The sequence below is a fragment of the Trachypithecus francoisi genome, unplaced genomic scaffold, assembly GCF_009764315.1.
Source record: "Trachypithecus francoisi isolate TF-2019V2 unplaced genomic scaffold, Tfra_2.0 Lachesis_group0, whole genome shotgun sequence".
Lineage (NCBI taxonomy): Eukaryota > Metazoa > Chordata > Mammalia > Primates > Cercopithecidae > Trachypithecus > Trachypithecus francoisi.
This window is the reverse complement of record NW_022681453.1, coordinates 144,163,785-144,452,142: the sequence shown is the minus strand read 5'-3', so window position 1 is coordinate 144,452,142 and position 288,358 is coordinate 144,163,785. Positions and strand designations below refer to the sequence as shown.

The window sequence follows — 288,358 nt, the reverse complement described above, 5'->3', positions numbered from 1 at the left end:
TCATCCCATCACCTGTGGACAATCCCTCTAACATTTTCGGTCTCTACTTCTAATCTGTTTTCCACATATTTATGTAAAGTGTTTTCATTACACAACTGATCATCATTTTGCAATGTAAATTTTTTACTTAGTATTATGTTTTATCATGTTGTTAAATATTATTTTAAAATCATATCTCAGTGTCTAATGATCCCTTATGTAGATGCTACATTTTTAGGGGTAGCAAAACATGTTTTCAGATTACTCTCTAGAAAAAGCATAACCATTTCTTTCCCACCAGAAATATATCAGTCTCACTTAACCACACTCTCACAAGCTGTTATCGTTTTTTTCTATCATTGCCAATTTGACAGGGAAAATAGGGTGTAGAATTGTAGATTTTAATTTGCATTTATTTGATTATCTTCAAGGTTAGTAATTTTCATGGGTATATTAGCTATGTATTATTTCTGCTTGAAAAAGTTCATGTCCTTTGCCCTTCTGTTAAGATAATTATGCTTTTATTAATGTGAAATAACTTTTTAATAGCAAAAACATTAAAACTTGCCATCTTGATCACGTTTTCAATAAAAAAATTTTTCAGGCATAGCCAAACTCTAAAGATCTTATTGTAGCTATTGTAATGTGATGAATACACTATTTACAAATATATGTGTATGTTTTTCTTTGTTGACTATATGTTTTAAGTATCAGTAGGCATTATTATCATCCTCATCATTATCATGCTTATTTACTTCAGGTATTCTTTTAATTTTTACTTGAAATAAAGATTTTCAACTATTATTGCTGTGTAGCATTTCACTAATGCCAATAAAAAGTGAGTTTCTTCATGGAATACCCAGGGTTGAGAAGTGGGCAAGGATGAGCTGTACTGCTTTTCTGTAAAAGGTCTAATTCCTTCAATGAATGAAAATGAAAATAACCCCAACATTTCATAGCGACTAGGAGTGGCTACAGGCTTTAGAGCCAGAAAGTCCTTACTCCCCGTTTACTAACATCAATGTATCCATGGGCCGTGCTTCCTCTCTGAATTTCAGTTTCTTCCTGTGTAAAATGGGAATGCTAAGCAGGATTTTTGTGAGTTCACAGAAAGAATGCCTAGACAGTGTTTAGTGCTAGGCCTGACACATGACAAGTGCCCTGTGAGTGGTGCCATTCTTGGTTTGATTTGATGCAATGCCATTGCAGAGAGGATCCCCTCAGGCTATGATGTGCTGTTTTTAATGTGATTCTGCTTTTCAAGCATCTATCAAAAATCCCTACCACCACCAGCCCTCTTAAGTTCCATTCTACGTATAGATCTAACTTTGATTCTTTTATGGTGTTACGATAAAATAATACATGTAGAACCTAACTATTTATTTCCTGGTCATCAGCTCAGTGATAGTTTTTCTGATAAGGGACCTGGATATATTGATTAGTTACCCACTTAACAACATTAAAAAAAAATTATGTAATCAAATAAGTTAGCACATGCATGAGAAACTTCCAAATATTCAAAGATACCCAGGGAACTTGGGTGTTGGTGAGCATGGGAAAGTAAAAATAAAACAGGAGAGCTGCTTTCATCTGTCCATAAAAGAGAAGAAATAAGTCTGAGATTCTCATAGCTGATGGATGGGGAAGCATTTGTTCTTATGTAGGAACCCAACATTAGAAGTCTCATGGCAAGTTGTAGTTGCCTAAAATGCAAAAAAATAAAATAAAAAAAAATAGTAGCCAGCTTTTGATTAGTGGTTTGGTTTAAATTCTTTCAATGAGTTAAAATGGTACTATTCAATAATTCAGCTGGGCAAAGTGGCTCGCGCCTTAATCGCAGTACCGTGGGAGGCCAAGAGGGGATGATTGCATGAGCCTAGGACTTCAAGACCAGCCTGGCGACATAGAGAGACTCCGTCTCTACAAAAAACAAAAATACATTAGCTGGGTGTGGTGGGTGCACCTGTAGTTCCAACTACTTTGGAGGCTGAGGTGGGAGGATTGCTTTGATTGTGCCACTGCACTCCACTCTGGGTGACAGAGTGAGATCCTGCCAAAAAAAACACAAAAAAACAAAAAAACAACAACAAAAAAAACGCAAGTAGTTGGAGGTTAGAACAATATTTATTCTCCCTCTTTTCAACTTTTGAAATTTCCAGACAAAAAGAAACTGCTCCCTGGCTGGCTCTCCTTTGCTGGAATGCAAGTTTCAGTTAGAGCAGGGCACGTGCTTCAGCACAGTACACCGGAGCAGGCACAGTGCAGGGGCTCGATGTGGCTCCTCTGTGCACACTTGTTGAATGAGATATCTTCAAAGATCAGATAACAGTTTAAATAAATGATCTCCAGACTGACTCTTCTCTTTTCATGCTGACTCACCTTTGTATCTGATGGGGACATATACTTGAAATTTCTCCAGACATGCTCAGCTCAGCCCCTTGTAAATTCTCCTTTTGTCTCTACTGACTCTTTCCCATTGGGTCCCAGGGAGGCTAAATGGAACTCCAGGGAGTATTGTGGTTACACTCTCTCTCCTTACTGCATTTGCTCAGAAAATAAGTAAATTTGCAACTAAACTAGGGTATCTTCATGCCTTCAGTTGTTCAATACAGATAAAGCTAAAGATATTTTAAATAAAAATAAAAATAAAAAAACAAGCCGACTCTTGTTCTGCTGCCCCCCGAATGCCGGAGTTTTCCTTTCCGCCACAGCACTCAGGATGAGCGCACCTGGGCGGCTGGAAACCTCACCTACAGCAGAGCTCTTACGAGCCAGGATTTTCATTTCTCAGATAGCAAAAGGAATAGAAGTTTATGGTTACATAAAAACATGGTAACATATGGAAAACAGAGAAAAATACCAGTCACACAAGTAGAAACATTGAAAGCACTGGCTTCCCATGGAAAACAGGTAACCAGCATCAACTTCCTGTCTTATCCTCTCAAGAGTAATTTTCTAAGTGCTTATTTATCTCCATATGCTTGGCTCAATAACCACTTGAAAGAATGAATGAATGAATGAATGAATGCAATAACATCACTCTGTTAAACAAGAAAGCTGCTCAGTATTGAGAATGTCTATTTGTTTATGTATTTTTCTTTCCTTGCATCATGTTTCCCTATGTGCAACACTTGGGCAATTCTTCATAACAAATGATAATCTCTCTGTTCAGGAAGGTCTTTGAAAGTACCTTGGAGTCTTTAAGGTGAGCATGTCCAAGGTCTAAATCCAAAGTTTATGGAAGCTAATTGAAAAAGCCAACTCAACGATGAGCCCAGATTTTTGTTTATTCAGAAATAAACAAAACCTTTGAGTGTCTGGCCTTGTCAGAATATAAAAGACTAAAAAGCCACCATTTGGTTTGTAGGGGAGGAAAACTCTTGTACCCTTCTACCCTTCTAGGTTCTCAACTGAGTCCCTTGTAAAAAACATACTAACAAAAGAGAAATATGGATGTTTATGTACATTCATATCATATATGTATATGAGAAACTCAGAGAATAAATAACACAAGGAAGTGGCTCTAAAGTCAGACTTAAATACAATCTTCAGCTGAAAATAAAGAAAGAAGAGTGTGCAGATTCTCAAAGGCTTAGTCTTACAGGGTTGCTTGAGTATTGTTTATTTTAAAGTGTGCATGGAGTGGCGTGAGGGATGGGAGTAGATTACAAAGTGACATCACGTATTTTCTGCCATCTTCTATATAGAATTCCTACCAAAAAATATTTAATCTGAATCTAATTGTGAGAAACAATCAGACAAACCTGGATCGAGGGGTTGGGCTCCTTAAAAAATGAGCCAGCATCCCATGTGAACCACCAAGAATTGCAGTAAAGTTTAGAGGACAGGCATTTTTTCTATTGCTTCTTATTTCCATTGTCTAGATTCTGAAAGTAAGCTTGCAGAAATAAGCCTCTTTTGCTCTGGATATTAAAGTAATTTAATACAGAGCATGGCAAAGTCCCATTCATTACCTAATTAACAGGAACATTTCTCCTTGATTACAGTTTGTTGACATCATTACCTTAGACCAGAAGCCAAGAGAATGCAGCTGTCCCTAGAATGTATATTCCTGAGCTAATAGAATTAAAGCCAGATTCATGCTGTGCAACTTGGAGTTCTCCCTTTTTTATCCTAATCACTGGACCCTCTGTGCTAGTTCGTTCTCACACTGCTGTAAAGAACTACCTGAGACTAGGTAATTTATGAAGAAAGAAGTTTTATTGACTCACAGTTCTGCAGGCTGTACAGGAAGCACAGCTGGGGAGGCCTCAGGAAACTTACAATCATGGTGGAAAGCAAAGGGGAAGAAGGCCTGGTCTTCACATGCTGGCAGGAGAAAGAGAGTGAGGGAGGAGGTGCTGCACACTTTCAAACAACCAGTTCTCAGGAGAACTCACTCTCATGAGAACAGCAAGGGAGAAAATCCACCCCCATGATCCAATTACCTCCCACTGGGTCTCTCTCCCAACACTGGAGATTACAATTCAACATGAGATTTGGCTGGGGACACAGAGCCAAACCATGTCACCCTCTCAGGCACTTACTGCCTGATGAGATCGTGGCATCTTGGAGTTTTTGTCTATTGTCTCTGTTCAGCTCCACTGTTCAAAGTGGTCCTAGCCATAGAATAAAGGTGGTTTCCATTCAATAACAGTTTGAGATGTGGTTTCTCATAAAGCAAAGGAAGCACCTACTAGTTCTAAAATGTATTTACTACCAAAAGTCTAAGGTGGAGAAAAGAACAAGAGGCACCCCTCCTTAAAGCATTGCATTGTACCATTGCCTTTGGAAAGCTAAATGTCTTCCATCCCATTTTAACACTCAGAAATATGACCAAGGAGGACAGTTCAGTAATCACAAAGTTTGGCTGGGTGAATTGTGTTTAGATTACTTTTATTAGTTAATTAGTTCAACCTATATTTATTGAATTCCTGCTATATATGGGAATTATGGAAGATATAGCTGTAAGAGAGTGGAGGTCACTGATGGGAATGGGTAGTCAATGGGCAACTAATTATATAATTATCTATTTAACTACTTAAATAGAATTAAGAAAGGGGCTGCAAGAGGGATGTATATGATATCTTGAGAGCATGTAGTAGGAGGACCTATTCTATCTGGGGAAACAGAAATGCCTCCTTAAAGAAGCAGCATTGACCTGGGTTCTGAGTAGAAGTAGCAGCTGACCAGAAGGAGGGTGGAGGGCATGAAAGGTATTTCCTAAAAGAAGGCCAAAGCTTTGGGTCACAGAGTGCTTTGGGACACCTGGCAAGTTGGTGTTAGCAGAGGTCAGAGGGACTTGCAAGCAAGTTTAAGTTTCTGGTTTTAATCCTGACAGCAACGGGATGCCACTGCATGGTTTACACAGGAATGGTTTACACTGCACAATAGTGACCCTGGGGACACTCAGCAATTGCCTTTGTGCATAAAGCTTTGTATGCCATTCAGATTACTTCATCAGGATATATTCCTAAATGGAAAATTATTTAGGTCAGAGGATGTGAAGTGGGATTTTGTTAATGCTATCTTTGCATTTTATGGAAATTTGTACACACATAAAAAATGGAGAGAAAGTACCTATTTCCCAACATCAAAAGTGATCGGTATACAGTACAAGCAGTCACTTTCCATCTACACTCCATGCAGGCCCATCCAATCTTCAGTGGATAATTTTGAAGCAAATTCTAGACATCATTATTTTATCTGTAAATACTTTAATATATAGTTCTAAAATATGAAAGCGCTTTTCATTTTTTGCTTGAACTACGATACCCTAATTACATCTAATAATTAATAATAATTCTTTAATATGGCCAAATATCCATATAGTGTGATTTAAACATTTTTAAAGTTTGGGATACATGTTGTTAAACTGCTTTTTGGAAATTCTGAACAAATTTGTATTCTCACCCACCACATTGGAGACAGAGACTCATCAAATCTCTGTCTGAGGCTCATGAAATCTCCATCAAACTTGAGTATTATTTTTCTTACCTTCACCAGTTTAATAAATAAAAAGTAGTATCTTATCAAAGTTTGAATTTGCATTTCTCTTATTACCAGTGTGGTTGAACATTTTTCCATAAGCTTATGAATTATTTATATTTCCTCTTTTGTGCACTATCTGTTCCTGGCCTTTACATGGCTACCAAGGGACCATCTGGCTTCTGTTTAAACATATCTAGTAACAAAAACACTACCATTTCAAGGGCAGTATTCCTGAAAAAGGGGCTATAATTATTAGAAAATGTCTTACATTGAACTGAAGCCTTTTTATTAAGTTTAGTAACTTAGTTCTATCAAGTGGAGCTTCCCAAAATGCCTTTCTCAGCAGATGACATCTTCTAAATGTTTGATGACAATTAGTATAGTCCCCCAAATTCTCCAGCCTAACGTTCTAGTTCCTTTAACTATTTGTTTACTGTAATTTCTAAGCTCCTCATTATTGTGGTCATTCTCTCCTAGAAACAAGAGAATTGTGTTGAGAAAAACTCAACGCGAAAATATTTCTTTTTTTTTTTTATACAGAGTCTCACTATCACCCAGGCTGGAATACAGTGGTGTAATTATGGCTCACTGCAGCCTCAACTTTCCAGGCTCAGGTGATCCATCTCAGCCTCCCAAGTAGCTGGGACTACAGGTGCATACCACCACCACACCCAGCTAATTTTTGTATTTTTAGTAGGGATGAGGCTCACCATGTTGCCCAGACTGGTCTCAAACTTCTGGGCTCAAGTGATCCATCTGCCTCAGTCTCCCAAAGAGCTAGGATTACAGGTGTGAGCCACTGCACCCAACCTAATGTTCCTAATAAAATGTCTTTCTCTGGCTCTTTATTTTTCTTTCTACAAAATGACTTGTAATGCAAAAGAGATAATTCTCTAATTCTTACCCTCTATTCTGCAAAACTGAGTATACTTCTGTATTTTTTAAGGTCTCGAGATGTAAGTCAAACTTTAATATAGAATTAAGCTTTTAGAATTAGAAAGAAACCATTGCAAATGACCTTATTTAATAAATATTACTGGGATATTTTTATCAAACTAAAATAGTGTATTCAACCTAAGAAAGGTGATTTTTTAAAATTTTTTAAATAAACTAGTACCAATTGCAGTTATTCGAGTGCTATACAAACCCAAGACACCATTTTACACTGACAGCAGGTTTCTGGGTTACAGTACGGCTTCCATTATACATTTTCTTAACCTTTAAGGATTCTGCAATAATTAGATTATGAAATGTTTCTGTCTTATGTAGTGCCAAATTATTTTTTTTAAATCATAGAATGTCAGCTATGGAAAGCAGTTTACAGACCCTTCCAGTCCACCCTCCTACCCCAGTTTTCCAGAGAAACAAGCTGAAGTTCAGGGAGGCTAAGAGCTGTTACTAAGGACAGCTTAGTTACTAAGGACACACACAGAGTCAGGGCAGATTTCTGAAGCAGAAGTTCATTGGTCAATCTTTCCTGTAGATGTTTTTCAGCTTCGGAAACAGATTGGTCACTGTGATACAGGGACACAGGACCCCTTTGGATTCCCAAAAGGTTTTCCTAGTTAAAGATAGAACAGGTGATAGAATCTGCCAAAATAACTACAGTGAGACAACAGGGAGGGGCTCATAAAAAACACTACCTTTAGATATTAATTATGAGGAATCTAGACAGGATTTTATTGTAGATTGTCTTTTCCAAAGAAAGCCACAACAAGAAATCTTTAAGAAGTTTTTATCTACAGATCTATGAGAAACAATAAGCTGTTGGTTTAAGCCACGAAAATCTGAGTGGTTTATTACATAGCAATAGATAACTGGAACAGGTTAAGTCACACCCCATTCTTATTTGTCTTTTTTTTTTATATAAACTGTTTCTCAATGAATAGGAATCATTAACAGAATGCTAGTGAACAGTGTGTAAATATATTTGGTTTCCTAATGCTAATGTTTAAAACCATTGACCATCTTTCCCAACCCTATATATTTAGTTTATATGTTATATTTTAATCCTTGTCAGAACCCTTTCAGAAAGATACTGGCATTCTCACTTCACAGATGAAGTGCTCTAGACTGAAAGATAAGAAACACTCCTAGCAGATCATGGGGCCAGATTCAGACCCACGGCTCACTAACTTTAAATCTGCAGTTCCTTCTACCTTCAAAATTGGCAAAAAGCCAAGACCTTCATTTATTCTAAGAGAGGCCCCGGCTATAGTTGAACATTAGGAATTAGAAGCAAAATTAGGGCCTGTCAAGTCTATCTCTACTGATAAATGACAAAAATCATACAGTTGACCCTTGAACCACATGAGAGTTAGAGGTGCCAATCCCTGTGCAGTCAAAACTTCATGCATCACTTTTGACTTCCCCAAAACTTAACTACCAATGGCCTGCTGTTTATCAGAAGGCTTCCTGGTAAAATAAACACTCAATATTTTGTGTGTCATGTATTTTATGCTATATTCTTACACTAAGGTAAGCTAGAGAAAAGTTATGAAGAAAGTTAAGAAAGTCATAAGAAAGAGAAAATATATTTACTATTCATTAAGTGGAAGTGGATCATCATAAAGGTCTTCATCCTCCTCATCTCCATGCCCAGTAGGCTGAGGAGGAAGAGAAAAAGGAGGACTTGATCTTGCTGTCTTGGGGTGGCAGAGGCAGAAGAAAATCCACACGTAAGTGGACTCACAAAGTTCAAACCCGTGTTTGTTTGTTTGTTTCCAGTTCTTATGGTTGTATTTAAACACAAACAAAATGTAGACATGAGCTGTCTGTTCATTTTCCCCACTGCACAGCCTGGCACTGGGACTGGTGACTGAGGGCCAGCTGGGCTGCATTTTCCACCATAGCTTTGCTGTTTTTGAAGGAAACAGAGTGATCTCAGGACGGTAAGATTTATCGCATATCAGCAGCACTTCCAGTTCCTTGACACTGTGGATCAGGAAGCCACTGAGCAGCATGTGCTTTGTTGTCGTTATTGCTGTTACTCCCACACCCGATGTTGGGCATCAAGATCTGGCCCTTAAATCTTCTACGAACCCTGTTGTCAATACCACTGGGTTTCTGCTTAATTTTGACCTATCAGTCAGACTGATGCCAGATGAATGTCTTGGTCCTGGTTTTCATGATCATGGGCTTCACGAGGAGTCTGAGTGTGGCCCAGATGCTAAGTGGGAGATGGCTGCCAACTGCATAGGCAGCGCCAAGGAAGAGAGCTCAAACCCACGTTGTTCAAAGATCAATTGCAATCATTTGACAGTGTTATTGTGAGGATTAAATAAGAACATGCATATAAAGCAGTAAGTGCAGTGCCTGTCTGTGGTATATAGTCTCCAATATGGCCTCCAAATAATCCCTCCCACCAGGTACACACATGCTGCTCCTCACTCCACCTGGTAGTGTCTGTTGCCTCCCTCCTTGAATCTGGGCAGCCTGATAATTTCTTTTTCTTCTAGTTTCTAAAATTTACATGGGACATTTACAAAATATGAGGCAAGATGCAGGTGGCATGTTTAGTTATTGCTGTGGAAATTATTAATTCAGCAGTACTTACAACACACGTGTTACGTATACTTCTAAATGACCTTCATGATTACAGAACTCAAAATGGTTTTTGCCCCTTTTAAAAATAAGACAAATAGGCTGGGTGCGGTGGCTCATGCCTATAATCTCAGCACTTTGGGAGGCTGAGGTGGGTGGATTACTTGAGGTCAGGAGTTCAAGACCAGCCTGGCCAACATGGTGAAACCCCGTCTCTACTAAAAACTACAAAATTAGACGGGTGTGGTGATAGGCACCTGTAATCCCAGTTACCTGGGAGGCTGAGGCAGGAGAATCGCTTGAACCCAGGAGGCAGAGGTTGCAGTGAGCTGAGATCGTGCCATTGCACTCCAGCATGGGTGACAGAGCAAAACTGTCTTAAAAAAAAAAAGAGACAAATGCAGATATATGAATCTAGTGAAATTTATTCCCAGAGATAATGTTCAACAAGTATTGAGATCAACTGAAGAAATTTTAAGTGTGACCCAGTTTTGAGGGACAGAATTAGTGAAAATGATTCTGGAGCTTCTAAGCTTGGTCCTTAAGAAGGCTGTTTCTTCTCCTTTAAAATAAGCCCTCTTGGAATGCTTGTGACTGCTATGCTGTAAGCAAGCCCAAGTTAGCCACATGGAAGAGAACCGACCAAGGTAACCTGAGCACAACCTCAGCTGATTCTAGTCCTCAGTCAATCTGCCAGCTGAATGCAGCCACGTGAGTAATTTCAGGTGAGACCAACAGAACTGCCCCTACAACATTTGGGATTGTGAGAAATAATTTGTTGTTGTTTTAAGTAACTATACTTTGGGATGGTTTTTTCTTCAGCAATAGATAACAAACATAGTCATATATTAATGCTCAGTAAGTAGAATGTTTTATTATTTCTGTTACTATCATTCAGAAGGCTATATAACAATAATGGGGGGTGGGCACAGTGGCTTACACCTGTAGTCTCAGCACTTCCGGAGGCTGAGGCGGGTGGATCACTTGGTATCAGTAGTTCAAGACCAGCCTGGTCAACATGGTGAAACCCTATCTCTTCTAAAAATACAAAAATTAGCTGGGTATTACAGTGCATGCCTGTAATACCAGCTACTCAGGAGGCTGAGGCAGGAGAATCACTTGAGCCCAGAAGGCAGAGGCTGCAGTCAGCCAAGATCACACGACTGCACTCCAGCCTGAGCAACAGAGTGAGACTCTCTCTCAAAAATACATAAAAAAAAAAATAAAATAAATAAATAGATAGATAGATAGATAGATAGATAAATAAATAATGGTATTTATTCAGATGAAGAAAATTCTCATTAAGCCTTCAGGAATTTTTAAGATGTAATATAAGAACTTTCCATTTTTAAGTTGTTAAAATAAGAACTTCAATTAATTCCAGTCTGGAAAATCCTTACTGCAATAATTGCCGAAACACCCAAAATGAAATCTGACCCACTCAATCACTTATCTTATTAAACCTGTAATCATGCCCTCATCAAATGACTTTTAAATATGCCTTGTCGTATCTTTGCTTTTTTTCTGACTTGCGACTTTGAGTACTTGCTGGCTAAATAGACATTGCAACAATCGTTGATCAGATTTACAAGTTCAAATCTCCTTCCTGGGAGAGAGAAGTGTCTTCTCGAGGCAAAAATATGGACATTCCAACTCTCTCACTTCCCTGTCACCCCATACGTCTAGAGTTTTAACTGTTTTCATCTATTTTAAACAGAAGAAAGATGTTAATGAGATATCTCCCCATTAAAAATGATTTGCTTTCTTCCTTTAAGCAGAACCTAGCCTTTTGGGAGAAATTTTAATTGGTTTTTTCAACAATGGCATTTTTTTGTTTCTCTAAGAAAAATACTGGAGAGAAAAGGAAGGATTCGTGTTTGCAAATAACAATTTTTAAAAACCACACTTCCAGGGAAAATGGCAAATGGAGTGCGAAGAGCTAGATGCACCCCTTTCCGAGTCTTCACTTAACACCTAAGGGTTTGGGTTTTGTTTTGTATTCAAGCATAAGCCCATGGGCTATGGAGAACATGGGAGAGAACAACAGTAACAAAAGTATGAAAGCTCAGAAGCAAGACAGGTAGCAACTGACTCTGAAGAGAGAAAACTGAATCCTGAGTGTATTATTTTGATAGGGCAGTTGCAACAAAGTACTACAAACTAGGCAGCTCCAGTAACAGAAATATATTGTCTCAAAATTCTGGAGGCTAGAAGTCCAAGATCAAAGCTTGGTCAGGGGTTGGTTTATTCTGAGGGCTGTGAGAAAATCTGTTCTAGTCCTCTCACCTAGCTTCCAGTGGTTTGCTGGCAATCCTTGGCATTCCTTGGCTTATGAAACATCACCTCAATCTTTGCCTTTGAGGTAGGAGGAGGTAGGAACAACTCAGGAGGAAAGATCTGACTCTGCAGGCAGGGCTCGGACACTGGACCAAATTGAAGACTAGCTTTGAAAACAGGTGTGGAGTGGAAGCAGCTTTCTGTAAGACACACCCATCAGTGTGACATGTCAGTTTACCATTGCCATGGCAACACTTGGAAGTTACCGTCCCTTTCCATGACAACGACCTGATGACCCAGAAGCTACCACCCTTTTTCTAGAAATTTCTGCATAATCTTCTTCTTATTTTGCATATAATTAAAAGTAGATATAAATATGCCTGAAGAACTACCTCTGAGCTGCTACTTGGGGCACACTGCCTATGGGGTAGCCCTGCTCTGCAGGGAGCAGTACCTCTGCTGATGCTCTCTACTGTGGCTTCAGCAAAAGTTGCTATCTACAACCACCACAGTTCACCCTTGAATTCTTTCCTGGGCAAAGCCTGCCCTGTATCCCCAAGGGGCTTAGCCTGCCCTGCATCATCATCTTCATATGGTGTTCTGCATGTATGTATGCCTCTGTGTCTACATTTTCCCTTTAAGGACACCAGTCTTATTGGATTAGGGCCCACTCTAATGACCTCATCTTAACTAATTCCATCTGTAATAACCTTATTTCCAAAGAAGCCCACATTCTGTGGTACATAGGTTAGAACTTCAATTTATGAATTTTGAAGGGCACACAATTTAACCTATAACACTGAGCCTATAGTGGGAAAACTGAGAACCTATCTCCTTTAATCCTCATAACAACTCATTGCAATGGACATTATTCTTATTTAGCAAACAAGAAAGCTGAGACCCAAGGAGGCTGAGTAATTTGTCCAAGCTGCCTTAGTTATAAATGCAAACACAGAATTCAAATTCAGGACAGTTTAAGCTCAAAGACCACGTTTTATTTCTGTTATATTATACTGCTTGCCTCAATGACTGGTTGCCTCAAGAACTGGGTAAACATCAGTAAGTCCTTTAAATTCAAATATGATAAACAATATTCACTCTGCAAGACTACTTAAGAGAAGTTTGAAAGGTTTAAATGAGATAACTTGTGAAAGTTTATTTGGGAGTCTGCACCGCTGTAGAGACACAAAATATTCTTCTATCCATGCAGAGAATCCTAACAGAAAAGACTATGCATACAGTTTTGGAAGGCTTTAGAGAACTTTAAAACACATTTCAGTTACTTTAGTCTACCTTATGACTGTTGAACTAATGAATGGAAATTTGGTTGCTGCAGGTGGATGTGTCCCAGCCACATTTAGACCCAGAATGTCAGATACTTCTATATCTTCCTGAAATGAAGTTTTGTAACTTCATGTAGTGCTTAGCTGAGGACAAGGTTCATAGCTCCTGCCTAATGACGTTGTGTAATAAATGAACTAGTCAATAGATAAATATATCGATCCATTAACCAATTCTTAAATCAATTTTTAGATTTCAGGAAACTGTGAGACTCTCTAACCAATGTATGAAGAAATCCTCCTTTTGTACTTACTTCTCTGGTTTATTATTTAAAAATTCCAAAATATGTGGGACTATTTGGTGATCCCATATGGGCCTGTCTTCTACAGGAGACCTACCAATAGCAAAGAGACATCTGGCATTTTATTTCCATTGCAGATGGTTTGGAATTGGGCTTTTCCCCACTGTAGTAGGCATGACTACATTTCCACAGAGACTGAAGTTTTCTCTATCTTTGCCTTTGTCACATAAAGATGGTCACAGGGTGTTCTAGTGCAGTGCAAAGTACTGTCATGACTGCCAACAGGGAATGCAGCACAGAGGTTTCCCTGTTGGCTTCAAGAGTCCTAGGAGTGGCCTTCATTGACGAGGTTTATTCTTAACAAGAGTTAGCTATAAAACTTCCCTTAACAGGCTTTATAAAGGGCAGTGTCTTGAGTCATTGAATTCCCTAGCATGCTTATTTCTAAGGGGATGTAAATTTGATGCTGTCTTCAGTATTTGGTATCTATGACGTTAACTGCTACAGGCTATATGGTTTCTACATCAAGAAATTAAATGATTGCTAATGAGACATTTTAAATGCTATTTAGAATGAAAGATTGTTTCCTGATTTCTTCCTAGGGCAGGATGTGGTTTCTAGAAAATTTGATTTTTGTTAGCTTAAACATATCTTTATTTTTAATTGAAATGCTTCTTGAGATAATTGTAGATTCATATGCAGTTGTAATAAATAATGCAGAAATTGGGCCGGGTGCGGTGACTCATGCCTGTAATCCCAGCACTTTGGGAGTCCAAGGCGGGGTGATCATGAGGTCAGGATTTTGATACCAGCCTGACCAACACGGTGAAACACCATCTCTACTAAAAATGCAAAAATTAGCCAGGCATGGTGGTGGGCACCTGTAATCCCAGCTATTCGGGAGGTTGAGGCAGGAGAATCACTTGAACCTGGAAGGCAGAGGTTGCAGTAAGCTGAGACCATGTTATTTCACTCCAGCCTGGGTGACAGAGCGAGACTCCTTCTCAAAATAAATCAAATTTAAAAAAGGAAAAAAGAAATAATGTAGAAATTTTGCATACTTTTTACCTACTTTAAATGTATCTTTTTAAGTGTTTTGGGGTTGTTCTTTTCATCTTTAGGTGATGAAATTATTTTCTTCTGACTCAGTACTATTGATGTTCCATGTCTCCATGAATAATGCAGAAAACCTGGTCAAAATTTTACACTCTCTAGGCCTTACTTTTTTAAATATTTAAAAGGAAGAAGTTGCTCTAATTTATTCCTAAGGTTTCATCCAGTTCTGTTATTCTATTAGAATCTGCAATTAAGATATCTGACAAACCCATGGCCATCACTGTTTCTGTGTAGCCAATGAGATAAGGATGGTTTTTGCATTTTTAAATAGTTGAAAAAAACAAAAGAATAGTAACTTTTTGTGATACATGAGAATTACACAAAATTCAAATTCGGTGTCCATAATAAAGTCTTATTGGAACACAGTCAGGCTCATTCATTACATAGTATAATAGCTGCTTTCACATTACAATAGCTACAATAGAAACCATCTGTCTCACAAAGCCTGAAATATTTACTATCTGGCCCTTTTAAAATCATTCATACCCTTTAACCCTGGAATGCCACTTCTAGGAATTTTCCTAAAGGAAAAGCAGAAATGTTCAACAGTAGGAGATTCATTACATAAAATATGTTACCTTCATCAAATGGAGAAGTATGCAGAACATGTTATATAAGAGTGTTTAATTTCCTACCTCATAACACTTTGTAGTTATTCTACTGATAATTCTGTAGTATGTTTATATTCACTTTAAAATGAAGTCAGTTTCTGAGATACCATTTTGCATCTATCAGATTTACAAAACCTTAAAAATCTGAGTATTGGTAAAGAAACTCATGATGGGCGTGTAGTGTAAATTTCATATACTCATGATGGGCGTGTAGTGTAAATTAGATCAGCTGCATTGGAAACAATTTTCCGATTTCTAATAAAATTTAAAACACACTTATTCCCCATCATGTCAATCAATTTCTATGTAAATGTTCCAGAAAAATTTTCTTACGTGCACATAAGGATAAAAAATTAGGGAAAGGTGTTTATAAACACAATTTTTAAAACTATGTAGGAACTAGAAACATTCTATATGTCTACCATTAGGAAGATGCATTAATAAAATTTATTTTATTCATGTGAACTATATACTATCAGGATTAGATATTATACAATATTATTGAATAAAAAAGTAAGGTTCAAAATTACATGTATAACATAATATTTATCTAAAAGTATAAAAAAATCACAAAAAATATTATACATAGTCAGCTCTCAGTATCTGTGAGTTCCACATCCATGAATTCAACCAACTGGAATCAAAAATATTCAGGGAAAAATGTGGATAAACATGTACAGACTTTTTTCTTTTTTCATCATTATTCTCTAAATAATAAAGTAAAACAACTATTTACACAGCATTTACATTGTATTGGGTATTATAAATAATCTAGAGATGATTAAAGTATATGAGAGGATATGTGTAGATTACATGTAGATTAATGCAAACATTCATACTATGCCATTATATATCAGGGACTTGAGCGTCTGTGGGATTGGGGGTTCCTGAAATTAACCCTCCATGAATACTTTCTCTCTCTCTCTCTTTCTATATATACATATTTGTACACACACACACACACACACAAACTCTATTTCTCTATTTTTTATATATATAAAACAAATTCTCTCTATATATACATATACTCTATATATTATACTCTCTATATACATATATACAGATATATAGAGAGAGTTTGTTTTTACATATAAAAATAGAAAAACATATGAAAATATAGACTTAAAAGATGCACAACAGATTTGTGACAGCATTAACTCTGGAAAGGGAGGAAGGGAATTAGGACCAGGACAAGATAAAAAAAGAATGACAATTTTAACCATAAAGTTTTATTTCATTCCCAAAACAAACAAACAACTTAGACATGTGTTGTTTTGGCTAAATATTTGCTTGTATTATATATGGTTTGAATTTTTTTCTTTAATTTGGCTTTAAGGAAGTCAATATGGCTAAAGTTCACAGAATGACAGTAGAAAGTCACAAAGAATCTCTAAAAGTAGATGATACTGAGTGATCTCACAATTTATCCTGACTAGTTTGAATTTCTGTTGGTAAGGATATTCTTCTGAGGCCTTATCTCTAGACCTTATCACCCTTGGAAGTCATAAACCTCCTTTGGTTTTTATGTTATAATTAGAACCAGAGCCACCAAAGCAGTAATACTTCAAAGTTCAATGACATGTACAATCATAATAATTACTACCCTTTAAAATAACTAGGAAAGAGGGCAGGATGTTTTATTTCAAAATACAAAGACTATATTTCACAAGCAAAACAAGAATCACAAACCTTCTGAAAAAAAGAAAGAAGGAAAGAAAGGAAGTGAGAGAAGGGGGGAAGCAGGGAGTGAGGGGTAATTGTTGGTTATTAAGGAGGTAATCACAGGATTCTATTCTCATAGTAATTATTAACTAATATCAGCTTTCAGAGCAGGCATCTGTAGGCCATCTACATTTGATCAAATTCTGTATGTGAAATTTTAAATTACTCTTTATCTATATATATGTATATGTGTGCGTATATATATATATAATCGTATATAGCTGAGAGATTAAAAGGAAAAGTGTTCGAGCCAGAATGCCTGGGTTTGAATCCAAATTATGCCATTTACAATGTATGAGACTTTATGGAAGTAATTTATTCTTTGTTAGTAATTTGGTTATTTTGGTTATGTAGCCTTTACAGTTTCCTTATCTGTAAAATGAGAAATACAATTGTACCTATTTCACAGCACAATTATATTGAGTAAATGGGTTAATATACACAAAAAGTAAAACATTAACAAAAATGCTCAGTAAGTGTTGGCATTTTGTATATTCCCTGAATACATTAATAAAATAAATAGCTAAATGACACTGTCATATTCCCAAAATGTCATGCACTTAGTAGGCACCCAGTAATGCTAACAATAATAAACATGAAACAATCCAAATTTGGACATGAAATCCTTTAAGTCACTACAAAATCATTATTCAAGCCAGTAGCTTGCTTTGTATCTACTCTTGAATGTTAAGATCCCATCATTCTTGGCATTTCATGTCACAGTGTAGTTTAGCCATCACAGTCTGCCTCCCTAATACCTTAAAGATGGCTTCTGAGCCGTGGCTTTCAGAAGACACAGTTCTGCAAAGATAAAGTGGCCACCTCCCAATATAGACAATGCAATGGTAGAGCCTTCATAAAATTCAACTTCCATTTAGCCTTCTCATCTCTGAACCAAACCATCCCAATTCCTTTTATCTTTTCTTACACATATTGTCTACTCATTTATTTTCCTTTTGTTCTTCCCTAGTCTCAGATATGTGTACTATAGAGTTCCACATTGGTCAGGAACGCCAGCCACTTTCCAGCCTGTGTCATACATAGTCCCATCATTACAGAGCAAATCATGGTACTTTCCAAAATAAGAATCTCCAGCAGTCACAAACGTTCAGCCTCTGGTGCACCAGATTTTCAGCTCTAGAAATTATGACTTAATGTTACTTTGTACATAGGTATGTGATTAGCTCACAGTAGCCTTATATGCTGCATATAATTGAAATCAACAATGCAGAATAAATCTTCTGAAGATAGTGAAGATACATGGTAGTAATTCTGTAACCCTGTTCTGATGAGTGTAACCATGGTTTCCCTGCATTTTTAACTTTCCATAGATATTTCTTTGGAAGCAACACAGAATAAATGTAACAAACGAATTTAATAAAGAAGATTCTACAACTGAAAAACAAAAAGTTTTTTAGAAGTACTTGATCCTTCTAGTATTTTAATATGTGTATTTTGATTCCATTTAAATATTTTAATATGTGTATTTTGATTCTATTAAGAAGCACATTCAAACTTTTCAGCCAGGAATGAGAGAATCAAAGATAATTTGAAGTTTTCTTAAAAGCAGTACCACCCCCAGAAAAACAAAGACTTTAGTTTTTATAACTGTATTCAAGCAGTTTAATAATAAGCTAAAGTGTGCGTATGTGACTCTTCAGGATCTGAAAGCTGCCAGTTTGCCTTCCAATGTATCAGACACTTTTCCCTAATTAATCTTTTAACTAGAAAGATTCTTCCATTCAAACCATATTATTTCATGTGGTACATTCTACCAGCCAACCCCCATGACATTTTTACATCAAACCCTCAGTAATAAGTGAAGGCTACAAATACAAATAAGCAATTAAAGAGAAGGAAATAATTAGCTTTTATTAGAGAACACTGAGCTGATTAATCATCTCGAGGTGTGGCTTGCTCTAGTTATTTTTAGCAGCAGTAAAACATACATCTTTTCTTGCGTTGCCACTGCCTTGTATTCATAGGCCTGACTGCTACCTAAAATATTTTCCATACGGAGATTTGCATAGGAAAAGAATAACAATGCAGTGGGAAGTTCTTAGGACATATGGGAAAATGGGTCTGTTCATTTGTTTGTTTATGTGTATTTTTTTCTTTCCAAATGGCTGTGTGATAGGAATATGAAATGTAGATTTTGATGAAGTCAGCTTCCCCAACTGTCTTTACTGGTTCTGGGTCCAAACCTTACTATGCAAATAAAAAGCACGAACTGGCATTTTAGTCTCTCTTGCCTGAGTGGTGCTTAGAAAAATATCCTTACTGTGCTCCAAACTCTGTGAAGGCAGTGATCTCAAACTTCCAGTTAAGGTCACTAATCTCCAACTTCAAAATATAAACACAAGTAGAAAACATTGCCTATATTAACTCCTTTTTTGAGTTCATAGCATTGGTTTCCCATGAATTGATTACCTATCTTTTTTCAAAAAAGAACTTTGCTTACAAATACACCTGTCATATGTTCTTATCTAAGTTAAAAAAAAAAAAGCATGATATAATAATTAGGAATTGAACAAAGGTTACAGGAAACATGGTATGATATGGAGCACTTAATTACCATGTCGGCCCCCAGATATGACTAAGTGGCGGTGACTAACAGGTGGTGTCGTGTCCCTCCTCCAGGCATAGTAGATCCCCCTGTTACTCATTATAAGGGGGTACACCTAGCATGGCAGCCCTCCTGTTTAACCCTGATGTGGCAAGGGCCCTGTTTCTCCAGTTCTTAGCTTCTAAGGAGGGACACTGCCTATAGGTTCAAAGAGTGTAGGGACTCTCAATGGGACCTAGACACTGAGGTGGAGAAGAGTAATGGGATAGCTGATGCTCTAGAGTCGGGAAGTCACTCAAACCACAATCCCAAGTCAATGTCATTCAAGCCAGAACTTTGGTTTCAGGAAGCCTCAGAAAAGATGGAGTTTCTGTAGCAGGTAGGGAAGGCACTTAGGGGAGAGAGACAGAAAGCTCTGCATCAGCCATAGGAGAAACAGAAATAATTTCCTATGGAAAGCCCAAAGGATCCACCCAGAATCCCACTGGACTCTAGTGGACCTGGAGGAGTTTTGGCCAGATGCTCCTAGAGGCTGGCTATGGGGCTACCAATGTGGGTCCCAGAGTGTTTCTGTGAACAACGCAGAGTAAGGTAAATATGAATATGATTCCTACTTTAAGAAGCCCTACACACACACACACACACACACACACACCATTATCATCATCATCATCATCATCATCATCATCAATTTTATGAAGGGGCTCTAGTTGAAGCTGAGATATGGAAGCCAGCATCGTTAAGAAAGGGTAGCAAAGAGAGCAACCACTGACAGCTCATATGGCTTCTCCTGCAACTTCATGATAGTTCTAATATACTTTCCCTTTAACACTTCACAGTTCCTGAAATGATCATTTTCCTAAAAGAGAAACAAATCAAGAAAGAAAAAATGTAGTCTATTGTATAAGGATGCCATTTTTATTCCAGCAATTCTTTGGATAGAGATATTTCTGTTTAAAAGTTACAATTTTTCTACTCTGTTCCTTCTATAAGAAGGGAAACTTTTAAACTTGAGACCCATAGTCAAACGAAGTATTTTCGAGGTTACCTTATTACAGCTATGGGGCAAACAAAATGTCAGACTTTTCTACAGGAGCAAAGTTTTGTTTAAACACGAACATGATTGAATAAATCAAAATTAAAATGTTCAGTCTTCGAGAGGAGTTAGAAAAACTACCTCCACTTCACTCTCTTCAGATGCCCCCACTGAAATAAAACTGCTGTTGAAATCTGAACCCTGTGTCTAACTGTCAAGTTGGAAACTGCAAGATCTGATGTATAAAATACAAAGTCTGCTGAAGACCCACAAAGTCATTATCTTTGGACCTGAAATTATGTTTTCAATCAAGGAAAACAAGACTTTTCTTCCATTCCATTTTTTCTAGTAATTTTTTAAAAATACATAGTTTCTATAATTTTATTTTAAATTAAGCAAATATTTGTATGATGGTTTATAATATACAAAACACATGGGCTGGGTGTGGTGGCTCACGCCTGTAATCCCAGCACTTTGGGAGGCCAAGGCGGGCAGATCACCTGAGGTCAGGAGATCGAGACCAGCCTGACCAATACGGAGAAACCCTGTCTCTACTAAAAATACAAAATTAGCCTGGCATGGTGGCGCATGCCTGTAATCTCAGCTACTTGGGAGGCTGAGGCAGGAGAATCACTTGAACCCGGGAGGCAGAGGATGCAGTGAGCTGAGATCGTACCATTGCACTCCAGCCTGGGCAAGAAGAATGAAACTCCATCTCAAAACACACACACACACACACACACACACACAGACATGTTACATATTTGAGACAGAGTCTCACTCTGTCACCCAGGCTGGAGTCCAGTGACACAATCTTAGTTCACTGCAACCTTGCCTCCCAGGTTTAAACAATTCTCCCACCTCAGGTTGCCTAGCAGTGGGATTACAGGTGTGAGCCACTGAGCCCAGCTGGCCTTGAACTCCTAGCCTCAAGTGATTTGCCTGCCTCAGCTTCCCAAAGTGCTGGGATTACAGGCATGAGCCACTGTGCCTGGCCATATTGCCTTATTTAACCTTCACAACAACCATTTGAAGTAGATTAGTTCTCTTTGACAGATGAAAAATGTTAGCCCTCTTTGACAGATGAAAAAACTGAGACTCAATGAGCCTAATTTCCTTATCCAAGGATTCTAAGCTGCTAAGTGTCATGAGCGGGACTTAAACCAGGTTTTAGATTCTAAACCCAGAGTTCTTTCTGTTAGGTTGGAGCAAAGGTAATTGCGTTTTTGTTTTTTGTTTTTTTTTTGCCAAAGTAATGGCAAAAAACACAATTACTTTTGCGCCAGCCTAATGCTACATGTGGTTCTTCTCACCTCCAGTCATTTTCCTGCATGTTTCATTTTCAGACATTTTCCTGAAATCAGGGCCCACTGTAAGTTGAAAATATACAGAGGTTGCAAGACTCTTTGTCAAAAATGTTCATTTAATTCAGTTCCACACATATTTATTAAACTCAGTAATCATGACATAGAGGCTTGCTCTTTATTGGGAAGGCAGGATATCACAGTAGGCTAACGACTCTGGAAACAGACTACCTAGGCTTGAATCCCAGCCCACCACTTTCTAAAAGTATGACCTTGGGTAGCTTACTGTGCCTACATTTCCCCATCTGTATATAGGGTATAATAATATTACCTGCTCCATAAAGTTGTTATGAGAACTAAATGATGTAATTCATACCAAACACTTAGAACAATGACTGAGACTTAGTAAGAACAAAATAAATCCTGGTTAATGTTATTTAGAGGAACAGAGATTTGTGGTGACCATAGCTACATGAATACCTATTTGAATGCACAAATAACTCTGCTACCTGCAGGAGGCTGATAATTGTCGTAGAATAGGTATTAACCAGGTGTTATTATGGTTCTGTCTAGGAAAGCAGGAGCCCAAGAAGAGGCTGTTTGAGAAGGCCTGTGGGTGGAAGACAGTTTTACAGGGTTTAGAACAAGCAGAAACATTTGGGGAGCAAAAATTATGGTGATCAAAATTAGTACTTGATTTAATGGCTGTTTAAAGCAATGCAACCCATGGGTACCAAGCTTCAGGAGCAGGACATAGAAAATGGAAGGGTTTCCAGACCTACCCATCTCCCCATCCCAAGGAAGCAACTGACTCGAAGAGCAGAACTTCCCAATCAGCTACTGTACAATGATGTCCTCAAGGCTTCAAGAAGACAAATGTAATATTCCTGCCAGAGAGACTAAAGCCTCCAGGTCACAGTGTGACTTCCCTTTCAGTTCTGACTTCTCCTATGACTTACCTAACTCACATAGCTCCTTGAGGACCCCTCCCTGCTTCTTCCTTCCCCCTTTCTCCTTCCTCTTCTTCCTTCCCTTCTCATAATATTCTACCTAATGATGTTTTATGAAGAATGACTAAGAGGCATAAAATCATTTTGTAAAAATGCAAAATGCCCTGTGGTTTAACAACGACTAAACACAAAATAAAAACAAAGCTGAAAATGCATAGCTATCTTTTAATCTTCACAAGAAGTAGCTTGCTCAATGATTTCAAACATGTTAATCATGCCTCAGATCCCTGGGCTTGATACTGTTTTATAGAGAAGTTTTATGCTGGTTTTTGGTTTTGTTTTTGAGGCAGAGCCTCCCTCTGTTGCCCAGGCTGGAGCATAGTGGTGCTATCTCAGCTCACTGCAACTTTCACCTCCTGGGTTCAAGCAATTCTCTTGCCTCAGCCTCCTGAGTAGCTGAGATTACAGGTGTGTGCCACCATGCCTGTATTTTTAGTAGAGAAGAGGTTTCACCATGTTGGCCAGGCTGCTTTTGAACTACTGACCTCAAGTGATCCTCCCACCTCAGCCTCCCAAAGTGCTGGGATTACAGGTGTGAGCCACCATGCCTGGCCTATGCTGTTTTATAGAAAAGTAAACTGTGATATAGAAGCAATTTTTCTAATAAGAAGTCTGTGATTTAGCAGTAGAGCTGGTGAAAGAGCTGCAAGACCTGGATTCTGACTGCACTAGCAACCTGAAGGTAGCTTCCACTTGCTTTAGACTGAGACCTTCTTCTGCTACATACTCTAGCGATTCAGGAGGATACCCTCAGGGATATAAAACTAAGTTATGGTAAAAAGCCCTGTAACCACGTGTTAATTCTCAGCCCAGTAAATTCTCATCATGGCCCTTTAATAGACAAGTCTTTCAGCCTTTGTGGTAGTGACTCTGTCCTTTTGATGATAGTTTTAAGTCTCTTTCCAGATGACCAACTGGAAGGTTATTTAATTCAGTAAACAAACATTGTGTTCCTCCTTTCAAGACTCTTTCTAAGGAGATTTTCCAGCTCCACAGGATGGGACAGAGTCTTGATGTATTTTTCTTTCCTGAACCTAACTGTGGAAAGAAAAGCAAAAATAAAACTAAAGCTGGAAGCAAGAGGCTAAGTCCTTAAAAAGAAAAAAAAAAAGAAGGAAAAATAAAACCATAAAACTTTCTGAAGGGGAAAGAAGATAATCTTAAGAATGTCTTAAGCATAATGAATACATATTTCCTCTGCAAGCCCTAAACCAGGATGATATATATAATTCTATATTAAAGAATGCTGAAGTTTCAGAAGTTGAAGCCACTGTGTTGCAAAGTGACATCTTAGCATCTCGAGCTAGGAAGAAGATTGATCCAAACCAGAGCTTTTCACCTGGGGTGTCTTCACCTCACTCCCCCAGAGAAGCCTCTGGGCCCAGGGTGGAGACTGCTGTATCCAGGAGGTTTAGGAGTGGTGTTCAGGGAATGCAGCCTCCTGCCAACTTGGAGGTCTGAAAGAATGTGGCAGGTCAGTTCTCACTGGCTTCCTCCCCTCTCCATATGGCATGACTGTTTCTTTTGATCTCCTCCAAGATCTGAGAATGCTCAAGGCTTTCAAACAGTTGCTGGAGGCTGCTGCAGCTCTAACCTGGCTGATATGGCAGGGGACGTTTCTGTGGATAACAAGGAGGAGACAGAACCAAGTTCTTATCCCAGGGAACATGAACGAATTCTAACATATCCATTGTCATACCCTCTCCTCCTTCAAGTACACCTCTCCTCACACTCACACAAAGAAAAGTAAACATCAGAGAGTCAGGTCAGGCTCCAAGGAATCTGCATCTGCTTAATAGAAATTTTTCAGTAACTTCCATAGGATACTTCTGTGGAATCTCCTCCAGATGAGGGACACATTCAGGCAAGGTAACTGGCATTGAAATCAAACAGATCTACCAACTGAGCTCTGCCATTCAGCAACTTTGTGGCCTCGGTTTTTCCATCTCTAAAATAGAGATGATTACATCATCTCCTTTGTGTGGTTGTTTTGAGAATGAAATGAGATGAATGAAATGTACTTGATCATGTGCATGTCAAGTACATGGTACTATTCCTGGCTCATAATAGAGCATCAGTAAATATTAGTCTTCCTTTGTCCAATGTCATTTCACACAGGTCCAGTTGGAATGTGCTAGATAACTTACCCAATCCTGCTAAATTCTCATCATGGCCCCTTACTAAAAGCCACAGTAAAATTTGGAGAGATCTGGAATATTCTGCAAAGAAAGATAGCTTAACCCATATTAACTTTAAAAATAAGCATTTGTGGAACACAAGCTATGCTCTTTGTAGGTACTTGTAGTTAAAGATAATTTCTGGTTACTTATAGCCAAAATCACCCCAAAACGTAATTTTATTAGTCTGTTCTTACATTCCTATAAAGAAATATCTGAGACAAGGTAATTTATAAAGAAAAGAGGTTTAATTGGCTCATAGTTCCATGGGCTATAGAGAAATATGGCAGCATCTGCTTCTGGGGAAGCCTCAGGGAGATTATACTCACAGTGGGAGACAAAGTGGGAACAGACCTCTTACATGGCAGGAGCAGAACCAAGAAAGAGAGATGGTAGAGGTGCTATACACGTTTAAACAACTACATCTCATAATAACTCACTCACAATGACAAGAACAGCACCGAGGGGGTGGTACTAAACTGTTTACGAGAAACCAACCCCATGATCCAATCATCTCCCACTAGGCCCCACCTCCAACACTGGGGATTACAATTCAACATGAGATTTGGGTGCAGATACAGATCCACACCATATCATTATTCCCCTAGGCCCTCCCAAATCTCATATCCTTCTCAAATTGCAAACTACAATAATGCCTTCCCAACAGTCCCACAAAGTCTTAACTCATTTCAGCATTAACTCAAAAGTCCAAAGTCCAAAGTCTCATCTGAGACAAGGCAAGCCCCTTCTACCTATGAGCCTGCAAAATCAAAAACAAGTTAGTTAATTTCGAGATGCAATGGGGGAGCTTGGAATGGTGGCTCATGCCTGTAATCCCAGCACTTTTGGAGGCTGAGGCAGGTATATTGCTTGATACTAGGAGTTTGAGGTCAGCCTGGGCAACATGATGAAACCCCATCTCTACAAAAAAATACAAAAATTAGCTGGGCATGGTGCTGTGTGCCTGTGGTCCCAGCTACTCAGGAGGCTGAGGTGGGAGGATCACCTGAGCCCAGGAGGTGGAGGTTGCAGTGAACTGAAATCACACCACTGCACTCCAGCCTCGACAACAGAGTGTGACCCTGAAAAAGAAAGAAAGAAAAGAAAGAAAGAAAGAAAGAAAGAATTGGGGTACCAGCATTGGGTAAACATTCCCATTCCAAAAGGAAGAAATTGGCCAAAAGAAAGGGACTACAGGCCCCATGCAAGTTCAAAACCTAGCAGGGCAGTCATTAAATCTTAAAGCTCCAAAATAATCTCCTTGGCTCCATGTCCCACATTCAGGGCACTCTCATGCAAATGGTGGGCTCCCAAGGCCTTGGGCATCTCCACCCCTGTGACTTTGCAGGAGTCAGCCCCTGTGGCTGTTCTCATGGGCTGGTGTTGAGTGTGGCTTTTCCAGGTTCAGGGTACAAGCTGCCAGTGGATCTACCATTCTGGGGTCTGGAGGGTGGTGGCCCCCTTCTCACAGCTCCACTAGGCATAGGCAGAGACCCAGTGGGGACTCTGTGTGGGGGGTCCAACCCCCCATTTCCCCTCTGCACTGCCCTGGTAGAGATTCTCCATAAGGGCTCCACCTCTGCAGTAAGTTTCTGTCTGGACATCCAGGCTTTTCCATACTTCCTCTGAAATTCAGGTGGAGGCTCCCAAGCCTCAACTCTTACACCCTGTGCACCTGAAGTCTTAACACCACATGGAAGCTGCCAATGCTTATGGATGGCACCCTCTAAATCAGTGGCCCAAGCTCTACCTGGGCCCCTTTGAGCCATGGATGGAGCTGGAGTATCCAGGATCCTGACACTGCACAGGGCAGTAAGACCTTGGGCCTGACCCATGAAACCATTCTTCTCTCCTAGTCCTTTGGGCCTGTGATGGGCAGAACTGCTGGAAAGGTTTCTGAAATGCCATTGAGGCCTTTCCTATTGTCTTGGATATTAGCACTTAGCTCCTTTTTACTTATGCAAATTTCTGCAGCCTGCTTGAGTTTCTCCTCTGAAAAATGGGCTTTTCTTTTCTAACACATGGCTGGGCTGCAAATTTTTCAAACTTTTACACTCTGCTTCCTCTTTAAATGTAAGTTCCAGTTTTACATCATTTCTTTGCTCATGCATGTGAACATAGGGTGTTAGAAGCAGCCAGGTCACATCTTGAACACTTTGCCACTCAGAAATTTATTCTGCCAGATACCCTAAATTATCACTCTGAAGCTCGAAGTTCCACAAATCACTAGGGCAGGGGCACAATGCCTCCAAGTGCTTTGCTAATGCATAACAAAAGTGACCTTTGCTCTAGTTCCCAATAAGTTCCTCATCTCCATCTGACACCTTCTCAGCATGGACTCACTGTCCATATCACTCTCAGCATTTTGGTCACAACCATTCAACAAGTTTCTAGGAAGTTCCAAACTTTCTCTCATCTTCCAGTCTTCTTCTGAGCCCTCCAAACTGTTCCAACCTCTGCCCATTACCCAATTCCAAAGCTGCTTCTACGTTTTCAGATATCTCTATAGCAATGCCTCACTACTTGGTACCAATTTTCTGTATTAGCCTGTTCTCATATTGCTACAAAGAAACATCTGAGTCTGGGTACTTTATAAAGAAAAGAGGTTCATTTGGTTATTAATCAGGACCAAGAGTAGGGGAGGAGGTACTACACACTTTTAAACAATCAGACTTCACAATAATTCACTCACTCACTATCATGATGACAACAGCACTGAGGTCGTGGTGCTTTAAACTGTTCATGAGAAACTGTCCCCATGATCCAATCACCTCTTACCAGGCCTCACCTCCAACACTGGGGGTTACAACTGAACATGAGATTTGGGAGAGGACACAGATCCAAACCATATCATATCAGTAGGGTCTTAAAACAACAATGTATTGTTGACTATAATGGTTCTGCAGATTTACTAGACCTGGCTGGTTGGTTCTCATGCAATGGCACTCAGCAGTTGAGTCATCTGGAGGCTTGTCTGGGCTGGGCTTCCAAGACAACTACTTCACCCTCTGTTTTAGTGCCTCCATGATCCTCCACATGGTGCTTTTCTCCAGAAGAGTAGTCTAGATGTATTGTATGGTGACTTAATGCTCTAAGAAAAGGAAGAAAAAAGAGGCAGAAACTACCAATAATCTTAAAACCTTAGCCCAGAAATAGCCCAGGTCTCTTATGCCATATTCTGATAGCAAAGGCAGGTACAGACCAGCCAAGATTCAAGAAGTAGGAGGGGTAGTTTCCACGTCTTCATGGAGGAATGGCATGTATGTGCACAAAGGGAAAAGATTAATGGTGAATGTCTTTGGAGACAACTACCACTGATGGATAAGATATATGAGTTTCATGTGCCTAGAAACACAAGATATTTACTTGTGCTATATTTTAGCTGGTAGTTCTTCAACCAAGTGCAAGATAGACACCATCCACCACATGCCTCAGGCTTCTGAGCTCCTACCAGTTAAAATGATTCTCAAAAACAGGGCAAATTATTGTATCAGATCATGTTTTCCTCATGGCTAAGATGACTTTGTCACCTTGGGCTTTATTTTTAAAACAACAAATTTTATCCTCCATGTGAGCATGTCACTGTGTAACTCATTGCTCTGTCTCTAGAGTAAAAACCAAGAATTCTGATCATTCAAACCAAATGCCTGCTCTTGCTCCCATCTCCTGATACTGCCCTATTTTCTTCTGTTTCCAGTAATTATAGATTCCAATGAGATATTCAGATAATTCTTCTAGATAGAATAAGGTACATGCTTTAATAGCTCCTTGTACTTCTTCAAAGCACTTACATTAGTTTGTAACTTAATATTTGTACAATTGTTGGATTACTTTCTATCTTCCTTATCAGAGCCTAAGCTCTATATAGTCAGGTATTATTTATCTCCAGCACATAAGTCTGAGGCTCGTGTATACTAGATGCTCCACAATATTATTTGAATGAATGATTCGTTCTTTCTCTCCAGAAATATTTAATGCTGAAATAGAAAGGTCAGCCCCATTAAAATGGAAAGCAATTTTAGGAATTTATTTTCACAAGCATGGTGTTTGATTTTTAAGTGTCAACCCTTAGAAAAATCATGATATCCGATTTTTAAAAAGCAAAGTTATTTGATTCTGTGACTCAAGCAATACCAACTAAGTAGTTCTCTTTAAGAATTACCTCCATAGCAGTAGACATGATCTCAGGCATGCCAGGCTCTACTGAAGGAGTATATCTAGGTTTCAATCTCCACTCAGCATTTCAGACCTCCTTGCTCTGTTCCTGCATCTCAAATTCCTTCCTTGTTGCCTAATACCTGATTGCCCAAGCCCTTCAGATGGATGTTGCAGTTGGAGTGTACATTTGCCTTGAAATCTGCCTGAACTCTCTGCTCCCCTTGAATAACATCTTTCCAAAGCCTGTCCTGCCTCACCTCCACACCCACACGTAACTCTGGAATCTGCTACTAAATTCCAACACCTTGATTCTCAGCATATTCAGACATAGCCTCATTTAGCTTTGGTGTTCCCCAAACTGAAAACACAAATGAGCAATTGGACTCCAGAAATCTTTTTATTGTTACTTTTTACTATGGAAATTTTTAAAGTTAAAGAAAATGTAGTGATAAACTTTAATAGGAACATCAATCACCCAGTTTCAATTATTATTAGCTCATGGCCAGTCTTATTTCTCCCACACCCTTATCCACTTCCCCGCTGCCCTAAATGATTTCGAAGCAAGTCTTAGCTAGATATCACAGTGTTTTATCCATAACTATTCTGGTATATATCTTTAAAAGAGAAGTACTTTTTAAAAACACAACGAAAAACATTACCACACCTAAAATTACTTTGGGTACTCTTAAGTTTCAGCAACTGATAATTTTCAGTCCAAATTATGTTGAGGTGATAAAGCTCCATGAAGCTAGCTCTTTACGACTGCTGTCCTCCTACACATACTCCACACATGAGTGCGCCTACACACTCTCTACAGGACGGAAAAGTGCTTCTAACGAGATATTTTGTTGTCCCGTGCAAGACATGGTGCTGACAATCAGCTTTGCTGTTATCTATACTCTCAGACAAAGACTGCCGGAGACACTTGTAGTTGAACAAGTTGAGTTTTTCACAAATTGCAGTAAAGGAAAACACACCGTGAAAGGGTCATAGAGCATCTCAGAAAAGGTTGTCAAAAAGAACCTGGTATAGAATTTGGGGTTTGGTTGAGCAATTTTGGGGAGGGACTAAGAAAACAGGATTCTCTCCAGATTGGGTATTATCAATAAGTGGAGGCAATCCTACTTTTGGGAATCTCGATAGGTCTTATCTGTGGGGAACACAGACTAGAGAGACATTAAAGCTGTCATTGGTAAAGAAATCACTGTCACTCATTCAGCAAGAGAAGAAAATGTCTGCTATTTTGTGTTGCACAGTGACCTTATTTTTGTCTCACGTTATCATGGCCTAAGAGTGACCTTGTTAGATATAGGTATTCTGTGAGATAATTTATGTTCAAGAGGAAAACAAAATGACCTGGCTGTGTGTGTCAGACCAACTTGTAATAGCATTAAGGTCCAGGTGTGAACGTCAAATCAGTCCTAGATGTCGGAGGGTACTTTTATCCTTTCTCATTGTTTTACCACTTTCCAGGGTGTGTGAGCTTACTGAGTACTGCTACTTTCAGTCCTGGTTCCATACCACCTTCTCAACCTATTTTTCCTTTTGGATTATTTTTACCACTCATTATTTACTTGTGTGTATGTTCTATTCTATTATATTCAAGTGTTTATAAGCTTCTTTAAATCCTTTTCTAGAGAATAAAAAATGAATTCATGTTTGAATGAAGAAAAACAATGAGTATCTGAAAATGTAAGATATTCCTGCTACCTATTTATTGTTGCCCACTCCATAATCAAATGCATTTTGAGTAGATATCCAGCAGCATTTTACTTGTAGATGGCAGTAAGCTGGCCTACTTTGCAATCTATTCATTCAGTTAACAAGGAAAATTTTCTCAAACTACTCTCCTCTACTGGAACCCTCAGTAAGAAGCACATTATGCTCAGTATAAACTATACCACAAAATGTAACACATGCACGCACACACACACATGCACACACACACCCCTTACCAGATTCAAAATTTAACAAAACAACATTTATTCCTTTTTTTTTTTTTTTTTTTTGATGGAGTCTCGCTCTGTCACCCAGGCTGGAATGCAGTGGTGCAATCTCAGCTCACTGCAAGCTCTGCCTCCTGGGTTCAAGGCCATTCTCCTGCCATTCTCCTCCCGAGTAGCTGGGACTACAGGCACCTGTCACTACACCCAGCTAATTTTTTGTATTCTTAGTAGAGACGGGGTTTCATCATGTTAGCCAGGATGGTCTCGATCTCCTGACCTCGTGATCCACCTGCCTTGGCCTCCCAAAGTGCTGGGATTACAGACGTGAGCCACCACACCCAGCCACAAAACAGTATTTATTCTTACTAATTGTGATGTGCTCCAGTATTTTCTATTTCATTCTATTTTTATCTCATTTTTAAAATCAAATACTGACCTTCTAAGTTCAGCTCATGACTCCCTACTGGATCTCAATCTGCATTTGAAAAAACTTACTGGGCACTAGGACATTACTTTTCACAAAACAAAACATTTGTGGAATTAATTGAATTAATTAATTCATTGAATTAGTTTTGATGCTGCCACTGTTTTTTAAAACCATGGTGGGTATTTTGTAAGAATCACTTAAAAATCTTTCTTGGCTAAATGATGGCAAATTATGTAGAATGATATAAAATACAACAAACTATTTGGAGAGAGAAATCTTAACCCTGCCTCTTGTTACTGACTTGGCGGTCACCATGCAGAGATGACCTATGTTGGGCATGTGTCTTCATTATAGACCAAGATTCTCATAACTGGATTTTAAACCAGATTCAGACTCAAATTATTAGCACAGAATAACTGAATTTCAATACTTGTCAAGAAGAATGACCTTTCTTCTCCCTTCTCAAAAGCTTAGCAGTCAGAAATGACAGTGAAAGGGACAGGGACAGTGGCTCACACCTATAATCCCAGCACTTTGGGAGGCTGAGTTGGGTGGATGGCTTGAGCCCAGGAGTTTGAGACCAGCCTGGCCAGCATGGAGAAACCTGATCTCTACTAAAAATATAAAAGTTAGCCAGGTGTGGTGGTGTGCACCTGTAATCCCAGGTACTCAGGAGGCTGAGACAGGAGAATTGGTTGGACCTGGAAGGTGGAGGCTACAGTAAGCCAAGATCATGTCACTGCACTCCAGCCTAGGTGACAGAGGGAGACTTTGTCTAAAAGGAAGGAACGAAGGAAGGAAGGAAGGAAGGAAGGAAGGAAGGAAGGAGGAAGGAAGGAAGGAAGGAAAGAAGGAAAGAAGGAAAGAAAGAAAGAAAGAAAGAAAGAAAGAAAGAAAGAAAGAAAGAAAGAAAGGAGAGAGAAAGAAAGAAAGGAGAGAGAAAGAAAGAAAAGAGAGAGAGAGAGAAGAAAGAAAGAAAGAAAGAAAGAAAGAAAGAAAGAAAGAAAGAAAGAAAGAAAGAAAGAAAGGAGAGAAAGAAAGACATGACCATGAAAGGATGTTATTTGGAATAAATATTAAACCTAAGTCTTTCTTTGCTGACTCCCCATTTCTACCCTTATTACTGTCCACATTATTCTTTATTGCTTTGTAGTTCTTTCATTTGTCAGAAAGAAGAAAGGATCTAAATTTACCCTGACACAGTAAATGATATTCTGAATGAAGTTTTTAAACTCGCCATCAAAGGTAGACTTAAACTTGGCGTTGAATATCAAGAGCAGAAGAGACCAAGAAGTTTATTTATCAATAACAGGTTAGAGATCAAAGAAGAACACAGTAGCAGGACCAAGCTGAATACTTCAGGATGGACAGCCTGGTGTGTGGACAGATGGGATTGTGGTAGGGTTGGTAATGGAAATTAACAAAGGAAGGGGGGATTGGTAATGGAGATTAACAAAGGAAGGGGCATTACTACTCTGGAGGCTAGGGGAGCCATGCCAGGTGTATTAGTCCATTTTCACGCTGCTGTAAAGACATACCTGAGGCTGGGTAATTTACAAAGGAAAGAAGTTTAATTGACTCACAGGTCCACATGACTGGGGAAGCCTCAGGAAACTTACAATCACGGCGGAAGGCAAAGGAGAAGCAAGTACCTTCTTCACAAGGCAGCAGGAAAGAGAGAAGAGAAAATGAAGGGGGAAGATCCCCTTATAAAACCATCATATATCGTGAGAACTTGCTCACTATCACGAGAATAACATGGGGGAAACTGCCCCCATGATCCAGTCACTTCCCTTCCTCGACACGTGGGGATGACAATTCGAGATGAGATTTGGATGGAGACACAAAGCCAAACCATATCACTGAGGAAACCTGACTAGACAGGACACCTCGGTGAGAGTGGAGTAGCATCAGGGTACTGCCCATCCCTGCCAGGGTGAACACAGTGACAGACTTGGACCCAATACCCTGGACTGCCCATTGCCAAATCACCTGAGAAGAGCAATTTAATTTTAACTAATCATTTTTGCAAGCTTAGTTGTTTAGCTGCTGGAAAAAAAAAAAAAAAAAGCACAAATCTTTTTAAAAGGAATAAAATTCTGATACACGCTATAACATAGATAAACCTTGAAACATGATAAGTGAAATAAATCCATTACAAAAGACAAATCTTGTATGATTTATTTACATGAGGTAGCTAGAATAGTCAAATTCACAGACACAGAAAGTAAAATAGTGGTTACTAGGGACTCGGGGGAGGCTAGAATGGGGAGCTGGTGTTTAATGGGTATGGAATTTCAGCTTGGAAAGATGAGAAAGTTTTAGAGATGAGTACTGATGATAATTGCACAAGGATGCCACTTAATGCCACTGAATTGTATACTTTAAAATGATTACAACGGTAAATTTTATGTAATATATATTTTGCTACAATTTTTAAAGAGAGTGTGGGTCCAGACAGGGTGTGGTGGCTCATGCCTGTAATCCTAGCAATTTGGGAAGCTGAGGCAGGTGGATTACCTGAGGTCAGGAGTTTGAGACCAGCCTGGCCAACATGGGGAAACCCCATCTCTACTAAAAGTACAAAAATTGACATATCATATCAATATGTCTGATATTGATACAATACCAGACATATGAGTAAATTAAATACAAAGTAGGAGGTAATAAGTGCCAGAAAAAAAGAATAATATATGCTGTTCAAATTTAGAATCAAGAACCCGAACTGTGTATGTGTGGGCGAGTGTGTGTGTGTGTGTGTGTGTGTGTGTGTGTGTACAAGGGGAGAATTAATTTAAGAAAGTTCCAACTAATTATATTTTGAATGTATATACTGAATGTTTACATTATATATAAAGCACATATCTGTTGTGTGTTTTATACTTTTTGCTTACAAAATTATCTTATGACCTAAATAAATGAAATATTCTTCTCTTGGTCTGCATTCTTATTGAGATCCAAGTCAACATAGTTGCTTAAAAACAGTTTCCAAACTTTTGATGACAGTGAAATTATGATATATGAGTCAGGAAAGATTAAGGAATACAGGATAATGTGACCCTGTGCAACACTGGCGTGGATATGGGAAGGGCTGGAGTTCAAGACCCACATTTGCGTAGTCTTGGGCACTATCTCACCAGGCCCCCATTATCTTATCTACAATATAGCTAGCTTGGGCTAGATAACTTTCTAGCTCTGTCAGTCTCTGATTCTAGGAAGTAAAATAGTCTGAGCTGTGTTATGAATCCATCTATCTCCTTCACCGTAGCCATCACCAGTTTCCTTGGCCAATTGTTGCTGTGTCTCCACACCCACCCACACTAGTGTCTATTTTGAAGCAAATCCCCAGACATATCATTTCATCTGCTTTTCCTTACTGGAAGAAATGAAGAAAGAAAAAAAGTGTTTTAACTTGGTGCACCACAATGTCACATTTGCTGCTATATAGAAATGTAAGGAGAAAGAGTTTTCATTTAATGGTGTGATGACAAATGGACAACAGTTTTAGAAAACAGGAGTGATTTTAAGAGGCATGATAACCAGCTTCATAGTAAAGAAACAGTAAAAAGTAAAAACATGATTTTTCTCGGAGTATTCTTCACATTTAAAAATAGTTCTCTGTGGCCATTTAGCAGCTCAAAGTGAAGAAATTCTTATGAATGGGCTGGGGAATCAAAGAGAGAATGTGTGAGCCACAGGCAGAAGGGAAATTCCACTGTAGCAGCAGTTGGCCACAATCTGCTTTTCTGCTTGGGCCTCAGATTTTGGACAGCTGTGTGCCCGAGACTGCAAGGTCATTTCTGGCCTTGCCAACGTTGCTTTCAGCTGTTGAGTTTTGGGCTGGTTTGTTACACAATAATCACTAACCAACACAGAAAAAAAAGCAAAATCTCCAATCCTGATATTAGACAATATTCTGTCAACAAAGTGACCATTTATTATTAATAATAATGTAATAATTAAATCCCTTATATGTATTTCTTCAGGTTACTTTTACCTGAGTGGGTGGCGAAGTAGGAGGCTGAGTGAGCTGGAGACTTGGCCATATATGGTTAGAGCTTGTAGTTGGGGTTACGCAGCTGCCAAGCTTTCTGGTATGGACATTCTGCTTTTCCTTGCATGGCAGCAGCTAGAGCCCTAGCCCAGAAGTCAGAGGATGTTTACTCTAATTCTGTCTCTGCCACTTGCTGGTTGTGTGAACTTTGGCTACTCCCTAGACCTCTCTGGCCTCAGTTTCCTCATTCATAAAAAATACTGGCTATAATAATCCCTACCTGGCTGGCCTACCCACCTCACTGGCAGGATCGAGTAAGATGATGATATGAACACACAGTGAATGCTGAAAGGTATTCATATGCATACACACTCATGAGATGATGTAAGGATGTGACGTACGATCTCAACTGAATACACTACAGTTTTGCCTGGACTATTCAAAATGTCTGATAAAACTTTTCTGTTAAAAAAAAAGTCAGTGTTTAGTCTATATGATGTCAAATACCTGGACTTCATTTTACAAAATAAATACAGTTTTGTGTATGATAATATATGTAATCAATGCTATAAACTGATTAATAATTGGCTAACCCTGGATAACCAATTACTCTGCTTCATAGGTGAAGTGACTGAGACTCTGAGAGATTAAGTAACTTCTCAAGGGCTACAGTTACTAAGCAGTAGAGCCAGAACTTGTGCCCAGGGACCCTTTCCATTATATCCCAGCAAGGTTTCTCAAAAAGATTGAAGGCAAGTTGGCCTCAAAGGCACACGTACATCACTGACTCTGAGAAGGTAGCTTTATGTGGGATGATGCCCAGGCATCTTCAAAAGAACAAAGCAGAAAACAAATCCCTTCAGCCAGGGAGTTTTGGAGATCTTTTTGTTTCTCTTCTTTGCCTGCACCAGAGCTGGTGAATAAATCATGGGGCTGGCAGGCAGCACTGGAAAGCACCACCGACTTCACAGTGAATGAATATCAGAGGTGTCTTGGGTCTGGGCAGAGGGAGACCCCATGGATGGTGGTGGATAAGATTGTACTCATTTGGGGCCTCCCAGCCAGCATGTGCATGTGGCAGAGGAACATGGCCGAAGCTTCTTGTGTGTCACATCCCTGTCTGAAACATAATTGTCCAGACTGTCAGAAAGTGTTCTGTATGGTGGTAGTTTTCAGGTGTTTATGTTTTTGTGATGGTAGTGGAGAGAAATACTATGCTTGAACCAGATAGAATCACTTCTCTCCTTCTTAGTCCTCTCTCCAAGCCCTTCTTCCCCCAACTCACCCCACCTTGCCAGTTGCATTTATGCACTTGAGTAGCTCTCAATTCAATTGTCAACAAGTGATGATATTTTAAGTGTTAAGTTGAATTTTAAAATGCATTCAAAATTATTAATACATAAGAATCACAAGAGCATGTACATTTTAGCCTCAGCAGCTTAGGTAATTAGATAGATGGTTTGGTCCCAAAAGGGACCAAAACTAAAGGTTCAAGAAGTAAATAAATGATCCTGTCTTGTATTTTTTCTTTTTTTTAATAAAAATGAATTTTTAATTTCATGAGCATTAAAAAGAAAACCAAAACCTGTCACATTTCCTTCCCACTCATACAAACAGCTCTCAAATGAGATTCTTCAAATTTTACATGTTTTCCATTCTGGCTCATTCTTTGCTTCCTCATCATCAGATTCAACTTGGCCAAACATGATTCTGGGCTGAGTCTTGGAACATGTTGGAAAAACCCAATATGGGTTGTCTTCTCCTGCTTTGGAATGATGCAAAATGGCTTCCCAATGATTACTGTTATCAGTCTTGTCCAAAGCAATGTTCTTCACAATATAGGAAGAAAGAGTGCCCTTGTGGGTCCCAACTCTGCCACCACAACCTGGGTTGGCTACAGGAGGTTCAGGTTTATGTGACTTCAGGGAATCCAGTCTGTCCTTCTCCAGCTGTTTCCTTGTACTCCTTTGGCGGGGCTCACGGAACATAGGCAAGACATGAGGGGTGACGATGTAGTCCTGGGTTAGTGTCTCAGCTTGTTTCGCCTTTCACTGGTTTTTTGTGTGTTCGTTTGTTAGAAAAGCCGGCATAAAAAAACTTTTATTGCAATAACAAAACTTGAAACTCATATATAGTGCTGGGGGGACGAGACAGCAATGATTTCTCTCACCAAATCACTACGCAGGACAGCAAAGGGGGTGAGAATAGCCTGAGGGAGGAAAAGCCAGGAAACTGAAATCAGCAGAGGGAGCCAAGCATCAAAAAACAGGAGATGCTGAAGCTGCAATGACCAGCATTATTTTCTTAAGAGAACATTCAAGGATTTGTCATGATGCCTGGGCTTTCATTGTGTGTTAAGTCTACAAGCAGCACCTTCAATTTAAACTATCAATTAAAGTTTTTAAAATTCAGGAAGTGGTGGAGCTAGGAAAGTTATGAGATTACAAAATTCCTGAAAGTCCACTAGAAAAACCACAGGATGGAAAAAAAATAAATAAATAATCCAGGCCACAAAGAAGACTTCAGAGGTCCCCACTGGCCTAGGGACAGGTACCTGTAGTGTCCAGCAGGGCAGTGAACATGATCTGCTTTCAAAGGCAGAGGATTTAAGGGGAGGGTGGGGTGAGACTAGTGGAAGCAAAGGCTCTCCCTATCCCCACCTCAGTTTGAGGTAGGGTTTTTAATTTAACCCAATGACATCTCTCAACTTGGAGAATAATTCAGCCCTAAACAGTGCCTCAAATCTGCTATGGCTTTGTAGCACAGCAGCAAGAATGTTTAATATATAATAGATTAAAATTTCATCCCCCAAAATAAAATAAAATATTCTTGCAACCCCCACTCCCACCTCCCCCGCGCCAACACACACACACACACCAATTCCTATTCTAAAGTTAACCTATCACTTGTGCTATTAATACTTGACCATATACTTATTGAAAACCTAGATCCAAAAGACTGAAACTGAATCTTCACCCCAAAATGAAAGCAAATTAAAATGAATAATTTGAGGTTTATGGCATATAGTTTAGGTAAACACACATATGAGGAGAAAGGGGAAGAGGAGATGGAGGTGTGGGAAGCAAAGCTGAGTGACAGAACACATTCAGTCAGGGCAGATGTCTATATAGAGTGGAGTGGAACATCAGGAAAAGCTCCATATGGATTCAGGTGCACGCGTCTGGAGGCACCAGATCCCTCCATGGCAGATCCAAGAACAGGGATCTGGATCTTGGATCATTCTAAAACTGGAATGACAGGAGGAGGCCATTCCTGTCATTCCAGTTTTAGAAGCTCCACATCGAAGACGAGAGTGGCATGTGGTGGGATGATGCCTGGGTGCTCAGTGGCACTGTAGGCGTAATCTGGAGATACAGTCAGTTTGGCTGTCTGACCCACATTCTTCTGGACAACCCCTACTTCTCACCCTGGGATCACCTCCTGCTTGCCTACCACGAGCTTAAAGGGCTTTTCTGTCCCGGGAGGAATCAACTTTCTTTCCATCTTCAAGCATCCCGGTGTAGTGCATCAAGCAGATCTGGCCACGCTTCGGGAGGGTGTGCACGTCTCCTGGGGAGATGGTTTCCACCTGCACTCTCATAGCTGCTGCGGACGCTGGGTGGGCAGGCAGCGCAACGGGTGGCGTGGACTCACAGCGACTTGGCGGCAGTTCCATAGTTCTGCCTAGTCCCCTTCCGCCGGGTTTTAACCACACATAATTTTGCTCCCCTCTGACTCTTGTTGGGGTTGTAATAGACTTTAGGCAATCATTTCCATTTCCAACCATGATCTGGTTCAGCCTTGGATGCCGCAGGCAGTGTCTGTGATGTCTGTTTCATAGAACCTTTGGAAAGTCCTACACTCAAGGCAAACAAGTTTGCTGCTGTCACATCCTCTTTGAACAGATGTACCAGTCACTATGAGCTTACCATCTGGACTGAAACAGCAGTCAGTCATTGGGAACATGGTGGGAAGACCCGAGGCTGAAAAAAGTGGCTTATTAAATTGTCAGATGTCTCATAATTTTAACGAATCATCACCTTCACGAGAGGCAAGGACATTACCATCATAGGAAAAAGTCACGCCAAGAAGTGTCTGTGTCCAGGTAATGAGACTGTTTATAGTTGAACTTAGGATGAACAGTCAGATATCAGTCCCAGATCTGTATGCTTCCATTCTGGCAGGCAGTTGCTATGAGATTTCCATCTCTATTATATATGCACATTGTGGGAATGACTTTTTTGCCCTGCATGGTCCGTGGTTTAAACACAGTTTTTTGTTTCTTTGCATTTTCAATTTCCCACGTCCTCACAGTCCTGTAATCCAGGACAGTATAAACATTCTTGCCCCTGCTGGTTCCACAGTACTCCTCTCCTGGGTACACTTCTGTATTTCTTGCCGAACTTAAAATGCCAATAGAAGCGATTTCTTCACCTCCATCAGGGTTACACTTCAGGAAAAGGAAGCAGGGGTTTTCATGTTGGTTGTTCAGGCCTCTTCAAAATCACCAGATCCTCGCCTGGAGCAGGCGGCGCTAGCAGCTCCTCACATTCGAAGTCGCCGGCGCTAAGACGGCCCGAGTGAGAAGCAGGCTGTGGGTCAGGGCTCCGCCTGCGGCATCCCAGGAAGAGGGCAGCGTGGGGCCGGAGGCCCAGTCCTCGGTCCGCGTCTCCATTTCGCCGCCTCCTGCCAGGCCAGCCCAGCCCCGGAACTTCTCTTCCAGTGCTTGAGGGTCCACCCGTGCAGCGTGGAAATGGGCAGGCAGGGCGACTTCCGGCTCGCTCCTTTGTCTTGTATTTTCCATCGTCTGGTTTAACAGTTGTATGTGGGTGGCAGTCATTATCGTCATCATCACTATTATCAGTGAATAGTTTATGGTGCCTTGATTAAGTGGAGGCACAGTGCTAGGTACAGTTAAGGACTTTACCTTTCTAGAAGATACAGTCACCGTTTTTAAGGAGTGTCCCATCTGTTTCTGGCCCAGAGGTAAGATTAGAGGTTCTGACATGGTGATAAGTTTGAAAAACAGATACAGCCCTGAAAGTCCCAGGGAGAAGGGAGGAGGACAGGGAGCAAGCTTCAGAGTGCTGACTTCCAAAGTCCTTCCGCAGATAGCCAGTGTGCTTCCAGCTGCTCAGTGGGAAGAGCCTCAGAAATAGTGGAACGCTGCAGGGAGGTAAAAGGAGAATGAAGCCTGAGACATGGCCACAGAGTTCAGTAAGGGGTAATGGCACTGATGAACTTGCCATAGTGAGACCGGGACAGGAACCAGATGGCAAGAGGTTAACGAATCAGAGGGGGTCGGGAACTGGAGAGAGAGGCTTGGTCATGAGAAGAAAGGAGCAGGGTCAAGGGAAGATGTTTCCAAGAGATAATTCAAAAATGGAAAAGTTTGATTATTTCTGGTTGTTTGATGGGTAAATGGGAATTCATTATACAATTCTCTATACCTAGTGAGTATTTTTTAATTTCTTTAATAAAAATTTAGGAAAGGCAAAGTGAGAACTGAGAATGTGTGAAGAGAATGAAGACATGGGTAAGAGAGGATACTAAATCTTTAAGACAGAATAACGATAATTGGTGGTACAGTCTCAGGGGAGGTTTAGAGATGGAAACAAAAGCACCAGTGAGGGAATTAATCTGCTGACAGGGGAAAGATAATAAAAATGGATGAAGATAAGAATAAAATGTGGATGAAAGAGGAAAGTGTTCATATAAAAATATTATAAGGCTGAAAGGAAGATGGATGAAGGAACTTGGGCCTTCGTTTCTGCAAGTGGGAGGAGAGGTTATAACTCTCAAAGCAGTTGGGGCGCGGGAGGGTTTGAGGAATGTGGAAAAAGGTTGGAATAACAGTTGTGGAATGCAGTAGGGAATGAGTAAGAGGGGAAGATGACTGTTGAGAAGCAGGCCCATCTAGAGAAAGGGAGCCCAAACTTTTAACCGGTTCGTACTTTGAGAACCACCACCATAAAGCATGCAGAAAACAGCAAGCTAGAGTGATGTGGGGTCTCTTCCAATCCTAGAGCCTTCTGAAATCCCTAAGCTGGCAAGTGACTGTCCCAAGAACAAAAGTTTGTTAGAGCAAGTAGCAACTGCTTGAAACACCCCACATTGAGCTGCTCCAGTGGAAAGTCTAAGGAAGGGCATCCATTTGCCCCAAAGTAAGTAGAGTAATAAATGTGTCCAACCTCAATGTATGGTCCTTGGACTGCTAGAATCACCAGAAGCTTGTTAGAAATTCAAAATCTAAGGCCCTGCTCCAGACTTTCTAAATCAGTATCTGTGTTGTAACAAGATTGTAGAAGATTTACATGCACATTAAAATTTGAGAAGCCTTGGTCTGTAACTTTGCTAGAAGCTTTAATATACATGTGGGTAATCACAGAAAAGCTAATGGCAATTAAAAAAAAAACAATTCGGCGTCTACAGTGTGCCTCACACTGTGAAGACCACCAAAGACCTGGATGCATTCTCTACCCTTTAGGTTTAATCACAGTAGTTATTGCAAGGAGGAATTATTTTTGCAATTGCAGTTCAGTCCTGGAAACCTATAAAAGGGAAACGGTTTATCTAACTTTGACATTCTGTGAATTGGAGCTGATTATTCAATTTCAAGCAAGGAAGTTTATCATTCGACCTTGCTTCTGGACTCTCCACCACTGTCAGTGGCAGGATAGCCCAGGTGCACTTAGAGCAGGCACACATCATACCAATTACTACACCAAGTTACTTCCTTTTAAAACTTAGTTTTAATGTTTTTACCGCCTTAGAATTTGGTCTTACCCATAATTTTTGCTCTCTTTGCTTAGTCCTTTGGCAACTAGAAATCCATACTTAGAGTCAGTGAGAACATCTTTGAGCAATGGGACCACATGTCCCTTCCAACTCGTTGGCATTGCTCTTTCATAAGACATGCACTCAGTCTAAAGAGTGTGGGCTTGGGTTCAAGTGTTGACTTGCTTTCTAGCTGTGTGGTTTTGAGCAAACTCCTTACCCCCTGAGCCTCAACTTCCTTCCATATAGCAAAGAGGGAGGTTACTGTGTTACTGTTACCCACCTCAGAGGGACATTGTGAGTTAATACTGAAAAGCATTAAAGTTGTACCTAGCATGTAACAAGCTTACAATAAATAGTACTACATAATGTAATTTTATCAAAATTCTATTCTTGGCAACGAACAGTTTCAAAGGAGCCTATTCAGGGGAGCCTTCCCTATCCTCACTGGAATCCCCCTGTTACCCTATATGCTTTTGTGGCTTTCTCTAGTCCATGGAACAAATCATAGTTTGTTATTGTATGTTTTTGAGATGGTCTGATTAATGAAAGGCAACATGCATAGAGGTTATGAGCACAGACTTTTTTTTTTAACTAGATGGCTTGAGATCAAATCCTCTCTCTGGGTACTAGTGATGAGATCTTGGGAAAGTTACTTAACCTCTCTGGGATGCAGTTTGCTTATTAGTAAAATTCAGATTAAAATAGAACCAACTTCATACAATTGCTCTGTTTTCTGTTATTAGCATTATTAATACCTGTCTTCCTTTTCTTATAAGCTCTGTCTTAACATGTCTCCAGTACCTGACACATCAGTGCTCAAAAAATATGCTAAAAGAATAAATATATAAAAGCTAAAATTGACCCCCAGAAAAGTTCACTGACATGAAATTTTAAGACAGTTGCTTTTGATGTTATTTTTTCCCAATTGTGCTTGCTCTCTTAGTGTTGTTATCATTTCCCAATATGTTTGTAAATTTTTATAAGCAAACATTATTTGGAAAAATAATCTTTAAAAACAAATGGGGAAACACTTGTGCAAAGGCACAGATGAAAAGAATAACACATAATTATATAGTCAGATTTGTAGACATTAAAAAGCCATAACATGAATTTTTAAACCTGGTTTATTTTTGAACCCATGTTTAATCTTAAAAAGAAGATGAGGAACCGCAGTTATTGATGTTTTATCTTATGGAGAGTGGGTGAAGGGTGAGTTCCTGTTGAAAGTTAACTTTTCACCTATAACCATGACGATATGAAAGAATGCTAAAACAAATCAATATTTGGGCAGGTCATCTGGGACAGATTTACCAGCCAGAGCTGACGTCTCTCTGAGAGGTCACAGCTGTGCCCTTTTGTACTAAGAACTACGTTAGAGGGAACTATATAGCACCCCTCTGAGTCATGAGGCAGGAACAGATTTGCATTTGCTCATTCTAATTTTGAAAACAACTGGAGATACTTTTAGGGTGTAGATGGTGCCTGCTAGCTCCTCAAGTTCAAATCCTAACTCAGGCTGTGTCTGCCCATACAAAATTGTGGGAATTATCCAGATAATTTATCCTGTGGCTAAGAAAAGCCCTTCATTTGAACCTAAATGCATGCAGGCAGTCCTCTTTGTGTTGAGCAAACAATAGGTACCAGTCTTTGGTTTCTGAAGCAGGATACTGTGGTGATTAAGAGGATGGTATCTATAATCAGACTCCCTTGGTTTAAATCTACCTTTATCTCTGTGGTGAATTAAAAATGGCTAGAAATTCTCTGACATTTCTTTCATAAAGAGATGAGGTCTATGTTCCCTCCCCTTGAATTAGAGATCATTCTGACCACAATGACCAATAAAATATGGCCAAAGTGACCCCGTCCCATTTTCTGTCCCAGACCTAAGACAATGGCAGCTTCTACTTATATCTCAGAGCCTTATGCTACCATGTAAAAGTCTAACTACAGTGTTGCAGAAACCACATGGAGAGCCCTGAGACTACAGGAAGAAAAAGAGGGGCTCAGGTTTATATGAGCCCAGTGTTATAGCTGTTCCCATCAAGGCACCTTGGCATATAAGTGAAACCGCTTTGGACTCTGCACACCAATGTGGCCACAACTGAGCAACAGCAATAGCCCCAATCAATGCTACTTGGAGCAGAAGAATCACCCAGTTTGTCTCTACCCACCTTCCTGACCCACAAAATCCTGAGATAAAGTGAAATGATTATTGTTTTAAATACACAGTTTCGAGTTGGTTTATTATACATCAAAAGATAACCAGTGGCCTGATGCAGTGGCTCACACCTGTAATCCCAACAATTTGAGAGGCAGAGACAGGAGGATTGCTTGAGCCCAGGAGTTTGAGACCAGCCTGGCCAAAATAGTGAAACTCCGTCTCTACTAAAAATACAAAAATTAGCTGGGTGTGGTGGCACATGCCTGTGTTCTCAGCTACTCGGGAGGCTGAGGCAGGAGAATTGCTTGAACCTGGGAGACAGAGGCTGCAGTGAGCTGAGATCGTGCCACTGCACTCCAGCCTGGGCAACAGAGCAAGACTCTGTCTCGGAAAAAAAAAAAAAAAAAAGTTAGCCTGGCATGGTGGCATGTGCCTGTGGCCCCTCAGGAGGATAAGGCCGGAGGATCGCTTGAGCTCAGGCAGTCAGGGCTTTGGTGAGCTGCGATTGTGCCGCTGCACTCCCGTCTGAGTGACAGAGTGATACTCAGTCTCAAAAAAAAATAAAAAAATAAAAATAACCAGAACAGTGCTTACCACTTGTTTTTGTTTCCTCATCTCTAAAATAGGGACAATAATGTCATGTAATTGCTTGCTTCTATAGAGCTCGATGACAACACTAGATAGTGAGATAGAGACATCTGAGAGGGAGCTCTGTTTCTTCTAGTTCTCCAGACCATGTGGCCCTTTAGTAGTCCAGCCTCTCCCAGGACCCTGGTGCTTTAGGGAACACTCATGTTGAAGTGGCCCAGGCATGGAGGAGTCCATCATGAAGCATCAGAGCTCTTAGAGAATAGTGACTGTCTTCCTTTAGGCAAGATATTTCACATTCCTCTGTTTGTGGAGGCCAAGTTGGTTCTCAACCCTGCTCCCAGCTCACCACCTTGGCACCTCACAATCTCCCCAAATCGTGTTAATCCTGTCTTCCATCTTTGCTCTTGTTATACTTCCTTGCCTCAAATCACCACTCACTTTCTCTCTGCCAACACAGATTCCATCACAAGCACTTGGGAAATGAGTGAGCTCCAAGTTTTCCAAAGGATGTTCTGGAGAATCCTGGCCTTGCCAGCTACAGGATACAAAAGATGGGTTCTGCAGGCATTGAAGCTTGGAAAACACTGGATCTTATATTTCTCAGCCCCAATAATTACACATGCACTTGCAAATTAAAGGCCCCCAAAAGTTCTGCCATTCAGAGCCCTATTTTGCTCTGTGTTATTCAGATTTCCCAAACATATCTTGACAGTAAAACAGTTTTCTTATAAAACAAGACTTCTCAGAAAAAGTGACCACTGAGCTGAGTTCTGGAGGGGTGTAGGAGGAGAAGGGGGCAGAGAAGGAAGCAGGAAGACAGGAGGATTGATCTGGCTGGAAGACCAATCAGGGAGGACTACGTTTAAGATCTGAGGGCCATGGAAGCCTCCTGAGGGCTTTCGGCAAAAATGTAATATCAGTTTAGCATTTGTAGAGATCACTAGTTCTCACTTTATAAAGATCACTAACTCTCACTACCTGGTTTGATCTTTATTTTTTGATTGAAGACCTATAGTGAGGAAAACATGTTGCATTATTACCTAACATCTATGCACACATAACAAAATTTTCATAAAATGGCTCTTATCACATGCAATACCCATTAATATTTTATATTATTTTTTCCTCCTTTGAGAAATCACTTTTAACAATCTATTTTCATCATCCAGGTAAGCAAAGATGAGGACCTGGATTTTATTTGAACGCAGATGTGTGGAGACCCCCGTCTTCTTCCTGATATTCTGTATGAATAGATGAGAATGCTCTGCTTTCAGACAAGCAGAAAAAGCCATGTCTTGTTCTTCTGCTAAGGGGCGGTTACTCATTTAACCTCTGTGTATGGGTTCTCTTGTCTTTTGTCACAGGTAGAAGGTTGCAATATCATTGAGGGCAGAAGGCAAGTCTTAGATTTATTTTATTCACAAGGACAGTACTTGGCACATTGGTGGACATATCATGCATGTATCAAACACACTTATTGATTGCTCTGCATTGCACTGAATTGACAACTCTTCACCCATTTCAGGGTGAACGTCTTCTGCTTCTGTGGTTGTTGGCTGAGGAACTGACTTCTTGCATCACTGGAAGGAACCCCTGGACTTCCTGCTGCTTAATCCCATGTGGTCAAACCTCCCATCCGGTGAGGTCCATGGAGACAGTGCCCATATTCACGTTCTTCTCCCTTTCTTCCCCCAAGGATCCCTCCTGTCTTTTTATCCCTTCCAGGGCTACCATCTGCTCTCACTTCTGAGGTCTCCTTACATGGGTAATGACAGAGTAGGGCTCAGTGTCCTCAGCCACTTCCTTCTTGCTGTCTCTTCTAGCCTTTTTGGTTTAAAGCCTTCACTGCTAAACATCCAGAGGAACAGAGTAAGCAATAAACTATCAAGTAGGGGTGTCACAAAAATGATTCTCAGAATCTCACACAATTTTCCCTCTTGCACCTATAGCAGTTTGTTGGTGACCTCCCTGCTACACTTCCAGAGAGTGAATTTCACCAAGGTTCCCTTCCCCCTACGATTCCCTCTCCCCAGATTAGATATTCCACTTCTCGCCTGGAGGTCTGAAGGCACAATTAATAGTTGAACAATTAATGAGTTAGTCACTATCCAAGTGTTTGAAGTCTGAAGTGATCAGGACATTCCAGAAAAGTGACTGTTTTTCAGTGCTTCTCTTCCCTTCCTCTACCCGTGAAATAAGTTACCTCAGGCCTGAAAGAAAACCAAAGTGTGGTCCACAATACTTCTTACTTTCATCTATTTACTCAGACAGTATACATGGGTAACTCCAGTTGCAAGTCTGAAAAATCTAGGACATTAGGGCTAGTGTTGGTCAAATGCCATGATGATAACTTCTAGAAGCAAAAGGTGTAGTCCAGGGAGAAAGAAAAAAGCTTCCCAGTCCCCAGAGAGGAGCTGCCTAGCTCTCAGTGGCATATGCATTTGATTAACCCAATCCGCCCACCCCCAGGACTGTTGCCTTCTTTAGAGTTCATATGCTCAGGACTCCCTGTCAGAAGCCAGTAGGTTATAAATAAAGCTCATTTGCACCTGCCTAGGGTGTTGGAAAACAGCTGCCAGCACAGTGATGACAGTCCTTGTTTGCTTCTGGTGGAAACACAGCTGGTTTTCCTGTTCTTCCTTCTGTCTGTATGTCTAATTTTTCTACCAAAAAGTCGCATATTATTTTGTAATAAGGAATAAAATCACAGTTTGTCGTTGTGTTCAGAAGGAAGTGTTTCCCACTGTATGCATATACCTCTCACACAGTGTCATTCTATTGTTTATATTTAAAAGATGATGTTTTGTTGTTTGTTTGTTTGTTTTTGAAAGGGAAAATCTATGAGAGAGACCATAGCCTGGGTTTTGGCAACCCAGAGGTGAAGGGAGGTAGGCTAACGGGTATAAACATACAGTTAGCCAAAGAGATGAGCTCTATTGTTTGACATCAGAGTGAAGTGACCATGGTTAGTGATAATGTATTACAGATTTCAAAGTAGCTAGAAGAGAGGACTTAAATTGTTCCCAGCACATAGAAATGATAAATATTCAGTGATGGATACCACCAAATACCCTGGTTTAATCACTACACATTCTACACAAGTAGCAGAATATCACACCCCATAAATGTGTAAAATATTATGTATAAATAAAAAATAAAATCTTAGCTCTTCCTGTTTTGCTGAGATGACCTTGCAAAAATCACTTTGAGCAGACGCATCCCCACTTGTGAAGGGGGCATGATACCTTCTTCACAGAAGGGTGAGGAACATTTAAAGTGCTCATTTGTGCTTGGAATATTATACATGGCTCTATAAACATTTGCTGTTTTTCTGCTTTCTTTCTCATCCCGACCCTGAAATTTCTAAGTATCTTTATAAAGCAACCAGTACTCATTTTGTAGAAATTTTAGAAGGAGCCTCAACATTTATCCAGTCTGAATAATTCCAGAATAAGTCTCTGGAATCCTTCCCACAGCTTCCCTTTCCAAGGGACTCTGAGCCTTGGCAGAGCCCAGTCCATGGCTTCCTTGTGAGCAGGTGGCCTATTCCACGGTAGGACAGGTCTCACCATGGTAATAATGTCGCTTGCTTTTTATTTAGCTAAAATTTGACTCCCTAAAATATTCAACCTATTTTAACCTCTAGATTCTCAATGAAGATCTAGTAAGGCTTCCGGTTCCACCTCTTAATCCTTCAGCTGTTATGTAATACTAGTACCAGGCAGGGCCATCGCATAATGTAGAGCTTGGTCCAGGCGTGGCAGAGATCTTCTTAAGTGACACAAAGCAAATGAATAATGAATCATGCCCCTGGCAGTTGGCAAACTTTCTAATAGGGGTGTGTTTTACTGCCTCCCACACTCTAACTGCCCTTCCAACTGTGTCTTCTCCCCAGTCAACTCCTCAGGACCTTTTATCTCCCTCTGTACCCAATGCCGACCTTCTCTTCCCCTTAGCCCTCTTAGTGAATGATGGTTTATTTATTCCTATATGGAAGACGTAGCTGAAAGCGTTGATTAGGAAAATTGTTTTTGCTAATTCCATCACATCGTGTAGGGAAAAGATAGAACTTAATTACTTAATTGGGTAACAAGTAGAGAAATACAGCAATCAGACAATAAAATGAACAGTTACTTTTTTCCTTAAAAAATTATTGTAAGTCTGAGCTCAATGATACACAACTAGACCATCACATTATTTTCATATCGAGGAAAACAGAAACTCTTTTGGATAACCCTGCATTCCAGGCTTTTGGTGGAAAAGACAAAGACATGCACTGTACAGCATTAAGTACTTGGGAGACATGATTTTAACCAGGATGTAACTCAATTATATTAGTGACTTATAAAGAGTCTGGAGAAAATATTTCTTTATTTGAGCATGGGCACTGTCAGATTAAAGGTGCAGTGGTTCTAAATGCTGTTTGTTCCAGCCCTGTCTTCGATTGCAACAATGTGAGTGTCTTGTCTGTGCTGGTGGATTATTAACAGAGGTTATTGGTCTCCATGGCAAAGCGATTCAATGATTGCTCTGAACGTAATCTCATTTATGGGGGTGCAAAAAAAAAAGCACTTCAGGTCAGGGAGAATGTATAAATGTCCATCGCCATCAAGGTTCTGCTATTTTTTAGAAGCTGAAGCGACTCCAAGGACGCAGTTCATAGAAATTTGGTTCTCAGCCCCAAAATACTGATTGAATTGGGCACAATTACAAGGACTCTCTGGCCAAAAACCCTTGAAGAGGCCCCGTGAAGGAGGCAGTGAGGAGCTTTTGATTGCTGACCTGTATTGTACCACCCCAGCATGTGCACTGGGGGCTGTGCCAGATGCCTGGGGGGCACCCTCATTCCCCTTGCTTTATTTGGCTTCGTGGCTAACATCCTGTTATTTTTTCCTGGAGGAAAAGTGATAGATGACAACGACCACCTTTCCCAAGAGGTCTGGTTTTTCGGAGGAATATTAGGAAGCGGTGTCTTGGTGAGTAGGGAAGCCTTAAAATCCCCCTAAGGGAGATTTCCCCTTCCCCCTAATCCTTTTAAAATCAGGTACTTATTGAACAGGGAGATATTTAGTTGGTAATAAAAGCTCAAGCATTGCATGATGAGAGGTCAATGCCTTAATTTATTTCTCCTTTCTGTTAGGTTCTGACAAGGACACATCAGCTAAATTTACTAAGTAATTAATTTCTAAACTTGGGTCGGCAGTTCTCATGGGTCATTTGAGTGCCATGAACCGAAGTGAAGGTCACATAATTTCTTGATTCCAACAAGATAGTGCCCAAAACAATAACAACAACAACAAAGCCACAATGCAAACCCGCTAGAAAAGCAAATTGATTTAAAACCACCATGAGAAGCGGTTGTCGGTGCAGTCGTCTTCCACTTAGGACCTAATGATTTCTTTACCTCTGGTTTCCAATAGAATTGGAAACCTCCATTTGAGAGAGTGAAAGGAAGAGAGACTCCTTTTCACGACAATTGAGGACAATTGGAAACCTCCATTTGAGAGAGTGAAAGGAATTGACTTTTCACGACAATTGAGGACAAGTTTCTTATTCTTTTTTCTAACACATCATCTAAATGGAAACTCAGATTTTGAAACCCTGCTTCATTGAAGCTGGTTAGTCACCCCAAATGGAACCTAAGTACTCCATAACACTCCATTACCCCTCCAGCCATGTTCTGTTACTTTGCCGTTCCCTTTGGGCCTCCAAGTCCCTCATTGTGGATGGGGCTCCTTATACAGTCAGGCAGGCTCGGGCCTTCCCTTCAACTCCTGGACTCTCTCTGAAGTGCCTCTCTTGCTGGTAGATGATCTTCCCTGCTCTGGTGTTCTTGGGCCTGAAGAACAATGACTGCTGTGGGTGCTGCGGCAACGAGGGCTGTGGGAAGCGATTTGCGGTGAGTTACCATGGGGGGCAGCTACTAGAATTACTCCAGGGTGCTCTGTGTTTTTGTGCTGGGCAACATGGGGATGGAGACAAGTTATCAGCTCCAGCCAGGACTCTGGGAGCAGTTGGTGAAGGGATAAAACTGTGATTTTTCCTGTCAATGTGAAATAGTAATAATTTTCCAAAATACCATAGCCCTCATACTTACAGGGTATGAATACAGTATTAGATTTTGCAAACCGACAGGGATGTCAGAACTGGAGATTCAGAGGGGTCCCATATACAGAATGCAATCCTGGAAGGCAGAGATGGGGCTGCAGCATTCCTCTACCACTGAGAGGCTATAAGAACTTGGACAAGTCATTTCCCTTTTCTGGCCCTGAATTGCCTCATCTGCAAAGGGAACTTGGGACAGGTAAAAGATGGTATCCTCCCCTCCCCAGTAGGCTTCTAGATTCCTCACCCACACCACTTCCGTGTTCTCTATCTCTGAGGCCCAGCACCTCTGGCTTCCACTGGGCTCTGCCTCAGGACTTCTGTTTCCTCTCTTGTTTCATGCGGCCATCGATCTTTGAGTAGGTGAACTAGAGACGTTAGGCATCAGAGTTCCAGGGTGCAGTGAAAAGAATGCTGGGACTTGGGGATAGGACCTATTCTACAATTGAGCAAGTCATTGTACTGCTCTGCCTCCCTTTGCTTATGTATAAAGCAGGAAGCTGGACTAGACCAGAATTTCTCAAGTATGGGACAAGCTCTGGTGCTACACAGATGTGCTATATCTTTCAACAGCATAGAATGTCATTCTCATTCAGTTCTCCTTCAATCCTTTTGATACTTTCAAAAAAAAAATCCTATTTTGATAGACATAAGTCTTTCTTCTTTTCTTTTCTTTCTTTCTTTTTTTGTTTGTTTGTTTTGTTTTGTTTTGAGACAGGGTCTCACTCTGTTTGCCCAGGCTAGATCTTGGCTCACAGCAGCCTTGACCTCTTGACCTTCTGGGCTCAAGTGATTCTCCCACCTCAGCCTTCCAAGTAGCTAGGAGTACAAGTACGCCACCCCACCCAGCTGATTTTTTGTATTTTTAGTAGAGACAGAGTTTTGGCATATTTCCTAGGCTGGTCTCAAACTCCTGGACTCAAGCAATCCACCCACCTGAGCCTCCCAAAGTGCTGGGATTACAGGTGTGAGGTACCGTGCCCAGTCGTCTTTACTATTTTTTACCCTTCATAATCTCCCTTTATAACAAAGAGAGGACAAGTCTTAGGCTCCAGGAATGAATGCAACATTATTTAACTAAAATGCAATTATATTCTGTTTCTATCTGCCAGTGATTCTAATTTTTCATTCATGTAGTGATATAAATGAATAAAATGAGAGTTGACAAAAAATATTAAGAGTTAGATATACTGATGAGGCAGAAATGAAGCATAGTAGAACTAGAATTACTGGTCTGAAAAATGAGGAAGTCCAGTTTCTCCTGTAATCTCCCATGGTTCACATGTCCACCTAAAAGATTCATGAACCACAATAATGAATTAACCACATTTACTTTAACTTCCTAAAGGGAAAGGTGCATCAATCCATTCTGAAGCAGGATCCTTTTAACATTTCTTTCTTAGCATTATTTGTTCATTTATTCAATCAAAAAATATTGAGCATATGTGAAAGGCTGAGGTTGGTCTGATGTGCATACATTACAGTTTCCATGTGAGTTCAAAGGTCAAAGAAAATATAACATCATGAGTCCCAAATAAGTATTGATAATTGTTATGTTAACATTTAAAATCATCATTTACAAAGAGATTTTTTAAAACCCACAATTTAATATAATAATGTAATATATGTTTTATATAGCAAATGATATTTTATGTAATTATAAATGAAAAGAAGATATTTATAACTTGTTTTCCCATTATACGTTGTGAGCTTTTGGGGGATAGAAGTTGGAGATGAGGATTTTTTTTAAACTAGCAATTAAGAAAATAGGGATGAAAAGAAAGAAGAGTCATTTCTTTTAGAAATCTAACATTTCATACCTGATGTTGAGTAAAAGGCTAAAGACTGGCAAATATAAAATACAGGATCTTTTGTTTGCTTGATTTTTGTTTTTAGGTTTACATATAACCACAGTGAGAAGTGAAATCGCATTCTAAGTATTAAACAAAACTTGGTTTTTAAAATTAGATGTAAATGAAGTCCAAGATGAAGGCAAAAAAGTTTGTTTTGTTGTTGTTGTTGTTGTTTGTTTGAGATGGAGTTTCACTCTTGTTGCCCAGGCTGGAGTGCAATGGTGCGATTTCGGCTCCCTGCAACCTCTGCCTCCCGGGTTCAAGTGATTCTCCTGCCTCAGCCTCCCAAGGAGCTGGGATTACAGCCATGTGCCACCATGCCCGGCTAATTTTGTATTTTTAGTAGAGATGTGGTTTCTCCATGTTGGCCAGACTGGTCTCGAACTCCCAACCTGAGGTGATCTGCCCGCCTCGGCCTTCCAAAGTGCTGGGATTACAGGCATGAGCCACTGCCGAAAAAAAATGTTTTTATAAGTACATTTCATAAAAGAAAGTTTTGAGTCAATAGGATCTGAAATATTCGGTCTTCCCAGTACAAGTTTTCTGTGGGGGCTGTCTAAGCCTCTATGTGGAAGCTGCCGTTGGCATGAGTTGAGGGTAACTCCTCCACATAACCAACTGACCATCCAAATGACGAGGCAGTGTCCATCAAAGGACCAGCTGTGCCAGACTGTAAACTAAGGCACCTAGCACGGCTGCCCTGGGCCAGGGTCGACCACATGCTGAGTAGCCAGCAGAAGGATTTCTTGTCTTTGATTTTTTGTTTTATTTTGTTTCGTTTTGTTGAGATCAGGTCTCGCTCTTTTCCCCCAGGCTGGAGTGAGATGATGCAATCTCAGCTCACTGCAACCTCCACCTCCTGGGTACAAGCAATTCTCCTGCCTTAGCTTCCTGAGTAACTGGGATTACAGGTGCTTGCCACCATGCTCGGCTATTTTTTTTTTTATTTTTAGTAGAGACAGGGTTTCACCATGTTGGTCAGGCTAGTCTCGAACTCCTGACCTCAGGTGATCCACCTGCCTCGGCCTCCCAAAGTGTTGGGATTATAGGCGTTAGCCACCGCGCCCAGCCGATTGTTTTGTTTTTTAATCAGCTGCCAATTTTTAAAAATTCAGAGATAGAATGTAAAGTATCTAGATACCTGACTTTTTTTCCCAAGAAATAAAAAATTAATCTGGCACCCCTAGCCTGCATTTTGGCACAACAGGAGCCTTCACTGGGCCTGCCTGAGCTCCATAGGGCCCACCCTGGCTGCTGTACTTAGTTAGGGTCCCTTTCCTGCCCCTAAGGCCATTGAGCTCATGTCCCCTGCTTCAGACTCTTGTTTGTTTAATGTTATGTTCGGAGGCTTTGGAGCATCAAGCAATAATCACTTCTTTCTTTCTTTTTTCTTTTTCTTTTTTTTTTTTTTTGAGGTGGTTGGGGATCTCACTATGTTGCCCAGGTTGGTCCCAAACTTCTGGAACTCCTGAACTCAAGAGATCCTCCCTACTCAGCCTCCTGAGTAGCTGGTGCTACAAGTGCTCACCACCTCACCTGGCTAATCATTTTTCCAAAATGATGTATTTGCATTTTGTCAGACAAGAAGCAAAAACTACAGACTAGTTTGGAGAGAACTACACTGCTGAAGTTCTGAATTATTTTCCGAAGTCTCACGCATTCCCCTCCAGGCTCCAGCTCCTTCAGGGACATGGGGCTTCTGTGGAGCATTGCACAGGGAGCAGTGCACAGGAAGCCCTGCAGGTGGAAAGGCCTGTGAGGCAAACACAGACTGGGCCACCAGCTGCTAGGCTGAATCCTCTGTCCTCTCTACAGTCTGCTCGCTGTCATTTATTTTCCTGACTCCTCTCTCTCTCCTCTCATCTTTATTATATCTTTCTGGAACATTCCCCAGAGGCCCACTGCACCATTCTCTTCCCTTTCCTTGGGTAGCAAAACCAAGTAGGAGATAGGAGAAGCAGGATGTGGTGGCTGCAGAGATAAAGCAAGACAATAAGCTGGAAAGAATCTTGGATCACCTGATTCATAGTTTCTTGGTAAAGCCGAGAAAATGGCTCTTCTCTGAGGCAGAGCGAGACTGAAGTTCAGCTCCAAAGACCAGCGCTCTTTGAAATAAATTAGGCTAAAGGAGAGCCGGAAAAAGTGAGCCCTGGAGCAAAAATAGTGAGAACCCTGGCCTGGGTTTGTTTTCAGGTCACAGCTTCATCCTCCCAAACCCGAGATTCCCAGTGGCTTCTTGGCAGCATTATCAGTGGCTGGTCAACATCTCCTGCCCTCTAATCCTTCTAAAAAATGGATCTCTCAGGGCCCAGTGGGGCAGCAAATTAATTTTGTCAACTCGTTTATGTTAAGTATGTGTTTTATTAAGAGCCTTTTGTAAATCTTGGATTTGACTCAAAGGAGTGTCTTTAATAATGAGACCAAAGGTAGATTGATGAGGACGTGTGTTGGGTAGGCAAGCATTTCACTATCCTTAAAGCATATTAGATAGATCAAGGCCCACCCCACCCATAGGCAGGGCCAGATGATCAACCTCCGTGTTTTGAAGAAAGGTCTTGGTCATGTCCTAATGCAGTCTGTGTGCTGTGGTCAGCACTTCTTCCCGTGCCTGGCTCATCAGTGCCCCCTAGAGATGCCTCCTGAGTGAGCATTTCTGAGGACTCCCTCTTGCAGAGGTCCTGCAGGCCAAAAGCATCCTTAATCTACCTCCTCATTCCGTGGAAATATGGCCAGCTTGAGGAAGATTTAAGAAAGACCATTCCTTTAGAAAAATGGAATATATTGAAAGAAAAAAAATAAAGTATGGAATTTTATTTCTTTTTTTCCAGATGCTTTCTCCTTAAGCTCCTATTTTTATTCTACTTCTACATATTTTATTTTTATTTATTTATATTTTGAGACAGAGTCTTGCACTGTCGCCCAGGCTGGTGTGCAGTGGCGCGATCTTGGCTCGCTGCAACCTCCGAGTCCTGGATTCACGTGATTCTCCTGTCTCAGCCTCCTGAGTAGCTGGGATTGCAGGCGCCAGCCACCACGCCCAAGTTATTTTTTGTATTTTTAGTAGAGATGGGGTTTCACTATGTTGACCAGGCTGGTCTCAAACTCCCGACCTCTTGATCTGCCTGCCTTGGCCTCCCAAAGTGCTGGGATTACAGTCATGAGCCACCACACCGACATCTTCAGTAAAGATTTTCTATGCTTCAAAATCCTCTCCTATAAAACGGATCATGGCTGTTACTATCTCTCATAAGGATGTTGTAAGTTCTAGGGGAAGATTTTGCAAGCATTGGTGTAAGGGAAGAGGGGGGAACTACCAACTAAGTGCCTAGGATATGGAGGACACATAGATCCTCAATAAATACTTGTTGGATGAATAAAGTAAGTGAACACCTAGGAGAGAAAATGGGCTTTCCATATTTATCATGCTCAGTTCTCACAACAACCCTCTGAGTTTGGCATTAAACTCCTCATTTTATAAATGAGGAAACTGGGCTCCTGCAAGTTAAGTTTCTGACTGCCACTTCCCCCACTCCCTTCCCAAGCCTAGCCCAAGCAAAAAATAGAGGATATTAATTTTTAAGAAGAAAAAAGACTTCAGGCAATCTCTATTCCTCCTTACTAAGGAGGAATGTCCATGCCCTCAGGATGTGCTTTGGCCAACATAAGCACCTACATGACCCCAGGACACACCATGTGTGGAGACAGAGCTGGGATCTGATGGTACCTGTCTGTCTCCAGAGCCCAACAGAACGGGAGGTCTTCAAGCTGGCAATTGGTGAATTAGGGGACATATGATTGCAGGTCTTCTTTCAAGGGAAACATTTGCAGCGTATGCTATACACATTAACAATGTGAGCAGAATATGTGCGCTGAGCAGCTATGAGGGAATTAGCCAGCTGAATTTTTTCTCTCCAGAGTTATGCTCTCTGTATTTGTGGAAAGTAAGTGCATGTGAGGATATGATAACAAAAATACTATAATATAATAATGACATTGATCAAGTGCTTGCTAATGTCATGGGAAATTACCCACACCTTGGGAACAGGAAAAATAATTCTAGGTGTCCTATCAGTGAGGCACTGGGGATTGCTAGTAGCCTATCCCACCTGGGGATGATCTGATCTTCAAGAGGTGTGTACCTTTACTGGTTAGGCTATCTTACATATTATCTGTAAGGCAAGTACTTATTAATGAGCCTTATTTTACAGAAGAAGAACTGGAATAAAAAAGATTACTTCCCAAGATTGTGAGGGAGGAACCAGAACTCAGATCCAGATCCATCTGCCTGTAATCCACACCTTTGGCCACAACACAGTAGTGTCGTTCTTCACCATTTATTCACTTAGACCAGGTACAGCATGCCCATGGCACAAAAATCACAAAGGAAGACTCCCTTATCTGATTCCAAAGTCTGCCAACTTCCCTTCTCAGAGGTTCCCACTGTTCTCAATTACTGTCTCCTTCCAGAGATATCCCAGGACTTTTACCTATTTACTATAAATAATACCAATTTTGAAGTGTCTACTCTCTAATGTAGTCAACTTGATCTCAAGAACCTTTCTTTTCTTTTTTTCTAGACAGGGTCTGGCTCTGTTGCCCAGGCGGAAGTGCAATGGTGCAATCTCAGCTCACTGCAACCTCTGCCTCCTGGGCTCAAGCGATCCTCCCACCTCAGCCTCCCGAATAGCTAGGACTACAAGCACACACCACCACTCCTCATTAATCTTTTTATTTCTTGTAGAGATGGAATTTCACCATGTTGGCCAGACTGGTCTCAAATTCCTGGGCTCAAGCGATCTGCCAGCTTTGGCCTCCCAAAGTGCTGGGATTACAGGCGTGAGCCACCAAGCCTGGCCTTTCTTTCTTTTAACATTTTGTATCATGAAACCCATGATAAATTGAAGTTATTCTATGCTGGCTTTTTGACTGATCGTGTCTCTAAGAATTGATTCTAGAGAATTTGTCATTTTTAAGACTTCCCAATGTGAAATAACTTAAAGCAACATGACTCGGCATGTATCTTGCTTCCTGTGATTTATCCATAAAATGTGCCGAGACCCCCCTCCTTCATAGAATCTGTTTTTCTCTGTGACCACCTAGTCTTTCACGAGGACAGCTCAATCTGCCATATGTCAACAAATGTTTCCAGACCACTCAGAACCTATTTCTGAAAGGGCAGTAGGTAGCATTAGAAGAAACTGCCCTAAGTGTAAGATTTCGCTTGCTCTAGTCCTAGAGTTATACTAGCTGTATCTAACGGAACAGAAATTTAGTTGGAGCATGGAGGTAGCTAAGAAACAGGAAACCAGCCATATAAGCTCTCAGCAAGAATTGTAGGCCAGGTATGTTGGCTCAGTAATCCCAGTACTGTAATCCCAGTACTTTGGGAGGCCAAGGAAGGAGGATGGCTTGAGACCAGGAGTTCGAGAACAGCCTGGGCAACACAATGAGACCCATCTCTATTTAAAATAAACTAAAAAAAAAAAAAATTGTAGCAGCATTTTCCAAAGTGTTTTCTTATAAGCACTCACAGGAAAAAAAAAAAAAAAAAATGGGATCCAATAAGAATGGAAAACTGCAAGTACCATGGATACTCAACTGCAGATATAAGGCAAATCTGAACATAAAACCATGTCTTATTTTCCCATGAAGAAACTTCAAAAAAGCTCTTTAACCAAAAATAATATATAAACTTTCAGTGACATAAACATATTTTAAATCATGTTATATAAAATATGAAATAATTTTAATATATTGATTGTGAACTGACATTTTTCCTATTTATTTATTTATTTATTTATTTATTTTTTGAGACAGAGTCTCACTCTGTCGCCCATACTGGAGTGCAGTGGTGTGATCTCGGCTCACTGCAACCTCCGTGTCCCGTGCTGAAGCAATTCTCAGCCTCCTGAGTAGCTGGGACTACAGGCGTGCACTACCATGGCTGGATAATTTTTGTAGCTTTTCTAGAGATGAGGTTTCACCATGTTGCCCAGGCTGGGCTTGAACTCCTAGGAGCAAGTGATCTGCCCACCTCAGCCTCCCACAGTGCTGGGATTACAGGCTTGAGCCACTGCGCCCGGCCCATTTATTTTAAAATAAATAAATATTCATGTTTCTTTTCATCAATGTCTTTGCTACTACTAAAGACACACTTTGGGCCATCAAAAGGCTCCCACAGCACATCTTCTTTTCCATTTAAGTTTGAATACAACATTTATGTGTCTATGCATGATGTTGTCAGGGAAAATTTCACCCTTAGTCACAAATATCAACTCTCAAAAGACAAAGACAATGTTCAAACATTCCTCCTACAGGTATATAGTAATGATCTCCACAATTATCAACACGAAGTGTGCTTATTTTAGAATGCCATTTATTTATTTATTTTATTTTTTGAGATGGAGTCTTCCTCTGTCACCTAGGTTGGAGTGCAGTGGCGCAATCTCGGCTCACTGCAAGATCTGCCTCTCGGGCTCAAGCAATTCTCCTTCCTCAGCCTTCTGAGTAACTGAGATTATAGGCACGGGCCACCTCACCTTGCTATTTTTTTTTTTTTTTTTTTTTGAGATGGAGTCTCGCTCTGTTGCCCACACTGGAGTGCAGTAGTATGATCTCAGCTCACTGCCACCTTCGCCTCCCAGGTTCAAGAAATTCTTCTGCCTCAGCCTCCTGAGTTATTGGGACAACAGGCGCGCACCACCATGCCCAGCTAATTTTTAAAATATTTTTAGTAGAGGTGGGGTTTCACCATATTGGCCAGGCTGGTCTTGAGCGCCTGACCTGGTGGCCCGCCTTGGCCCCCCAAAGTGCTGGGATTACAGTTGTGAGCCACTATGCCAGGCCTAGAATGCCCTTTAAAAGGTTTGTTAACTATAATATCCAGAACTAGGAACTATGGGGTCAACTTTTTTATAATAATTAATAAATATGTGTTAAGAAAAAGTTTTTAACACAATTCTGTCATCTAACAATGATTGAGTTGTTTCTGATTGATGTCTTCTCTGCGCAGTACTTGGTTGTTCAAAATAAAGTGTTTGAGGAAATACCTTATTGCCTGATAGATGAAATAAGGACTCAACTCTAAGGTAATTCCCTCATTTCTGAGGAATATGTGAGAGTGAATTATTTTCCTTATATTCCAGCATACACAGTAGATTTCCTTCTCAGAAGGTTACACAAATTCATGTCTCATAAGTACTATATTTTTAGAAGTGCAGCAGGAATGAAACTTATTTATGTAATCCAGCAATTCTCAAACTTTTTCAATCATACATCCTTTGGAAAAGAGATTGCCTGTTCTAATATGAGAAATTGGCCAAAATGTTCACTTACTTCTGACCTAGGTTAAAGTCATGAATGTTCTTGCTGCTGAGAGTGGATTTAGATACCCTAAGCATAAACGATAAGGGAAAAAATCTAAACAGTTAGTAATGTGAAACCTTAGCCATTGAAAACATGCAACAAGTCGTTATCCAGTGACTCTGATAAGCTAGGAAGAAGAAAAACTGTAAGACTATGCTAAGTTTGGAACAATGCCCTATCTTCAAATAACTTATTGTTCGTGACTTCAAGGAACTTGTGCTCTATTTGGAGAAGACAGCCATAAAAAGCTATGCATTAGCTGGGCATGGTGGTGGATGCCTGTAGTCCTAGCTCCTTAGGAGGCTGAGGTGGGAGAATCACTTGAGCCCAGGAAGTCGAGGCTGCAGTGAACCGTGATTGCACCACTGCACTCAGCCTGGTGACAGGGCAAGACCCTGTCTAAACAACAGCAACAACAACAACAAAACTCTATGCATTATTGTATTAGAGGCATTGTGCTGTGATAGAAGTTTGTGCAATCTAGAGTATAGGGGTTGGAAGAGATGAAGAATGAAGGGTCAGTTCTACAAGGAGAGTCAGACAAAGCACATGAAGTTAGAGCTCGGTATTAAAACGTTGCATCAATCAGATAAGTTGGCAAAAGAGTTAAATTTTCTATTAAAAAGAATTTTTTTAAAAGTTGCATCCAAAATACATTGATTTATGATATGAAAATGGATGCCAGCTAAAGTAGAACTCCATTATTACATAGATTCCAATCACCCAGGCACAATCAGGTCCTCTTCACCTTCAAACCCCACCTCATCCCAGATATGTACTATGATAATATTGTTAATAACATGAAAGGGGAAAGGGAAAATAGCTGACGTTTAACTTAGGTTGCCACGTCTAATGTTCACAACAGACATTTTAGGTGGGCTCTATCATGCCCATTTTAAGATGATAAAACTAAAGCTCTGAGGACACATTCATTATGCAAAGTCATTACATCAGAGAAGACCAGCAAAGCTGAGATATGAGCCTGGGTCTGGGTCTGCTGACTTTAAACCCTGTGCTTTCTCATCAAAGCAATAGAGGTGATCATTTTCTGCCTGTTTCTCCAAAATTTTAAATGTTTTCATGCTACTTTCTAGTTACTGTCTACAATGGATATTGCAAAAGTTCTTAACATCCCTGGGCCTACGTTTTTTCATCCGTAAGAGGGAGTTAACCTAGTTGGACTCCAGGATTGCTTCTGCCTTTTGCAATCAATAATTCTATTTTGATTTTAAAATTGAAAAAAAACATGGTAGTCTAATCTGTTTTTCATTAATTAATCTCCATCATAGAAAAATATTTAAAAGAATGGAATTTTTTGGATTGTTTAACGTAAAGAAGAGAAAACGTTCCAAGGGTGGAAGGGGTGAAAGATGTCAAGGCAATCTTCAGATATTTTAAAGACTGATGCTAAATGGAAGACAGGTTAGAGTTGATCTTTTTGGCCTCAAGGAACGTAATGAGGGCCTGTGAGGAGGGGTTCTAAACTTTTACTCTTTCTCATAAGTAGAACCTGCCTGTCACATGAGACACCATAGTGACTGGCCTTAGCAGGATAATTTGACCAGAAAACTTTTAAGATTACTGCCGGGCCAGGTGCGGAGGCTCATGTCTGTAATCCCCGCACTTTGGGAGGCCAAGGCAGGCGAATCATGTGAGGTCAAGAGTTCAAGACCAGCATAGCCAACATGGTGAAACCCTGTCTCTACTAAAAATACAAAAAAAATAGCCGGGTGTGGTGGCGCATGCCTGTACTCCTAGCTACTCAGGAGGCTGAGGCAAGAGAATCGTCTGAACCTGGGAGATGGAGGTTGCAGTGAGCTGAGATCATGCCATTGCATTCCAGACTAGGCAACAAGGGCGAAATTCCGTCTCAAAAAGAAAAAAAGATTACTGCCAATCCTAAGGTTCTTTGATTCTATTATAGATTGGCTTTATATATCAGCCCTGGGGAGGAGAGTTTATCTTTAACAAGATTAAAAGCCCATGGCTCAAAGGTAACAGAATCAACACCTCCATCATCAATGAAAAGGTGAAAAAGAAATGGAAATGGGAATGAAGAAGGGAAAAGAAGATACCAAAATTCATTCTAGAAGACTCCACAGGCCCCATCTACTGTAAAGACTAGCTCCTACCCCATAACTTCTTGTAGTCACCATGTTCAACAGCAAGTGGATTAGGTTTGCTGAGTGTATCCTCTGGACCACCTGGAGAATTTGACTGTCTCTCTTCCTCTCTTTCAGATGTTCACCTCCACGATATTTGCTGTGGTTGGATTCTTGGGAGCTGGATACTCGTTTATTGTCTCAGCCGTTTCAATCAACAAGGGTCCTAAATGCCTCATGGCCAATAATACATGGGGCTACCCCTTCCACGACGGGTAAGACCACACCCTGCAATGCCCACCTGTCACCACAAGGGGCACGGGCAGATAAATTGCCCAAGGGGAGACTGCACACAATGTCATGTCTTCATCCTTATGCAAGTCTCAGGCTCGGTGCTCCTTTGAGGCAGAGCTGGAGTTGTGGAGTACAGCAAAGTTGCATAGAATCTCACTTCGAATTGCTCCTTTGACAGATCCCAGGAGAAGTAACTAAAAGAGGATGGATGCCTCCTTTAGCCTGAGGGAAGGAAGAGATTTGTTGTGTCATCACTTGCACCCAAATATTTATTAGCAGCAACACAAGGCAACTAATAGTATTAATAAACAGAGTAATAGTTTTCATTGCAAATCTTATAATAGAAAACAAGAATAATTACTCACTAACTGGGCCCAAGGGCTTTCACTAATACCCCAAATTGCCTATAATTAAACAATCGTTAAGTGCAAATGTACAGAAAATGACATTGAAATCATTGTAGGTTTCTCGTGTTAATGTTAATAGCCTCATTAAAATAACATTTCATATTTTCACAGTACTTTGTAGGCTGTAAAGATCTTTATCCCACAAATTTATAATTTAATCTTCATAGTAACCTCAAGAGGTAATTACTCTGTGCCAAGGCAGGTTTAATAAGTTTAACGAGCTTCAAAGTCACATTGTTAGTTGAGGACAGTGCCGGGCTCAAACTCAGGACTTCTAACTTCAAGTCTTAGCCTTTCATAATACACATCTTTCTGTCCTGCGCTGACCAGGATGGCACTGTTTAGTCCAGTAGCCAGCAGCCATGTGAAACTACTTAAACTCAAATTCATTTAAATGAAATAAAGTTAAAAATACAGTTCCTTAATCACACTAGCCATATTTCAAGTACCCAGCAGACATATAGGGCTTGTAGCTACTTTACTGAATAGCGCAGATCTAGAACATTTCCATCATGGTAAATGGATCTGTCAGGTGAAGCTGCACTAGACTTTAACCTCCAAGGGGGCTTGGAGCATTTTTGTTTCATTCACCATCTCAGCCCCTCTGTCTGACAGGGACTGGCACATCCCACAGAGTCAGGAAATACAATTATCGGATCTTCCTGCACATGAAGAATGGATTCATGTCTTAAAATAATCTGTAGAACACCAGTATATTAACTCAAACCTCTACGTATTCATTTACTGTGAGAATCTAAAGAACCTTAAGAATGACTTCAGGCTGGGAAGTGAAGGGGCCTAGTTCTCTGTGATACACAGTTTCAATTTGTTCACAGATGTCCCGTATGAAACATCCCCACCTTTCTCATAGTTAAGCAATACAAGGTCTCTAACAGCCTCATATCTTGTGCAGCAGTTTCCAAATACATTTAGTCTACTGTGTGAAAAGCCCTCTTATCATGCAGAGAGGACTGTTGGGGCTACGCTACCATGGGGTTGGATTGCTTGAGCATCGAACTCAGATCCCAGCAGGCTGAGCCCCCCACCCCGCCCCCATTGAGGCTCTTCCCCTGACAGCTCACTCTCTCCACCTAGGGGTGTGTGTGTGAAGCTACAGATTATGTCTTGCTTCAAGGAGCCCTCTATTAATTCCAGCAACAACATCAGTGCCGCAGTAAACATGTTTTTCTATTTTTTCTGTTATGTGAATAATATTACCCTAGAAAATCAAAGTCGGTTGAAATAAATATATGTCCAAAACAGAGGAGGGAGAAAGAAAACACAACAGATGCCAAACAACACTCCAAAGCCATACAACGGCCTCACGTGTTCTGACTGCAGAACTTAACACCCTCCCCTCACACACGCACGCCCTGCTTGGGATGGGATGGGATCAATGCCCAAGGTCAGGGGTGACAGCTGGCCTGTGGGCCACCCCACCAAATGCCAAGCTGAGGGAAGGACAGGAAACCACTTTTTGAAGTTCCCCATATTAGTACTTCTGGGGAAGCAAGCTTTCATTCTCATTGCAGCCATTTATTGTGCATTGCTCTGTAATAGATACTTTCAACTATGTTATTTTATCTACCCCTCACAAAAGCAACTAACTAGTATCAAGAACAGGTACCAGATTATAAATATTTAATAATAAAAACAGAATAGGGTAAACCTTGCAGGCAAGCGGGAACATTTCGGAATTCCCTATTTATCTTCTGTTCACTGCACAGCTTTGATAATTACCTGAAGGGAGAATGATATGAACACCGAGACATCTGTACAGCTGCTTCAAACTATAATGTGATCAAAAATTACTGTACAGGGATGTATTACAAAACCATGTATATCACAGTTTCCACATGATTTATGGGCTATTTAAGAATGATTTTGACTACTTATGTTTTAATTTAATCCCATGTAAGATGTAAGGCTGCTCTTTGTGCAAGGTATAAAATATGCCATGATGGCTACAGGAAGAGCATTCAGGGGATGGGCCCAGGTCTCACTGTACCCTCTTTGCCATCTGGCAAACCTTCAGCAGCATTTTGTTGTCTCCTCAAATCCTGTTTCCTCCCTTCTGAGACAAGAACTCACATTCCTTTTTGATATTATCTACCACTGCCAGCTCCAAATCTTCCCTCTGACCACAGAAGTTCACCTTGAATTTCTTACGGCAGTAATTGAACTTTCTATTGCTTGGTGTTTTCAGTTAACAAAGTGCTGTTACCTACATTGTTTCATTGGATCCTCACAAAAAGTTCATGAGATTATTTAACTCTCCTTCAGAGGCAGGATAGCTGAGGCCCAGAGAGGACAAGTGACTTGACAAGAGGAATATAGTTTCTTAATGGCAGAAGCTCAAATCCAAGTTTTCTCACTCGAAGTCACAGTGTTTTTTTCTAGAACACAATTTGTATTGACTCATACTGTCTGCTTTTTGCCTAGATTCCCTGTTGGCAAAACTCATGGGATTCTACCTCCTACTCCTTTTACTATACTGTACTATACTGGTATCTGATAGTTTAAAAGGGTCTGTGGAATCTTCTTATCCAATCAGCATATAGTAACTGTTGTTATAGCTGGAAACATAACACTCATACACAGCTGCTCAGAGACTAGAAAGGATCAGTCACTTGTATGAGCCAAAACAAGAAAACTCGAGACAGTTGTCATTTGTCCCTTATTACCAAAGGGCAGCCGTGGTGGCAACTGCTTCTTCTTCGTGTTCTTGTTCTTCTTCCTCTTCCCTCCCTTCCTTTTCTTCTTTTCCTTCTCTTTTTTCTTTCTCTCCTCTTCTTCCTTTTCCTTCTTCTTTTTCTTCCCAATGATTAAGTGCTAAGTGTTTTTATGTGCATTATCTCACCTAATCTTCCTCATAAATCTGAGAAGAATTTTTATCCCTGAAAGAGAAAAATGAAGCTGAAAAAGATTAACTTTCCCAGGGCTCCATGGCTAGTAATTAGTAGCAGGATTCTTTTTTTAATTGGCTAGGAGTGGTGGCTCATGCCTGTAATCTCAGCACTTTGGGATGCTGAGGTGGAAGGATCGCTTGAGCCCAGAAGTTCAAGACGAGCTTGGGCAACATAGGGAGAACTCTCCACCCCACTGCCCCTCTACAAAAAAAGAAAAAAAAATTTTTTTTAAATTAAAAAATTAGCTTGGCATGGTTGTGCATGCCTGTAGTCCCAGCTACTCCAGGTGCCTGATGTGGGAGGATCTTTTGAGCCCAGGAGGTTGAGGCTGCAGTGAGCCATAATCATGCCTCTGCATTCTAGCCTGGGCAACAGAGCCAGACCCTGTCTCAAAAAAAAAAATATATATATATATATATATATACACACACACACACGATTTATTTATCTACATATACACATATCTACTTTTATATATAGGTGTATATATACACCTGTGTGTGTGTGTGTGTATGTGTGTGTGGTAAGTATCTTATTTTGTGCTGAAGCCTATCCAAAACATGGAACAAGAAATGAATAGACATGGTTCTGCCCTCTCAGCATGTGGGTTAGGGTGAACACATGGAACAGATCCTCATAATGCAGAAAGTGTGAGATGGAGAAGGAGTGTGGGGGAACTTTCTTCGAGAAGGTGACATGGGCTGATTTTGGAGGATGAGCAGAAGTTTGCCTTCCAGTGAGGGAGGAGAAACACATTTCAGGCATGAAAAGGCTGACATGCTTAGGGAACATCAGAGCACTGCGTGGCAGAAGCTCAGTGTGAATGAGGAGAGATTTGCAGAAGGGACCGACCGCCACACGATGTGGTGAGACTGAGAGGCAGCCAGACCTTCAGGACATCAGGGCACAGCAGAGGACTTCAAGCAAGACATGGCATGGCTACTTTGGACTTTTAGAGGCATGATGGTGCTAGTGATGTGGAAAGTATATAGGAGGGTTCAGGAACTAAAGAGAGATAAAAGCTGGCATCATAATCCAGATAAGATGGTGAATATCACCCAGGCAGCAGAATTGGGGCTTAAAAAAGACAAATTTCAGAGAGTGTTTGAAATGGAGTCATCAGGTTTAGGTGTGAGGAGAAAAGGGGAAGCTAATCAAGGTGGACTCTGAGATTTCAAATTTAGTGCACAAAATCCAGGGCTCTGCAATGTCATAGCATTTAGCACTGTTTTCCTCAGAAATGTTTGTTGATTATAATATTAAGGGAGGGAGCAAAGGTAGTTAACTTGTTCTGTCCTGAGAACCATATTAAAGAAACACCCTGGAAGGAAAAAGAAACCTGGGCATTTTGAAATACACCCTCTTGGCTTCCTTTGAGGTAGAACCTCCTCCCATCCAAGGTCTTCCTCCCTGAGACAATTGGCCATCCATCCCTTGACCCTGAGCTGCTGAAATGAAAGCAGCCTGCACAGGGTGTGGGGACAGCCATAGGAGGGGAAATAGAGGAAGAGCCAGGAGTGGTCAGTAGTCAGGGAGGGATGGGTCCACGCATGGCACTACTGGGCCAGGCTGCAACTCTCCACCTCCTTAGAAAGAGTCAAGGGCAAGGAGAGCACCCTCACATCTGTGGTTCAGACACCAAGACACTGAACTGAACACAGTTAAATGTTCTGCCTTGACATTCAACTAAGACCATCTGCATTTGCACTTCAGAAATTACTTATTAGCAAAGAATATCACAAGCTGCTTTTGAACATATTCCCAAGAGCTGAAAGCCACCTTAATAGGATGATATTGGATTTGCACCATGTAATCTTAGCTTTCATGAACCAGAAACAGTTCACAAATGTTAGCAGCCAGTTTTGCCCTTGGCTGACTTAGGGTCTAGCCACACCTCTGCCGTATACCATTTATCTCTCAGGCTTCATCTGTGAAATGAATGTGAGTAACAGCAACATACACTTCACAGGTTCAGCTGAGAGTAAATAACACGAGGTACATAAAGCACTCAGCACAGTTCCTACCACATACTTCCTTGATTCAGCCTTATTATTCATTTTTATGAATATAAAGTATTATTGTAAGTGGAATTTATTTTCATGCATTAAAACTTTAAAATTGTTATGCTTTTATAATGATTCTTTCACTTAATTTCAATCCTTTCAACCAGACATAGATAAGGCTCAAAAAAACTCTTTATTGTGATATAAGTAACCCTTGATTCACATACTATTATAGATGTATAAATCAAATGTCATAAATAAATCATTTCAAATATGCTAAGGACATAACTGCTGCAACAAAGGGCATTTGTGTAATGGGTAAGAGCAATGGCTTTGGAGTCAGACAGACCTAAGATCAAACCCAGGCACTTCCATTTATTAGCCTCACCTTCTTAATCTGTAAAATGGGTATATGTTCATTCATTCAGTGATTGTTTACTGAAGGTTACTCTATGCCAAGTACTGTTCAAGTAAAGTAGCATCTCCTTGGAGCATTAGGAAAGATGATGGAAAGCAGCTAGCCCAGAGACTGGCACAGAGGACCCAGGAAATGAGACCTGCTGCTATCTATGAAGCACTCCCTGTGCTGGAACTCGGGACAGAGACAGTGGCGCATGGTCTTTGCCCTTGGGAGCTTATAGTCCTGAAGGGAAGACAAACAAATGGACAGTTGGTGGCAGTGCGGGGTCCAGGGGCTCTGTACAATAGGGACGAAACACAGAGCGCTGGGGAGCACAGAAGGAAACCAAACCCAGGCTGAGGGCAGAAGCATCGTGGAGCTTCTTCCAGAGGAGGTGGCATCTGAATTCATCAGACAGAGCAGGCCAGCAAAGCATTCATATTCGGGCCCCCTGGTTCCTGTCCTCAGCTGAGAAGAGAGTTCTGTGAAATTTGTGGCTTTTTGCTCCCATGTTGATGGTATTACTACAGCTCCAGTGGAAACACCTGCATAATAATTGGATGCTTTAAAACATCAGTTAAGTGCATCTAAACTGCTTCTGCTCTCCTTGCTTCACTGCCAGGTCCATGAAAAACTCAGGACCCCTCTCTCCCTGGGTTTGGGGAATTGGACACAATGATCAAACTGAACGTGAACACAGCCTTTTTTGCCAGAGTCTCAAAGACCGCCAGAACCGGAGAGTTTGAGGGGAGAGAAGAAGGGCCTGGGTGTGACTATGTGGTGTTTTGTGAGGGGTGAGGCTGCAGCAGGAGAGGGACTCATGATTTCTCCAGTCACCCAAATTCAATCCTTGCTTCTACTTTCCCCCATAAATGTTTCACAAATCCCACCACCAGGAGGTGCTGTCATCCCACTGCTGTACAGGCTCTCCAAAGAGGCCCCGGACTCAGGATTGCCAGTTCTTTCACCTCAGGATCTTTTCTTCATAAAGTGTGCCTGGAAAATATTGTATCTTTATAACCTTTTATAATTGCCAAGTTTTAAAATTGTAAAGATAGAAAGGACTAAATGGAAAAATGCAGAACAGAAAGACGGGTGTTTCATGTTGAAAAAAAAAAAAAAGGCATTTTCACAATGGGTTTGCCACCAGAACACAGGTGTCATGAAAACCACCCCTAAATCAAAGCCAAAATGGGAAAGAAAAAGACTCATGTCAATATTGTCGCTATTGGACATGTAGATTCAGGTAAGTCCACTGCTACTTGCCAACTGATCGACAAATGTGGTATAATCTACCAAAGAACCATCGATGAATTTGATGCTAAGAAGGGAAAGAGCTCCTTCAGGTATGCTTGGGTCTTGAATAAATGGTAAGATGAGTGTGAGTGTGACACGTCACCCTGTGAAAGTTTGAGACCAGCAAATACTGCATGAGTCATTGATGCTCAGGACAGAGGCTTTATCAGAAACATGATTATAGGCACATCTCAGGCTGACTGTGCTATCCTGATTGTTGCTGCTGGTGTTGGTGAATCTGAAGCTGATATCTCTATGGGCAGACCCATGAACATGCCCTTCTTGCTTACACGCTGGGGATGAAACAACCAATTGTTGATGTTAACAAAATGGATTCCACCGAGCCACTCTACAGTCAGAAGAGACACGAGAAAATCATTAAGAAAGTTAGCTCTTTCATTAAGAAAATTGGCTACAACCCCAGCACAGCAGCATCTGTATCAATTTCCAGTTGGAATGGTGACAATATGCTAGAGCCAAGTGGTAACATGCCTTGGTTCAAGGGATGTAAAGTCACCCATGAAGATGGCAATGCCAATGGAACCATGCTGCTTGAAGGTCTGGACTGTGTCCTACCACCAACTCATCCAACTGACAAGCCCTTGCAGCTTGCCCCTCCATATGTCTACAGAGTTGGTGATATTGGTACCTATGTGCTAAGTGGAAACTGGTGTTCTCAAACCCAGCATGGTGGTCACCTTTGCTCCAGTCAATGTTACAACTAAGGTCTGTTAAAATGCACCATGTTGCAAGCTCTTCTTGGGGAAAATGGGGGTTTCAGTGTTAAGAACGCATCTGTCAAAGATTTTTGTAGTGGCAACATTGCTGGTAACAGAAAGATGACCCATCAATGGGAGCAGCTGGCTTCACTGCTACAATGAAGCACCACCCAGGCCAAATCAGTGCTAGCTACGCCCTTCTGCTGCTCGTCACACAGGTCACACTGCTTCCAAGTTTGCTGAGCTGAAGGAAAAGATTGATCACCATTCTGGTAAGAAGCAGGCCCTAAATTCTTGAAATCTGGTGATGCTGCCGTCATTAATGTGGTTCCTGGGAAGCCCATTTGTGTTGAGAGCTCCTCTGACTATCCTCCTCTGGGTCATGTTGCTGTTTTTGATATGAGACAGACAATCGCTGTGGGTGTCATCAAAACAGTGAACAAGAAGGTTGCTGACCAGAAGGCTTGGCAAGATCACCAAGTCTGCCCAGAAAGCGCAGAAGGCTAAGTGAATATTATCCCTAATACCTGCCACCACAGTCTTAATCAGTGGTAGAAGAACGACCTCAGAACCGTCGGTCTCATTTGGCCATTTAAGTTTAATAGTAAAAGGCTGGTTAATGTTAACAATGCATCCTAAAACCTTCAGAAGGAAAGGAGAATGTTTTATGAACCATTTGGGATTTTTTTTTTTTTTTCATGAAGCAGTTTTAAGTTTACTAGGTTATTTGTTTGTTTTTGAGATGGGGTCTCACTCTGTAACCCAGGCTGGAGTGCAGTGGCGCAATCTCAGCTCACTGCACCCTTTGCCTCTTGGGTTCAAGCGATTGTCCCACCTCAGCCTCCCAAGTAGGTGGGATTAGAGGTGTGTGCCCCCATGCCTGGCTAAGTTATTAGTTTCTAAAACCAGTACTTTTTAATGGAAACAACTTGACCAAAAATCTGCTACAGAATTTTGAGACCCCTTTTTTTTTTTTTTTTTTTTGAAGACGGAGTCTCGCTCTGTTGCCCGGGCTGGAGTGCAGTGACCGGATCTCTGCTCACTGCAAGCTCCGCCTCCCAGGTTTACACCATTCTCCTGCCTCAGCCTCCCGAGTAGCTGGGACTACAGGCGCCCGCCACCTCGCCTGGCTAGTTTTTGTTTTTTTTTTTTTTTGTATTTTTTAGTAGAGACGGGGTTTCACCGTGTTAGCCAGGATGGTCTCGATCTCCTGACCTCGTGATCCGCCCGTCTCGGCCTCCCAAAGTGCTGGGATTACAGGCTTGAGCCACCACACCCGGCCTGAGACCCTTTAAAGCAAAGTTTAATGAGAAAAAAAAAAAAGTACAGAAAAGAGCAGTCTTGGCCAGGCGCTGTGGCTCACGCCTGTAATCCCAACACTTTGGGAGGATCACCTGAGGTCGGGAGTTCAAGACCAGCCTCATCAACATGGAGAAACCCCACCTCTACCAAAAATACAAAATTAGCCGGGCATGGTGGTGTGTGCTTGTGATCCCAGTTACTCAGGAAACTGAAGCAGGAGAACCGCTTGAACCCGGGTGGCAGAGGTTGCAGTGAGCCGAGATCATGCCATTGCACTCCAGCCTGGGCAACAAGAATGAAACTCCGTCTCAAAAAATAAAAAATAAAAAAAAAAAGGACAATCTCACACAACTATGCAGAAGGTGTATCATCTCAGTGAATTCTCACAATTGTGATATGGTTCTTAGTCCATTATATAGATTAAACACAGACACACAAAAACTGACACTGGCTGGGCATGGTGACTCACACCTGTAATCACCACACTTTGGGAGACCAAGGTGGAAGGACTGACCTCAGGAGTCTGAGACCAGCCTGGGCAGTATAGTGAAATCTCCATGTCTATTTTTTTTTTTAAAGAGAAAAAGAAAAAAACTGATGCTAAAGGAGGTGAGTAACTTGCATGAGGAATACATAGCTATTAACGGGAATGCTTGGGTTCAAACCCGGTTCATCTGAATCCAAAATACCAGCTCTTTCCAGTAGACTAGACTGCTTAGATTACGTAAAATAATGACAATACTAGCATTTACTGAGCACTTACTATATGCTAAGCACTGATCCAAGCACTTTACTCATACTAACTCACGTAGTCCTAACAATAACCCTATGATATGATAATGTAACTCCCATTTTACAGGTAAGTACACAAGGCACATAGCTAGCAAGCTACTAGTACCTGTACTCTTATGGAAAGATGAATCAATGCTATAAACAGTGTTTTATTTTGAAATCAAGAGCAAAATCCTTTTCCATGAATGTTATAAAGATCTAAAAACAATAACATCAACACAAATTCAGTAGACAGATAAAGAGTTTTTCATTAAGGCTCTGAAAGGATGGAGGAAACAAAGAGACCAATTTGAACCTCTAAGAATGTGAAGAGTCATAATAATCCACAACATTTTACCAACTTTACTCATTTTTGCCTCAAAATAGTATACTTCACATTTATCTTTCAAGGCACAATGCCCTTTACTTTTATTTTTTGAGATGGAGTTTCGTTCTTGTTGCCCAGGCTGGAGTGCAATGGCATGATCTCGGCTCACTGCAACCTCCACCTCCCGGGTTAAAACAATTCTCTAGCCTCAGACTCCTAAGTAGCTGGGATTACAGGTGCCCACCACAACGCCCAGCTATTTTTTGTATTTTTAGTAGAGACAGGGCTTTGCCATGTTGGCCAGGCTGGTCTCGAACTCCTGACCTCAGGTGATCTGCCCACCTTGGCCTCCCAAAGTGCTGGGATTACAGGTGTGAGTCACTGCACCTGGCCACAATGCCCTTTATATTGCAATAAACTCTTTCTCTATATAACAAAATATAAATATATTACAGTTTCTCCTAATTCACATTTTATGTAAAATATGGATTAAGGCAAGAGATATTTGTTCCTTTTGAAGAAAACTAATTACATCTTTGTGTATGAGAGATTCCTACATGTTAACAAAAATATAGTGAGTCAAAGTCACAATTTAGTTAAAATTAGTACTTGAAATCAGGCTCTTCCCTTTAGCTATATGACACATTTGTACTTTACATGACCTCAGATGGCCACTACACTTGACAAGTCATCTGTCAAAAGTCAAAACGGTCTCTCTAACAACGATAGCTAGGATAAAGCCGTGAACATTTGTGAAATTCTACCACTGGAATGTCTTCATTTTCCTGTTCCCATCATCGATGGTGAATTTGCCCATCTTTTTGGACAGCTAACGAAAATTGTTCTGCCAGTTGTGTGACCTGGGAGAAAGTAACTTAGCCTGTCTGTGCCTCTGCTTCCTTATTTGTGAAACCAAAAAAGAGAACCAGAGGTTTCTATGGGGAATAAATGAGTGAATATGTGTGAAGTGATTAGAACAGAATCTGACACACAGGGCGTACTCAATAAAAACTGTAAGTTTTGTGGTATTTAAATTGTTAGTACAGAGTATTTTCTCCTGAAGCTAGTTTTGGATGGAAAGTAGCGCATAAGAAACATCATTATGGTAACTTTCTAGTTGAGGCAATTGCACACTTTTTACGAATGTTTCCTTTGTCCCCCATATCACCAACAGGGATTATCTCAATGATGAAGCCTTGTGGAGTAAATGCCAAGAGCCTCCCAAGGTGGTTCCCTGGAATCTGACCCTCTTCTCCATCTTGCTGGTCGTAGGAGGAATCCAGATGGTTCTCTGCGCCATCCAGGTGGTCAATGGCCTCCTGGGGACCCTCTGTGGTGACTGCCAGTGTTGTGGCTGCTGTGGGGTAAGTTAAGGCTTTTGCTATTTCTTCTCAGCATGAGAGAGGCCAGGTCAGGCCACCAGCACTGAGGGAATGAGGGGGTAAGTGTGGCCACCTGCAGAAAACCAGCCCAGGTTGGGAAGTCCAGTCAGCCCAGTCTGTCAGCTCATGGAGACAGACACATTGCATTACTGGAACCCAGAGCACATTAAGACACCCAGGCTGAAGTTGGCCATAATTTTCAGCCTCACATCCAGTTGACCATAGTTCTGGAGACAAAGGACTCTGTCTATATATAAACATTTACAATGATGTTTATATGAAGATCCACCCGAAGTGAGCATTTGTCATATGGGTACAATGTCAGCAATAGTACATCATGGTCTGGGCTGGCATGTTCTTACTTCCTCAGATGAACAGAACATACCAGTGCAAAACCTAGATTTGATATGATTTCTGATACAGAAAAAGAGGTGGTTCTTATATGGGAAGAAAAAAGGGAAATCACTCAGGCTTTAGTCTCTAAATAACATTGTAAAATACCAACAACAAAATACTAAAAATAAGAACAGACTTGCAGACAGTAACACAGTCTGATTATTTCAACTAATACCCAAATCAAATTAGGCAATTATTCACACACTTACATAAAGTTATTAAAAGCACGGATTGATGTATGAAGAAAAAAATAAAATAAAACTTGAGAGTTCCCTAATTGGGGGATTATGCAAATATATGTAAATAAAGGTCTATTCACGTAACGTAATGTTATGGTAAAACTGTAAATGACTCAAATTATTTTATTTAAAATTTAAATAAGAAGGCCAGGCATAGTAGCACATGCCTGTATGTAGCCCCAGCTACTCAGGAGGCTGACACGAGAATCACTTGAACCTGGGAGGCAGAGGTTACAGTGAGCCAAGATCGCAGCACTGCACTCCAGTCTGTGCGACACAGTGAGACCCTGTCTCAATAAATAAATGAATAAATAAATTTATTTTAAATAAGCATTACATGTATATAACTCAAAAACTAAATATGTGCATGTATACACACACGGAGAAATATATAAAGCTATTCAGTTGGAAAGTCTCCCTCCGGCCTTTGTCTTCTATCCACCCAGTTCCCTCCAGTCTCCTCGCCTAGGTAAGGTTACCTAATTTCTTATATATCCTGTCACAGTATCTCTTTTTATTATTTTATTCTCCCTATCTTAAAAGAATGTTTCCCCCAAAACTGCAGTAATATTGAAAATCCTTATGAGATACTGTTATTAGCAGGATACAAAAATTGTACATAATATACAATTATATAAGTAGGAGAAAACAAAATTCTGTGAATAGAAAAAAAAAAAATGAAAGGAAATCCAACCAAAAGTTAAATAATTGTTATTTGTAGGTAAGAAGACTAACTTTTTTCCTTTAATCTAGTGTACAGTATTAAAATTTTTTAATAGTTATATATTACATTTTAAAAATGAAAAATATAAATAAGTCTCCCAAATCAGCAGTAAAATGCATGTATTACATGTAAATTTCACTGTGTATTTCATTTTTATTTTACAAATTTTCAGTTCTATTGTCTTGTATTTAAATGTTTGGGTCTTTAAACATACTAGAGAGGAAAAGAAACTACCAACTAGCAATCCACCACAATTATTTTTATGATAGCGACTGAGAATATTGAGCATTTAAATCTTGTAATTCATCCAAAGTGAATAAATGTTTGCTAAATTATATACTGAAGTTTCAGTTTCTACATATTTTAGCTGGGTGGTAAATTTTCTTTGCAAGATTTATTGAAAATATGATTACTTTGGCTGGACACGGTGGCTCATCCCTGTAATCCCAGGACTTTGGGAGGCCAAGGCAAGAGGATCACTTGTGCCCAGGAGTTCAAGACCAGCCTTGAACTGGTCTTGACCACGGCAACATGGCGAAACCTCATCTCTACTAAAAATACAAAAAATTAACCAGATGTGGTGGTTTGCACCCATAGTCCCAGCTACTCAGGAGGCTGAGCTGGGAGCATCAGCTGAGCCCACAATGCTGAGGCTGAATGAGCTGAAATCTTGCCATTGCCTACACCCTGGATAACAGAACAAGACCTTTTTTGGAAAAAAAAAGAAAAGAAAGAAAGACAATATGATTATTCTTTAAATTGTTGATAATACTTTACTAAACCTGAGAATTATCTCTCAATTTAAAAACACATTCATAGGTGTCAGTACGTTGGTTCCTTTCAGTGAGTTTCATTTATCTGGACACCATATTTTAAAGATCTTAATGGCTGAGTCACTCGATAGTTGAAAGACAGTAGATGGACTCCATGGTTGTCAGTGCATGGACACCAGAGACACAGAAAGTGAATGTACACCACCAGAAATGTCTATTTTTTTTCCTTCCTTTCTTCCTCCCTCCCTTCATCTCTCCTCTCTGTCTCTCTCCCCCTTCCTCCTCCAACTTTTTATTTTGAAAACTTCAAATCTACATAAAGTTAAAGGAATGGTGCAATGAACACATATATACTGTCACCCATGCTCACAAAATTGTTAATATTTCCTCACCCTCTCTCTTTCTGGAATCTTGGAAAGTAATTTTTGGACATCACAAAATTTCACTACTAAATATTTCAGTGCACAAGAGCTGCAGTTTTAAAGTCAGTCTGCTGAAGATTCCTTTCTTGTGGGCAGCTGGCCTCTCATGGGACTGGTCAGCATTCCTGCCCCAGTAGGACACTGCGGAAAGACTTGGGCTCTCAGCCTAGTTCCACAGCTTACTAGCTGAGCAACTCCAGCAAGCTCACTAACTTCTCATAGTCTCAGTTATTCCAACTGCCTCTTGCCTAATTTATGGAAAGAGTATGAGATCAACATCTATCCATTCAGGCAGAAAGTATTTACTGAGAGCTTCCTGAGACTGGCACAGTCCTTAAATGAAGTGGTAGTTGTGAATGTGCCTTAAAATACATGCTATGAGGCCTGGTTTGAATGTCAGCTGTGTGGTCTTGGCACAGTCAGTAGCCCTCAACTGCTCCTTGTCTGTAAAACGTGGCTATTAATACCTACTCCTACAGTTGTCAATGGAGTGCCTAGTACAGGGTGACAAGCATGAATTCATTTGAATCCTTAGAAGGCTCAGTAAATGGCACTGAATGTTATTTACTAACCTTTTGAAAGTCAGTGAGGTAGCATAGCTTCGAATTTCCTTTAACACAGTCTCTGGGTTCTGCCTCCCTGGTTCAAATCCCAGCTCTCCTACTTGTTAGTGGTGGCTTTCCATGTAGCACTTAGTCTCTCAGCACCTCTTACCAAATTTTTTTTTTTAAATAAATGATGCATATTGTATACAATGTATTCTCCTCACGTGATGGGTGCACTGCAGTTTCAGAATTCATCAGTACCTAATTCATCATCCACAGAACCAACAACCACTTGTACCCCAAAAGCTATTGAAATTTTTAAAAATTAAAAACAAAATAAGACAAAAATAAATAAATAAATAAAATGTAACTTCCTTGAGGACTAAATAAATAAATACGTGATGCAAAACAAAATGAAGCTTCCATTCCTATAACCTCAACACAGGTGGGTGACAGATTAAAGCTCTGAAACAAAGATAAAAAAGTGTAGGAATTCAATAGGCAACCAATAGGAGCCAGGAGGAAGGCAGGTGATGGGGATGGGAAGAGGGAGGGGGAAAGCTATAATTTACCTAAATCATGACATCATAGCTAATTCACCTTTTCTACCTTCTAGGGAGATGGACCTGTTTAAACCTCTGAGATAAGCTGCTCAAACTCTACAGCATGATGACTACAATTTCTTTTCATAAAACTTCTCTTCTTGGGATTGTTAATTCCTGTCTGCTTCCTAGCTGAGAAAGCTTAGAGAAGGCAGTTATTCCTTCTTTCCAACCAGTTTTGCTCGAGTTAGAATTTTGTTATTTTCAAATAAAATTAGTTTGGCCACTTAACAAATTTGATTTATAAATCTTTCAAATTAGTTTCTTTTTAGAATTTGCCAACAGGTTCAAAGCAAACTTTTCATGATTCTTTTTATTACAAATGTAAAATGTATAAAGTCACATGTACTGCCATACTACTTATTTGTAAATAAAGATATTTATATCTTTGGATGTTTTACATAAAGGAGGAAAGCACATTTAAAATGGGAAACTAAGACCAATTTTTAAGATGTATAAGGAAAAAAGAATGATTGATGTATCATAAGTATTGGTTATTTGTCGTCTTTTTTTGCTGACTTGCTTGAGTTGCTTGTGACTGATCTTTTGAGGCTGTCATCTTGGCTAGGGTTCTCTTAAGTATGTTAAATTAAAACCTGAATTCAGAGGTAATGTAACAAAGATTGTGTGTGTTTTAGGAGGGAGGGGCAAAAGGGTGAATGAATAGCTCATCTTTTCTACAAATGTTTCCTTTGATCAAACAAAAACAAGTTTTAAAATATTGATTTGAGTAATCATTTTGTCAGCCTATTGCCCAGGGTTAAGGTAATAAGTGTTATTATTCTATGTGTCATATTAAGACTAACTGGTTTTATGAGTCAGGGACTAATAGGGCATCAGATCCATTCTGTTGATTTGTGTTCAAACCCCAACTCCACCACAAACCAGCTTAGGGGTCCCAGGACAGTTATTTTCAAAGTCTCAGTTTCCCCGTCTGTAAAAGGACACTTGAAAGACAGTCCATCATACAGGAAATTTTGAAGTCACCAAGGGTGAAGCAAGGGCCTGTGGGGCTGCCAACATGACTGTGTGCAATAAGAAGGGCCTCAAGGAAGTCCAAGCCAGAAAGTCTCCCTCCTGCCCCTGCCAAGCTAATAGGCTGCACCATGTAGGTCAGGCACATTGAAAACTGGGTTTATCAAAGCCATCGATAAAGTAATTAATGGTCACCTACTGTGTGCTGGCCCCTGAGGGGCTAGGCACTGAAAACACAGAGTTAAATGCTATAGTTTTGACCTCACTACAATGAGAATTCTGTAAGATCAGGGATTGTGTCAGGCACCTGAAACTCAATAGGCAGAAGCAAGAAAGGCAGATAGACATTGAAGATCTCATTGCAGGAACTACACACACACACACACACACACACACACACATACACACACACACAGGATTTCGATTCAGTTTAGAACATTTATTTTCAAATATGGCTGATCATCAAAATTACCTAGGGAATGTTCTAAAATTACAGATTTCTGAGCTGCAGCCTAGACCCACTGCATCTACAAATCTGGGCATGAGATGTGGAAGTCTGTTTTCTTGTCAGTCTTTTTGTTTTTGTTTGTTTGTTTGAGATGGAGTCTCGCTCTCTGTCACCCAGGCTGGAGTGCAGTGGCACAGCCATCTCAGCTCACTGAGACCTCTGCCTCCCAGGCTCAAGCGATTCTCGTGCCTCAGCCTCCCAAGTAGCTGGGATTACAGGCACCCACCACCACGCCTGGCTAGTTTTTGTATTTTTAGTAGAGACAGGGTTTCACCACATTGGGCAGACTGGTCTCGAACTCCGGACGTCAGGTGGTCCGCCCGCCTCAGGCTCCCAAACTGCTGGGATTACAGGCATGAGCCACCGCGCCCTGCCAGTCATTTCATTTTTTAAAGCTCACCAAGTGATGTCGAAAACCAGCCACTTTGAGCAACCATTGCATTAGAACACCACCTGCAGGCACAAGGATGAAGACCGAGTCAGACCCCATTACTGCCTACCAGGAGCTCACATATCACAGACGAATACAAGGTAGTACATGCTAAATACTAAACGGTGACCCTGGTAATGATGTTCCGGGGTAATGATGTTCTGAAGTTCAGAGATGCTGGGCTATTAGGACTGATTCACTTGCCTGAGTTCTTTGATGAGGGAATTTGAATGTGGCTAAGAGGCATCAATTCTTTATCCAGGGGTTTTCAAGGATTCATTATTTTAGATAAAAAGCAATTGTAATCATCATGAAATCTGCTCTCATTATTTTATAGATGAAGAACTGAAATAACCTTTGACGAGTTTTCACAAAAGGCCATTTTTCAAAACCAGTTACCATAAAATTAGAGGAAATTGCTTACTATGGATAAGAGGACTTAAAAGGAAGAGACAGGAAACAAAGGGTAAAGATGAGTGCGCCTCTCCCTTAGAGACCTCTGTATGCACACACACACCTCAAGGTTGGTCTTCAGACTGTCCAGAAACTTCTGTTATGAGAGTTGCCAACTTCGTTTTGCTTAATGGAGTACATTTCTTTATTTTTCTATGCTTTGGACTACAAGTTACTTGAACCAAGAAAAGAATCTGATTCAAGTGTAGGTACTAAGGAGTACCTAACCTAGCACATATTCGGCAGTTCATAGATTTGTTGTGTGAATGGAGGTGCCAGAGCCCTTAATTTTCTTTCTCCTGCACTCTAAGTGAACTAGTGTCCTTTGCCCTGAAATAAACTGAAGATTTCAACAATGAATAGACAAGGCTAGGTGCAGTGGCTCACACCTGTAATCTCAGCACTTTGGGAGGCCAAAGCAGGAGGATCACTTGAGCCCAGAGTTCAAGACTAGCCTAGGCAACATAGTAAGACCCTGTCTTTACAAAAAATAGAAAAATTAGCCAAGCATGGTGACACATGACTCTAGTCCCAACTACTTGGAGGCTGAGGCAGGAGGATTCATTGAGCCTGGCAGGTGGAGGCCATGATCATGCCACTGCACTCCAGCCTGAGTGACAAGCTGAAAAAAAAAAAAAAAAAAACATAAAAAATAATTTAAGGCTGGGCACAGTGGCTCACGCCTGTAATCCCAACATTTTGGGAGGTGGGCAGATCACTTGAGGTCAGGAGTTCGACACCAGCCTGGCCAACATGGTGAAATCCCGTCTCTACTAAAAATGCAAAAATTAGCCAGGTGTGGTGGTGGGTGCCTATAATCCCAGCTCCTCGGGAGGCTGAGACAGGAGAATCACTTGAACCTGGAAGGCGGAGGTTGCAGTGACCTAAGATCATGCCACTGCATTCCAGCCTGGGTGACAGAGTGAGACTCCATCTCAAACAAATAATAATAACAATAATTTTTAAAAAGAATTGACAAAACAAGTAGGAAAATGGATGTCTATGTGAAAATTAAACATGGGGCTGGAGTGATCTCGGTACACAGATCCATGAGTATAAAAATTAAAATTATATTTTCTATGACCACATTTGCTTTCTAGTTCTGAATGTCATTGCACCAGGCTTTACTTTGGGTCGTTCTTGGGATTTTCCACCCTGCCTTAGCATTCTACTGGGTTGATGAGCACAGCGCCAACAATCCACTTGAATAGAGGAAAGGAAAGAGAGAAATACTAGCAAGACAAAACCTAAATTATTATCTCAAAATACCACCCAGCTACACACATATAATATGCTCATGGACCTGAACTATTAGTGATGACGGGAAAAAAGGAATGAAACAAATTTGTGGATCACACTCAAACACACCAGCCACATGTAGAGTTGTCGGCAAAAAGCCATTATAACAAGATGCTGAACAAAGTTAGTGTGAGTGACATCCAGCTTCTCCTCTCACTGTTCAAACCCAGTAGTCTCTGCCCAGGAACTGAGGACAGCTCTGCTCTGAGCAGATTAAGGAAGACACAGAGGCTCTAGAGGATCTTCAGATGGGGTAAAAAAACAAAGGGTCAAATAGAGTGTTCCAAAACAAACATGATTCTTCCATCTACAGAGAACCAGGAGGCAGCAGGATATGGCTGAAGATTCTGGTTTGAGCTCATAAAAAAGAAATCAAAACACATACAGTGCATTCCAATTTAGTCACCATGACATGGAATAACTGTCTTGGCACTCAACTCTTGAAATGCAGGAAAGATAATTCTAGGACATACCATAATTTATTCCCAATCTAAGCATCCAAAGATGATTTAGGGAAAAAAAGAAAGAAAAGAAGAAAAGAATGCGTCCAGAGTTTAGAACAATTAATGGGGGAGGGCCACTGACATAGGCCCTCTTTCTATATCCACCTTTCTACAAAATTACTTTGTCCTGTGTTAGAAACATTAATAGTGTGACCTTGACTTTAACCCAATGTATCACTCAGGGTTCAATCAGAGAGCAATGTCTATGTATACACACACACACACACATACACACACACACACATTTGCTACAGGGATTTGACCTTACGTAATTGTTGGAACTAGTTAAACAGTCTCTGCAAGAGAGCCGTCTTCGTGTCTGGTGCTGGATCTTGAAGTCCACAGAGCAGGCAATCAACAAGGCAGTCAGACTTGGATGTAAAGCCTGAGAGAGAAGAACAAGCTGTAACCCGCAAGCATGAACTGCAGCCATGAGAGTGGACTGGAACCCTGTTCATTCTTGTTGCGTCTGACGTTATGGGTGTCCTGCAGAAGCTGGAGCCCTTTGTCATGGAGCTAAAGACACACTACCCGGCCCAGGCGACCCAGACACTGAAGGAGAATCCTGGGGAAGATGAATGGTTGCAGGCCCAGCCGTCCCGTGTTAGTGAGGGGAGGCAGCGGATAGCAACCATGCCTGTGCGCTAAAAAGCAGATACTCCTTCTCTTCTGCCTCCAAAGCTCTCAAGAATCCCTCCTGCGGCGCACCGTAACAGGAAACACAGGAAAGGGAATTTGGGGAAATGTAGTTCTGTTTAGCCTGGCACATTACCAAATGGCTGTACCCAATGTAGAGAAGAGAGTGACTTTTTAGTTTTCTTGTCTGTGTATGTGTGTGGTTTCTTAGTCTAGGTCAGGGTTTCTCAACCTCTACACTATGGAAAACCTGCCTCATTCTCCCATGACACGCTGTCCATGTCTGAGTGCCTGTGTCACGTTAGGTCGCCTAACTCGTTCTTCCCCCTGGACTGAGAACTCAGAGACTATCTCATCAGCATTTGCATCTCTTTCAAGCGCTGAGCCTGGCACATGGTAGGTGCTCACTCAGTGGGATGTTGTCATTGTTATGATGGTGTGACAGTTATTCTGCTCAAGGGAAAATGAAAGGGCTGCTCAAGCATTTTGGAATCAGGCCATTCATAATAAAAATAACCCCAGACCTTGGTAAGTGATATGATTGACCAAGTGGTTGACCACGTGTTCACAGCTGCCCATTTCTTACCCTCTGCTTTGTCGTGACCACATTTTAGTCAGGCCTCAGCTCTGCTTGCCCCAAAGCCTGAGCTGGCACGAAAACCCCCCTTATCAGTTTAGCTAGAGAACTGTTCCTGTCAGTCTCTGCCCCCTTGCTTGTCCAACTTCCCGTTTCTGCTAAGCTCTGCCTACCTCTCCCAATAAAAGAAAAGCTTTTTCTGTTTGTCTCTGAGACATTTGCAAATTCCTGAGATTGGAGAGCTTTCCCTATTGCAATAGTCCTTTTGAGTAGCATTTCTTCTTATCTAAGTCCATGTTTGTTTTTATTTGACACAAGCCTGTGATATAGAAACAATGATAAGCCCCATTTTGCATAAGAGTAAAGTGAGGCTTAGAAAAAATAAATAACTTTCCCAGGGCCCCAGAAACAGCAAATAGGAAATCCAGGCTCCAAAGCCAAATAAATGGTCCGACTATCTGAGGGTGAGTCCACTCCCTCAGCCACTGAGCTAGATTTCTCACCAATTCTAAAATCACCTAGGAAGGAATGCTTGGGTTCCTACATAGAACTGAAAATAATAAAAAGTGTTTTTTGTTGTTGTTTGTTGGGTTTTTTTTGTTTTGACTCTTTTGTTTTTGAGACAGAGTCTCGTTCTGTAGCCCAGGCTGGAGTGCAGCTCACTGCAACCTCCACTTCCTGGGTTCACGCGATTGTCCTGCCTCGGCCTTCTGAGTGACTGGGATTACAGGTGCCCACCACCACGCCCAGCTAATTTTTGTATTTTTAGTAGAGACGAGGTTTTCACCATGTTGGCCAGGCTGGTCTCTAACACCTGGCCTCAAGTGATCCTCCCGCTTCGGCCTCCCGAAGTGTTGGGATTATAGAAGTGAGCCACTGCACCCAGCCAAAGTGTTACTTTTTTTACTGGCATAATTTGTACTGTTCATTTCACCTGAATTAGGGAAAACGATCAACTAAAATATAATAAATATCAGGATTGTTATGCGATTACTCAAAGTACCTCTCATGAAGGGAACTGTACACAGCAGCCTGCACTCACTCCTGTGCTCTTTATTTCCCAAGTCATTCTATTTTGTGGTTTACCTCATCTGTGTGGAAGAGGCCCGAACGCAGAGGCAGGTTTCTATAATCCTCAGAGTTAAAAGAAAAGGCAACTCCCTACGATCTCTGCTCTGTGACGGGCAGATCCTGTCCCTTCTTCTTTGCCTACCTCCCCTCCCAGAGCTCTCCCTCTGGTACAAACACCGTCCTTTCACGTCCTTCAGGGATAGCTGTGCTATCATCACCTTATTTGAAAGCTGAGGAAACTGAGGCTTGAAGAGGTTGTGCAACAAGCCAACTGCACTGAGCTAGTCAGTGGCAGAACAGGCATTAAACCCAGGACACCTGGACGTCAAGCCCAAGCTCCTCACCACCTGGCTGTCCTGCCTGTCTCCCTAAGTGTCAACACAAAGACGTCCAATGACAGAACTACAGCTCTCCTGCACTCCACTGGTCAGGTAAGGGGAAGCTCAATGAACCGAGCTGGATGAAAAGGAGCAGCAAGTGCTAATGAGATGGGGCCAAAGGGGAAAATCCCCTGGAGGCTGATGTCAATGATCGGCAGCTAAACCTCCCATGCTACTTTTAAACTTGCCTATCTCAACTTTCCAGGCTTCTTCCATAGCGCTTTGATTTCAGTATTTCCCTGTGTGGCCTTTCCTGGAGCAGGGAGAGAAGGAGAACTGGGTGCTAACTGTGATACTCAGCATGGTGTAGCCTTGGAAAGTCTCCCCATCTCTTTGGGCCTCAGTTTCCTTCTCAGTAAGTAAGAGCAATTGAGTCAGGCTGTTGCTAAGTTCCTCTTTAGTGCAATCTATCATGCTTTGGTTTTAGAGTTGTCATAAGTAGCCTGGGGCCAGGCGCAGTGGCTTATGCCTGTAATCCGAGCACTTTGGGAGGCTAAGACAGGAGGATCACTTGAGCTCAGGAGTTTGAGGCTGCAGTGAGCTATGACTGCACCACTGTAGTACAGCCTGAGCAACGGAACAAGATCCTGTCTCAGAAAGAAGTAAAAGAAGAAGGAAAAAAAGAAGAAGAAGAAGGGAAGGAGGAGGAGGAGGAGGAGGAGGAGGAGGAGGCGGAGGAGGAAGAAAGAAGAAAGAAAGAAAAAAGAAGGAAGAAGAAAGAAAGAAGAAGAAGAGAAGAGGAGAGGCAGAGAAGAGGAACGAAGAAGAAGAAGAAAAGGAAGAAGAAGAAGAAGAGAGAAGAGAAGAAGAGAAGAGAGAAGAAGAAAGAGGAGGAGGAGGAGGAAGAGGAGGAGGAGGAGAAGTAGCCTGGATTAGTAAAACTTGGGTCTACAGAGCTTAGCTCCTTTGTGGAGCTTTAAAAAAATCCCAGTGTCCAGTTCAGGCTCCACTTTCAGGTATATTAACTTAATTGAGTTTGGAGGCCAGGCATCAGACATCAGTCCTTTTTATTTTTAATTCACCAGGTGATTCTAATAAGGAAGCAGTTTGGAGAACTGCTCTGGAGTGTTCTCAAACTTGAGTCCTGGAGGGCTTGCTAAATACAGAGTGTTAACTCCCATCCCAAAGTTAATGATTCAGTAGGCTTGAGGGTCGAGCATTGCTTCTTTTCTTTTCTTTTCTTTCTTTCTCATTTTCTTTCTCTTTCTTTCTCTCGCTTTCTTTCCCTCCCTCCCTCCCTCCCTCCCTCCTTCCCTCCCTCCCTCCCTCCCTCCCTTCCTTCCTTCCTTCCTTCCTTTCCTCCTTTCCTTTCCTTTCTTATCCTTTCCTTTCTTTTTTGACAGAGTTTCTCTTTTGTTGCCCAAGCTGGGATGCAGTGGTGCTATCTCGGTTCACTGCAAACTCCGCCTCCCGAGTTCAAGTGATTCTCCTGCCTCAGCCTCCTGAGTAGCTGGGATTACAGACCAACACCACCACACTCGGCTAATTTTTTGTATTTTTAGTAGAAACAGGGTTTCACCATGTTAGCCAGGCTGGTCTTGAACTCCTGACCTCAGGTGATCCACCCGCCTCAGCCTCCCAAAGTGCTGGGATTACAGGTGTGAGCCAGCGTGCCCAGCCTCTTTCTTTTTGTAGAGACGGGGTCTTGCTGTGTTGCCCAGGCTGGTCTCCTATCCTGGCCTCAAGCTATCCTCCTGCATTGGCCTCCTAAATGCCGGGATTACAGACATATGCCAGCATGCCCTGCTGGGCATTTCTATTAAGTTCCTTAATGATGCTAATTCTGCCAGCCCAGAGTCCACACTTTGAGAACTACAGAAGTGTTTACACTCTCTTAAGTGGTACCTATGGTCACGTGAATTACTTTTTCTCAGCCTTGGAGAGCCTGAAGATTTCATCGCATTCTTAAAGATCCATGACCCCAGAAAAATTAAGAGCCAGATTGGAGTCTAATCATGCATTGAAAGCTCTTTCTAGGCAGGATTTCACAACAGATGATTTTGCAACAGGTTCAGTCTTGGAGTAGTCCCAAGGGTGTATATGTGTGTTTGCTTAAGCACCTGGGCATTGCAGGCTGTACGATGCCAACACACTTACCAGTCCACACTCAGTTTCCTACCCAGAAGTTGCAATACTAGGAACATCAGCTTGGTTAAGAGAGTAAACATGACAACTTTTCCCAGCATCAAATGTGAATATTGTGAAGAGGTAGAAAAACAGGGAGAGGGGAAGAAAGAGAATTCCCCGTGATGCTATTGAGGCAGAAATTAAACCTCTGCAGATAATCCTGCTGCCTTGTAATGCCTATTGATGTTGAGGCCACAAACTTGGGAAAATGAATGTTGTGCCATCAGGATCACCCTAAGGATCAGTTACATAACATTTAATCAGCATAAATTATACTCATCCAAAATGTAGCATGTGAAGTTCATATGTAAACTTTAGTGTATTTTTTTATTCTTTAAAAATTCCATTTTTTGAATGTTTGATAATGTACACAATACACTAGAACAGTCATTTTGTATTTAATTTATAACATTAAAAAATAAATAAGCAAACATACATACATTGGGGCTCCATGATGAAGAAAAAAGTTTGGCGATTACTCCTCAAGTGTCGAACCTGACTGCACCAGAATCGCCTGGAAGCTCACCGAACAAATGCAGAGTCTCAGACCTCAGTCTCTTTCAGGTTCAGGAGGTCTGAGAAATTCACGGTTACACCAACAACTTGGGAAATTCTAAGGCAGGTGAGCCATTGACTCTACTGTGAACCCTGCTCTGAAAATGACTTTAGTTGTTTTTTTTTTTTTTCTCTTTGTACTTAATAACTTTATTCTGACTCAAAAGCCATAGAGCTCCTCACCAAAGGACACACAGGTCAGTGCAAAGAAGGAAACAAACATGTCTGTATTCTGCATGTCTTTCTCTTTCCCCCTTCAGCAATGCCCCATTCTATTCCCAGCCCTGGTTGGCTGCACCCCCTGAGCCAGGCACTGGTCACTCACTACATCGTGACAATGCCACCTGCCGCCTGCTAATGGTGACTCGGCTCAGCCATTAGAGGGCAGCAGATAACAGGTCACAAAGCAGATAATTTCTCTGTGAGCGGGTTTGCCCATCTTCCTAAATAATCCAATTTTTCTCGAATATTTTCTCATCAAGGAACATTTTCCAAAAACCTTATAAATGCAGGTCATGGAAGTGACAGCAAACAAGTCCAAGATGGCACTGTCCAAAGGAAAATTTCTGTGTTAGGCATGGCTCAAGGTGCTAGGTAAAAAACTAACAAAATCCTTGCTCTCATGCAGCTGACAAGTTAATGGGGACAATGGAAAAGTAAGTTGTCTCTCACTGTTAGATGGTGGTAAATGCTGCAGAGAAAGACATGGCCTGGGCCAAGAGAGGGAAAAGCTCAAAGAAGGGAATGAATATTTATTGACCACCTGTGAACAAATGGTTTTCACATAAATCTCTTCATCTTCACCACTCTCTCACTGTACCCCTCTTTTTTTATTATGCCAATTTTATGTGTAAAGAAACTGAAGCTCCCGCCGGGCGCAGTGGCTCACGCCTGTAATCGCAACACTTTGGGAGGCCGAGGTAGGCGGATCACTGAGGTCAGGAGTTCGAGACCAGCCTGACCAACATGGTGAAACCCTGTTTCTACTAAAAATATAAAATTAACTGGGCATGGTGGCACATGCTTGTAATCTCAGCTGCTCCAGAGGCTGAGGCAGGAGAATCGCTTGAACCCGGGAGGCAGAGGTTGCAGTGAGAGGAGATCATGCCATTGCACTCCGGCCTGGGCAACAAGAACAAAACTCAATCTCAAAAAAAAAAAAAAAGAAGGAAAGAAAATGAAAGAAAAAAAAAAGAAACTTGAGTTCTGAGACTTTAAGAAACTTGGTTAAGGTCACGGCATTAATGGATACCTGCACAGTGCTGAACTTCTTAACTTGCTGTCGTAATGAAACCCAGGATGAATTGTTAAGGAGACAGCCCACACATGCCTTTTATTAGCACTCACACACCCCGCCTTCTCCAGAACTCAATATGCTACTTTTTTTCCAATTCCAATATGCTATGTGGAATGTGCCGGGCCTCCTCTTCCCCAATTAATGTCTCACCCTTATTTTGGTTCTCTGCAACTCTTATTTTGCTCTATGCTAATCCCATAAATTGGTTATCATTCTAGTGTGCAGACAGTAATGACTGTTAATTTCTGCTAAGCCCACAAATTAGTTTTCTCCATTTATAGCCCAATTTATCACATTATCATTCCCCAGGGAAGATATTTGGTGGAGGAGGGGGGCTTTTTCTGGATTTAGTAGTCTAATCCTAATGGTAGAAATGTCAGCTTTTCTGGTTGGGTAATGAGAAATATGTGTTCTAATTTGGCTTGCTGAAGTTATGCCCTTTATAAAGATTAGAGTCATAGTTAAAATATCATAGTTAAAACAACCTCCTGTTATAGCTATCAGACTCGGAAGTGCTGTAAGAAAAGGAGTGTGGGCTGGGCGTGGTGACTCACGCTTGTAATCCCAGCACTTTGGGAGGCCGAGGTGGGCAGATCACAAGGTCAGGAGTTCGAGACCAGCCTGGCCAACACAGTGAAACCCCAACCCTACTAAAAATACAAAAAGTAGCTGGGCGGTGGTGACAGGCACCTGTAATCCCAGCTACTTGGGAGGCTGAGACAGGAGAATCACTTGAACCCAGGAGGCAGAGGTTGCAGCGAGCTGAGATCATGCCACTGCACTCCAGCCTGGGCCATATAACTAGACTCTGTCTCAAAAAGAAAAAAAAGAAAGAAAGAGAAGAAAGAAAGAAAGAAAAAGAAAGAAAGAAAGAAAGAAAGAAAGAAAGAAAGAAAGAAAGAAAGAAAGAGAAAGAAGAAAGGAAAGAAGAAAGAAAGAAGAAGAAAGAAAGAAAGAAAAAGAAAGAAAAGGAGTGAAAGAAAGAAGAAGAAAGAAGAAAGAAAGAAAGAAAAGAGAGAGAAAGAAAGAAAGAAAAGGAGTGTGTGTTTGTGTACACAAACAAATGTAGAACATTTGTTCAAACACTAAGGAAGAAGATAGAATGGGAGAGTTTTATACCATAACAAAGGGAGCCTTTTATAGGTAAAGAGAATAAAGAATGAGACCTAAAAAGGTTAAGCAGATCTCAGGAGATTACAATTATATCTGTTATTTCTGATAGTGCTGGCACTAGTGCCTGACTTCCAAGACTGAGGTTATTGAGGGTTTCATTTGAGAAAACAGATGGAATTGAAAGACTTAGAACTATAAAGATGTCAATTCTGCCTACATGTCTCTTAACGTGTAATCTTATTCCAATAAAAATACACACACATACAGGAACTAATGATGCCTACTGCAGAACACAGTAGATTGTCAGCATATATTGTTTCCCTTCCATTTCTCCTTCTGTGCCTTTGTTCACCAGTTTTCCATTCCCAGAATTCTCAGCCTTGGCTTCCCTGGTGTTACCTCACCACTCTCACCACTAAGCCCCCGAATGATCTTTCTCTCCTGATCTTTATTAGCATTAACTTTGTGCTAAATACACAGTAGTATATAAGCTTTATGGAGACAGAGGCCATGATTTCAATTCCTTCCTATGCTCATAGCACCAAATAGATCCGTGTGCAAGGAGAGGGCCACCAACTCCTCTCCATTTTGGTTCATCTTCACTTTTTCACTTGTTTTCTTTAAGTCACTCTACTATTAAAAATCTTCCTATGGCTTCTATTGTATAGGATAAACTCCAACTCTGACTTGAAGCATACAAACCTTTTCAAGGATTACTCTCCATCTACCTTATTTGGTCTCAACTCCCACCTTATTGCCCTCATACTGTCGCTCTCCAGGGCCATGGAACTTCTTGTCACTCCTGTTTTAAAATTCTGTGCGTTCAAGTAGGCTGTCTCCTTTACCTGAAATGCCGGGGAAATTCCTTGGTGAATAAGTCTCAGACAGCGGGACCTATTTGCGACTGTTCACACCTCTTTTCCTTCTCTACCTTGAGCTCCTATAACTCTTTGTCCCATAATGTATGGCCCCAATTAAACCATGGGATTGAGTTTTCTTCATCCTTGTTTTTCCTATGCCTATTTAGTGCCTTCAACATGCCAGGAGCTCAGCGAGTCTTACTGACGATTGAATTAATGGACTCTCTCTCTCTCTCTCTGCTGGTTGGTTGGTACTGGTGACTCAGAATGTTGGGGGATGTCAAAGAAAGAAAGTCTTAAGAATTCTATATTATTTGGTTCCCTCAGGAGAAACCAAATCTGCCTTAGGGTCAGGGCCCCCAGACCCACCTGACTCTCTCCAACTATGAAAAACACTGCTAGATGCCTGGAAATATTGGTGACAAGCTATTTTAGGAGAAAATGCTAATAATTTCCCAGATTAATGCTTACAATTGTCTTTTTTATAAATCCCTTGCCCCCACCCAGGGCCCCACACTCAGAGGAGCCCCACGTTTGGTATAATGCTCTGCTGCCACCATCTTGAAATTCTTATAAATTTGAGCAAGGGGCCCCATATTTTTATTTTTCACTAGGTCCTGCAAATTATGTAGCCCATCCTGCCAATGAGTACACGATACATACTTCCCAATGTGTCCTGATTTGACAGTTTTTGTTGTTGTTGTTGTTTTGTTTTGTTTTTTGTTTTTGTTTTTGAGACCCAGTCTCGTTCTGTCACCAACCTAGAGTGCAGTGGCCTGATCTTGGCTCACTGCAAGCTCCGCCTCCCGGGTTTACGCCATTCTCCTGCCTCAGCCACCTGAGTAGCTGGGACTACAGGCGCCCGCCACCACTAATTTTTTGTATTTTAGTAGAGACAGGGTTTCACCATGTTGGCCAGGTTGGTCTTGATTTCCTGACCTCGTGATTTGCCCACCTCTGCCTCCCAAAGTGCTGGGGCTACAGGCGTGAGCCACCACGTGCCTGGCCCATTGGACAGTTTTAACACTGAAATTCCTGAGTCTGGAAAAGCCCTCAGTCCTGGGGAAACCAGGAGAGTTGTCACCCTTCTTCTGGTCCTCAAACTGCAAACCAACGTGCCATGCATTACTTTGACCTAATGACTTACAAGAAGAAAAGCTTGTTATGACACATTAAGCCTCCCTCGCATACTCTATCTGTGACCCCTACGAATAAATATTTCTAAACACAACTCTCTGCTAATTACAGTTCAAGGTTTTATCAACTCAAACTTTTAAGTTACAAGAAACCTATTTCAAAAAGCAGTAGGAAAAGGTGGCAAAGTCTAGGTCAGTAAGTTCCAGCAAGCCTATGAGCCACTGGGGATTCAGGAATTATTTATCTAAATTTCTGATTAGGAATGAGGTTGGTAAATTAGTTACCACCCAGTTTCATCTTCTATAAACTTTCGATTCACATTATTGAGCCTATTTCTATTGGGCTGTTTGTTTTTTTCTATTGGTTTATAAGAGTTTGTTGTATATTCCACACCATCATACCTGGCTAATTTTTGTATATCTTTGTAGAGACAAGGTCTCACTATGTTACCCAGGCTGGTCCCAAACTACTGGGCTCAAGCAATGCTCCCGCCTCAGCCTCCCAAAGTGCCGGGATTATGGGCATAAGCCATCGTGCCCAGCGAGAATTCTGTATTTTTGATGGTCTTGTCAAATCTGTGAAGGTGTTGGGAGGAAAATGTAATTAAAAAATATATATATATATTTAAAGGTATATTTTTATTTTTTAAAGGTATATACACATATACATATATATATGTAAAAACCTCAGTGGACTTTGTAAATAAAGTGGAAACCAGAATTCTGCAAATATTTAGAATGTTAAAGGCCAGGCACATGAGCCAAGAAATTGTTTGCCTACAGATTTTTCTTTCTTTCATTGTCTACCAGGAGGGTTACATAAGCCTATCTTCAGTACCACCCAAAACCCCCAGTAAAAGGAACATAGACAAATAATGAAAAGCCAAAGGCTCCAGTGGAAGTTCAATTGTCTTTATTTTTCTTATACAGAATCAGAGAAGTAAAAACCAGTACCAAACTCCAGGTAAAATGGTTTGATCTGATCGATTAGGCTGCATACTTTTGGTACGCATAACATTCTAAACTTAAAATAGAAATCTTTATATTACAAAACATAGAAGTAAAATTTTAAAAAGTTAAAGTACTAGCACATATATGTGTTAGGAAAATGGTCTCTGTCAATTGCCCATTCTCCCAATTAAATTAACCTACGATTTCCTTTTTCTAACAGCTTATTTTTTTCATAAAAGTTGTACTTTGAGAAGTTACTTTCTAATTACGTCATGAGAACACGTCTTGTAATTAGCAACACTTCTGTCATTCTAGACCACTTCTTCTGCAGAGACCTCTTCAACCAAGTTGGCATAAGCCAGCACAATCAAGTTTTCACTGTTTTACCTGCTTCCTGTATATGGTGTAATCAGTGAAAGAAATGGCATTTCACATCCGAAATAATATGGTGAAACACTGTCTAACAATTACTTAGATTTAACAGAATTGCAATTAGGTTTTGACAATGTATTTACTTCAAAAGAAAATATCAGGAAATACCAGGAAAAATATCTTGAAAGAAAGATCTCTGAAATTGTTTTTCATTTGATATGCCTTTTCAGTGACAAAATTTGGGGGTGAAATGATGATGTTTAGTGATTGATTTAGTACTAAAAAGACTAGTACTAAAAAGACTAAAGACAGTTGTCTTATAATAAGAAATATAGTATAAATAGCACCTTATCAAGAATTCTTCAGGGGTTTTAACACTTACAATAATAAGAAATAGCCATTAAAAAGTTGCTCTAACTTTAGACTTCTAACTTTAGTGTTCTTTAACAAAGGCCGTATTTTGTGGCCTTAAAAACAAAAATATTATATCTGGCTTTATCTATTAGTAAACACAAAGGGTCCATATTTCATTCTGAGAAAAATATTTATTATATTCATTCATAAATGTTCTAACTAATTTAACTAAAAAAAACTTCTAGTGTTTTCTAATGCCATAAGCTTGCTAGAAAATTACTTCTAAAAATTGGTAATATAAATCATCAATGATTTAACTACTTAAAAAAAGAGGGGTATCTGTTTCTCTTACATTTAATAACCTGAAAATGAGTCTATAAAAATATTTTTTAAAAATACAGTAACACTGCTGAGTTTTGTTAGGTCCCTTGTTTTTTAATTAATTATTTATTTATTTTAAGCAAGAATGTACAACTCTTTTTGCAATTTTTTGCTAACAGAAGACAAAAAGAAATAGTGCTCCCTTCAATTGAGTAGCAATAAAATCATCTACCTTCATCTCTCTCAGAGGGCTTAGGGAGAGTGAAAGGAATTAGAGGAATATAAACCATGGGTCCTTCAGGAAAAAGAAGTCACTTCATAGTGATGGAGGCAACAGTAGGCTGTGCTCTTGTCTGCCAGCGTGCTCAGCATCAGCATGCCCTGCCCCTCCTCCTCCCACATAAGGTGCACCAAAACCTTCTTTTCTTCTACCACAGAGTCTTCCGGTACAAAGGTGGTAACAGAAAATAGTTGCTTTGTCCTTTTGGGGCATCTCTTGCATCTCCTACTTGTTTTGCTTTTGGAGTACTATAACTCGTCTCTTTCCATTTCACAACTAGTATCCTTTCCACGATATTCCATAACTTCGCTACTTCATCTCTGACCTTTTCACTTGCCTTCTTTCCAACATGATCCAATGTACTCTGTACATGTATATTCCGGTAGATCAAAAGGAATCTTATTTAAGATCCTCAACAAATAAGTCCCCCATGGAAATTGAAAGTGTCCTCTCAGAGACTCAAATTATTAATGTCTTTCAAAAAAGATTAAATTCATAGATTATAAATAATACTAGTTCGAAATATTAAACAGTTGAGGACTTCATTGGCAATGCAGGCAGACTGCATGCCAGTTGAACATGATGCTCTTTCAGTCCTTAAAAGCTAATAAAAAATGGTTTTGGTTACATAAGAGGTATTGAATACATATTTCATGCCTTTTTATACCAACTGTAGCAAACAGGGTTAGGATAATATACTTAGGAATCAATTTTACTGAATTCAGAAACATGTATCTCCACCTTACACCCTCAAAGGGCATTTGTTTTTTTACACGTCAGTCAGAGATCTGCTTCATCCTTCAGTTTCATAGATAGAATTATTTTAAACACTTGAAATCTAGAAAGCAAACCTGACAAGGCTTCAGAATTTAAAAAGCAACAGCTCACTGTGTGTGGTATGCTATCAGATTGAAATCTATGTTGTCCTGATGTTTTCAGAGTTATTTCAAAAGACAAAAATACAGTTGCCACTGATTTATCAAAAACATTTGGCTACCTTTTATCATCAGCTACAAAATTACAGTGCTTTATAAAATAAACATTAAGGCCAGGCCCAGTGGCTCATGCCAGTAATCCCAGCACTTTGGGAGGCTGAGATGGGTGGGATCACCTGAGATCAGGAGTTTGAGACCAGCCTGACCATGACGGTGAAACCCCATCTCTACTAAAAATACAAAAAATTAGCTGGGCATGGTGTCGGGTGCCTGTAATCCCAGCTACTCGGGAGGCCGAGGCAGGAGAATTGCTTGAACCCGGAAAGTGGAGGTTGCAGTGAGCTGAGATCGTGCCATTGCATTCCAGCCTGGGCAACAAGAGCGAAACTCCATCTCAAAAACAAACAAAACCCACCATCAAATTCTAAGCTGCAATTTTTTTAAATCCCAAGTTGTAATATTTCAAAACCTTTTGTTTGAATAAAATGCTCACAATTAGTACCAAACTGGTCTCTTTCACAAGATCTATAGTGTAAGAACTGTGACTAATGCTGCTGCTGCTACTCTCCTGCTGGAGGGACTAAGTTGTCTAGATGCTCTGCAGTAAAATAACAAAGGATAAGCTACAATAGGACTGTGTGCCTTTATAAATACAGACTAATAAGAACCATCAGAGCCAGCACGGATTCAAAATTACATTGTATTCCATACAGTAGAATTTTACTATCCATACAATGATTTTTAAAGCTCAAGTTAAATAGTTTTTAAAGCATTTGGTACTACTGTCATCAATACAGTTTTTGAAACTGTAAATCAGGTCTGATTTTGTGCACATTTCCTGGACCACGCTGCCCTCAGAATTAACTGCCTGTGGTCAGCTTTTCATGGTTTAAAATCAATTGGTGTATAAATTTCAATTAACTCTCATAAAGCTTAGCCATGGGGCAGCAGAGAAGAAAGAGAAAAGTATTCTGCATAATCAATCCTGCAGACACAATTCTGTATAATCTGTCGCAAGAATGCAGGCTTGCAGAAAACGAAAATGTAGTATTTATTTATGTTTAACTTAAGTTACTCTCAATCGAAACCAGGCAATGATTAAACTGGCAACATAAAAAGGAGGGAGCACGAGTCATGGAGGCAGAAAGTGGTGCACCTGCAGACTTGCTCTGCTCCATCACTTTTTCCAAGAGGCCCAGGAAATGTAAGGTCATGGCTACATCCAAGTTACAATGGTAGTGATTACAGCCAGGTTAGAAAGGGCTCACTTTTGTTCAGAGCAGACTCTACATCATTGAAGAGAGGGATCAGGTCTTCAGATTCCAAAGTTCCTAAGTCAACGTTTGTTCCTGGAAGACAGTCAAGGAAATCAGGGAAACGGGTCTGCTGGGGGTTGATGTTCATGGGTGTTTGCCCTGCGTTTTCTCCTATAACAGAATGAAAAGAAACCATTTTAATTCCTTCTTTTAGCTCTTGAAGGAGGAACAGTTCAAGTATTAAAACTCACCTTCATGTCTTCAACTACCACATTATTGACTCTTACTCATAGGAGGTACAGAGATGTAGAAGAAATAGAAAATTATTTCTGGATAGATGTGGTCCAGAATGGAAAAGGCCAAGGAGATAAGAAAGGAGCATGTGAAAGGCACTGTTGATCTGATCTATGATCTGTGCCTTCCCATGACAAAGGTGTGAAGAACTGTTTTACAAAAGAGTAGAGAGGCCCTGTCTGTAATAAACACGTTATTACAGAACTATAATCGACAGGTTTCATTGTAAACTTGTGTTTACCCATACCATCCTTCTTTATGTTCAAAGAGAATGATGTGAAGCTTATTTTAACCAGGTAAATAAAAAGTTGTCTTCATTGATGGCTTTAGGCATTATTTATAAAGGAAGTTCTGCAGACGTTCTCCCTCTTTCTGTTAATACCTACTCCCTACAACTATCTACTTTCTCACAAGCATATGAGCCACAATACATATAAGCATGCTAAGACTTTGAGTCTTCGAGTAAAGAAATATTTTGCTGTGCAGAAGCTCTTTAGTTTTAATTAGATCCCATTTGTCAATTTTGGCTTTTGTTGCCATTGCTTTTGGTGTTTTAGACATGAAGTCCTTGCCCATGCCTATGTACTGAATGGTATTGCCTAGGTTTTCTTCTAGGGTTTTTATGGTTTTAGGTCTAACATTTAAGTCTCTAATCCATCTTGAATTAATTTTTGTATAAGGTGTAAGGAAGGGATCCAGTTTCAGCTTTCTATTTATGGCTAGCCAGTTCACATGTACCCTAGAACATAAAGTATAATTAAAAAAAAAAAAAAAAGAAAGAAAGAAAGAAAAACTTTAGTGCATATCGAAATAAAAAAAAAAAGAAATCTTTTGTTTTCTTTAAGCCACTATTTCCTAAACCCATTTAATCACCTAAACCTATTTTGGCAGTACGTGTATTCTAATAAAATTGAAGTTCTTACAGAACACAGGTGAGAAAATGCTGTACTAGAGGAAAAGTAGGTGTCTGGGATATGACATGAAGAATATAGGTTCTTTATGTGTAATAGTATGGGACAGAATGCACTACTGACTTTTGTGTCATTAGATCGAGCTTTGTGGCTATGTAAGTTTAGACACACTTAACTTGCTTGATTCTCAGTTTACTCATCTGGAAATTGGGATTATAAGCGCCTTCTACAAAAATTGGAGTAAAGTGCCATACAGTGTCTGCCACACATCCGTGGCTCTAGGTGTCATTGACATATACAAAGTTATATACATACAAAATATGATAAACGTTGATTGTCCTGAGAGAAAGAAAAACCTAGGTCTTCAGCCACTATTAATTATACAATATCAAACAACAAGTTAATTAAAACAGTCCCAAACAATTTTCTGAAGAGATAATATCTACTTCAAAAATTGAGAAGCATTGATAACTAAGGCCAGCTTCCACCATAACGTCATTTTTTAAAAATGTGTTAAATTATCTTTGGTGCGTTACAAGTGCAGTAGCCTTCCTGAAAAGTGTGCAGTGAAGTTTCACTATTTTAAGCAAAGTTGCAGAAAGTTCACTTTAGCAATCTGTATTTTCCAAGGAGAAAAATTATATCCTTCCAAATGATGAAGGAACCATAATCCAATTTGGATTTTGGTGATAGCAGAACACAATGGCTTTTCTAGAAGTCACAAAATATCAATGACTCCTGGGCAATATTTTACAGTATTTTCATTGCTAAGGGCAGTAATCCAAAAAATTAAATCAAATTCAACAATATGACCTCAATACAGTGTTACTGATATTGAAAAACAACATAAAATAAAAAACAAAATCCAAAATAACTTTCTTCTACTTACTAGAGTGTAACAGATAAAAATGAGGCTCTAAAAAGTATCTGTTCTGAAAAACTATCTGATCTGAAGTGCTGGATGTCTTTTTTCTCTTCATCTCCAGTTAGAATCATTCATTTCTACTCATTTCCCACTTTAACTTTCAAATACTCAAAACATAATTTTTAGCCAAGCAAAATCTCTGTTTTAAAGTATTCCTAGGCCGGGTATGGTGGCTCATGCCTTTAATCCCAGCACTTTGGGAAGCCAAAGTGGGAGGATCACCTGCCTTTAATCCCAGCACTTTGGGAAGTCAAAGTGGGAGGTCAGGAGTTCAAGAACAGCCTTGCCAACATGGTGAAACCCTGTCTCTACTAAAAATACAAAAAACAACAACAAGAAGAAAATAAAACAGTGCCAGGTGTGGTGGCACACCCCTGTAATCCCAGCTACTCAGGAGACTGAGGCCCGAGACTCATTTGAACCCAGGAGGTGGAGGTTACAGTGAGCTGAGATCACACCACTGCACTCCCGCCTGGGTGACAGAATGAGACTCTGTCTCAATTAAAAAAAAAAAAAAATTCCTCTTATCCTTTCTTCTCAGGATTAAAGGCATGAGGATACTGGCTAAGCTTCTTCATTATGGTTAACAATCTTAAAATAGAGGCAGTTCTGCAATCTCATAGTAATCTTTTTGGTCTTTGCAGTTTATCCACTTAGAAAGTGGAAGAGACAAACATAAAGCAATTCTTTTTTTTTTTTTTAGATGGAGTTTCGCTCTTGTTGGCCAGGCTAGAGTGCAATGGCACAATCTCGGCTCACCGCAACCTCTGCCTCCCAGGTTCAAGCAATTCTCCTGCCTCAGCCTCCCGAGTAACTGGAATTACAGGCATGTGCCATCACGCCCAGCTAATTTTGTATTCTTAGTAGAGATGAGATTTCTCCATGCTGGTCAGGCTGGTCTTGAACTCCCAACCTCAGGTGATCCACCCTCCTCGGCCTCCCAAAGTGCTGGGATTACAGGCGTGAGCCACTGTGCCCAGCCACAAGGCAATTCTTAAAAGGGTGTGATTACTGCAGAATATTCTGGAAGGATGGATGATTTCCCAGCTTTTGCTCATGTTATTCCTTTTACTGGATCTTTGCACCAAGCCCAGCTGTTGTTTCCATGTATGTTTTGCAAATGGAGTGCTCAGCTGGCTCGTTTCCCTTCAGCATGTGGCCAGCGCATGGTCCACGGCCTGACAGATCTTTCCTAGCCACATCTGAGCTCTGCCTGCCCCCACAGCTTTCACTCATCTTGTTACTGTATAATTACATTTCTCCCCTTGAGAAGATTTATGTCCAGTTCCTACAAAGACTTCACAGAGGTGGCCCCACACTCAATGAGTTGACTCTCACTTAACCAGGTTAACCTGGCACTCTGACATTATCAAGTCCATTGTGTGCGTGACATCAGCCTTCTTACTGGAGAAGAGCACTTTGAGCTGGGCTCTGTGATCTCATGACTCACAGAGCTGTGAGGACAACTCTGCCGTGAGCATATCACTCCCACTTTATGGGTGAGAAATCTGAGGCTCACGGAGGCTATGTAACTTACCCAAAGGCACTACTAGGAATGGAGAAGCAAGGATTCAGTTCAGGCTGCCTGTTGGCTGAAACTGTGTTCTTTTCAGGACATCATTTAATTGCACATTATGGCTTCAAAATAAAACACTCCCTACTTACCCACTTGAGGTTATTTTAAAGAGACATAGAGTAGAATCCATCCTCTTTTATGGTTTTGTTTTTTTGAATGCCAAACTTAGATTTAGATCTCCTGAACTTTTTTCCTTAACTTTGTTTTTTATCCTTACTGGCTTCCTAGTGTTTAGAAGATGATAGTAAATAATTATTAAACATAGGAAGGAGCCACTTTCTAAGGCTATTCCAAAGACAGTAAAATAAATCTCACACTCAAAAAACAGAGAGAGAGAGAGAGAGAGAGAGAGATAAAGGGGTAGGGGGTTGTCGGTGGGGATGCGGAGGAGAACTGAAGTAATAAACTTGTGACTCTTCACAAGACAGTCTTTGCAATCTTCTCAACGCAAAGACGACAACCTACACGAAAGACACCCGGGGAGGAGCTTTAATTTGCTGCATTTGTAACACACCTGGCTATGAGTTTGACTCTTGGTCTTTCCAACAATTTAGATTCACAACACAAAGAGGAGCCATCTAAGAGTGGAGTGTAAAAAACCACAGGCACTATGGCAAACAATTTGGGGGAAGCAATTTTTTATTTTCAATACAAAACAATTACTTTCCTATCATCAATGATAATGGAGGAGGAACTTGCATGAATAACTCCAAATAGTGGACACCCTGCTGTCATTCATTTTTGGTTCTAGAATATCTTCTGTGAGTTTATGACTTTCAGAATTAAGTCTAGATAAGGCTAATAAGACTAATTTCAGTTTCTGCAATTATAAGTCTCACTCCTTGAGAAAAGGAGAAAAAGAAAGGTAATCAGGAAGCCTGCTGAGGCTGGACCTGAAGGATGCACAGGCTGCGGGACAAGGTAAAAGTAACCCTGACTCTCTTCTCTTTAATTGCTGAGGGAGAATGTCGTTACCATGTTGGAACTTGGAACTGACAATTTTGAATCCTCTGAGCTGCTCAACATTCCAAATGCACACTGCCAATTGCTTTTCAAATGCAGTGAATGACATGAAAAAATTTGGGTACTGGAACTATAAACCAGTGTCACTTTCCAGGAGAAAGGGTGGCCCATATACTACAACTGAAAACTAGAACAGCATGAATACCCACTGTGGAAGCATGGCAAAGCAGACAGTGGTGTCTTGATGCAATTGTGAGGAAGGGACTATATGGAGCAAAGATGAATTAAAAAAAAAAAAAAAAAACACAGAATTTAAAATCCTGTGCCCAGATGTAAAACTATACTTGTATAATCTACGAGGAAGGGGCTACAGTTTATTAATAGTGCCTGGGGGTTCAGTGGCTTTTCAGTTGTTATTTGATGTTGTTATTGAGATGGAGTGTTTCTGGTTGGATTTTAAAATTGAGATGACCGTACTCGCTTTGGCAGCACATATACTAAAACTGGAATGATAAGCATGGCCCCTGCACGAGAATGACATGTAAATTGATGAAGCATTCCATTTTTTTTTCAACATTTTTATGAACACTGGGGACTACTGGGAGTGGGGAGGAACAAGGGGTGAAAAACAAACTATTGGGTACTATGCTCACTACCTGGGTGATGAGAGCAAGTATATCCCAAACCCCAGCATCACAAAACATAACCATGTAGCAAATCTGCACGTGTACCCCCAAATATAAAATAAAAGTTGAAATTATAAAAAGAAAAGAAAAGAAAAATAAAATTGAGATGACCGAAGAGAACATTTAAAAAACACAAGCCCACTGTTAGTGCTTGCAGGCTTTGCTCCTACCTGTATCCATCTCATCCACGTTGCTGAGGAAGTCCTCCGGAGTTGTGGGGACACTGTAGCACCCTAACCCCAGACCACTGTCAGTGCTCTGCTCCCTCGAATGATATGGCCCTCTGCAGAGCAAAAGAAGAAACTTCAATGCGAGCCCACTAAATAAATCTCAAAAGTAAAACACAGTCACAAAAGCTTTAAACTAGTATAGTTGTGCCATTCTGCCCAACTTTCCAGGTTGGGGAGGAAGGAAAGTTTCAATTTTGAAATACATATCCTCATGAAAATGAAAGTAATCAGGTGTGGCCATTCACAGTGAATTGACATTGATTTCCTTTTCACCTCAAAATAACCATTTAAACACTCTTTGACATACAGAGTATGACACCATTTATGTAAAACTTAAAAAAAAAACAGAAAACAATGTAGAATATTGCTTATGGATACATACACTAAAGGTAGGAGGAGGTATAAAAGTCTGTGTGACGGGCACACACCAGTTTCTGAATAGTGGCTACCACTGGGGACAGAAGGGAAAATAAATGAGATTTCAGTGGTGGGGGGGATGGATTCAAATATTAATTGTAATATTTTATTTATTAAAAAATAAGGTTAAATGAAAATATGGCAAATCTGGGTAGCGGGTACATGGGTAATTCACATTATTCTTTGTACTTCTCTGTATTTCAAATACTTTAAAATCAACAACTTGAAGCCTCCATTACTTATTATTTCAGCTACTGTTTGTTTTTATCTCTATCTTTAATAATGTTCATAATTGTATTTGTTTGTTTGCCAGATGTCTCTGCAAGGGCAGAAGAAAAGGCATAGGACATACAGAATTGCCTTTTTTATCTGATTTAAAAACTACTTCTGCTCATGAAGATATTTCTGGCTAAATTCTCTTTCCTTTTTGCTCCTTTGTTTTAATTGCTTTTTAAATTGTGAAATTATTTTAAACTCACATAGGAGACACAGCAAGAGTACAGAGAGTTCCCATGTACCCTTCACCAGCTTCCCCAGTGATAACATCTTACATAGCATAGTGCAATTACCAAAACCAGAAACCTGACATTGTAGAATACTAATTACTAAACTATAGATCTTATTCACATTTCACCCTGAACATCATCTTTTTTTTTTTTTTTTTGAGACAGAGTTTCACTCTTGTTGCCCAGGCTGGAGTACAATGGTGCAATCTCGGCTCACCGCAACCTCCGCCCCCCGGGTTCAAGCAATTCTCCTGCCTCAGCCTCCTGAGTAGCTGGGATTGCAGGCATGCACCACCACACCCTGCTAATTTTGTATTTTCAATAGAGACAGGGTTTCTCCATGTTGGTCAGACTGGTCTCGAACTCCCGACCTCAGGTGATCCGCCTGCCTCGGCCTCCCAAAGTGCTGGGATTACAGGAATAAGCCACCGCGCCTGGCCGAACATCATCTCTTAATTGTTCTGTTCTCAACTTGCCATATGGCATGCTTTTATCCCCTGTTGGTTACATAAAACCACAAGATTCTTCCAAGTATAAGTACTAGACAACACTATCATGTTTAAAAATATACATTCATGCCCATTTTCAAATTCTTGACTAAGGGTTTACTCTATGTCCTATCACTAATTTTTTAATTTGGAAATTTTTTTAAAAGGTAGATGACTTCCCCTGCCTTTCTATTTTCTGCCAGCTCCTCCCACTTCCTCCCTTTATCCTCACCCTCAACCCTCAAGCTCTCCACCTCTTCCCAATGCAAACAAAGATAGTATTATAGTCTAGATCACATAACAAAGAGAACAAAAATAAGTGGCCCCCAAATATTAACTTACCCATTGAGGAAAGGATCTGAGCTATTATTAGTGATGGATCTCATGTCTGGGGTCATCGTGGGTGGGTTGACAGCAGCCTGAACTGGAGCAAGAGTCTCAGCTTCCATGGGGAGCTGTCGACAGAGGGCAGCTTCCTACAGAAGTAACAACAGTCAGAGTGGGAAGCAAGAGTCATTCACTCATTGTCACAAGGCATGGAGCAGAGTGTACATCACATCAAAACTTTTCACCAGGCCGGGCGCGGTGGCTCAAGCCTGTAATCCCAGCACTTTGGGAGGCCGAGACGGGCAGCTCACGAGGTCAGGAGATCGAGACCATCCTGGCAAACACGGTGAAACCCCATCTCTACTAAAAAAATACAAAAAACTAGCCAGGCAAGGTGGCGGGCGCCTGTAGTCCCAGCTACTCGGGAGGCTGAGGCAGGAGAATGGTGTGAATCCAGGAGGTGGAGCTTGCAGTGAGCTGAGATCCGGCCACTGCACTCCAGCCTGGGCCACAGAGCGAGACTCTGTCTCAAAAAAACAAAAACTTTTCACCAAAGCACTGTGTATTTACTCCCAGCAAGTCAAAATCACCAGGCAACCATTGGTATTCTTTCTTTGAAGAAAGTCTTACAGACATAAGTCACTTCACATTCACAAAGTTAATGGGAAGCTCAGTTATTATTTGACCTAAGGGCACTTACTGTTGCAATCATCCCACCCATGCAATTATTTAAACACCCAAATCATAGAAAGTCCTCTCAAAACACTTCTCAGAGACAAGGCTATTTCTATCTCAGGTTCTCAAACCAAATCTATCAATCAAAGCAATCAGATTCCTCTGGACTATAAGGTACATTCTGGTCTTTGCCACTTACAGGCCAGTAAAACTGTGGAATTACAGAGTCCAGGCTCTACATTAAATTACATCTGGCAGTTTTATGTTTACAGAGAGGAAAGCAAAACAATGAGTTGAAAGTTTACTTTGAAAAGTCAATCAGTGGCCAGGGGCGGTGGCTCATGTCCATAATCCCAGCACTTTGGGAGGTCGAGGTGGGCAGATCACTGGAGCCCACAAGTTCGAGACCAGCCTGGGCAACATGGTGAAACCTTGTCTCTACAAAAAATATAAAAATTAGCTGGGCCTGGCGTTACTTGGGAGGCTGAGGTAGGAGGAGCCCTGTGCCTGGGAGGTTGAGACTAAAGTGAGCAGAGATCACGCCACTGCACACCAGCCTGGATGACAGAGTGAGACGCTGTCTCAAAAAAAAAAAGAAAAAAAAAAAAGTCAATCCATTTGACTACTTCGTTGACTAAAATGCTGAAGATTGGGGAAACATGTAGATCCAATCCAAATCCCACAGACAAGTAACTGTTTCACAGCATATGGATTTTGTTAGAAAAAAACAAATAATATAAACATTATTTTATAAAAGCTAGCATTACATTGCCAAGGAGAGTCCATCCAAAATGCTACAAATTTACTGACTGCAATTACTTTCTCTAGGTATGATCTCCAGGAGTCTCTCTTTTTTGACAAACATAACCAGACATCAAATTCCTTTCAAGTTTGCTGCTGTTTCCAGAGAATACTTTTATGTTTACATTTGCATCCCAAACCAAGGTTAGGCCTTTCCCCATATTTATGCCTATCAGTTTCCCACTTTCCATGCTGAAGTCATTGGTCTCACTGTCCCTCAAACCGTAAAACCATGGCTACAATGGCAAACAGAACATTTAGGACTTCTAAATTACAGTATCTTTGTTAGATCTCTTCCAGCCCTAACATGCTGTGACTTTAGAGGGTAACTGCTGTCTAAACAAGTCCTAGTGAAGTCATCGGCTATAAAAATTTTCAGTTACTAGAGTTCGTTGTGCTGTTACAAACCATGAGACCTGATTGATTTAAAAAAAAAAAAACTGTATTGTTAACTTATACTGAAATAAATCTAGCTGGAAAGGGTCTCTGGCTCACTTCTGTTCATCTAAATTGCAAATAATCAAATACTTAACTAACAAATTTTATTCAGGAATCTATAAAAAGCAAACCAAAAAATGGAGATTTTTTTTGGTAAAAAGTTATTTTCATTCACCATCTAAATCTTGGAAGTGCCTTCTGAATAAACCTAGAAAAATCAAATTACTTTCCGATAGTTGTTTTTAACATGGCAGGCAGGGTGCATTAGAAACCTTATTATCCAACCAAAGTTTTCCTGAAAGCCTCAGAAGGAACAACAGGGATTGAATCTGGCATAAAAAGCCTGGACCCCACCAGTCCCCATCCCTCAAGCACACTCATATACCCTGAGCCACAGTTTGAAAAAATGTACCTCGTCAATGGTAAATTTCTAGTACTTTATTAACCATAAATGCAAGAATCTTTTGACTCACAACCTCATTATCCAAAAACATGAACTTTACTAGAATATTCCATTTTTCAACCATTATGAATAAATGTGGGAGTTTACCTCTAAACAAAGACACTTTTAATATAAAAGTTGATGAGATGGCTGTATTCCTTTCTATTTGACAAAACTTTATCAACATATGTCCTAAGAATAAAAGTTGAGGCCTGGCAGTGGCTCAAGCCTGTAATCCCAGCACTTTGGGAGGCCGAAGCGGGTGGATCACGAGGTCAGGAGATCGAGACCATCCTGGCTAACAAGGTGAAATCCCGTCTCTACTAAAAATACAAAAGTTAGCCAGGCGTGGTGGCATGCACCTGTGGTCCCAGCTACTTGGGAGGCTGAGGCAGGAGAATCGCTTGAACCCGGGAGGCAGAGGTTGCATTGAGCTGAGATTGCACCGCTGTACTTCAGCCTGGGTGATAGAGTGAGACTCTGTCTCAAAAAAAAGAATACAAGTTGAATCTGCAATTTCCAGGAGTTCTAAATTTAGATATAGTAAGAATCATTTCTGGAACTTCATGGGATAAAAAAATGCATTATATATAACACATATGAATTGTTATCTGTAATGATATATAAAATTATAAGAACAAATATCAAAAATTAGATAGAAAAGAAATAGTTCTAAACTTTCCTATTAATTTAAATTACTCCTAGCTATGTCTACTAAATAAAACAGAAAATAATGCTTGTGTGTGTCTAAATATATACATAAAATATCTAAATAAAATTTAAAGGATTATTCATGATAACCAAAGCTGAAAAACCTATACTGTATTACGGGAAATGTTTCACTGTGCCATTTCACATTTGTTCTAGCTATTTGAAATCAAAGAGAACAGAAGCTCTATTCTCCAGCCCTGATGTTTCCCTTACTACCCTGAAGACTTAACCACCAAGTCATCCTAAGGGCAAATGCTGCCTTCTGTCTGTAGGGGGCTCACAGTATCATTTTCTACCTTCAACTGACTAACAAATGAGAGAGAAATCAGAAAGGGTGTTGAATGTGCCCAGAATGACTGCCTCTTTTTTTTTTTTTTGAGATGGAGTCTCACCCTGTCACCCAGGCTGGAGTATAGTGGCGTGCTCTTGCCTCACTGCAACCTTCGCCTGCCGGGTCAAGCAAGTCTCGTGCCTCAGCCTCCTAAGTAGCTGGGACTCTCGGCATGTGCCACCACGCCCAGCTAATTTTTGTATTTTTAGTGGAGATATGGTTTCGCCATGTTGCCCATGCTGGTCTCGAACTCCTGGCCTCAAGTGATCTGCCCGCCTTGGCCTCCCAAAGTGCTGGGATTACAGGAGTTTGCCACTGCACCCGGCCTGAATAATAGTTTTGAAATACAAATTAGGCCAGTCTGAGAAAGTTATTATCTCTGATGTGCTCCCCTCCTTCACCCTCTTCCAGTCTCCCGGTTTCTCTGCTGCTCCTCCCACCTCCTGCACCTGCACCAACTGTTCCCTCTTCTTGCAAGATGTTCCTCGGATCTTCCTAAAGCTCATTCCCTCACTTAATGCCTGCCTCCTACAGATATCATCTCTTCAGAGATGCTCCTACCTCACCCCTGCCTAAAATAGCCTCACACCTGTCATTTTTCTGTCTCTTAATCTGCACTAATTTTCTTCAGTGCAACTTAGGTCTTCATTCTCTGTCTTTCCTACTAGAATGTAAGCTCCACGAGGGAAGGGGCCTTGTTTGTCATATTCACTCCTGCATTCCAACTACCTTAACAGTGCTAGGCATACACTGGGTACTTGGAAATATAAACTAAAAACATGCAATCTCACCTCGATCACGAATATGAGTGAAATAATAGCCTGTTGTACACAACCCAACTAGCCAGGTGAAGACTCCATCCTCAAGAAATGGTCCTGCTGCATTCTTTCCTGCCCCTAACATAGGATGAGCAGGAGGGCCGAGTGGTCAGGAGCTAGATGCTTGAATTGGAACCCTGGTCCTGCTATCTAACAGAAAATTATTTAGCCTTCTGTGCTTCATTTGTAAAGTGGGGATGATAATAGCACCCACCCAAAAAGGTTGCTGTGATGATAAAGCAGGATAACACTATAAGGTGCTTAGATCACATAATAAATGCTGAAGGAATTGTTATTCTTATTTCATTTTCTGAATTCCAATCTCAAAAAACCAAAATAAACAATTTTAAAAGTCACACTGTCATGTGGAACTGATCCACTTTAAGTGGTGAGAGGTTTCTTCCTGGTCAACTTTCACCTTGGAGGGATTAAACCAAAGTGTGAAATTCATAATGGTCACCAAGGCTAAGAAAACAATTTTTTCAAACGAGGGGAGGTTTATAAACCATTTTTATATAACATAAAATTTGTTCTGAATATAAATGGAGAGTAGCGAGATGTTTTATTTCACTTAAACTTTATATTACAAGTTCTGTATTTAGAACTTTAAAAATTCTAGCCTTTTTTTGAATGAAAATACTTCCTTATTTCAACTCATGAACTGAAAGAGAAAAAGAAACAGTACAAAACCCGAGGTCTGAAAATAAAAGGGGTAATCTCACCAACATGTTCCCATCCAAACAGGGGAGGGTTTTGTTTTATACTAAATTTAGGTATAAAATTAAAGCCCAGACCCAGCAGGATTTGGACTGCCACGTGACATCCACTACTCTTGCATGGGTAAAAATGAAAGGCAAACATCTGACTTAGACCTAACAGCAGCAGTCAAAATGGATGAAACTAAAGCAGCTGAAGCAAAGACAAAGACAGGCACTGGATGAAGTAAGCTTCCATGGAAACAGAGGGGTGACAATTGGCCAAGGCTGGCTGAAGGCATGACTCGAGGCCTCTGCCGCTGAGCATCGGTGGTGCAGCTGGCTTCACTCAGTGCCCCATCCTTCCTCTGCTCCTTCTAGTCGAGGCAGGAAAACAAACGTAAGCTGGCTTGTCACTCATTTCCCACTGTGCTGCAATTAAATAGGTATATTCAAAGATCCCTCCAGGGTCCCCTCTGTGTCCACCCTGCCCTCCAAACAAATCTTCAGTTTCCTAGACCAAGCTCAAAACCTACTTTCCATCTCACGAAGGAGGTCATCATTGCTTCTCTAGCTATTCCAACTGACCTCTTCCTCCAATCAACCTTCAAGTGCAAGGCTGCATCCAGGTCCCTACCCAACACTTTACCTTAACTGAAATCTTTACAAAGAGTGACCAGAGAACAATCAGGATAGAGATGCGTCAGGGCAACACATCCTATGAAGAAGCAGGGGGCTATTTACCCACAGGGAAGACTAGAAGGGCACACAGTGGCTCTCAAACTATTAATGAACTGTCACAGGAAAGAAGGAAAATCTCTTCTAGCCTAGATTTGAGGCAGATATGATGAAGGGCTTTCTAGTTATCAGCTCAGTGCAGAAACTGCCTACTTCTCAATTCTCCAGGCTATTAGCCACTGGAATTCTCAAGCAGTAGTTGGGGTTTAATGCTATTAGACATGTCCAGAGCTTGGCACCGAAAAGGCAGCATGGCACAGGAGAAAAACTGTCTTTGGAACCAGAAAGATTGGAGTTCAAATCCCAGTTCAGCTACTACATGTTGTGGCATCTTGAACTAAATTCTTAACCTTTCTTGATAGTTTGTTCATCTGAAAAAAAAAAAAAAAGGTGGTTTATAAGACTGATCTTGCTGGGATGCTATAAAGATGAGAAAGCATATTTATAATGGACCTGGTACAGTGAGGTAGTCAACAGAACAAGCTACTGATAGTGTTAAATGGTGTGGGAGGCAGAGATATTAGCTAAAAATTGCATATTGCTTACTGTGTGTGAAACACTGTTCTAAGCCCTTTAACATGTTATTTCCCATCCTGGCTAACATTGTGAAATCTTGTTTCTACTAAAAATACAAAAAAATTAGCCGGGCATGGTGGCATGTGCCTGCAGTCCCAGCTACTCGGGAGGCTGATGCAGGAGAATTGCTTGAACCCAGGAGGCGGAGGTTGCAGTGAGCCAAGGTTGCGCCACTGCACTCCAGCCTGGGCGACAGACTGAGACTCCATCTAAAAAAAAAAAGAAAGAAAAGAAAAAGAAAAAAACATGCTATTTCATCTCATCCTCATGACAACCCAGTTATCTCCATTTTACAGACAAGGAAACTGAGGCCCAGTTTGTGGCAAAGTCTCAGTGTGGCAGAGAAAGAAAAGTTGAGGTTGGCAGACCTCAAATTGTCAACCCTTTCACCTACTGGCTGTGAGAACTGGGCAAGTTACTTCATTTTTCCGAGCCTGTTTTCCCAGCTATAAAATAGAAATTCCAACCCCTCTACCTCAGACAGGTCAGAGGAAATTTTATGAAACAGCCGATTTAACTTTCCTGAACATAGTTTTCTTCCCTTGAACAGGGCAACAGAATGAACTGGACATATTCAATGATAGTTTTCAATGTATATGAGTGGAGCTCATGTCCTAGGAATTCATAACCCATCAAGCAAAGTTATAAATTCTGATTTTGGCCGGGCGTGGTGGCTCAAGCTGTAATCCCAGCACTTTGGGAGGCCGAGACGGGCGGATCACGAGGTCAGGAGATCGAGACCATCCTGACTAACACGGTGAAATCCCGTCTCTACTAAAAAATACAAAAAACTAGCCGGGCGAGGTGGCGGGCGCCTGTAGTCCCAGCTACTCGGGAGGCTGAGGCAGGAGAATGGCGTAAACCCGGGAGGCGGAGCTTGCAGTGAACTGAGGTCCAACCACTGCACTCCAGCCTGGGCCACAGAACGAGACTCCGTCTCAAAAAAAATAAAATAAAATAAAATAAAATAAAAAAATAAATAAATTCCAATTTTGAGGGCACTTTTCGGAAGGAAATCTCTCCCTGCTAACCCTGATCCAACCCTCCTCTGACTAATTTATTTTTTGTCTATGTCCAAGCTTGGGGTGGAAAGACTTGCAAAATAAGGGCTCAAGAATCTCTTGGTGAGTTTGTGGTCATCTATCTAGCTCTCTGAAGTGAGTAATTATTTATGGGTTAAAAATACCCTTTCCTAGCAGCTGGAGGACGGGTGATATGTAAAATATCTGGAGAAGTAAGGATGTGAAAGACAAATGATGATTTGTGAGCTGAAGGTGTCCCTGGAAGCAAACCTCAAACCTCCTTTTCTTCCAGGTCCTTGGCCTGCAGCTTGCCTGTGGAATAAACCAACAGAGGAGGTGAGAAAGTAAACAGCAGCTGAAAGCATCTGCAGCTCTGTCCCGCCTTGGCTGAGGGAACATTCTGCCAGCCAGCTTCTGCCCTCACCAGAATGCACTTCAAAAGGGAAACAAATGGCAATCAGCTCTTCAGAGGCTGCTCTGCTTGATTTAAGTGTGTGTGGCCAGGGACTCTACAAAAATGGAAGACTGGATTGTTTTAATTATAAAGGGTGGGGTGAGTAGGAAAAAAAAAAAAAAAGACAATATTGCGAAATCCCAGTATTAAAATAGTTATTCTGGATGCAGAGAAATTGCTTTCTCTGCCAAAACCCTGAGGGACTTCAGAGAGAGAATGCTGAATTATTTATCTTCTTTACTGGGCGGGGTGGGGTGGTAGGGGAGAGACAAAACAAAATTACTGATGTATATCTTTTTTTAATTCAGTGCCAAGGGATTCTAGAAATGCACTGTCACACTTCCCGGAGACTCTCTTTTTGAAACAACTCATCACTAATGCTCACTTGCCAGATTGTCCCTATAAAAGAACAATTGAAACTGCAACACTTTTAGGAAGGCATTTATTAAGTCTGTCATTATTATCTATGGTCTATTTGTTGCTCTTTTTACTCAGAGTGCATAAAACAAATTTGTATTATTCCACAATTGGTTTCTGCTGTCCCTTCAAATCACATTAAAGAAAACATAATTTAGATGCTCTTCTGTCTTCACTTAAAAAAAAGAAGGCTGAGGCCTGGTGCAGAGGCTCACACCTGTAATCCCAGCACTTTGGGAGGCCAAAGTGGGCAGATTACTTGAAAGCCAGGACTTCGAGACCAGCCTGGCCAACATGGCAAAACCCCGTCTCTACTAAAATACAAAAAATTAGCCAGGCACTGTCATCCCAGCTACTCAGGAGGCTGAGGCAGGAGAATCACTTGAACCTGGGAGGCGAAGGTTGCAGTGAGCCAAGATTGCGCCACTGCACTCCAGCCTGGGTGATGAAGTGAGACTGTGTCTCAAAAAGAAGAAAAAGAAAAAAAAGACTTGAATTGATACTATTATTCAACAACAAGGGCACACTGGGACATTTTGGAAAATGGATTATTTCTGGGGCTTGTAGGCAAATAAAACACTTGACACAAGCTAGAATGGAAGCACTGTGAGGGAAGGGGCTGGGTCTGTTGTTAACAGTTGCACATTTAATGCCCAGAGTATTTGTAAAACAAATATATGAATGAATGAACTTAAATAGCCAAGCTTATGTGGAGGGATTTATAGATTCACAAAATGTTAGACTACATGACCTCTGCTAACCCAGTCAAGTCTGAAACCCAATGCTATGAAATGCTTTTCTAAAATTTAAATAGTCCTCTGTTCTGAAGCAAAGGCTATGAAATAGCCCTACATTTATGCTTCATGATCTGCTCCAATATGACACTTTCCTAGCTCGCTAAATAGCTACTCTTTGCATGAAAAAAATAAATAAATAAACAGGCCTCAGAACCTTCCCGAGGCCAGTGCTGCTCACAGCCAGGTGTGTCCCCCTCCAGGAGCCCTGTCAGGATGGCTGTGCGAGGTCAGCCAGCTGGCCCGCCTGGCCTGGTGGCTGTCAAGCCCGGCAGAAATCCCACAGACCTGCCAAAAGAATTCCGAGGCCTCCCTCTTTCCTGGTCCCTGTTGCCCCAGCGACCGGAGACCAGGCTTAGTCAGCATTTTTGTTTGACAAACTGCATTCTCCTGTCCCTCAACCACCCCCCCTCCAAAAAAAAAAGGTTGAGGGTAAAAGCAGGGCTGAATTTGCTTGGGAATAATGATTTCTCTACAAGCCAGCCCCACTGAAGGGACGAGGGGGAGCTAAGGCTTTGCCACTTACTCATCTTCCAGGTTCTGGCCCTCGAGCTTAAAATCTTCCAGACAGATGGCCCCAAATCATTATATTTAAATGAATAATACACATGAAAAGAAATACTCTCTTCAGGTAAAGCCATATGCCTGTTTTCATGTCAAGGAATTGTTCTTTTAGATAAACAGGCACTGAGCAGCCTGTTTCTCAATGTCTTACCCGTGAGTACAATTTCCCATTTCATTTGGTAAAGTTGCAATCATGCCTTTCAGGATACTGAGCGAATATTGCATTGAATTTTTCAGTTGTAACAACAGAATATTCTGTAGTCATTGTGGGTGTGTGTGGGGCTCATGACTTTTAAAAATTTATGGACGGCCTGTTGTAGAAAGGATTCTAGGCGCTTGGAATGGGTACATACAAAGTCACAGCACAACTTCACGGCTGACACAGAATAAACAAATCACTTCTCAATATATTAAGAAGAGGCAACAAAACAGTATTAAAGTATGCTACCACTTTTGTTTTTTAAAAAACAAAGTAGACACATTGATACACATGATACATACAAAAAGACTAGAAAGAAATCATCAACATATTGACAGTTGCTCTTTCTAGGTGAAAGTATAGGTGATTATAATTTCCTTTTTTGTTGCTTAGTAGTTTATACATTCTGTACCATAAACATATGTTTTTGTCTTTTTGTGTGTAGCAATTAATTTTCTTTTATTATTCTTTTTGTTTACATACAGTAAAATTCACTCTTTGCGGTACACATGTCTGAGTTTTGACAAATGCATAGAATTGTGAAATAGCCGCCACAACCAAGATGCGGAACTGTGCCCCCTGCCCCACAATTCCTCAGTGCTGCCCCTTGGAGTCTCCTCTTTCTCTATTGCCAACCCTGGCAAGTGCTAATCTCTTCTCTGTCCCTATAGTTTTGCTTTTTCAGAATGTCACATAAATGGAATCATACGGGATGTAGTTTTGGGGGGAAGTCTGGCTTCTTGCACTTAGCAAAAATACTTTTTTTAATCTTAATCACAAAAGGAACTCAGTAATTTATATTTTTAATTTTTTTTTTTTTTTTTTGAGACAGAGTCTCACTTTGTTGCTCAGGCTGGAGTGCAGTGGCTCGATCTCAGCTCACTGCAACCTCCACCTCCCAGGTTCAAGTGATTCTCCTGCCTCAGCCTCCTGAGTAGCTGAGACTACCGGCACCTGCCATTACGTCTGGCTAATTTTTGTATTTTTAGTAGAGATGGGGTTTCACCATGTTGGCCAGCCTGGTCTCGAACTGCTGACCTCAAGTGATCCCCCCACCTTGGCTTCCCAAAGTGCTGGGATTACATGTGTCAGCCACCACACTTAGTCAAGAATTAAAATTTTTTTCTACTTAAAAAAAACTCAACAAAGACAATTTTAATTTCCTTTCAAAAACGAAGAGAAAGCAAACCTTCAATAAGAATTGCTTTTTTTCTAGAGTTGCCATTTCTTTGGTGAACCTGAAGGAGCCTCACAGCCTTTGGGAAATTCAATAAAAGCAAAAGAAAATTCTATCATGGACAAAAGACTTCCTTTCACAAAAAGGCACTCTTTATGCCTTCCACGGTAGATGCCTGTTGACAGTGGGAAGAGGTCTACTTTCTTGATATGGCTGTGTACTGCAGGCCTGGCGGGGTCCCCTCACCAGGATCCCCTGGTACCCCTTTACTTGGAGCGTCTGCCACATTTCAAGACAATTCATCAATGATCAGATACAAGTAGCTCAGCTCTGTTGCTACAGCAGCCAATGCTAAATTGGAGGGACCGCATTTAAGAAAATTCTCCTACTTCGGAAGATTCCTTATCAGCAGAGATAGCAAACCTTACTGGCTCTTTTGATCCTAATTCTGTAGATGGTAACAGTTTGTTGACCTGAGGGATCACTAGAAAGAAAAAGGAGTATCTGATGCTCACTTTCACAGAACTCTGCTCAGGTGCATCTGGTCTCAACTCCAGTAATAAAAGTCAAAGATGGCAGCCACTGGGGCCTATGAAGCAGGGAATGGTTTTAATTTACCCTTCTCGCCATGAATTTGGATTAGAGTTAATTATTTTTCCTTTTCTGCTAAAATACAAGTTATCCGAAGGCAGTCACGTCCCATTTACCTGTCTATTATTTTCTACTAAATAAATATTGATTGAATGAATGAAGAGATAAAGGAATGAAGGAAGGAAAAAATATGAGCTTCCATACAGAAATAATGAAGGCTCGCTTTAGAGTTGTAATCAAAGGTTCCTCAGATCCATTTTGTTAACATCCTAGCATGATTTCAATGCCAATGAGTTAACAGGTGAACCTTTGGCATTGCGGCATACATCAAATCCTGCAACGAGGACCAAACGGTTGTTTTTTTCATGGCACAACATCATCAAACTATATGCCTAGTGGAACAATGGCATAGCAGGAAGAAAACTGAAACAATATTTATATAGTATATTCTCCATAGGGACCTTTCAGATTCGTCGTATCATTCAAGAATGATAAACTATAGACAGCAGTGATAATGTATTAATAATTAGGGGATAAATTCATCTACTTATTAAATTTTGCCAGCCTCCCTTTCTACTGTAGAAAGAGAGCATAGCCTGGGGTCTTGCTCCCAGAGAGGCTCGGCTGGTAGAAGGGCAGGTAGGTCTAGGCCTACCTGCAGGGCATGGGTCCCAAGAAGACAGGCTGTGCAATTAAGGCTGCCTACAAGCAAGAGGAGAGCCAGAGTAATTACAAACTGTTCACTGAGCAAGGGATATTCAGGCAGTTGTTGACTACCCAGGACATAGGGGTAGGACAGACAGAACAAACAGAAGCCTACAGATAATCTTTAAATTTCACCAGGACCACCATTTCCCCCATCTCTCCAAATTCCTATCAGATGTTGGAAGGCAACTAAACAAGTGAGCCAAAGAGCACTTATAATTCCAGTCCATTTCCCGCTGTTGCCGTGGCTTAGGTTCAAAAAGTGAAGCAGAGAATCACCAAAAGAGTTCAAAACATCCACCAAGATGAAACACACAGTCCAAACCTGAATATTGAATAATCAGGCATCCTGGCAAATGCCCCAGAAAACTATTATAGAACACTCCAATGCCATTAATTGTATGGTCTTAAATCATATCTTTGACAATCAGGAGCATGCTGCTTCTGCATGGGGAAGAAATCTGTCATGATTAAAAAGTCTATTTAGATCTTTTCCTGTACACCATAACAAAAATAAAAAGGCATCAGAGGCCGGGCGCGGTGGCTCAAGCCTGTAATCCCAGCACTTTGGGAGGCTGAGACGGGCGGATCACGAGGTCAGGAGGTTGAGACCATCCTGGCTAACACGGTGAAACCCCGTCTCTACTAAAAAATACAAAAAACTAGCCGGGCGAGGTGGCGGGCGCCTGTAGTCCCAGCTACCCGGGAGGCTGAGGCAGGAGAATGGCGTAAACCCGGGAGGCAGAGCTTGCAGTGAGCTGAGATCTGGCCACAGCACTCCAGCCTGGGCGACAGAGTGAGACTCCGTCTCAAAAAAAAAAAAAAAAAAAAGGCATCAGAACACCAGAACCATCCACTCCACCACTCCATCTCCTCCTAACTACAAACACACACACATATACACACACACACACACACACACACACACACACAGAGTAAAGGCTGAACTACGTGAGCCTCTGTGAGCAAATCTGGACAACCTCTTCTCCTGCTTCATATACACTGCAATTGCTCACTAAGATGCAGCACAATGCCCCGCTTTCCACAGCCTCCAAGGATCAGCATTTAAGGAACTTGGTTGGCATTTCTGTAATATGAACCATCAGTACTACATCCTGGTTCAAAGGCACCTACAGCTAGAATAAAGGAAACAATTTGGGCCACTTTTCGCACTCCTTTTCAGAAATACTTTCTGTGGGAAAGAAGGAGGGGAAGCAAGAGAAAGAGAAACACACCCGCAAAAACAGAGAAGCAAGTCATTCTTTGTAGAATGGTCACATCTTTGTGTAGAAAAGAAAAAACTCACTAAAGCTCATTTAAGTACAAAACTGAGAATGTATAAAATGCTGTTGGAATACTGTTTACCCTACATTATAAAATAGAAAAATTATTCCAAATAAAATTATTATTCAAAGACAGAAAACCATTAATAATATAATTATTTCTCATCAAGAAACATGACACTATATATCTAAAATCAGTATAAACAACCGTTAGCCTGAAATAACCGTGAAAGTTCAAACATAAATCCTCAGGGTAAAAGAGACAACTGTAGTTACCTAATTATTAAGTTGTATGTCTCAAATTTGGAGGAAAGTTCAGCTGAGCAATGAAGCACAATTTATATTCATTTTCCTCATTTTCAAAGACTATATCTGAGAAATAATTTTAATTTACCATGCATTTTAAACCTCACACAATATAGATTTCTTATATCCCGGAATTTATTTGATGAGAAATACATTATTCATTTACGGAAGTCAATGTGCATTTTTGAAAGCATCAAATGTAGCTTTAAAAAAACAGCGTTTACTCTAACATGCTCAGTCCTTTGCTCCAAGAAAGTTCTCTGGAATGTTAAAACTACTTATTTCTCTGATTTCTCTAAAGTAGCAAAAGGAAGTTATTCAGTATCTTGCTTCATGTGAGTCACAAAACAAAGTCTGCAAAGTTAAAACAATAAACTGAAGCTTTTCTCCCCAAAATGTAGCCAGAAAAAAGTATGAGACCTGCAAACATGGGTTATATTAGTTTAGCAACATAGAAGAAAGAATTCTGCTCTTCCATAGACCAAGCCACTGAAACAGGGAGAGAACTGTGGGTTCTTTTAGGGATTCTCTTGTAATCGATTTTGAAGTACAGCACTGAGCCTGACCCACAGAGGGCACATGGTAACATACTCCTGAGTGACAGAATAAAAAGTGAATGAATGGAGTATGGCACAAAAGTGCCTGATTGCTGCCCAGGCATCAATCAGAGCACTCTGTTGGAGTCCATATACAAACCACTTTCCCTTCTCATTCTCCCTTCAGCTTCCCTCTTTTTCATGCTCTGTGGTGGACCAAGATTCTTTGTCATTTTTTTCGAGGAACATCCACTCCACTATCTGCTTGAATCTAGGGTAGTTCTCTGTGACTACTTTGACCAAAAGAGTATGGCAAAAGCGACTCCATGATCATTTCCAGAGCGAGGCCCCACGAAATTGGCAACTTCTACTTCCTGTCTCTTAGAATGCTTTTTCTTGAAAACCCAAGCTGCTGTGTAATAAGTACCACTACTCTGAGATCGCCACACCATAGATCCCAGGCTTTTGTTCCAGCTAAGCCCAGTCTTCCAGCAATCCTCACCATCATGCCACCCACTTAGGTAAAGCCGTCGTGAACTAGGCAGACCAACCCACCTACCAGTTGAATACCACTAAATGACCTCAGTCAATGCCATGTAGAGCAGAAGAATAGCCCCAGGTGAGCCCCTTCTAAATTCTGACCCACAAAATTGTGTGATATAACGAAATGGCTATTTAAGCAACTACATTTTGGAATAATTTGTTACACAACAACAGACTCTTGTCTCTCTACTTTCTCCTTTCTCTCCTCCTAAAGACTAGCAGTGGAAGTCAAAGGCAGCCATGCTAATACAGCTCATCCTTGTACTCTTAAACTTGATTCTGAAAATGCAGGCAGAACACTGAGAGAAGAAACTAGATTCTAATCAAGAGGCTTGGAGTAGGGCTTGGAGCCCTATTCTCTCTTTTTCTCTAGAAGCATTACCCTGAAGGTGAGCAGCTACCTATCCATCAGCTTTGGCACCAAGGCCAGGGAGCCTCCACCAGACACCATGGAAGGCCATACCTGCCTCATGAGCTCCTCTTGGCGCATTCGAATCCTTTCTCTCTCCATCTGGATTCTCTGAAGCCGCAGTTTCTGCTGCTGCTGCTGCTGAGTGGTCAGCGCATTGGGCATACTCATGAGCCCTGCGGGTGGGTTCTGAGTGGGGTGGTTCTGCTGGCTCAGGGTACTGGGGGCCATCTGCTGCTGGTGTTGGTGATTCATCACTGCAGGAGGGAAGAACATACAGATTAATGACCAGGGCCCACAATACCTTATCAAAAATAGACCATCAGAATGTTTTGTGCTTTGGAGTATAGATTCCTGAGATTCCTTCCAAAGTACTTTCCTGTTAACCATTACTGTTTAAGTAATTATTACCTTAATTCAATTCATGGAGGCTCGAATACTGGCCCCAATCCTGACTCATCTAGTCTCGGCTTTTGTTTCTGTTAAAATCTCATTTCACACTTCCCTGCCTAGAGTACACTTTAAGCCTTACATAGAACATAGTGGTCTAAAGCAAATTCCACAAAGGTTATCACAACTTATGAGATAATTTCACCAGATCATCTGTGTGTGTGTGTGTGTGTGTGCGCGTGCACGTGTATACTTTTTCAGTTCATCTGTGTGTTTATGGCAGAGGTAAGGAAGGCATGTGATCTTTGGTACACGAACCAGTGAATTGATAAGCAACATGTACCACAAAGCACCTAGATCAGGAGCTGATATATAAGGGGGACTTCACTAATCCTTTGTTTGAAAAGCATGCCACAAGGAAGCCTGAGCTATGAGCTAAACTCAGGAACAAATATCTGATTGAGAAAAAAATGCTTGTTTCTTCAAAGGGAGAAATTAGTGAGAAAAAAATTACGCAGAAGTGCTAAACATGTTGTGCCTGGATAAAGACATGAGAAATATTTTAAATTTTTAAAAAATTCTTTATTTATCTGCATTTAACAACCATACAGCATATACAACTTCACTTTACGGCCAGGAGCAATGGCTCACGCCTGTAATCCCAGCACTTTGGGAGGCCAAGGCGGGCGGATCACAAAGTCAGGAGATGGAGACCATCCTGGCCAACATGGTGAAACACTGCCTCTACTAAAATACAAAAAAATTAGCCGGACATGATGATGCATATCTGTAGTCCCAGCTACTCAGGAGACAAAGACAAAGGTAAGAGAATCACTTGAACCCGGGAGGCGGAGGTTGCAGTGAGCTGAGATCGTGCCACTGCACTCCAGCCTGGTGACAAAGCGAGACTCTGTCTCAAAAAAAAAAAAAAAAAAAAAAAAGAACTTCACTTTACAAAAATAATTTTAAAATCCTTAAACAAATTTTATAATTGGTATTTCTACAAAAATGCATTTTTAAAAGTGCTAGTTTTTCTCAAAATTGTTTACCAGTCAAATTTGCTTAACTTCTGCTGGGCAATGTCATGTAATGAAGAAAACCATGCTTTTCAGTCTATTTCCTCCTAGGTCAACATCAAAGACAAGAAGGTACAATTTTATATACTCACTTCATTTCTGAGAAAAAAATTCTCAAGTTTTGCTATATTTGGTATCACTAACTTTAAAACACTTAATAATATATGTATATTTTTATAATATTTCATATATATGTGTATGTTTTAAACATAGAGATAAGACTCACTATGTTGCCTAGACTGGTCTTGAACTCCTGGGCTCAAGCAATCCTCTCACCTTGGCCTCCCAAAGTGCTGGAATTGCAGGTGGAAGCCACCACATCCGGTGGCTTAAGTTAAATATTTTTAATCTTCAGTTTGCTATGGATATTATGTAGAAATATGATTTACAAGTAAATTTCCTTAAATGAATTTAAGTAGCTGGAACCTCGATATATTAAATGTATGTATTAAATGTATAATATATGTGTATATTTGAACAACACATATATATATATATTTGAAAGACAATGCCAACACTGAAGCTTTTCTAGAGAAGAATAGACTTCTTTGAGGAAGAATTCAATGGCAGAAATTTCTCCAGGATGGAGGTGAGGGTGGGATAAAAACGTTCTTTTTTTATTCATACACTCACTGACATTGTTACTGCAATTCCTGCTGTGTGTCGTACACTGGCCTTAAACTTGGAAAAGTAGCTCCTGCCTTCATGAGAACTAATGGGCTGGTGGAAGGGAGGTATGAAGAAATGAGATGGATTTTTATGTGTGGCTTATGGAATGTGAAACTGTTAGGCTACCTAAGGAACCTGGGAGATTATCTAGTCCATCCCCTTATTTTATGGAATAGGGACTATAACCCAGAAAGGTTAAGGGATGTGCCCTGGTTAGTGGCAAGTAGAGCCAAGATCAAAATCGAGATCCTCTTGTACCCCGTCCAACTGTCCTTAGCCACCTTCTGTCGCATCTGAGACTGAAGAAAAGTAACAATTGCTGAAGCCTCAGAGCAACCCTGTAAAGACAATCTGCTCTCACTTGTTTGCAGGAAAGTACCACACACATAGCAGGCCATCAAAATAGGGACCCAAATGTTGCTTGCGTTACTAAGAGGGAGGGTTCGAGGAGAGCCTGGATAGATTTACAACTCTGGGCCCAGTAACATGCTAGTAAAGAGGAAGATATCAGCATATATTGCCTAGACAGTTAGGTTTCCCTCTTTAGAATTAAGCCCGCCACCAAGTATTCTCACCTCCTGGCCCAATCCCAGGTACACAGGGAAAGCTCAGGAAACGATCTGATGAATGAATAAAACCAGCTGGGCATTTCTTACACTCTTAGATTAAGAACAAGAGAAAAAACACAGTCATGATTGATGCTGAAAAACCTGAAATGAGTATTTCACTTCTAGAGCTTGTTATAGTATAATTACAACTTCTCCTTGAAGGCCTGGGGTGGGAGGTAAAGGATTGTGCACAGATGGTGTCACAGGGGAAAAGTTCTCTTAAGTACAGATTCAAGTAAGACAAAATCCAGACATCCAGAAGGGTTTAATTCTTGAAACCTATGTCATCCAGGGAAGAGAGGCACAGATGGAAGAATGATAATTATTTCAAGGAACAGCCATTTCTGAGCCTTCTATAAAAGTATGTTCTTACTAGTAGTTATATTTAATATGGTAGTATCTGATACATCTACTAAAGACAAAAAAGATGCCCAGTAGTTCTGGTATCAGAAATCCCCAGGTTAGGAAAAAAAGGCTTCAAAGGCACAAGTTGTTAACCTTATGTTGTTGTTGTTGTTGTTGTTGTTGTTGTGCTGCTGCTGCTGCTGTTGTTTTGAGACAGAGTGTCATTCTATCACCCAGGCTGGAGTGTAGTGGTGCCATCTTGGCTCACTGCAACCTCTGCCTCCCAGGTTCAAGAGATTCTCCTGTCTCAGCCTCCCGAGCCGCTGAGATTACAGTCGTGTGCCACCCTGCCCCACTAACTTTTGTATTTTTAGTAGAGACAGGATTTTGCCATGTTGGCAGGGTGGTCTCCAACTCCTGGCCTCAAGTGATCCACCTGCCTCAGCCTCCCAAAGTGCTGGGATTACAGGCATGAGCCACCACGCCCAGCCCTATGTTAATTTTTATGACTTTTAGATACTTTGAAAAATTTTAAAACTGACTCAGGCCTGGTAACTTACTGACGTAACAAATTCTAGTAGGACTATCATCAGTCACTTAGGTAGACTGCCCTTGTTGGTATACAAAATGCTGCATTGGCTGTACTCACAAGCAATGTACTGTGTTACTCAAAGCCACATAGCAACCAGATATTGCTCAGTAGATTTTATTAATATCTGAGTCCTAATCTGGGGAAGTTTCAGACTTGGAGAAGAGCTCTTCCCAAGCCATACCTATGGGAGTCTTCAAAACACTTGCCCCTACATGAGACATTGGCAGGAAGTAATGGTGGAGACATTGATTTCTTCCACTTAATTTAGATTTGATCTTTCAGACTAAACATCTCTCATTATTAACTGTAGAGTCTGGAAAAGAGTGGAACTTAGATGATAGCTTTGTTTTCAAAGTAAAGCACATACCAACAGAGCAGTTTGTACAAGGATATTCAAAACAGTATTGTTTATAATTGTAAAAGATTAAAAATGATCTTAATGCCCATCAGTGGGAGATATGGTCCATCCATTTAGAGAAACTCTGTGTGATGATTCCAATGTTTCTTAGAGATCATCCAGAAGGGGAAAAACCCAAAGGACACAACTGTATCTATAAGCATGTTACTATCTGCGGTTAGAAAAGGTGGGGCATATTATGCATGTGCAGCAAATCTCCACAGAAGGATACACCTGAGACTGGCAACAGCGAGCACCTCTGCAGAAGAAACCGGGTACCAGGGATGGGAGATCTTCCTTCTCCTTTTCTGTACTATTTTAAGTTTTCCTACATGAATTTATCTTTTAATGTAAAACATAAGTGAAAATAAAAATTAAAAAGCATAAAACAAAAACATGGCCATATAAGCAGCATCAAACTCAATATTTTCTTGGTAGAGTGAAAGAAAGAAGCCCCAAATTATCTGAAAAACAACAAATACAGCTTAGACTATAATCAAGACTGTCAAAGCTGAGACTCTGCTTGGTGCAACCTCTCCTTATGGAGATGAGGAAACCAAAACTCAGAGAAAGTGAATTTTATCAAGGTCATAAAACTGATCAGTATCCTAGAAGCCAGATGACTTGACTCAACTGAGGAACCCACGATTCAACTTGCCTCTCTGCTTCCTCTAGCTGTTTAATTTCAAACCATACTGAACCATCATTGACACTGGAGCTAATGAGCTTCACTGGTGGTTGAGATTCTTTAAAACCACTGCTTTTGACATTGGGGGCAGAGGAGGCCTGAGGCAGAGAAAAAGAGAAACAGAGTCCTCAGCAGAGCATGGGAAGGCAAAACATCTAAATTTGTGATGAACAAAATACTCCTTGGGATAATATTCCAGAACATTTTAGGGAGAGAACAATAGTTCCATTAAAAAAAAAAAAAAAAAAAAGAGCTAAGTGAGGTCGCTTCTGCCTGTAATCCCAGCACTTTGGAAGGCCGAGGCGGATGGATCGCCTGAGGTCAGGAATTCGAGACCAGCCTGGCCAACATAGTAAAACCCCATCTCTACTAAAAATACAAAAAATGAGCTGGGTGTGTTGGCGGGTGCCTGTAATCCCAGCTACTCGGGGGGCTGAGGCTGCAGAATGGCTTAAACCCGGGAGGTGAAGGTTGCAATCACCGGAGATCGCGCCATTGCACTCCAGCCTGGGCAACAAGAGCGAAACTCCGTCTTAAAAAAAAGAAAAGAAAAGTCGGAGTATTCCAAATGCAGTATCTGAGGCCAAGCCGGATTAGGGCAGACTGCCACAAACTGCCTCAAAAAGGCTAAAGACCTCGTCAGCTCTAGACTGTTGCCAGTCCCCACAGAAAGGAGTAACCCAAACAGAAGATTTCTCCATCGAAGCAGGAATGCATCAAAGCTAAAGCAGGGACATCTTTTCTGTTTTTCCTTCCAAGAGAGTCAGAATTTAAATTTAGATTCCCATTTATCTTTTTCTTTTTCATTGTTTTCATCTCCTTTTCCTTTTTTCTTCTTTTTTTTTTCTTTTTGGAATAATTCACTTTCTCTTCTGTGTTAGGAAATTGATAAAACCATGCTCTGCAGATTTGTGACCAGAAACACTTAATTGGTATTATTCATTATAAAGGAAAACATAACCAAAAACAAAAACAAAAAACAAAACAAAACAAAAACCACCCGTGCCAAGGCATCTGAGATACAATTCAATGACTGTGTCCTTGGTGAAGCAAACGGTCAACACGGGAATGGGGAGGTGGTGGGGGTTATTCATGTTGGACATGACCCTCCGGTGAGTGCTGCCTGCGACGAGGATACACTTGGGTCATTTCTACAAAGCTCTAAGTGTGTGTTCAAGGCGAGGAAGTTCCCTGGACTCAATTCTAAGCCAGCACAAGATTTGCTGTATAAGAAGCAAACATGGAAAAGGTAAAGGCTTCAATCCTGAACTTTTGCCTTTTGCAACACCAGGAAACAGAGAGCCACAGCTCATAGAGAAAGTGCTTTTGGCCGCTTCCCTAAGCCAGGAGCTGCAGACGATGAGGGAGGCCAGTGAATCAGAGGCTGCCCAGAGCGCCTCCTGGAATGTTTCACAAACGTCTTTTTGGCCTCAGCGGGTTTCAGTGGCTTGCTCTTCTATGTCCTGGGCTTGCTTCCCTCATTTTTAAAATAGGGTTTAGTTACACACATACACATATACAAGGCCAAGTGAAGAAAACAAAACCATAAGGGTAAGCTCAAGTACGAAAACCATAGCAGACAGGCCTGCAAGGGGCTGGCTCTGAGTGGATTATGGAAAGAACAGCTGGCGCCCAGTGGCTAGAAGTCACACCTAAGCCCTAACAAGACGCAGCAATTACTTGACTCCCTTCAAATCCTTCTCCCCAGTTCACATGTGAGTCTTGGAAAGTGAAGATGAGTATCTTAGGCTAGTATGTGTTTCTTGTTGCATCTCCCTCCTCTCTCCTTTTGACAACAAACTTTTCAGTGGAGGTATCTCTACTCTTGGCACTTTGAGGTGAATTTAGCTGGGCATGGTGGCGCATGCCTTTAATCCCAGCTACTCGGGAGTCTGTGGCAGGAGAATCGCTTTAACCCGGGAGGCAGGAGGTTGCACTGAGCTGAGACCATGCCATTGCTCTCCAGCCTGGGCAGCAAGAGCGAAACTCCATCTCGAAAGGAAAAAAAAAGAGAGAGTAGAACAGGTAGAGGCTGACATTGTTTTTAAAACCTGAATGCAGTCTCTTCAAAATAGGTAAATATGCAGCATTCAAAGACACACACTGGGTAATGCACTTGATGTGGCATCTGGGAAACTTCCTCCTTGGAACAAGGGTTTAATTCAGTTTGATATTTGGGCAAGTTCATAGAAACTTCATCAGAAACACTTTCCAGGAACCTAAACCCAACATGAGAGGGGAGCATAAGAGCTTCCAAAAGTTAGAATGCAAAGCTTTACAATCACCTCATTCTCTCTCTTCTCTGTCACAGAGGATGAGCAATTATCCTGGTTTGCCTGAGACTGAGGGGTTTCCCAGGACACAGGTCACAGTGCTAAATCTGGGGAAGTCCCAGGCAAATGGGATAGTTTGTCACTCTAGGCCTGTGGCCGGCCATGGACCTAGGGCTAACTCAGGGCAGCAGGACTCAAATTTCCTATTTCCACCCTAATGCCTTCCCTTAAAAAGAGAACGAGGTGCCACTACAAAATGACCATTCATTATTCAGAACTGTCAGGCTGTCCAGATTAGCTGTCAGTGTGTCCTCCCTGGATTATAAGTAGGTGGTTGTCCTTTCGTATCCATATTACATGATAATCGGAATGGGAATATTACATATTTATTTTATCTGTAATTTTCAAAGGAAATCAAGCACTGCTTACTATATTTATGTCATATATATGATATATGACTGCATTATATCACCCATAAACATGCACTTGGTTAAGTGTGAAAGTCAGGAAAACCTTTCCTGTTGGACTCCTGGTTGAGCCATACACCTGAAATGAAGCTCTTTTAAGAAACATTGAACTATTCTCTTTCTGTGATTTGAACTAACTCTCATATTCCTGGACTTGTGCTCTTTATAAAGAAGACCTGGGAAGGAGCCAAGTCTCCTGCTACCCCTCGGGACCAATCACAATGATATGGATCTTCCTTTCTTACAAAAATGGAACAAAAATAATTTTAGTGTATTTCAAATCTGATTAAGGCACAGAGTAGGCACTAAATACATTCTTCCTAAAGTAAGGTTAAGGGGGGTTAGAAATTGGTAACAAAATATCAGTTCCATTTATAGGAAAATGATCATCATAGGCTTTTTAAATTTCAAGTAGAAACATAATCAAGATGACAACTCAGAAAAAAATGGAAATACCCCACCTGTAATTCTTCTTCTCGAGGATGCATTTTAACCCTTACCCCTAGAGTTTCATATGGGAATATTTAAAGAGTACCACATTCTAGTTGTTGCTTCCTCTTACTTCTAAAGCATAGTTCCCTGCTTAGCCCCATTTCATTTTGAGTTTCACTCATGATTTACAAACCCATTACTTTCCCCACAGCACTCATTACAGGTGAGGGCCATGTATTTACCCGACTTTGTGCTATCACCATAGAAATTCAGGATAGAAGTGTCTTAGTCCATTTAGACCAATGGTTCTCAAACTTTTCTTTAGTAGTAGAATCCTTCTCCAGAGCCAAGTATATGGCTCGAAGCAGAGGCTCTCCTTATGTCCCAGGGTTCTCTCATCAGCTGAGGAAATGAGCACTTAAACATGGGCACCTTTGACTGTCTTCTCGAAATTCTCTTGGTTGTGCTTTCACTCTGCTTTCCCTTCAGGCACTTCTCAAGTGTCATGATGAAACTTTAAACAAATGTTTAAAACACATTGAACAGGGCTCAGCTTTTGGAAACTGAACACTAACTAAAGTTAGCTTCTGCTCACATCCCCCTGAGATTTTAGCATGGACCTCTGGGACAGATTTTAAAACCAATGATTTAGATTAATTCACTTATTTTAGAGATGAGGAATATTGGAAGATTAAATGCCTCAGCACAGATCTCAGGAACAGGCTGCGACAAACCTAGGAAGCCCAGAATGCCTGCTAGAATGCTGCAGCTGGCATTAGCTGCACGGATCACCAATCACTGCCCAATCCTTTTTCACAGTCATCAAAACATACATGATAAGTTAAATTTGGTGAAAAGTCCAAGTAGTGTTTCCTTTTCCCTATTTCATGAAAAAGTCTAAAGCAGACTATTTTAATTAACTGATTTACTTTAAAATGATGGGATCAACGTGAATCGCATGTTTTGATGACACCATTTGTGTGATATCACTTTATAGAAATGGTAGAGCACTTTGTTTTTCAATCCTCCAGAAACAAAAAACAAAAAAGACAAAAATCAAATAAACTTTGAAAACTCACATTTCATAATTTAGAAAGACATATATATATGGAAAGGAGAGGTGCTGCCATCAGCCAACGTTAGACCTTCTGGCATAGCGGCTTTGGGGGGATAATGATACACAACTCAAAGAAGCAAGCCAAAACATGCAGGTGTAAATCGTTTCTGATGCATGTGTAGACTCAGCCACACCAAGCTTTAAAAAACATTTCGGCATCAAGAGTGTCTGGGTGCAGCTGCGGGTCTTTTCCTCTGTTTATGGGCCGTCCACGGCTTAACTCATGTGAACTGGCCAACGTCAGGTGTCACGCAGCCCTGTCTGATGGAAAACATATGTCTACAGAGGTAGGAAGAAAAACCCAGCCACAGTCCAGCCTTGACTCAGTCACCATACAATGAAGGGGGAAAAAAGGGCTGCAGACGTGTCTCTCGCCCTCCTTGTGTCTCTCTCAGCTCCTGCCAACAATGAGCCGCTTGTTTCTCTTATTTCCCAGAAACAGTATTAGCCATCCAACAAGGTCAGCAAAAAAAAAAAAAAAAAAAAAAGCAGCTTTTCACTTCAGGGTGCATTTAGTTCCAAAAATCTGTAAAGTATTAAACTGAGAAGTTGTACTATCCCAACTTCACACTGAGCCCTTTATTCCAATTCTGGGTGAGAATAACTGCAGGGAAATTTCTCAGCCGGCTCAGTTGATAAGGCACAGAGCTCTGGAATATATGTTCATTCAGCCACACTTTCCCAGCTTGACTGTTTCAAGCCTTAAAACCACTTCCAGGTACCCCAAAGCTTGCCAGATGGGCCTTCAGTTCTCCAGATGCCCCAAACTTGTCTAGTTTTAGACTTGTAACCCAAGCTTCGTTTACTTCACAGGAAACCCTGAATTTTTAGCACTAGGAAATGATTTTCCTCCTTGCTATCCTGTCTGCCCATCCAAACAGTAATGTAGTCCACAAACCAGTGTGCAAGTATCTAGGCAACTCTGCTTTTTCAGGTGTAAAAATCGAAATGCCTGTAACACTGGCGTTTATATTTTCATAATAACTGCATTACCCCAAATGTATATTTTATTGGCATTTACAGGATTCAGACATTAGTTCTGATTATTATAATATATCCAGGGAAGACTAGGGGAAAAAAAAAAATCACAGCTTTCTGGCAGGCTGATTTCTTCTGGATCCTTTTGACTGCAAAGAAATCATCTTTCTTCTACCTAAAGCGGCATCAGAATGCGCTACTCTGACTCCATTTGATTGCAGGGATATCTCAAGATTTATCACAAGTGGCCTGTGGCACGAAGCACCTCTGTGGAGTTAGTGAATGTAGAAAAACAATTGTCTAGCCTGTGGAAAAGAGGAAATTTAGTGCTTCACTTTGCTGCTTCACAAAGTTTTCCTTGTAATTTTGAATATAATTCCATGGTTGGGCAATAGCAGTACAACTAAAACTGTTTTATTATCTTCAGACAATAGGTATACTTTTATCCAGCAGGAAATGGAAACTCTGATTCATGCATTTATTTTTCATTAGTCAGTAGAGAGTTTATTGTAGCTTTTTATTGGTTAGCTTTCCTGAATCATTTTAAAACTACTCCAGGTGCAAAGTATGGCAGCCCAAGCTAAGAGAAAACGAATCCACAGCTGTGTTCCACAAGGAACGGAGGAAAAGTTGCCAATGTGAGTTGCTAGTTTTTAATGTGTGCATGTGTTTTTTAATAGCATGCCCCTTTAGTAAACATCTTTATTATGGAGAGCATGTAACGGATACTAAGATTCCAAGAGGCAGTCAAAAGACTTCAACGATTCATAAAAAGAACATGCAATTAGTAATAAAATATGGCAAATTATCAACTTCATAAGGAATCACACAAATGCAAATTAAAGAAAGAGCCTTTTTTCAGCAATCAAATTAGCAAAAACAATAGTTTGGTTTAGGTGCTTTGCATTGGGCCAGGACCACTCAGGAAAAAAAAACAAAACAAGATTTTAACCAGGGGTAACAGGATTAGGAAATCTGGTAGAAATAAGTGCCAAATTTTGGAAATTTGTATATATATGCATTTCGTTGAGGACTGTACCCATATCTTATAGGATTTCTAGTAACCCCAAAAAAGTTAATTACCTTTGAAATGAAAAGTATTAGAATATTAATAGTGGTGGTGTTTGGCTTATAAAACTATCGATGATTTTTTTCTTTCCAATGATCTATGGTTCACCTAGCTATTCATTCCTCTTGTTTCTCGAAGTAGAGATACAATGATGAGCAAGACAGCAAGGTCCCTGCCCTATAGGAGATTACAGTCTAGTGAAAAGACAGGCTATAACAAATGTATAGAATAATTTTAGTGATAAGGGAATTGAACAAACAAATGTGGAGCTATTCTAGGCAGGGAAGTTAAGAAAGGCCTCTGTGAAGCAGTGACGTGTGCTCTAAATCTGAATGAAGTATGGAAATCAGGGTAGGGGACAAGTACAAAGATCCTAAGGTGGAAACTGTGAGCTTGGAGTACTTGTGCAAAATCAGAGCAGCCCATGTGGCTGAGGAGCAGAGGGTGAGGGGCTGGGACCAGGTCCCTTGGGGCCTCTTGCCTGTGGTGAGCACTGTGGTTGGCCTCTATAACAGACTGATAGAAATCTCCTTCCAGCTGACTGCTTGGACTGCATGGGAAACTGCTAGATTATTTCATACACTATGGTAAAATTTAAAATTCTGAAGAAATCCAGAGACAAAGAAGCTCTGGGGGCACACAGTGAAGTTAAAAAGCGTGAAGGGGCCGGGCGCGGTGGCTCAAGCCTGTAATCCCAGCACTTTGGGAGGCCGAGACGGGCGGATCACGAGGTCAGGAGATCGAGACCATCCTGGCTAACACGGTGAAACCCCGTCTCTACTAAAACTACAAAAAACTAGCCGGGCGAGGTGGCGGGCGCCTGTAGTCCAGCTACCGGGAGGCTGAGGCAGGAGAATGGCGTAAACCCGGGAGGCGGAGCTTGCAGTGAGCTGAGATCCGGCCACTGCACTCCAGCCTGGGTGACAGAGCGAGACTCCGTCTCAAAAAAAAAAAAAAAAAAAAAAAAAGCGTGAAGGAGGCCAGGTGCAGGGGCTCACGCCTGTAATCCCAGCACTTTGGGAGGCTGAGGTGGGCAGATCACAAGGTCAGGAGTCCCAGTCCAGCCTTGCCAACATAGTGAAACCCCATCTTTACTAAAATTACAAAAATTAGTCGGGTGTGGTGGCGGGCGCCTGTAGTCCCAGCTACTCAGGAGGCTGAGGCGGGAGAACTGCTTGAACCCGGGTGGCAGAGGTTGCGGTGAGCAGAGATTGCGCCACTGCATTCCAGCCTGAGACAGAGTGAGACTCTGTCTCAAAAACAAACAAACAAACAAACCATGAAGGAAAGAGGCCACTCCTTGGGATCAATGCCTGTCAGTTTGTTGTCTCTCAGCCCTGTAAAGTGGTTCAGGATCTTTGGGAAGGAAAGGAATAAGGTTTGGGGCAGGGATGGGGGAACAGACAGACACCAAAGCAGCTCTGCTTTTAAACACTTACAAAGAGGACATTCTGATCCCAAGCAAAACAAAATAAAAGCCTGTAGCTCTAAATTTTATTTGAGATGTGTCAAAAGGAGCTTCCTTCTTAAAAATGAAAACAAAACACACAACAAAAAAATTACAACTCTAAATTTTCTAAATGTTATCTTTGAATCAAAATGCATATGTAGTATACACTCATTTTGGTCCTCTGTGAACACTGGCTGGTGCTCTGAGATCATGCCACTACCCAGTATTTAAAAAGACTGTAGAAAACCTCTCCCATAAAATTCCTAGTGTTCACTACTGGATTTTTATTTTTATTTATTTATTTATTTTTTTTTTTGAGGCAGAGTCTCGCTCTGTCGCCCGGACTGGAGTGCAGTGGCCAGATCTCAGCTCACTGCAAGCTCCGCCTCCCGGGTTTACGCCATTCTCCTGCCTCAGCCTCCCGAGTAGCTGGGACTACAGGCGCCCGCCACCTCGCCCAGCTAGTTTTTGTATTTTTAGTAGAGACGGGGTTTCACCGTGTTAGCCAGGATGGTCTCGATCTCCTGACCTCGTGATCCGCCCGTCTCGGCCTCCCAAAGTGCTGGGATTACAGGCTTGAGCCACCGCGCCCGGCCTATTTTTTATTTTTTTTGAGACAGAGTTTCACTCTGTCACCCAGGCTGGAGTGCAATGGCATGGTCTCAGCTCACTGCAACCTCTGCCTCCCCAATTCAAGCAATTCTCCTGCCTTAGCCTCCCGAGTAGTTGAGATTACAGATGCCCACCACCACGCCCAGCTACTTTTTGTATTTTTAATAGAGATGGAGTTTCACCATGTTGGCCAGGCTGATCTCGAATGCCTGACCTCAGATGACCCGCCTGCCTCGGCCTCCCAAAGTGCTGGGATTCACAGGTGTGAGCCACCGTGCCCGGCCACTATTGGATTTTTTTTCTTAAGGACATTGTCCCCTAGATCACAGAGTCTAGATGACTTATGGGGAAGTACAGGAGAACTCCCTCTTACATCTCTGTATCTAGAAAAACTACATTTCTCTTCAATACCATGAAAGCCTTTATCTCTTGAATGATCTGACTCCTATAACAGAGCATATTATCTTCTTTACAACACCCCAGGAATCTCACAGCCAAATCTGTAGGTACCTCTAGCAACCACACAAGGCCCCATGGTATGCATTTTTTCCCTGGCTTTATTTTTTTCTCAGCCACGGTCCTTCTTTACCCCAACTTAATTCAATTATTTATTTTTATCCTTTTGAATTACATGTTTTGGCCGGGCACAGTGGCTCACCCCTGTAATCCCAACACTTTGGGAGGCTGAGGTGCGAGGATCACCTGAGGTCAAGAGTTCAAGACCAGCCTGGCCAACATGGTGAAACCCCGTCTCTACTAAAAATACAAAAATTAGCCAAGCTTGGTGGTGTATGCCTGTAGTCTCAGCTATTGGGGAGGCTGAAGCATGAGAATCACTTGAACCAGGGTGGTGGATGTTGCAGTGAGCTGAGAACACGCCATTGCACTCCAACCTGGGCAACAAACCAAGGCTCCATCTCAAAAAAAAAAAAAAAAGAATTACATGTTTTATAAGATGCAAGAGTAGGGAACAAATGAATGGAAGCATCATAATTTCATTTTAAAACTACCTGTGTGTCAGTCACAGACTGCCCTCAATGAGAAACTTGTAACCTGTGAATGGGCCCCAAGCAGTACACCTGCTGGTCTAGGTCTCAACCCCAGGACTCAGGATAAAGTGAAGGAGAAATGGGTTTTTTTGTGGTCTTGAGTCACACTGAGACAGTCAACTGCTTGTGACTCTAATTAACATAGCCTATCTTTTGTAAATAAATTTTTTAAAAAAACCTAGGTGTGTGTATATAGCTGCACAGATATATTATATATCAAATAAATAATGTTCTGTGAAGCTTAACTGAGCAGGTTGGAAATTTTACTTGTTAGTCATCCCAAGGGGAAGAGTTAACATGATTTTAGGCCATACCTTATAGAGACCTGGTAGACCAAAGAGCTTTCCACAGATTTCATTAGCTTTACAGAAGATACTCATTAGAGGAGCCATTTGGCACAAGCACACTGTGCTGCCCCATCCCACCTTCCACGACTCTACCTTCACCAAGTGATCAAAGCTAATGTCACCTATAGTGGGACAAATCGTGTGCCTCCTGATATGATTCAATGAGAAGAACACAACATCACTTCCATGGTATTCCTGCCAAAAATGTATAACCCAAACCAAAATCATGAAGAAACGCTGGACACATCCAAATTTAAAAACGATTCACAAAATAACTGGCCTATATATTCCTCAAAAATGTCAAGGTCCAGAACAAAAGGACCGAAGACTTGTTGCAAATTAGAGGAGATTATGGAGACAAGACAACTAAATGCAATGTGAGATCCTCAGTCACATCCTGGGCCAGAAACAAAAATAGTCACAAAGGACATCACTGGGACAACTGAAGACATTTCAAATCTGGGCTATTAGATAATAGTATTGTATCAATGTTAAATTTCCTGATTTTGATACCTATACTGTACTTATATAAGAAAATGTACAGGCCGGGCGCGGTGGCTCAAGCCTGTAATCCCAGCACTTTGGGAGGCCGAGACGGGTGGACCACGAGGTCAAGAGATCAAGACCATCCTGGCTAACATGGTGAAACCCCGTCTCTACTAAAAATACAAAAAACTAGCCGGGCAAGGTGGTGGGCACCTGTAGTCCCAGCTACTCGGGAGGCTGAGGCAGGAGAATGGCGTAAACCCGGGAGGCGGAGCTTGCAGTGAGCTGAGATCCGGCCACTGCACTCCAGCCCGGGCGACAGAGCTAGACTCCATCTCAAAAAAAAAAAAAAAAAAAAAAAGAAAAGAAAATGTCCAGCCAGGCACGGTGGCTCATGCCTGTAATCCCAGCACTTGGGAGGCCAAGTCAGGCAGATTACCTGAGGTCAGGAGTTCCAGACCAGCCTGGCCAACATGGGGAAACTCCATCTCTACTAAAAATACAAAAAGTAACCAGGCGTGGTGGTGCACGCCTGTAGTCCCAGCTACTTGGGAGGCTGAGGCAGGGGAATTGCTTGAACCCAGGAGATGGAGGTTGCAATGAGATGAGATCATGCCACTGCACTCCAGCGTGGGCAACAGAGCAAGACTCCATCTCAAAAAAAAAAAAAAAAAAAAGAAGAAGAAGAAAGAAAAGAAAAAAGAAAATGTCTTTTGAAGCCGGGCGCGGTGGCTCAAGCCTGTAATCCCAGCACTTTGGGAGGCCGAGACAGGCGGATCACTAGGTCAGGAGATTGAGACCATCCTGGCTAACACGGTGAAACCCCGTCTCTACTAAAAATACAAAAAAAAAAAAAAAAAAAACGGGCGAGGTGGCGGGCGCCTGTAGTCCCAGCTACTCGGGAGGCTGAGGCAGGAGAATGGCATAAACCCGGGAGGTGGAGCTTGCAGTGAGCTGAGATCCGGCACTGCACTCCAGCCTGGGCGACAGAGCGAGATTCTGTCTCCAAAAAAAAAAAAAAAAGAAAATGTCTTTTGAGAGAATATAAGTATTTCTGGGTAAAGCAGAATGATGTCTCCAACTTTGTCTCAAATGGTTCAGGAAAAAATATAGATAGATAGATAGATAGATAGATAGATAGATAGATAGATAGATGCAACTGTGGCTATGTTTACAATCGAACAATTAACAAAGGCAGATCTGGGGAAAAGGTATATGGGAATTCCTTAGACTAAACTTGAAACTCTTCTGTAAGTTAACAATTCTTTCAAAATAAATACTGACATTTTAAAAAATAAAACTTCTCTATACATACCCCAAACCTCCTGGAGACTGAGAATTCTCAGTCCAGCAGGGACCAGAGTAACTGTGTTAGGTATGGGCCATTGTTCTGTGGCACTGTTGATCTTTGAGGAAACTCCTATTAAACAATGCTTTGATAACTGATTGGAATTTGGATGGAACAGAATCCCAGCTGTAATCTGTGCTACATAATTCTGATACTTCATACTCGTAGTTCCTTCCAGCCTCCCACCTCTATCCCCAACCCCAACTGTTATTTTAAAAATTCTAATTTTAAAACGTAGAGAGGAAGACAGGACAGAGAGCTACCCCAACAGACTGGTTGGGAAGGTCTTTCAGAAGAAACACCCCTGGGTAGCTGCCCCTGAGGACCAGACACCCAAAATAGGAAATTGCAGGTTTTCCTGGGAAAGACCTGAGACACCAAGAGAGTTGACTGTCAAGCTTGAGATCTGTCGTGAAAGGTCTTTACATCCCAGGGTCAGAGCTAAAGACATTGTTCCATTTTGGTCTTCTTGATAGGAGGAAAAATGAGCAAGCTAAGGGTAGAAGACGGAGAAGGCACCAGTGAATGCAAACATATGAAATAAGGAATGCCTCAACCAAAGCCATCTGATTTTAATATATCATAGTTTCGACCCTGAGATTCCCTCAAATTGCAGGAAAAATAAAACGTGCACTTAAAACTAGAGGAGACACAGAGGACAGGAGAAAGCACAAGCAAAGAAGACATGCTGAGGGTCCCAGAAGAGAAGTCTCCTGAGGGGCAGCCCTAGACTGCAGTGTCCCAGGCAGATACGATGTAGGGAAGGTGTCCAGAAACCTTCAGCTTGGAGCCGCCCTGAGCATTTGTTTTGTTAGGATGGGATGATCCGATTCCATCTGGAGAGAAATTATAGTTCCATTCTAATTAATTCAGGCATTGCAGCAGTTGATATGGGAGAAATTAAGAGAGTATTTTTCTTGACATTTGAAGTGTGAGCTTTGAAGCAGCTAAATGAAGGTCTTGTGAACCAAGACTAAATCAGCCACATTAATTTTTTTTTTAACTTTATTTCTTTCCAGCTCTGCAAATATTTAAGTCTTGGCAAAATTCAAAACTCACAACTCACTCTTCACTGGTGTCTGAGAAATATAATACTGAAAAGGAAAAGGACGAAAATAATATGGAATGAAATGCATGACATGTACTGGGAAGCAAAATAACTTCCAACAAAACTTCCATTTATGGCTTAGTCAAAAACATATGGATATACAAGCTGAAAAACAGAGTTAGTGGGAAAGCTAGGTGGCTGGTTAAAAATACACTTTTTGTGGTAATGTTACGTTATTTTTTAAAAGACAGTAACACCTCCCAAAAATCCCCTGCTCCAGGATCTTTAGACAGTTTCTTAGTTTGATAAAGCAAACCATGTCAAAATTGTATTTTTAAAGAAATTTTTATACTTTATTCAGAAACATTCCAAAGAAACTGGAAAAGTGAGGAAATTAAAGGTGGGCACAAAAATGTATGTGCAAGAAAATGTATTGAAACATCATTTATAATGATAAAAAATATAATCAACCTACATGTCTCTCAATGGAAGAACTGGTTAAATAAATTATGGCATTATTGGCTTAATAAATTCACACAAGGACTATTACAGCCATTAACATGATGTGATGGTTTATGAACAAAAGAAATATGTCCAAGTCAATTCATAAGTTAAAAAAAATGAAGATAATGAGAATCTAGTTTGTAGCTATCAGAATAGTAAAGGCTATAAGTTTGATCATTGATATTATTGGCCAGGGTATGGGGAAGGTAACACACTTTATTGGCAGGGGTGTCTATTGGTATACCTTTTTGGAAAGAAATGGAACAACAGTTTTAAAAACTGTAAATGTACATACTCTTTGATCCAGGAATTCCACTTCTGCAAAATTATCCTATACATAAACAGCACATGGCACAAGGATTTATGTCCAAGGATGCACACTGTGGCATTGTTTAATAATAGTGACCAACCAGAAAATAAACTAAATATCCAGCACACAGCACTGGTTAAACAAAGTATGGTACCTCAGTGGAGTGGAACATGACATACTGCTGACAAAGAATGAACAAATCTGTAAGTACTAATTTGGAAGGCTCTCTAAGATACGTTAAGTTTTAGAAAGACATACTGTACATGCCCAAGCATGCATGTGTATGTAGTGCACTTCTAGAAGAATGCTCAGGAAGCTGGTAGTAGCGTTCCCCTGGAGAGGAGAAAAGGGCTGGGGGTCATGGTGGGAAGGAGACTTAATTTTTCATAAATACCCTTTGGAACTATTTGGATTTTTTGCCATATTCGTGTGTTACTTTTCTAATTAAAACAACTCATCAAAAAATATTATAGAAAAATATTTACTGGCCAGGCGCAGTTGCTCTCACCTGTAATCCCAGCACTTTGGGAGGCCGAGGCAGGCGGATCACCTGAGGTCAGGAGTCCAAGACCAGCCTCGCCAACATGGTGAAATCCTGTCTCCACTAAAAATACAAAAATTAGCGTGGTGTGGTGTGGTGGCGTGTGCCTGTAGTCCCAGCTACTCGGGAGGCTGAGGCAGGAGAATCGCTTGAACCAGTGAGGCAGAGGTTGCAGTGAGCTGAAGTCATGCCACTGCGTTCCAGCCTGGGCAACAGAGCGAGACTCTGTCTCAAAAAAAATAAATAAATAAATTACTGAAATGGGAAGATGCTCATGGTATATTAAAATAAGCTACAAAAAAGAATACAGAGGAGTTTCCAACTATTTTTATATTTGCATTGAAGACAATCAAGAAAATATATGAAAACATGCTAGTGTCATTTTGAATGGTACAGTGGCTTTTTATTTTCTCATTTTTTGCCAATCAACATTTTCTACAGTGACGAAATAGCAATTATATAATATGGAAAAAAATAACATTTTTGAATCTTGCCGCTTCAAAAATGTTTAGGACCTTTATTTTTTCCTGCCTTAAAATACAGACACACACACACACACACACACCACACACACAGAGGGGGAGGGGTGATCTTCTTTTTAGCACTTAAGGAGAAAGACAATCAAGGCTTTTGTTTTCCTGAGGCTTCCCTTAAATGATATTATTTTGCTGACTTCATCCTGGAGAACTATTCAGAGTAAAGCATGGAGGAACAGCTGTTCTTGACCACTGGCAACTGCAAAACACCCGGGGAATAAATTTAGACTTCCAGAAAGGAAGAAGAAATCAATCAGTTGGTACCTGGGTGGGAGAGGTGATGATTACACATACGCGGGAGCAATATTACCAGGGACGCCAAAGAGGAGATCAAAGAGAAGTGTCAAAATATCAGTCAGCACTTATCAATTTGGAACAAGTGGCTGAATGACAAACCACCCTGAATCCCACTGCCTGCCTTTCACCCTTAACTGGGTGAAATTCTCCACAGCAAGGAAGCTCCTGAGGGCAAACTTTTGGAAGTCAGCCAGCGAACAGGATGAAAACTGTCAAAATTATTTTTAAAACTCTCAGCAGAGGTCTACAGCTTGGTGAAGAGATTAGACTCCATTAACAATTAATTAATTAATGTGGCGCAAACAAAGAAAGGACTGAAAAAGAAAACAAGTTTGACCTAGCTTTCACCTTCCTAAAAGGACTCCTTCTTCCCCAGGGTGTGGGGTGCTTCTCTGGAATTCGTCATGGTTTAGGCCTACGAAGGCCTGATTGATTCTCAGGCCCACTCTCTGCAAGCAAAACTGAAGCAGGCTTATACATTTACCCAGTGAATTAAACAATACATTTCAAGAATCCCAAGCTATAACTTTCCCCCTCATTTTTGAAGTTTAGTTGGTATATTTGGGGTCAGGATGCTCTGGGAAGCCGGTTCAGCCTTCACTTACACAATGCTCATGTGTGCACTAACATCAAGCACCAAAATGGCAAAAGCCAATGCCACAGTAAATGTCTATTTCAGACAAAGAACCAGTTAAAACTTGGTGAGCATACTCCAAGTCCTTTTCAAATAAATTAAAGACTGAACGTTTGAGTAGGTTCTTGTATTTTTATTATACTGGCATTTTCCCATTACTGTGCTAACACACACAATTCTTTTTTTGTTTTCTTTTGTTTTACTTTGCTTTGAGGCAGAGTCTGGCTCTGTCGCCCAGGCTGAAGTGCAGTGGCTCCATCTTGGCTCACTGCAACCTCTACCTCCCGGGTTCAAGCGATCCTCCTTCCTGAGCCTCCCAGTGGCTGGGACTAAAGGTGTGTGCCACCACATATGGCTAATTTTTTTGTGTTTTTTGGTGGAGACAGGGTTTTGCCACGTTGGCCAGGCTGGTCTGAAACTCCTGACCTCAGGTGATCTGTCCACCTCAGCCTCCCAAAGTGCTGGGATTACAGGTGTGAGACACTGCACTTGGCCTTAACATACACAATTCTGTTGTGGCTCCCACACCTGGCTGATGATCAGAGTCATCTGAACACTTGAAAACAGCATACCTTTCCAGATTCCACCCTACATTTACTGACACAGAAATTTCCAGGGCATATTCCTCCCAGCAGCAGCCCAGGATAGTTCTTTTGGGAGCAAACAAACCACTGTATTCTAACAGTGTATGTTTAACAAATGCCCCAAGCGATCCAGCTAGTGGTAGATCTGGACCACACTTGGATAAATACTGATCTTAGAGACTAGTGAATAATCGATTTGCCACAGGCAGACTTGCTCAACTGCAGAGGCCTGAGCATTCTTGGTTTTGTCTATAATACACATGGGGCCTGGAGCCTTTTTTCCAACACACTGTTCTCCTCTTCCACCATAAAAATCTCAAGGTTCTCCTCTGTTGTTCTCCCTCTTTTTTCTTTTTTCTCCTTTTGGCTATTATAAAAGTAATATAACCACATTACAGAGAAAATAGAGGGAATCAGCCTTAATTCAAAGGCCTAACTATAATAACTATTGACATTTAAAAATACGTAACTGTTCATTCTACAGAAGAGTACACCTATGATGCTTAATGAGCTTTGCTTGGGTCTAGAAATACACAAATGGAGATCAAGTCCCTGTCCTCAAGAAGCTTAGTCTTGTAAAAAAATGCAAAGAATCTAAGCAATGTATTTTTCAAAAAAATAGATTCAAAAGAATCTAAGCAATATGTTTTTCAAAAAAATTTATTTTGTTTTTCAAAAACGTAGAAGTATAATTATAGCATAAACAATTTGTCATGCTGTATAAAATTAGAATGTTATAACAAAGTTTTCCATGTGTCTACATGGTCTATATCCATTATTTCAGTGCTCATAAATATATTTGTGGCTAGGCGCAGTGGCTCAAGCCTGTAATCCCAGCACTTAACTTTGGGAAGCTGAGGGAGGCGGGTCACTTGAGGATAGGTGTTAGAGACTAGCCTGGCCAACGTGGTGAAAATCTGTCTCTATTAAGAAGTAGAAAAATTAGCTGGGTGTGGTGGTGGGCACCTGTAATTCCAGATACTTGGGAGGCTAAGCTGGGAGGATGGCTTGAACCTGGGAGACGGAGGTTGCAGTGAGCCAAGATCACACCACTGCACTCCAGCCAGGGCAACAGACCAAGATTGCATCTCAGGAAATAAATAAATAAACAAATAAATAAATAAATAAATTTATTTTCATACTTCAGGCATTTGTTTACTCGCTATTATAACTAACACATCTTTGTGTATGGTTCCCAAAATATTCACCTAGCATACTACTGTTTTTTTTTTTTTTTTAGGAAAATTGTGGCATCAGACAATTTTTCATGGCTCATATTATTTCTTATCAAAGAAGAAATTTTCTATCTAAATTTCTAAATTTTATATAATAAAACCTGTAAGTCTCCATCACCTAATCTTAACAAAGACTCATCTACATTAAGATAAATGGAACATAGCCATGAAAATGTAAGGTTTATTTCTTTATATGCTATTATGTCCTGCTTTATTACACAAAAGAACTCAATCCGTTGATTTGGTAATTTTTTTTCAGTCTCATTTAACATATTCCTTTAAAACCCTAAAAGAAAGGAACTATAAAGAATTTTCTTTTCAGGCCAGGAGCAGTGGCTCACGCCTGTAATCCCAGCAATTTGGGAGGCTGAGGAGGGCAGATCATCCAAGGTCAGGAGTTCGAGACCAACCTGACCAACATGGAGAAACCCTGTCTCTACTAAAAATACAAAATTAGCCAGGCATGGTGGCGCATGCCTGTAATCCCAGCTACTTGGGAGGCTGAGGCAGGAGAATCGCTTGAACCCAGGAGGTGGACGTGGCGATGAGCCGAGATCGTGCCATTGCACTCCAGCCTGGGCAACAAGCACAACTCTGTCTCAAAAAAAAAAAAAAAAAAAAGAATCTCCTTTTCGAAACCCCAAAGAAGGCAGCTTTCAATAATGCTGATTAACTAGAGTATATCTGACAATAGATAGCTTCCTCAAAATCTAAGAAAATTGAGGGCACAGTGGCTCACACCTTTAATCCCAGCATTTTGGGAGGCCAAGGTGGGAGGATCACTTGAGACTAAGAGTTTGAGACCAGCCTAAGCAACATAGTGAGACATCTTAATCTCTACAAAATGAAAAGAAAATTGATTTTCTGCAGTGTTTAGCAAACTTTTCCTTCTATTTTTTTTTTAATCAAGAAAATCCTTTTTAAACAGAAACCTTTCCCCCTTTCCTGTGCCCACCAGTGTTCCTTTTCTTCCATAAACACAAACTTTCCACCACCACAATCCTACAACACGTACAACATCCAACACCTCCACGATCCCCCAAAAAGTGTATGGGTAATTTTTTTTGTTTGTCTGTCTCTGGGTTTGTGCGTATGTGCCAGTGCATTTTAGGCTAATTTATGCTGCATAAACCACAAAGTTCCAAAAGTAGTGAGAACATCAGAGCTGGAAAAATTACAGTAGCCAGATGTGTCTGCCGTGAACTCACCATGTAAATTTGATTAAGAAAAAAACCAATGGAAAAAAGGAAAACATAAGATGCCTAAGTAGCAATCTGACTTCTAGTGAACTTTCAGGATACCTTTCTAAGTGCTTTAAGCAACACAGGGCTTCTATATCCCTTAGCTGTTTTATTTGCTCTTGATACAATGTTAAGTTTCTTTGTATACTTCCTAGAGAGAAGAGCAAGCCAACTTAGCAAACCGAGCACAGACAAGATTTTCCATCTTGTCTTGAAAAGTATGCACTTAAAAGAAAAAAAAAAAAGAAAAGAGAAAACAACCACACATGTGTTTATAATTTGAAGTACAGCTCAAGACACAGACCTGGAGGACTTAAGACTCTGGGCTGGTGGATGGCACATCTTCAAAAGGGTGAGTGTGAGTGTGTGTGCGCGTGCGTGTATATATGTAATTTTAAAATATTCCTATAGTATTGAAAATACACTCTGGTTGCACTTTACCAAAGGTTTCTGAATTGGCTAGGGCTCGCAGTCTGGTGAAGTTGCTCCAGTCTTTATTTTTCCTGTACTGTCTGGAAGGATACTGGCATCCCAGGTCAGGGTCTCATTCCAACAAAGAGCTCCATTAGTGTGTGACAGCAGCTCAGCACACCATGGTTTATGATCACTAGGATTATCACCAAAAAGGCAAAAAAGAAAAAAAAAAAAAAAAGAAAAGAGAAAACAACCACACATGTGTTTATAATTTGAAGTACAGTTCAAGACACAGACCTGGAGGACTTAAGACTCTGGGCTGGTGGATGGCACATCTTCAAAAGGGTGAGTGTGAGTGTGTGTGCGCGTGCGTGTATATATGTAATTTTAAAATATTCCTATAGTATTGAAAATACACTCTGGTTGCACTTTACCAAAGGTTTCTGAATTGGCTAGGGCTCGCAGTCTGGTGAAGTTGCTCCAGTCTTATTTTTCCTGTACTGTCTGGAAGGATACTGGCATCCCAGGTCAGGGTCTCATTCCAACAAAGAGCTCCATTAGTGTGTGACAGCAGCTCAGCACACCATGGTTTATGATCACTAGGATTATCACCAAAAAGGCAAAAAAGAAAAAAAAAAAAAAGCATGTCACTTTCTCTTGGTAAAAACATTTAAAAATATGGAGCTTCTTTAAGTTGTTGCATGATTTCAGCATTTGTCTGCTGAGAAATGGGAAAATCTAACACTTCACTACTTGCAGTGGGGAAAATGTTCTTCACTTAGAACTCAAAAGTGTGACTGCTCTTCACAAACTCCCTCTGTGAATGACCTATCACAAGCTTGCTCCTCTTCATCTTCTCACAACTGCAGTCCGAGGTTAAAGATTATTTTTTGGTACCACACCAGCTAGTTTCACAATTTATAAGCAAAAGTGCCCAAATATAAGTTGCAGTAACCGTGGTTGGGTTTTCCTGAAGGAGGAATGGAATGGCTTTCTAACAGAGCATACCAAAGGCTCTTCCTCGGATTGCACGGGGGCCAGAAAAGGGAGGAAAAACGAGGCTACCGGCCCGGCTAACAATAATAGCTATAACAATACAAGTGCTGGCAGCTTACTATACATCACATACCACAAGGCATGGACTACCTAAATACTCAAAACAACGTTATCAGGTAGGTACTATCATTATCACCATTTTACAGATAAGGAAAATGAGACTCAGAGGTTAAATAACTAACCCAACAAGTAAACGTCTAAATTAAGAGAAACTCAGTTCTGACTTCAAGTTCTTCCAAAACAAGTCCCCACCCTCCATCCCACTTCCATGCCCACTTCACCACCACTCTAACCAAGGACCAAGAGCTGCAGCAGGCTTCATTTTCTCAAGCCCATTGTTCTATATATAACAGAGCCTGTATAAGCAGTCTATTTTTTTTCCCTGTTTCTTTCCCTTTTATTCTCTTTTTTAAAATTTTAGTTAAGTATTAATAGTAAGGAAGGCCTACAACCTACTTAAAACATACAAACTTCTGGCCGGGTGCAGTGGCTCAGGCCTGTAATCCCAGCACTTTGGGAGGCTGAGGTGGGTTGATCGCCTGAGGTCAGGAGTTCGAGACCACCCTGGCCAACATGGTGAAACCCCATCTCTATTAAAAATACAAAAATTAGCCGGGCGTGGTGGTGGCAGGCACCTGTAATCCCAGCTACTCCAGAGGCTGAGGCAGGAGAATTGCTTGAACCTGAGAAGCGGAGGTTGCAGTGAGGCAAAATCACGCCATTGCACTCCAGCCTGGGCAGCCAAGTTTCCATCCCAAACAAACAAAGTCTGTCTGGTTTGTGTCAAGAAAAAAAAAAATCTGCTTTCATATGTATAGTAATTTCCCCTGTGTTACTTAAAAGTGAGGATCGGAACAAGTTGTTAATCCCCGAGTGACAATACTGATACAGCTTCCACCAAATGGTAACCTTTCCTCTTTATTCTCTAAAGGCCCCCATGGTCGTCTTTTCTTCTTCTGTTTATTGCATATGTCTGGGAATTCGGGCTTAAAGGCCATTACTCTGCTCAGACAGAATCCAGATTGGTGAAGCCTGATTTGGCAAATACAAAAACTAAAATTTTAGTTTTAAGCTAGACCAAAATGGAGATGGTTATTTGAATTAAAGTGCAAAAAAAATTATTTTTGCAATTTTCCCATTCAGAGCTTATTTCATTTTACTTATATTCACTGTTCAACAGATCTGCCAACCTGCAGAAAGATTCCTCTGTTTTTACAAAGGCACTCACTCCAGGATGAATAAGTAATGGGTCTTTCCTCTCACAATAAAAATACGGTTTGATTTACAAGTCGCATTACAGGAATACATCTAAAGTTCTTTTTTTTTTTTTTTTTTTTTTTGAGATGGAATCTCGCTCTGTCGCCCAGGCTGGCATGCAGTGGCACAATCTCGACTCACTGCAAGCTCCGCCTCCTGGGTTCGCGCCATTCTCCTGCCTTAGCCTCCCGAATAGCTGGGACTACAGGCGCCCGCCACCACGCCCGACTAATTTTTTGTATTTTTAGTACAGACGGAGTTTCATCATGTTAGCCAGGATGGTCTCAATCTCCTGACCTCGTGATCCTCCGGGATTACAGGTGTGAGCCACTGCATCCCGCATCTAAAGCTCTTAGAAAAAAATAAGGTGTCTAGTGATAAGAAGTTTCTCCTGAGAGAGGTAACTTAAACATTTCCACCAGAGGGCACTATCCTCACTGAAGGTATACATTGAACAATGAATGAATATATTGTTCCTAATTTATAACACTTTGCAATCTAACCAGCCCAAAACAAATAATTTTTATTCTTGAAAGCATTTATAAAGAACAGTTAGATTGTCTTAAAATATAACATGCTATAAAGTATAAAATAATTTTTGCCATAAAAATAATAATAATAAACATATATTTTAGCTTACTATGTGGCAATCATAGCCCTAAGCACTTTGCATATATAAACTCATAAGTTCCTCATATATTAATAATCCCCATTGTACATATGATGAAATCAAAGCACAGATAAGTAACTTAAAGGGTCACCAAACTAGTAACTACAGAGCCAGGATTCAAATTCTGGCTGTCAGACACCCAAGTCCAAGTACCTAATCTACAGAAACAGGGTCCCAGTGCAAGGAGATTTGTTTCTGAATGTGTTTAACTATAACACTGATTATATCACAGCTCTAGAAATACATAAAATTAGTTATAAAAAGTACTATTCTATCATCTGATAGTAATGTTACTAATTGTATTTTGACATCCTTTTCACATGTACATAAACTCCTTGCATTAAAGAAGACCTATCACTTTAGTTCGCTTATTAGCTACATTCCATTGAAAAGTATCAAAGCTCTAGATTCAAGAAGGAAGAGTTGGAGGAGAAGAATCTGCTCTTTTCTTTTCCTAGTTTTTAAGAGATGGGGGTCTCGCTATGTTGCCCAGGCTGGTCTCAAACTCCTATGCCCAAGAGATCCTCCCACCTCAGAGCCTCCCAAGTAGCTGGGACTACAGGGATGCACCTCTACACCCAGCTCTGCTCTTTTTATTTTTATATGTTTAAAGATATTTAATAAAGACTATGAACCACAGGCAGAGTTATGGCTTGAAATGAAATAGTCTGAGTAAATCATTTATGATTTGGACTTTATTGAGACTCTGTAAATTAACTCCTGGTCTTTGGTACTTACTTGGCATTCACAGTTGTGTTTCCATCCTTCAGACACATCTGTGATTCTCCATAAGCTAGAAACACACTTTGCAACAGGCAAATACACAAATATTGTTGGAAAAACCCCAGAATGTGTGTCTTGAGAAATTCACTGCCTTATGAGAAATCTGGAAACTGCCGGGTGCCGTGGCTCATGCCTATAATCCCAGCACTTTGGGAGGCTGAGGCAAGCGGATCACCAGCGGTCAGGAGTTCGAGACCAACCTGGCCAACATGGTGAAACTCTGTCTCTACTAAAAATACAAAAATTATCTGTGTTTGGTGGTGCATGCCTATAGTCCCAGCTCCTCGGTAAGCTGAGGCATGAGAATTGCTTGAACCACAGGCAGAGGTTGCAGTGAGCTGAGACTGTGCCACTGCACTCCAGCCTGGATGACAGGGTGAGCCTCTTTCTCAAAATAATGATAATAATAATAACAAAAATTAAATAAAAATAGAAATCTGGGAACTAAGGTATTTTACTAAGCTATAAAGTTATTTCAGAATGTTCAGATTACAACTTCTTTAGATATACTTTACTAGTGCAATTGGACTTTGTGTGTGTGTGTATGTGCGTGCATGTGTGTATATACAGGCAGACTCACATATGCCTTCAATATCTCGTTCCAAGCATTTAAGCTTCTTTTCACCAGTCCACTTCCTACGTATTGCACAATTTTCAAAAATTAAGGAGAATGCATGAAAGAACATGACAAAAGATATCCACTCCAGTATTTGTATGCTAGCAACGCACTAGTAACAACCTAAATATCTACCAGATGGGAGTCAGTTAAATAAACTAATTATAGCATATTAATATAGTAGACTAATAGGCAAATTTTTAAAAGAATGAAGCAGCTCTATATGGACAGGCAGGTGAAAAAAGCAAGATACAGAACAGTGGTTATGATACGCTAACCTTAGTATAATGAAACACACACACACAGCTAGAAACACTGGCTGGCTCTAGGAAACAAACTTAGGGACTGAGGAAAGGGAGGTTGGAGGACGTGTTTGAATTTTTTTTTTTTTTTTGTAAGCTGGGTTCATGAAAGATTTTTTTCCGATTATAATTGATTACAAAGTTAAAATTAAAACTTTAATAATCAGTTTTTAGAATTTTTGATGAAAATTAAATGGTTAAAGAAACTATAAAACCAGTCTAATGCCACCCAATGTGGGGTTTCTTTACTACAGTGGCATCTGTTTTCTACATAAGCTCCTGTATATTTGGGACAAAATGACTCACGGGAGGCTTTGGTTTACCACTGCTGGTACCAGAACTGGTTGCATTTTCTCTGATCTGCCCTTTAGATAAGGAACACAACAGAGGTTATTCGATGTCATTTGCCTTTTGGAAACTGTACATGTGCAAGCTTTAAAGCAGTAGGTTCAGACTTCCCGGAATAACTGACACTTGAAGCTGGCCAGGGTCTACTTGAGTTCATACTCACTTTGGCTAAGCTACAGTATGAGGGAAGGGTGTCCAGGAATAACGCTTCCATTTTTACCTTGTTCATTCCTGAAAATCCAACAGGAGATTCTTTTCACTCCCTAAAATTAACTGTTCTGTGTATAAAGCATATCTGGATATCTGATCTTAAATGGAAATGTTATCTGAAAATGGCACCATCTTTTATAAAACTTTAAAATTGGCCCGTTTTTATTTTTAGCCCTGGGGGAGAAGGAAGGGAATGATTACCAAAAAGAGCTGGCTGGTTCCGTTGCTGCAGCGTATTAATTCACTGGTGATTCTCTCTACTGGGAATAATTTTAGCAGAAAATACTCTCTTCTCAAGTCTAAAATCACACTTATTAAATATTGTAAATGAAGTAAAAAGTGAGCCATATTATCCCACGGCAGGTGTGGGGAGAAGCCACCTGCAGGTTATGTAACGGTTAACCCCCTTCCAAAATCAGACCGGCCTGCTCTCCAGCTCTGCTCTCCACAAGCTGCATGACTTTCGGAAAGTTTCTTCATCTATAAACTGGGGAGCCTGTTACTTTTAGTAGGGGTTTTGGAAGACTTTCATAAGGTAAGGCACAGAAGCACCCAACATGCTATCTGACATGTTATGCAGCAATTATGGAAAAAAGGGAAATAAGGATAGGGATTTGAGACTAGAATTGTACCTGTAGGCAGTTGCCAGGAGCCAAAGTCACCCAAAGCGTGTTTATGTCCTACTTGCCTCAGCCTAGATGAAGAAAGGAGGCCTAACTGATTTTTCTACCCCAATTAAGGCCATCGGAGGGGAGGTCAGAACTGTAGTTTAAAACTGAGGCAGCAGTATCATGAGTTGGTGGTAAAGAGACCAAGTAAAGAAGGAAAAGGCGGCAGAAGGGTAACATGGTATTGCAGCCAAGAAGAAGGCGCAAACACCGTCTGGGTGCATGAAGAGACATGGAAACAGCCAGAACCACTGATGAGCCCCGCCACCCCTTGATTGAACACTCATTTCTTCAGCTCAGAGTCAAAGCTTGGGGCTCCGCCAGGTGCAGTGCTTCACATCTGTAATCGCAGCACTTTGGGAGACTGAGGTGGTAGGATTGTTTGAGCCCAGGAGTTCAACACCAGCCTGGGCAACAAACTCTACAAAAAACTCAAAAAAAAAAAAAATACTTTTTAATTTTAAAAAGCTTGGGGCTTACCGAGATTTGGCTGGGATACTGCCATGGACCTCTGAGGCACTGGTGTGGAACTGACGGCAGGGTGGAGGTTCATGTGATTCAGGGGCTGATTCATCGCCTTCCTAGGGTCTTGCCATGTGGTGATTTTTTCTATGTGACTAAAAGAAGGAAAACAATTAATTATCTTTTTAATTGTCAGCATCATTATCATCATCACCACCAACAACGTAACAGTTAATGACACTGATTCTTCCCTTAGGATCTGCTATGAGTGGTTGATAGATTGTGCTTGATTTCATCCAAAGACATACTTGCCTATTTTTCCCTGCATCCTGGTTAGGTCACACTGGGGATTCTGCAAGCAGCTCTCTAAACACAAGCCCAAGACTTCACTGTCCAGACAGGCCCTTGCATGCAGTGAGCCCCAGTGAACTTCCCCTCGGCCCGTGGAGCTTGTATTCCCCAGCACCTCAGTGCTTCCCGTCCAGTCACTGGAGTGCCATAGAGCGTGAGCTCCTTCCTGGAAGGGGAGCCATGCTCACCTTCCCAGCCAGTCCCCCATACTCTCCTGACTCATAGAATTGACATAATGAGGATCCCTTTGGCTGTCATCAAGCAAGCTCTCACAGTAGGAGTATAAGGTATTTTGAGGTCCACAAAGGTGATAAAACCCTCAAGAAGCTCACTGTCACCAAGCAAGGTGACAACAGTGTAGCTGGAAGGCAGAGTGGTAGGAAATAATAGTAGGAAAGTCGACTAGTGCCAGCTTATGGAGAAACTTAGATATTGAGGCATGAAGGTTTACAAGGGAGAAGACATGATTACACTTTTGATCACATACAACTTCCAGTTTGTTACTATGACTTAATCACAGAGAAACTAGCCCAACATGAAACATGAGCTTCTGCTCAGAGTTTCCAGTACATTCTAAGAAAGGTGGACATGGCCTCCAGCTTTGCCTACCACCTTCCAAATCACATCACAGGTCACTCCTGGTACTTTCCCTGTCCCACTCCATCAAGCTCTTCCTTTAGTGAGAGTTTATGATACATATATATAAAAGATGAGTAGATTCATCCGTTCCTCTACTTTGTTTTATAAACAGTATCAGAAATCTTCCTTCCCCCTCTCCTTCTCCTTCTTCTTCCTTTTTTGACATGGTCTTGCTCTGTCACCCAGGCTGGAGTACAGTGGCACAATCATGGCCCACTGCAGCCCCAACATCCTGGGTTCAAGCAATCTTCCCACCTCGGCCTCCTGAGTACCTGGGACCACAGGCACCTGCGACCACACCTGGCTCATTTGTTAAAAAAAAAATTTTTTTTGGCCGGGCGCGGTGGCTCACGCCTGTAATCCCAGCACTTTGGGAGGCCCAGGCGGGCGGATCACGAGGTCAGGAGATCAAGACCATCCTGGCTAACATGGTGAAACCCCGTTTCTACTAAAAATACAAAAAATTAGCCAGGCATGGTGGTGGGCGCCTGTAGTCCCAGCTACTCGGGAGTCTGAGGCAGGAGAATGGCGTGAACCCAGGAGGCGGAGCTTGCAGTGAGCAGAGATCGCGCCACTGCACTCCATCCTGGGCAACAGAGCGAAGACTCCGTCTCAAAAAAAATTTTTTTTAAATTGTTTTTGTAGAGGTGGGCGTATCCTTATATTGCCCAGGCTGGTCTCAAACTCCTGAACTCAAGTGATCCTCCCACCTCAGTCTCCCAAAGTGCTGGGATTACAGGCACAAACCACCACGCCCAGCCCAGTATCAGAGATCTTTCCATTATCCATCAAAGACAACAAACTCTGACAGAAGAAACTGAATGTTAGCCCTTTGTTTTGGGCTTCACAACCACGCTGGTCTCTTCCAGTCAGGCCCACACCGCTGACCTTCCTTAGACACACAACAAAAGGAGCATGATTGTTGTTTCTGTTAAACACACCTCAATTTTGAATAACAATGGCCTCCTTTGAATCTTTAAGGTAGGAAACCACTTTTATTTTCATTATGTTTAATCAGTCTAGAAACTTCCTTGCACTGAAGTTGTATTTGTCTTGTTTTCTTTTCAGTCTGTTTCCTCACTTTTAAATGCTTCCTCTGCTAACATTGTTATTCAGATTTCTTAATGCAAGACTTGTAGGTATTGCCATGGGGAGCTCATCCATTGCCTTGAGTGAAAACTTGGGTCTAAAGGTCTAAGGTTTTAGAATAAATGTGATTTAAAAAAAAAAAAAAAGGCCGGGGGCAGTGGCTCATGCCTATTATCCCAGCACTTTGGGAGGCTGAGGCGGGTGGATCACCACAGGTCAAGAGTTTGAGACCAGCCTGGCCAACATAGTGAAACCCCAGCTCTATTAAAAATATTAAAAGTAGCTGGCATAGTGACGCATGCCTGTAATCCCAGCTACTCGGGAGGCTGAGACAGGAGAATCGCTTGAACCCGGGAGGCAAAGGTTGCAGTGAGTTGGGATCATGCCAGTGCACTCCAGCCTAGGCAGCAGAGTGAGACTCCATCTCAAAAAAAAAAAAAAAAAAAAAAAGAAAAGAAAAGAAAAAAGAAAAGATGGGGGAAAGATTGAAGTAAAGAGATGAAAATCATTTCCCTAAGGATAAAATGAATAATAATAAAAACAATAGTTTTAGTTACACCTTCAGTTTAACTATTGTAGTTCTGTTTAAAGCTTTCATAAAATCCGTCAATTTCTGGGCAGGTGGAAACGCATAGCCAGCCTCAGGCTTGTCACAGGCCTTCCAAGTGAGGAACTAATTGGTGAGGGTGTCAAAATTAAGTAACTCCGTTTAGCAAAATAATTAGACCTAAGAAATGCTTTGATTATTCCTTCAGAACTCATTCTATTAAAGTGGCGTGTTTTCCAAGGCAGACATGTCCTACGTAAATAGTTTCCACTCTGGTACCAGAAGGAAAAGAATCCTTCTCTCTTTCATAAACCTTTCGTAGACTCTCTGACACCATGGATATTGATGCTGCACTAGAACCAACATCAGCGCTAGAACCACATCAGGCCCTGGTGAGATGTGGCAATATACATCATTTGCTGGAAGATGTACAAGGATACTTCTGTGATCAGAATTTCAGCTACCAGCTGCAGGAATAATACAGGAGCTGGAATGATGCATTCCCAAATGCTGGTCCCCCACTCTCCCCTCCCACTCTGAACAAGTGAGCTGTGGCTCCTGAATGCAGCGAGAGCAGGAACATCTAGCATAGGAAGCCCAGCATCTGAAGTGACAGATGAGCTCATCTTGCCTAAGGAGTGCCAGCACAGCTTGCCAGCCTAAATCCCCTGGGACAGAGTGTGGGGCCTTCTGGGTGGACCTCATCCTGACAGTTCTGACCCCAAAGATGTATAGCTTACCCGTAGCTTGAAGTCCCAGCACTCCTGCAGTGCAGTGGGAGCCTCCACGGCCCACCCTTCAAACTCCACACCCAGCCAACACATTTAAAGGAGTTTTGTTCCCAGTGGACTTGTTAATTAAAAGTGTCACTCACAGTATTCCCCAAAGGCTGTAGTACAAGAGGGAGCCTTTCTTAAGTGAGCAGTTCTCATTGCTCCAAAACAGCTCTGAGAAGAAAGCCACTCAAATTCCTGGCTCTGCAGACCAGTCGACCTGACATCAGCTGTAAGGCTGCGCTAACATGGTGTCAAGAGTGGCTCCCAGGCTGAATGCAACAAGTAAGAGTGAGCTATTGCTCACAAGAGGCTCTTAATACAGCCTTGATGATTTCATCTGAAAACTAAATTCTCCTATTGTTCTAATCACTTAGTGCCTCAGGCTCCAGCTCCCCCTACTTCCCACTGCTTCCCAAACCCAGGATACGCCATTCACTCTTTCACTCTGCTGTCTCATCTCTGCTCCCTCTCTCAATGTTACTGAGTCATTTCCTTTCTCGTATTTCTCAGTGTAATCTCAGTGTTTGCCAAGACCCACAATTTAGCTAGATTAATCCCCACTTCCCCGCTACTCCCACCTCCTTCCTGGCTTCACTCCCTTGCTTAGTCTACTTCAAGAAAAAGTCTCTCTGCTGTTTTAAAGTATAACTTCCCTTGGAAATACACACACATACACAAATATATTTAACCTGACTACATATGTGTATTCTGTAAATACATACACTGTACAGGTTTCATATTGGAAAACGGAACAAAAAAAGGAAAAAACAGATACCAAACTATTTATGGTGATATATGCAAATAACAGGCTCACTGGTAATTTTTTTTTCTTATCTAAACTGCTTTGTACTTTCCAGGTTTTTAGCAGTGATTATGTATTGTTTTCACAACCAGCAAAAACAAAAATACTAATGAAGCTACAAAAAGACAAAAAAGAAAATTGATGCATGAACACACAGGTCATAAGGTACAAAAAGCTCCTGAAGACACAGGGGGTGGCGGCTCACACCTGTAGTCCCAGGATTTTGGGAGGCCAAGGTGGGCAGATCACCTGACGTTGGGAGTTCGAGACCAGCCTGACCTACATGGAGAAGCCCTGTCTCTACTAAAAATACAAAATTAACCGAGCGTGGTGGCACATGCCTGTAATCCCAGCTACTTGGGAGGCTGAAGCAGGAGAATTGCTTGAACCCGGGAGGTGGAGGTTGCGGTGAGCCAAGATCGCACCATTGCACTCCAGCCTGGGCCACGAGCAAAACTCAGTCTCAAAAAAAAAAAAAAAAAATGTTCCCGAAGATAAACTACAGATTTGGCTCCTACCTTTGTGTGGCTCAAATCAGAAGACGAATGGAATCAATCACCTGAGCCCATGCTGTTTATAAAGAAAAAGAATAGCAGTTCCTAAGGGGAAGAAAAGATTTTCTTGACAGTAAAAATTTTTTTCCTCGACTTAAAAAAAAAAAAAAAATCCTCTACAAGTGCTTCCCATGGAGAGCCCTGGTAGTATGTGGGGTTAACAGTACCTGTAACAAATACAAGCGGGAGTGGGCTTTTCCCCTTCCTTCAAGAGCCCCTGTGACCACTACTTCCCAGACAGTCTCCTTCTCTCAGTCCCAGAAAGACCGACCAATTTCTGGCCTACAACCACATTATGAGTCTCTGCTTAGAGAACTGCCCAGGTTGGAAAAAAGCATGGAGTTTGCTAAGGGGCAAGAAAGGTCAGCACGTCTCTGAGAAGATACTGGCCGGAAATGGTAGGTTATGAAAAACGGTGTCATGTGAAATCAGTTTTCCCTCATGGATTAATATTTTCTTCAAGAAAGACACAAATATAGAAAGCCATTTTATTTATCAGGTAAATTGTGTGTTTGGGGTTAAAATGTTTTGAAATTGGTGGGGCGGCACGCCCACCCTCCAAGTCACCCTCCCCTCAGACTGGCCTCTCCCATCAGCCTGCAGAGAGGGTGTTAACTCTGCTCCAGTTTCCTCCTCTCAAGCCACTGCTACCTCCTTCTACCCCCTTCATGACCTTTCACCTTGATGAGGGCAATGGCCTCTGGGCTTCCCTTCTGCCAATATTTCTGGTTTTCCTCCCTTCCTCCTTCCCTCCCCCATCCTCTCTCTCTGACAATCCGTTCACTGTCTAACCTCCGGGCGGATATCCCAAGGATACCTGGTATCCACGTCCCCCTGGGTCACCACGGCCCATGAAATAACAGCACAACTCACATAGGCATCTCCCAGACAAAGCAGCCTACTGCCAGACTCTGTGGGCTCTGCAAAGATGTACAAAGACCACACACAGTCGTCGAGTCACATTTACCTGGGTATTTGGGTTTAATATTAGCTCTGACCCTGTGTGACCTAATTGGATATCCTAGTCACACTACCCATATCCACAAGACAGAGGTAAAAAAGCTAACAGTATACTGGTTCCTCATTGTGAGGATAAAGCAGGTCTGTTCTGGGAATATTATGACCACCAAAGTCACTTACAGATTTCATAGCTAGTTCTCCTGGCTTCCCAAAGTCATTTTCACTCAGCAGTGAGTGCAGAGAAGGCAGCTCTAGCCTGGAGTCCAAGGTTGGCAACACTTGGTTCAAGTTTTTTCGACAACCATGGATCGTATACCTATTATGCATGATGGGTGATGTACTGGCTAGGTGTAAAAATCAAAAGCACTGTGCAAACTATATAGTAAAGGCAAAGATAAAAATCTTATCTGTAAAAGTAGAATAATCAGACCGGGCGCGGTGGCCTGTAATCCCGGCACTTTGGGAGGCCGAGGCGGGTGGATCACCTGAGGTCAGGAGTTTGAGACCAGCCTGGCCAAGATGGAGAAACCCCATGTCTACTAAAAATACAAAATTAGCCGGGCATGCTGGTGCATGCCTGTAATCCCAGCTACTCGGGAGGCTGAGGCAGGAGAATCATTTGAATCGGGGAGGCAGAGATTGCAGTGAGCTGAGAGAGCACCATTGCACTCCATCCTGGGCAACAAGAGTGAAACTCCGTCTCAAAAACAAAACAAAATAAAACAAAAAACAAAACCAAACCAAAAAAATCCTCCAACTTCTTACCAGCCAGGAAAAGGCCTGGTGTTTTGGGATGAATTTACCCACACTAACTTCACAGAAGGAAGCCATACAATAAGGACTTTCTGAAACAGAGAATCCCCATGTAATATATTTTGCATGGCTGGAAGCATACAAAGATATAAAAATAGGAATGATTACAAGTGCTTCATTTTGAAAGAATTTAAAACTATTAGCAGCATGTTGCTTATTTCTATGGGCAAAGATTTTGTCTTCAAACATAAGTGTTTTGCCTTTTTTCTGCCCCCTATTTATTTAATAAATTAGAGTTTCATACAGTATCTGACATCAGGGCTCCCCGCCATCAGCAGAGTGGTTAGGACAGGACCTGGAAGCAGCCTCCAAACTGCCCCTTCTTTTGCCACAACCTAGCTGAGCAGTTAAAGAGAACCACACCAATGAGATGAGAATTTAAAGACAGCCTGGGGTCATAAAACCAAGGCAGACTGGTTTGAAACTCAATTATACTCACTGCTCCCTGTCTTCATCCCCTGGGTGAAATTCCTCTGTAGCCTCTGTCCTTACTACCTCTTTTTTTCTCTTCCAGTAGAATACAAGCTCTTCCAGAAGAAAAGTGTTCTGCACATAGTAGGCGTATGAAAAATAATGCTAGCCAGGTGCAGTGGGTCACACCTGTAATCCTAGCATTTTGAGAGGCTGAGGTGGGAGGACTGCTTGAGCCCCAGAGTTGGAGACCAGCTCGGGCAACACAGAAAGACCCCATCTCTTAAAAAAGAAAAAAGAAAAAAAATCTGCCAAGCCTATGATATTTACAAGCCCCATTTAAGTATAAGCAAACTGTCTTATTTCAGAAAAATCAGATTTTTAAAACTTTTTTGATTTAGTAGGTCAATTCACCATTCTCTTAATGTTAAAACAAATGTACATACTGAATACAATTAGCTTAAAATTTGCTAAATGAAACAGCTTTGCAACGTGCTTCTTGTGACTCAGTCCAATTAGGCCCACTAGTGTTAAAAATGGAAACTGAAACAGATTTGGATGAGGTTGATAAATTCCCGGATAGGGCCTGCCAAGTGAATCTGACCCACTGTCAGCAGAGAACAAACGCTATGCCAATTTTTAATCCTGTACCAGATGGCAAGAAGTCTTGCCCAAGACTTACATTAAACTTTTAAAATTGTCCTCAATTAGAATTAGAATACAAGTATGCAAAAGGTGGTTTACTGTCTCGTTGTATGTTGGGGATAAATACTGTTTGCATTTAAATCAAATTAAACATTCTACCAGTGTGTTCTTATTTAGATTTCAAGACCTAGGAAATGACATATATCTTACTCATATCTTACATTTCTTTGAGTAGCACCTTTTGTTTTGTTTTGCCAATGGTACTTAGCTGTGCGAACCAACACCAGAGATGAGTCTTAACCACAAGAACAAAGACGGGGTGGTATGCACACTTACTAATTCTCCCAGGCCCAGATGCACACTTTCTCCAGGTAGTCCCTCTGCTGTCACCTAAAACCAGAATGCAGTGGGAGCCCATTGCAGTAGAAACCCCAGGGAGTTCATCACAGAAGGCAGGCCACATCACAGAGGGAGCCCATGACAGTAGAAGCCCCATCGCAGTGGATGCTCAGCTCACCACCCACATCTAAACTAGCAACCCGACCTGATCATGTTTGTAATATTAAGATTAGCTTGTTTGTTTGTTTATTTTTGAGACAGAGTTTTGCTCTTGTCACCCAGGTTGGAGTGCAATGGCGTGATCTCAGCTCCCTACAGCCTCTGCCTCCCAGTTCAGGCAATTCTCCTCCTTCAGCCTCCCAAGTAGCTGGGATTATAGGTGCCTGCCACCACGACTGGCTAATTTTTGTATTTTTAGTAGAGACGGGGTTTCACCATGTTGGCCAGTCTGGTCTCAAACTCTTGACCTCAGGCGATCCACCCGCCTCAGGCTCCCAAAGTGCTGGGATTATAGGCGTGAGCCTCGGCACCTGGAGATAAGATTAGTAGCCATCCAGTACACTGATCCCCTCTGCTTAACTTTATCAGTCTATTTGCATAATGTGGAGTCGGCTTTTGAACTTCAATATGTTGACAATCAGAAATAAAGTAATGGCTCTTCACATGGTTGAAGAGATACATAGCTTAAGTTTTATTGTATCTCTACATACCCTAAAGTAATCAATCTTCCTCCCACGTTGTCATTCTTTCTACCACCTGAATTAATAATTCTTTGTCCCAAAGCAGCTTTTAAAACAGTATTATTGGTTATAATTATTCTTCCATTCTGCCCAAATCCTAAACAGCACCATCTCCTGCTATTTTAACGCATTAGAATAAAAGATACAGAGGTAAAAGTCAGGCTGCAAATGTGCACAGCTGACACATCTATTAGCAAAGCATTCAGAGTTTAAACCCCAAAGCTATTAAAAAAAAAAAAAAAAGACTCATGTCATATAAGAAAGGTGACTGTTCACACAACAGAAATGTGTTGGATGAGAAAGTTCATCCTTCTTTGAAACCACAAAGAATTTATAGTTAAAAGTTTCCGGTCAGATTTTCACTTAGGCAGCTCATCAAACATAGCTGCAGTCTATGACACAGAAATAATAACATATATAAATAGGAGATTTTTTTAGGATCCTCTAATAAAAGATGATACAAGACCAGAGAAGTTATTTCAGTGTATGGTTCCGGTCTCTACCATTCACTTGCCAATTCAAAAAATTTCAGCGTTCTCTGGAATTCCGAATGAATGGCAGGGATTGTATTTTTAACTACCAGGCTCTAATCCTCAACTTCCCTTGCAGACTTGCCAAGAAGCCTCCACTGGTTTAAGTTAGCAGCAGTAGGCACAGCGGCCTTGTGAAAGGCATCCTCGTGCCTCTGCCCTGGCCAGCTGTGGTGATCCATCTCTCTCAAGTCCTTCCCACGGAGCACCACCGACTTTTCTGCAGACTCATTCTATCTGAACCTACTCAGCCAGGCAGAAGCTGAGTCAAGCAAAGCTGCTGTCAGCCCCAAAGAGCAGAGGAGCCAAATCAGGACTGTAATACCCGCGGTTCCTGCAGGGATTCATTTACCAGAGTTTTATCCCCGGGGTGGGGAAAATAAGCGGCACTGTGAATGTGCCACTTCCCAGAGAAAACCACTTTGGAAGGCTGATGACTCATCAAGACAGCCCCAGGTGTGACTCAGGAACCTCACTTCAGAAGGTGAACAGTCCAGCTGCGGTGTTAGAGACACCCGTCACCTGCTCCACGCACCCCAGCAGTACCCGGCACTGGCAAGCCTCACTTTGCCTCTGCAAACTGAGTAAAATTCTTGCTTAAGCTCATTTTTCCTATTTTCTTATTTATTTATTTATTTATTTATTTATTTTTTTTAGAGACAGGGTCTTACTCTGTCACCCAGGCTGGAGTGCAGTGGCTCAGTCACAGCTCACTGGAGCCTTAAGCTCCTAGGTTCAAGTGATCCTCCTGCTTCAGCCTCTCAAGTAGCTGGGATTTCAGGCACGCACCACTCTGTCTGGCTCTGACCCCTTTTTTTTTTCTTTCTTTCTTTCTTTTTTTTTTTTTTTTTTTTTTGAGAGGAGTCTCGCTCTGCCGCCCAGACTGGAGTGCAGTGGCCGGATCTCGGCTCACTGCAAGCTCCGCCGCCCCGGTTCACGCCATTCTCCTGCCTCAGCCTCCCGAGTAGCTGGGACTACAGGCGCCCGCCACCTCGCCCAGCTAGTTTTTTGTATTTTTTAGCACAGACGGGGTTTCACTGTGTTAGCCAGGATGGTCTCGATCTCCTGACCTTGTGATCCGCCCGTCTCGGCCTCCCAAAGTGCTGGGATTACAGGCTTGAGCCACCGCGCCCGGCCAATTTTTCCTATTTTCTGAAAACACAAGAAGGGGGGAAAAAAAGGGCTGGGAGTTTTTGTTGCTTGTTTGACTTGGGCCAAGAGCCATATTAAAGAACTCTGGCTGCATTGCAAACAATTTTATTATTAGTACCAGCATTTTTTTCTCTCTTCTCATGCCAGGATCAATAATGCTATTAAAAAATGTATAGTCCGGACACAGTGGCTCACGCCTGTAATCCTAGCACTTTGGGAGGCTGAGGCAGGAGGATTGCTTGAGCTTAGGAGTTCAAGGTCAGCCTGGGCAACATAGGAAATCTTATTTCTAAAAAATAAAAAAAAAATCAAAATATTAGTCGGGTGTGGTGGTATATGCCTGTGGTCCCAGCTTCTTGGGAGGCTGAAGCGGAAGATTACTTCAGCCTGGGAGGTCGAGGCTGCAGTGAGCCGTGATCATACCACTGCACCCCAGCGTGGGCGACAGAGCAAACTTCTGTCTCAAAAATAATAATGAAATAAATGAAAGATGTATAAATCACCTTAAGTTTATTGTATTGGAACTCCACAACAATGTGAGAGTCTATTTCACAATATTATTTCCAGATGTCCGGTATAAAATATGTACTTGGTAGAGTCTTTATTTCACTTTTCTCCTTTCTCACAAACAAAAACATGGGATGAGAATCAGAAGCAGAGAAAAGATGAGACGATTACGCTCTTTCACCCAGGCTGGAATGAAGTGGCATGATATCGGCTCACTGCAACCTCCGCCCCTCTGGTTCAAGAGATTCTCCTGCCTCAGCCTCCTGAGTAGCTAGGTTTATAGTCGCACGCCACCACACATGGCTAATTTTTGTATTTTTAGTAGAGACAGGATTTCACCATGTTGGACAGGCTGGTCCTGAACTCTTGACCACAGGTGATCCACCCGCTTCAGCCTCCCAAAGTGCTAGGATGACAGGCGTGAGCCACCACGCCCGGCCACATGAATGGTGAATTCTAGAATAATCAATAGGAAGTGGAATGTATTCATCCATTTTTTCATTAGACAAGTATTTACAGCGGGATACATCTTCCATAGGGATTCAGTTCCAAACTCAGTGTACTTTTGTTTTGAAGAGATGTTGCCCAGGCTGGACTCCAACACTTGGGTTTAAGTGATCCTCCTGCCTCAGCCTCCCGAGGCTGGGTCTACATGTGCATGCCACCTCGCTCTGCTCCCCAAAATCAGTTGTGGCAAATGTGGAGTGTAGTGAAAATTACCACTGAAAAACTTCTGAATATACAGTCTACTAGGCTTTGTGTATGTTATATTATTTTTCCGTAAGTTCAGTGTGGCCAGTTTCTTCCAGGGTTAGAATATGGTGCTATTTCTACACCCAAGATCCAGATGAAGTGATGCTGTACCCAAATATGTATGTTGGGATTTGCTAGGCATTCAATGAATTCACGACACTTAAGCACGCATACGGTGATGAGTGCCTGCAATGTCTAGGCCCTCAAGGAGCTGGCAGTCCGATGAGCAGGGAGAAGGTGGCAGTGAAACAACGAGCGGTATGGTGGTAAACAGCACAGACTCTATTGTTTTTGTTATTATAAATGGTCCAGAACCTGATACTCTATCTCAATAGCTGCATGTTAGAAATGTTTCCCATATCAACTGCATCTAACATCTAGGAATCAGTTTCAATCTCACAATAAGTCTTAAAAAGAAATTTATATTTTAGAGTAGCCACTAAGCTACTTTAAATGCTAAAATACTTTGAAAATTGTTTTTCCAGGCTCTCTGTGCCTAACACATGTTTCTAACATGCTGTTTTTCCAGTTGTTCTTAAATGGGACACTGACCCAGTGCTTGGCTGCTCCGAAGCCACTCCAAATGTAAAATATCTCCAAGTTAAAACCGCACTGCCCTCCTTTCTCTTCTTTCTAATGGGGCCAAGTGAATTAAATGTCACTCACCCCAAAAAAGAAGGCAAATCCTCTTTAAAACCAAAAATTCTTTTGGGTTAGGCTAGCTTCTTCTCTATTCATATGAAGAGATTTAATTCCTTTTTGTTGGTTTTGCTTTTTTCAATTCTGGGAAGAGGATGAACTACCCTGGCTCTAGCCATCAGAGCCACTTTCTTTTTGCACATGTTTGAAAGGCATGACACAACTTGAACTGGAAAAAGGGCTGGCATGAACCTCGGCATCTCAAGAGAGACGAGAGGTGCTTTTCAGAGTGAGGGTCCCATTTTGCAAAAAATTATTTGGAGGATCAAAGACAAAAACTGAGGCATCAAAAGGGACCAAGTTAGGCTTCAGAGGAAGAGGAGAGTGCTACTGGGGACCTTGAAAATAATCATCAGGAAACAGCTTTTGGTTCACATTTCAAACCCAGTCTACAGTGTTTCTTTACATGTATTTCTTGGTATCTTCAGTCAAAAATATCACCCGAATGAGGCAGAGTGGTATAGTGGATTTGAGAGCTGCTTCTGCCATTAACTGGTTAAGAGACTACTGTTAAGTAACATCTCCAAGCCTTGGTCTCCTCCAATGTAAAATGGGCATAAGAACATCCATTCAATGATGTTTGGAGAATTTCATCAAATAACAAAAGTAAAGTACCTAGCACAGTGCCAGATATACATGACACACTATAAATATTAGTTCCCTTCCTTTCCCTTGTGAAAATCTATCCGAACTGTTCAAAGGGATCTGAGTAATTCAAATGCAAAAAGAAAAAATCAATAAACACCTTATAGTACAACGAACACAAAATGGGGAGAAATAATGGTAGACATCAATTTACCGCAAAAACTACAAATATACTTGATTTCTTTCTTGTGTGTGTGTGTGTGTGTGTGTGTGTGTGTGTTTTGTGTTTTGTGTTTTTTAAGATGGAGTTTCACTCTTCTCACCCAGACTGGAACACGATCTCTGCTCACTGCAATCTTCACTTCCCGGGTTCCAGTGATTCTTTTGCCTCAGCTTCCTGAGTAGCTTGAACTACAGACACGTGTCACTACGCCAGGCTAATTTTTTTGTATTTTTAGTAGAGATGGGGTTTCAAGCCTACTCTTGAACTCCTGACCTCAGGTAATCTGCCTGCCTCGGCCTCCCAAAGTGCTGGGATTACAGGCATGAGCCACCGCACCTGGCTGATATACTTGATTTCATATAGTCAAGTAGTTAAGTAACAGTTGACCCAGAGACAAAAATATTCTTAAAACACAGAAGGTCTAGCTAACCACAAGTCTCACATAGTTCCCCCACCATCTTTTTTTTTTTTTTTTTTTACATTCTAATAATAGCAACTCTCAAATTCAGTGTAAGAGGCAGCCAAAGCTGTGATTCCTTTAGTGCTCTTGTTGGTAATGAGTGTCTTGGTTGTAATGAGCATCTCATGTCAGCACAAGATTTTCTCTCACATTTAAAGTAGAAAGGGGACTTCAGCTTGAAGTAAATAGCACAGTAAGAGCTAGCAAAAGAATATCTAGTGGATTCACATTTTTCCTAATAAAGAAATGCTCAAGAAGTTTTAATCTAATTTAATTATTTAATCATTTACAAGAAGATAATAGTTCCAAAATGTGAGGGGACATACCAGGTACAGAAATGCAGGAAGCTTTGAAGGTTCTATGACTTCAACTAATGGAAAAACAGATTTAGCCTAAAAAATGCTGTTATTTTAAACAAGTATGTTTTGCAAACTCCAAACAGTAAGTAGTTTTGTACCCACAAGTGGATGTTAATAAAAAATATATGACTGATTTAATTTTTTACTTAACAAAGTACAGAAATATGTACCTGTTTCAATTATAACTTCAAACCCCATCCTTCTTCATGAAAGTAGCAGATAAAAATCATATAAAATCAACATCTATTTGTGTGTACATAACTTTTTGTTTTGATATACCTTTAAACTTATAGGAAAGTTGCAAGAATATATATGGCACAGCTGTCTACTGATTCACCAACTTTTTGTTTTTTGTTTTTTGGTTTTTTTTAAGTTAGTAGCATTAGAATAATCACTTGTTTCTAAATGATCCCTCAGTGATAGTAATCCTTTGGCTGGTCACTTTGCTAACTTTGAAGAGAAGTGAGTTTTATTCTGTAACATTCGCAAGACAAAGATGAAAAAAAGCTAAGATAAATCAATTTGAATAACCAAATCAGGAAACCATGTGTGATATTGTGATATATTAAGAAATAAATCTCTGTCACTATTGCTGATCTAGAGCTCCTATAACCCTTGTAGACAGAGGTGCTAGGAGACTCTTTGGTTTTAATATTTGGTCTTTGACCTTGGCTCCTGACACAGAGTTTCTAATCCCTTGGAATTTCCTGGGTGATAGGAGCATCTTTTGTTTTAATGAGGTGACTCTTGGTGGGCTCCTAGATAGCCTTAGGAAGGGGCTGGTTGCTAGAGGGAACCAACCACGTGGCCGTGGCCAGAGGTTCGAACTTTCAGTCCCACCCCCCATCCCAACCTTCAGGGAAGGGAAGAGGGGCTGAAGGATGAGTTGATCACCAGTGATGTAATCAATCATGCCTATCTAATAAAGCCTCCATAAAAATCCAAAAGGATAGGGTTCAGAGAGCTTCTGGATAGCTGAACACGTGGAGGCTCCTGGAGGGTGACACACCCAGAGAGGGCGTGGAAGCTCCAAGTACCTTGTCCAATGTGTCTTTTCCACCTGGCTGTTCACATGAGTCCCTGTAATATTCTTTCTAATAAATGGGTAAAGGTAAGTGAAGTGTCTCCCTAAGCTATGTGAGTCATTCTAGCAAATGGATCAAATCCAAGGAGTGAGTTAGTCAGAAGCACAGGTCACGACCTGTAGCTTGCAACTGGCATCTTAAAGGGTGGGCTGGCAGGGGGCAGTCTTGTGGGACTGAGCCCTCAGCCTGTGAGATCTGATACTATCTCCAGGTAGATAGTGTCAGAATTCAACGAAATTACAGGACACCCAGTTGGTGCCTGCTAGGGAATCAGAAGTGCTGTGTTGGGTGGTGTGTGAGGGTAAAAAGAAATGTTTGATTTTTTTTTTCCCTTCAGACCTGGTGGCACCAAGTTTTTGGATAAAATCTAAAGTAATAAAATTTCAGCAGTAATGATGAACCCAATGTCCTTCCACTGAAGGAGAAAACAGACCCCACCCAAAAGGTGGGAAGGCCAGCAGATGATTTCTTTATTTATGGAGCTGCTGATGGTCACACCATGGTGTAATACAAACATTTCTGTCAAAACACTAACTTGGGCAGAGCCACTTTTACACTGTGTCTTTTATTTAATTAACAGGAAGTTTTTCAAAACAGGAGAGAGCTGCCTTACTTTGGTTAGTGTATTAATTCAACTGGCAGCCTCCAAATAAGTTTTCTTAGGAGTAGAGGAAATATGTGTCAATAACATTTAAATGTCCTTCCAGTGCTTGGAATGAATGTTCTACTTGTACAGACATAGATTTTAAAGAAAAAGTTGTAAATAATAAAATCTCCACCTCACTCTTTATAGAATGTATGATTTAACGAACAAATAAAAAATGCAGCTTCAGAAAAATAGCTTTTAAAATGTCCATAAAATGCACACAAAAGAACCTGAAAACTTACTGCAGGTTATTCTCGCATATTACTAGACTTAACCTGGTACCATCTTTCTGGAGAGCAGTATATCAATATGTAACAAAAACCTGGGAAAAGCTTTGATCCAGTAAGTCCATTTCCACAAAGCTTTTATTTCCAGAAAACAATTAGATGGGAATGACAGAGATGGTTGTTGCTTTGGAATATCTGCTCTCCCTTTTTAGGTTCTAAGTATAGCCAAGAGACTAAGTTCTAGACAATGAACAGAAGTGCTGTGTGGGATTCTGGGAAAGATTTTTAAATGGAAGCAATAGACATACTTTTCTGCTTCCCATCCTTCCATCTTTTCTCCAGCCTGGCGTATGAACATGATGGCTGGAGCTGCAGCAGCCAGCTGGAATCATAAGGCATGAAAGCCACTCAGTAGGAACAACTAAGCACAAAGACAGGTGCAGTGGAGCCATCAAACCAGTTCTTGAGTTCCTTAATTCACATTTCCTTAATGTTAGAGAAATAAATGACCTCATTTCACATCCCTGTAAATCACAAACATGACTCCAAACCAATACAAGTATGCAAAATGTATGCTCAAGGATGTCCACTGCAGTTCTGTTTCTATCTTTAGTGTATGAAGATAGAATGGTTAAACAAATTATGGTACAGTCAGACAGTGAACAGACATGATAAATTACGTAGATCTGTATTTGTTAAAATATATTGTGGGAGTGAACATAATCCCATTTTGGTAAATAGAACACATATGATTGAGGGGGAAGTAGGCTTTATTCATATCTTTACATGTCTTTGTTTTTTTGTACAATAAGCATTATTTTTCTAATCAGAAAAAAAATGAGAACGCTATCCTCCCCCCAAAATGAACCCATTTCCTGCTTAAAAAATGATGTTGCATTCCACATTTGAACCTATACCTGCTCATTACAGCCTCTGAAAATAATTCCACAGCTATAGTTCAGGACTGAAAATCTTGTCTGTCCCTTAACTGTGAGTTGGAAAAGGCGCCACCATAATACTCCCATGACTGCTTAGCCTAAAGGTGCTCTGAACTAGAGAGAGGCACAAAAGGGGAAAAAAATGCAATAGAAGGAAGGGATAAAGAGGATCAAGGGAAATTCTATAATTAAGCAATATTTTATGGCTGCCTCTGGCAGCTGGTTGAGTGAGCAGGAGAATCTAAACGAGGTATCAACAGACACAGGAGTTGCCCTCTCCTTGGGCAGATCCAGCAGGGCCTAGCATGTCCTGTACTTCACAAGACAATCTGGGGCATCTTATATCCAACACCTGTCAGCCTGGGAGACTCCCAGCTGCAATACTGTTATTGCTATCATCTGCCTAATCCAAAAGGGAGTGGCATTTATTGTATCTAGAAAGAAAGATTAGGCTAAAATATCTTTGACTGTTCTTCTGAAAGAGAATGCATGCCTCATGTAACTGTGTTTGTTTTCTTCTTGTCCCTCCTGACTTTTTCTGTTTTTATCAAAGGAAGAAACCTACTCTTTCATTTTTAACCCCCACGTTAATCATATATTCACAATAAATAATGGTTTAAATTTACTCTGACGACCAGCCACAAGGCTCCTTCTCATCCCACTATGAGGCACATCCTGCCTTCAGACTCTTTACGCAATTCTCATTGACTTGGAGAGGAACCCCATGCAATGAATTAAACAGGATATAGACCATCATAATTACCAGAGGAAATGGTATTTTCTTTACAGGATACATTTAGATTTTTCCTTTCCATGAGACTTTTTTTTTTAATGGTGTTAAAATGAAAGGAGACTTTAAAGAAGCTTTCAATTTCTCAGTAGCCCCAACTGTGGACTAAATGCAGAAGGTCTGACACACAGCAGACATTAAAAAACTACTTATAGAATAAGTCACTGAATTAAAGGAATGAATGAATGAACATATTTAATGGGTTTACTTCGACAAATCATTTTGCTTCTAGGTATCATATGTAACAACTGAATCTTATTCACATCATATATGCTTTTATCTGTAAGTACTCATAAAACTAATCTAGGAAGATTTGTTCCTTACTTGCCCCGGAAAGGAACAAATTCTAGAGAATGCTGTAACATTCTCTTAAACAAATTAAATCATTATCGATTCATTCCTGTTGATTCTGCAAACTGCTCGACTGAGCCTCTACCAGGTACTATATACCATGGGTCCTGAAAGTGCACCACATCTAGCATATAATAGACACTAAAAAATAAATGTATGTTGAAAGAATTGGTACTTATATTCATAATAATGACAATCACAGTAATAATGATAGTTATGATAATAGTTATTCATATTAACTATTAGTCATAATATTCACGATAACCATGCTGTTAATGTCTGATAAAAATAGTTTACATTTATATACTATTTTATGGCTTCAAAAATTATCTTAACTTGATCATTACATAACAGGCTTACTAATCTCTGTTTTTAAGATATAAAAATGGGCCTGGAGCGGTGGCTCACATCTGTAATCCCAACACTTTGGGAGGCTGAGGCAGGTGGGTCATCTGAGGTTAGGAGTTTGAGACCAGCCTGGCCAACACAGTGAAACCCCACCTCTACTAAAAATACAAAAATTCACCAGGTGTGGTGGCAGGTGCCTGTAATCCCAGCTACTTGAGAGGCTGAGGCAGGAGAATCGCTTGAACCCGGGAGGTGGAGGTTGCAGTGAGCCGAGATCACACCATTGCACTCCAGCCTGAAGCACAAGAGTGAGACTCCGTCTCAAAAAAAAAAAAAAAAAAATGATATAGAAACAGAGTTAGGTGAAGTAAACCTACTAAATAGTTTCCATATGGCAGAGCAGAGTCAAATCTTGTTCTCATAGTAAGGTCTAGGGCTTTTTCCGTGATATAATACTGCCTTGTGAACCCAAAGAGGCTGATGTGTATAACTTGGGCCATTAGGAAGGAAGGAAAAGGGGACGTGGACCGTCAGCACTGCTGATAGCCTGACTTTGTCCTGGAACAACATCTCCTGCAGGCTTGCTCCTCCTCTTGTTTCAGTAACACACCACCATCCCTTCTTGTCCCTCCTGAAACCCCTGAGTCACGCAGTATGTCAACTTGCCTGCAAAACTTAGCTTTTTTTTTTTTTTTTTAACAGCCTGGTTTTAATTAGGCATATCCTGTCAAGAAAAGGGACTCTCGTGACAATAAAACAAATTAGGTCCATGTGATCCTGTAGTTGTTAGGGAGAAAGGACAGAAAGAAATACAAATACTACTTAAAAAAACACAAATACAAAGCGGAACCCCAACTCTCCACTAATGACCTAAAAGGAAGAGGTCAAAGGACTCTGAAGATAGATTTGGAGATGCAAGGCAGCAGCTGAATATACCATGAGCAATGCTGGAACCCTGAGCCAGAGCTGGGGATGTGATTCTAAACACCCTGCCGCTTGGAAAGCCAAAACCTGTTCTTTCAGAAGCCAGTCTCTGACAGTAACTTTAGCCTAACTTGCCTTCTGTTTTTATTAATGCTTTTAATATTATATTGCCTTTAGTTTTTATTAATGTTTTTATTATTTTAATAACTAGGGAAAATATTCAAATAGGGCTAATGTTTCGTAAAATGTGTTCATTCTACAATAAGCTGTGTAACCAGCCTTTATAATTGACTATAATTGTAATTACTTAACTAAAATTCAAGATGTACATTAACCTTTCCTAAATTTTTTCTAAACAAAAAGAAGAGTAGTAGACATAAATTCCAATTTTTCTAAGAAATTACCTTTTCATAATAATATCTTATGTTTTTAACATTTACACAAAAAACATTTTTGCAATGTATTCTGAAATTAAAAATGGTTATATTTGAAGAAACATTTCATTTTGAGTTAGGAACTGCAGTCATTTTAAATGACTTGAGAAAAGAGTTCGTGTTTGCATACTCAGACACATAATAAATATATTAATACAAAAGTGCAGAAAAATGTACAAATATTATCATATGTTGCTGAATGTGAGAAACATTGCGGGGTGAGCGGTGGGAAGCGTGGGGGAAAGGACTAGTGAATACAAAGTCATTGTGAATTCACCAGAGGGAAAGACACTTCTGATTCTGCCAATTGCATCTGGTATTTCAATCTGAAAATCTACTACTCGGGTAACAAATGCTTTCAGGCTCAACCAGACTGTGAGGAGACACAGCTATGGGGCATGGTAACCTCAATTATATTCTATAAGACATTAGTCCTAGAAGATAATCCTCCTCACCCCTGCACCCAAAAGGGTTCTGTTATCAAATAAGTATGGAAAACACTGAATGTTATATTCCTCTCCTAAAATTTATACAATACATATGCATATAAAAGATTCTAGGTTTAAATTAACTTAACCCCACATTTCTGTAATTAATTTTATGTGTAACTTTTTTCACTTAATTATTAATATCCTATAGAATACATTTTAAGAAGTTGCAAAATATACTATTTATGGTATTTATTACAAGCATGACTTCTGATTCAACAGCATTGTCTGAACACACACTGTGCTTCTGACACTATAGCAATATTTTTATACCCAACTGACCAGAACTGAAAAAAACTACAGGCAGTTCCTGTCCGAAGTCACTGAGCAAAGGTAAGTACAATGGTATGAAGCCCTGATTCCAAAGCATCCCAATGACAAAGTCCATTCAAAGCAGACCTAATAGAGATGAGAGAGATTAATCGGCATATATCAGAATATATATATGCAGGCATATATGTACACGTATAAATATACATACATATGTAAAATGCACATGTAAATTTCCATATAGCTTGAAACTAACTTGTGTTTTTAAAAAGTGACCTGAACTGTTTATAACCAGAAAGCTTTTAATCGTCTGCCGTATTTCAAAATCAGGAGCCTGTATCTATTCTTAGTGTGCTTTCAAAATAAAGCTTCCCTCGGTTCGGGGTCACAGCTGCTGCAAAGCACTCTGGGTGGCTCCTCTCCATCCCTTTGAAACAGCTGGTGGGAACCTAGTACAAGGCCTTGAACCCAGCTGTTCAATCTTACTTTCTAACTTTAGCAAGTCACTTCTCCACTAATGTCACTAGAGCATGCCACACTGAAAAACACACCAGAGATGGTAGATTCCTATCCCCACTAAAAAAAACTCCAGGCACACAGAGCCAAGTTACACTCATGTACCAATCACAGTATCACCCAGATACCGACTGCAGGACCCACGTGATCTGATTTAGGCAGGGCATACCAATGATTTAAGAAGGCTTCCCTAGACACCACAAATAGGCATGCTGCCATCACTCTTGCCAGCTCAGCGCATTAGACAGTTACTTGCTACCAGTGGCAGAGCCCCACAACCTAGAATCTAGAAGACCATGAAAACCAACCTCAGATTCAAAAGACTCGCACATACAGTGTGCTGTCTGGTGGCTTTCGTGTTCGCAATGTTAATGCACCGTACACTACTCATGAAGACCTCATAATGTAATTACTTGTATTTAATTGATTGTACCTGCCCTCATCTTAGTTTTCTTTCTTTCTTTTTTTTTTTAATTGCATGCTCATTGTAATTACTTGCCCCAAAGCCAGGAGATTTCAGAAATATTTGACTGTTTATTACCCTTTGAGAATTACTAATTAAAATAATTTCCTTCAGTGAAAAGGGTTGCTCTTTTCCTGATTCCACTTCGACACTGCTCACCACTGAAGAGAACTCTAAGAATGCCTTGCTAAGCTCCCCTGTAATTGACTGCCTCCTTTGTTAACATATGCGTGGACTTAAAAAACATTAAACGACTTATACAAATGGAAACAAAATGCTCTTTGAGTTCTATTGATAACTTAACCTTTAGTGTTTTGGATGAAATCCCAATTCTAGGGAAGCAGGGGGAGCCACTCAATGAAACCATTAATGTAAAACATTGTTGTGGGAATTATTTTGTGTGAAAATATATACAGTATATCATATAAAATGTCTTTGAAGGTGGGCTTTCAAAATACGTAATTAAAATATACATATTTTGTATGGCTTCTCTACTCGGTGCTTCCTCTTTCAGGGAAGAGAAGAAATTTTCATAAGGCAAATGAACCCATGACCCTGGATGTCAGGAGAGTGGGTACCCTTGGGGAATCTGGAAGGGGCGCTTTTGGAGCTGGGAAAAATCCTGTTTCTTGGGTCAGAAACCTGCTTAGGTGGGTGTGCTCAATTTGTGAAAATTCATCAAGCCGTTTATTTATGGTTTGTACACTGTTCTACAAAAACTCTATTTCATTTCTTAATCAAGAGAAATTGCCTCAATTTTTTTCAAGTAATTTGTATAAAAGACAAAGGGATGGAGTATCCATATAGCAGAAGCCTAAGAATTACCCTGAAGCATTTACAAGAATAGAAATTAAGACTGTGATCGGGGGCCTCTCTGAACTTACTCTGGTTTAGGGGTTCCCCCTCCCCCTCAAAAAGACTGTAGTCGATTTTTCTATTTTGGTTTTTTTTTTAAATGGTGTACAATATTTGGTTTGAGCAAGCCAATGTAAAAAAACACATCTGAGACCATTAAGAATATTTGAATATATAATAATAAAAGATAAAAAAAAGAAAACAAGAATATTTGAATATGTACTGGATATTAAATAATATTTTAAGAAATTATTGCTTCTATCCTGATAAGATACAATAAGAAATTCACAAAATCATTTATGCTACATTTTTGTGAAAAATTTTAACTTATGTAATCATAAAGAACCCATCATGTGTGACAGTGGTCTAAAGTTTTTGTCAAAACAGGTTAAGATGAAAAACAAACAAATGGTCGGGGGAGGGACACTTTTTGAATCAGGAGAAACATAATTATTACTAAAAGTAATACGTGAATCTGATTGGATCCTGTACTGGGGAAAACAGACACACGCACAAACAGACACACAAACACACACACACACACACACACACAGAGCTACAAAAGACATTTTTGGAACAATTGGGGGAATCTGAATAAGGGCTAAATATTAGGTTATATTATTGTACTAAGGTTAATTTTCTGGGCATAATAATAGAATTTGTTATGGTATGCATTCTAAAATACTTAGGGAAAATCTCATATTGCCTATAACTTCTCTTTTACCTTTTCTTTTTTTTTGAGACGGAGTGTCACTCTGTGGCCAGGCTGGAGTGCAGTGGCGCGATCTTGGCTCACTGCAACCTCCGCCTCCCAGGTTCAAGCGATTCTCCTGCCTCGGCCACCTGAGTAGCTAGGACTACAGGCACGCACCACCATGCCCAGCTAATTTTTGTATTTTCAGTAGAGACAGGGTTTCACCATGCTGCCCAGGACGGTCTCCGTCTCTTGACCTCGTGATCCGCTCACCTCGGCCTTCCAAATTGCTGGGATTACAGGTGTGAGCCACCACGCCCAGCCTTGCCTATAACTTCTTTTGGAAAAAGGTTAACAATTGCTGAACCTAGATGAAGAGTAAACTCTCTTTCAACATTTTTTCAGATTTGAAATGTTCAAAAACAAAAGAAAAAGTAAGTTATTGTTGATTTTGTCACACATGAAAACAGTAATTTTGTTATGTAGGAAAATGTCCTTTTTTAGAGGCACCTATTTAAGTATTTAGGAGTAAAATATCATATATTTTATTTGCTTGAAAATACTGCTATTAAATAACATATTAAACAAATATACCAAATGTTAACAATTCTTAAATCTAGGTAAGGGGTATATGGTGGGTCATTACACTATTACTCTCTTCTTGCATGTTTAACATTTTATTACATAAAATGTGACCAGATTTTCTTAACAATAAAATCCTTCCTACGTCTTCTTGGTTCAAGTTTCCAAAATCAACTGCAGTAGAATTCCTCCCCAATTAACATTCATATTATGGTTCAAAGTTCTCCATAAATTGGGCCAGGCGCGGTGGCCCATGCCTGTAATGCCTGCACTTTGGGAGGCCGAGGTAGGCGGAATACCTGAAGACAGGAGTTTGAGACCAACCTGTCTAACATGGTGAAACCCCATCTCTACTAAAAATACAAAAGTTACCCGGGCATGGTGGCACACACCTGTAATCCCAGCTACTTGGGAGGCTGAGGCAGGAGAATCACTTGAATCCGGGAGGCGGAGGTTGCAGTGAGCAGAGATCACACCACTGCACTCCAGTCTGGACAACACGGCAAGATTCCATCTCTCAAAACAAAAAACAAAGTTCTCCATAAACTGGTATTGTCTTGGGAGACATTATTAGCTCCCAATGGACTCAAAATTCTTTGTACATAAAATCAAATAGCATATTTCTCTCTATCTTCCAGTTACAACAAAAATTACAGTAAAGGACAGTAAGGGTTCTAAGAGAAGTAGTAAAGTCTGTTCTGAAACTAAAAGTTGTTCCGAAGTTTTCCAAAGACAAGCCATCATATTCTTGCTCTGCTCTCTCAGACCTGGCACTGATAACACAACAGGCTTCAGGAATTCATTTTTCTCTGAATCATTCTCCACTAGAGAATTAGCCCTGGCATTTCTAACTCCCTTGCTGGGCACAAGCAAGCCCTGGCACGACAGCTTTCCCAGAGAAATCCCTCTGTAACCTGCTCCTCTGTCAGTGCACTGATTAAGTTAGAAAAGGTGAGCCCACTTCTCTGTGGCTCGCTGACCTCAGGACATGAGGAACTGTGGATCTGAATACACGAGGCAACAGACCTAGTGCAGTGGATCTTCTAGTGGATCTGCCACTGGTACATATTTTCTTGACTGTGAGGACAGAGGCTGAAGAGCACTCAGAGCAGTACCTGATGCCATCATCTCAGAGTTTGAAGCCATGTTGCATAACAGGCAATGATGTGGGCAGTGGCGAATCTTGTTGGAAGGTAAGATCTGCCACTTACTAGCTGTATGACTTTGGGTAAGCTACTCAGCCTCTATTTCTCAGTTTCTTTATCTGTACAGTGGAAATATTGCACAGTAGTTAAGATGTCTGGAATCAGATTGTGTTCCAATTGTAGCTCCTACACTTTCTACTTATATGAACTTGGGCAAATTACATAATCCCTTGGTGCCTCCATTTTCTACCAATACCTATGACATATAAAGACCTTAGAACAAAACCTGGCAAATAGAAAACCATCAATAAATATTAGCTACCATTATGATTAGGACACAATGATCTACTCCATAAAGTTACCCTGAAATTAAAGTTACTAAGGCATGTAAAGCTCTTAACATGGTGCCTAGAGCACATAATTGCCTAATAAATATTAGCCATTATGATTGGGCTTCACAATAACTGTTAGGTAAACAGTGCCAATATTAGCATTTTATTGATAAGGAAGCCAAGGATCAAAAAAACTCAGTGACTTTCCCTCTGTCGTATGCTGACAACACTGACTTTACTATTCCATACTCATGCTCTTCCTAAAATTCTCTATGCCTTAAGGATCCACTATATAGAAGAGAGAAAAACTAAAATAGGCCAGGAGCCTGTAATCCCAGCACTGTGGAATGCCAAGATGGGTGATAGCCTGAGCCTAGAGGTTTGAGACCAGCCTGGGCAACATGGTGAAACCCCATCTCTACAAAAAAAAAAAAGAAAGAAAAATTATCTGGGCATGGCGGTGCATACCTGAAGTCCCAGCGCCTCGAGAGGCTGGGGTGGAAGGATCACCTGAGCTCAAGGGAGGGTGAGGCTGCAGTGAGCTGTGTGACAGAGTGAGATCCTATCTCAAAAAAATAAAATAAAATAAAGTAAAAAAGAAAAACTAAAATAGCATTCGAAGATAGACTCAGTAACATCAGCATAGGCGTTCTGAAGCTAAGTTTAAAATATAAACTAGTAAATGACGAGACTGGGAAAGATGCTTGGAAGAAAAACAAGGAGTCCAACCTTGGACACAAGTGCACTTTACTTTGTGCCACTGAAAGTGTATGCCGAATCCTTTATTAGTTTGGTTTGCTTGAATCACATTTTAAATGCACAGAGAGAGAGGTCACCCTTTGAAAATTAATTCTGTTGTAAATCTTTTTGGAATGATTATTTTTTAAAAGAAATAAGCTCCACCGTTTTATAAATGGGATTGTAGGTACAGATTTTCTGTATCTGTTTCACGCAAAACAAGCAGCATCTGTACTCAAGTGAAGTGCATGCCTGCAGGTGAGTGTTGTTGGTCAAGCTCAGGTGAACAGTGAAGGTCCCTGAATACGTGACAGGGCCTAACACAGGTGTTGGTGTTTGACCTACAATGCGCCAGAAAAGCCGTAAAGGCAAACCCCCGCAATAGATCCTTCACATTACCTGTCTCTTAGCAGCATGTCAAAACTCAGTGCAAAAGTCACAGAAGAATGCCAAAGTCAGGAATACAACTGAGAACATCATCTTGAAGCTACGAATTAGTACCTGCCACCATCCAGCTGTTGGTTGCCTATAGAATATCAAGAAATTTACTTGTAACATTATCTCACTTAATACAACAATCCTGGAAAAATTATTATCCCCGTCTTATAAAAGAGGAAACTGAGGCTCAAAAGTTTAAAAGACTTGCCTGAAACTGCATAGCTCATAAGTAAAAGAATAGGAATTTGGACCCAAGTCTGACTGGCACTCAAGCCAAGCACTCTTGAAATTTTCTTTAATCTTCTTCTTTTTTTTTTTTTTTTTTTTTTTTTTTTTTGAGACGGAGTCTCGCTCTGTCGCCCAGGCTGGAGTGCAGTGGCACGATCTCGGCTCACTGCAAGCTCCGCCTCCCGGGTTTACGCCATTCTCCTGCCTCAGCCTCCCAAGTAGCTGGGACTACAGGCGCCCGCCACCTCGCCCGGCTAGTTTTTTGTATTTTTTAGTAGAGACGGGGTTTCACCGTGTAGACCAGGATGGTCTCGATCTCCTGACCTCGTGATCCACCCGTCTCGGCCTCCCAAAGTGCTGGGATTACAGGCTTGAGCCACCGCGCCCGGCCTAATCTTCTTTCTACTTCTACTGGCTGACCTGGGCCAGCTTCTCCAGCTGTGACAGGATTTAGGAATGCTAATCTCCAGGCAGTGAGCTGGCCCAGGTCAGCCAGTAGGAGACCTGAGGCCATGGTCACCACTGAGAATGGTCAGCTGCTAGTCAAGCAGAAGACAACCTGTGCAACAAACAGAGCACACAAGGGTGGGGAACCTCACAGCCTGCATTTATTTAGAAAGTGATGTCTTACTCTGCACAGAGCATGAGGAGGAATTCTTGGACTCAACTGGGCTTCATTATTTAAAGTATTTATTTTCCTTTAATTTTCAATTCAAACGCTTAAGAATCTGAGTGTCCCCTTTTTTCTTTCATGGGACACTAGAAAGAAGTCTCCTACTGGCTGACCTGGCCCAGCTCACTACCTGGAGATTAGCATTCTTAAATCCTGTCACAGCTGGAGAGGTTGACTGCAGATTGAGAGAGAGAGCGAGCGACAGAAGAACAGAACGGGGGAGGCATTTCCCTTGTTGCTGAAAGAATGTGGTTCAGGGCCTGAATGTGATTCCAACTCTGAGCTACAAGGGCAAGAACAGTTTGACAGCCATCATAGCATCTGAAATCGGGCTTCCATTCAAGAAAACCAACATCGGCTTTTAGCTACTGCCTTTGTACCATACAGGTGAATTTCTTGAACCTGCATTTATATAGATTTATATTTTCCATATTTTTGTTCTCTTTTACCTCCCCATTGTCAGGCTTTCTTCCCAGACTTCTTCAAGAAGATAAAACTCAACTAAAAGAGGAAAACTGCTAGGAGAAGAACCACTCAGAATTTTTTTTTTTTTTTTTTTTGAGACAGAGTCTCACTCTGTCGCCCAGGCTAGAAGGCAGTGGTGCGATCTGGGCTCACTGCAACCTCTGCCTCCCAGGTTCAAGCGATTTTCCTGCCTCAGCCTCCCGAGTAACTGGGACTACAGGTACTAAATACCTAGCCCACCACCACTCCCAGCTAATCTTTGTATTTTTAGTAGAGACGGGGTTTCACCATATTAGCCAGGCTGGTCTCGAACTCCTGACCTTGGGATCTGCCCAACTCGGCCTCCCAATTTGCTGGGATTACAGGCGTGAGCCACTGCGCCCAGCCAGAAATTTTTTTTTCAACAAAATAAATATAGATGGTATCATAAATCATTGTGACCTGCAATGGCAGGTCCAATCACTAAGGGTGAAAGGGGTGAGCCATCATGACAGTATTGCCCATATTGTCTCTGTAATTTCATACATAAAAGAAGTTTGCTTACTTGTTTAGATATTTTTGTTAAACAAAAAAACTAAAATTTTGATCAATGTCTTGGCATTTTAGTGACACTTATGAATAGCAAAGCTTCCCAGCTTAGCATTTTTATATTTTACTTTGAGCCCTTAAGAGAAAAAACTTATGGAAACAGACTTTTCTATAAGGACTAACAGTTTATTTCCAGATGCAGACCACAGTATTCTCATTTTCCAGAGTCTTGTAAAAATGTTCAAAATGTAGATCAGCTTGCCCCATTTTCAACAAATTTTGTGTAATGGAGTACTGATAATTAAAATATCAGAATTCTTTAATGCTTAAACAAAATACATCCTGGATATTTCTAATACTAGTATGGTTATTGTTTTCAATACCATAAATCTTACAGCATCTACTACCATATGCAAGTAACTCTTCCAAACAGAACTCCTGTGTTCCTCAGGCTGCTTGTTATGCAAAGCCCTCAGGTAGCCTATGTGATTTACAGCTATCTTCAGAGCTGGGCCACCCCACTGAATAAATGGTTTTACTATTAACAGTATCCAGCAATATATAAACATTCATCAACTCATCAGAAGGGCTGTGCTTCTAAAAAGCTGTTATCAAATCCATCTTTTTAAATCAAAGCTTATTTTTCTTCCACTTGTATTATGAACACAGCCTGTTCCTAGGAGACAAAAATGCCTACATCATTCCATGCACATTTAGGATGTTAAGAAATGGGGCGGCCGGGGGAAACTTAGAGACCATCTAATCTAACTTCCTTGTTAATTTCTGCTTTACTATGCCACATTCCTAAGTGACAGCAAGAAGCATTAGGATCACATGCATCTCACGGACCACCTCCATCCATCCCGTAAAGCAAAGAGATTGTGACTTGGGCATGAGCATTGTTTTTTCTGGGTGCTAGCCAGTGGACCTCCCCAGTCGTCCATTATTAAAGAGGCTTGTTCCCTCTTTGGAGGCCTCATTCTGGCAATGGTCAACAAGTGGCAGCAACTGAGTTCACCAGCTGGGTGCCTCAGTGGTGGCAGCTGATGTTCAAATGAGATGGCCTGAAGGTCTTGAACACAGGTCACAATCCCCTCTCTCAGTCCTCTTTCATTAGTTCAGGAGTTATTTCATTACATAATTTACCTGCCTAAATAAAATCTCAGACCCCCTCAACCTGAGAAAAGTTCAGGATCTTTGTGCCAAGCAACTACTGTATGAAGAGGCTTCCTTCTGGTGAACATGTCAATGACCCTCTATGGAAAAGAAAACAGAGCAAATGTGATCAGTTTGCACGGGAGTATTTAACCACCCCAGAATAGCATTCTGGAACTGGTGGATAAGGAACTTTCTGTATTTTACTACCCAAACAATAAAAGAGTCAAGTTTTTTTTTTAACAAAGATTTGTTATATTGCCTTCCAGTACATCTATGTCGCTCCCTCCCTCCCTTCCTTCTTTCTTTTTTTTGGCAGAGTCTTGCTCTTCAGACTGTCACCCAGGCCAAAGTGCAGTGGCACAATCTCTGCTCACTGCAACCTCAGCCTCCCGGGTTCAGGTGATTCGCCTGCCTCAGCTTCCCGAGTATAGGCACCCACTACCACGTCCGGCCAATTTTGTATTTTCACAGAGATGGGGTTTCACCATGTTGGCCAGGCTGGTCTCAAACTCCTGACCTCAGGTGATCCACCCGCCTTGGTCTCCCACATTGCTCAGATTACAGGCATGAGCCACGGCGCCTGGCTGGTTTATGTCTTTTATCTAATGCATGTTTTTTTCATGGCTGTGACCATATTGTGGAAAATGTTGTATTCCATTTTTTTCATTTAACATCATAACAATATTCACATGCTGTTAAAAACTTTCATTTACATCATAATTTACTTAACCAATTCCTTACTGTTAGATATTTATATTTTTCTTCTTTCATTACAAATAATGCTTCAATAAACGTCCATAAGCATAAGCTTTTCTCAATGTTTTGAGTTGTTTCTCTAGGCTAGAGCCCTAGAATCAGTACTACTGGGTCAAAGAGCATGAATGTTTTATCATTTGCTTATTTTTTTAGAGTGAAAAAAATACAGCCTTATTACTTGTAAATCATTATATATGGATTTTTAAATTATTATTTGTACATAAGAACAATTTTAATGATATTTGCATTATCAAATTTTCTTTAATTGGCCAACCAATTTTTAATGACACACTGACATGTTTGGATTATGTCAGTCCATAAGGATTCCAAAATGGCAATGACCAAAGTCTACCACAGGGCCCTTGGTTAGAAAGTATCACTCTGCATAGTACTGACTTGTAGATTAGTAGCTGGATATTGGAAGGAAGATCTGATTCATCAAGGTTAATGGGCTGGGGAAAACAATGGGTCCAATTAGCAAATGGATTGTTCTTGGACCTTCTGCTAGTCTCAAAAGGATAAGCTTATGGTTCCCATGGCCCATGGCAGAAAACACAGAACAAATAACCAGGTTAAACACTGAAGTTCAAAAGTTGGCCAGTAATGGTTGTCAAGGGCTCTGTGTCCAGGAAATCCCGCCAGACAGGCACTGTTTGCAAATGGCTGGGAAATATGGTCTGTTGCCATCAAAAACAGATGAAAAGCAGGATTTGGTTAAAAGAGTAAGTCTTTGCCCAAGCAAAACCTTTCCAAAATAAAGAAACAGTGTATAGCTGTTGCCAAATGACCTCGGCTGAAAAGAGGGGACAGTCCTGTACCAATGCTCATTATAATCAGTCTCAAACTACTTAAATGGTGTTAAGTGGAAAGAAGACTTAATCACGTGAAGAACCTGCCAGCTTTGACAGTGGTAATATCCCAAACTAAAATCCTCAAGAGTATCATTAAATCAAAAATATTTTAAACTTAAAAGTAAAATACACCAAGGTGATAGTATCTACTTCAGTGTTAAGAGAAACTACAATAATATAAATGAGGATCCATTAAGTTATGTGTTCAAAAACATCAAAATTCCAAGGGTTAGAGATATCTTTAAATAGCAACAAGGTATATAATGGGCCCTCCATCTTCACCTGTTTCACATCCTGGGATTCAACCAACATTGGCCTGAAAACATTCAAAATAAATAATGATAGTACAACAATTTGTAAAAATGAATACAAATAAAAAACAATACAATAATACAGTATAACTATTTACATAGCATTTACATTTTATTGGATATTATAAGTAAATCTAGAGATTACTTAAAGTATAAGAGAGGGTGTGTATAGGCTTTATCCAAGTATGATGACATTTTCTATGAAGGACTTGAGTATCCTCAAATCTGTTTATCTTCCAGGGTCCTGGAACTAATCCTTTCCGGACACCAAGGGACAACTGTATATCACACAGTGTATTCAAATGGAACAAGGGTTTATTAATAATAATCTCTTCAAGTAATGCCACTTTTTTTTTTTTTTTGAGACGGAGTCTCGCTCTGTCACCCAGGCTGGAGGGCAGTGGCCGGATCTCAGCTCACTGCAAGCTCCGCCTCCCGGGTTCACGCCATTCTCCTGCCTCAGCCTCCCGAGTAGCTGGGACTACAGGCGCCCGCCACCTTGCCCGGCTAGTTTTTGTATTTTTAGTAGAGACGGGGTTTCACCGTGTTCGCCAGGATGGTCTCGATCTCCTGACCTCGTGATCCCCCCGTCTCGGCCTCCCAAAGTGCTGGGATTACAGGCTTGAGCCACCGCGCCCGGCAGTAATGCCATTATTAAGAATCAGTAGCAGTAGCTTTAATTAAGATTCTACCTGGGCCGGGCGCGGTGACTCAAGCCTGTAATCCCAGCACTTTGGGAGGCCGAGACGGGCGGATCACAAGGTCAGGAGATAGAGACCATCCTGGCTAACACCGTGAATCCCGTCTCTACTAAAAAATACAAAAAACGAGCCGGGCGAGGTGGCGGGCGCCTGTAGTCCCAGCTACTCGGGAGGCTGAGGCGAGAGAATGGCGTAAACCCGAGGGGCGGGGCTTGCAGTGAGCTGAGATCCGGCCACTGCACTCCAGCCCGGGCGACAGAGCTAGACTCCATCTCAAAAAAAAAAAAAAAGATTCTACCTGTAACATAGTCCCCGATGGGAATATAATTGAGTTGATATACGCAAAGTGTCTGGTACATAGTAAACACTATGAAGTATTAGTTAAGCTAATAAAGTCACAGGGCAAAAGGGAAAAGAGGAGCCTGACAACTTCCTCACCCTAATTCTTCTCTGTCCCTCCAAGCACCTCAAGCTGGGACCTCAGTCCACTGTCCTTGACACTCACTCCACTCACCTGAAGGGGAAGAGCAAAATAAACTTGATAATAAGCATTAGTTGCACCTCATGGGCCTGGCACCTTCCTTTATTCATTAGTGGAAATAAGGTCCCTTCCTCAAGGCAATAGCCACCCTGGGGTACCCATTTGATGTATTAAATGAAATTCAAATAAACTCTTTCCATGAGTCATAAAATTTCCTATTCAAAATTCACATTATCAACTGCTTGACCAATAGAATATGGTAAATATGATGCTGTACCAGTTTCCAGGACCAACTCATGGCTCCTACTTTCTGTTTCATGGAATGCTGACTCTTGGAACCCAGCCACCATGCCATAAAGAAGCTCAAGTATTTTGTAGAGAGACCCGCTTGGAAAGAAACTGTTGCCCGGCAGACAGTCAACACCGACTTGCTAGTCATGTGGGTGAGCCCCCTTGAAAATTAATCCCCTATCCTCCAGTCAAGCCACTCCAAATGACACTGCATGGAACAGAGAGAAGCTGTCCCTGTCAAGCAAGCTCTGTTTAAATTTGTGACCAAAATTAATGACTATTTTAACCACCCTCCCAAGCACATTATCCTAGCAAAACATAGACCTATCCTCAGGTTCTAATTATTCAACATTTCCAAATTCAAAAATGTATCAATTTTAAAAGGTAGATGGATATTTCATAATTTTTTATAGTTTTTTTTTTTTTTTTTTTTTTTTGAGACAGAGTCTCACTCTGTTGCCCAGGCTGGACTGCAATGGTGCCATCTCAGCTCACTGCAACCTCTGCCTCCCAGGTTCAAGCAATACTAGTGCTTCAGCCTCCTGAGTATCTGAGACCACAGGTGCGCCCTCCATACCTGGCTAATTTTTGTATTTTTAGTAGAGAGGGGGCTTCACTGCATTGGCCAGGCTGGTCTGGAACTCCTACCCTCAAGTGATCCACCTGCCTCGGCCTCCCAAAATGCTGGGATTATAGGCGTGAGCCACTACACCCCACCAAATGGATGCATATTTCAAAAAAAGGACCCAAAAATGACCAGGCATAACCATTTCTCCTTTTCTTGAAACTACCAGGTCAATCTCCTTGGGAACTTCCTAATACTTCTCTAAAAACCAACCTAAAATCCCAAAACTAATACATCCTCCAGTTCTTCAACATATAAAGTCCTTGTAAACAAAGCTACACTGACCCAGAATATGAAAAAATATATATTTTTTTACTTTTTAAAATATTATATACTTCTATTCTTTGGCTACCTTTTAAGGATCCTCCAGTCTACTTGAGAAATAAGATGTGCAGGTTTAAAACACCCAACCAACAATGCTAAAGGCAGTATAGCAAGTAAGCAAGCCACGTAATCATACGGTACAGAGGGAGTGGCTACCCCAAAACAGAAGGAATTCAACATGAGCAAGATGTGAGAGATGGGTACATTATGCTTGAAGTTACATTTACCCACAGAGATTTTACTACACTAGTGGTTGTGGCAGGTCTTATTTCTATCAGATTTTAAACTCCTTTGAACCTGGACTACATCTAATTTTCACATTTACCATTAATAACCACAAACCAGGTCCCACTAGAAAAACTACCAACATGCGTTTGCAGACACTCAAATAATGCTGGGGGAAAATGAGGAAACAATAAATTTTCCCCCACAGGAGAAAAACGTATCTAAGAGGAAATATCAAGAAAACCAAAGGCAAAGTTCAGGTAGAATTTTCCGTCTGCAGAGTTATGATGTAAGAGGATATTTTAATATCCTTTATATACTTGAATGAACATTCACATGTATTTTTGCTAGCAACTATTTTGGAATGGGCTGAGGATTTGGATTAAAGAATAAGCAAAGCTATGTGAACAAAGGCAACCCAAGATGGGAAGGCGTTTATCGGCAGCAGCATTCTTTTCACTCTGGGCCCTAAGCAACCCTGAATTCCCAGCAGTCACAGGGTCCTAAATACTTGGGGACATTCCGACTCAGTCTCACAGACTGAAAGGTAGAGAGCACAAGATCTCAATAGGAACTGAAACTCTAGTGTTGATCATTGCCCTGACACAACTTTTAAGTGGCCACCAAACCCCTCAAATAGCTATTTTCATCCTTGTTTACACTGACCACACTGATGCTCAATTGGTGAGAAAAGCGTTTGGTTTTTTTGTTTTGTTTTGTTTTGTTTTGTTTGAGATGGAGTCTTGCTCTGTCGCCGAGGCTGGAGTGCAATGGTGCGATTTTGGCTCACTGCAACCTCTGCCTTCCAGTTTCAAGTGATTCTCCTGCCTCAGCCTCCCAAGTAGCTGGGATTACAGGTGCCCACCACCTCACCCAGCTAATTTTTGTATTTTTAGTAGAGACAAGTTTCACCATGTTGACTAGGCTGGTCTCGAACTCCTGACCTCAAGTGATCCGCCTGCCTTGGCCTCCCAAAGTGCTGAGATTATGGGCATGAGCCACCGTGCCAGGCCAGAAAAGCCTAATTTTAAAGCCAAAGATAAATAAATAAATAACCAGGCTTCTTTCTACTCTAGGTTTCAACTGTAGAAATCTATTTGCAAACTTCCAAAACTATTAACTTTGGGCAAGAATTTTTAAGATCTAAGAGGAGACTCTAAAGTTAATAGTAAGTCTTGCTTTGAGGAACCAGGGTCTCCACCCACCCTGGGCTCATAAACTGCCCCCCTCACTACCACTCTCGGCTTCCCACCAAGTCCTCAAGAAATGATTTACTAAGTTCAATCAAGGAACCAGATTCTATGAAACAATAAAGGAAAATGGAGTTCATGACTGAAATCAAGCTGGGCAGAGACATAAAGGGTCTTTGTTAATAACTGTACAAGGGAATGCAAATGAAGACAGGCTTCACAAGGAATTTTGACATCTTAATGAAGATTTATGAAGAATTTGCAACACATTAACCTCAAATACAAGGGGAATTACATAGTCACATAAAAACACTGCTTTATGATTTATTTAGCTTAAAAATAATTCAAAAGACAGTTTCTTCATAATAATGCTAATAATTTAGATATAAAGGTTTTTTCCCCCTCGGACTCCACTCTAATTACATTCTCCATCCCCCATTACATTTCTTTCTTTGGTTAACTCTGAAGTGGTACAGCTCACTGGCATGCCCTAAAGCTGTGAACTGCCCCACTGATGAAATCATGAGAGTGATTAAAGTTCTCTATTCCACACAGAAAGTTTTGTGTTACACAGTTTTCTTTGTTCATGTCCTTAGTAATGCAGAAAATCAACTGACATTTTCTCCTAATAATGATAGGAATATAAGATAATGTCAATAAAAAAAAAATCCTCTACTAGTGCTACATAAGTGGCACACCAAAAAATAAAAAATAAAAAGCCTGTGAAGCTGTACAGATCTCAGTCAGGAGCACATTTGCCACATCTATGGTCAGTGATAGTATTTTGTAACGGTCATAGATTTTATGTTGTATTTATGATACATTCATGAAATATATTCAAAAGGCAGAAACTTTTTAAACTCCATAAATAGTAGTAGTAATACTATTAGTAGTATATGAAAAATATTTTCATATTATATAATATGCAAAGCATTTTCATTTTTGCTTTTTATTCTCTTAATATTTATTTCATGCTCCAACCCTGTAAGATAAGTATTATACCAACTTTATAGGCAAAGGAACTGAGAACTAGAAGTTATTAAATAACTGGCTTAAAATCATACTGCCAACACTGCCAGACAATGGCTGAGGCCTCATTCCCTGTGATAGGGCCGCCCCCTCCAGCTCACTGCATGCACACCCCAAGACATCCCAGGAAGGGGCTTGCACAGGACTTTAAGGGCACGTGACTTGGCTTCCATCTCTACTTATCATCCAGAGGAGCTCCTTAGCTAAAAGAGAAGCTAATCTCAGGAAATCAATGCTAGCAGGGCCAGGTTTCACTCTTAGGGTTCTATCTCAACTTTTAGCTACAATTTAGAAAATGCAGGAAGTGAAGGAAGGAGGTCAAAGAAAGAGCCCTGGGACTTCCAGGAGGGCCAGGTGCTCCCTGTGTCACAGTTGCTGCTACAAGGGCTGCATTAATCCCTAGTCCCCTAGCCCAGCCCCATTCCTCCCAGCCCACATGCTGACCAGCTGCTCAGTGTTTCTCTGTAGGGTATGTGAGGGGCAGATGCAGGCCAGCGCAAGGCTGCTGGCCTTCCGTGTGCTGCCCTTCCTGCCGAAGTGGTATTGGCCCTTCCTCACACCCTCCCAGTCTGCTCAGATCAGACACGCTGGCAGGCCAGAAGGCAGGTGGGAGGACAGGTGCCAGGAAAAACCAGGCACAGAGAAAGGCCCACACAGAAGCTAAAGCCATAAGTTCTGCATTCTCACCCATGGAGCAAAGGGAGGAACTGTCAGTGGAAGGCTTGAGATGCTCAGGTTCATAGTCACCTTATCCCTTGGATTTCAGGGTAGTGAGATTCATGGATAGGCTTCAAAGCCTGTGCACCGAAGGAAGGAAGGATCACTAATTGAGAAAACAAGTAATTTAGACAGAAGGAGCAGCACTGAAGGTCCAGAGGCCAGAGACAGCACAATACATAGGAGAAACTGTAAGATCATCAATATGGTTGGAGAGTAGAGACCTGGTCACAGGGCCTCTCGTAAGCTAAGACATTTGAACTTTATCCTAAATGCCAAATGAGGAGCTTCAAAGCGCATGCACAATTAAGACATCTGTCTTTTTAGAAAATCACTTCGAACACAGCATGGGAGTGGATCAGAGGAGAGTAAGACCAGCTATCGGGTGGGAGACCAGTTAGAAGACTATCGCAGGAGCACAAGCAAAGGATGATGGTGATCTACACTAGAAAACATAGACAAGGGAGCAGGTTATGGAGGAAATGTATGAGGTGGGACTGAGAGAACTTGGAGGACTGGATGTGATAGGTGAGGATGAAATAATGGGTGAGGTAGTAATTTCAGCAACGTGGTTACTGAGTTCCATAACAATGGAGAAGGAGCAAGCTTGAGAGTGAGAGAATGAATTTGCTTTGGACATGTTGCCTTTGAGGTGACTGTGGCACATGCAAGTAGATGTGTCTAATGGGCAAAAGAATAGGGTATCCAGCACTCAAAAGAAAGATTTGTGCTAGAGATTTAGACTAGGGACTTATCACCATACAGTTGCTGAAACATTTTCTCTAGTTACTAAAATGTGGTCCTGAGTTACAGACTCCCTCAAGCCCCAGCCACTCCATGAAGCTGCTTTCTTACCACTGGTTAACATTCTGAAGTCCTCTCCTGAATCTAATGTCCTGACCAATACCACTGAGATACTGGGGAAACAAGAGAACACAGCTATAAAGACAAACAGGTATTGTCACAGGTGGCATACTGCTGTGGTGGGAATGTCTGTGTCCCCACCAAATTCATATGCTGAAACATAAACTCCCAACATGGGGCCTTTGGAAGATAATTAGATCGTGAGGGCAGAGCCCTCATGGAATGGGATTAAGGCCCTCATGAAAGAGGCCAGAGAGCTTGTTTATCCCTTCTACCATACGATGACTCGGGTAGAAGGCACGACCTATGAAGAACAGGCCCTCACAAGACACGACATCTGCTGGTGCCTTGATCTTGTACTTCCTAGCTACGAGAACTGTGAGAAATAAATGTTTGTTGTTTCCTAAGCCACCTAGTTTGTGATATTTTTGTTACAGTAGCCTGGACAGACTAAGAAACATACTAATTATTTCATGCATATGTATTTTCCTGTCCCATTCAGCTTTAAGCATTTCAGGTCAAAAACGTGTCTGTTATATGCCCTGGGTTTCTCTAAGGTAGTCTTAGTTTCGAACATTCTGGCCCTATGCATTCTTTCATCATTAAAATTTCTAAGAAATCCCAACATTTCCTCAAATAGTAACTGACCAAATCTAGTCAGTAAACATTATAATACATAGGTCATGAAACACTGAGGTCTACAAAAGACACACAGAACTATGGGGTGAGGAAACATCAGTATTTGTCACTAAATTACGTGAATAATAGCTTATATTGATAAAACTTCTTTTGTTGGGGGAGGGTAACATACCACTTATAGGCTCATTCAAACCAAGTGCTGAGAATACAGTGATGGGCAATACAGACTCCACCTTCATCCAGCTTCTTGTCAGATGACATAAACAATTACAGTTGCTCAGAAGAAGTAAGGATGCTAACAGGGGAAACTTCAGTCCACAGAAAAATCAGGGAAAGCTTCCATAAACAGAAGACCTTTTAAGGTGGGACTTACCAGGAATTAACTAGATGATACAGTCAGAGGAGGAAGAGATCCCAAAGGGCGGCAAATGTGTGTGTGAAAGACCTGAGGTCAGATTTAACTTTATTCAAAAAGAACTGCGAGGCATCCACTCTGTCTAGAAGTAGAACAAAGTCAGGAGTGGCCTGGAGGGGTGTGATACAGAGTCAATGCTTTCGCTATTGTTGAACTATTAGTTACGGTTATAACACTATTATTACAACGGTATTTTTTTATTTGTAAAGCCCAACAATGCCACCCTCATAAAAACAGACAAAATTAATGATATCAAGGCAAAACCATGATACAGTTTTAACAGATATTACTATTTTCAGTTGCTTTTACTTCTTGAAATATTCATCTTTTTTTTAGTATTCATTGAATAAATGCATGTGAAATCTTTCTGGATAAGGAGAAATGTGTAACACAAATATAAATCGACTAATGTTGCTTAGAAGACTGACAGCACGGGTTAACTTCAGTGTCCTTTGAGAATTTGACATAGTTATTTCCTTTTCTTTTTTGAGACGGAGTCTCGCTCTGTCACCCAGGCTGGAGTGCAGGGGTACAATCTCAGCTCACTGCAACCTCTGTCTCCCGTTCACGCCATTCTCCTGCCTCAGCCTCTCGAGTAGCTGGGACTACAGGCGCATGCCGCCAACGCCCGGCTCATTTTTTGTATTTTTAGTAGAGACGGAGTTTCACCGTGTTAGCCAGGATGGTCTCGATCTCCTGACCTCGTGATCTGCCCACCTCGGCCTCCCAAAGTGCTGGGATTATAGGCGTGAGCCACCATGCCTGGACTTGACATAGTGATTTTCTAAAGAACGTACTGAATTGATCTTCCCTAAAGTTTTAAGTTGACTGAAGTACTTTCCAAATTAACTAATATAGCTAAAACGATTGAATTCATTCCTTGTCAGTGAGGAATCAGAGTTCTCTTCAATGATTAACGACTTTAGGAGACTGCAAAAGTCAACAAAGACCTGTGTGACTGTAAAATTTCCTCTGGTAATTCAAAAACATTACTCAAGAGATTTCCTAAGAGATAACCGAAACAAAAAAAAAGAAAAAGAAGTAATGAATAAGTACACCTCTTCTGAAAAGTACAAATAAAACTACCTACCCAGCATCTTCAACAGGAGATTCTATTAGAATACAAGTTTCGTGAGGGCAAATAAATAGTTTAGTCTTCAAGGCTTAAGCCAGTGCCTTGAAGTACATGGTAGGTACTCAAGAACTATTTGTTTCATGAATGAATAAATAAATGGATAACTAAAGTAACTGCAAAAATCAATATCGGATATTGTTGAATTCTGAGTTTAATTATTCATATAAATTTATTATTTTAAATAAAAATAGTGTAAATGCCTAATTGCCCATTATATAACTTCAAGAAAGACTGCACAAAATAGAAAAAAATTTTATTTAGAATACTATTGTAACTACCCTACCGTTTCACACACATGCGCACACACAAATGTGCACAAACACACAACCACAATCACCAGAGTCTGCACAGTTAGCATATATTAGTTTCTCAACAAATATCTAAATATCTATATTTCTTTTTTTTTTTTATTTTTCTGAGATGGAGTCTCGCTCTGTCACCCAGGCTGGAGTGTAGTGGCACAATCTCTGCTCACTGCAACCTCCACTTCCCAGGTTCAAGCCATTTTTCTGCTTCAGCCTCCCAAGTAGCTGGGACTACAGGCATGCGCCACCACACCTGGCTGATTTTTTTTCTATTTTTAGTAGAGATGGGGTTTCACCATATTGGCCAGGCTGGTTTCAAACTCCTGACCTAAAGTGATCTGCCAGCCTTGGCCTCCCAAAGTGCTAGAATTACAGGCGTGAGCCACCACGCCTGGCCTAAATAATTTTTTAAAAGGTAAATTGCAAGAATTATCAGAAAAAGAACCAGAACACAAGTGATAAAGGGTCTAAAATGTTATGATCTGCCAAGTGGCTCACACGCTATAATCTCAGCACTTTGGGAGGCCATGGCGGGAGGATTGCTTGAGCCCAGGAGTTTGAGACCAGCCTGGGCACCATGGCGAAACCCTGTCTCTACAAAAGAAAAATAATAGAAATAATACAAAAATCAGTGAGCTGTGGTGGCATGCGCCAGTAGTCTCAGCCACTCAGGAGGCTGAGGTAGGAAGATTGCTGGAGCTTTGGAGATAGAGGTTGCAGTGAGTCCTGATCACACCATTGCCCTCCTGCTTAAGTAACAAAGTGAGACCTTGTCTCAAAAATACTAATTGATTAATTAATTAACATAAAATGTTAAGCTCTACATGAAGTCCTAGAAGTCATCTAGTCCAACCTCATCATGCACCAGACGGGCGACCAAGGTCCAAAGTGCCATTCAGCTTTACACTAATGGGGCAAGGACAAGAACACTGGACTCCTCAAGAGCCATCCAAACTCCACCAGGGCATTTTCTTCACAAGTTTGGGTTAGCTAATCATAATCAGATGACCTACTAAAAGGTACAGAATGTGTAACGTGTTATCCACTACACCTCCCCACCTAAGAAACTATTGCACTAATTCACCAGGATAGGGTCAGCAAACTATGCCCTGCACCCAAATCCTACCCACTACCTGTTTTTGTACAACAGGGAATCTAATAATGGTTTTTACATTTTTAAATAATTGTAACAAATTAAAATAATACTATTTTGTGATATATGAAAATTCAAATTTTTGTGTCCATAAATACAGTTGTATTGGAACACAGCTACTCTCATTTGTTTCTAAAACTGTCTATGGCTGCTTTCATACCACAATAGCAGAGCTGAATAGTTACAACAGGGACAGTATGGTCCACGAAGTCTGAACTATTTACCTCTAGCCCTTTACAGAAATGTTTCTCAACCTTTGCACTAGAAGAGAGTTAATGTGACTTTGGTAAGTTTCACCTTCAAAAGAGCCAGGGTTGTCCCCACCAACCAGTTGCAGTCACTCACATGCTATTTCCTCTTCTTTGATTGCTAAAACTCCACAGCAAACCAATGTTTTTACCAGTCACCCAGAAAACAAAGATAAACGTTTCCACAGAGGAAATAATAACCTTCCTTTTCCAAGGTCCTCCTCTGCCTCACTTCCAGTGAAATTAAAAGCAATCCTTCATTCGCAGGGGGTCTGTGTCATTTTCCAACAGAATTCAAAGGACATTAGTTCACTTTTACAATGAAGGGCTCGGGGAGAAGAAAAATAGCTAGTAGTGAGTTTATCCTAAGAAAAAAAGGAATGTTTAACATTATCTGGAACTGAAAGCATTTTTGTTTTCCCTTGAGATGTTATTCTTTCTAATATCAAATGCAAACTGCCATTATATACTATACATCTTCTAAAAATTGAAAATCATAATATCCATACTTAAAATTCAACTTTCCAGTTTTTCAATTGCAAGCAAAGTACCAAATTCATACCTGCTCAATGTTGCAAATGATTTTAAAATGTAATGATGTTTTTGTTTGATTTTGTTTCATAGTATTTTCCTCTACGGATGTACAAAACACTCCCTTGTAACAAATAAACTAAGAAAATCCCATTCCCAGGGCCTTGGGAAATAACTTTAAGGGTGTCTATGTTCACTTTTACATCATGAACCCAGCTGTTATGCTCCTAAGGTTACAAATGGCCGCTCTTCGTTTTAATAGCAGATTTAAAGAAACCTAATGTTAGTTCAACACAGGTAAACAGTCTCTCACACAGTATAAATAAAGAATTCTTTGAGTTGTAAATAGTAGTTGCTCAAAGTAGTGGAAGGGTGGCTGAGGAAGACAGAGAAAAGACGCCTTCTCTCCTCTCTTTCTAGCAGGGCAGGCCAGGGAAAGGAGGCAGGATACCAGAAGGCTGGAAGAGCTCAGCCATCCAGGACAGCAGGGTTGCCAACTTCAGAGAGCAGCCACCATTCATTCACTGGTCACTCATTTGTCAAACATCAGCTGAACACTCTCCTATTTATACAACATCTGGGGGACTCAAAAGAAGAAAACAGCCTGGACACTGCTGTTCATAAGAAGCCTTACTGTCCAGGCACAGTGGCCCACACCTGTAATCCCAACACTTTGGGAGGCCAAGGCGGGAGGATCGCTTTAAGTCAGGAGTTTGAGACCAGCTTGGGCAGTGAAGCAAGACCCCGTCTGTACAAAAAAAAAAGTTTTTCATTAGCTGGGCATGGTGGTTCATATGCCTGTGATCCCAGCTACTCGGGAGGCTGAGGTGGGAAGATAGCTTGACCCGAAGTTCGAGGCTGCAGTAAGCTATGATTGCACCACTGCTCCAGCCTGGGTGACAGCGATACCTTATCTTTAAAAGTAAAAATAATAGTAAACGTTTTTAAAAACTCCTTTTAAAAAGAAGACTACTAACATGCAGGTTAAGGCAAAATGCACACAGAATCAAAAAAGCTACATAGCAAGACAGTGAGCCACGCCAAGGGTCAGCTAACTACAGCCTGCAGGCCAAGTCTAGCTGGCAGCTTGTTTCTGTGAATAAAGTTTTATTTGAATATGGCCACATCCACTTATCTATGTATTGTCTACAGATGTTTTGACATTACAATGGCAGTTGAGTGGAAGCAACAGAGACCATGTGTCTGGCAAAGCCAAAAAACGATCTGGACTCTCAGAAAGTTTGCCCATCCCTGACATGCCAGAGAGGGATCAACTCAACTGGAGTAATCAGAGAAGACTATATGAAAGAACTGACATTTGATCTAAGTTTTGGTTACTCAACGTTTCAAAAAGCAAAAATGGGAAAATCATATTGTGAGGGGCAGAATGGCCAAGACAAGATGAGTCTGAGCAACGAAAGGACTGAATTTGAATGGGGTATGGGATATGAGGTGGGGAGTTGTGGCAAAGTGGTTAATGATGCTTACCCAGACTACATGGTTTAACAGTTAATAACACAGCTCCAGAGTGTTTGCTAGCTTACTGGAAGTGTCATTCCCCTTTTCTGTAGCTTCCTTCACATTTATGGCTAATTCCATAGCTCACAAACATGTTTGTTCACTGATTGATTACTATGATCAATCAAAAGTTTGCATGTCAGTTTAATTTCAAAAACACTTATATTTACATTATTACCTAGACTTACATTTAAACCTCAATCACATCAGACATTACTTTTCCTACTTGATGAATGATAAAAACTGGGCAACTCATCTCATGGCCCGTACGAAGTCAGGGGAAAGAGACTGGCTTAGAATTCTGGATTCTCCAACCCATCTCGTGACCTACCTTAGGAAGACACTCATATTGGAAAAGTTACCACCTGGACTGCATTCTAGACCAGAAATTCTGATAATCAAACACCAAATAATCAAACAGGAATGCTTTTTTGGTACATATCCTTGCTGTATCTGAACTGTGGCCTGACAGTAGCTCAAAATCCACATCAAAGACCGAGTTTGAGGTACATTCATTTTGTACTTAATGAAATCTGGTCAGTTCACATCATTTTGTTACAACGGGCATTGGGTAAATGTTCTCATGGATTAACTTAATCCATTATAGAAGGGGAAAAGAAAAAAACAAATAAACTCCACCTACCAATATATACCTTGGCAGTTGGATCATCTTTATTTTGCACTGGAAACCTAGAACCCTTAAGAGAAAGGTATCATTTGTAATTAATTTTCCTGTCCTTTGTACTTGTGAGTACACAGGTGGTGTTCAGATGAGTCCCTTAAAACCCCTGTTGCCTGCCAATTAAGTAATAATATTTTCTTTTCAGGGAAGTGCCATAAAACAGATTAGAATATCTTGGGTCACTGAGTATTTCCTATGCAGGAGGATATGAGGCTGGACACTGAATCTCTCCACCAGCAGGATATTCAGTGTGATGAGTAAATTAGCAATTAGCATGGAAAATAGGAGTTATTCTAAGCATTTGTCATACAAGAGATCAGAATTTCCACACTCACCAAGTCTGTATAAATGGTTTCTTTAACTATGAACATCGTCTCCCCTTAACTCCTTGCCCATGTCTCTCCACTCACACTCCACCTCCACTGATCCCCCAAAACATCTCTTCCTACACAATGTTTAATGTTTTATTCCTTTCCCTGCTTGCTTTACACAAGCCTGTCTAGAGTCCTCTACAACCAAATTATTTCCATCATTATTAACTTTAGAACATGGTTCCAATGCCGGTCTGCAAACCATTCTGAAATATCCAGTAGCCCTTCTTCCAAAGTGCAGGTGGGTAGGCTGGCAGCAGAACAGAAAGGCATTTTTATACTTTCAGGGTGATAAGTGGAGAGACTACACTCTGCCAGTGTATTGTCTTCCAGCATCCACCATCTCCTAGCCTTTCCCAACACCCACCTCTTAAAGCCTGGGCAGTCTCAGAAGGCAGATCAGGAAATGTAAAGGCACAGGACCAGACAGAATCATGTATGAAAGCCTAACACAGCTTAGGGGACTGGCCTAGCAACGATGGCCAATTATCCTCTTTCTTGGCCTAATGAGATTAAGTCATGAAGATGAGTACCACTCCCCACCATTAGTAATGAGAATGCAGAGACAAGAACCAGGGACCAAGGAGAGGGTTAAACACAAGCAGCAAGACGAAGGGTAAAAGTTTGGTGGTTTAGATACATTATCTGTCTCCCCCTGACATACTCAATACAGCCAATCTCCACTCCTGGCATGTCTTCTTTGATTTACTAACTTATATTCTTTTGTTACTTTTTTTTTTTTTTGACAGAGTCTCGCTCTGTTGCCCAGGGTGGAGTGCACTGACACAATCTTGGCTCACTGCAGCCTTGACCCTCCCTAAGTTCAAGCGATCCTCCCACCTCAGCCTCCCAAGTAGTTGAAACTACAGGCGCACACCATCATACCCAGCTATTTTTTAAAGTTTTTGTAGAAATGAGGTCTCACTCTGTTGCCCAGGCTGGTCTTGAACTCTTGGACTCAAGCAACCTGCCTGCCTCTGCCTTTCAAAGTGCTGGGATTACAGGTGTGAGCCACTGCACTGTTACTTGTTTAACAATCAAATAATCCACGCTCATGGTGAAAGAAAATCCACGCTCATGGTGAAAAAAAAATTATACAATGCAGGTAAACAAAAATGAGAGAGAGAGAGAGATGAATGGAAACAAGAAAGAAGAGAAAATACATAACTTCCCTATCCATTACTAACACTTCAGTACTGGCTTCCAAATGTGTTCCTGCTTAAATGTCTTTTGAGGGGTCTTGCTTGAACTGCTTTCAAACATCAGATTTTACTTACATTTCATCTGGGAAAATCAGTCCTGAGAGCTATTACTGACATGCTGCCATGTGCAGCATGACTTTTGGGTCAACAACAAACCGTACATTCAACAGAGGGCCCGTAAGATCATAATAGAGCTAAATAACTCCTATTGCCTAGCGACATCATCGCAGTAGAAATGCAGTGGCACAACATATTACCTTTCTCTATGTTTAGATACACAAATACTTACCATTGTATTTGTACCATTGTACCACTGAATACCTACAGTATTTAGAACAGTAACATACTGTACAGTTTTGTAGCTTACGAGCAACAGGCTGTGCATATAGCCTAGATGTGTAGTAGACTATACATTCTATGATGTTCACACAATGATGAAAACATCTAATGACGCGCTTCTCGGAACATATCCACATCAAGCAATACATGACTGTACTTTTCAAAGGCAATAGCACTGATGAATATGAATTCCTTTTCATGTAGTATAATATAAATATTGGATTCTATATCTTCCTCCAAAATTAATAAGGCTCTTTTGACCTAAGAAGTCTTTTACAAACAATATGAACATCTTTCAAAAGGAGACATCAGAATGATAGCTTAGGGTGGGCATGGTGGCTCATGCCTGTGATCCCAGTACTTTGGGAAGCTGAGGTGGGTGGATCACTTGAGGTCAGGAGTTTGAGACCAGCCTGGCCAACATAGTGAAACCCTGTCTCTACTCATAATACAAAAATTAGCTGGCAGGCACCTGTAGTCCCAGCTACTCGAGAGGCTGAGGCAGGAGAACCACTTGAACCAGGGAGGTGGAGGTTGCAGTGAGCTGAGATGGTGCCATTGTACTACAGCCTGGGCAACAAGAGCAAAACTCTGTCTCAAAAAAAAAAAAAAAAAAAAAAAAAGAACGATAGCTTAGGTGATGGTTACAGGGGGGTACATTATATTACTCTACTAGTATTGAGGTATGTTTTAAATCTTCCATTAGAAAAAAATGTTTTGCATATGCTCCTAAGTGCTAATCTATGTGCAGACCAGCATGTGGCATGCTCCCTAAATGAAATAAACAATATTGTGAACTTTCAAAATGCCACTCTTAAAGATTTGCAGACATGTCCTACTTTGGTGCAGAAATACCTATAATTCAGCTCTGAAAATTGCATTCAAAACACTGGTTTCTGCCATTTTTTTATAAGGATTTCTTCTTTGGTCACTGATTTATCAGACTCTTAAAAACTCTCTATACACAAAATTATATGCTCTCTAGAATTTGCTTTAAAATAATATAGGTAGCAGTCAACCATTACAAACTTAAAACATTTCTAAAAGAGGGAGGGGATCAACAAATAAGAATGGCAGAATGTGGACAATTGCTGAAGTGGAGGGATGGTGGATACATGGGAAATTACCATACTGTTCTCTTATGGATATTTCCATAATACAAAGTTTTTAAAAAATCATTGTGAATATATATTGCTCCAATTATGAATTAATATTTTGTACCCAGTACACAAATAATCAAGCTCTACTGGAATGGCTACTTACTACGTGTCCGGCACTATTTCTAGCACTTGATACCCATCAGTGCCTTGAGACACGCCTGTTCAGTTAGTATTATTGGTCTCATTTGATATCTGAGGAAACAGATCGAAAGAAACAACCCCCTTGGCCAAGGACTCAAGGCAAGTGAAATGGAGGAGGGGTAGCAGCCACACCACAGAGGTGTCTGCCACACATATTGTTTGGTCTCTTTATAAATATTATTGTACGTGAGCATGTCTGTTTCATTGTCACTTGCAGTATTTTAGTGCATCCTGTTTTTCTAGAAAAAATGAATCAGCCTCTCTCTGTTTATCCAAGATAACAAAACAAAAAAAAAAGTCCTGAGAACAATATTGGTCTGATGGAGGCCATCCTGACTGAAAGAGGAAACGTCCCTGAGTCAATATCCTCAGTGAGAGACATCCCTTCATAAAACAAACCAGGAATATTCCAACAAGGTTCAAATAAGCATAAACATCCACAGAGTTCAGTGGAAGGTACACTGCACTCAGCCACCGGCATTTTTTACTGCCTGTGGGCTTTTCCTGTCTCATCACAGACTCAGTTCTCAAACTCTATTCCCTCAAATGTCTCAGGCTTTTAAGCTTCCATAAGATCTCATTTTTCCCCTTAATTGAGAATGCCCACTTCCCATTCTTTCTTTCTGCCTATGAAAATTTGACCCTATCTTTAAAAATTCAGCTCAGGGAACACCCTTCTCTGTAATCCCATGTAATGAAATCTCCTGGCTAGAACTACGTATTTCTTCCTCTGTACTTTCCTAATAAAATGGCTGTCCTCTCTCTCTCTCTCTCTCTCTTTTTTCCCCCGAGACCGAGTTTCACTCTTGTTGCCCAGGCTGGAGTGCAATTGCGCAATCTCGGCTCACCGCAACCTCTGCCTCCAGGGTTCGAGTGATTCTCTTGCCTCAGCCTCCTGAGTAGCTGTGATTACAGGCATGTGCCACCATGCCTGGCTAATTTTGTATTTTTGGTAGAGACGAGGTTTCTCCATGCTGGTCAGGCTGGTCTCGAACTCCCGACCTCAGGTGATCTCCCCGCCTCAGCCTCCCAAAGTGCTGGGATTACAGGCATGAGCCACTGCACCTGGCCTACTGTCCTCTCTTTTAATAAATTTCCTTCATTCTGCCAGGTATTATGAGAAGTCATTTTCAGACTTCTTTCTAAAACTGAACCTAAGTTATTTAGGACAAAAGTCGCGTACTTATTCATTACTACATCCCACAGTCCTGGCACAAACTAGAAGCTTAATGTGGAAGAAAAAGTAAGAAGGAGGGAGGGAGGAAATGTTGCTTTATATGCATAGGCCAGAGAGTCTAATAAGAGGGTTAGGTTCTAAAGTCACCAAGAAAAAGCAAAACTAATGTCGAAAAAAATGCCCCTGAAAATCTCCTAACTGCATATTAAGTTTTTGTGCTATTTTTAGACATGCTATCTCTTAATAAAACCAGTACACCCAGTTTTACCTCCCACTTTGGAACAGATAGCTGAGAAGATAGCTGGTTTACATTTAGGAGCCACATTGTGCTATGACAAGGTGGTCACAATTTGAGGGTCTCCTGGGGACCATGATGAGCAGAACGAAAAACGAACTTTCCTCTCATCTCACTCTCACTCAAGGGCAATTGGATTGGAGCACTGTGCAATCTGTCTTCTCTTTCCTTCTGTCCCCATCTCTCTCCAGGCTCATGTAGTAGCATGTAGATGAGCCATTATCCACACAATGTAACTTTACTGTGCTTCTTCAAGTTCAGAACCACTAGAGGCTTATGGCTTTCCATGATTAGCCACTTTTCATTATTTCTAACTGGCCTCATTCTAACAAAGGATTTGGAACCTTTTAAAATTCCATAAATCAGGCCAGGCGCGGTAGCTCATGCCTGTAATCCCAGCACTTTGGGATGCCAAGGCAGGATGATTACCTGAGGTCACAAGTTCGAGACCAGCCTGGCCAACATGAAGTAATCCCGTCTTCACTAAAAATACAAAAATTAGCTGGGCATGGTGGCATGTGCCTGTAGTCCCAGCTACTTGGGAGGCTGAGACAGGAGAATCACTTGAATCCGGGAGGTGGAGGTTAACAGTGAGCAAGGATCGCATCACTGCACTCCAGCCTGGGCAACAGAACAAAACTCCATCTCAAAATAAAGTAAAATAAAACAAAATTCCATAAATCATACCAATATTATCCATGGACTCTGAAAAATCCCTCCTATGGATACAAAAATAAAATGCAGAATATTCCACCATTGGCTAAAAGAAAACAACTGTTATTATAGTACATGCACACAGAAAAATCTGGAAGGATGTATACCAAAGCAAACAGTGGATATGCAAATGATAGACTATGGGAAATTTTCCCCCCTTAATTAACAAAGAACTATAATTACTTTTGAAATAACTTTTAAGGGCTACTTTTTAAGGGCCACTGTCAATTTCTTAGGGATGGACTAAAACAAGAGATTCCAAAGATAAAGCCTGTGCTCTTTGCAGGCATGTCCTCTCAGAAGGGCGTCTGAGAATAAGACGTTCAAAGGACTGAAGAATGGTATGAAGGACTCCTTGAGCCAACAAGCTGCCTGCCTGGGCTGGCCACAAGCCTGGGGCTACAATGTCTTGTAGCCAACAGATACATCCGGGCATGCTGGTGGGGTCAGCAGACACTGAGGCACTGGTACCAAGCTTGAGGTAAGGAGAACAACATCTCCCGAGCATCCATCTGTGCTGGTCTTGGTGCCAGCGATCCAACATGTATTTATCTCTAATCCTTACAACACCACCCAAGGCAGGCAAGAGGCAAGATAGCTTACTCAATGTCACATAGCCAGCGTTTGAAGCTCAGTAAGCCAAGCTCCAGAAAGTGCTCTTTAATAATCTAATAGTTATGAAAAAGATGTGGTCCCCACATATCTGAAGATTACAGACAAATGCAGAAAAAGAGAGAGCTGTAATGTCAGATGTGAAAAATATCATTGAAGAATAAGTACAGAGGTTTTGAGGAGTACATAGGAGAAAAACCTTAAAACAGGCAGAGTCGAGACTCGAACCCAGCTCTATTTAGACATAAAGTCTCTGTGCCTTGCATTATACTAGGCTGCCTCTCCATACTGTAGGAGCCTGGAAAGGTAAAGGAAGCTCCAGCTGAGAGGGCAGTGACGTGACAAGTACAAATCTGTTCCCTCTTCTCCTTCCCCTTCCCCACTACCACCTGGGTTTCTGAAAGAATCAATGCAGGAGCCAACATCTCCTTCAACCCATTGACGTCTGTGAGATACCCAGAGACATTCAACCCAGAGATATCCAGACTGCTTGCCAAACAAGGAAATCCAAGATAAACGTGCCATTCTGTCATGACCTCATCCTGCTGAGAGACAGACAGAAACAAAGGCAGAGAGGAATAGCCTTGCATGTTTTCATGGCACCTTTCAGGAAGAGATGAAATTCACCATCAGTCACACCTCTTGGAGGCTGTACCATTTAGCTGATGAGAAACAGGCAGAGAGGCAGGGAGTAGGGACACTCCTGAAGGCAATCCTATAGAAGCCCCCGAAACTGAAACTTCTTGAAGAAGATAAACAGCACTGCTCCCCTTCCCTTCAAACTCTTCACACTGACAGGAGTTCCTATGGGGCAGTGTTTGTCAGGAGTATTATTAAAAAAGAAACCAGACCAGATTAGTGACTCACACCTGTAATCCCAACACTTTGGAATGCCAAGGTGAGAGGATTGCTTGAGGCTAGGAGTTCAAGACCAGCCTGAGCAATATAGTGAAATCCTGTCTCTACCAAAAGAATTTAAAAATTAGCCAGGCCTAGTGGCATGCTCCTGTAGTCCCAGCTACTCAGGAGGCTGAGGCGGGAGTATCACTTGAGCCTAGGAGTTCCAGGTTACAGTGAGCTATGATCATACCACTGTACTCCAGCCTGGGTGACAGAGTAAGATCCTGTCACGAAAAACAAACAAACAAACAAATAAACACGTATATAGCACCGGTTGATGATTTCTTCAATCTCCACACTCTGTTTATTTTTATTAGAGCACAACAAAGGTAATCTTGTTCAAGCCTACTACTTTAGGTTTAGGCTTGAACGGACTGCCGAGGGACACAGTTTACCTTTCTTGCCCAAAAATGTGGTAGCCCCAATAATAATTGCCTTCTTGGGTGCTGGTTAATCCTCGCCAGGCTGAACCTGGAGATCTTATTCTATCAATGGTCTGGTTCTCTCGGGATCTCACAGATTGATTTCTAAATTTTGTTATCCAAATTGGTGGTCCATTAGAAGCACCCAGGATTCCATCATTACACCTTCCTTTAGTCACCCAGTTTGGGACTTAGCTCCATTTAACATCTACATGCTTTGATGTATTTTGGTCCTGGGCTCCATCATATAGCACTCTTATAAAAAGACACTTTCTTAAATCCTGTAAACAGCTTTGTTGGGTAGGTGTTTTCGTATCATCTCAGTTTAGAGATGTTGCAAAACCCAAACATTCTGACTCAGAATCCATATTCTTAACCACTACACCAGATTGCCTCCTCCAGAGGGTTTCAGACAACTCAGTTTCTTTATTTCTTACATAAAGAACCTATAAAGGGAAGCGTGGCATACAGAGCATAAACAGAGGTCATGGACACCCCAGCGTCCGTGATATGAGACCTGAGGATCTAACTGGATCTTTTTGGAACCTCTTTGGTCAGTCATTAAATTGAGGCAACCACAGAATTCATCTTCTAAGACTATAGTAGGTGTGACCACAGAGCTCAGCTGGATTGACAAGTCTTGATGAAGGAGAGGATTTGTGGTCAGTGCCTTCAAACTTAGTTCCAAGTGCCTTAAGGAAGATCCTCTGGGGAGCTGCATCTCATATGTTCTTCTGCACCCTTCCTCCACCCACCTTCCCCCCCCCACACACACACACTCACCTTCTTTGTAAAAGACTTCCTTAAAACAACAGAGTATCTATCTACTCAACATGACAGAGGATGTTTTTCTTTTTTCTTTTTTTTTTTTTTTTTTGAGACGGAGTCCCGCTCTGTCGCCTGGGGCTGGAGTGCAGTGGCCGGATCTCAGTTCACTGCAAGCTCCGCCTGCCGATTTACGCCATTCTCCTGCCTCAGCCTCCTGAGTAGCTGGGACTACAGGCGCCCGCCACCTCGCCCGGCTAGTTTTTTGTATTTTTTAGTAGAGACGGGGTTTCACCGTGTTAGCCAGGATGGTCTCGATCTCCTGACCTCGTGATCCGCCCGTCTCGGCCTCCCGAAGTGCTGGGATTACAGGCTTGAGCCACCGTGCCCGGCCGACAGAGGATGTTTTTCTAGGAGCCAACGCAAATGCCTAGATCATTTTTATCTAGGTCCTATTTACCTATCTAAGTCCTCAAGTTCCAGCTCAAATTCCATCTGTCTGGAAACTAATAGCATTTCCATCGCAAAAAGTTACAATTGCATCTGCCCCACATGGAGGAATAAACCATACCTCTAGGATGCAGAGCTAGGAGACCACACACATCAGCCTTTTCACAAGAATCTCAAGCTTTTCAACTGTAGTGTCCTCTGACTATTCTCTTTTCTCAGAATGACACAAGTGGAGAGAATGCAAACAAACTACCAGAAATCTGGAGCATCATAAAAGAATCCATGTCACCCTTGATAGGAACAATTCTGTATTGAAATTAATTTTGCTGAATGAACCACAGATTCCTGAAAACAAATGTTCTGCCATTCTTACTTTTTGGTCCTGAAAATGTCACAGAATAACATGCTTTTTCTACCTTAGCTTTTGCTTTGCTTAAACTGTTTTGAAGTATACTAAATATGGCATTTTAAAGGGCAAAAAATATGAACCCAACAGTTTTTAGGCCTCCCTTATAAAGAAATAGTCCTTGTTTTAAAACTTTTCAAGTTTCTTAAATTTGCTTCTTTGCTGTCTGCTTTTAAAAATTCCAGACAGTAATTCTAATCACAGAAGTCTTTGTGAAACTATACTTCTGTATTTTTTTTAACTCAAGTAATGTTATTGGAAGGAAGCAGAAAACCACACTGCCCAAACAGAAGTGACTAATGCTAGTAGCAAGTGCTGTAATAAATAAGTCCCCAAGAGCAAGAGACCACTGCACCACAGTAGCCTGTTGTATTTTCCCATGGTCAGGACTCTTTGGAGACCAGCAAACAGATTTTCCAGATCTCTTGATGTGTTAATCAAGGTAACCAGGTGCAACTCCTTTCACTAGCAATCTTTTGCTAAAGATGATAGAAAGAAAAAATACAGGAAAAGCAAAATCTAAAGACAGGAAGAAGTCCAAATGAAACATTCACTTAGAAGACAGAAATCATACTGATATGGTCTATGCCCAGTTATATTAGAATTCAGTTTTTAAATAACTACATATGTTTTAATGTCTGATGTAACGCATTACAGGTGTTCTCAAAGTTTTACGTGAAAGATGGACCAGTGACCTAACATTAAACTTTGAATCTCTCTACTACTGTTTCAACATGTTGTTGGCACAATTTCAGAATTGGTTATATGGTTTTTCTTTGCCACCATAAGGATGTCTACTCTGGGACCCAAATGTTTATCAGCTGGGCACGGTGGCTCATGCCTGTAATCCCAGCACTTTGGGAGGCTGAGGTGGGTGGATCACTTGAGGTCAAGAGTTTGAGACCAGCCTGACCAACATGGTGAAACCTTGTCTCTACCAAAAAAATACAAAATTAGCCGGGTGTGGTGGTGCACGCCTGTAATCCCAGCTACTCGGGAGGCTGAGGCAGGAGAATCACTTGAACCTGGGAAGTGGAGGTTGCAGTGAGTCGAGATCATGCCATTGCACTCCAGCCTGGGCAACAAGACAAAACTCCATCTCAAAAAAAAGAATGTTTATCATACGGCCATTTAAAGTGTAAAAATGGGAAACAACCTAAGTGCTCAGTAAGAGGGGCTAGATGAACAAAGTAGGGTAGAGCTATAAAATGGAATGTTGGGCAGTCCCAAAGGTCATGCTATGATGCCATTAGTTTGTAAAGGCATCCCACATCATTTAAGTTTGCAATGTATGCTGTCTTTCTTTCTGATGAATTCATCTATTTTTTCTCCATTGAATGACATCACTTCTATGAATTTGCATTCTGACATGCTTATCTGAATAGGAGAGAAATACTTTCTATGGATAAATGTAAATCTGTATAAGTGGAAATTATGTAATTGCTTTCAGGACTAATCATCTACTATGTGACTGTGGAGAGAAGATACAATCCTGATAAGCAAACTAGAGGGCTACTATGTATGGCAAATGGAATTTATATACAATGCCAGAATCTCACAGTCCTTTCCGAATGGCCATGCTTGAGGGCTGCACTTAATTCTGCATCTCCTCGTTACCTTCATGTAGTTTTGGCAATGCCATGCTCTCTTGCATATATGCTTAGCTCTCCAGCCAGCCCACAGGGTTAAGGTTAGGGTCCCTATCTCCCATGTGGCTTGCATCACTCTCTGCGGAGAAAGTATGTGGTTATCATCTGCCCAGAATCACTTCCCTTCTTCCGGCCACATCCCTCCCCACCACTACCATGACTACTTCCATTGAGGAACTAATCTTTCTCCATTCTAACTCTGTGATCCCTGAATGATGAATAGTCCAGCACCCTTCTCTGCTGAGCTCACAGGAGAGCAAATGAACAGATACTGGCATACACTGAAGTGAGTGGGTGAGGGCAGGTAGAGGGAAGCCCTCTTGTCCCTTTAGAGGCGGCTCGTTTGGGATGTGGATGCCTAACCTGCCTCAGGCCATATTCCTGACAATGGAGAAGGCAATGTGGCCAAGAGGCAGAGAGATGAGGAGTCTAAATGATACTAATGAAGTCCCTGGATCTGGAGCAGACCTTGGCCTCACTTGGTTCATGCACCAGCTAGTGTGAGCTAGACCTCTGTCACCTTCAGCTGCAACAGTCCTGACTAGTCCACCTTCCATCACACAAGCCAGAGACAGGAATCTATATTCTGTGCTGCGTTCATGGCCAAATGGCCCAGTCTCTGTTCTTCAAGCTCTCCAGGATAGGTATCACCTTGGATATGGGAGCCACACTTGGGAGTATATAAGATCCAGTTTGCTACATCCTTCTAAAATAACAGTGCTTCTGCTAAGGGGAATGAACTGATATGTTCTGTTTCTTACTAAACTTAGAAAAAGAAATCATAATCACTTTTAAACTTTTTTTTTTTTAGATGGAGTTTCACTCTGTCACCCAGGCTGGAGTGCAGTGGTGTGACCTCGGCTTGCCGCAATCTCCACCTCCCAGGTTCAAGCAATTCTCCTGCTTCAGCCTCCCAAGTAGCTGGCATTACAGGCATGTGCCACCATGACCAGCTAATTTATTTTATCTTATTTTTTGTATTTTTAGTAAAGGCGGGGTTTCACCATGTTGGCCAGGCTGGTCTCGAACTCCTGACCTCAAGTGATCCACACGCCTTGGCCTCCCAAAGTGCTGGGATTATAGGTGTGAACCACCATGCCCATACTATTCTTAATCTTTACAGAAAGTCCCTTTTCAGGAAAAGTTGGTTGTTAGTGAAATAGACAACTCTACCCTTTTTCGTCGTTGCCTTCTGTGACAGAATTATAGTGACTCAATTTTTGTTTTAGTTTTAATAAAGCAAAAATAAGGGGCTGGGCATGGTGGCTCATGCCTGTAATCCCAACACATTGGGAGGCTGAGGCGGGTGGATCATCCGAGGTCAGGAGTTCGAGACCAGCCTGGTTAACATGGTGAAACCCCATCTCTACTAAAAATACAAAAATTAGCTGGACGTGGTGGCACACACCTGTAATCCCAGCTACTCGGGAGGCTGAGGCAGGAGAATCACTTGAACCCGGGAGGCAGAGGTTGCAGTGAGCTGAGACTTCACCACTGCACTCTAGCCTAGGTGACAGAGCAAGACTCCAACTCAAAAAAAAAAAAAAAAAAAAAAGCAGAAATTAGGATCACATGCAATTATATTCTCATAAGGAAACAAGTTGTTCTATGCATAGCACTAAAAGCCCTGACTCAAACCAAGTGCCACCTCCTTAATCACCTCCATGCAGCACCCTGAGTTTACCATTTAAGTACCTACCAAGTCCCTCCCTTCCTAGATGTCTGACACCCAGTTGAGCTCATGGATTAAGGTGACTCTCATAAACCATTGTTAGCAATGAATGTGCTACAACCACATAGTAATGACTGCATGGTAATTGTAACTCATGACAAATGAGTTTTCTTGCAGGGGCCAGGAAACAAAAACATCACAGATGGGTTTCTGAATCAAATCAAGGTACAAGGGACCAAGTCTTAAATTGGGAAAACCATGCATTTGATTTCAGTAGGAAACAATTGTAAATAAGTTAATCCCACTCTGTCAGTCCTCTATATTCATTACTGGAGCCTACCAACTAATAACAGAGCCTTGAGAAAGAGTACCAAAACCCCAGCATATAGTAATGCAACATGCAGTAGCAGACCACATCTTATAACCATCCTCGGTGCCTCAGGATCATATTTCCCATGGGTTTTTCCTGCCTTAAAATCCATCCAGTTGAAATCAGTCAATATATAAAACCAAGCTAATCATATCTTGTTTGAGCTAGAATTTAAAGAGAATGTTTGTATTCAAGCATATACATATTCTATAGTATGTTTAAAAAAAAATGGCCAGAACTGATGTGATGTTCAGTATAAAAAAAAACTTTTACTTTAAGTAATCAGCATTGAAAAATCCCAAAGTAGGCTGAGCATTTTTGGTTAGAGGTAAGATTCTATCCCTCTTTTTCCATACTCCAAGGGAAGATACCAGAGGTATTTTCCAATGAGGACTACAAAAGAGCATCGATTGGAAAACCACCCATATTGAATGTGTAGGCACATGGGGTGATGAAATACACGCAGCATAAAGGTGCATCTAAGAATAGTATCAAAAACAAGGTGTTGCCCAACTTTGGCACACAGCTAACAGGTAGTTGAACACCTACTCTGTCCTCAGGCCACCAAGCAGCTGCTTGGCCAATACTTTATTTATGCCCTGCCCTCTCTTAATTCACACAAGTGTAATATCCTGTCCACTGTGCCACTCCCAGCACCTCTCCAAAGCAAAGAAATCTTAGGCCAGGTAAGCTAACAAAAAACATAAAATGAGACATGAGAAGTATCTTAGGGATCTAGGGTCATCAGATTTAGCAAATAAAAATGCAAGATGCCCAGCTAAATATGAATTCCAGATAAATAATAATTTGTTTAGTACAAATATGTCCCATGCAATATCTGGGATATACTTAAAACTAAAAACTTACCTACTGTTTACTTGAAATTCAAATTTAACTGAACATCTGTATTTTATCCAACAACCTTTCTTAGGTAAACCCATGATTTCCCTTCTCTCCTGACCACAATCCCAATTTCCTTTGGGAAACATCCACCCCGTTTTCAGCCATGTGGGGTGTCATGTGGGGTAGTCAACCCTGAATTTATGCTGAGCAACGAAATGCAATGAGCAGAGGAACACGAAATTTTGATGGGAAGAAACGATGGTATATAACCCTAGGAGTGGGGAAGCCTGAGAGAAAGGAAGGTGTATGCCAGCTGCCTTAAACCAGCCCTTTCCTGTACCCCCTGGAAATGCCAGAGAAGCCAGGAAGAAAGGAATAGGTGGTGATAGCTGAAGAGTGTGTGCTGTGGCTACAGGAGGTCCCCAAATCAAGCTGGCGAAAGTTTGTATTAAACCAGAGATATCCATGTTGTCCCATGAAATCACAGCAGGGTTCACCTCCAACACTCTCCAGGGTAGGCCTCTGTCCCTTCTCCTTATAGTTGTAGCCTGAGAGGGCCCTTTTGTTTTTAAAGAAAGTTGACGTTTTCTAAAAAATTCTAAAGACATTAAAAACTTATTGGCCAGGCGCGGTGGCTCACGCCCGTAATCCCAGCACTTTGGGAGGCTGAGGAGGGGCAGATCACCAGAGGTTGAGAGTTCGCGACTAGCCTGATCAACATGGAGAAACCCCATCTCTACTAAAAACGCAAAATTAGCCAGGCATGATGGCACATGTCTGTAATCCCAGCTACTCGGGAGGCTGAGGCAGGAGAATCGCTTGAACCTGGGAGGCAGAGGTTACGGTGAGCCGAGATGGCGCCACTGCACTATGGCACCACTGCACTCCAGCCTGGGCAACAAGAGCGAAACTCCCGTCTCAAAAAAAAGAAAGAAAGAAAAAAAAAAAAAAAAAGGCCGGGCGCGGTAGCTCACACCTGTAATCGCAGCACTTTGGGAGGCCGAGGCGGGCAGATCATTAGGTCAAGCAATCAAGACCATCTTGGCTAACACGGTGAAACCCCGTCCCTACTAAAAATACAAAAAATTAGCCGGGTGTGGTGGTGGGTGCCTGTAGTCCCAGCTACTCGGGAGGCTGAGGCAGGAGAATGGCATGGACCCGGGAGGCAGAGCTTGCAGTGGCACCACTGCACTCCAGCCTGGGCAACAGAGTGAGACTCCATCTCAAAACAAACAAACAAACAAACAAAACTTACTAAGCCAGTTTGGGGCACTTTGTGAGCTGCATGCTTTGCAACAAGGAAACTCAAACAAATACTGTTCTAGGAAACAACTGCCACTGAAGTCAAATTTTGGCTCTTGGTATTGTTTATTGCTTTGTATGATAGGCTAATTCTTGCCCTGGCAGTGTCTTTTTCGGTATGGTGGAGCACATATATCCCTGTCCACAGGATAGACTAGGGGAGCTTTTGGAGGTTAGGAAAAATGGGTGGTTACCTAGATCAAGTCCAGCTATTTCAGACTTTAGTACCAAGAAAGATTCTAATCCAATGCTACAAGTCTCTCAAGTCTCACAAATCATTCTTTTTTTTTTTTTTTTTTTTTTTTTTTTTTTTACTTTGAGACAGGGTCTCTCTCTGTTGCCCAAGCTGGAGTGCAGTGGCATGATAATAGCTTACTACCTTGACCTCCCAGGCTCATGTGATCTTCCCACCTCAGCCTCCTGAGTAGCTGGGACCACAGGCACATACCACCCTGCCTGGCTTTTAAAAAAAAAATTGTAGAGATGGGTCTCCCTACGTTGCCCAGGCTAGTCTCGAACTCCTGGGCTCAAGCAATCTTACCACGGTCCTCCCAAAATGGTGGGACTACCAGGCGTGAGCCACTGTGCCCAGCTCATTCTTCTGGCAGTAATCTCTGCCAAGTATGTGAAGGAAAGGTTAAGAGAAAAAACATTTTTCTTGAATTGTGCAGCATGAGTTTAAGAGGAAAAAAAGTTATTTCCCAACTCCTACTGGAAAGACCTCAGACTCCCTATTAAAATAAATACTGTTGTTTATTTTAAAAGTTTCACTCCTTTCTCAATCAAACTAAAATATTTGTCTTTGATCTTGCAGAAGAGTCCCTCGGGCTCACAAAAGTACTTATATTTGTATTTTCCACCTATTCATTTAGGATACTTACATACCCTTACAGAGAAATGCCTCAGAGATTATCTAAGAACTAGGTCAGTATTTCCTAGGCTGGGGAACCTAAGCCAAGCTAACCCCAACCAGGACTTGAGCGTGGCCTGTAAAAGATTTTCCCGCTAGACCCAACCTCACTCCTATGCTCTGCCATTTCGAAATCTGAGGAAAATATTCTCTCTCATGTTCTCCAAATACCAGTAACTTGTCATCCAAGTGAAGACCAAAACAAAGCCATGAAGATATTCTTCTCTATCACAACAATCTTTGATAAAAATATTGTTTCAGAGACAACTGGCACTAAATGATTATTAACCCTTGTAAGTTTTAAACTGGTAATGACACATATTAAAGGAATAAAACAAAACAAAAAATCCTTTCATATCAGCCAAGCCATCTGCTATGGAATATCTGATCATGAAAGCATGTAACAATATGAAAACCGTATATGCAAACATAAAGGGAAAAACTTGAAGGGTATTATTACTGAGACAGGTTCATGCTCTGTCACCCAGGCTGGAGTGCAGTGGAGCAATCAAGGCTCACTGCAACCCCGACTTCCATGACTCAAGCAATCCTCCCACCTCAGCCTCCCCAGTAGCTGGGACTACAGGCACACACCCTGTGCTTAGCTAACTTTACTATTTTTTGTAGAGACGGGTTCTCACTATGTTGCCCAGACTGGTCTCAAACTCCTGGGCTCAAGCAGTCCTCCTGCCTCAGCTTCCCAAAGTGCTGGGATTACAGCTGTGAGCTACCGCACCGGGCTAACTTGAAGGATATTAGAATAAAAAAATCTTTGGTGCATTTTTTCTTCTGTAAAAAAATTCCAGCCGGGCGCGGTGGCTCAAGCCTGTAATCCCAGCACTTTGGGAGGCCGAGATGGGCGGATCACGAGGTCAGGAGATCGAGACCATCTGGCTAACACGGTGAAACCCCATCTCTACTAAAAACACAAAAACGAGCCGGGCGAGGTGGCCGGCGCCTGTAGTCCCAGCTACTCAGGAGGCTGAGGCAGGAGAATGGCGTAAACCCGGGAGGCGGAGCTTGCAGTGAGCTGAGATCTGGCCACTGCACTCCAGTCCGGGCGACAGAGCGAGACTCCGCCTCAAAAAAAAAAAAAAAAAAAAAAAAAACAACAAAAAATTCCAATTCCCTATAAATTACTTTTGCAATAAGTAATATTATAATATTTAAGCGAACCATAATTATAAGAGTGTTAGTCCCAAAATAATTCATATAAAATTAAAGTCTTGTCATTTTGCTTTAGCCTCCACCTCTAGCAATGAATAGATAGAGATGAAGAAAAGGTTTTCTACCAAGGATATAAGAAAAACAGCAACTTCTCTCAGACCAGTAGCCAAAGACAAAGATCTAAACTGTTTCCACTCTCCTAGCTGGCCACCTCATAGACAGGATATGGCTCTATTTGGGAACAGATAATCAGAATTTCTTCTTGCCTTTCCTGCAGACCACCTCAGTCCTGCTCAGCTCCTGTACTTTCCAGGCAGAAATAGTCTTGTCACTTCATGTGAGGCCCCAGTCACCTGCTTAAGCCCTTTTGTACTTACTGGGCAGGCACACAAGGGTTTGCATATAAATCAGGGCACCTTAGCTCTAGGATCAATAGGAAGCAGAGTCACAATGCCTAAGGTAATGAAAACGGCTAATAACTCAGATGATTAAATCCTCCTTTTCCAGGATCATGGTGTAGACCAAGAGTACCTGCAGTCACGCCAGGAATGACGTCCATTCTTACCTCACCCGTCTGTTTTTGCACAATTTGCATTTAGATGTAGCAAACTAAATTTCCTTTACTCATTCCTTCCTTGTTTTTAAGCTCTACTTAATTCTGACAAGGTTCACAATCTAATGATGGAAAGGACAGACTTAATGGACAAAAGGGGATGTCAGTCTCCCAGAAACAAATACTCTTTTGTTGAGATCTCCCACACAAAATGTGGTCAGTGTGTCAGCCTGGAAATGTTGACCTTTTCACTGTTGCCATTAATAGGTCAAGCCAGTGGGAGGAATACCAGGCCAGAGCTATCCCCGCTCACCTGGGGTCAGAATAGAGGAAGGGGAATAAAGATCCACGTAATCCTCACAATCAAATGTCTCAACCTCCTACCAATACCATGGGGGCAGAAGCTGAGTTTAGATGAGGAAATGACTAACTTTCCATTATCTCAAAAGATTCACTATTACAAGAGTTGTATGTTTCTAAAACTTCCTTACTTTAAAACAATTTTTTAAATTGTTACGCTGGGTGTAGAGAGAGGCCTTGCCTAAAATCCAAAGTTGTCGGGTTCCTTGATTCTTAATGACATTAGCAAAATCAGTTGTGAACACCACGCTCCAAGCAAAGTTTGGATCAAATTAACATTTCATCTCTCATGCAGCCAGTTACTAAAAAAGTGCCAATATATAAGTGCCAATGGATGTTCAATAATCATAAGCAAGTTCAGTGTCACCACCTACCCTCTCGCATAACAACTTTCAGGTAAAGCTTACCAAAAAACAGCAATGCGTCCTCCTTGCCTATCCCACAAAGAATGAAATACACGCCCGCTGTATCTTTTCAGAGACGGAAAAATTTCTCACTCCCTATAGCCATTCTTCTCAAATGACCTGATGGGGTAGTGACTTGGAGCACAAATCCAGATCCAAGATCCAGAGAGGCCATTAATACATGTGAAGGGAGACATGAATTGTCCCAACAAGACTAAGTTGGTCCGCTTTGGGTACTGCAACCAGTGTAGTGATCCTGGGTTCCATGCTTGGCAGGGAAGAGCTGTGAGGCATGACACCTTAATAAAATTGAGAACTTTAAGCACTTTATTTATTTATTTATTCATTCATTCATTCATTCATTCATATACAGGATCTCACTCTATCACCCGAGCTGGAGTACAGCGGCTCACTGCAGCCTCAACTTCATTCATTCATTCATAGACAGGATCTCACTCTGTCACCCGAGCTGGAGTACAGCGGCTCACTGCAGCCTCAACTTCCCGGGTTCAAGTGATCCTCCCACCTTAGCTCCCCCAAGTAGCTGGGACTACAAGTCCCCACCGCTATCCACAGCGAATTTTTTTGTATTTTTTGTAGAGAGAGAGTCTCACTATGTTGCCCAGGCTGGTCTCAAACTCCTGGGTTCAAGCGATCTGCCTGGTTTCAGCCTCCCAAAGTACTGGGATTACAGGCGTGAGAGCACTTTTTTAAAAATAATTTTTACTTTTTAGATTTTATTTACTTATTTATTTTTATAGCCATGAGGTCTCTCTGCATTGGTTGAGTTGCCCCAAGGCCGCGTCGTTTCTAGCATAGCTCTGACTCTAAGGAAACAGGCAAGGTAGTTCCCACTTTACCAACGAGGAAACGTGCTTCCTGAAGTTATGTAAGCTCATTAAATGGCAGATCCATGATTCAAACCAGTACGCCTGATTACAAAGCTCATGAGTACTCTCTATGACTGCTCTCTGACATTGATGACCAAGCATCCAACCTGTCCATCCACACAGTGCAAACAAAGCCATTAAGCCCAGATCCTTACCTTTAAAGCAGTAGAGGGAAACCGCTGTTGGCAACTGTAGAAGCCACTAAAGGAAGATCATTTGCCCCTCAAAAATGGATGTAATTTTCAAAAAGGTGGAGACAACCCAAAAATCCACCAACAAATGAATGGATAAACAAAATGTGGTATATCCATACAATGCAATATTATCAAGCCATAAAAAGGGTGAAGTTGTGATATATGCTACAACATAGAGGAGCTTGAAAACATTATGCCGAGTGCAATAGGCCACTCATAAAAGACTACACATCATATGATTCAATTTACATAAAATTTCCAGAATAAACAAAGCAACAGAGACATAAAGTAGATTAGTAATTTCTTAAGACTGGTGAAGATGAGAATGTGGAGGAGAGGGGGATGGCTAATAGCTATCTAGTTAGTTGGGGCTTCTCTTTTTGGTGATGAAAATGTTCTAAACCTGACTGTGATGATGGTTGTACATACCTGAATATATTTAAAACTATTGAATTATACACTTAAAATGAGTGAATTATATGCTGTGTAAATTATATATCAATGAAGCTGTTAAAAAATAAGTGTGGCCAGGTACAGTGGCTCACGTCTATAATCCCAGCACTTTGGGAGGCTAAGTTGGGAAGATGGCTTGAGGCCAAGAGTTCAAGAACAGCCTGGGCAACATAGGAAGACTCCATCTCTACAAAAATAAAATAAACCAGCCAGGCATGGTGACGCACACCTGTAGTCCTGGCTACTTGGGAGGCTGAGGTGGGAGAATCTCTTGAGCCCAAGAGGTTGAGGTTACAGTGAGATATGACTGTGCCAATACACTCCACTCTGGGTGACAGAGTGAGACCTTGTCTCTAAAAAATAAAATAAATATGCAAGTGTAATTGTTTAAGTAAATTAAAAGGAAACTTGGCCATTATCTCCTTTAAGTTCTTCATTTAAGGGTGAGGAAACCAAGTAATAAGCCCAATATTAGGCTAGTGTCCTAATGTGTTCTACCTACTAATCCCAGTACTCAACAACGTCCTTTGGGACCCAGCTCAGTGCTAGGTATAATGGCAGACCCCCCCAAAGAGTTTAAACCTAATCAGGCTTTTTCAAGCCAGGAACAATGAAATCCAACAGCCTGTAGACTGGGTTCAGGGGCAGAGCAGACACTAAGAGCTGTGTAGTCACGCAGGAGGTGAGACCTAGAAGAACATCCACGGCAGAATGAACTGATGGAGGATCAGGGAAGAGGTGAGGGTGCTCCAGGGAAGGGGTACGAGCACTGTCAGGAGCTGTGGCAGCACATGGGTTGCCAAGGGAAGTGATGCTAGATGAGCAGGGCGGCACTGTCAGATTCTAGAGGTTTGGGAACCAGGCAGGAGATCGGCCCTGACAGGACAGGACACCAAGGAGAGTTCTGTAGCAGGACAAGGGCAATGAGAGCCATCATGAAGGAAGATTCGCCTGGCTGTGGTGCGCAAGGGACTGAAGTCAGAGGCTAGCGTGCTGCAGACTACAAATAATTGATCACAACAGACAGTAGGGTGGAGGCAACAGGAATTGAGAAAGAGGAAGGAAAGATGAGAGGTCCAGAAGGGGAAACATAATGAAGACCCAACCACGTCAAGACCAGTGAGAGGGAAAAGCAGAGCCAGGGTGACTGTGGGCCCAGACTGCCCAAGTTTAAGTCCTTACTAGTGTGTGGCTTTGGTCAAGTTACTTAAATGCCCTCAGTTTTCTGAGCAAAGTGGGGATAAAAATAGTGTTTTTGTCAGAGTTGTTGGCATAATTAAATGAGAACAATGCCTGGCACAAAGTAAGTGCTATGTACGTGTTTGTTAAATAAATACATGTAAATGCATATTAAGATGTCTGTGACCCAGCTTTTAAAGATAAGAGCAGTAAGGAAAAGCCTCATTATCTCCTACCAAAGTTTCCTTTTTTACTCATTTTCTCCCATTCATTTATCCTAAGGTTCTGGGAAGAATAAAACATGTTCCCTGCCCTTGAGGATGGACTTTCAAGGAGAAATAAATCAGAAAACAGAACAATGCCTATTCCTTACCAAGGTCCATGCACAATAAATGGATGAATGACATGCTTGGTGAGGATCCCAAAGAAACAAGTGAAAGACCCTGGATCTGACAGGCTGCTGTTGTGCAAGTCCACCTCGCCTGTGGAGCTCCTGTTCCAAAGGCAGCCAGTGACCCAAGGCCATGCTCAGTTGGCATTCGCCCTTTCACATGGCTGTGCTTTGCAGACACTACCTCAGCCCCAGCAACCACTGAGCCTCTTCCCTGCCCTGATTCTCAGTAGCGCACCCTCCAGACCTGGCCACAGTATATCCTCACCACGTCTGTCCCCTCACAACTTAAAGACTCTGAGGCCAAACCTGGAACTGACAATTCTAGTCAAAAAGCTCTGAGCAGGGATGGAAGACTAAAGAGGAGAGGAGGAATCCCTGCCTTTCTTGCATGGGAGGGAGAAACATATTCTGTGATCTTGACCAAAGAGCCCCGTATGATGAGAAATCAGCAGAATGGGGCCCTGCTCTACCCTCTTCTTTATATGGTTGTGATAATGTTCCCCTTCTCCTGGCTAGCTCAGAGGAGTGCTGGGGATACAGTGCTCTGGGTCCCCATATTTAAAAGAAGTTTAACTTATCGTACAAATGTATTGTATTTTTAGTAATTGGACCTGTTTGAGCTTGTATTTTTTTTGATAATTACCAAAAATCTCCCTTCAAAGTGATGACAAATTCAAATGAAGCTAGAATTTAATTTATACTAGGTCTTTGAGATGAGGTTTAAGTAATATTACAGTCCCATTACTAGAAAAAATGGGTAAATAAACTGTGTAGAGCCATGAAATGGAATAACGTATTAAGATAGATCTCTAGCTGCTGTCCTAGAACAAAGAACTTGAAAGCGGCAGGGAAAAATGAAGTTAAGGTACAATATATAGAAGAAGAAGGAGAAGGAGAAGGAGAAGAGGAGGAGGAAGAGGAATGAAGAGGAGGAGGAGGAGAGAGGAAGGAGGAAGAAGGAAGAAGGAAGAAGAAGAAAAACTTGAATCATTGGTTTCTACATACATATGTCTGAAGGACAGTCCCTGAACTGAGAAACGGGCTCTCCTTCTGGGGAGATGAGTAGGACTGGAGATAGACGGTCAAAAAAATCTATCGCTTTAGCTGAATTTCTTAAAGCAAGAATGCATTTATTTATAACTTGGACAGTTTTTTTTAAATAAAAAAAAATAGGCAATGTTGAATATACGACCACATATGAGTAAAGTAAACTTGGCTTATAATTTTAAATTCTTCTTCCCTTTATTCTGGTCAAAAGTGGATTCATTTTCCCACTTTTCTGAGATCTGAAAAGATGATAACCTTGTTAAATCTTGGGTCTGTGTGACCTTAAGGGACAAGTAAAGAATAAAAGAGCTCAAGTCAAAATTTTAAATGAAGATATTAACAATGAATATGTAATTCAGAATGTGATGGGCAGGGTGCAGTGGCTCACTCCTGTAATCCCAGCACTTTGGGAGGCTGAGACGGGCAGATCACGAGGTCAGCAGATCGAGACCATCCTGGCTAACACAGTGAAACCCCATCTCTACTAAAAAATACAAAAAATTAGCCAGGCGTGGTGGCGGGTGCCTGCAGTCCCAGCTACTCGGGAGGCTGAGGCAGGAGAATGGCGTGAACCCGGGAGGCGGATCTTGCAGTGAGCCGAGATCGCGCCACTGCACTCCAGCCTGGCCCACAAGCTAGACTCCGTCTCAAAAAAAAAAAAAAAAGAATGTGATGTTCCCAGGAGAATGAATTTTCCTGGATTAACCCGGCTAAACTTCCTTTGAAGTTTGTGGATGATGGCGGCACCATTGAAAATGAACTTGAGACTGTGTTTAAATAGTTGCTACTAACTAGCTTTTCTGACGTCTCTGAACTCACTACTGACACAGTCAACCCACTTAATTAGTTTTGTTGATATCTCCAATTCCCCTATTTACTTTCTGGATAGAAAAGTCCTTTGAGCCGGGCGCGGTGGCTCAAGCCTGTAATCCCAGCACTTTGGGAGGCCGAGACGGGCGGATCACAAGGTCAGGAGATCGAGACCATCCTGGCTAACCTGGTGAAACCCCGTCTCTACTAAAAAATACAAAAAACTAGCCGGGCAAGGTGGCGGGCGCCTGTAGTCCCAGCTACTCGGGAGGCTGAGGCAGGAGAATGGCGTGAACCCGAAAGGCGGAGTTTGCAGTGAGCTGAGATCTGGCCACTGCACTCCAGTTTGGGCGACAGAGCAAGACTCCGTCTCAAAAAAAAAAAAAAAAAAAGAAAAGTCCTTTGAAACCCAAACAGCCTACTCTACCTCTTCAGTTCCACTGGGCTAAGTTACAATCTTAGGATCATTTGAAAGGCAAGGAGGGGGTGGTAAATTTCCACCATCAAGTGGAATGTGAAAATAATCTGGGAATAGATGAATATATTGAATTAATACCAGGAAATTTTCCTTTCTTGGATCTTCATTGTTTTTTCTTGAAAAAGTGATTTTTTAGAATTTGTAGTCAGGCTAAGAATTAAATACAAAGAACAGAATATATTCTAAAGTGAAATACACATTATATGTATCCTTTATGCTAAGCACGGTACCAGTATATGGCACACAGCATGTGCTCCATAAATATGTATTGGCTTATTGCATAGGAAAGAGTCACCAGAAAATCTAAATAATGGAGACATTTAAAAGAAAAAAAATCATTTTTATTTCTTTCAGCAAAAGTTAAATGAATCCCTACTATGCATGCCATGCTTTGGGCCAGGCATTAGAGAAGTATGATGCACAAAAAATCAGCTGTGTGTAGTGGCGCATGCCTATAATCCCAGCTACTCAGCAGGCTGAGGCAGAATCGCTTGAACCCAGGGGTCAGAGGTTGCAGTGAGCTGAGATCATGCCACTGCACTCCAGCCTGGGCAACAGAGCAAGACTGTCTCAAAAAAAAAAAAGAGAGAGAGAGAGAGAGAGAGAAATATTATGCAAGGCAGGTAAGATTTGGTTCTTGTCACTATGAGTTCATACCATACAAAATAAAAATAAAGAACAAGTACTCTCTATCACAGCAAATAATCAAAGGTTGTCTATTATTTCTAAACTCAATTTCACATCAAACTTGCTATACTATTACATCTACTCTAAAAGCATCAATTTCTGCCTCTGACCACCCAGTCACATTTTGATTATTTCAACAGCATATTCAGTATTAACATTAATCTCAACAAATATTCCCTAGTACCAATATGTGCTAGGCATGAAGGACAATACAACACCAATTCCATATTCTAAGAATTGGCAAGCTGGAGAAATGAAATAAATCCATTCATTTACAAACAAACCTTACACGACACTTTGATGGACAGTAGAAAAGATTAAGTGGCAAATTACCATGACAGATCAAATTACTATGGGGATCTGGAGTAGGAGGAGATCCCTTCTAGTTGGTTGGTGCAATAAGGCATTAAAGAGGAGATAGGGTTGGCTAAATCTTAACAGACCAAGCATAGAGATGTAGGACGTTCTAGGCAAGTGAGAAATGATACACTACACCTAATCAAAAGTCCAAAGATGAGCTACTCTGTATGAAATATGCAGTGGCAACCAGGCACGGTGGCTCACGCCTGTAATCTCAGCACTTTGGGAGGTCGAGGCGGGTGGATCACCTGAGGTCAGGAGTTCGAGACCAGCCTGACCAATATGGTGAAACCCCATCTCTACTAAATACAAAAAATTAGCCAGGTGTGGTGCTGTATGCCTGTAATCACAGCTACTTGGGAGGCTGAGGCAGGAGAATGACTTGAACCCAGGAAGCAGAGGTTACAGGGAGACAAGATTGCACCACTGCACTCCAGCCTGGGCAACAAGAGCAAAACCTTGTCAAAAAAAGAAAGAAAAGAGGCCGGGCACAGTGGCTCAAGCCTGTAATCCCAGCACTTTGGGAGGCCGAGACGGGTGGATCACGAGGTCAGGAGATCGAGACCATCCTGGCTAACACGGTGAAACCCCATCTCTACTAAAAAATACAAAAAACTAGCCGGGTGAGGTGGCAGGCGCCTGTAGTCCCAGCTACTCAGGAAGGCTGAGGCAGGAGAATGGCATGAACCCGGAAGGCGGAGCTTGCAGTGAGCTGAGATCCGGCCACTGCACTCCAGCCTGGGCGACAGAGCGAGACTCCGTCTCAAAAAAAAAAAAGAAAGAAAGAAAAGAAAAGAGGGATGCAGTGGCCATGAGCACGAAAGGAGAGAAAACTAGAGAAAGAAGCACTTTAATCATTGATGGAGCTTCCTTCAGGCTTGTTTATTAACATATTCCAAAAAAAATCACTGTTGTATGTACACATATGCCTTAAGATAAAGGTGAGCAACTAGAAAGGGATACAAGCCCCAAGTACAGTATATTTTCCTGACATTTGTGCTTTTAAAGAGTTCATGTAAAGGGCAATGGCATAATACTAGTATAATTCACATAATGGTAGCTCTGGGCTTTGGACTTTTAACCAAATGTTAAAAATGACTCCTTTTCTCTTGTCTCTGCGTGTGCTTCTCTGACTCTCTTGGCCTATTTCCATTCTCTTTCTTTTTTCTCTCTCCATCCTTCTTAGTGTAAGTTTAAAAAAAAAAAATCAATGCCACAAGTTATGTTTAAATTCAGCCCACATGACATTTCCTTCGCATTTAATTGCTTCCATACAGTTTATATCCACTAGTCACGCTAGACCCCAGAGTATTAAACATGCTCTTTTACAAAGAAGCTCTTGTCCTGTAATAACCCCCATAATCAAAGTTCAGGAATTATGGGTAAGGCTCAGCTGGCTAATGGGGAAACAAACAGGTTTTTAAATTCATCCAAAGCAGGCTTCAGGCAGGAAGCAAATCAAAGCCGTCACTCTACCACCAGGTTTGAGAGCAAAAACACTGCAGAGGCTAGCTCAAACGAGAGATCTTGGCATCTCTGCACATCCGGCAAATCCGATGCCAGATACTATCTCTTTGGGCTGCCGTGAAGAACCACTAAACAATGCCACTTAAAGACACATGGTTACATTCTCTGTGCTTTCAAGTCAGCCCATTCCAAAAAGATCTAGGAGTGGTCTACAAAGACTGCTCTTAAGATGCCTTTAAATGAATAAATCATTCTTCTTTGTTATTCAGAATAGACTAAGACAAAAATTATTTTGGAAAAAAAAAAGATACAGGGTCTCTTTCTGTTGCCCAGGCCAGAGTACAGCAGTGCAATCATAGTTCACTGCAGCCCTGAATTCCTAGGCTGAAGCGATCCTCCTTATCTCAGCCTCCCAAGTAGCTGGGACTATAGTAGTGTGCATCATCACATTCTGTTAGTTTTTAAAACTTTGTAATGGAGATGGGGTCTTGCTCTGTTGCCCAGTCTGGTCTCAAACTCCTGGCCTCAAGCCATTCTCCTGCCTCGGCCTCCCAAAGTTCTGGGATTGTAAGTGTGAGCCACGACAACCTAAAGTTACCTCTTCTATCTTCCTATAGTCAGTTTGGACAACATGTCTGGTCTTCCTTCATACTAATGGACAGCTACAGACGTCTCAAGGTCTCTTATAAACTCATATTTCTGGAAACTTTCACAACTTATCCCATTATCTTCCCCACTTCTCAAGAAATCACCTCCCCAAAAGTTCACCTTTGAAAAAGTACAAACGTCATAGAACTCCACAGGGCCACTAACAGGGGTTCTTGGATTGCCCTTATTCACATGGCCCACTTTTCACAAGAAGTGTGCCTACTTTTCTTACAACATCTCTCTAAGCAACATTTCTGGTCTTCCCCACTGTATTCAGATATATGCCTCTCTACCAGCGTCAACAATTTTAAAATCAACATTTAATTTCATGCAATCTCCCCTGTTCAAAACCCATCCAGATGAAGAGCAAAACAATTTAAACTATCAGATCCAGACAGTTGCATCTTAAAGAACTTATTGAAAGTTTCTATGGCTTACATCTCTGATGGTTTTCATAAACCAATGCTTTTGTCTATAAAGGTTAGATAGATTGGTTTTGTTTTTGTTTTTTTTTTTTTGAAACAGTTTTGCTCTGTCCCCCAGGCTGGAGTGCAGTGCCATGATCTTGGCTCAGTACAACCTCTGCCTCCCTGGTTCAAGTGATTCTCCTGCCTCAGCCTCCTGAGTAGCTGGGATAAGAAGCGTGTGCCACCACACCCAGCTAATTTCTGTATTTTTGGTAGAGACAGGGTTTCACCATGTTGGCCAGGCTGGTCTCAAACTCCTGGCCTCAAGTAATCCACTCGCCTCGGCCTCCCAGAGTTCTGGTATTACAGGCGTGAGCCACCAAGCCTGGCCAGAATCAATATAGTTTGGATCAGAGATATCATGCTACTCTTAGAAACTGGCAGATAATAAATATATTATTTGTAGCCAATAAACTACTTTTGGTCTATCATAATAAAAAAAAATTCTTAAGCTATCACTAAAACATGATGTCATTTGTCGTTGCTTTATTTTGTATTTACTATACAGATGTATTCTTTATTATGATGGTCTAGATCTGGACATATTCAGAGCCATAATTATTTTATGTATCAAGTCACTGGTAAATCAAAGAAAAATCAAATTATTTAAACATTCATTTAGGAGCTCATATTTATATTTTGGAAATGAAACCTCATATTTTAATGGCATTCGATATTATTTATTATGCAGGGTCCTTTTATCTTGTTCCACAATATAACTTTTTGTTTTACTCTTGGCAGACTTTACTGTCACTGTACAAAACAGACATTGTTTTAAAAACCCATTTGTAATAAGTGTCAGTAAATATGATCTTTTGCTTCAGCTAAAGCAACTCCATGGCATCAGTTTATACCTCCACACTCACTTGGAAGTTTATAACACTTGTTTTCAGCAGCTCTCAAAACCTAGACTCCATACGATATGTACCAGCCACCAAGATGTTTACCAGTCCTCAGAAGGGCCTTTCGAGAACTCTTAAAACTTAATTCGTTACTGACGCTTTGCTTAAAGGACAATGCACTTTAATTAGCCACACACTGGCCCTTTATTCACACACATGAGGTAAGCTGGACATTCCAATGCATGTGCAACTGGGAAATTTGACTCCTTTAATGGTTTTCTACAGTTAACTAGGGCTGGCCAATTATTAGGTTAAACAAAAAGCACTGTGGCAAAACTTGACTCACTTCACTACGGCTAATAATTTAAAAAGGCTATGCTGGTCCATCCCTCACTCTACTCACCTGCCAAAGTTTCAGGCAAAGACTCAACAACTGGGATCTAACCTTTAAAATCATTTCTTTAATGTTGACACTCCAAATTGTCCATAATGACCCCACACTCTGCTCCTACTGTTAATAATCACCAACTACTTAATAGTTATTCAAAAGTTAACAACAGACAAATACAATGAACAATGGCTCCACTGTGTACCATACGGATAACAGCTCTTGGACCTTTGCTTGAGAACACAGCTTTCCAAAGCCCAAAGCACAGTCCCTGTCATCTTCATACTTTGGATGCAGACATGCAAGATCAATAACTCAAGTTTAACTTTACTTAGATGATAGATAAGATAGCTAAACTTTTTTAAAAGCCTAGGTAAAAAAGAGATGTTTTAAATACACCCTTGGTTACAGCTTAACTTTTAGGTAGCTGATCCTTTCTCCATTCCTGCCTTCCTTCCTTCAAGTTTTTCTACAGTGTAGCTTTATGGTTGGATTTTATGTTAAAATGCATAAATACCCAAATATAAGTTGGATGATATAATTTTGTAAGAGAAATCCTTATTTGCCAAAAGTTCCATATGCATAGGGTTATATTTCACATAGTACCTAAAACAAAGACCCACAAAGTGGGGATGTGGCACTAGAGAATGCACATGCAGAAAATCTAAGTAATTTTATGAGCAGCACTCAAGTTTACGGCTTCTCTTATGACTCTTAATCCGGCCTACTAAATTCACATGTCTTTACAAATCCCAAATCTGTAACAAGGCCACCAAGTGCTCCCAAATTAGCAAAATACAGAATAGCCTCTTAACTACAATACAAGCTTTAACTACAAAATGCAGCCAAACTCAAACCAGTTTGATAAAATTAAACACGTTTTATTTACTTTATATTGTGAAAGGGCAAACTGGCCTGAGGAAGTTACTTGCATTAATCTGAGTCCCCTCTGCCAGGTATCAAAATCAGTTCCGGTGAATAGAGAAACAAAGATAGGAAAGATAAACATTTACCTGAAACTACAGTTACATAATATTTGGAACCACAAATTTTTAACTGATACTCTCCAAACATAATCTGCTATTTTTATGGCTGTAATTGACTTATGACGTGTGCCAGCAATAACAGTCCTGTGCACTACAAATTGTGACAACAATTTTACCAAGCTAGGATTGAAGACTGTAATTTTCCTCACAGCAAGTGATGATCATATCAGTTAGAGTCATGTTTTCACCCCAGCCTTATAACTTATCTCAGTCAGTTATAAAACACTGATTTCAGACCCCGTTTTAATAGGGTGCTTAAATAAGCTTACGTGTGGTATACAGCAATAAAGTGAGACACATTACAGGTTATATGGGAACTCGTGGGACTATGTGGGAGTGTATTCACACCTTATCTAATAGAGATCTTTATTTTCCACATTTTTCTCTCTCTCAAAACTAAATTATCTGAATTATCATAAGAATTAGTACCTCAGGCCCTGTTCCAACCTATCCTGGGAAAGTGTCCTCGTGGAAAAGTCATTCACTGGACATTTTTCAGTCCTTATCTTCCTTGACCTCTGAGAAACACGCCACAGAGCTAACCATTCTTCCTTCTTGAAAGACTTTCTTCCCTGGCTTCCATGCACCACTCTCTGGATTTCCTCCTACCTCTCTTTCTGTTCTCTCTCCATCTCTTTACAGGGTCCATCAGGACTTCTCTTTTCTTCTCACTCTATCTGTAACCTCTCTAAGAAATCTCAACGACTCCAGGATTTGAATAATTACACACATTCCCCTACACCCCATTTACCTCCCTTGGGCATCTTAAAGTCACTTCAAACTCAACATGTTAAGTCATTTCTCCACCTCTTCCAAGCCTCCCAGTACTGCTTGCTACAATTAGAGGCACCACCAGCCCTGACATTAGACAGCCAGCAATCTGCAAATCTTCCTTTCCTCCTGCTTTACTCGCTGCCTTTATCCAATCCATCACCAAATCCTGTCAAAGGTACCTCCTAATATCCCTTCAATAATTAAAATGATTTCACTTCTTCTCTTCTCCAGTACCACTAAAGCAACTTTTCAGCAATTAAATCACTCTTATGAGTACCTTCATTCCAGAGTGGCAGAATATTCCAGTCACTACTTATACTTCCGGAACTACAATGAAAATTTCTATCCCTGTTTCTCCCCAGTATGGCTCACATCAGACAGTCCTCGAAAACCTGACCAGTTTTGGGCCAGTAGAGACGTCACTTTCTTGAACCACAAAGCCAAATCCCAGTCTCCAGATCATGGTTACCCAGATAAGGCTTTTCACCCTGAGACATCCCATCAGGCATTGCATCCAGTTCTCCAGAATTTAATCCATGTCTGTACTCTACCCAGCCCTGAGGTTATGTGAGGCTTAACCGGTAACAGAGACTTCCCACAATGCAAAAACAAAGTAATGCTGTTTTTATCAGTCAAGTCATATATACATATATGCATAATAAATCCTTGGAAGATAACACAGTAATTGTGAACAGCAGTTACTTCTGAGGAGTAAACCTAGTGTGTGTGTTGGGGTTGGTGGGGGAGGGGGTGCGGTGCTGGGAGGTGGGTAGTACTTTTACTGTTCACTTCTGTTTTTATTTATTTTTTTGAGACAGAGTCTTGCTCTGTCGCCCAGGCTGGAATGCAGTGGCCTGATCTCAGCTCACTCCAACTTCCACCTCCCAGGTTCAAGCAATTCTCGTGCCTCAGCCTCCCAGGTAGCTAGGATTACAGTAGGTACGGGGTTTCACCATGTTGGCCAGGCTGCTCTTAAACTCCTGACCTCAAGTGATCCACCCACCATGGCCTCTTAAAATGCTGGGATTACAGGCATAAACCACCGCCAGGCCCCTACTTTTCACTTTATATCCTTCAGCTCTGTTTGGACTTTTTGGTAAGAGTATATATTATTTTTATAACAAAAGCCAGCTTTTTAAAAACAAACCTCAAAATAAATGAAGTCAGTAAAAGTTATGTTTGCTCATTACAGTCACATTTACCATTTGCTTGGGGTTTCTCCTTTCTGATGGGTTATCAAAGTTGCAGCCTCAACTGTGATAGGTGCCTACGTGCCCCTTTGAAAACCTAGGCTAAGAAATGCTTTGCAAGTGCAAACTAGGAGAAAAATATTCAGTATTGAAAAATCTGCAGAAAAACCATCACAAATGAATTTTTTTTTAAAATAAACAACCCAGCATGTGTATTTTTCTCCAGTCACCATGTTTTGATTCCTGAGTCTGTCACTGGTAATGCTTACCAGCACACTAGTCACAAAAAAGAAGAGAAATTGGATTTTTGTACAGTGTTCAGAATTGAGATGTGCCACAGCAAAATTTTAAAATAATGAGTTAGCATAGAAGTCACAAAGACATGAAATATATTATGTACTAGAAAACAGATTATATACAACCTTTGTGCCACAGATTTCCATTTTGAGATTCAACCTCTTAGAATTATTATTAAGTTAATGAAAGGTATGAATAATTAGTTGATGCATAAAATATAGCTAGAAGGATGGATGGAAAAATAAAATGATAGGTAAATAGATACATAGATGAATGGATAAAGAGATGGATGACAGACATATTAGATAGGTCGCTGAGAGAGATAAACAGATTACTGCTTCTCAAACTATCTATGGTGAAGGACCAGGGTTTTATTTCCAATCTGTGAAGACCAGTATGTAGTCCTATTGTGGATGGCTTATACATAGCTCATACCACATGTGACTCACCACACAAGATCGACACCCAAACTACCCTGTTCCACAAGATAATTCCACTGGTCACCTACTTGGATGTCACAGCAATGCCATTTTGCCATAAAGTTTCTAAATACTCTCAACTTCTGTATCTAGCTCTTCATAGGCCAGTTACAATTGTACATTGGCATCAGTCCACGGACCATACTTTGAGTAGCACTAAGCTATATAATCAGTTACTTCCCAGCAGTATGCCATCAGTTCTTATTGGTTGGGCATCCACTCTAACTGGTTACTGAATTTGGTAGACCATGCATCAGCCTTGTATAAGAAGGATAAGCAGATTGATTGACAGAACAGTGGATGACAGATAAATTAGATAACAGACTAGCTAGCTAACAAATTAGATGGGAACCAGAGAGCTGTTCTTTGTGCAAAGAATATTTCTGAATAAAGTGTTAACAGTGGTACTTTCTATATGGGGGATTCAGAGAAGATCAGAAGAATTTCTTTTCCATTTTTCTCCCTCCAGCAGTGTTTGAACACATAAAATTTTTAATTCAAAAGAGAAAGAAACAATTTAAATGTTCATCAATAGGAGACATAACGTATATTTAAATTCCTAAACCATGGAATACTATGTGGTCCTTAAAGAAAACAGATGTTTATGTACAGAAGAGAAATGAACTCCAAGATACATTATATTAAGTGAAAAAAAAGAAGGTGCAGAAGAGTGTGTATAGTACACTACCGTTGTATTGTGTTGACATGGTCTAGGTGGATGTCTACATTGATACTCGCATGCTTCTACTCACACAGTTTCTCTGGAAAAACAAAAAAAACTAGTGCTCTGGGGAGGGGGACAAGAGGACCGGGGGAGAGTGAAAGACTCTTCCCAGTAAATGCCTTTGTACTTATTTTAGCTTTTTGGGACTTAAATGTATTTATTACCTCTTTAAAAAAATTTTTTTTCTTTTTTAATTTAAAGAAGTTACCTGAAAACATGACCTTTCGAGTTTAGAAAATGTGTTCCTGAGAGGGAGGCTACTGGCTGCTCAGGCAGGGCATCCTCAGGGAACTGGGCCTAGTTGGGCCCTGATGGGATGACTACGGTTCCAGAATCTCAGTTTTGTCTGTGTCTAGCTGATCAGCCTCAGAGGAACTGAGAAAGTACCGAAAACCACAAGAGAGTATTCTGGGAACAAGCAGACTCAAAAGCTATTCATTTACAAGCAGAAATCATAGATCCAGCAGGGGCGGTCCCAAGTCAAGGGTAGCCTGGTATCTCACTTACTTGGGAAGTAAAGACCACCCACAATTTTGGAACTGTACTTACTAAATTGAATATAGATGGAGCTATGAAAGGATAGATAGAAAGACTATCATTTCCAGACTCATTTAAGTCAGTATAAAATGCTTAGTTCTCTAAACAACCAGGAAGATCACCACATAGGTGACAATGGTAGAGTCTTATGCTACAATCACAAAAAGCTAGGACTCGTGTATCTCAAAACTAAGAGATGAGAAAGTTGACATGTACTAGCAAAAGGTCAATGAGTCCATCCTAGCTAAGACTCCAGAACCTCAATGGGATGCATAATCATCTACCAACTAACACCTATCTTTTAATACAAGTCAGTACAAGCTCTTGTTCTCAGAAACACACCCTCAGCATTTCTGCCTCTATACTGCTCTTCCCATCGCTTTTGTCCTGGAAGGCTTGTCTGCACACCTACCTATATCTTTCCCATTTTTTGAAGGTTCCATTTATGTCTAAGCACCTTTATGAGACTTCTCTGAACACCCAGCCTTTATCCATCTCTCTCTCCACTGCATTTAGTATCTGGAGCTCTGACATTAATCTTGCAGTCAAAGGGGCACAGATACAATGGAATGCCACTTCCAAGCATGGAAGACTCCTACGAATTCCAGGGTGCAAGTTTACAATGAAAATGGCTAAAAATAAGTAATACACGATTCCTGATTCCTTTTGAACACCTACTATGTGGCAGGCACTGTGCTCAAATTATACAATGCCAAGCAAGACAAACATCGTTCTTGCCCGGATGAAGGTTACAGTGCAGTAAAAAAAGGGGGAGGGGGCGGGAAACAGTAATACGGGAGTGGAGCAATGACTGGGGAAACAGAAGGGCCTATGGGAGGAGGAGCAGGAGCATCTAAACCAGAGTGGGGGCTGCAAGTCAGGGAAAATTTCCTCCAGGATGTGGCATCTAAAACTGATATCTGAAGGTAATGGAGGAGTTAAGCAGGCAAAAAGCAGGGAAATAGTGTTCCAGGCACAGGAAACAGCTTGTGCCAAGTTCCTGAGGCCAGAAGGAGCATAGCCAATGGGAGAAACTGACAGACATTCTGTACAGCTGCAAATTTCAGACCTGTAGTCATATTATAAATGACTAACTGCCTGAGGACACACCTTACAAAGGCTTCCGGCAAACCAAGATGGAAGGCAGCTGATCGAGGCTCTAGGACCACACACAGGTCGAAACCAGCTCTTTGGCCTGGTTTGTCTGTGTTCCCCTTCTCTCTCCAGATTCTGTCAGCTGCCTGCGGTGATAAAGCCAGCCACACATTTCTTCTTTTAAGACATACTCACGATGCTAACACACACAAGAGTTCAATGATTTTATTTATTTATTTATTTATTTGAGACAGAGTTTTGCTCTTGTTGCCCAGTATGGAGTGCAATGGCTCGATCTCAGCTCACTGCAACCTCCGCCTCCCGGGTTCAAGTGATTCTCCTGCCTCAGCCTCCTGAGTAGCTGGAATTACAGGCATGCGCCACCATGCCCGGCTAATTTTGTATTTTTAGTAGAGACGGGGTTTCTCCATGTTGGTCAGGCTGGTCTCAAACTCCCGACCTCAGGTGATCTGCCTGCCTCAGCCTCCCAAAGTTCTGGGATTACAGGCGTGAGCCACCGCGCTCAGCCGAGTTCAATGACCTTTAGTTGTAAATTAGCTGAACTGGCTAAAGATCTTTTAGATGGCACAAAGGCAAGGCCCTGGAAAAGTGTCGCCCCCTTCACCACCTAAAACCCAAACAATAACAGGAATGAACTTGCAAAGGTGGTGTTGGTGCCAGGCACTGCGCTCAGCACTTTATAAATGTTTCTTCATTTCACTTACTCTCCTAAGCGCACTGAGCAAGTGAACGTCATCTTTTCCTTTCTTATTTATTTTCTGCTATGCCTAGATGGAACATTAAATAAAAGCTAGAAGTCCAGGAAAGAGAGCATGAAAGTAAAGAATAAGCTGAAAGAAATCCATATGACCGCTGGGTGCGGTGGCTCACACCTGTAATCCCAGCACTTTGGGATGCCAAGGCAGGTAGATCACCTGAGGTCAGGAGTTAGAGACCAGCCTGGCCAACACGGTGAAACCCCATCTCTACTAAAAATATAAAAATTAGCAGGGCGTGGTGGCAGGTGCCTATAATCCCAGCTACTCGTGAGGCTGAGGCAGGAGAATCAGTTGAACCCGGGAGCTGGAGGCTGCAGTGAGCTGAGATTGCACCATTGCACTCCAGCCTAGGCGACAATAGTGAAACTCTGTCTCAAAAAAAAAAAAAATATATATATATATATATATATATTTCTGTAGAGACAGAGTCTCGCTACGTTGCCCAGGCTTGTCTCAAACTCTTGGCCTCAAGCAATCCTCCCACCTCAGCACCCCAAAGTGATGAGATTACTGGTGTGGGTCACCTTAGTGGAAATTTTGATGAGAAATAAAATATAAATAGGCACTGGAGGTGTACTACACATTTCTGGTATATTTGGGTTTTCTTCCATCATCTCTATCTCACCATCAATGACAATTTCAAATAGGATAACCCAGACTCAGTTCAGAAGCAAACTCTAAAAATCCATCCACCACTCCACCACCACAGTTATGTGATCATCAAGGATACATAATTACAAGATCTAATTATGGGCCACACAACTGGCATGAGACAGCACAGCATAAGGACAGGAACACAGGTTTTGGAAAACACAGAGTTCTAATCCCATCTCTGCCACTCACCTGTTATGTGACCCCAGGACATTTACTTAACCTCACTGAGCCTCAGTTTACTCAACAGTAAAATGAGGTAATAATATATACCTGTTCATAGGATCACTGTGAGGGTTAAAAGAAATAATATATGTAAAAGCATCTAGGGTTATGAAAAAGTTCCATATGCATGCAATTCTGTTGCTATCTCTCTGGGATGCACTGACACTCACTCTCTGCCTTGTCTGGCATTCAGCAGGTAATCAACAAGTGTCAATTACCTTTCCTGCTCATCTCTCCCCCTTTTCCATTTCCTCTTCCTCCCCTATCCCACACACAAAAACAGCTCAATTTGTAGTGACAATCTAGATTCCAAACAACAAAAACTAGACACTTATCAGATGGAGTTGAGTATCCTCTGCCCAAGATGCTGAAGCAAAAGAGCACTTACAGTGAGCATTCCTATTTAGGTTTCTCCTAACCAGGAAAGTTGACTCTAAGTCCTTATTTTAAACTTAAAACTGACTTTCAACTCCAGATCCAGGTTGTCCCTCAAAGCTACAGCTGTAATCCGGAGTCAAAAATCACCTGACCCCTATTGCCAAGGTTTCTGCTTCTGATTTTGACTGGGTAAATAGGCTATGGGTGTTGGGAGAGAGAGAAGGGGAAGCAAGAACTAACTTGTACTGAACATCTCCTGTGTGCCAGATGCTTTAAATATGCTCATCTTTCAAACCACCAGGCAACAGGTATCACTCTCTCCACATTACAGACAACTGAGGTAGCAAACAGTATTTTCCGAATGACAAAAAGCCCTTATGAAAACAGCTACATAATACTGTCATTCAAAGATAAACAGAAAAAACAAGCCAGAGTCAGAACAATTTTTAAGTAAATACGTTCAGATAGAAAAGGACTTGAAAAACTTACCTCCTACAAACCATTTATTAAGAAGTTACTCAAGCATGTACTGCAGCAAAATGAAGGATAAACCAAACAAACAGGAAGACATGGGAAAAGGAAACCGCACTTCCAGCTATGGAAAGAAGTCCCAGGATGACAGTTCTGTAGTGGGCCTAGCGAATAATCAGTTCAGAACGGCACAGAACAAGAAAGTAATCTTGGCATACAGCTTAGACAAAGAAGACTTGCTAGGTTAGACAAGATTGAGAGCCTAGAAAACTTTTGAGATCATCATAATGGCAAATAATGCATGAACACATTAAAAGGCAATCAGAAATAATAGGGAAAAAATTTAAGAAAGTCATAGTCCAAATATGAAAAAACTACCAGGTAAGACAATTTTAAACAACTGATGAAGACTGAGAAACCAAAAAAAACCCATTTGACTTTAGGGCTAGATACCTTGTCCTTTGAATGGCCCAGGAATCCTAACACCAGACCCACAGTGCAAGTTTAAAATCCAATCCTAACACGCAAGGCAATGAATCATTTCACAGAATTGTAGTCATGTAAATGTTGCCTATGGATTTTCAACTTTAAGAATCATAGATGAATAAGATGGTCAACTTTGGGGCAAAGCACAAATACAGGTTATGGGTTCAGGGCTTTGGCAACGTGAAAGCAACATTGTCAAAAAGTGAACGGTAGAACTGGTAGCAGTCCAAACATTACTGACATACACCATAAGGAGTCAAGAAATACTATCAAAAGTTGACAAAAGCCAGGTGTGGTGGCTCACACCTGTAATCCTAGGGCTTTAGGAAGCCGAGGTGGGAGGATTGCTTGAGGCCAGGAGTTTGAGACCAGCCTGGGCAGCATAGGAAACCCTGTCTCTACAAAAAAGTTAAATAAATTAGCCAAACATGGTGGTGCAAACCTATAGTACTAGTTACTCGGGAAGCTGAGGTGGGAGGATCACATGAGCCCAGGAGTTTGAGGCTGCAGTGAGTTATGATTCCCACTGCACTCCAGCCTGGGTGACACAGAGAGACCCTGTCTTAAAAAAAAAAAAAAAAAAAAGTGATTATTAAAAAAAGGTGACCTAACAGACAAACTTAAAACGTAATAAACATCAAACCCGGGAGAGAAAAAAGAAAACTAGCTTAAAGAGCTACATTCTCACTTTCATATCAGGTGCTAAATGTTGATAAATCAAAACATGGTGGTAAAAGCATATTACTTAGGCTTAAGAAGGTAACAGTCTAAGAATTAAATATGGAAACAGTTGAAAAAATTTTAAAAAATTAAAAGGTTCCCTCTGTGATCCTTGAGGAGGTGAAGGAAACCATTGTTTTTCAACAAAAGTCCTCCTGTATATTGGATTTGTTACCAAGTGCATGGATCACTTGGACAAAAATAATTTTCTGTCACACATTTCAGAAAAGGCAGGACACTAAAACTGTCACTAAAAATTAGACGTAACAGTCAAATGTTATAGTCGGAATTGTATTTAAGAGGAGGATAAAATCTTTTTTCTTATAAAATCAAGTTATTCAAATGAAAGATTTTTATAAGAATGTTTGCAAAAGAGTAAAGATGGGAAATTCTACTGAAGCTAGATAACTTTCTTCTTTATAATTCCCCATTTTCTGTAAAAGCATGCATTCTATTCATAATCAGAGACCTTTTAAAAATTTAATGTGATCAGTATTCAATCAGTGTGCCAGGTTGCTCAACACCTCAGCCTGATTCATGAGAATTAGAGGACAGCAGGAATAATGAATGAACACAGTGGTTTTCAGAGGCTAAGTGTTTTAACATTCAATCTGCTTCGTTGTTACTCTAATTTTTATGAACTTTTTATTTAGAGATCGGGTGGGAGTGGTAGGGGCTACAGATAGGCACCACCATGCCCTGGTCATTATTACTTTAAAGGAATATCTGAATACCACAGGACATCTGAACACCACAGGAAAGGTGTGAATGCTCACGAAAGGTGCCTTCAGGAGGTTCCAGAAAATGACTACATCATATACCTAGGAACAATCTTACCTGAGAAAATGACAAAAGGCTTTTTTAAAGCTTCTTAGATGTCCAGGCTCTGTTTCCCATTAAGTTCATTGTTTAGCTAAGGAAGTGACATGGGGGAAAGGTGGGGGTGGGGAAAAAGGAAAAGTGTTCCCTAAGTAGACAGCAACAGATTAGAGGTCCAGTCCAGGGTCCACCATTAGATAACCACATGACTTTCCCAAATTCCTATCATCACCCTTCCCTGGCCTCAGTTTTCTAGTCAAAAACTAAACAAAACAAAATTGACCCTTGTCATTCTAAAATCCTTTGATTTCTAACTTATAAAGCCCTCAACTCCCAACAAAGTCAAGAAAAAGGTTCTTCTTTTGGCTGGGCATGGTAGCTCATGCCTGTAATCCCAGCACTTTGGGAGGCCAAGGCAGGAGAATCACTTGAGTCCAGGAGTTTGAAACTAGCCTAGGCAACATAGTGAAACCCCATCTCTACCCCAGCCAAAATAAAAAAATAAAACAAAATAAAGGTTTATCTGCTAGCCCCAGCCCTATTTCATAGATAGCAAGTAAAGTAATAAACAGACTTAATGAAAATTAACTCTGAGTGAGTCAGCATCATTTTTCAAGCTTCTACTTAATCCACTGAAATATATTACCTTTTGAGGCTGTGTAACAAAGTGTATGGCATTTACCTTATTACAACTTTAAACAAACTCTACAAGAAATTCAGAGAACTCTTGGCAGATTGCTTATCCTGAAAGACAATAGTCACTGACAAATTCTTAACCTCCCTTAGTCACTTGGCCAAAAAACTTCCAGAGATAGCACCAGATCAGGCCAGCCTACTACTTACACATTTTTTTCAGCTGTCATTTTCGTTGACTACCCAGAGTGAAATGAAGATGCATTCTGCTTTGGATTGGAGAGTGGTTGTGGCTGGGGGGATGGGCAGAGAGATCACAGCAACTTTCTCTAAATCCAAGACTAATTTCACTTTTGCCCTTGTTCACAGGCAGTTCTGAGCTACTCCAGTCACTCCAAACACAATGTATAAAAGCAATTTTTTTGTTTTGCTTTTGTTTCAGGGTCTTTTTCATCTAGTTTTCCTCAGATATTAGGCAAGTTTAGCTCTTATTTCATATTTTTAATAATCACAGTTAATGCTGATCATATACCATACCTATGTGCGTATATATTCATAAACACAGTTTAGAAATTATGTAGGGCTGGGCACGGTGGCTCAAGCTTGTAATGCCAGCACTTTAGGAGGACGAGGCAGGCAGATCACTTGAGGTCAGGAGTTCGAGACCAGCCTGGCTAACATGGTGAAACCTCCATTCTACTAAAAATACAAAAATTAGCCAGGCATAGTGGCGGGTGCCTGTAATCCCAGCTACTCGGGAGGCTGAGGCAGGGGAATTGCTTGAACCCGGGAGGCGGAGGTTGCAGTGAGCCAAGATTGTGCCACTGCACTACAGTGTGGGTGACAGAGTGAGACTTTGTCTCAAAAACAAAAGAACAAGCAAAAAAAAGTCATGTTATTACATCACATACTTGACTCCACCCGCTACTTAGAAGTCAAAGGACTGAGCACATGTACAAACTATCACTCATAACCCAGAGAAGACCAGCTGTGGCATAAACGACCATCAAGTCTGTTTCAGAAACTCAGCATTATACCAACCTCAGAAACACAAAAAGAACTCCTTGAACAAGATACTAACAGCCTTGAGATGGGGAAGGAATAAGAATTGGTCACTGGTATGAGTCAAAGGGCTCACTATAGTAAACTCCATCCATCACTGTGTATTCATTCTTAGGGCTCTCTCATAGCAATCAAAGCATCAAATATTAGTGCCAAAGAAAGGCTTGATTAAAGTTTTAAAATTGTACATAGTCTTTTGAACTAAGGCTACTCTACTAAAGAAATTTAGGCTTTAAAATGAAATCTAAGTCAGTTTTTTAGGAGAGGAGTTTCCCTCACTGGCAGTGCAGGCAATCCTGAACCAAGTGGTCAGGCTAGCACAGCCTCCATCTTTGATAGCCTGACCCTATGACCTCGATGGAACATTTCAAGTTCCAGCTTGGTTTCTCCTGAGGAATGTAGTTATCTTAGGGTACCACAATTGAAACAATCTCCTCTAGTGTTTGAGAATATATTTTCCTGTGGGGTGTAATTTGATAATTTGAACTAATGTAAAATTCATGACATCAAAAAGCTGGAACAATGTGAAAGGAAGAACAGGCTTGTGATTTGATGGTATTTTAGGTTAACAAGTTTAATGTAATAAAACTCCTAACACAATTTCCACATGATTGATTTGTCCAGCCCACAGCTACTTCACCACACAGTTGCTAATTACATCACTGTGCTGTGTGGTCATTATGTCACCCAGTTGGGAGCACTACGGCCTACCAGCCACTGTTCACTTTTCCAGCTTGCTTTTCCCAAGAAGACAGAAACTGCAGACCACCTACTTCACCAAAAGTCCCTCTGTTCCCCAAGTTTCACAGCTTCTCTCTCATTTATCTTGGTGTCACATCCCAAAGGGCCTGGCTCTGGACTATCTGACTCAGAGTAACCAAGGAAGGGACTAAGGGTCTGGGCCCAGGAGTTGGCTTCAATCCTGCAAATTCAGAGCAAAGTCACCTGTGTGTTTTATGGTGGATGAACTTCACCACACTCTCCTCCGCTTCTGATCCCTTACAGTTCCAACACCCAGAGACTCACTCCCTGCTTCCAGCTCTCCGTATCTGTGAAATAACCGTGGAAGGACACACACCATTTCTTTCTCTCTTTCTCTCTCTCTGTCACACACACACACACACACACACACGAACACACGCGCGCGTTGGGCACTGTGACTTGGTGCCGTCTTCGGCTCCAAGCTGACTTACTTGAGGAAGTATCTCTGGCCAGTGGCTGTGAAGGTCATCTCCCAGCCCGGGGGCAGCGGCAGCTCGTCAGTCACGTCGTAGGACTGCTGGCGGAGGTGCGCGTGCTGCTGCGCGGGGCTACCCGCAGCACCCGCGCCGGTGCCCAGCTGCAGGGACGCGGGCGACGAGTGCGAGCGGACATGCTGGGCACCCCCAGCCAGTCGAGGCCCCGGGTGGCCGCCCGACGAGTCGGTGCTGGACTGGCGCGAGTGCGAGCCCGAATCAGGCTCCTTGAAGAAAGACTCCGGCAGGATCTTCTTCCGCCACGAGCTAGGCTTCGGGTTCATGACAGAGTTGAAGAGGGCTTCGAGGTCTGTGTCTAGGTCCTGCGTGACGTGGATCACTTGCTGCCCAGGCGGCGGGAGCGGAGGGGGCGCCGAGGCCGGATTCATCTTCTGCAAAAAGAAGGTCAGATCAGCCTTTTATTTAAAGTCGGAGGAAGTGGGTAAAAGGGTTATAGGGTGAGAGGGCGAGACGGTGGGAGGAAGAATAGAGGGAAAAGGAAACGAGGAGACAGATAATTGCCCGCCTGGAGATCCCAGACACTCAGCGGTAAGACCAGCAGGATGGGGGAGGGGTCCCTCCTGGCCTCGAGAATTATGCAACTTTCTTGAAGCAAAGAAGTTGCCGGGAGGAGGAGAAGGAAGGGCGAGGGGTGGAGGGAGTAACTGCACTCGAGGCTTGCTGAACCGCAGGATGGCAAAGGAAAGGTCGCAGCTTTCCAGGACAGGCAGCCCCCCGAAAGAAGTTCAGCCCGAGCCAACTCCACCACGTCTCGACTCCGGAAGCCCGGGGAGCCTGGAGTCCTGGAGTGGTGCCGGGTGAGCGCGCGAGCTCCAGCGGGCACTACCTGGGCGGGCAGCGAAGCTGAGCCTGAGCGCGAGGCGGCCGCCGTCCCGCCCGAACTTGCCGTCGGGCCTGGGTCGCTCGGGTGAGTCCCGAGATTGCGGAGCTGGAGCCGAGGCTTGGCTGACAAATCCTGACCCGACTCAGTGCCCAGCAGTCTAGGGGCTTCGGCTCTCACATCCCCCGAGCTGGCCTAAGGAGCTCGCGCTGGGCGAAAAGGAGGCGCAGGAGAAGCAGACAGCGCGGGCGCAGCAGCTCCCGGACTGTCCCATAAACAAAGTTTGGAGCAAACTCCCACCCCCAGGAAAGAGGCGGGCCCGAAAGTTGAGCTGTTGAATTATGTATGACCTCCTAGTCCGGAGCCGGCCGGCCCCCGCTGGCCCCTCCTCTTCCTCCTCCTCCTCCTCCCACTCCGGCTCCAGAAAACCCTGGGCGTGATGGGTACTTTACTGGGTAAGAGGAGACGGGTGCCCCCTACCCACTGCTCCCGGCCGCGCGGACCTCTCCCGCGGAGCCCTGCATCTGCGTTCCTTTGAGTTTACCACGGACTTCGGGCGGGATCAAAGGGAAAGTGGCCTGAGCCTGTTTCATCAAGGGCTTGTGGACCGAAACCAAGTCCGGGGGTGGCGGAGGGCACGCGGATGAGGGGCTCAGGCCTAGGAAGGGCCGGTCCTGGACACCGCGCCCTCCCCTGCAGCCAGGCGCCGAGGTGGGCAGCACCCGGAGCGCCGCGCTGACCAGCGATTCTGCCCGAAGGCCGGCCCGGGTGCGCCCCGGCTCGGGGAGACTCCAACAAGGCCAGCCTTTTCACGAGAGACTGCTTAGCTCTTGTGACCATATTTGGTCTGGCGAGGAGGCATCTTGGCTGCCTGGCTCTCAATTGTCCGCTAGAGCACAGACGGTGCCCAGAAAGTGCCTCTGTCACTGGAGATGCGGCTTCGCCAACGGGTGGGTTGTAAACAAACAACTTTCAAACCATTCATCAATCCTTAATTTCCTCTACGGGGATGACTCAGGCCACTAGGGATTGAGAAGAAACCGGGTCAAAGCTGGGTGCTGGAAGAGAAGAGCAGTTGCGCCCCCCTCCCCCGCAACATCCGTGAGGGTTGTGGGAGGATTGGAATGTCCCTGCCGCCCTCCAGGGAGCCTGGAGCTGGGATGGAACCCGAGCAGGTGGCTGGGAGTAGGGAGGGTGCGCCAATGACCCGAAAAAAGCCACCCACCTTCCCACCGACTAGATCTGGGCGAGGGGTGGAGACCCCCTGCCTCTAGCTAAGGGAAGAAGGTCAAGCCTGGCGAAACAGCTGCGGGAAGTGGGAAGAGGCCTTGCCCTTCAGAGCAGCTCAATTTCTTTTCTCTCTGGTTCCCTTTCCACTGAAGGGAAAGGGTGGAGGGAGATGGCGAGGTAAGCCGAATTCCAGGAAACCCCTACCCCACCCCATTTGATTCAAATAGGAGTTTATTAAGTAAATCAAATGAGACAATGTAAAGCACTTCGCACAGCACCGGGCTGATTACGTAAGTGTTGAAACAGAACTGTATGTTCTTCAAGTTCACGTATTGTGCCTTAATTTTCCTTTTTTTTCCTTCTTTTTTTTTTCTTTTTCTTTTTCTTTTTTTTTTTGAGAGAAGTCTCGCTCTTGTCCCCCAGGCTTTAGTGCAATAGCTCCATCTCGGCTCACTGCAACTTCAGCCTTCCAGGTTCAAACGATTCTCCTACCTCTACCTCACGAGTAGCTGGGATTAAGGCGCCTGCCACCACCACGCCCAGCTAATTTTTGTATTTTTCAAAAGTAAAGACAGGATTTCACCATGTTGGCCAGGATGGTCTCAACTTCTGACCTCAGGTGATCCACCCACCTTGGCCTCCCTAAGTGCTGGGATTACAGGCATGAGCCACTGCGCCTGGCCTGCCTTAATATTTTTATAGGGTAAAATAAAGTCAAAGTTAAAATCTGAAGCTGCCTTGAAGGAGAAAAGCTTAAGGAAAAGACAAGGCCACTGATAGTTTTGCCTCGGAAAAAGTAGGAGAATGTTGGGGCCACTTCCTGAATGGCTACATCCATATCCAAAACAGAACAACACCCACCAAAGTGAGCCACCTCACCTGTTATCTGTACTTGGAGGTGTGCTCCAATTCCAGACTCCTCACAGACTGCAAAAAATTAGGGCCGCCTTAGACGAAGGCAGGCATACATGTATCATCTTTTTTTTTTTTTTGAGAGAAGTCTCGCTCTTGTCCCCCAGGCTTTAGTGCAATAGCTCCATCTCGGCTCACTGCAACTTCAGCCTTCCAGGTTCAAACGATTCTCCTACCTCTACCTCACGAGTAGCTGGGATTAAGGCGCCTGCCACCACCACGCCCAGCTAATTTTTGTATTTTTCAAAAGTAAAGACAGGATTTCACCATGTTGGCCAGGATGGTCTCAACTTCTGACCTCAGGTGATCCACCCACCTTGGCCTCCCTAAGTGCTGGGATTACAGGCATGAGCCACTGCGCCTGGCCTGCCTTAATATTTTTATAGGGTAAAATAAAGTCAAAGTTAAAATCTGAAGCTGCCTTGAAGGAAAAAGCTTAAGGAAAAGACAAGGCCACTGATAGTTTTGCCTCGGAAAAAGTAGGAGAATGTTGGGGCCACTTCCTGAATGGCTACATCCATATCCAAAACAGAACAACACCCACCAAAGTGAGCCACCTCACCTGTTATCTGTACTTGGAGGTGTGCTCCAATTCCAGACTCCTCACAGACTGCAAAAAATTAGGGCCGCCTTAGACGAAGGCAGGCATACATGTATCATCTTTTTTTTTTTTTTTTGAAATGGATTCTCACTCTATTGCCCCGGCTGGAGTGCAGTGGCATGATCTTGGCTCACTGCAACCTCCACCTCCCGGGTTCAAGCAATTCTCCTGCCTCAGCCTCCCGAATAGCTGGGATTACAGGCACTCACCACCACACCTGGCTAATTTTTGTACTTTTCGTAGAGATGAGGTTTCATCATGTTGGACAGGATGGTCTCGAACTCCTGATCTCCAGTGATCTGCCTGCCTTGGCCTCCCTAAGTGCTGGGATTACAGGCCTAAGACACCACTGCTGGCCATGTATCATCTTCAAACGTAAGCAGAAGAGAGCTCCTTTCAGGAGCCTTTGAAACCAGATGTTTTCCGTGAAGCAAGTCCTCTGCCCATAGGACTGGCAAAAGGAAAGGGGAAGCTAGTACAGGTCACTCCTTGGAAGGTAGAATATCTGCAAGCTACTCTCAGAAGCCATCACAGTTGCAACAATGGAGGAAATAAGCTGTCGAACTAGAGGAAGTGACTGGAACCTACTGATAGTAATTCAGAAGTCACAAGGCTGACTTGATGATTAAAGGATGAAAACTTGAGGTCAGCTCTACTCCAGGAAGGTCCTCACCCCAGAAGAAAGGTGAGAATCTGGGTTGGAATTGGATGGGCAGTAAGAATCAGGATTGGATGCAGTCTTCATTTCTTTCCAAGCTTCAAGAAATAGTGCAACAGATGAAGCAGATGTCTGAAACAGAAATTGCCCTTAACACAGGATAACTGAAAAACTCCCAGTTCTCAAATAGCATATAAGATGTAATAGTGAATAATTCAAAAGATTTGCTGTTGTCCCAGCCATTCCAACAATAGCTTCATATTAAATAACATTTGTATGTATCAGGTACTGCCCATAAGAGGCAGCACAGTGAATAAGTGTATAATTTCTGGAGCAAAACAGTTGAGTCACCTCAGACAAGACGTTTAAGCTCTCTATTCCTGGGTTTCCTCCTTTGTAAATTAGGGACAATAACAGTACCCACCCCACAGGATTCTAGGTGAAAACATGTACTTGTTTTATTTGTTAATATGTGATTTAGAACACAATATTTGAAGCTGGCTCTACCCGCTACATTATGCCAGTAGCTTACCATTCCTAAGTCACAGTTTGCTCATTTACAAATTGGAAATAATATTGTGGTAGTCTCTCCGCTACATTGCAGCCTTTCAATGGCCCAGCCTCATGTTATCAATACCTTTATGTAGCCCCTTCCACTTAATCTGGACTGGGCCAGTGATTTGCCTTAACCAGGAAAATGCAGCAGTGAAGTTGTGCCACTTCCCTGCCTTTCCCATCCCATCTCCTAGGAAGGTATAGAAGCTTCCAGTTTGTACTTTTAGGAGACCTGAGCCACTAAGAAATCCAGTTACCCTGCTGGATAAACCACATGGAGAAGGAAAGGCCCTGAGATACTTCGAGAGAGGGAAAAGTCCTGCTGCCCAGCACCTGAGCTGAGCCCAGCCTCAGGCAACCCCACTAGCTGACTGCAGACACATCAGTGATCACCACTAAGACCAGCACAGCTGCAGAGCCAAGACTAGTCCAGATTGCAGAATTGTGAACAAATAAAATGGATGTTGCTTTAAGCCACAAAATATTGACTTTTTTTTTAATGCAGAATGTGCATTCTAAGAATAAAAAAAAATGCAAATAAAGTCTTTTTTTTTTTTTTTTTAGACAGAGTTTCACTTTGTTGCCCAGGCTAGAGTGCAATGGCTTAATCTCGGCTCACTGCCCCCTTCAGCTCCCAGGTTCAAGTGATTCTTGTGCCTCAGCCTCCTGAGTAGTTGGGACTACAGACATGCACCACCATGCCCGGCTAATTTTTTTAGTAGAGACAGGATTTCATCATGTTGGCCGGGCTGATCTTGAACTCCTAGCCTCAAGTGATCTGCCCACCTTGGCCTCCCAAAGTGCTAGGATTATAGGCTTGAGTCATCACACCCGGCCACAAATAAAGTTCTTCACACAAAGCCTGCTTAACATATTAAAGCACTCAAAAAATATGGCTGTTTTGTCTCATGGAGACCTAAGGATAAGAAAACTGGATCGATGAGTTAGAAAGTGTTTTGTCAAAATATATACAATGAAACTATGTAAAAAAAAAAAAAAAAAAAAAAAAAATCCTGAGATTCAGCCCAGGGTTTGTAACTCTTGACCAGAGCGCATTCTCCAGAGTGCATCCTGTGTGCGGAGTTGCTCCCTGGTATTGCCATTTTAAATCATGTGATACCTTTTGTCTGACTATCTCATAGAAAAACTCCACAGCTTTTATAAGATAATCAGTTGAGAACATATTCCTACTGATAGATATGTAAATCTTTCCATTTGCAAACACTTTCCAACAAAGTCCATTGCCTGCTTCTAAATCCTCCCCTCAACACACTTCCTACTAAGGCTTCTCTTGAGTCATCCCTTTCTCTTCCCTCTCTGTTCACATCCAATCAGTGTCAAGTGCTATTGGTTCTTTCTTCTGGTGTCCCCAAAAATCCATACTTCCCTTCCCACTCTCAGGACAGGACCTTATCTCAAAATGCTTGAAGTGGTCTCCTAACTGCTTTCTCTGCCTCCAGTCTCTATTTCCTGGTCTCCTTCTTTTATGGTGTCATTACCTAGCTCAGAAGTTTTTTAAACAACTGTTCATAAGTATGTAAGTCAAAGCTATCAATCCAGCACTAAAGGTTTCCCAACACACTGCCATCTTCATAGCTTTCTGACCCTGTTTCTTACATGGCCCCATAATAAAGTGTCTTTCTCTCAGTTCAGCCAGGCTCTGACCCAAGCATATTTTGCCTAATTCTTTACTACACTTATCTGAACTCTGCTATTTGAATTCTGCTCAAAATTGTCCTCCAAACTCCATTGACAGGCGTTTAGTAATCTTTCCCTTCTTCCTAAATTCTCCTTGTTCTTGTCTTTTTCACTCTTTCCACATGTAATCAAACATGTAACCAAACACTGCCTTATACCGTTTTTTGAGACAGAGTCTCACTCTGTCGCCCAGGTTGGAGTGCAATGGTGCAATCTCAGCTCACTGCAACCTCTGCCTCAGCCTTTCAAGTAGCTGGGATTACAGGTGCCTGCCATCACGCCTGGCTAATTTTTGTACTTTTAGTAGAGATGGGGTTTCACCATGTTGGCCAGGCTGATCTCAAACTCCCGATCTCAGGTAATCCACCCACCTCGGCCTCCCAAAGTGCTGGGATTACAGATGTGAGTCACCAGGCACAGCCTATATTGTATTGTAACATTCACCTCAGAATCTCTTGCCTCCCCAGCTGGATTGTAAATAGCTGCAGGGCTAGAAGCAGCTTAAATTTCTTTATGAGGCCAGGTGCAGTGGCTCACACCTGTAATCCCAGTACTTTAGGAGGCCAAGGCAGGCAGATCACCTGAGGTCAGGAGTTTGAAACTAGCCTGGCCAACATGGTGAAACCCCATCCCTACTAAAAATACAAAAATTAGCCACGCGTGGTGGCGCACACCTGCAATCCCAGCTACTCAGGAGGCTGAGGCAGGAGAATTGCTTGAACCCAGCAGGTGGAGGTTGCAGTGAGCTGAGATCATGCCACTGCACTCCAGCCTAGGCAACAGAGCGAGACTCCATCTCAAAAAAAAAAATTTCCTTATGAAACTGCTCCTAAGAAGGCCACAATTCCTTGTTGAGAGCATAATGATCCTTAAATGATTTTGCCCATCCCTCTTTCAGCACCCATTAGTGTACTATGAAGTTTGTTAGATAATTTCTCACCATTCACTATAATTTCAGCTACTTCTGGACTCAACTCTTTAACAGGATTGCAAGCTCTTTGAGAACAAGTCTGAGAGAACTTCACTTTCTTTTTGTTTTTCCCACGCCTGACAAAGTGTTCTCCATGCAGGAGTGTTCTGTACACGCCTAGCCCAGTGGATTTTGCCCCTGCTATTCATCTGCCATTTTTGCCTCAGGAAAGCCTCAGCTGCTTTTCTCAGCCCTACCTTTGGGTTGCTGACTTGGTCTGAATGACTGATTCCAGCAAAGATGTACGGTTAGAAACTTGGTGGGGTAGCTAAGTTAAAGGACTGTGGTCCCAGAAGCCCTTGGGGCAGAACCTGCCCTGACTTGCTGAACCAGTATGGAGAAAATTCCCAGAGCCAGGGTTGGGTCACCATTAGCAACTGAAGAGTAGCAAAACAGACAAGGACCTTGAATAGATAAAGGTTTGAATAATGGAGAGTCCAAAAAACTATAGAATAAGGTTAAACTTTATTTCAACATGAGGATAAGAGTTGACTAGTTCCTTGACAAATCAAACGTGATACTTGCGTTTTCATAATTTACCATATCCCAAGTGTCTAGCACAGTGTCCAGCATGTAGTAAATATGCAAATACCTAAATAAAAAATAATTGGTGCTGCCACTCATTTCTGCATTTACTCTTTCGTTGCCATGCTTCACTTTGTTCTTAATAAATGCATCACTGGCATGATGATAAGGAAGATAATTTTGATGACGATGATGATGATGATGATCATGGAAGGCACTTTTTTTTTTTTTTTTTTGAGACGGAGTTTCACTCCTGTTGCCCAGGCTGGAGTTTAATGGCACCATCTCGGCTCACCGCAACCTCCGCCTCCCAGGTTCAAACGATTCTTCTGCCTTAGCCTCCAGAGTAGCTGGGATTACAGGGATGCGCCATCACGTCTGGCTGATTTTGTATTTTAGTAGAGACGGGATTTCTCCATGTTGGTCAGGCCGGTCTCGAACTCCCGACCTCAGGTGTGATCCACCCACCTTGGCTTCCCAAAGTGCTGGGATTACAGGCATGAACCACCGCGCCCGGCCAGAAGGCACTATCTTTTGTCTGATGTTATCTAGTGCTTTAGTAACGCACTTGGGCTAGAGAAAAAAAGGGATTTTTGATATTTAATCTTTACTTAACTTCAGTACCTTATGTAAGTTATTTATCCTTTAGTATTTTTGCTATCATTTTGGGGCAAGGCACTGGTGGAAATATTTTTAAATGGGAAATATTAAGTAATAGATATTTTCCTAGAAAATAACACTTTTGAAAAGGCTTAACAATATACAGTTTGGTTTAGAAGCTAACTATCAAGCCATATTGCAGAGTTGCTCATTGCACCATGATCTATAATAGTGGGAAATTAGAGAAATTAGAAATTTCCTTTCTTTTTTTTTCTTTTCTTTTCTTTTTTTTTTTTTTTTTTTGAGACAGAGTCTTGCTCTGTCACCAGGTTGGAGTGCAGTGGCGGTTGATCTTGGCTCACTGCAAACTCCGCCTCCCGGGTTCAAGTCATTCTCCTGCCTCAGCTTCCCAAGTAGCTGGGTTTACAGGTGCCCAGCTAATTTTTTTTTTTTTTGAGACGGAGTCTCGCTGTGTCGCCCAGGCTGGAGTGCAGTGGCCAGATCTCAGCTCACTGCAAACGCCGCCTCCCAGGTTTACGCCATTCTCCTGCCTCAGCCTCCCAAGTAGCTGGGACTACAGGTGCCCGCCACCTCGCCCGGCTAGTTTTTTGTATTTTTTAGTAGAGACGGGGTTTCACCATGTTAGCCAGGGGGTTCACCATGTTAGCCAGGATGGTCTCGATCTCCTGACCTTGTGATCCGCCCGTCTCGGCCTCCCAAAGTGCTGCGATTACAGGCTTGAGCCACCGCGCCCAGCCAATTTTTGTATTTTTAGTAGAGATGGGATTTCACCATGTTGGCCAGGATGGTCTCAATCTCCTTACCTCGTGATCCGCCCCCCTCCAGGCCTCCCAAAGTGCTGGAATTACAGGCGTGAGCCACTGCACCCAGGCCAGAAGTTTCCTAAATATTTAAGAGGAGAATGGTTGAGTGTATCTAACAGCTTAACATATGCAATGAAGTTTTTGGTAGTTATTTGAAAGTGTTTATGAAGACAATGTGACAACCTGAAAAATGTTTTTAAGAATTTTTATAATTTTAATGAGAAAAATTCAGAAACAAAGATCTGTGAATACCATCACTATAACTTTGTTCAAAAACATGGAAACATGAATGAAAAGGTGCTAAAATTATATTTAAAAACTATGTAAAAGTAAAAAGATAAATATTTCTCTTTTTGTGCTTAGATCTGTATATATGTGTAACATGATAACAGTGAATCATCACTCTCAGAAGTGCAAACCATATTATTAGTATTATTTTGGGTGTGATGAGAGAACTAATTAGCAGTGTTTGGGGTAGGGGGAATTTCAAGGTGCTCAATATTATCCTTCCATTCAACAAATACAGTACATATTTTTTGAATATCCATTGTGTGCAAGGCCAGAAGTGATCTTTCAAGCTGAGCTTGGAAGAGTTTGCCACCTGATTAGAACATTTATTGGTTGACGATTTCACTCAACTCCTCCCTTTACCCAAATAAGTCACAGATCTGGTTACACCAGCTGTTCAAGCCACTGCTCTTCCTTGTCTTATTTTTCTTGGTGACAAGAGTCAAGTATATATGAGCTCTACTATTACCTCTCTGTGCATTGTCCAGACACAAGTTAGGACACTTTTCTTTTTCTTTTTTTTTTTTGTATTTTTTAGTAGAGACAGGGTTTCACCGTGTTAGCCAGGATGGTCTCGATCTCCTGACCTCATGATCCACCCGTCTCGGCCTCCCAAAGTGCTGGGATTACAGGCTTGAGCCACCGCGCCCGGCCAGGACACTTTTCATGCCTGGTTACAAAAGTTAATTTGTGGTTTGGAGCCAAGGAGAAGATAGCCCTCCAAATCAAAATAAGGTGGAGAGAGGACCTGAGTATAAGAAAGCCAGTGCCTGTGGGCACCAGTTCAATTCACACATGCTTAAAAATGGCTAAATTTTCTTTAAAAATATGTATTTCTAGATAATCTTAGATAAGATAGTAGATTAATTCTCATACAGCATCTGCCACACAATAAATCCTAATTTGACCATATGACTGAAGACATCTCAATCTAGTTATGGTCATTAAAAGCTGTTAGTATTTCAACTAGGGCAATAATAATAAATCATATTTATATTTTACAGACTACAAAACAACTTCACATGTACAGTCACACATGAATCTCATAGTAACCCTGTGAGAATGGGCAGATAAGTCTTACTAGAACTATAGTACAGATAAGAAAACCAAGGTTTAGAAAAGTTTATGTCTTGCCAAAGGCCACTGACTTATAATAAGAGCACCAGGACTCAAACCCTCCAGTATCTCTCGGGCTTTCAAATTATATTTCTTCTACAATTTCCTAACAGAATCAGACTCTTAATTACTTCCTCCTCTGTGAGCATACACAATTCTGCCTTTTCCTTTAAAGAGAGGGAAAGTGAGCCTGTTTTTAAAGGCATTTTTCCTCCACTGACTTACAGTATCATTTCACAAATGCTTTGTCATCTAATGGCCATACGATGCACAGAGGCTCCTCAAATTTATATCGAAGCTTAGTTGTCTCCTCCCTCTCATTAAACAAATAAAAACTTACATGTGTTGGAGGTACTGAAAATTCAATCAAACCCTGATTTTGGAGCACTTGTGTGTATTAAAGAATCCTTCTGTGATGTGAACCATCATTTCTAATTACTATGAAGCAATGGGTCTCTACTTTTTAAGAGTTGTATTCCTAAAATTATTTTGTAAATTGTTCATTTGGAATTCAATGCATTTTGCTATAGGAAAAGAAAAATCTTACTAATGGGGCCGGGCGCGGTGGCTTGCGCCTGTAATCCCAGCACTTTGGGAGGCGGATCACGAAGTCAGGAGATCGTGAAATTAGCAGGGCATGGTGGCAGGCGCCTACAGTCCCAGTTACTAGGGAGGCTGAGACAGGAGAATAGAGTGAACCCGGGAGGTGGAGCTTGGAGTGAGCGGAGTTCACGCCACTGCACTCCAGCCTGGGCGACAGAGTGAGACTCCGTCTCAAAAAGAAAAAAAAAAGTATGAAAAATATCTTACTAATGATGTCTAGGCAACGCAGCATCCCACTATGCTCCAAATTCTTGCAAGCCCGCAAGTCTCAGTCTGTCCTGATACTCTGATTGAGTCCTTCTAGACTTGAAGGTATCACATGAAGCTCTTAACAGCCAAACAAGGTTAGGATTACATGGGCACTAACTTAGTGGCTGCACATTGTAGTTCTACTGAATCATCATCTCCCATGTTTTGTGAATGATTTTAGGCAAGAGAAATTTCACAGTTCATTCTGTGTATTTCCTCCTACCTGCCATCTGTTTCACCAGAGGGAAAAGAATCTGAAGATATTTGAAAAGAGAATTAAAACATCTTGATAAGATACCAAAGAAAAAGTGAATGAGAAGACCCCCGAGATTTACCTGTCACCTTCCTAAAAAATTCTGTAACTGCTGTCTGTGAAAGTGTCAATCAAGACTCATCCCTGGTATAGATTGTACAGCCTGGAGTTCAACACTAGAGATGATAATAATTCAGAGTCTGGTTAGTTGGCATTAAATCTATAAAAATAATACTGGTCAATGACTTTTAGGGAAAGAAGCCTCTAGATTTTTAGTTATCAACTTCTCTCGTAAGTGTAAAAGACTGCCTTTTTTCCCATTACATATGACAACTTATATATTTCAGCAAGGAAGGACGAAGTTCTTTGTCTAATCCTGATTTAAATACATTATCATGTGAAAAATCTCTCTCTTCTATCTGCCCTAAGGATAGGTATTTTGGAGTTGTCAAGAGCTGACTCTTGGCCAGGCATGGTGGCTCACGCCTGTAATCTCAGCACTTTGGGAGGTTAAGGAGGGCAGATCACCTGAGGTCAGGAGTTCGAGACCAGCCTGGTCAACATGGTGAAACCCCATCTCTACTAAAAATACAAAAAATTAGCTGGGCATGGTGGTGGGCACCTGTAATCCCAGCTGCTTAGGAGTTAGAATTGCTTGAGCCTGGGAGGCAGAGGTTGCAGTAGGCTGAGATGGCGCCACTGCACTCCAGGCAGGGCAATAGAGTAAGATTGTGTCTCAAAAACAAAAACGAAAAACCTGACTCTTCGTTGCTTCACACCACAACCCAAGGTCTAAAATTTGAACTGTTGAATCCCATTCTTAGAAAAAAATAAGTAGTTACCAATGGGGAATGGGGGATCCCTTTTAATAAATTCTCTGACAACACTGAGGCAATAGTTATATTGATTTCTCCAGGTAAGCTCCCTCAGACACTCCACTCACCAAAAAAAGCCATCTTGGTTTCATAGCTTTTTTCATTAGTGTTTGAACACCCCACAAAAAGACTGCCACAAAGTCTCTTTCTGTTTGGCTGGAAAGACAAGCATAATCTAGTGGTAAATTTCAACCTTGCTAATGAATCCTCCCTTTGACTTTCTGGTCAGCTTTGCTAAATGAGTAACTTTACAGTCTCCAAAGTAAGCCACTGGTGTGGGAGAGACTTGGCCTTTTTTTACTCAAAATCACCAAAGGCCTTTGTACAGAGTCCAAGTTGTTACCTTTAGTCAGTCTTTTCTATTTCACCACTGCCAGGGGTTTTGTTTTTGTGGAACAAGTAATAAGAATCCCACATATAGGTGTTTTTCTTACAAAGGAACCTCCTTTGTGACCACATAATCTTACCAAGGAAAATCCCCAATGAGTTCCTGCACCAGTCCCATTACTCTGCAGCCTGGGCAGCAGTGGGTAGCTAGTCTGGGTACAAGAGTACTCTTTTCTTTCTGTTGTCACATATCCATCTGAACTCAAAAGGACCTCACTTATGGAATTTCCATTCTTCTAGAAACGTCATTTCATTTGAACTTGCACTTCTATGGTTTAAAGAAGACAAACACGGTCCCCACTAGAGTCCAGTGGGAGGGAAAAGGAAAGCAAACATTAAAAGTAATCCAGGGAAACTATGAAGGTAAACTTGCCCTTCTGAAAACAGACAAAGGTAGACCTTTGCTTCCCTGCTACAATTTCTAGAAGAAGCAAAACCATCCTGAAACCCCTCTGGAGAGTTCAATTACAGTAAATTGGCCAATGATGATATATGTATTTATATAGTAAGTATGTTTAATATCTTGTTCAAACTACCAATCAAGAAAAAAATGAATAAAAATAGATGATTACCTGGAAAATAACTAGTGAGCATGGTTTATGGGTCAGTTCAGATCCACCAGGAAGCAAATGCCAAGATAGAGTTAGATGAGCAGAGATACATTGGGGAAAATGCCTATAAAAGTTAAAGAGGAGAAAGAAGGAGAGTAAGCCAGGAGAGTATTCAGATTGCAATACATGTCTGTCAGTAGTGAAGGAGGAGGGTAGGAAGGAGGGCTGGCCAGGAAAAGTCTCAGCCCTGACCAGGCAACAGCTGACCTTTAGGGGCATTCCACAATGGGCAGCAATGGCTCAGCCCTAGCACCTAGCTGGGTTCAACCCTTGGTAGACAAGTAACCTCAGCTTTCAGTGTAAATAGTGCAGACAATTTTACAGGTGTGGCTGGTGAAGATGTCAGCTCACTGCTGTCCTCACAGTGACTCTATTGAAGAAAGTCCTAAGCAGTTACCCACATGGGACATGGCTTTTTTATCACAGTCTTGTGACTGCATCACACAGGCTGACTTCTTCATTTTCAGGGTGCAGTTTGTCCAAGGTTGCTATGGGCCTCTCCTCCTCAGGGGAAACTTAGAAGAGGAAGATTAATGAGACAAACCACGGTCCCTACCGCTGTAGTTGGTCCTGAGGCCATAACTGGTATTTATCCTCTTCCTCCTTCACTATCTACTCTAAGTTTTCCATATCCAGTGCTATCCCCTCTACAGGTGCTGATGTCCAACCTGGTGGTGCCACTCAAACCTTCATTCTGAAGAGGCCCATGCCTTTGGAATCATACCCTTCTCAGATTGTCCATCATAGTTATAACCAGGAAAGAGAGCCCCCAGAGACACCCCAGTGGGTCACCTGGTTGTGCACATTCCTCCTTGCCTGCCTTATGCAACAGTAGTTGTAGCTCTTTCTGTTGCCCAGGGTCATGGATCCCAGCCAGAACGATGATGACTATTCTCTCTTGCTGGTCCCTGAACACAAGAATCTGAAGTGCCTAGGTGGCATTCATAAATTATAGTTCAATAGTACCCTTGCTATATCCCCTAGTGAGAGAGCACTTCTTCTGAGGACTTGGACCTTTAACCCTTCAGAACTGAAAGTTGTGAGGATGGGAAGCACAAAGTTCCCCAATGGGTCACTGGGAGTGATGGCAGTGGAATCACTCTTCCTTCCACCTTTTTGTTTGTGGACTCATGCATTCTTTCTATTGGTGACACAGAATCATATAAAGGTCTCTGTGATTTAGTCTATGTACTATAACCTGAAGGATGGCACCTCATCCTTGCAGAATATTGCCTACAAGATGGTGCTTCAGCTATACCTTCACTCTATTAGTGTAGCTAATTCTACATAGCTTACTGTGTAATACATCAGTGGCTCCTATAGCCAAGGGGTCGTTTCTGCATCATCTTTGCTGTAAAGTGGCTCTTCTGATTGGATACAATATTGCATAGGATTTCAATTGGGCATTCTGGGAGTTTCCAGATAGTGGTACTGACTGAGACTCTGTGGGCAAGAAAGGCAAACTCATGACCAGAATACATATCTATTCCCGTGTGGACGAACTGGATGGAAGAGACCCATTACAATCAGCCAAGTGGCCATTTGGACTATTCTAGGAATAACATCATATCAGAGGCTCAGTTTCTGTTGTTAGCACATTGGACATTCAAAAGCACATGAACTAGATCAGGGTTAGTTAGTAGAGTCCATGCCATTGGCTCATGTATAGCCTCTGTCTCTGTCACCTTTCATTTGCCTGTCACGTCAATTCATGGTAAATGGCCAAGACTGACTAACATTATTGGCCAAGTCCATTCTGTCTATGTGGTTGTTTAGTGCCTCTTCAATGACAAACACTCTTGAGTGGGAATTTTTTTGCATGTGATACAAAGATCTTTATGCATTATGCCCACTCCCATATTTCCATCCAAATGCCTCTCCTTCTGACTGTTTTGTCTCCAGTCTTCCAGTCCTTTCCTTTTCAGGACTACTACACATGAAAGTGTATATATTCTTGTCCAAGCAATCACCTCTTCTCCCACACAAAATGAATGACCAGCTGCAAGGCTTGTAGTTCTATGTACTAGGAAGTTTCTGAGCTACTCTCCATTTTTAACTTTCACCCACATATGGAACCAACCAAACCATAAAAAAACCCATGATAATTGATGAACTAATTTTCCTACTAAGTGCCCCCCACCGCCTCTATTATCCATCCATCCATCCATCCATCCATCCATCCATCCTATTGAGTCTGTCAATACTTGCCATGGTATTCCAGGGTCCCTACTTCTTTGTTTCTTGGTTGTTTGGTTGGTTGTATTTTTTTTTTTTTTTTTTTTGAGACGGAGTTTTGCTCTTTTTGCGCAGGCTGGAGGGCAATGGCACAATCTCGGCTCGCCACAACTTCCCCCTCCCAGGTTCAAGGGATTCTCCAACCTCAGCCTCCCGAGTAGCTGGGATTACAGGCACCCACCACCAAGTCCAGCTAATTTTTGTATTTTAGTAGAGATGGAATTTCACCATGTTAGCCAAGCTGTTTCGAACTCCTGAACTCAAGTGATCTGCCTACCTTGGCCTCCCAAAGTGCTAGGATTATAGGTGTGAGCCACACCCGGTTGTAGCTTTTCTTTTGTCTAACAAGCTGACAGTTTTCACCAGTCATCCTGTCTCATGTTTCAGTGGTGGCTCCATTTCTCTTGCTCTAGATCTTCTCCCCAGTGCTGCTCCTTCATATTTACTAAGTTCCTTGCCTGGAATAAAATGGGGCCAAGAACAGACTAATTGATCAAGGTTTTGACCTGTATCTAGAGGTCAGAGTTGAGTAATGGGTAGGAAGCTTCCCTACAGCAGCCATTGGTAACAGGAGCCACTAAAGTCACCTGAGGGCTTCGGCTACCTTTAGAGTCAAAGCACCTTAGTCCTACCTGTCCAGTCCCATTCTCTTAAGAGTCTCTCTACATGGAGAGGAACTTCAATAACACTAATCAGACTTCTGTTATCTTAATATCATTTTTAGAAGTCTCATGGGTATGGCTGCATGTTCAAGGAAATGAAGACCTACTTCTCCTCACACTGTGAGGGTGACTTCTCCTCATACTGTGAGGGTGACTTCCCCTCATACTGTATTTAGGGTTGTACAGCAGACTTAAGCACAGCAACTATGGAATTCTTGTTGTTCCAGGACTACCATTTCAGAACCTTATTACATTAGAAGTATTTTTAAAGCCAATTGTATTAAGATAAGTGTTTCAGGTTATCTATTGCTGCAAAACAAGCCACTCCAACCTCAGCGGTATCAAATGATAAAAATAATTGGTTATTATTATCTCTCATAGTCCTGTGGATTGAGCTCAGTTGGCAGCTCTCTCTCAAGGTCTCTCAGGCAGTTGGTGTCCGATGGAAGCTGGGACGGGAGTCATCTCAACGGCTTCTTTACTCACATGCCTGGTGGCTGATTCTGGCTGTTGTCTAGGACTGCTGACTGGAACACCTACAAGTAGCCTCCCCATGTGGCCTAGGCTTCCTTGCTGGATGACTGGATGCTGAAAAAATGTCCAGAGAAAGAACCAGGCAGAAACTCTGTCACTTCTTATGATCTATCCTCTGAAATCACATAGTGTCACTTCCACCACCTTCTGTTGACAGAAAAGTCACAAAGTCCACCCAGGTTCAAGGGGAAGGGATATAGATTCCATCTCTCTCTCTCTCTCTCTCTTTTTTTTTTTTTTTTTTTTGAGACAGAGTCTCACTCTGTCACCCAGGCTGGAGTGCAGTTGCACGATCTCAGCTCACTGCAACCTCTGCCTCCCAGGTTCAAGTGATTCTCCCACCTCAACCTCGTAAGTAGCTGGGACTACAGGTGCGTACCACCAGGCCTGGCTAATTTTTTGTATTTTTTAGTAGAGACAGGGCTTCACCATGTTGGCCAGGCTGGTCTCGAACTCCTGATCTCGTGATCCGCCCACCTCAGCCTCCCAAAGTGCTGGGATTACAGGTGTGAGCCACTGCGCCCGGCCTAGATTCCATCTCTAAATCAAGAAGGGGCTAGGTCACATGGTAAGATAAGCATGTGGGATGAGAAATACCATTACAGCCTTTTTTGAAAAATATAATTTGTCACACTACATTTTTTTTCAGTAATGTTGAATGGGTGGTGACTGAGTGAATACAAGTTATCTTTGTTATCCAAATTTCCAAATTACCAGGGGTTCCACTGAAACATTGTGATATAGGAAATCAAAAATCACTCTATAATAAAAATATTCCCTAATATGCACTCAAACATCTCTTCCTACTTAACATTGAGAGTGTCTCTGATTATTGAAAGTTGTAAATCTCTATCTACACAATGCAAATAAAAATATAAATCTTGCAAAAGATAAAAGATTCCTTTAAATTAATTGTTTTTAGAGAATATTTAGACTCTTTTGTATCTGCTAAACCAATTAATAACCTAAGAAGTAAACAATCAATAAGGATAATCATGCTAGAGGAATTATTTGAAAAACCAAATATTAATAAAGGCATTAGGGAAAGTCGTTTAAACCCTTTGAGTATTTTTGCATTTTGGGTGAATGTTCTGTATGTTATTAATTTTTGTTGGAAAAATGATGTGCCCTTCAAAAAGAGAAAAAAAGGAACACTTGATTTAATTATGGTACATTGGCAGGTCTTGGTGGTTCACGCCTATAATCCCAACACTTTGGGAGGCTAAAACAGGAGGATCGCTTGAGCCAAGGAGTTTGAAACCAGCCTGGGCAACATAGTGAAACCCTGTCTCTTCAAAAATTAAAAAAATTAACCAGGCATGGTGGCTTGTGCCTGTAGTCCTAGCTACTCAGAAGGCTGAGGTGAGAGGATCGCTTGAGGCCAGGAGGTTGAGGCTGCATTGAGCTGTGATTGCCCCACTGTCCAGCCTGGGCAACAGACCCTGTCTCAAAAAATGAAAAAAATTCATAGTACACTTTAAGGACTAGCCTACAGTTTCTACAGTAACCTAAATTTTGTCACTTATATTAATACTAGGGGTCCCCAACCCCTGGGCTCTGGACCAGTACCTGTCTGTGGCCTGTTAGGAAATGGGCCACATAGCAGGAGGTGAGTGGGCACAAGTGAGCATTATTACCACTTGAGTTCCACTTTCTGTCGGATTAGTGGGAGCATTAGATTCTCATAGGAGCACAAACTCTATTGTGAACTACACATACGAGGCATCTAGGTTGCACTCTCCTTATGAGGATCAAACACCTGATGATCTGAGGTGAAAGAGTTTTATCCCCAAACCATCCTCCCCATCCCCTACCCCACCTCCCTGACTCTACCCAGACCCACTTGCCATCTGTGAAAAAATTGTCTTCCATGAAACCTGTCCCTGGTGCCAAAAAGTTTGGGGACCACTGACTTATACAACAACATTATTATTTTTTTTTTTTTTTTTTTTTTTTTTTTTTGAGACGGAGTCTCGCTGTGTCGCCCAGTGCAGTGGCGCGATCTCGGCTCACTGCAAGCTCCACCTCCTGGGTTCACGCCATTCTCCCGCCTCAGCCTCCGAGTAGCTGGGACTACAGGCACCCGCCACCACGCCCGGCTAGTTTTTTGTATTTTTAGTAGAGACGGGGTGTCACCATGTTAGCCAGGATGGTCTTGATCTCCTGACCTCGTGATCCACCCGCCTCGGCCTCCCAAAGTGCTGGGATTACAGGCTTGAGCCACCACGCCCGGCAACAACATTATTTTTATAATTTTTAGTTTAAATTTTCAGAGAAATTCCTAGTTAAACTTCTTCCTGTGAGATTTTGATCTCTTTTTGAGTAGATTTACCGCAGTGGCCTTTTTTCCATCAATTTTGATAAAAGAACCTTCTGTATTATACACAAGCTTTCATCCGTCCCCAGAGAGTTAAGTATGAGCAATGTGATAGTATTTGGTGATAGTATTTTCATAGCTGTGTTAGAAAGCCTGCCATATCAAGCGAAATTAAACCTGAGGTCTTCAAAAGAGTAAAGTTTTTGCCTTCGAAAGTAGATGTTTCTGTAATTATCTGCTAGATATTCTTTCATCAGATGTTTAATGGGCATCTTCTTTCTGTAGGGCAGTGTGCCAAGTACTATGGGAATCACCAAGATGAACAGACTCTTTGATAAATGCATTAATATATGCATTTTCATTCAAAGTCACTGTGAAGTGTACACCACCGTCTCCACCACTACCACCATCAGTAGTGAAACCAACTCCATCACCTCCCTCACCACCCTCATTACCTCCACTTCCGCCACCACCGGCACTACCATCATTATCAACACCGCTTATACCACCTTTGCCACCACCAAAATCACCATCATCACCTCTACCACAACCACCATTACAACTACCACCACCACCATCACCATCATTTTCATCACCCCCATCACTCTCACCATCACTGGGATCATCACCAGCAGCAGCCACATACATCTAACAGTGTAAAACACATTTACTGTGAAAACTGGGTTTAAACAGACAACTTTACCCTAAAGTTATTTGGAAAAACGTATCTCTCATGTGTTGAATTCACTTGTACTTCTCGGTGTACATCCCACATCACATATCACAAGCGATGCATGCCAGTATGCTGAAATTTTCAGACCAGTTCTTCAGCATTTTGACATGCTAGGAGGAAATTTTAGGTTTAAAGGAAATGTAAAAACTACTTATTCCAACTCTCATTTTTTAGGTGAAGAAAATGAGGCAAGGCTGGGCGCAGTGGCTCACGCCTGTAATCCCGGCACTCGGGGAGGCCGAGACGGGCGGATCACGAGGTCAGGAGATCGAGACCATCCTGGTTAACACGGTGAAACCCCGTCTCTACTAAAAAATAGAAAAAATTAGCCTGGCGTGGTGGTGGGTGCCGGTAGTCTCAGCTACTAGGGAGGCTGAGGCAAGAGAATGGCGTGAACCCGGGAGGCGGAGCTTGCAGTGAGCCAAGATCATGCCACTGCACTCCAGTCTGGGCAACAGAGCCAGACTCCGCCTCAAAAAAAAGAAAAGAAAATGAGGCAAGAGGTGAAGTGACTTGTCCAGGGCCACATGAGTAGACAGCAACAGATGAAAAAGGAAGTCAATTCTCTTTATTTACTCACTGCCCAGGAGCTTCCTCTCTCCAGCCACTGGACTCCTACTGCAGCAGGACCAGCTAAGAACTATCGATTCTGGCCGGGCGTGGTGGCTCAAGCCTGTAATCCCAGCACTTTGGGAGGCCGAGAAGGGCGGATCACAAGGTCAGGAGATCGAGACCATCCTGGCTAACACGGTGAAACCCCGTCTCTACTAAAAAAAATACAAAAAAAAAAAAAAACTAGCCGGGCGAGGTGGCGGGCGCCTGTAGTCCCAGCTACTCGGGAGGCTGAGGCAGGAGAATGGCGTGAACCCGGGAGGCGGAGCTTGCAGTGAGCTGAGATCCGGCCACTGCACTCCAGCTTGGGCGACAGAGCGAGACTCCGTCTCAAAAAAAAAAAAAGAACTATCGATTCAGTTTGAGAAAAAAGTTATCACACTGCTTAGGCAGATACACACTCTGAAGAAAAGGAGAAAGTGCAAATCCTCAGGAGTCCTTTCAACTCAATTTGTGGCTGGTGATGTAAATGAGGAGGCCGTGCAAGAGAATGGGGTCATGAGCTTCCTGGGGATTAAGCATGACAAGGCCGTCTGTCCTGGGATGAAATGACACTTTGCACTTGTATAATACCTTTCATCCATCCAGCAATAATAAATAAGACTTTGTACTTTCAGCCAAATATTGCAAAACGTGACAAATATTTAACTCATGAATCCTCAGAACCACCAAGAAGGGAAAACTTTTGAAAGGAAGAAAGAAAACAGCTTCATCCTCATGATCCACTGGGGAATCTAAGGTCAGAAGAAACGGGTCTACACCTGGCCTCGGAACACCGCTGGCAGGACTCCTGACACGCAAGGACATTCCTGTGTGTGAACACTGTCTAAGGTGACCTAGACACAGGATTTCGAAAAGAGCAGAGGTAAACCAGAAAAATCCCTGCTCGTACATTCCGCCCAGGGAATCTATGAAGCTTTCAAAGAGGTTTGGTTCTGAGTCTATAAGGGTTCTTTGAAGCCTCTTCAAAGGTTTCTGCTGGCATATCCCCTAACAGAAATTTTTAAAACCGTGTACTCCTTCACAAATTTTTAGTTGACATCTAAAATATTACATCGTATGTTTAAATAATTGCAACGGTTGTAATTTTTGGGATGTTATTAATATAGATATTTTAAAATAAACTATTGCAATGTGCTTTAAAATATCCAATTGAATCTAAATCCAAGCGATCTGATGCCCACCACATCCATTTTAGAAATCTACAAATGAGCTCTTTTTTAACAGTCAGATGTTTTCTCCCTAAACTCCTATTTTTATTCTACTTCTACATATTTTATCTTAATGTACTATATTATTATGCTTAAGGGTCTTATTATTCATTCTGTTATATTATACTTCTCTGCATTAAAAATGTTTGTAAATTTATTTTTTATTTCCTGTGTTATTGTGAGACTGATTTGTAATAACAAATAGGTCCAGCATGTAATGGCTCAACACAATCCAAACCTACTTCTTTCTCACAGAATAGTCCTGGGTGAGGTCCCCAGGGAAGCAAAGTACTCCCCACCACACAGTGATGAGGGGAGTCTAGTTTCTTTCATCTTATGGCTTCACTGTCTCCTAGAAAAAGGGTTTAGCTTGTGGGCCTATTTTTGTGTGCCCTGGGAGCTAAGAATAAATTTACATCTTTAAAAGGCTACCAAAAAAAAAAAAATGTAGAATATGCATCAGAGGCTTTATGTGGCTGCAAAGCCCAAAATAGTTACTGTCTGGCTTTTTACCAAAGTTTGCCAACCCCTTTCCTAGAGCCTCATTCTCAATTCATGTAGCTGGTAGAAGGAGAAAAAGCAAAGAAAAGCACAAAAGATATTTCATGGGACCATGCCTGGAAGTGACCTACATCATTTCCACTCACATTCTGTTGCCAGAACAATTACGTGACCACATGTCACAGCAAGGGTGACGGGGAAAAGTAGGCTAGCTACGTACCCGAAGGAGGGTGGAACAAATTTTGGGAGCCAGGTAATAGTTTCTACCATGGCCAAGCCTCTAAAGAGTCAAAAACTTCTTATCATGACAATTATTATTGGTGTAAAAATATCAAAATAACCCACATACATGATAAATTAATATAAACAACTTGAAACATTTTATTAGAGGTATAGTTCTTAATAAGATGAATGGGACTATTTTCAATTAGTTCATGTGTCTCAACTTAGAGTACAAATTTTATTCCTACTTTTTATTTTTATAAATGTTACCACCAAAAATCTTTATATAAAAAGATTTATAAGAGGATGGATGGGAATGGAAGAAGATTTTTCCTTTTTTTTTTTTTTTTTTTTTTTTTAAGAAATAGGGTCTCACTTGGTCACCAAGCTGGAGTACAGTGGTACAGTCACAGCTCACTGCAGCCTTGGACTCCTGGGCTCAAGCGATCCTCCCGCCTCAGCCTCTGAGTAGCTGAGACTATAGGCACATGCTACCACACCTAGCTGTTTTTAGAACTTTTATTGTGTGGCCGGGTGCGGTGGCTCAAGCCTGTAATCCCAGCACTTTGGGAGGCCGAGACGGGCGGATCACGAGGTCAGGAGATCGAGACCATCCTGGCTAATACGGTGAAACCCCGTCTCTACTTAAAAAACTAGCCGGGCGACGAGGCGGGCGCCTGTAGTCCCAGCTACTCGGGAGGCTGAGGCAGGAGAATGGCGTAAACCCGGGAGGCGGAGCTTGCAGTGAGCTGAGATCTGGCCACTGCACTCCAGCCTGGGTGGCAGAGCAAGACTCCGTCTCAAACAAAAAAAAAAAACAAAAAACAAACAAACAAACAAAAAAGAACTTTTATTGTGAACTTTTCCTATCTATTTAATGAAAAAGAAAAAGTATGAATAGTTAAAAATGAATTCTGGCAGCTAGCATATAATGCTACTTTGTATTAATAGGAGTAAAAATAAATGTTTTAAAAGAAGAAATAGGCTAGGTACAGTGGCTCACGCCTGTAATCCCAGCACTTTTTAAAAAAAAAAATCCCAGCACTTTTTAAAAAAAAAATCCCAGCACTGTTTTCTAAAAAAATTAAAAATTAAAAATCAGTTAAAAGAAGAAATAAGTTGAGAATTGACTACCACTGGAAAAATATTCAATGATGTAATTTCATAGAAGTAGGTTTTAATTACTTTTTCTTTTTTTTTTTTTTTTTTTTTTGAGGCGGAGTCTCGCTCTGTCGCCCGGACTGGAGTGCAGTGGCCGAATCTCAGCTCACTGCAAGCTCCGCCTCCTGGGTTTACGCCATTCTCCTGCCTCAGCCTCCCGAGTAGCTGGGACTACAGGCGCCCGCCACCTCGCCCGGCTAGTTTTTGTATTTTTTTTTTAGTAGAGACGGGGTTTCACCGTGTTAGCCAGGATGGTCTCGATCTCCTGACCTTGTGATCCGCCCGTCTCGGCCTCCCAAAGTGCTGGGATTACAGGCTTGAGCCACCGCGCCCGGCCTAATTACTTTTTCAATGATGTGTACATTATGTAAAAAAATCAGGTGAATTTTTAATCCATGAATTCCATCTTGTGTAGTAGAGAATGTAGTAACCTCAGAAAACATTCCATTTAAATTTAAAACTATTTTTATGTTATCCCCAAGTTTAGAGGGATCATTCACACTGCTTTCTACAAAAGGTGAATGACACTCGGAAAGGCATGTGAAAATTTGGTATGTGCTTGGTATGGATGCATCACTCAGCCCTGAATCAGCATCAGTATCTGGCACTGCATCTGCTGCTCAGAAACATTTTTTCCAGCTAATCGCCCCTCCTAGGTTTTGAGAATTTTGTTTTGAAAATAAGTGAAAACAAAAAGCAGAATCCGTTTTTAGCATTTGAAGTGTTCTTTGCTTTGCTGTCATGGGTCTCTCTTTCCAGAGTTATGCATTCTTTGACAATAACCAGAGAGGCCAGGGATGGGAGGTGCTCAGTCACTCCATCTCTCCACTCTACAGTATGTCTGAATACAGAGCCTCCCAACAGAGGCCCAAATACCCCAACTCTAAAACCACACTTCACCCTTAATGGAAAGACCTGTCTGGTGATTTTGCTTCATTACTAAAGGAGGCTTTCTCAAAGCCAATACTTCCAATGGTCCCTTTGTTTCCCCCTCGCCTATTTCCCAGAGGTCTCAAGACTTTGGAAGTACAAAGGTAAGATTCAAGACTGGTAAGGAGAAGATAGGCTATTTTGAGATGGAAAGTGAAAATAAGAATTTGGCCGGATATGATGGCTCATGCCTATAATCCCAGCACTTTGGGAGGCTGAGGTGAGAAGATTGCTTAAGCCTAGGCAACATAGTAGAAGACCAGCCTAGGCAACATAGTGAGACCTCGTCTCTACACACACACACACACACACACACACACACACACACACACAAATTAGCCGGGCATGGTAGGCACAGGCCTGTAGTCCCAGCTACTGGGGAGGCTGAGGTAGGAGGATCGCTTGAGCCAAGGAAGCCAAGGCGGCAGTGAGCCATGATCATGCCACTGCACTTCAGCCTGGGTGACAGAGTGAGACATTATCTCTCTCTCTCTTTCTCTATCTCTTTCTCTCTCTCAAAAAAATAAAAAAAGAAAAGAAAAGAAATTGTAGGTTCGGGCATGGTGGCTCACGCCTGTAATCCCAGGACTTTGGGAGGCCAAGGTGGGTGGATCACGAGGTCAGGAGTTTGAGACCAGCCTGGCAATATGGTGAAACCCCATCTGTACTAAAAATACAAAAATTAGCCAGGCATGGTGGTGCGTGCCTGTAGTCCCAGCTTCTCAGGAGGCTGGGGCAGAAGAATCACTTAAACCTAGGAGGCGGAGGTTGCAGCAAGCCGTGATCACACCACTGTACTCCATCTTGGGTGACAGAGAGAGACCCCACCAAAAAAAAAAAAAAGAATTTGTATGAAACTTAAGGCTAGCCTTCAGAGAGAACAAGCCAAAATTGATTCTCTTAAAAGAAAAATCTGTGCTCATACACCTCCTTAGAAAGTTACTTAACTTAGCTTGAAGATTGTTCTTTTAGGGAGATTTCTGTATACTGTTCGTTTGGTTAAGCAAAAGAGGTATTTAGCTAAGGCCACACATCCATGTTTCCTAGTCTAGCTCACAGCTAATATTCTTGGTGCTAGCTTTTGACATTCCAAGCTCCCTGGGCCTTCTAACTCTTATGTTTTATGGTTTAAACATTCTATGGTATGTCTGAATGTTTTTCTGAAGGTTAGAGAGAACCAATGGCATTTTTAAACAAAAGGGCTAAGTGGAAAAGCAGTGTTTCTGGAAGATAAATCCAACAAAATTGTGAGGGAAAAATGTGGGGAGACCAGTTGGGAAAGTATCACAGTTGTCCTTGAGATGCTAGTCCAGGGCTTGGACTAAGATGGTAGAAGGAAACCGGAATCATATATCTTACTTCTTTTGATTTTCCCCTTTTTTCTTGTTAGAAGAACTCCCATTTTATTTGGGTATCTACACATTAGGGAAGATGACACTATCCCTGGCTCAGGGCCATATCTTGATTAATCTAAGCCAATCATGACAACCCTATACTCCTTATCAGTGACTGATTGTTTTTAAAATGAGCATGTTTTGGCCAATGAGATGTGAGAAGTCTGCTGAAGGACTTTAGGGAAATATTTCTTTATTCATATTACACATACAAGAGAAACTACTGTCTGCTTCATCTGAACATTGGGGTATCTAGGGTGATGCCTAGATCTCTGGAAGCCATTTTGTAACCAAGAGGGCAGCTGGCCTGAAGATGAAGATGGGTGAACAGAAAGATAGGAATGATCAGGGTCTTTGATCATGTTTTTCAGCCACCCAGCCTCCTGATTTTTGAAATTGTATCACCAGGAGAATAATGGCACTGAAGAAATTTGGACAGCCAGAAGAAAGAGTTTAGAGGAAGACAATGAAACTATCAGTGTTAAAAGTGTCTAATGTGAGGAGCAGTGTTGTTTCTAGGTAAAATGGCCAGAACCTAATTAAAAACATGGAAGTGGAAGTGGAGTAAAGGACTAATATTGGAACTGAAAATTTCAGTGCAGAAATTACTTGCAGAAACTGGTATCTACTGGTAAGGAATTATGTTGGAACATTGACCATGTCCTAATGTCCACACCTAATGTCTCCAGGCAGAATCCAACACCAGGGGAAAAAAATCACAAATTACCATCTGCTTAAAGAAAAAGGAGAGAGATGTCCTTGTCAACCTATTTTTAAGATAAAGATCTACTTACATTTCAGAACAGGAATTCTGATTTCCCCAAAAAGAGAAGGGAAAGAGACAAAAAAAAAAAAAATCTTCAGCATTGATTCTTCATCAGCAAAATTTAATGTTTCCAGATAATTTAAGGATTTTAGCATCTCTGGTTTTAAAGGGGAGTCCTAATCATCTCTTCAACAATATGAAAATCCAGTCTCATTTTTATTGAATGAGGGCAAAATCCTTATCAGATTAGATTCTTTGTGTTTTTTTGCAGAAAGAAGGAACAAGAAAAAAAATCCATTAGGGTAGATGACCTGTCTGACGATGGTAAGCACAGCTTCAGTACATCAGGTTTTTTGCAGGGTGCTTTTACACACTGTTTCCAGTCCTCACAGCAACTCTGCCTGGCAGATATTGTTAGTTCAGATTTATGATGAAGAAAACAGAGGATTAGAGAGACTAAGTAATTTGCCCATGGCCAAAGTTAGCTGGGATTCTAAACCAGGTCTGCCTATTTTCAAGGTACATGTCCTGCTTGCCACACCACTGACTTTTTAAGAGAGACAATAAAGGAAGAGCAGGAAAAGCAATGGGATTGGCAGTGTGCATGCTTTTCAATAGTGAAAGTCAGCAGAAGAGTCAGAGAAGGAGCAACCAGAAACATTGTGTTAAACCCTGAAGTCTGTCACCACCATCCACTCTCCTCAGTCAACTGGATAATCTTGAGACTCTTTTTTTTTTTTTTAGACGGAGTTTCACTCTTGTTGCCCCGGCTGGAGTGCAATGGTGTAATCTTGGCTCACTGCAACCTCTGCCTCCCGGGTTCAAGCGATTCTCCTGCCTCAGCCTCCCAAGTAGCTGGGATTACAGGCATGCGCCACCACACCCAGATAATTTTGTATTTTTAGGAGAGACGAGGTGTCACCATGTTGGTCAGGTTGATCTCAAACTCTTTACCTCAGGTGATCTGCCCGCCTCGGCCTCCCAAAGTGCTGGGATTACAGGGGTGAGCCACCGCACCTGGCCGAGACTCTTAAATGGAGAGGGCACAATCTCAAGGCAACTTGATGCTCCCCTACAGGAGCAATTTCATATTTGCTAAAAATGCTTTCTTCCCAAATACACTTATGAAAGAAACTACTGTATTTGCAAACAGCCCTGGCATGTAATATTAAGGTAGTGATCCCAAAATTCTGTTGTTGGCTCTATTTGCTTCCCATTACCCAGTGTCTTGGTCAAACTCATCCATTCCCATGGCTTTGACTACCTTTCATACACTGACAAGCTCCAAATGTGTATCTACAGAGCACTTTCCAGTCTTAGACACCACTTAATGTCTCCTATGGTGTTCCCACGGGAACCTAAAACTCAATATATCTAATGTATCACGCCTATAATCCCAGCACTTTGAGAGGCTGAGACTGGTGGATCCACTAAGGTCAGGAGTTTGAGACCAGCCAGGCCAACATGGTGAAACCCCATCTCTACTAAAAATACAAAATCAGCCCAGTGTCCTGGCGTGCGCCTGTAATCCCAGTTACTCGGGAGGCTGAGGCAGGAGAATCGCTTGAATCTGGGAAGAGGATGTTGCAGTGAGCCAAGATCACACCACTGCACTCCAGCCTGGGCGACAGAGTGATCTCAGCTCACTGCTACCTCCACCTCCCAAGTTGAAGCAGTTCTCATGCCTTAGCCTCCTGAGTAGCTGGTACCACAGATGCCCACCACCACATCCAGCTAATTTTTGTATTTCTTTAATGGAGATGGGGTTTCACCATGTTGGTCAGGCTGATCTTGAACTCCTGATCTCAGCTGATCCACTCGTTTTGGCCTCTCAAAGTACTGGGATTACAGGTGGGGGCCACCACACCTAGCCAGTTGATGCTATATTCACAGTTGATATTATATTCAAACAACCTCACATCATTGGCAAATGTAATGGTGCATTTCTTGAGATAATGAGATGGATTTGTAATCTAGTCTAACTTTTTCATCTCAACTATTTCAAAATTACGTCAAAGCTCTAATTCACAGAACACTTATACACGTGATTATAATTACTGTGCAGCTACAGTGGATGCTAATAGGAGGGTACCTAAGCAACAACAGAAGTGGCCAACTTCTGTAAAGACAGGTTTGAGGCCATCACTTAGAACTGTGAAGCCCAAAGTCAGCCTCCCCTCCTCTGGAACACAAACTCCCCTGGCAGTTCTGCAGGCCCTTTTACCATAATGGCCAGTAGTACATTCTGCTTAATAGCCATGTTCTGTTAATCACAGGAAGCAGTGAGTGCCAGAAATCACTCACCATGCTCACTACCTACTCTGCAGGGACCACAGTCTATGCCATTAGATCCCACACTCTGGAGCAACTTTGATCCACAGCCTGAGGTAAGTCAACAAGTCCTACCCTGCCACTGTGAAGGTTTACGGTATCAATTTCTTTATGTATCAGCTGCCAGTAACATACAAGTTAGGAATTTCTCCCTCATCTACCAAATTCTATCTCTGTTATCAGAAATGGATTTATAGATTTTTCAGGAAACTAATAAAGCTTAAACATCAGGACCCTCAATTTCATGGGAACTTTTCAAGGTCCTGGAAGAACTATATTAATGTGTTCACAAGGCCTTTTTTTTTTTTTTTTTTTTTTTGAGACGGAGTTTCGCTTTGTTGCCCAAGCTGGAGTGCAATAGCGTGATCTTGGCTCACTGCAACCTCTGCCTCCTGGTTCAAATGATTTTCCTGCTTCAGCCTCCCTGGTAACTGGGATTACAGGCGCACATCACCATGCCCAGCTAATTTTCTGTATTTTTAGTTTAGACACGGGGTTTCACCATGTTAGCCAGGCTGGTCTTGAACTCCTGATCTCAGCTGATCCACTCGTTTTGGCCTCTCAAAGTGCTGGGATTACAGGTGGAGGCCACTACACCTAGCCAGTTGATGCTATATTCACAGTTGATATTATATTCAACAACCTCACATCATTGGCAAATGTAATGGTGCATTTCTTGAGATAATGAGATGGATTTGTAATCTAGTCTAACTTTTTCATCTCAACTATTTCAAAATTACGTCAAAGCTCTAATTCACAGAACACTTATACACGTGATTATAATTACTGTGCAGCTACAGTGGATGCTAATAGGAGGGTACCTAAGCAACAACAGAAGTGGCCAACTTCTGTAAAGACAGGTTTGAGGCCATCACTTAGAACTGTGAAGCCCAAAGTCAGCCTCCCCTCCTCTGGAACACAAACTCCCCTGGCAGTTCTGCAGGCCCTTTTACCATAATGGCCAGTAGTACATTCTGCTTAATAGCCATGTTCTGTTAATCACAGGAAGCAGTGAGTGCCAGAAATCACTCACCATGCTCACTACCTACTCTGCAGGGACCACAGTCTATGCCATTAGATCCCACACTCTGGAGCAACTTTGATCCCAGCCTGAGGTAAGTCACCAAGTCCTACCCTGCCACTGTGAAGGTTTACGGTATCAATTTCTTTATGTATCAGCTGCCAGTAACATACAAGTTAGGAATTTCTCCCTCATCTACCAAATTCTATCTCTGTTATCAGAATGGATTTATAGATTTTTCAGGAAACTAATAAAGCTTAACATCAGGACCCTCAATTTCATGGAACTTTTCAAGGTCCTGGAAGAACTATATTAATGTGTTCACAAGGCCTTTTTTTTTTTTTTTTTTTTTTGAGACGGAGTTTCGCTTTGTTGCCCAAGCGGAGTGCAATGGCGTGATCTTGGCTCACTGCAACCTCTGCCTCCTGGTTCAAATGATTTTCCTGCTTCAGCCTCCCTGGTAACTGGGATTACAGGTGCACATCACCATGCCCAGCTAATTTTCTGTATTTTTAGTTTAGACACGGGGTTTCATCATGTTAGCCAGGCTGGTCTTGAACTCCTGACCTCAGGTGATCTGCCCGCCTTGGCCTCCCAAAGGCTAAGGATTACAGGCATGAGCCACCACACCTGACCCAAGGCCATATGTTTTTGTAAAATTTATAAAAGTAGAATATTTCAACTGCAATCAGTAAAGGTTATTGTTTTCTTTTCTGACTTCCATTGGGTTGGTGATGAGCATTTTGGGATGCCAAGTTAAGAAAGAGTTAAGAATGGATACATATGTTTGAATTTAGTGAGATTTATTTATGTGCTTTATAATTTCCACATCAGAAAATTAGGACAATACTGCCTATCTTTCAGGGTTATTTTGAGCATGATATGAGATAACAATTTGGCAGCCAGCATATCCACCACTGAACCCAAAGAAGTGTCCTAACTTCCTGAAATTCTAACCTCTTTCTCTGTACTGTTCAGCCTTTCCAGATAAGTTGACTTCCAGTAAAACAGTAAACACAAGAGGAATTTATCTAGTTTAGCTGGACTGATCCTAGCATGCTATAGATAAGTTAGATAAATATCATTATGCCTGTGATTACCCCTGCCCTCAAAGCATCACCTCTGTCAGGAATTCAGGGAAAGAGGACAGACGGAATGGTGGAAAAAAAAAAAAGTAAAATCCCAACACAGAAAAGTAAAACCAGGCCATAATTCCTGAGAAGGAGTCAAAGATTGGCAAAGAAAAGTGACGAGCTCCTAGGGATGATGATAAAAACCGCTCAGGTGGAATAATGATATACTTGTATGAGGAAATGGACAGACTTAACTGTCCTACCCTCCCTTCCATCTGCAAGCCTGCCACTAGGATTTCCCAATTTTTCAGGGCTGATTTCTCAAGCTTTGATTGGAAGCCAATTGTGTCCTAGAGAGACAGGTAACATTTCTTTGCTCCAAGAAATTCAGGATTGTATTCTGAGATCATGGTAAATCTCTTCCGGTCTCTCCTTCTACTTGTGTGAATGTGGGAAAGTTACTTAACACTTCCCTTTCCTCAGCTGTTCAATAAGGTGATGACAGTAACCTCCTCATAGATAAGGTGACCACGTAATTTACTGTCCAAGAGAGGTACTTTTGAGAATGAAGGGGGCACTACTAATCATTATATTGTGACAGGTATAAGTGGAGACCGTTTGGTAAATCAAGACGCATGGTCACTTCACATGTAGAGCTGTTGTGAATATCAAATGATGGTACACATGTAAAATACTTATTTGGGATCGGGCACGGTAGCTCACGCCTGTAATCCCAGCACTTTGGGAGGCTGAGGTGGGCGGATCACCTGAGGTCAGGAGTTCAAGACCAGCCTGGTCAATATGGTGATACCCTGTCTCTTCTAAAAATACAAAAATTAGCCCAGTGCGGTGGCAGGCACCTGTAATCTCAGCTACTTGGGAGGCTGAGGCAGAAGAATTGCTTGAACCCAGGAGGCAGAGGTTTCAGTGAGCCAACATCGCGCCACTGCACTCCAGCCTGGGTGACAGAGTGAGACCCTGTCTCAAAAAAAAAAACTTATTTGGGAGGCTGAGATGGGAGGATCACTTGATGCCAGGAGTTTGAGACCAGCCTAGGCAACACAGAGAGACACCATTTCTAAAAAAAAATGAAAAAAGAATTAGCCAGGCTCAGTGGCTACATCTATGCACCTGTAGTCCCAGCTACTCAGGAGGCTGGGGTAGGAGGACTGCTTGAGCCCAGGAGTTTGGGGCTGCAGTGAGCTATGACCATGCCACTTCACTCCAGCCTGAATGACAGAGCAAGGCCCTGTCTCCGAAACAAAAATTGACTATTATTTTTCTTTTTACATATGTATTATGTAATATTGGTGGCTGTATTATAATATATAAAATCAGTTCCATACTTATAAACATTTTAGTTGCTTTCAGTTTTATTTTTAGTGAAAGATGGATATATTTATCAAACAATGCTGCAAAGAACATACATCTGCAATACCTTGTACATACATCTTGTACTTACAGCTTTCAATACAAGAAGTAGAATTGCTGGGTCAAAACAATTTGAAATTTGGATACATCTAAATAAACTGCCATCCAAAGAGACTGAATGTGTGGTGGAAGAGTTTTCCCATATTTTCTCTAACTTCAGGTTGTCAATCAAGATCAACTTTTTAAATAAGTACTCAGAAGTAGATGGCTGATTATATGGTAGTTATATTTTTAACTTTTTGAAGAACCTCCATGCTGTTTTCCATGGTGACTGTACCATTTTACATTTCCACCAACAGTAAACAAGTGTTCCAGTTTTACCACATCCTCACCAACACCTCTTATCTTTTGTCTTTTTGGTAACAGTCATATCAACAGGAGTGAGGTGATACCTCATTGTGGTTTTGATTTATATTTTCCTGATGATCAGTGAAATTGAACATTTTTTAATATACTCATTGGCCATCTGTATGTGTTTTTTTTTTTTAAGAAATGTATATTCAAGTCCTTAGTCCATTTTAAAATCAGGTGTTAGTTTTTTTGCTGTTGAGTTGTGGGATTTCTTTATTTCAGAAATTTTATCCAATAGAATTGACATCAGGATCTCAAAGAAATATTTGCACTCCTATGTTCATTGCAGCGCTATTCATAATAGCCAAGATGTAGAAACAACCTAAATGTTCATCAGTAGATGGATGGATAAGAAAATGTTGTGTATACATACAATGGAATATTATTCAGCTTTAAAACAGGAGGAAATCCTGAATATGCAACAACGTAGATGAAACTTTAAGGACATTACGCTAAGTAAAATAAACCAACCACAGAAGGGCAAATATTGCATGATTCCACTTATATGAGAAATCTAAAATAGTCATATATATGGAAGCAGAGAGCAGAGGAGGGGAAGAGAAAACAGGGAGTTGTTAAAGTTTCGGTTATGTGAGATGAATAAGTTCTAGAAATCTGCTGTACAATATTGTGCCTATAGTTGACAATATGGTATTGCATACTTAAAAATCTGTTGCCGGGCATGGTGACTCATGCCTGTAATCCCAGCACTTTGGGAAGCCGAGGCGGGCGGATCACCTGAGGTCGGGAGTTCGAGACCAGCCTGACCAACATGGAGAAACCCCGTCTCTACTAAAAATACAAAGTTAGCCGGGCGTGGTGGCACATGCCTGTAATCCCAGCTACTCGGGAGGCTGAGGCAGGAGATTCGCTTGAACCTGGGAGGTGGAGGTTGCAGTGAGCCGAGATCGTGCCATTGCACTCCAGCCTGGCCAACAAGAGCAAAACTCCATCTCAAAAAAAAAAAAAAAAAAATCTGTTAAGAGGGTAGCTCACATGTTAATATTCTTACCACAGTAAAATAAAAATTAAATTAAATGTAAAAAAAAGATCAACTTCCTGATTTGCTGTCAGGAAGTAAGCACTGTAGACTAATCCACCATCTTCCACCCCAACATTTAAGACCCCTGGGAGTCAGGTCTGTTAGTGATTAGTGGGTAAGCAAACACCAACCATCATTGGTATCTGCAGATTCAATCTGGCTTTGTAACTTTGGCTGCACCATGGAGACACTTATTAGTTTTAAGGTTAACTCACCAGGATAGTGAAAACTGTCATCCCTAAAGTCAGATATTTTTGAAGGCAGCTAATAATAGTAAGTGAATGTATTAAATTGATAAAAACAATAAAAATGTGTTGAGGTCTTTTGACTTCAAAAATTGGCCCAGGGCACCAAGGACTGCAAAGAATTTCTTTGTTAAGAGGCTGATTTTTCTACTTTGGTGAAGTTAGAGTTGGTTGCTTTGAGTGCTCCAGAATGAGCCAACCTCTCTGGTCTAGAAGAGAAGCACACTGCTCTACAAAAGCCTATTTTTCCCAGCTTGGACTGCGTCATTCAACATACAATATTGAATAGACTGTAAACAAGCCTACATTTCAAATGATTGCAACCTTAACCCCGTTATTAGTGTTTCTGTCTCTCTTCCCTTCACTACCAAGGTTTCAAAAAGTATAGTCTACTTTTATATTATCTGCCTCCTTACTTAGCCCTTCTCCTTCAACCTATAGTATTAAACTACAGGGAGACAGAGATCTCCCTACCCTAGGTAGAAAGAGGATAATTTTTTGAAGTAGATTTATTTGCTTTGCAGAAATCACCATGGAAAGCCATAAGAAGCCACCTTCAGTCTTCCCAACTTGACTTTGGCCTTGAAACTCCTGTGGCTCTGGCAGGATGAAGCATGGACCCTGGGGGATGTGCAATAGGGTAAAATAGAAAAGACCAAAAGACAAAGATGGGGAAAGGAATTCCCAGGTGCCCATCTGGGGATAGCTCTATATTAGCTGAAATGCAATGAGATGTTACTATGAAATGCTTTTCATTATCTTCTGCAAAGAGTGACTGCTGAATATTATTTCTGAGTGCTTACATACATCTTTTCATTTCATCCTCACAACCACCCTATGAAAGGAATACTATTATTCTTTTGATTTTACAAGTGAGGACAGTAAGGCTCAGAAAGGTCAATGAGTTTGTCCAAGGTCACATGGCTAGTAAATATTGAGGAATGATATTAATGTATCCCTATTAGTAAGATTGTTAGTTTTCATAATGGGTTTACACCTAAAGCCCTTTCTAGATTCCAGAAGTGTAACCACAGAATAACTTCTTACAGTTGCCCTGCCTCACTTAGGATATTTAGGCTGGGTGCAGGGGCTCATGCCTGTAATCCCAGCACTTTGGGAGGCCAAAGCGGATGGATCCCTTGAGGTCAGGAGTTCGAGACCAGCCTGGCCAACATGGTGAAACCCCGTCTCTACTAAAAATACAAAAATTAGCTGGGCATGGTGGCGTGCGCCTGTAATCGCAGATACTCAGGAGGCTGAGGCAGGAGAATCTCTGGAACTTGGGAGGTGGAGGTTGCAGTAAGCTGAGATTGCACCACTGCACTTCAGCCTGGACAACAGAACGAGATTCTGCCTTTAAGAAAAAGAAAAAGAAAAGGACAGTATAGATTTAGACGAGAGCCAGAGGTCTGACAAGGAGCAGATAAGCGAGTGGAAAACCAATGGGAAGGAGGTGTGACAGAGGCCAAGGGAGAAGCATGACAGCATGCAGTGTCCAAGAGAGATGAGCTGGGGTGGAGATTATTGATGGCTCCTGTTAATGTAGTTTGAGTGGCGCTGTAGGAGCAAGAGCCATTAATGACCTCCTCAAGCCTCTTCATTAGTTTATCTTCTTCACCCATTTCTTTTTTAAAAAATTGCATTCCAGTTACTCATGGTTGTTTTGTTCATAATAGCAAAAGTTGAAAACACTTTAAACATCCATCACTCAGGAATTGTTTAAATAAGTTAAGTAAATGGTATATTACTATTTGTGTTTGAAAACTATGGGGAGTGTAGAAATAATAAAGGCATTTACTGGTACATGCATAGATTATCATTTTTTAACATTTTCTGTTTAGAAAATATATATATATAATTACATAAATAGAGACAGGGTCTCGCTATGTTGTCCAGGTTGGTCTTGAACTCCTGGGTTCAAACGTCCTTCCACCTCAGCCTCCCAAAGTGTTAGGATTACAGGCGTCAGCCACCACGCCCAGCTGATCTTTGAAAAGATATAAATGACGACATTGCCTACAGGCAAGGGAAATGTATGACTGGGACACGGGTGGGAAGGAAACTCTGTGTAAATACCGTTTCAAGATTCTAAAAATCGAACTATTCATTACTTTTTTGTTTTTTTTTTTTTGAGACAGAGTCTGGCTCTGTCACCCAGGCTGGAGTGCAGTGGCCGGATTTCAGCTCACTGCAAGCTCCGCCTCCCGGGTTTACGCCATACTCCTGCCTCAGCCTCCCGAGTAGCTGGGACTACAGGCGCCCGCCACCTCGCCCGGCTAGTTTTTTGTATTTTTTAGTAGAGACGGGGTTTCACCGTGTTAGCCAGAATGGTCTCGATCTCCTGACCTCGTGATCTGCCCGTCTCGGCCTCCCAAAGTGCTAGGATTACAGGCTTGAGCCACCGCGCCGGGCCAACTATTCATTACTTTAAAAGTAGGTAAAAATAAAAACAAATCAGTGTGTCTGGTAGCGCAAACCTTGACTCTCCTCTTCTCAGTCTATGTGAGGTCTGTCTCATATATTATTATTCCTTTTTTTTTTTTTTTTTCCTTTTTGAGACAGTGTCTCACTCTGTCACTCAGGCTGGAGTGCAGTGGGGCCATCCTGGCTCACTGCAGGCTCAACCTTCTGGGCTCAAGCAATCCTCCCACCTCAGTCACTCAAGTAGCTGGGACTACAGTTACGTGCTACCATACCCAGCTAATATTTGTATTTTTTGTAGAGACAAGGTTTCACCATATTGCTCAGGCTGCTGTTGAACTGCTGGGCTCAAGCAATCCTCCCGCCTCTGCCTTTCAAATTGTTGGGATTACAGGTGTGCTCCACTGTACCCGGCCTTCTTTCTTTTTTAATTCCCACCTACATTCTGATGGTGTCACCTTTCCAACTTCAGTTCAGACCTCTGCTTAAAAGACATTTTCCATTGGCGGTCCCTTGAGCTTCACAAAATGAATATATTCAAATTTTAATTTATCATTTGCTCCCATCCCTATCTGTTTCACCATTTGAAGCCACTAACATACTTGAAATGTACTCATTTCCTCCATCAATTATTGTTTCGCTACTCCCATATCCCCTTTTAGAGGACATGCTCTCATAATCCTGTGAGGAATTGCATACATACCACTAATTTAGCTGTTCAACCAGAACTCTCAGGACAAAGAATGGGCACCTGATGGAAGGTGGACTAATTAGAGTCTCTCTCCTGAGAGTTTGGAACTGAAACATAGAAGACCTGAGTTAGTCTCTGCTGGGATCTTATGTGAAGAGGTCCAAGAAAGCTGGGGCTGGGATAACTATAAGATCACCATGCCCAGCAAAGAAAACCAGTCTGGAGAAAACAAGGCTGATGTGCTGAGAGAAGCAGAAATGAGAAACCATATGCCACCACCCAGAATAGGTAGAGTCCAGTTCCCTAGGGTTCAGTCTACTCTGGCTGAGGCCCAGTGGAACTTCTTGCTCCAGGCTCTGAGAGATACTCCTATATCCTTACTTAGCTAGTTTGATTAGGTTTCTGGTCACTGCAACCAAAACCTTCTTCAGGCTCTTCTCCTGGTAAATAGAGCCCTGGAAATCCAAGTCCAACATTTTGGAATCATTCTGTAACCCTCCCCTTTTACCACCAGTCATCACTAAGTCCAGATGATATTGCTTCTTGATTCATCAGTTCCTCCTCATTAAAGTTCTCATTACTTCTCATGGACTTACCTCATCATGTTTCCTTCACTCTCACTTCCTCTAGCACCTACTCAACATCATTAGCAGAGTAGACTTTATCATTTTAAATTCCAGTTTGTAAATTTATTTCAAACTAAATGGCATATATAATATAACATATGGTATTTTTTATATCATGGGACAAAATCAAATTGGGGTACTTTAAATGTTAAAATTATAGTAAATTTATTTGACAGAGTGCTTAGTCCATAATGCAAAAAAATGCTGATGTCACTTCTTGCTTAAAGATCGTTTTTTGATCCCATGTTGCCTACATGATAAGGCTAAATTTCTTTGCCTGTTGTTTCAATTCCCATGCCTTCAGCCACAAGTAACAGAAAGCCCTATCTCAGATTGGCTTAAACAATAGGGAGCATTTATTATCTTAGATAGCAAGAGGTTACCAGGTAGAGTACTTTTATGTTTGGCTGATGCAGTGCCCCGCAATGACATAAATGACTCCAGTTTGTTCTATCTCTGCTCTACCATTCTTGGAGTATTAGCTCGGTTTTCAGGCTAGATCCATTCATGGTCATGACATAGTAGCCCTACTTCCAGGCATCACCTCTCAGACATCAACATCAGTGGAAGGAAAGAGACTGTCTATTTCTTAGGTCTCCTTTCAGAGTGAAGAAATCAACTAGGGATGGTGGCCAGTAGCTGAAGTCTAAGGCTCTAAGGAGGCTGAGGCTGGAGGATCCCTTGAGGCCAGGAGTTCAAGGCTATGGTCATACCTGTGAATAGCCACTGCACTCCAGCCTGGGCAATAAATACAGCAATACAGCAAGACACCATCTCTAAATATATATATATACACACACACATACACACACACACACACACACACACACACACACATTAGAGTGAAGAAACCTTTCCCAAAGACCTCCTAGGCAACTTTTCTCTATGTCTCATTGGCTACACTGGGTTACACACTCACACCTAAACCAATGCTAGGAAATGAAAAAGATTATTATGATTGGTGTAGACTATCAGGATTTACCCCTGAGCTGGGAATAGGGTCACATTCCCTGACGGATAGATAAATACTAAGCAGGCACTAAAAAGAGGCTGCCATGCACAGCAATACAAGATAGCATAATCTAGCCCCTTCTCCATTCTTCTGGGGTCTCTTCTTCCATTGCTATCCACCCCACTTCTGAACTATGGGAGTTCTGAGTACATCTGTTGCACATTTTATAGCTTTGCAAATGCTGTGTGTAGTTCCACAATGCCTTTCTTTGCTTTACCTATATAGTCTATCTTCCAACTACCTCACCCTAAGGTCAGTTACCTTTTGCCCTCAGGAGTATGTTTAAAGGAGCCACAGACTGCAGGAACTGAAAATAAGCATTACTTTTATTGTTGCCTCTAGGCCCCAGGTTCACTACTGACAGTCTCCCCCAGGCCTTCCCTCTCATTGAGTTCTACCAGCAGCAATCATCTTGCCCATATTACCTTTTACCTACTAAGACTCAACTGCAATTTTAGAGCCCGGGTTCCCCTAGCAACTTGCCCTGTGTGCTAATCTATGAGATAGCTGCATCATAGCCTCCAGAACTAACTGCAGACTCACTACTGAGAAGCTCTCCTGGTGAATCCTGCCCTGACTCTGATCATTTCTTCACCTTGTAGCCAGAGCAATCTCTCATTTCTTCTTTAATAATGTTTTTAGTTTAAATATATTTAAAAAGAGATGGCATGCCTGACATTCAACATGTGATATTAGAGGCAAAAAGATTTTTTTAAAAAAGTGTGCCATTAGGTATACCCACACTTTTACAACCAATTACAGTAGCTAATAATATACCAGGTTCACATGTTAACTCATTTAATCCTTATAACAATCCTATGGGCCAGGCGCGGTGGCTCACGCCTGTAATCCCAGCACTTTGGGAGGCCGAGGCGGGCGGATCACAAGGTCAGGAGATTGAGACCACAGTGAAACCCCGTCTCTACTAAAAATACAAAAAATTAGCTGGGCGTGGTGGCGGGCGCCTGTAGTCCCAGCTACTCGGGAGGCTGAGGCAGGAGAATGGCGGGAACCCGGGAGGCGGAGCTTGCAGTGAGCTGAGATCCGGCCACTGCACTCCAGCCTGGGCGACAGAGCAAGATTCCGTCTCAAAAAAAAAAAAAAATCCTATAAGAAAGGTACTATTTACTATCATTTCCATTTTGCAGATGATATTGAGTAATTTGCTCAAGATCACACAGCTAGGCAGTGCTGCCTTTAGGTGTGACCCAGTACATTCTCACCTATGGTGGCCATGGGAGAGACACCTTCTGCTAGAGGAAAGGAGAGGGAAGAGTAAAAAGGACTTTGTCTTGCAACTTGGGTACCAGCTCAGCCACAGTAAAATAAAGTACCACACAGACCCCTAAGGTCCCCAGTTCCAGGCCTTAGCTTCTGGATGGCATTTCTAGATCTGCCCTAGGGCTGAAGGAAACCCGCTGTCCTGAAGGGAGATACTAAGACCCAGCAGGATTCACCTGCTTACTAAAGGGTCCTTGTGCCTTGAATAAACATCAGCAGTAGCCAGGCCATTGTTGCTATGGACCTGGGGCTCATGGTGGTGGTGGACATGGGGAGAGACTTCTGCTTGAGGAGAAGAGAGACTTCTGCTTGAGGAAAGAAGAGGGAAGAATAAAAAGGTCATTTTCTTGCAATGTGGGTACCAGCTTAGCTACAGTAAAATAAAGTACCAAATAGATTCCTAAAGTTCCCGATTCCAGGTCCTAGCTTCCAGACAGCATATCTAGACCCACCCTGGGCCAGAAGGGAACCCGCTGCCCTGAAGGGAAAGACATAAGGCTGGCAGGATTCATCACCTCTTGACTAATGAGCCCTTAGGCCTTGAGTAAACATAAGCAATAGCCAGGCAATAATTGACACAGGCCTTGGGCGAGACCCAGTACTTTACTGGCTTTAGGTGTGATCCAGCACAGTCCCAGCAATGGTGGCCACAAGAGTGCTTGTGTCACCCTTCCCCCAACTCTGGGCAGCTCAGCATGCAGAGAGAGATTCCATTTGAGGGAAAGTAGGGAAGAGAATAGAAGACTGCCTGGTAATCCAGGGAATGCTCCCAGTTCTTATCTAAGACTACCAAGGCAGTACTTCTACAAGTCTGCAAGAGTTATGGCATTACTGGGATTGGGGTGCCTCCTAATGCCTATATGGCTTCAGTGACCAAAGACTTAGATCACAACACTCAATTCCCTTTGAGTACTTGGAAAACATTCTCAAGAAGGGTGAGTGCAAACAAGCCCACATTGTGAAGATTAGAATAAATACCTAACTCCTCAGTACCTAGACATTGATGAATATTCACAAGCATCAAGACCATCCAGAAAAACAGGACCTTACCAAATGAACCAAATAAGGAACCAGTAACCAATCCCAGAGTGACAGAGACATGTGAACTTCTAGAGAGAGAATTCAAAATTGCCGTTTTGAGGAAGCTCAATGAACTTCAAGGTAACACAGAAAAGGAATTCAAAATCCTATGAGATAAATTTAACAGAAATTGAAATAAATTCTAAAAATCAAGGAGAAATTCTGGAGCTGAAAATTTCAATTGAGAAATTGAAGAATGCATCAGAGTCTCTCTACAGCAGAATGGCTTAAATAGAAGAATGTATTAGTGAGCTTCAAGACAGGCTATTTGAAAATACAAGGGCAAGATGGGAATGGTGGCTCACACCTATAATGCTAGCTCTTTGAGAGACTGAGGTGGGTGGAGCACTTGAACTCAGGAGTTCAAGACTAGCCTTGGCAACATGGTGAAACCCCATCTCTCCAAAAATACAGAAATTAGTGGGGCATAGTGGTTTGCACCTGTAGTCCCAGCTACTTGGGAGGCTGAGGCAGGAAGATTGTTTGAGCCCAGGAGGTAGAGGTTGCAATGAGCTGAGATCATACCACTGCACTGCAGCCTGGGTGACAGAGCGAGAACTTGTCTCAGAAAAAAAAAAAAAAGCAGAGAAGACAGAAAAAAAAGAATAAAAATGATTTTAAAAAATGCCTTCAAGATCCAGAAAATAGCCTCCAAAAGGGCAAATCTAAGAGTTACTGGCGTTAAAGAGGAGGTAGAGAGAGAGATTGGAGTAAAAAGTTTATTCATAGAGATAATAACAAAGAACTTTCCGAACCTAGAGAAATATATCAATATTCAAGTATAGGAAGGTCATAGATCACCAAACAGATTTAACCCCAATAAGACCATATCAAGACATTTAATAATCAAACTCCCAAAGGTCAAGGATAAAGAAAGGATCCTAAAAGCAGCAAAAGAAAAGAAACAAGTAACACATAAAGGAGTTCCAATACTTCTGGCAACAGACTTTCCAGTGGAAATCTTGCAGGCCAGGACACAGTGGCATGACATATTTAAAGTACTGAAAGAAAAAATGTTTATCTTAGAAAACTATATCCTGTGGAAATATCCTTCAAACATGAAGAAGAAATACTTTCCCAGATAAATGAAAGCTGAGGGATTTTGTCAACACTGGACCTGTCTTATAAGAAATGCTAAAGGGAATTAATGAGCAATAAGAAATCATCTGAACATATAAAATTCACTGGTAATAGTGAGTACACAGACAAATACAGACAGAATACTACCACACTACAATTGTGGTGTGTAAACTACTCAAATCTTGAGTAGGAATACTAAAAGATGAACCTATTAAAAATAATAATTATGGCCAGGCATGGTGGCTCACACCTGTAATCCCAGCACTTTGGGAGGCCGAGGCGGGTGGATCACGAGGTCAGGAGATCAAGACCATCCTAGCTAACACAGTGAAACCCTGTCTCTACTAAAAGTACAAAAAATTAGCTGGGCGTGGTGGCGGGCGCCTGTAGTCCCAGCTACTCAGGAGGCTGAGGCAGGAGAATGGTGTGAACCCGGGAGGTGGAGCTTGCAGTGAGCCCAGATTGCGCCACTGCACTCCAGTCTGGGAGACACAGTAAGACTCCATCTCAAAATAAATAAATAAATAAATAAATAAATAAATAACTACAATAACTTTTAAGATATAGATAGTGTAATAAGATAGAAATAGAAACAACAAAGAGTTAAAAGTGAGAGGCAGGGATGAAGTAAAAGTATAATTTTTATTAGTTTTCCCTTGGCTTGTTAGTTAGTTTGCTTGTTTTTGCAAACAGAGTTAAGCTACCAGTTTTAAATAATGGGTTATAGGATGTTATTTGGAAGCCTCATGGTAACCTTGAATTAAAAAACCCACAACAGATACACAAAAAATAAAAAGCAAGACATTGAAACATACTACCAGAGAAAATCATTTTCACAAAAACGAAGACAGAAAAGAAGGAAGGAAGGGAGATAAAACCACAAAACAACCAGAAAACAATAAACTGGCAGGAGTAAGTCCCCACTTACCAACAATAACATTGACTGTAAATGAACGAAACTCTCCAATCAAAAGACATAGAGTGGCTGAATGGATACAAAAACAAGACCCAATTATCTGTTACCTACACAAAACACATTTTACTTATAAGGACACACATACTAAAAATAAAGGGATGGAAAAAGACATTCTATGCAAATGGAAATGAAAAAAAGCAGGAGTAGCTATACTTAGACAAAGTAGATTTCAAGTCAAAAACTATAACAATAGGCAAAGAAGGTCATTATATAATGATAAAGGGGTCAATTCAGAAAGATAATACAACAATTATATATATATATGTATATATATACACACACCCAACAATGGAGCATTCAGATATACAAAGCAAATATTAGAGCTAAAGAGAGAGATAGACCCCAATACAATAATAGCTGGAGACTTCAGCACCGCACTTTCAGCATTGCACAGATCATCCAGACAGCAAATCAACGAAGAAACATCAGATTTAATCTGCACTATACACCAAATGGACCTAGTAGATGTTTACAGAACATTTCATCCAATGGCTACAGAATAAACATTCTTCTCCTCAACACATGGATCATTCTCAAGAACAGACCATTTATTAGGCTACAAAAACACTGCAATCATCTTAAGTATTTTCTCTGTCCACAATGGAATAAAATGGGAAATCAATAACATAAGGAACTTTGAAAACTATATAAACACATGGAAATTAAACAATGCTCCTGAATGACCAGTGAATCAATGAAGAAATTAAGAAAGAACTTTAAAGATTTCTTGAAATTCTGGCATGGCATTGATTGAAAAAATAATTTAAAATTTAAAAAATATTTTTAAAAGGAAAAAATGTCTTGAAACAAATAAAAATAAAAACACAACATACCAAAACCTATGGGATACAGCAAAAGCAGTAGTGAGAGGAAAGTTTATAGCAATTAATGCCTACATCAAAAAAGAGGAAAATCTTCAGCCAGGCGCGGTGGCTCAAGCCTGTAATCCCAGCACTTTGGGAGGCCGAGACGGGCAGATCACGAGGTCAGGAGATCAAGACCATCCTGGCTAACACAGTGAAACACCGTCTCTACTAAAAAATACAAAAAATTAGCCGGGCCCGGTTGGCGGGCGCCTGTAGTCCCAGCTACTGGGGAGGCTGAGGCAGGAGAATGGCATAAACCCGGGAGGCGGAGCTTGCAGTGAGCTGAGATCTGGCCACTGCACTCCAGCCTGGGCGACACAGCGAGACTCCATCTCAAAAAAAAAAAAAGAGGGAAAACTTCAAATAAACAACTTAGTGATGTATCTTAAAGAACCAGAAAGGCAAGAGCAAACCAAACCCAAAGTTCGTAGAAGAAATAATAAAGATCAGAGCAGAAATAAACAAAAATGATATTAAAAAAATACAAAAGAGCAATAAAATGAAAAGTTCATTTTTTTGAAAAGATAAACAAAATCAACAAACCTTTAGCCAGACTAGGAAAAAAGAGAGAAGACTCAGATAAATAAAATCAGAGATGAAAAAGGAGACATTATAACTGATACCACAGAAGTTCAAAAGATCATTAGAGACTATTATGAGTAACCATATGCCAATAAATAGGAAAACCTAGAAGAAATGAATAAATTCCAAGACACACACAACCTACCAAGATGGAACCATGAAGAGATTCAAAGCCTGAAGAGACCAAAACAATAATGAGATCAAAGCTATAATAAAAAGTATGCCAGCAAAGAAAAACCTGGGACTCTATGGCTTCGCTGCTAATTTTTACAAAACATTTAAAAAGAAAAGCTAATACTAATCCTACTCACACTACTCCAAAAAATAGAGGAGGAGTGAATTCTTCCAAACTCATTCTATGAGGTCAGTATTACCCTGATACCAACACCAAAGACACGTTAAAAAAAAAAAAGAAAGAAAGAAAGAAAGAAAAGAAAAAAGGAACAAAAAGAAAAAAGAAAACTATAGGCCAATATCTCTGATGAACATTGATGCAAAAATCCTTAACAAAATACTAGCAAACTGAATTCAACAACACATTAAAAAATAATTCATTATGACCAAGTGGAATTTACCTCAACAATGCAAGAATGATTTAACATATGCAAATCAAACAATGTGATACATCATATCAACAGAATGAAAGATAAAAACCATCTGATCATTTCAATTAATCTTGAAATATTATTTGATAAAATTCAATATCCCTTCATGATGAAAGCCCTCAAAAACTGGGTAATGTGTTGAATGTACCTCAACGTGATAAAAGTCATATATGACAGACCCACAGTTAGTATCACACATAATGGGAAAAAACTGAAAGCCTTTCTTCTAAGATTGGGAATACAACAAGGATGCCCACTTTCACCACTATTTGTTTGTTTGTTTGAGACGGAGTTTCATTCTTGTCACCCAGGCTGGAATGCAGTGGTGCAATCTCGGCTCACTGCAACCTCCGCCTCTCGGGTTCAAGCAATTTTCCTGCCTCAGTCTCCCAAGTAGCTGGGATTACAGGTGCCTGTCACTGCACACAGCTAATTTTTGTACTTTTTAGTAGAGATGGGGTTTTGCCATGTTGGCCAGGCTGGTCGTGAACTCCTGACCTCAGGTGATCCACCCGCCTAATCCTCCCAAAGTGCTGGGATTACAGGTGTGAGCCACCATGCATGGCCCCACTTTCACCACTGTTATTCAACATACTACTGGAAGTCCTAGCTAGAGCAATCATAAAAGAGAAAAAAAAATAAAGGGCATACAAATTGGAAAAGAAGAAGTCAAATTATCCTTGTTTGCAGATAATACAATCTTATATTTGGAAAAACCTAAAGACTCCCAAGAAATCTATTAAAGCTAATAAACAAATTTCATAAAGTTGCAGGATACAAAGCCAGCATACAAAAACAGTAGCATTTCTATATGCCAACAGCAAACAATCTGAAAAAGAAATCAAGATAGTATCCCATGTACAATAACTACAAATAAAATTAGATACCTAGAAATAAGCGTAATGAAAGAAGTGGTGTTCTCTACCATGACAACTATAAAACATTGATGAAAAAAGTTGAAAAGGACACAAATAAATGGAAATATATTCCATGTTCATGGATTGGAAAAATCAATATTGTTAATATGTCTACACTACTGAATCAATCTACAGATTTAAAGCAATCTTTGTCAAAATACCAATGACATTCTTCACACAAACAGAAAAAAAAATCATGCTAAAATGTATATGGAACTACCAAAAACCTAGAATAGTCATAATCATTTTGAGCAAAAAGAACAAAACTGGAGGAATCACATTACTTGACTTCAAATTATGTCACAGAGCTATAGTAACTGAAACAGCAAGGTACTGGCATAAAACAGACACATAGACCAATGGGACAGAATAGAGAATCCAGAAATCAATCTATACATCTACAGTGAATTCATTTCCAACAAAGGTGCCAAGAACATACATTGGGGACAGGACAGTCTCTTCAATAAATGATGATGGAAAAACTGGATATCCATATGTGGAATAATAAAACTAGATTACTATCTCTTGACATATACAAAAATTGAATATAAATGGATTAAAGACTTAAATATAATACCTGAAACTATAAAACAACTAAAAGAAAACATTGGAGAAACTCTCCAGGACATTGGTCTGGGCCAAGATTTCTTGAGTAATATCTCCTAAGCACAAGCAACCAACGCAAAAATGGACAAATTGAATCACATCAAGTTAAAAAGCTTTTGGACAGCAAAGGATATTATCAATGAATTGAAAAGACAAAGCGAAGCGGGAGAAAATATTTACACACTATCTATCTAACAAGGTATTAATAAATAGAAGATTAATGCATAACTCAATGGGGAAAAATAATAATCCAATTAAAATGGGCAAAAGATCTAAATAGACATTTCTCAAAAGAAGACATACAAATGGCAAGCAGGTGCCTGAAAAGGTGTTCAACATTATTGATCATCAGAGAAATGCAAACCAAAACAAAATGGGATATCATCTCACCCCAGTTAAAGTGGCTTGTATCAAAAAGACAGGCAATAAGGCAAGAATGCACAGAAATGAGAACCCTCATACACTGTTGGTGAGAATGTAAATCAATACATCAATTATGCAGAACAGTATGGTGTTTCCTCAAAAAACTAAAAAACTGCCATATGATCCAGCAATCCCACTGCTAGGTATACACACAAAATAAAGAAAATCAGTATATTGAAGAGATATCTGCACTCCATGTTCACTGCATCACTATTCATAATAGCCAAGATTTGGAAATCAACCTAAGTGTTCATCAATAGATGAATGGATAGAGAAAATATGGTACACATACACAGTGGAGTACTATTCAGCCACAAAAAGAATAAGATCCTGTCATTTGCAACACAGATGGAATTGGAACACATTATGTTAAGTGAAATAAGCCAGGCACAGAAAGATAAACTTTGCATGTTCTCAAATCATTTGTGAAAGGTAAAAATTAAAACAATTGAATGCATGGAGATAGAGTGTAGAATGATGATTACCAGAGGCTAGGAAAGATAGTGAAGGTGGGTGCAAGTGGGGATGGTTAATACATACAAAAATATAGTTAGGTAGAATGAATAAGATCTAGTATTTGACAGCACAACAGGGTGACTACAGCCAACAATAATTTATTGTACATTTAAAAATAATTAAGAGTATAATCTGAATGTTTATATCACAGAGAAATGATAAAAACTTGAGGTGATGATACCCCATTTACCCTGATGAGATTATTGCTCATTGTATGCCTGTATGAAAATATCTCGGCAGCAAAAGCAAAAATTGACACATGGGATCTAATTAAACCAAAGAGCTTTTGCACAGCCAAAGAAACTACCATCAGAGTGAACAGGCAACCTACAGAATGGGAAAAAATTTTTGCAACCTACTCATCTGACAAAGGGCTAATATCCAGAATCTACCAAGAACTCAAACAAATATACAAGAAAAAAGCAAACAACCCCATCAAAAAGTGGGGAAAGGATATGAACAGACATTTCTCAAAAGAAGACATCCATACAGCCAACAGACACATGAAAAAATGCTCATCATCACTCGCCATCAGAGAAATGCAAATCAAAACCACAATGAGATACCATCTCACACCAGTTAGAATGGCAATCATTAAGAAGTCAGGAAACAACAGGTGTTGAGAGGATGTGGAGAAATAGGAACACTTTTACACTGTTGGTGGGATTGTAAACTAGTTCAACCATTATGGAAAACAGTATGGCGATTCCTCAAGGATCTAGAACTAGATGTACCATATGACCCAGCCATCCCACTACTGGGTATATACCCAAAGGATTATAAATTACTCTACTACAAAGACACATGCACACGTTTGTTTATGCGGCACTATTCACATAGCAAAGACTTGGAATCAACCCAAATGTCCATCTGTGACAGACTGGATTAAGAAAATGTGGCACATATACACCATGGAATACTATGCAGCCATCAAAAAGGATGAGTTTGCGTCCTTTGTAGGGACATGGATGCAGCTGGAAACCATCATTCTTAGCAAACTATCACAAGAAGAGAAAACCAAACACCGCATGTTCTCACTCATAGGTGGGAACTGAACAATGAGATGACTTGGACTCGGGAAGGGGAACATCACACACTGGGGCCTATCATGGGGAGGGGGGAGGAGGGAGGGATTGCATTGGGGAGTTATACATGATATAAACGTCATGCACATGTACCCTAGAACTTAAAGTATAATAAAAAAAAAAAAAAAAAGAAAATATCTCATGCACTTCATAAATATATATACCTACTGCATACCCGTAAAAATTAAAAATAAAAAAATTATTAAAGGGCTGGGCGTGGTGGCTTACACCTGTAATCACAGCACTTTGGGAGGCTGAGGCGGGCGAATCACTTGAGATCAGGAGTTTGAGATCAGCCTGGCCAACACGGTGAAGCCCCATCTCTACTAAAAATACAAAAATAGCTGGGCATGATGGCAGGTGCCTGTAAACCCAGGTACTTGGCAGGCTGGGACAGGAGAATTGCTTGAACTCAGGAGGCAGAGGTTGCAGTGAGCCGAGATCATACCACTGCACTCCAGCCTGGGTGACACAGCAAGGCTCCATCTCAAAAAAAAAGAAAAGAAAAGAAAAGAAAAAAATATATATTTTTGGAAAAAAGATAACACAGATAGGAAGTGGCAGTGTCTTTAAGGAAACTAGTGTAGTGGAGAGATGTGGGCTTTAGACTCAAACAAATGCAGACCGAGTTTATCACTTTCCTCCAAATCTGTCCCCTTTTCTGTGTTCCTCAGCACAGAGACTGGCATCACCAAACACTTAGATGCCCAAGCTTGTACCTGGAAAGACATGCTTGGCTCCTCCTTTTGCCTTGAGATTTCCCAAATGCTTCATATATGTGGGAACTACACTAAAACCTTTATAGGAATTCTCTTTTGGTTCTTATGATGACCTTACAAGGTAAGTACTAATAGTATCCCCATTTTGACCCAATTTTTACTCTCATCTTGCAAATGAGAAACATGATATTTAAAAAGGTTATAGTAATGCCCTGTACAATGTCATAAGCAATTCAATGTCCAATGGTTCTGCTGTCAGGAAACAGGGCAAAGATTCCTGGTGGTTACAGAATCTTTTTTCATGACCATTACTGCATACCAGTCCCTGAAAATCTTTTGGTTCTATACCTCAGCATTGACCTTGACTCCAGGCTGCTCTGGGTTCTCCCCTGTGGCAGCCTCTCAACCAGCATGACCTTTTTGAATCCATTCTCCATTCCATAGTTAGAATGTGATCACATCACTCTCCTACTAAATCTTCACAGGCTTTACAATATCTGAACTACTCAATCTTCAGTTTACTCCTCCCCAGTCACCTTGGACACACTCCCACAACAGTTCCAGTCACCCTGAAAGCCTCCCAAAACATCAGGTCTAAGATTACTCTTCTGTCCACCCTCTCACATTTTCCTCTTCACCTGGCTAACTCCTAACTCATTCTTGATGTCTTAGCATGGAGGTCACTTTTTCTAACAGCTTTCCTCAGTGCTATAAGTTGAGTTGATGGTACTCTTGTAAGAGCCACAGCACATGATAGATGTTTTAGTTCACTTTTGTATTGCTATAAAGGAATATCCGAGGCTGGGGAATTTACAAATAAAAGAGGTTTAATTGGCTCATAATTCTACAGACTGTACAAGCATGGCACCAACATCTGTTCAGCTTCTGGTGAGGGCCTCAGGAAGCTTATAATCATAGCAGAAGGTAAAGTGGGAGCAGGCATGTCATGTGGCAAGAGTGGGAGCAAGAGAGAGGGGAAAGGTGCCACATTCTTTTAAACGAACAGATCTCATGTAAAATACCAGAGTGAGAACTCACTCATCACCCAGGGGATGATGCTAAGCCATTCACGAGGGATCATGACAACTATAAAACATTGATGAAGAAAATGGAAAAGGATACAAATAAATGGAAATATATTCCATGTTCATGGACTGGAATAATCAATATTGTTAATGTGTCCACACTACCCAAAGCCCCATGATCCAACCTCCACCCACCAGGTCCCACCTCCAACACTGGGGATTACATTTCAACATAAGATTTGGAAGGGACAAATATCCAAACTATATTATTCTGCCACTGCACCCCCAAATCTCATGTCCTTCTCACATTTCAAAATACAATCATGCCTTCGTAATAGTTCCCTAAAGTCTTAACTTGTTCCAGCTTTAACTCAAAAGTTCAAAAGTCCAAAGTCTCATCTGAAACTCAAGGCGAAGTTCCTTCTATTTACAAACCTGTAAAATAAAAAACAAGTTATTGAATTCAAAGATACAATGGTAGTACAGGCATTGAGTAAACACTCCCATTCCAAAAGGGAGGAGTTGGCCAAAAGAAAGGGGTAATAGGCCCACGCAGGTCTGGAACCCCGGAGGGCAGGCATTAAATCTTATAGCTCCAACACAATCCTTGATTCTAGGTCCTGCATCCTGATATGAGGGATAGGCTTCCAAGGCCTTGAGCAGCCTTGCCTATGTGGCTTTGCAGGATGCACCCCATGTGGTTGGTCTCACAGGTTGGAGTTGAGTGCTTGCATGTTTTCCAGGCAGAGGGTGCAAGCTGCCAGTGAATCTATCATTCTGGAATATGGAGGATGGTGGGTGATGTGGTTTGGCTCTGTGTCCCCACCCAAATCTCATCTTGAATTGTAATAATCCCCATGTGTCAAGGGCAGGCCTAGGTGAAGATAATTGAATCATGAGGGCAGTTCCCCCCATACTGTTGTCATAATAGTGAGTGAGTTCTCACAAGATCTGATAGGTTTACAAGAGGCTTCCCCCTTCACTTGGTTCTCACTTCTCTCACCTGCCATCATGTAAGACGTTCCTGTTTCACTTCTGCCATGATTGTAAGTTTCCTGAGGACTCCCCAGCCATGTTGAACTGTGAGTCAATTAAACCTCTTTCCTTTATAAATTACCCAGTTTCAGGTATGTCTTTGTTAGCAGCATGAGAACAGACTAATACAGTGGGCCACTCCCAATAGCTCCATGAGGTAGTGCCCTGGTGGGGACACTGTGGTGGGGGCTGGAATCCACATTTCCCCTAGGCATTGCCTTAGTAGAGTTTCTCTGTAGGAGCTTCACTCCTGTGGCAGGCTTCTGCCTGGACACCTAGGCTTTTCCATACATCCGAAATCTAGGAGGAAACCATCAAGTCTTCTTCACACTTGCATTCTGAGCACCTGCAGAATTAACACCACATGGAAACTGCCAAGACTTATGTATTATACCCTCCAGAACTTCAGCATAAGCTGTACCTGTGCCCCTTTGAGCCAAGGCTGGAGCCAGAACAGCCAGGATGTGGGAAGCAGTGTCCTGAGCTTCCACAGAGCGGTGATGTCCTGGACCTGGTCCCTGAAACTATTCTTTCCTCCTAAGCCTGTGAGCCTGTGATGGGAGGGAATTCCTAGAAGATCCCTGAAATGCCTTTGAGGCCCTTTTCCCATTGTCTTGGCTATTAGCACTTGGGTCCCATTTAGTCATGCTAATCTCTCTAGCAAGTGGTTATTCTGCAGCCTGCTTGTGTTTCTCTCCTGAAAGTGCTTTTTCTTTCTCTGCCATATAGCAAGGCTACAGATTTTCCAAACTTTTACAGTCTGCTTCCCTTTTAAGTGTAGGTTCCAACTTTAAGTCATTTCTTTGCTCCTGCATCTGATTGTAGGTGATTAGAAGCAGCCAGGGCACATCTTGAATGCTTTGTTGCTTAGAAATTTTTTCTGCCAGATATTCTAGGTCATCACTCTCTCTTTTTTTTTTTTTGAGATGGAGTTTCACTCTTGTTGCTCAGGCTGGAGTG

The 288,358-nt window shown here is 41.4% G+C and overlaps 2 protein-coding genes, 1 long non-coding RNA gene and 4 pseudogenes across 4 annotated transcripts; 4 read left to right on the top strand and 3 right to left on the bottom strand.

The window, feature by feature from the left end:
* Positions 1–8,711: 8,711 nt before the first annotated feature.
* LOC117078736 lies at positions 8,712–20,124 on the bottom strand (annotated as a pseudogene).
* A 16,910-nt stretch (positions 20,125–37,034) lies between these two features.
* Positions 37,035–39,677, bottom strand: LOC117077469 (annotated as a pseudogene).
* A 656-nt stretch (positions 39,678–40,333) lies between these two features.
* Positions 40,334–78,633, top strand: TM4SF4 (transmembrane 4 L six family member 4). 2 transcript variants are annotated; one of them, XM_033212348.1, is made up of 7 exons: positions 40,334–40,425; positions 46,497–46,610; positions 49,871–49,947; positions 50,781–50,870; positions 62,535–62,671; positions 74,000–74,189; positions 77,923–78,633. In XM_033212348.1, exons 2-7 carry the CDS (start codon positions 46,589–46,591, stop codon positions 77,938–77,940), a joined length of 534 nt encoding a protein of 177 aa, XP_033068239.1. In that variant the 5' UTR covers positions 40,334–40,425; positions 46,497–46,588; the 3' UTR covers positions 77,941–78,633. The 2 variants fall into 2 exon arrangements, with proteins under 2 accessions (XP_033068239.1, XP_033068238.1); XM_033212347.1 differs by lacking the exons at positions 40,334–40,425; positions 46,497–46,610 and having other exon boundaries at positions 48,871–49,947.
* LOC117084039 lies at positions 69,189–71,131 on the top strand (annotated as a pseudogene).
* Positions 78,634–92,724: 14,091 nt separating the features above from the next.
* Positions 92,725–236,463, bottom strand: WWTR1 (WW domain containing transcription regulator 1). The gene is made up of 7 exons (XM_033212346.1): positions 236,132–236,463; positions 235,243–235,676; positions 148,973–149,109; positions 118,900–119,102; positions 103,636–103,769; positions 101,823–101,935; positions 92,725–96,468 (listed from the first exon to the last, which is right to left on the bottom strand). The coding sequence occupies exons 2-7, from the start codon at positions 235,671–235,673 to the stop codon at positions 96,284–96,286; spliced, it is 1,203 nt and encodes a 400-aa protein (XP_033068237.1). The 5' UTR covers positions 235,674–235,676; positions 236,132–236,463; the 3' UTR covers positions 92,725–96,283.
* LOC117084622 lies at positions 101,440–101,535 on the top strand (annotated as a pseudogene).
* Positions 236,464–236,522: 59 nt separating the features above from the next.
* Positions 236,523–240,554, top strand: LOC117084038. Its single transcript, XR_004437294.1, has 2 exons — positions 236,523–236,580; positions 240,276–240,554. It is a non-coding gene; the product is annotated as an uncharacterized LOC117084038 (long non-coding RNA).
* Positions 240,555–288,358: the final 47,804 nt, after the last annotated feature.

What these genes read in the sequence shown, in the direction of transcription:
- TM4SF4 (XM_033212347.1), top strand. Translation starts at nt 49,774, where the DNA reads ATGTGCACTGGGGGCTGTGCCAGATGCCTGGGGGGCACCCTCATTCCC. An exon ending in TATTAGGAAGCGGTGTCTTG is followed by an intron (nt 49,948 to 50,780) that starts GTGAGTAGGGAA and finishes TCTTGCTGGTAG; the next exon opens with ATGATCTTCCCTGCTCTGGT. An exon ending in GCTGTGGGAAGCGATTTGCG is followed by an intron (nt 50,871 to 62,534) that starts GTGAGTTACCAT and finishes CCTCTCTTTCAG; the next exon opens with ATGTTCACCTCCACGATATT.
- WWTR1 (XM_033212346.1), bottom strand. Translation starts at nt 235,673, where the DNA reads ATGAATCCGGCCTCGGCGCCCCCTCCGCTCCCGCCGCCTGGGCAGCAA. An exon ending in AGTATCCCAGCCAAATCTCG is followed by an intron (nt 119,103 to 148,972) that starts GTAAGCCCCAAG and finishes TCCCTCCTGCAG; the next exon opens with TGATGAATCACCAACACCAG. An exon ending in TCAGATCCTTTCCTCAATGG is followed by an intron (nt 101,936 to 103,635) that starts GTAAGTTAATAT and finishes TTTGCTCTGCAG; the next exon opens with AGGGCCATATCATTCGAGGG.